Raw genomic sequence first — 271,153 nt, forward strand, 5'->3', positions numbered from 1 at the left:
GTACCTGAGAGCACACCAGACTCGTAGAAAAAGCGTGCTCCACAGGAAGCTGAGGCATGCTGTTTGACAGCCAGTGGTTCCATGTGCAGTTTTCCTCTGATAGGTCCTGGGTACTGTTGCCATGGTGATAACGGCTGTGCCGTGTCATTATTGATTCACCAATAGTCAGAGAAGCTTTGTAGTCAGGATACCGTTTAGTAGACAGAGTGGTTTCTGATGGACACTAATTCCTTCCACAAAACCTTGAGTTATGAAAAATCTTGCTGGAGGTGAGCCGTTTGCATCTGGGGAATAATGTAAGATCAGAAAGTCCACACTAGTGAGCCATGGAGTCTCCTAAACCATCACTCAGTGAGAACCTTCCAAGTAAACTATGAAAACAGACTGGGACACTACCCGACTTGCTCCTTTTCTAATGATGGGCCCCAAATTAAAATCTTTTTATTTTGCCAAATAAATAAATATTCATTTCAATTAAACTGCCCGTTCCTCTAACACAGTCCTCTGGGATTCAATGATCTACAAAGTCATACTATTTTCAATCAGCAGGACTTAGTAAGTTAAATTCAGATACCTAAGCATTTTCCTGCTGTCATTTTATAGCACTGAGTTTTTGTTTATTCAGCCAATAGCAAGTGCTTATTCTTATGTCAAGACCTTGAACAAATCTACCTGGGGGAAGACACTGCCTAGAATGTGTATTTGCATGGGGAAAGGGCTCTTCTGGGATTTTCTTCCCTTCTGGGCCATGGCTAAAGTGTACGTGGGGGTGGAGGTGGTCTGAAGGTCGGCTTAAATAGGAATCCAGTTCTGTAGTTAAGCATTCATTCCTCCTGGTGAAAAGACAGGAAGGTGAAACCATTGGAACGGATACTCTAAAAGTTCGGGCTGCAGCACCGCCCACTATTACGCATACTGTAGATCTTGATAAGAACAAGTATGAAAGAACCTTAGGTTTGAATGCGATGACTTTGCTATATTCATTTGCCAGGGCTGCCACAACCAAATATCAGGTGGCTTACTCCTTGGCTTGCAAGTGAACATGTTTTGTTGTCTCTTTCTGTATGTATGAGCCCCAGGTATCTCTCTGTGTGCAACAATCTCCTCTTTTGATAAGGACACTATTCAACTTGGACTAGGGCCCACCCCGTAACCTCCTTTTAATTTAGTCTCCTCTTTAAGGACTATCTCTGGTCTACAACACTACCCCAAGCAATCATTGTATTCCAAAAAAAATTTTAATGAACAGGATGTTGCTATATTTCTTAGGCTGGCCTTGAACTCTGCAGCTCAAATGATCCTTTGTCCTAGTCCCCCAGATTGCTGGCCCTTCAAGCATGCTCCACCACACTTGGATTTAAAATAAAATCTTAAAGTGATGAAACTGATGTAACAATGGTAAGCTGGAAAATGGAAAGTAAAATTAAATAGCCCACAGCTGTTTTTTGGCTCAGTGTGTAAGGCTGTATATGTAATATATATCTAAATTGGACTATGATGGGGCACATTGACAGCATAGAATGTCAGGGTTTAGGAGGAATTGATAAGCATGAGATTAGACACATACAGATACTGAAATCAATGCCTCAAACCCCAATTCATTCCCTTGGGTGCATTTTATAAAACCTTTGGGATTTATTTATGCAGCACAAAAATTTACCCAGTTAAAGTACACCAGTGCAATGGTTCCTGCATATAATCTGATTTGTGCAACTACCACTCCTAACTTTAGAATATCGTCATTGTTCCAAGAAGACACACTGTACCCTTTAGCAGCCACTTTTCACTTCTCCCATCCTACTAATAAATGGCTTGTCTCCATGGAGACTTGCTTACCGTGGACATTTTGTGGAAGGGGAATGAAACGACATGTAGCCCTCTGTGCTTAGCTTCTTTTGTGCTATAGCACAGATTGGCACTTAATTCTGTTTAATTTCTATGTAATGATCCATGGCACATTTAGTTTATCCATTCATCATTTGGTAAGCAGTTTCTAATCTTTGGCTATTATGAATAATGTTGTTCAGATCATTTATGCAAACTTGTTTTGTGTGAACATTTGTTAACATTTCTCCTGGATATGACCTAGGAGCAGAGTTGCTGGGTCATATTTTTAATTTTTTTTGAGACCCTATCAAGATGTTCTTCACAACCCTGACTTTTTGCATTTCTACCAGCTATATAATTACCTAAAATACCATTCAGAGATGGCCTTACTATTTTAAATTTTTTTTAAAGATTTATTCATTTATTTATTTATTATATGTATATGGTATTTTAAATAATTTATTTCTTTTTATTTTATGTGCATTGGTATTTTGCCTGCATGTATGTCTGTGTGAGGATGTTAGATCCCCTGAAACTGGAGTCACAGACAGTTGTGAGCTGCCGTGTGGGAGCTGGGAATTGAACCCAGATTCTCTGGAAGAGCAATCAGTGCTATTAACTGCTGAGCCATCTTTTGAGCCCCAAAACATTCATTCTTACAGGCACAATTTTGACAACCGTCTCATATCCAATACCCACCTGTCTGTATCATTGTAACACTGGAAGATGTAATGTGACTTCCAGGATTTCTCACAGTTGACTTGAGGTAGCTCTTTAAAATATGAATGTAAAACACAACCCCTTAAGGGAAGTTAGTTATCCTAGATTATAAGAAGCTCCTGCATATGAGGTGAGACCCCTGGTTGGAAGTCCTTGTTCTAGTAACTGGTGACAGTTAGAATTCTTTTGATTTTGGTTTGGTTTGTTTGTTTGTTTGTTTTTTGAGACAGGGTTTCTCTGTGTATCCCTGGATGTCTTGGAACTCAATCTATAGACCAGGCTGGCTTTGAACTCAGAGATCTGCCTGCCTCTGCCTCCCGAGTGCTGGGATTAAAGGCTTGTGCCACCCCACCCAGCTAATATTTAGAATCTTTTAGTGCATATTATTCATTTCCTGGATAGAAGGACCAATAGCATAATTTACAACTGCTGGGACAAAATGCCTTAGAGCATTTCCCCTGGTTAGAGAAGGGGAAGAAGGAATCCTGGAGCAGATGTTGGTACTTTGCCCCCGTTAGGATCAGCACGAAACAGAATGGGAACCAAACAGCAGCAATGATTTGGCCTTATCTTCTGATGCCCAAAGAGATTTCAAATTAAGTCTTTAGTGAGCCATGTAATTAACCTTAGGTATTTCGTAAAGAGTATAAACTAGAACTGAACCTTTTTCCTAAATGTGTTGAACATCAGTAAGTCTCTACTGTTAAAATGATGGCCAAGAGTATCATAATCACAGCTACTTAGGAGGCTGAGGGAAAGATCACAAGTTTGAGGCCAGCTTGCACAGTGTGGCAAGATGCTGTCTCAAGGGGGGAAAAAACCACTTGGCCAAAGAAGATTTAAGTGGAACCTAACCTTGATTAAGTCAGAATCCTTAATCAGAATAGTCTTCTTCAAGGTCAATTTTGGACGCGGCCAAAGGGCATGCTTACTTGGTCCTGAAGATGCGCTAAGTATGGCAAGATCAGAAAAGGCAACTGCTGTTGGAGGTGGAGAGCAGAGCGGGTGCAGACAGGCTGCAGAAGCAGCAGCAACTGGAGCATAGACCAGCCGCAGGGGGAGTGGAAAGCTGTGGGGAGCCTTCAAAAGCACTGGGAGTCAAGTTGAAAGAGATAAAGAAGAGAACTGTCTCACATGATTGTTGATTTTTCTGGAGGAACTTCACCCATGGAAAGGATCTGAAAGCCAATCAATCCTAAGGCCTTAGAAGTAGGAGGCAGGGGTTCCACCCTCCTGAATGCTTAAAGGAAGTTCCTTGTCTGTGTATCCTGCATAATGGGCATCAACAGCTTAGATGCAAGATTGTAAAACATCTGTAGTGAGCCGGGCGGTGGTGGCGCACGCCTTTAATCCCAGCACTCGGGAGGCAGAGCCAGGCGGATCTCTGTGAGTTCGAGGCCAGACTGGTCTCCAAAGCGAGTTCCAGGAAAGGCGCAAAGCTACACAGAGAAACCCTGTCTCGAAAAACCCAAAAAAAAAAAAAAAAAAAAAAAAAAAAAAAAAAACATCTGTAGTGAACTTCTGCCCTCCAGGGTTCTCCCATTGTGCTGTAAGCCTGTATTTAATACCTCTTCCCCCCTTCAATAAACAGCATTCGGCATTAAAAAAAAGAAGTAGCCGGGCGGTGGTGGCGCACGCCTTTAATCCCAGCACTCGGGAGGCAGAGCCAGGTGGATCTCTGTGAGTTCGAGGCCAGCCTGGACTACCAAGTGAGTTCCAGGAAAGGCGCAAAGCTACACAGAGAAACCCTGTCTCGAAAAACCAAAAAAATAAAAAAAAATAAAAAAAAAAATAAAAAAAAGAAGTAGGAGGCACTCAACAACCGTCCAGTCCAAAGAGTAGCTACAGTAGTGCGTAGAAGAGAATGCACAAGAAAGAGTTAGAAAAACGGAAGAGATGTCAAAACCCCTCTGTAGCTTCATTGGCTTCAATTTTTGCCTTGTTGTGGGCATTCATTAAATCAGAAGAATAATCCATTGGGTTCAGTCAGCCAACCTTTCATGCCTCTCCACTGGGGAAATGACTTGTTTTAAGCTTATAAATATAAATAATGACATGAAAGCATTTCACTTTCATGCGTTATTGCCAAGAACAGGACATTTTGTTTTTCCCTTTTCAAGGTCCTCTCAGTCTAATGAGGACTTCTCAAATGGTGCTCTGTCTGCATCAGCCTTTTAGAATCCTGGGCAGGGGGAGGGGGGAGTGGGCTTGTTAGCTTCCTGGGAAATGGTGAGTCTCTGTGGGAGGGGAGGTAGGGATCTGTTTTCAACAATTTTCTAGGGAATTGTTTCACACCCTCAAATTGAAGAATCTGCGAGCTAGGAATAGAATTTCAGGCAGCTAACTCATTTTCGTAAAGGCCAAGAAACAGACAAGTAGAGGCATAGACTGCCCAAGACCTACAGTCCTTCAACAGTGGGCTACTGAATGTTGCGTGTACTAGTGGGCTCTCAACACACAAACCAACCAACCGAAACAACCAGCCTGGTTTCATCTGCCAGTTTCCACAGTAGAGCTACTCCCACCATGTCCAATTTCAAGTTAACGTTCCATCACTTAGCATGGTGTGCACACTGTTAATATAAGACTTCTACCCAAAAGGTGCAGTGAATGTAAATACTCTTAGTATAGCATAATAACAGAATGTGATGAGTATTGCCTTTGTATTTTGTTGTTATGTAAAATTTAACTATGGGAGCCAGCGAGATAACTCAGTGAGTAAAAGTCCCTGCCTGCCACCAAGCCTGACCACCTAAGTTTGAGTTCCAGGCCTCACATGGTAGGAGAGAACCAACTCCTAAAAGTTGTCTTCTGACCTCTACTCACACACTATGGCACATGGCACACAATTCCATATGTACACACACAAGTAACTACATGTGATCAAAAAATTAATCATAAAATTTTAATTATGGCTATATTTTATGGCTTGGAAGTTTCGACAGCCAGCTAGGACACCACTGCACACAGTCATTCTTCCAAGACGCATGACACTCTTAGCCGCCAGACTAACCATCCCACATGAGCAATCATAGAGAGCCTCTCTTCTGCCGTGTAAGAAGGGAAAAGTATGGGGTTGGTGCAAGAAGGCATTGTTGAGGAGTGTATCGGGCCAGGAACCAACATGAAGGAGTATTTGTGACATTGACCTAACTAGGCAGCCACTTTAGCCTCATTCTGAGACCTGTCATGGGTCCTGAGCTAAGAAAATTGACCCCAGGTACATAGGGCTGTGTGCTCTCACCCTGCAGGCAAACTGGCCTCAACATTTTATATTCTAGCTCAAGCTAGCACAGCACAGTCAACCTAGAGGATAGAGGGAGAAGAGGAATGTTTAGAATGCAGAGTCCTGGGCCTAACACCAGAGCTCTGGACTCAGAATGACTGGGAACAGGGTCTGGAATGTGTAGCCTTAGGCTTTCCCAGCAAATTCGATAAGCGCCTAACTTGAACCCTGGGCTGAAGCAGCTGAAGACAATGAGTACGTCATCTTTTGAGGAGGTATGGCATCTTCAGGGACAAAGGGCTGGGAAGGATCAATTTCCAGCCCATTCTTCCGTGGCCTCAGACTTCCCCAAATCCAGCTGCTCAAGAAAGTGAGCAACAATCAGACTCTCTCTCTCTCTCCTCTCCTTTTGTGATTGACAAAAGAAAATCATAGCTCTCAGCCATCCCCACAGCTCAGTATGGCACATGACTGCAGAAGACCCGCAGGGAGAGAAGGGTGAGGGACAAATGAAAATCCAGAAGACTAGTGACTGACTCTCTCTCTCTCTCTCTCTCTCTCTCTCTCTGTCTGCCTCTCTGTCTGTCTTTCTCTCTCTCTCTCTCTGTGTCTGTCTGTCTCTGTCTGTCTGTCTGTCTGTCTGTCTGTCTCTCTCTCTCTCTCTCTCTCTCTCTCTCTGTGTGTGTGTGTGTGTGTGTGTACCTGTGTGTGTGTGTGTGTGTGTGTGTGTGTATGTGTGTGTGTGTGTGTGTGTGTGTGTGCCAGGTAGGTTTTTCATCGATTGTTTTCAACAAAGAAGTCTTACAGGATGATCAATAAGAACATTTTAAAGAATGAAAATAACTTGCATTAGGGTAAAACTGTGGGAGAAGAGGAGCAGGGCTTTAAATTCAAAGTAAGGGGAGGATGTGCACTTGTCAACTGTTGCAAAGGTGCTTAGTCATGATTGGAAAGGAATGATGGTAGTGGTGAAATTTCTAGAGTATAACATATAAAAATATGTCTTAATAAAGCTATTTAAGAAGTGGGAAAACTTTATAATGCTATTAGGATTCCACTAAAGATGATGTAATATTTCTTATTTGATACTTAAAAAATTCTACAATCATGTCTTTTGATATTTTCACTCATGTTATAAACATTTAGGTGTCTATTTTTTTAATTTACCAGAAAGAACTGGGGATATAGCTCAATGGTAGAGTATTTTCCTACACGATACAAGGCCCTAGGTTCAATACCATGAAGTGCATGATTTTAAGAAAAGTGTCAGAAATTATTTTGAACAACGCATCTTGAAGCCTACTGAGGCAGAACTTAAAAGATGAGGCAGGCTGGGGAAAGGCAAGCTTTTGGCCATTGGGGCATAATTGTAAGAACAGGCTGCATGGTGGGAAGGGCAGTGGGTAGAGAGGGTTCAAGAGGAGTAAGTCCCACAATTGCTTGTAACTCCAGCTCCAGATGGATACAGCTCTCTGGCCTCTTTGTGCATCTGCACTCAGGTGTACACACACACACACACACACACACACACACACACACACACACACACACTTAAAAATAGTAAAAACAAACCTTTTATTTAAAAAAAAAAAAGGGCTCCGAGCAAAGACTGAGCAACCACTTAGAACATTGCAGTAATCCTGGACAAGAGCTGTAGCAGTCGCCTGGTGATTCCCTCAAAGGATTCTTTTGAAGATGAAACAACGATCAGGAAAAGGACTGAGTGTGGAAAAGTGCTACTGCTCTTGTTAAACACAGACCTCATAAAGCAATGTCATGCTTTAGACCACAAGATCAAATCAAACTCTAAATCATTAAGGAAAACAAAGTGTTTGGTACATTTATATACCAACAACAGGGTACTATGTCATTTAGAGATCACCACTCCTGATACACAGATACCAAAATCTGCCCAACTTCATGGCTCTTGCACTCATGAAGTCACACCAGCTATGGTTACCCACACCTACACAAGATCAAGTCAGCCAAAATGTCCTTGTACATGATCACACCTCTTACTGAGGAGCTAATGGCAATTGATAGCTGCTGGGGAAGGGAAAAGTGTTGCTCTCTGAGGATGTAACCACTTGTAAGTTTGCCATGCTCCAGTGGATGCCCCACATCCATGCACATGTGGACAGCATTAGCCGGACTTCGTAAGTTAGCAAAAAAAAAAGATGTGAAGTTAGGAGAGTGTGGCGGTTTGAATGCAAATGGCCCCCATAAGCGCATAGGGAGTGGCACTATTAAGTGTGACCTTGTTGGAGGACGTGTGTCACTGTGAGGGTGGGCTTTGAGGTCTTATATATGCTCAAGCCACACCTGGTAAGACAGACCCCTTCCTGTTGCCTGCATGTCAAGATGTAAAACTCAGCTGCTTCTCCACACCATGTCTGCCTGCACACTGCCATGTCCCACCATAATGATAATGGACTAAACCTCTGAAAACATAAGCCTCCCGAGTGAAAAGTTTTCCTTTGTAAAAGGTGCCATGATCATGGTGTCTCTTCACAGCAATAGATACCCTAAGAGGGAGAGATGCTGGGAGGTAATATGAGAGAGTTGGGGAGGCAAATGGAGGGTATACATATTTCATTGTATATGTGTGATATTCTCAAATAATTGTAAAGGGCATTTCAAGTCTCTTATTGAAATAGGCTACTTAAAACACTTCCCTCTAAATTGACAACTAGAGAGGCTATAAGTTGTGGACCTGAAAGTCATATATATTTATAATTACATCCTGTATTCAGACTTCTATATAAATTCCTCTGAATTCACAATACTATCACTTGGATTGAGACCATCTTCCTCAACTCACATCTGTTTGGATGACAATTTTTGTTAATCACTTCTCTGTTCACCAGTCTTAAAAACAATTGAGTTAGGCCTGATTGTACATGCCTGAATGCCAGCATTTAGGTGCCTGGGGCAAGGCAATTGTGAGTTTGAGATACAGCCCGCACTACAGAGTGAGATCCTGTCTCAAAAAAACAAAAACAGGCGATAAAATGTGGGTAAGATGAAGTCATAGCATTTTGGAGTAACTATTGATTGCCCACCTCATTCCTAAAAATGAATTTCTGAATATCCATGGACAAAACATCAAAAAATATAATAAACGTTCTGCTTTCAAATGCCGGGGGTGTCAAATGGCTGAAACAGTCAGGCTGGATTTTTAAAAAGAAAACTAAACTGAACAGACAGACAACAACTAAACACATCAGAAAGGTGGAAAGCAAGGGGAGGTGAAGTCTCAGCTTGGAGAGCAGCTTAGGAGGGTGGCTAACCTCAGGGAACCATCAAAGGGCTCCCTCTGCAAAAAGTCAGTGAAGGAGGGTGTGTGGCCCCTTGGCGGCAAGACGATATTTTTTAATTTATAATTTAATTTAATTTTACATATCAGCCACGGATTCCCCTGTCCTCCCTCCTCAGGCGCCCCCCTTCCCCCAACCCACCCCCATTCCCACCTCCTCCAGGGCAAGGATTCCCCTGGGGATTCAACCCAGCCTGGTAGATTCAGTTGAGGCAGGTCCAGTCCCCTCCTCCCTTCACCCAGGCTGAGCGGAGTGTCCCTGCATAGGCCCCAGGCTGTTACTAAGGGAAGGTGGGTGACTCAGCAGCACCGCATTAACAAACAGGGTGTCCAACGCTGTTGTCATCAACAGAAGGTGTCACCACTGGAAAACATCCCCTCGGGATGGTAGCTGGCTCTGCTGCATGACGACATCAAGTACGGTGAAGGTCATCAGAGGAAGGCAGACCAGCCTTAAGAAGTCGTCCGACCCCATCTTGCTCCGGACGTCCCTTTTGGAATACTGGTGAGTACCCTTCCTTGCCCCAGACCCCATCCCTGGGCACCAGCCACTCCAGGGAAGACCTGCCCAACTTGGCCCCAGGTTCTGGCCACCGGGCAGGTTCCCTGCTAGCCGCACCGGGAAGGATCCCCTTCTCCAAGACCCCTGGCAGACCCTGCAGTCTCCACGCCCTGCCCCCACGCCCATCCGCCTGAGCCCCAAGCCTCTTCCTGAGACTTAGAGGCCGGCCCCCAGCTCCCATCTTGCTCCGGACGTCCCTTTTGGAACAATTGTGAGTACCCTTCCTTGCCCCAGACCCCATCCCTGGGCACCAGCCACTCCAGGGAAGACCTGCCCAACTCGGCCCCAGGTTCTGGCCACCGGGCAGGTTCCCTGCTAGCCCCACCGGGAAGGATCCCCTTCTCCAAGACCCCTGGCAGACCCTGCAGTCTCCACACCCTGCCACCACGCCCATCCGCCTGAGCCCCAAGCCTCTTCCTGAGACTTAGAGGCCGGCCCCCAGCTCCCATCTTGCTCCGGACTTCCCTTTTGGAACACTGACTTCCCTTTTGGAACACTGGTCTGTCTGAACCAAGTGTGCGGATAAGGCCAAGAACGAACCACAAGGAGATGGGCAGACGTCAAGGCAGAAACATATACAACAAAATGAATAGCAATACAGCATCACCAGGCCCTAGCCCTCCTCCAACACCTAGACCTGAACATCAGAAATTGGAAGAAGCAGAAGAAAACAGCCTTATGAATGACATCATGAAGAAGCTAGAGGCTTGCGTAGAGGAAAAGACAAAAAAATGTGAAGAACGCTGTAAACAACTAGAGGAAAGGGCAAACAAATTAGAAGAAATCAATAAAGTCCTGGAAGAAAACAATAAAATACTGAGAGAAAATCAAGAAAAATCAATGAAACAAATGAAGGAAACAGTCCAAGACCTGAAAAGGGAAATAGAAAAAATGAAGAAGACACAAACAGAGGGAATGCTGGAAATAGAAAATCTGAGAAAACGATTGGGAACTTCAGATGCAAGTATAATCAACAGAATGCAAGAGATGGAAGAGAGGATCTCTAGCGTTGAAGATACAGTAGAAGAAATACATTCATCAGTCAAAGAAAACACTAAAACCAACAAAGTCATGAACCAAAATGTCCAAGAAATTTGGGACACCATGAAAAGACCAAACCTAAGAATAATAGGGGTCGAAGAAGGAGAAGAATACCAACTCAAGGGCACAGAAAATATATTCAACAAGATCATAGAAGAAAACTTTCCCAACTTAAAGAAGGAAATGCCTATGAAGATACAAGAAGCTTATAGAACACCAAACAGACTAGACCCCCAAAAAAAGTCCCCTCGCCACATAATAGTTAAACAACTAAACGTACAGAATAAAGAAAGAATATTAAGAGCAGCAAAGGAAAAAGGCCAAGTGACATATAAAGGCAAACCCATCAGAATAACACCCGATTTCTCAATGGAGACTTTGAAAGCCAGAAGAACCTGGACAGATGTAATGCAGACACTAAGAGACCATGGATGTCAACCTAGACTAATATACCCAGCAAAACTTTCAATCACCATAGATGAAGTGAACAAGACATTCCATGACAAAGCCAGATTTAAACAATACTTATCCACAAACCCAGCCCTACAGAAAGCACTAGAAGGAAAATTCCAATCTAAGGAAGTCAGATACACCCTCGAAGACACAGGCAACAGATAAAGCCACAGCAGTAAACCCCAACGTATAGAAGTACCCACACATCACCACCAAAAAATAACAGGAATGAACAATCACTGGTCATTAATTTCCCTCAATATCAATGGACTTAATTCACCTATAAAAAGACATAGGCTTACAGAATGGATACGAAAGCAGGACCCATCTTTCTGCTGCATACAAGAAACACATCTCAAATTCAAAGATAGACACTACCTAAAAATAAAAGGCTGGGGAAAGACTTTCCAATCAAACGGTCTTAAGAAACAAGGGGGTGTAGCCATCCTGATATCCAGCAAAATAGACTTCAAACTAAAATCAATCAAAAGAGATCAAGAAGGGCATTACATACTCATCACAGGAAAGATCCACCAAGATGAAGTCTCAATTCTGAATATTTATGCCCCAAACACAAGGGCACCCACATATGTAAAAGAAACATTACTAAAGCTTAAATCACATATAAAACCCCACACATTAATAGTGGGAGACCTCAACACCCCACTTTCACCACTGGACAGATCTCCCAAATTGAAACTTAACAGAGAAATAAAGGACTTAACTGATGTCATGACTCAAATGGACTTAATCGATATCTACAGAACATTCCATCCTAACAAAAAAGAATATACCTTCTTCTCAGCACCCCATGGAACCTTCTCTAAAATTGACCACATACTTGGCCACAAAACAAATCTAAACAGATACAAAAGAATTGGAATAACCTCCTGTGTTCTATCAGACCACCATGGTCTAAAGTTGGATTTCAACAACAACAAAAACTACAGAAAACCTGCAATCTCATGGAAACTGAATAATACCCAACTGAATCACCAATGGGTTAAGGAAGAAATAAAGAAAGAAATTAAAGACTTCCTAGAGATCAATGAAAATGAAGACACCACATATCCAAATTTATGGGACACTATGAAAGCAGTACTAAGAGGGAAATTCATAGCACTAAATGCCCACATAAATAAGTTGGAGAAATCTCACACTAGAGACTTAACAGCATACCTGAAAGCTCTAGAACAAGAAGAAGCACAGTCTCCCAGGAAAATTAGACGCCAGGAAATTATCAAAGTGAGAGCTGAAATCAATCAAATAGAAACAAAGAGAACAATACAAAAAATTAATGAAACAAAGAGTTGGTTCTTTGAGAAAATCAACAAGATAGACAAGCCCTTATCCAATCTAACCAAAAGACAGAGAGAGAGCATCCAAATCAACAAAATCAGAAATGAAAAGGGGGACATAACAACAGACATTGAGGAAATCCAGAGAATCATCAGGTCATACTTCAAAAACCTCTATTCGACAAAACTGGAAAACCTAAAAGAAATGGATAACTTTCTGGATAGGTACCACATACCTAAGTTAAATCAAGACCAGATAAACTATTTAAATAGTCCAATAACCCCTAATGAAATAGAAACAGTCATTAAAAGTCTCCCAACCAAAAAAAGCCCAGGACCAGATGGTTTCAGCGCAGAATTCTACCAGATCTTCAAAGAAGAGTTAATACCAATACTCTCTAAATTGTTCCACACAATAGAAACAGAAGGAACATTACCAAACTCCTTCTACGAGGCTACAATTACCCTAATTCCTAAACCAAACAAGGATACAACAAAGAAAGAGAACTACAGACCGATCTCCCTCATGAACATTGATGCAAAAATACTCAATAAAATACTGGCAAACAGACTCCAAGAACACATCAAAACAATTATCCACCATGATCAAGTAGGATTCATTCCAGGGATGCAAGGGTGGTTCAACATACGAAAGTCCGTCAATGTAATACACCATATAAACAAACTCAAAGAGAAAAACCATATGATCATCTCACTGGATGCAGAAAAGGCATTTGACAAAATCCAACACCCCTTCATGATAAAGGTATTGGAGCGATCAGGAATACAGGGAACATACCTAAACATAATAAAGGCAATTTACAGCAAGCCAACAGCCAACATCAAATTAAATGGAGAGAAACTCAAAGCAATTCCACTAAAATCAGGAACGAGGCAAGGCTGTCCACTCTCCCCATACTTATTCAATATAGTACTTGAAGTTCTAGCCAGAGCAATAAGACAACATAAGGAGATTAAGGGGATACAAATTGGAAAGGAAGAAGTCAAGCTTTCCCTATTTGCAGATGACATGATAGTATACTTGAGCGACCCCAAAGATTCCACCAAGGAACTGATACAGCTTATAAACACCTTCAGCAACATAGCAGGATACAAGATCAACTCAAAAAAATCAGTAGCCCTCCTATATACAATGGACAAAGAAGCGGAGAAGGAAATCAGAGATACATCACCCTTTACTATAGCCACAAATGACATAAAATACCTTGGGGTAACACTAACCAAGCAAGTGAAGGACCTATATGACAAGAACTTTAAGTCCCTGAAAAAAGAAATTGAAGAAGATGTCAGAAAATGGAAAGATCTCCCATGCTCATGGATAGGCAGGACTAACATAGTAAAAATGGCAATCTTACCAAAAGCAATCTACAGATTCAATGCAATCCCCATCAAAATACCAACACAATTCTTCACAGACCTGGAAAGAATAATACTCAACTTCATATGGAAAAACAAAAAACCCAGGATAGCCAAAGGAATCCTGTACAATAACACAACTTCTGGAGGCATCACGATCCCTGACTTCAAGCTCTACTATAGAGCTACAGTAATAAAAACAGCTTGGTACTGGCATAAAAACCGACATGTGGACCAATGGAATCGAATTGAAGACCCTGACATTAATCCGCACACCTATGAACATATAATTTTTGACAAAGAAGCCAAAAGTGCACAATGGAAAAAAGAAAGCATCTTCAACAAATGGTGCTGGCAAAACTGGATATCAACATGTAGAAGGCTGCAAATAGATCCATATCTATCACCGTGCACAAAACTTAAGTCCAAGTGGATCAAGGACCTCAACATAAATCCAGCTACTCTGAACCTGCTAGAAGAGAAAGTAGGAAGTAGTCTTGAACGCATTGGCATAGGAGACTACTTCCTAAATAGAACACCAGTAGCACAGACTCTGAGACAAACAATCAATCAATGGGACCTCTTGAAACTGAGAAGCTTTTGTAGAGCAAAGGATACGGTCAACAAGGCAAAGCGACAGCCTACAGAATGGGAAAAGATCTTCACCAACCCCACATCTGACAGAGGACTGATATCCAGAATATATAAGGAATTCAAGAAATTAGACATCAAAATGCCCAACAGTCCAATTAAGAAATGGGCTATAGAACTAAACAGAGAATTCTCAACAGAGGAAACTCAAATGGCCGAAAGACATTTAAGGAACTGCTCAACATCCCTAATCATCAGGGAAATGCAATTCAAAACAACTCTGAGATACCACCTTACGCCTGTCAGAATGGCTAAGATCAAAAACACTGAAGACACCTTATGCTGGAGAGGATGTGGAGCTAGGGGAACTCTCCTCCACTGCTGGTGGGAATGCAAGCTTGTACAACCACTTTGGAAATCAATATGGCGCTTTCTTAGAAAATTGGGAATCAATCTCCCCCAAGATCCAGCTATACCACTCTTGGGCATATACCCAAGAAATGCTCAACCACACCATAAGAGCACTTGTTCAGTTATGTTCATATCAGCATTGTTTGTAATAGCCAGAACATGGAAACAACCCAGATGCCCTTCAACTGAAGAATGGATAAACAAAATGTGGTACATATACACAATGGAATACTACTCAGCAGAGAAAAACAATGGCATCATGAGGTTTGCAGACAAATGGATGGATCTAGAAAAAATCATCCTGAGTGAGGTAACCCAGACTCAGAAAGACAAACATGGTATGTACTCACTCATAGCAGGATACTAGACATGAAACAAGGATGACTTGTCTGCTACTCACATCACCAGGGAGGCTACCTGGAAAACAGGACCCCAAGAAAGACACAGGGATCACCCAATGACAGAGAAATGGAATGAGATCTACATGAACAGCCTGGACATGAGTGGGGGTAATGAAAGGCGAGGGTTGAGGGAAAGAGAGCTTGGGGGAGCGGGAGATCCCAGCTGGATCAACAACAGAGAGGGAGAACAAGGAATAGGAGACCATGGTAAATAAAGACCACATGAGAATAGGAATAAGTAAAGTGCTAGAGAGGCCCACAGAAATCCACAAAGATACCCACACAACAGACTGCTGGCAGAGGTCGAGAGACAGCCTGAACTGACCTACTCTGGTGATGGGATGGCCAAACACCCTAATTGTTGTGCTAGAAACCTCATCCAACTACTGAGGGATCTGGATGCAGAGATCCATGACTAGGCCCCGGGTGGATCTCTGGGAGTCCAATTAGCGAGAATGAGGAGGGTTTATATGAGCGAGAATTGTTGAGGTTGGATAAAGCACAGGGACAAATAGCCAAATGAATGGAAACACATGAACTCTGAACCAATGGCTGAGGGGTCCCCACTGGATCAGGCCCTCCGAATGGGTGAGACAGTTGATTGGCTTGATCTGTTTGGGAGGCATCCAGGCAGTGGGACCAGATCTTGTGCTCATTGCATGAGTTGGCTGTTTGAAACCTGGGGCCTATGCAGGATTGTTTGGCTCGGCCTGGGAGGAGGGGACTAGACCTACCTGGACTGAGTCTACCAGGTTGACCTCAGTCTGTGGGGAAGGCTTTGCCCTGGAGGAGATGGGAATGGGGGGGGGGGTTGGGGGGAAGGTGAGGGGGACGGGAGGGGGGAGAACAAGGGAATCCGTGGCTGATATGTAGAACTGAATTGTATTGCAAAATAAATTAATAAAAAAAAAAAAAAAAAAAAAGAAGTCGTCCGAGACTAGCAGACGACTTCGTTATAAGACAAAATCAAACAGGGTGGACCCTCTGCAAGATGTCATCAGAGCAAGCTCCCTGAAAGACATCATCAAAAATGACTCTGTTGCTAGATGTCATCAAACAGGGATTTCTTTCTGGAAGACATCATCAGGGAAGGTCAGGAGCTCCTTTAAGACATCATTGGGTTGTGAGCCTAGCCTTTAATGGCTGAGTCATCTCTCCAGCTCTGGTAACCCCTGGTGATCGGATGGCCGAACACCCTAACTGTCATGATAGAACCCTCATCCAGTGTCTAATGGAAGCGGATGCAGAGATCCACAGCCGAGTCCCAGGTGGAGCTCCAGGAGTACAATTGGCGAGAGAGAAGAGGGATTGTATGAGCGAGAGATATTGAGACCATGATTGTAAAAAGCACAGGGACAAATAGCCAAAAGAGTGGAAACTCATGAACTGTGAACCAATGGCTGAGGAGCCCCTAACTGGACCAGGCCGTCTGGATAAGTGAGACAGTCGATTAGCTTGAACTGTTTGGGAGGCCCCCAGGCAGTGGAGCCGGGAGGGACCTGTCCTTGGTGAGTGGGCTGGCTTTTTGGAGCCTGGGGCCTATGCTGGGACACTTTGCTCAGCCTGGGTGTAGGGAGGAGGGGACTGGACCTGCCTTGGCTGAGTCTACCAGGCTGGGCTGACTCCCCAGGGGAGACCTTGACTTGGAGGAGGTGGGAATGGGGGGTGGATTGGGGGGGAGGGCAGGGGGGGGGTGGGAGAACGAGGGAATCCGTGGTTGATATGTGAAATTAAGTTAATTATAAAATATAAATATTTTAAAAAAGACATCACTGGGGGTGGTGCCTTGCTCTGCTGCTATTTTTGTCAAAAAGGGTGTGCGTGCCCAGGGCTACAGAGATGGCTCAGTGGTTAAGAGCACATACTGCTCTTCCTGAGGACCTGAGTTCAATTCCAGCACCCACGTCAGGTGCCTCACAACTGCCTGTTGTTACAAGTCCTCACATCTCTGACCTCTGTAGGCCCTTGCATTCATGTGCACATACCTCCTACACACATGCAAATAATTAAAATAATAAAGATAAATCTTTACCCTCAAAAAAGGGTGTCCCCTATGAAGCTGTCCTTAGAGAAGAACAGACCAGGCTTTAAGATGTCACCTTCAAGGATAGGCTCTCTGGAAGAGGTCATCAGAGGAGGGCAGGCCAGCCTTTAAGACACCATCCAAAAAGATTACTGTTGGGCTGGAGAGATGGCTCAGCGGTTAAGAGCACTGGCTGTTCTTCTGGAGGACCTGAGTTCAATTCCCAGCAACTACATGGTGGCTCACAATGATCTGTAATGCGATCTGATTCCCTCTTCTGATATGGATGAAAACAAAGCACTCATATAAATAAAATAAAATAAGCAAATTGCCGGGCGGTGGTGGCGCACGCCTTTAATCCCAGCAGGCGGGAGGCAGAGCTAGGCGGATCTCTGTGAGTTCGAGGCCAGCCTGGGCTACCAAGTGAGTTCCAGGAGAGGTGCAAAGCTACACAGAGAAACCCTGTCTCGAAAAACCAAAAACCAATAAATAAATAACAAGGCTACTGTCTCTGCTATAAGACATCATCAAATCACAGGGAAGTCCCTCTGAAAGTTATCATCAGAGGAGGTCTGCATGTTGCCTGGCTGGGTCGTAGGACCTCCGAAGTCATGAGAGGAAAGCAGGCCAGTCTTTAAGACGTCACTGAAGTTCCGTGTCGGGTCTGCTGCCAGAAGTCATCAGACAGCTGAGCCCCTCTGCAAGATGTCTTCCGAGGTTGGCTGCCCAATTTTAAAGGAGGATGGCCAGCCTCGCTACAAGAGGTCATCCAGGGAGAGGGGCTCTAACTGCAGACTTCAGGTAGAGAGGATGGGGACCTGAACTCATGACAGACATGGAAAACTTTTCAGGCAAGTATTTTTTGTTGTTTTTGAGACAAGGTCTGACCTGGAATTTATTATGAAGCAGATGCTGACTTTGAACTTCTGATCCTCCTCCCTTCACCTCCCAAGTGACTGGCTTAAGAATATCTTCAAAATAATGGTACATATGAGTGCTCTGCTATTAGCTTTCTGCCTTTGGGCAAACAGCTTCCCTTTTCCTCCACCTCAGAAAAATATGAGAGTAAACATAAAAGCCTTTCAAGTTTTCCCAACTCTCATTGGTGAGCTCTTTACCTGGTTCTCCTACTTCATGGGTTCTCAACCTTCCTAAGACTGTGACCTTTTAATACAGTTCCTCATGTTATGGTGACTCCAACCATAAAATTATTTTCGTTGCTACTTCATAACTGTAATTTTGCTACTGTTAGGAATCCTAATGTAAATATCTGTGTTTTCTGATGGTCTCTGGGGGGTCGACCCACAGGTTGAGAACTTAGTTACTTCTTTTTCTCTGCTGTTTATGGGCCACTGCCTAATTTCAGTTCACTTCCACTAGAGGGTGGCCGGGGAGAGGAGATGAGGCTCAGACCAAATTCTTGTGTTCTTTGCAATCAGTCTCAGAAAGGAAATAGGAAGCAGAAGAAATGGCTGGTCCGTGGAGGACAAAATGAAATTGAGATTTCTGATTTCTGTGAGTTTTTATTTGTATTCATCTAAGATCCTGAATTAACCAAAGAAAATGTGAGGGAGGTGTTTTACATAATTTCCTTTTTCATATGGAGAAAGCATATGTGTGTGCATGTGTGTGTTTGGAATGTTTTCAATCAATACATCCATAAATGCAGTGTTTATTAAGGCTTGACATTCACATGAACTTCTCATTCTCTTTATTAGAATTTACAATTGAGAATTCCTGTCAGAAACTTCATGGCTCCCCCATTTGATCAGCACAGAAATTTCTGGCACTCTGGGCAACTTTCTAATCAACATTGTTTGTCATTACTCTCTTTAAAAATACCTTGTATTTCCAGAAAAGCAGTTTTCCATAGAAATTCAACAAACATAATCTTGGTGTTTGTAAGATTGATGTTGAAAATAATTTTGCCCAGTTACCTAATAAGAACTTAGAGTTAGCTGGGTGGTGGTGATGCACACATTTAATGCCAGCACCTGGGAGGCAGCGGCAGGCGGCTAGATATCTAGAGGCCAGCCTGGGCTACAGACCAAGTTCCAGGACAGCCAGGGCTACACAATGAAACCCTGTCTCGAAACAAACAAACAAAAACAAAAATAAAAAAGAGAAAAAGAAATTAAAGAACTTTGAGCTAGAGTCCAAAGATGGTACGGCACCAGGGTAATTAGCTCATTCCAGTGCATGGTGAGGTAGGCATAGGGGGAATATATTGTTGGTCCAGAGACTACAAGGTGCACAAAATAAGTGGTGCGGGTATATTACAAGGGCATGAATCAGCTTCAAGTGCTCATAGTTTAAAATATGGAACAAGCAGAACTAAACCAAATGAAGTAGAGTAGTACACTGGGAAGTATTAAAAATAGAAAGTCATGATTCCCTACTAATAATATCCAGATAATAGCTCAAGAAATAAATAAAATAATGTAAGGGAGGATCTTGCTTACGAAACGATTCATTGTTGAGTATGGAGGAAATGACAGAACTGGGAAGCCAGAATCCAGTGACCATCAGGGTAAATACCGATTCAGAAAAGACTGATCTTTATAAAGATCCTACAACATGGGTTGGGAGAGGGATAAAGTGTGTAGAGCACAAGTGTAAGGAGCCATCTCCCAGAGCCCCAGAGCCGTGTAAAGCCAGGCCGAAGGGGCTGGAGAGATGGCTCAGCAGCTGCGAGTGTTTGATGCTCTGGTAGAGAACCTGGGTTCAGTTCTAAACACACACACACACACACACACACACACACACACACACACACACACACACACACACACACACACCACGGCAGCTCATAAACATCTGTAACTCCAGTTCCAAGGGATCTGATGCCCTCTTCTGACCTCCATAGTCACCAGGCATGCACATGGTACACAGACATATATGCAGGCAAAACAAATACATAAAAAATAAAATACTTTTTATAAAACTTTGAAAGCCAGGCCAAGTGGTATGCATCTCCAGTCTCAAAGCTCCTACTGCAAAATGGCAGGCAGAGCCAGTAACCACCAGAAACCCACAGACCAGCTACTCTGGCACAAATGGAAGGCAAGGACCAACACTCTAAGGTCACCCTCTGATCCCCACATTCACTCTCATGCACACACACGTGTGTGTGTGTGTGTGTGTGTGTGTGTGTGTGTGTGTGTGTGTGTGTGTATACACACATATATATATTTACATCCAAATTTTAAGACTGCATAATAATCCTCCTCTGTTTGAAGCAATACTTATTAAGCTAATTGCACAGCAATCTGTAAGCGGTGACCAATGCAAATGTTATCTGACCAAATGATTAAAATTAACATCACCAATAAGGAGCAGATGGATGACCCAACATCATTTGTGTAATAAATTAAGTAGCCAGGTCTGGTGGTGAATGCCTGTAATCCTAATACCTGGGAAACTGAGGCAGGAGGATCATAAGTTTGAGATGGTGCCTCAAAAAAAAGCACATAATATAAAATGCTGGGACTATAAACCAAGCCAATGGCAGACCAGTTCCATAGCATGTGTGAGGCACTTCGATTCAATCTTAGCTGAGATGGTATCACCTGAATCTAATCATAATAGGATGCTAAGAAAAATCAGAAGCAAAGGACATTTTATTGGGTGGGAAAAAGAGGAGGGGCCTGGGGATTGTATTCATCAAAAATGGCAAGGTTATAAACGACAACATCTGCAGAAATGTGTCCAGATTGGAGCAGCGTGACAGTTATATGCATTCCTGATTCTAGGCTGGATCCTGTAAAGGGTGAGGGAGGGAATGCTATGAAGGACACCGATTGGGTAACTAGACAAAACTGGAATGTGGAGATTCAATTCGATTAAATCATTGTATCAATATTAAGTTGAAGTTGGTCGTTTCTGTGGTTGTGTATCAGAAAATCCTTCTTAGAAAATATTCATTAAGGTATTTAAGGCCCATAAATAATGGAGAATGCAAGGGGTTCCAAAACCTATGGCTGTCTATAATGGCTGAGAGAGAACATGCTGGGGTGAATGGGCTGTAGTGGTAATAACAGGTGGATCTGGGCAATGGGTATATGGTGGGATCTGTAAAAATCATATTCTTGAAGCTTGTGGGTTATTCTGAATGTCTGTGTTTGTTTTTCTTTCTTGAGACAAGGTCTCACAAGGTAGCCCAGGTTGGCTCTGACTCTGGGACTCTCTGTCTTTGTTTCTGCCGGAGTGCTACAGCACCCACTTCTGTCTGTAAGGCCAGTACTTCACAGTTCTGTCACGAATGCCCTGAAATCATTTTGTAGAGCAGGGGGTCACTGTGAAAGTTAGGAAGAAAATATTAGTAAAGGGCCAAAGCCAGTTGTAGCACGAATATTAAATGGTCTTATTAATAAAAACAAACCTGAAGCCAGGTATTGGGGTGAATGCTGAAAGATCAGAGAAACAGAACCAGCCACAGCCACCTCACCTCGCCAGTTCCTCAGCTGATCCTGTTTCCTCAGACTGGAAGCCTCTGAGTCCTCATCCAAATGGATCTCAGCTGAACTGCTGCTCAAAAGCCTAAGAGCTTAACAGGCTCTAGTTCCTGGTCCTCATGCCTTACATACCTTTCTGTTTCCTGCCACCACTTCCTGGGATTAAAGGCGTGTGTCACCATGCCTGGCTGTTCCCAGTGTGGCTTTGAACTCACAGAGACCCGAATGGATCTCTGCCTCTGGAATGCTAGGATTAAAGGTGTGAGCGCCATCATTTTCTGGCCTCTGTGTCTGTCTAGTAGCTGTTCTGTTCTCTGACCCCAGGTAAGTTTATTAGGGTGCACAATATATTGGGGAACACAATATCACCACGGCCAGTTTAAGAGATTCTGAAAGGGGAGCCTATAAGCTGGAGTTTAGATGTTGACTCTGCAACCTCAGAATGGATCTGGAAAGCCTGGAGAAGAAGGACCTTGATGCCGACACTTGATTTCCATGGTCATCAAGTAAAGCCGGATAGAAACATGTCTGTCTTTCACAAAAGCTCCAGGACACCAACCAAGCAGGCAAAGGCGAAAAATTATTACACAAGTTTTGACGGGAATAAAGAAATCATTGCTGCTCATTTCCTTAGCTACACTGAATAATGCTTTTGTGGCTTTTTCTTTCAAGACAGGGTTTCTCTGTGTAGCCCTGGCTGTCCTAGAACTCGCTCTGTAGACCAGGCTGGCCTCCAACTCAGAGATCCACCTGCTTCTGCCTCCCCAGTGCTGGGATCAAAGGCATGCACCACCACCATTGGGCCACTGAAAGAATCTTAACTTGATAAAGAAAATGGCCCTCATTCTCAGTGAGCCTCTCAGTGAGCTGTTCAAATGAAGAAGACAGTTGTTCAGATCCAGGAAGAAAATGTATGCCTGCCTATGACAAAGTATAAATGCTGCTGCAAGCACCAAGTTTTGTTCAAGTTTCAGGTTTTGTTGACTAAATCTATGCAATGCTTGCTTTCTATTCCACTGTATAACCAAATTTTTGGTGGGATTTTGTTTGTTTGGATTTGTGATGCTGAGGATTAAACCTGGAACTTTCTATCATTGAGCCACACCCCCAACTTGCAAGTTTACTATAAAAATTCCACTGCAAGTTAATTGCTGTCTGATAAATTGGCAGTCCTGAAAGATGCCCCTTACATATGACTGTCTTCCTCCCATCGTGTCCAGCCCTTGGCTGGGCTCACTTATTTTCAATGACAAGCAGACTTTATTTAAAATCATCATGTTTATGATATCAACCAGATTTATGTTGTTCATTTATGTGTTCATGGATACACCTTATATAAGAGGAATTCCCAAAAGGAATTGAAAGGCTCTTTGACAAGTGGAAACCAAATGTTTATAGTCAATAAGGGCAACGTTGCCCTAAGGGCTTTGCGGTACTCCCCCAAAAGTTAATTTCCTTTTATATTTGTTTGTTTGTCTTGTGTGGGAGTAAGTGTCCAGGTGCCATGGTGTGCATGTGAAAGTCAGGGGCAATTGCAGGAGTCAGTTCTCTCCTTCCACCGTGTGGGTCCTGGGGGATTGAGCTCAGGTCGCCAGGCTTGGCAGCAAGTGTCTTTACTGCTGAGCCATATCGCCATCCAAAGAAATTCTTTTATGAATGATACAGAAAGGAGCAGAGAGCGAGTCTGCCCCCTGGCCTAATTTGAGAAAGCCGTGCTCCTGCAATCCCCATGCCTGGAGAAGTCACCAAGGGTTTGCACGGTGGAAAAGTCTGCTGTGGTATAGGTCATTCAGTATGACTAGAGCAAAGGCTGTTTATTGTTTTGGTGGTGGTAGTGGGGTGTTTGGTTTTTTTTATTTATTTGTTTGTTTTGGTAGCTACACAAGTAATTCTTATTGGGAGGAGAAACAAGAAAAACATAAGCTGACAACCCAGAGCAACCTATTTTGTCATATTTTCTTCCAGATTTTTCTCTGACTTCATTTATGTAATGGATCACAGGACATAAATTATCTCGATTTTATCACTTAACATTATATATCACTTAACATTATAGCATTTTCCCATGTCCTTAAAGAATCCTCTAATGATTCTGATTAATGACTACATCAGTGTCCCAGTATGTAAATGTACCAAAATTTATTCAACCTTCCCTTTGATGTCAGAGATTTAAATTGCTGCTAATTGCTCAGTGTTCTAAATTGAATCTTAGGTGAACATCTTGCATACAAAATATTGTCAGTGTTATAAAATGTACATTGCCGTGGACTCTTAGAACAGGTATCTTACATGTTTTTATGGGTCTGATCCACTGTGCATCAGTCAGAGTTCTTAGGCCCAAATAACAAGCCTGATTGGGGGACATTGAGCAGAGTAGTTTACTAAAGGATCTTGAGTCTTTCCCAGACTGATGTGGAGGGCTAAGTTACCAGAAAGGATACCCCAACCAAGTCACAGAGCCATACCTATAATCCCAACGGCACTGAGGAGACAGTGGCAGGAGCATTATTTTAAGTTTATGGCCGGTCTTGTGTGAGTTCCAGGCTAGCCATGGCTATAAGGCTACATACTGAGCCCTTGGATCAAAATCAAAATGTAGTGGTGGGGGTGGGGGTGGGGGCTATCAAAGTATGGATAAATGACATTCTGTAGAGTTGTACCAGCGGTGGTCTTAGGCCTTGTTATAAAAGAGTTTCCCCATGCACTGCTACCACCAGCTTCATCTTGTGAACACCTGGAAGTCCATGATGACTCTGCTTTACCCATCTGCCTCACTGTGTGGGTCTCCTGAAAGCAAAGCCAAACTCACACGCTTGTAGCCTAGCTCCAAAGGACACGGAGAGTCTTAGAGGGTGCCCACAAATCTAGAAAGTAAGTTTTCTAGGCCAGCTGTGATAGTACAGGCCTTTAATCCCAGCACTCAGGAGGCAGAGGCAAAGCTCTGTGAGTTCGAGGTCAGCCTGGTCTATATAGAGAGATTTGATTTCCAGTCCAGTCAGAGCTACACAGTGAGAACTTGTCTCAAAAAGAAAGAAAGAAAAAAGATACAGGATGTTTGGGTTCATGAAATAAACTAAGAGAAAGTCCTTCTTCAGAAGGTGCAGCACCTTCCAAGGGATGGTCCAGTTAGAAAGAAGTCCGAGGATAAAGAGTTTTCGGCATCCCAACTGCGACTGAAGATCAGTGATGCTTCAGGAATCTTCTAGGTCTTCAGGATCAGAATGGACCCACTGAGGCATCCAGCTTCATGGGCTGAGAAGCCACCAGGTTTGGCTTCTTCGGGTATGCAGGCTATTGTTGGACTACACACTCTCTCTTGTGAAAGCCAAATTAATGAATTCCTTTCTACACACACACACACACACACACACACACACACACACACACACACACACACACACACACCAGGTCTGTTCTTGTAGAGAACCCTGCCTAACACACTTACCCCAAACAAGGTCCTGGCTTTGAGTCTCAGCACTAAAAAGAGAAAGGATGCTTAGATAAATTTGATTTTAGATAAACAAGAAATCATTTTTAGACATAAGCAGACCCCAAATATTTCAAAGCAATTCTAATTACATCTCTGTATTTATTTGTGTCTTTTGTGTGTATGTGAGGAGGGGCACATGTGTGGAAGTCAGAGGAGGACCTGTAGGAGTTGGTTCTTTTCACCACGTGGGTAGAAGGATTTGAACTCAGACCATCAGGTTTTACGGCAAATGCCTTTATCCTGTGAGCCATCTTGCTGGCCCATAGTTTCTTTTTGGTGGTTTTTGTTTTGTTTTGTTTGTTTGTTTTTTTCACAGAGCTTTCCCCCAAGGCTTTTCTCCCTGCCCTATACTTAGAAGAGTTTCCCCTGGAGATTTTTTTCCCCTGCTTAATGTATGTGGAGAAGGATGATGAAGAAAAAGACTTTTTTCTAAACAGTGAACCAATTATCCTGACAGGAGTCCTTGAACAAAAAAACAAACAATTGGCAGCAGCAAACCTTCTCTGCACACACCCAAGAATCATATCTGATATTTAAGTAACTCAAACGATGATTAAATTGTATTTTTGCTACCAAATGGCCTTCAGGGTCTGAATCGAGTGCTTCCGTGCTCTTATTCAAGAATGAAATAAAAGCGCACACAGACTGAACCTAGGTTCAGTCCCAGCAGAGAGAATTGAAGATTTAAAAGATTTTAACAGGTGGGACATGCTGCAAGAGAGTAGCAGGTAAAGCCAGCCCGGGACTGAAGATACTCGAGGAGCCCAGTTGTTTGATTATTGTTTGTGACTTCTTTTATGGAGTTCAAAGGGAGGAGTTTGGTTGCTAAGAGGTGTAGTGTGGGTGGTTCTCCATTTTGGTTAATAGATTTTGACTGTGTAAGACTTTTTTCACTACACATGTCCCTTCCCATAATGCATATAACTTTAATCATATGCATGCCTGATTATGCATAGGCATAAGATGGCAACTAGGGGATTCTCCCTAAAAGTTCACCCAGAGGACACAGTTTGCCTTATTGTGCATGCACGCAAAACCAGTTCAGGCCCGACCGACCCTCTGACACTTGCATCCCCTTATATGAGTAACAAATTTGCATTGAAACTGTCCATGTGTGATAGTCTGGTCTTTAAGGGGACCACCAGCCTAGGGATGGCACCACCCACAGTGAGCTGAGCCCTCCCTGTGGTGGCTTGAAAGAAAATGTTCCACAAAGGGAGTGGCACTATTAAGAGGTGTGGCTTTGTGGGAGTGGGTGTGGCCTTGTTGGAGGAAGTGTGTCACTGTGGAGGAGGGCTTGGATGTCTCATCTCTGCTGAAGCCACACCCAGTGTCTCAGTCCACTTTCTGTTGCCTTAAACAATCAAGACGTAGGACTCTCAGTTCCAGCACCATGCCTGCCTGCACGCGGCCATGTCCCACCAGGATGATAATGAACTAAACCTCTGAAACTGTAAGCCACCCCAATTAAGCGTTTTCCTTTATAGGAGTTGCCATGGTCATGGTGTGTCTTCACAGCAATAGAAATCCTAAGACACTCACCCATCAATCACTAATTAAGAAAATGTGCCACAGGCTTGTCTGCAGGCCAGTCAAGTGGGGTCATTTTCTTAACTGAGGTTCCTTCTTTCCAAATGATTTTAGCTTATGTCAAGTTGACATACAACTAGCCAGCACACTCCATATTGCCAAATTTGTAAGTCCTATTTAAATGTTTGTAGAGGGATAAAAAGATTTTCTCACTGGATGTGGTGGCATATAATCCCAGGACCGGGGAAACTGAGGCAAGAAAAGTTTGAGGCTAGCCTAGATCACATAGTTACAAGGCAGCCCAGGATATGTATCCAAACTCTGCCTCAGAGGAATATATATTATTTGCTCACCATAAGGTAATTTTCAACCTATGTTCTTCTGATAAAAGATTTAAGGACCACTCACTTTGGCACCCTCTCATCTGAACAAACTATAAATCTTTAATTTGGCTCCTTATCAACAAGGGGATGCTGTGCCTCATTTTATGTTGTCTCCTTTCTTCTGGCAATAAAAGTATTTGATTTCAGAAAGAAAAACTATTGATCAAGTTATCAACACTCATGTCAGGCAGAGACTATTACACAAGCCAATTCCTTTACTGTCAACTGGTGTATGGATTGATTGCATAAGGTAAGTTCATGCCCATCTTTGACCAATCAGTAGCTACCATTGAGGCCACTTGTTTCAGCAGGAAATTGTGGGAATAGATGAGAAAAGTAGCCATAACGGCTGCTGAGGTTCATATGTCTAATAAAAGGGGCGAGAAATTTCTTTTCTCTATCAATGGATACTCTATGGCAAGGCTTCTTAAATTGATTCTACTTGCAACCAATTTGTGCCTTAGAAAATGTTTATGTATCCCCAAATGTTTACTGATAATAAATTGTAAAGAAATTTATCTTAAAACAACATATATATATATATATAAATAAAATTTGACCACCTAGTAAAGATAAAAGTGGATTTACATACTAAGATAAATGTAGTTGTGTATTTTTACATAAATAATTGAATCTTGGCTGAACATTAATTCTGTGGGAATGTTGGTCAGAATTGATTGATAGTTTGAGTTTATAATCACCAATGCTGAAGACACTGCTTCACCTAATGGGAGAAGTATGTTCAGGGACATTCAGAAATTATTGCTTTAAAACCAAGCCAAAATTAGTAATGACGTTTTTATGAGATTCAAGTCAGTAACTTAAACAACAATGCTGAAAATTAAATATTATAACACAATACAATATAAAGATACACTGGTTTGACTTTTATATAATGAAAGAAGGTGATAAGAAAATATTGAAAGTCTTTGTTTTCTATAATAAAACTATGGTGTTTCTTTAAGAACAGAAAACTTAATGTGCACAGTGAAATGTCACATGCTACAGTCCACAGCATACAATATTCCTAAACCCAAACCAAGAGATTCCATGTTCACTTGTGTTTCATGTCTTGACAACACATACAGTGCCAAATGCACATGTCTTATGCTCAAAACCAAGGCTGCCATGAAATCACCAGGTGAGACATGCCTGAGTGCTGCCCAAACCACCTTGGCTTCATTGTCTGATCTTGAATAAGTTTTCAGTCATTGCGTCTTAGAAACCTTTTACTATTGGCATTTTCCCCATGTGGTTCACAAGCCACAGTTCGAGAAGCTGTGTTGTACAGTAAATCTATATAGAGATGTGACGGTATGAACTCCATAGGCAGGAGTAAAGAAGTCCATCTGCTCTCACAGAGAGAAGTTTCAACTTTAAAGTTTCATTGTATATATTCATTGCACATGTCTCTGTGTTGTATAAGGATATTTTGATACAAGTATGTATTGAGTATATCTCCCCCATAATTCCCTGCCCCCTACTTTTTCCTGCCAATTCCCATTAGTCCCCATTGTTCCCCTAGAGTCGAAGACCTAGACAATTTCAGTTCTACACCCGAACCATTTGTAGAGCCCCATGTCTGGGAGTTAGCCTCACTTCTTCCTTCTTGGTCCTGACATCCGTTCTTTAACAAGTTTTGGCTCGAGAGATGGTTAAGTGGTTAAGAGCATTTGTTGTTCTTCCAGAGGACCTGAGTTCAATTCCAGTATCCACATGGTGTCTCACAACCATCTGTAACTCCAATTCCAAGGGTTATGACCTCTTTGGGCATCAGGCATGCACTGTGTGTGTGTGTGTGTGTGTGTGTGTGTGTGTGTGTGTGTGTGTGTGTGTATTGTTAACAAGTTATATAAATACTACAAGCAAATATGTGTATATATACATACATATATATGGCATATATGTACATACACACACATAGACACATATCTCTATCCTGTCTAAATATTTTCATCTTTATAGCTACCACCCTATTCCATGTTACCACAATCTATTATTTGGACTATTATAATTGCTGCTTAACTAATTTTTCCATTATTTTAATTTTTATACATTTAGTGTGTTTGTGCATGTGTGTGTATGTGCGTGCATATGTGTGTGTGTGTGTATGTGTGTGTATGTGCGCCACAGCATGAGTATGGAGGTCAGGGCACAACTCTCAGGAGGTGGCTCTCTCTTTCCACCATGTGGGTTCTAGGGATCAAAGTCAGATTATCAGCCTTGGCTGCAAGAACCTTACTCACTCAGCCATCTCACTGACCTTGATCTTCTATTCCTGGCCTCCTATAATTCATTCTCCACAAAGAAACTATAGTAATCATAGAATAACATGTATATGGATTATGTTAATCTGTACCTTAAAACTCTTCAATGTGTAATTATTTTTCAAAAAACCAAAGGAGTTAAACTAAAAAATATACAGTGTCTCCTCTGGATTAAAATTGTGCTCCCTGTGAGGCAAGGTATAAGTGTGGAAATGGGAAAAGGTTAAGTGTATATATAACTGGAGGCTTTTCTCTGTCCCGCCCCATCCCACAGCTATTTCCAAATAATCACTCAGAGGCTTATTTAATTATAAATATTTGGCTGATGGTTCAGGCTTATTACTAGCTAGCTCTTACATTTAAATTAACCCTTTTCTATTAATCTATGCATCACCACATGGCCTGTGGCTTACTGGTTTTCTAACATCTTGTTCCTTGGGCAGCTGGATAGCGTCTCCCTGACTCTGCCTTCTTCTCCCTGTATCTCTGTTTGACTTTCCCGCCTAGCTTTATTCTGCCTGGCTATAGGCCAAAATAGCTTTATTTATCAACTAACAAGAGCAACACATATTCACAGCATACAGAAAGACCATCCCACAGCAGGTAGTTAATGAGTAAATGAGCCTAGCTGGAATGAAGTTAGAAAATGACACAGATGATTTGAAAAATATCTGGAGTTTGAGTAAAGGTGGTTGAATTTTTTTTTCTTTTTTGAGACAGGGTTTTGTAAACAGACATTTCCTCTCCCTCCTGCCAGTCCCCAAATATCCACTCAGAGGCTTATATTACTTATAAGGTGTTAGGCCAATAGCTTGGGCTTATTATTAACTAGCTTTTTACTTCTAAATTAACCCATTTCTATTAATCTATGTATTGCCATGTAGCCCATGGCTTTACTGGTCCTCTAGCGTCTTGCTTCTTGGGCAGCTCTCTCTGTCTCTCTCAACTCCACCCTACTTCATTGCAGTTCTCAATTTGATTGTCTCACCTAACTTTATCCTGTCTTGCTATAGGCCAAACAGCTTTATTATTAACCAACACATATTCACTGCATACAGGAGGATCATCCCACAGCAGGCTTTCTCTGTGTAGTTTTGGAGCCTGTCCTGGAACTCACTCTGTAGACCAGGCTGGTCTCAAACTCACAGAGATCTGCCTGCCTCTGCCTCCCAAGTGCTGAGATCAAAGGTGTGCACCACCACCACCCAGCTTGACTTTTTTCTAGACAATGGGGAATTTATGAATGTTTCAAAGCACAAAGACATAAAAAACAGTCTTTGGAAAGAAAATCATTTAATGTAGTAGGGCATGGTAACACAGGCCTGTCATTCCAACTACTGAAGAGGTTAAGAAAGGAGAATTGCAAGTTCAAGGCCTACTTGAGCCACAGAGTAAGCTAGTTCAAAGCCAGCCTGTTTCAAAATGAGAAGTGAAAAAAGAGCTGGGGATGTAAGGGCTCAGTGGTAGAGTCCTTAATTAGCAGGTGTGAGGAGGGAGGTTCTGCGTTTGGCTCTGGGGTAGTAGGGATGAAGAAAGGGGAAAAAAGTCATTTAATGTAAATCACTAGTCAATGGTTAAAGAATAGGAATATGTAATTGTATCAGCACATCCACGAAAATTATACTAAAAAAATCCATCAGTCATTTATGACAAACAAGCTTGAATGAAAAGGAGTACCCTCAAATTGATGAAGAGCCCTATCAAAAACCTACTTGCTTTAAATTTAATGCTTAATGTTCATACTACTTGGTGATAGTTTTATTACTTAGGACTTGCCCCTAATTTTTAGCATCGTTCTGGCTGGTCTAGACAGTACAGTAAGAGAGGAGCAAAAGAAATACAAGAGTTGAAAAGAAAGGGACAAAACTAACTATTGTTAGTTGCAGAATCTTTTCTACTTAGAAAATCCAAGATAATCAAATAATATACAAATTATAGAACACAAAGAATTCAGCAAGATTGCTAGGCTCATTGTAAATTTTAAAATGCAGTAGACAGACCAGTGAGATGGCTTAGAAGTGCCTGTCACCAAGCAAGATAAACAAAGTTCAATCTCAGGGAGCCACATATTAGCAGAAGCGAATCAACTCTAAGAAATTGTCCTTCAACCTGCACACACACACACACACACACACACACACACACACACACACACACACACATAATTGCTTTTTCTCTTTTGGTTTTTTCAAGACAGGGTTTCTCTGTGTAGTTTTGGTGCCCGTCTTGAATCTCGCTCTGTAGACCAGGCTGGCCTCGAACTCACAGAGATCCACCTGGCTCTGCCTCCTGAGTGCTGGAATTAGAGGTGTGCGCCACCGCCACCCGGCAATTGCTTACTTTTTAAAAAATCCAGCAAGATTCTATATACCTGCCATAAGTTACCAAAACAATTGAAAAAGATTTTATTTTATTTTATTCACAGTAGGACATGTTATTAAATTACAAGCTTTTGTTAAATAAATCTAACAAAACGTTTATAAAACCTTTTTGGTATGTATCATTATATTATGTTTCTAAAAAAGAAAAAACAAGTACCCAAGTACAGTATGGTCAGTGATAGAAAGAGTAGCATAATAAAAATATAAGCTCCTTCCAACTGACATAGAAACTCCTATGATTGGACCAAAATTTCTACAAATCTTTTGTAAAGTTTGGTAAATCAATTTTCCAATATATATGTAAGAGAAAAGGTGCCAATAACAATCAGTTTTCAAGAACATGAGGACATTTTCCTTATTATAAAGGTATAGCAATGAAGACAGGGTGGCATTGACAGGGGAAGCCAGGACAGACCTACCCTATAGGGAGAAATCCAAGGGAGTCTGCTCAAGGGGTATAGAGAATTTATTAGCACATAAATTGGAGAAAACAACTCACTAAACAGAGTAGGCAAATCGTCACAGGGTCCTGGAAGGCTGATGGTCTGTCCCACGCCGCTTCTCTTCCTGAGTCAGTCTCCACTGTCCAAGTCCATGAGGGAGGACAGGACGAGGTGTACGAACATGCCCTTCAGGTTTTAAGGGGCTGGTACTTCAAGGTCATAGGTAGAACAGGTATCCACTAGACTACCCCAAGGTGGAAACCTGCTAGATGACAGAGGTGACTTCAGAGCCAAGAGAAGAAAGGACAGATTCTTTAGGACTGGGGGATGTCTCAGGTAGTGAAGCATGTACCTCCCATGGGAACCTCAGTTCGAGAGGCTCACAACCTGTGTGAATAAAAGGGCAGCTACTGTGGCCGACTGGCACTGGAGAGGTGAAGGCTCAGTGGCCAACAGACCTAGCCTACTTGGAGAGCTACCAGGAGGGGGAGACACTGTCTCAAAGAGGGGGAGGGCAACATGTGAGCAATTACAGCCAAGATTGTCCTCTGACTTTCCATATGCACCTACACACATGTGAACACACACAGACACACAGACACACATGCATACACACATGAAATAGTAGACTATGATATGGTGCCAGGACAACTGGTTTTCAGATAAGTGATCATGAGCATGTACTATGCACACAAATACACCCCAGGTTAACTAAACACTTGGATATTTTAAAACGACTTCTGGAAGTCTGGTGATAGCACTCAGGAGAATGAGGATAGGGAGAAATTGGAAATGGAAAGTTTCTAAAAAGTCTGTGGTCGCCAGGCAGTGGTGGCGCACACCTTTAATCCCAGCACTTGGGAGGCAGAGGAAGGTGGATCTCTGTGAGTTCAAGGCCAGCCTGGTCTACAGGCACCAGGACAGGCACCAAAACTACACAGAGAAACCCTGTCTCGAAAAACAAACAAACAAAAAAATCTGTGGTATTCCACCATGTTGAAGAACAATTTGACAATAGATGAGAAAGATAAGAAAGGGCTACATTATACAAACCCAGAGAGACTCTCAGATATGTACACAAATAATGCAGAATTCCAGTAAGATAGTGTATTTATGGAATAGTACAATGGCCTAGTTATCTTTGACTGTCAATTTGACACAGCCTTGAGTCATTGAGAGGGGAATTGCAAAAATCAGATTGGCCTGTGGGTATATTTGGCTGGGTGAGTCCTGATTGTTAATTGATGTGGGAGTCCACTATGGGCAGCACCATTCCCTGGGAAGGTGGCCCTGGGCTATATAAGGAAGCTGGCTAAGCATGAGCTGAGCTGGAATGAGCCAGCAAACAGCATTCCTCCACGGTTTCTACTTCAAGTTCCCGTTTGAGTTCCTGGCCTGACTTCCCTTGGTGATGGACTGTAGCCTGTAAACTGAAATAAACTCTTTCGTCCCCTAAGTCACTTTTGGTCAAGCGTCTTATCACACTAACAGAAAGGTAACTAGAATAAAATGGAGTTCAAAAGAACAAACTAGATGTAAATGTATTAAATAATTGATTAAGGTATTTCTTTGAAATGAAACATGTCCTCCTGGGAGAGAGGACTAGAGGCTCATAAGACAGGATGCTTATGAAACTTAGGAGGTTTAAGAAGATTAGAAAGTTATATGATTCATAAGGCCCTTCCCTAAGGTTATAAAAAGCAGCAAACAGTCGCTCCAGGACCTGAGGTTCTGCTGGAGCTGCCTGCGGGTTGGGCAGTTACTTTTGAGTAGTGAGTAAGTAATCCCAATAAGTAACCCCAATAAATTCACTGATTCACCAACCTAAGCCTAGATCAAATCATTTCTTTGTTCTGTCATTAGGACCTGGTCTGTGATGAATAGACATGTCTCTCTGTTCCCAGGATAAGTCACACAACATTATGGGAAACAAAAGATACTCAAAATCTTTCTGAAGGGTCTGGGGATGGTTCAGTGATGAGCCCCTACATAGCATGCACACGACCATTTTTTGCACTGCCCAAACAAGTCATTATGCTCAAGTACAAGCACAGGTTATAGCATGATATGCCCAATAAGCCATGTAAAAAGTCAATACACAGAGAGGGACTGGAGAGACCGCTCAATGATTAAGAGCAATTGTTGCTCTTGCAGAGGATCCAAGTTTGATTCCCAGCACCCACAGCATGGCTCACAACCATAGGGTAACTCCAGCTCCAGGGGATCTGACTTCCTTGGACACCAAGCACTGATGTGGTGTACGTACTTAAGCACAGGCAAAATACTCACGTGCATTAAATAAATCCTTATTTTTTTAAGTGCACAAAGCAATACTATGTGTGCTATATGGGTAAATGCATATATAGTAAAGTATAAAATTTTTCTTGGCAAATATATGCACAGACATTAGATAGTGGTTTCTTCTGAGCCAGGCAATATGGCATAAGCCTATAATCCCAATACTCAGAAGGTTGAAACAGAAGAAAATCAAGTTTGGGGCCAACCTGGGCTGAGATGTCCCCTCAGGATAAAAAAAAAAAAAGAAGGAAAGAAAGAAGGGGAAGGAGGGGAAAGGGAGGGAGAAAGGAAGAAAGGAAGGGAGGGAGGGAAGGAGGCAGGGAAGGAGGGAGGGAGGCAGGGAGCAACAAAAGAAAAAGGGAAGGGAGGAAGGGGAAGAGAAAAAGAAGAGACAGGAGAAAAGAAAAAGAAGCTAGAAATTACTTCCAAGATAGTGCAGAAGGGAAGGGAAATAAGGAAGGCGTAGCGAGGACCTCACATGAATTGAAAATGCTTGTTATGAAAACTGAGTGGTTCTGTAACTGGGGTTTATCCTGTCCTTGGTGTGTCTGAAATAGTTCATAAATTCAAAACATTTTTTTAAAAAAAGAATCAACAAGAGGAGATGATTGATAGAATGTGGGTGTGAAGTCAGGAAGGGAGTCAGGGCTGACTCAGGTTGTCTATCTATCTGGTGCTGATGTCAGTGACACAGAGAGAGAGAAGCTCAGACGCTGGCTTCATGGAGGATGCAGACATGATAAGCGTCAAGAAATAATAGAGCAGAGATGCACATCAAGATGTGTCCTGCTGTGGGGTCAGGACAGGAAACTGGCTGCAAAGACTGAATGACAAATCAGCTCATTCCCCCTGGGCGCCAATGTCTCATGTGTCCCGAGGGCCAGGCCAGAGAAGCATTTAACAGATTCCAGAAGGAGAGGAGGAGGGACAATGATGAGCTCAGACAAGGAGGACCGAAGAAAGGTTGCTGATTAACAGTTCCAACAGGCCAGGTGACAGAGAGCACCAGGGCTGAGTGACTTTAGAAGGTGGGCAATGGAAAGTAGGGCACTGTGAAATATTGTTATGGATTTGTATATATGTAGTAAAGTGTAAAAACTATTATAGTGATGGGAAGTATAGACTAGGTACAAGAATATACATGGGTGTAAACTGCATGAATTGTATATATGCATATGTGTGTGTGTGTGTGTGTGTGTGTGTTGTGGAATATGTTTTCATCACTCACAGTACTAATTAATATGCTCTCCAAAGTCCCTCACAGTGAACAAATACATACGCATGACTGTGACATGTACAAGATGATATATGTTTGTGTAGGTGTTTTGTATTTGGGATGATCTCAGGCCCTATGTTTTCATGATAGGAAGAGTTAGTATTAGAAAGCTATTCATTAGAGGTACTGTTAGGAGGACTAGAAAGAAAAAAAAGCATTGACTATGAGACATGTTCAGCCATTTCAAGAGAAATATGAGCCTGGCAGTGGTGGCGCACACCTTTAATCTCAGCACTTGGGCAGAGGAAGGTGGAGCTCTGTGAGTTCAAGGCCAGCCTGGTCTACAAAGTGAGTTCCAGGACAGGCTCCAAAGCTACACAGAGAAACCCTGTCTCCAAAAACAAAAACAAAAACAAAAAAGAGAGAGACTATGAAACTGAAGTCAATAGCCATTAAGAATTGGACTCAAAGAAACAGGTCCTTCAACAGGGAAAACTTGAAAATGGCACCCTAACTACTAAAGAAAGACAACACCTGGAGAGAGGTAGGTACCAATCAGGAGTACATGTAGTTAAATGAAGCCCCCTGAGCTAGAGGGAGAGAGACAGCAGAGGAAAGAATAAGGAGATGGAGGAGTTGTTGTCACAGAATGACAGACTTAGCAACAGTTCTCACAGGTATATAGCCAGGGGACACTCTTTTTTTTTTAAAGCTAAATTTGAAGCAAGCTTTAATTAAAGACTGGCCAGGTGGATGGCCTCTGGCCAGGTCCATACACAGGTTCCCAGGAAATGGCCCCAAGTCACAGTCTGCAGCAGTTTAAGGAGGAAAACCCAGCCAGGCATGGTGGCACACACCTTTAATCCTAGCATTCGGGAGGCAGATGCAGGCGGATCTCTGTGAGTTTGAGGCCAGTCTGGTCCAAAGAGTGAGTCCCAGGACAGGCTCCAAAGCTACACAGAGAAACCCTGACCAGGCAACACTCTTAAAACATTCATTTATTTCATGCTGTGTTTATATATGTTTGTAACTGGTATACGTATGTACACCAAGTGTGTGCAGAGCTCCGAGGTTAGAAGAGACATCAGATCCCCTGGTTATGAACTACCATATGGGTGCTGGGAACCAAACCCAGGCACTCTGCAACACAGTAAGCATTCTTAACCCCAAAACCAGCTCTCCATCCCAGTTCACCCCCCTTTTGCTATGCTAGAGTGGAACTCAAACACTCTATAACTAAGCTACTACCCCGGCATCAAGGGAAACTCAATTTTTTTATTAAATATTTTCCACCTATTTATTTCTTTGAAGTTGAATGAATGCCACACCACCCATGTGGAGGTCAGAGGGCAACTTGCAGGAGTCAGTTCTCTCCCGCCACCATGGGAGTCCCAGAGATTGAACTTGGGTCATCAGCCTTGTAGACAAGCACTCTTATCCAATGAGTCATCTTTTTTTTTTGTTTTTTTGAGACAGGGTTTCTCTGTGTAGCTTTGCTCCTTTCCTGGAACTCGCTTGGTAGACCAGGCTGGCCTCGAACTCACAGAGGTCCACCTGGCTCTGCCTCCCGAGTGCTGGGATTAAAGGTGTGTGCCACCACCGCCCGGCTCCCAATGAGTCATCTTGCCAGCCCATTGTTCTGATTGTCAGAGACAGTGTCTCACAGTGCAGCCCAGGTTAGACCAGGTTTGCCTAGAACTTGTGATCCTCCTACTTCAGCCTCTAGAGTACTATGATTCCAGGCATGAGCCGCCACACTTGGCAAGGAACAGCCTTGAAATTAATATGTACAGCTAGAATAACACCAGGAACTCAAGATATAATGTTCATTTGAATTACAGTAGACTGGCAAGCAGCACAAATGATTTATTGGCAAATGATTTGTTCCTCAAAACTATTACAGTTTGATTCACTGGCTTTATAAGTTTCCTGAGACATCAAAACACATAGGGTAACATATGTAAAATATTAAATGATATTTTTTATTTAAAATATATTAACTTCAGCCATCTTGTGTTTTTTTTCCATAAAATATGATTGATTGACATGAAGCAATATTTACAAATGCCAGCACAAGTTTTGTGTCACCCATATCATCCAACATGTAAGCGTGGGGCACCTGCCCTATGCCAGGCACTGTGCTAGGTGCTATAGCTACCTTAATGACGCAGACAAAAGGCTCTGCTCACCCAGAGCTTAGACTCTGCTGGGGAAAGAAAATCAGTATGCAAAACATTTAAGTAGTATGTGCTGTGGGGAGCGAACAGGTTAGACGAAAAAACTAGGGTAGGGAATGGGTTGCAATTTTAAACAAGGTGTTCAAGGAAAGCCTTCCTGAGAAAATGCATTTGAGTAAAGGAGAGGGGTGAGATAGCCTTGCAGCAGCTATCTGGGGTGACAGCATTCCAGACTGAGGGGCCAATCAATGTAAAGGCCGGAGGCTAGAGCATGCTTGACTGGTTGAAGAAAGAGCAAGGAAGCCAGGAGGCCTGACGTGATTGGGCCAAGGAGAGATTACTGGGGCAGGAGAGCACAGAGGTCACAGGAGGCGAGGGTACCGAGCCACCCAAAGGACCTAGGGTGTTGCCGAGTGGATGGAGAAGCATGGCAGTCTCTGAGCCGCCTTTTTCGATACGATTTTCATTTGGTCGTTGTTTTGTGGGAAGGGACCAGGGCTGCAAGCGCAGAGGCCCCTGGGGAGGCTCGCATTCTCAGTAGGAGATACGGTCACCTCAGAAGAGATAATGGAGCTCTGGACCCTAGCATTAGTGGCCGTGTGAGAACGGCTTTGAAGGTAGAGCTGCCAGGGTTCTTTATGGGTCAGACGCAATCTGTGGAAGATGAGTACAGAGCGGCACAAATGACTTAGGTCCGTGTAGCTAAAACAGTTTGTGGGCATTAGCTGATGTGAAGTGGGCATGAGGACATCCGCCTACAATCCTAGCACTCAGTAGGCTGCAGCAGAAGGATTTCTGGGACTTTAAGTCCTGCCTGGGCTACATAGTGAGACCCTGTCATATAAATGAAAGTGACAGAGGGAAGGTAGTTGAATGACTTCTCATATAGCTATTACCCAGCTTCAACATGTGCCTTTTAAAAGATTTATTTTTTGTATTTAAGTGTTTTGTCTGCATGTATGTACACACACTGCATCCATATCCACTGCCCACTGAGTTCAGAAGAAGTCTCAGATCCCCTGGAAATGGAGTTACAGATGACTGTGAGCCACCATCTGGGTGCTGGGAACCAAACCTGGGTCCTCTGCAGGAGCAATATGAGCTTTTTAACTGCTGAGGCATCTCTCCAGCTCCTGTCTTTTTTTTTTTTTTTTTTTTTTTTTTTTTTTTTTTTTTTTTTTTTGGAGCTGAGGATCGAACCCAGGGCCTTGTGCTTGCTAGGCAAGCACTCTACCACTGAGCTAAATCCCCAACCCCCAGCCCCTGTCTTTTGGCTTTTTAAATATAATACTTAGAGAATTTCATACAAGTTCAAAATGTAGTTTGCTCATATCCACTCCCAACTCTAAGTTCTCCCAACATGTCCCCTTACCAGTGTCATATGACCCCTTCTTTAATTTTTTTAATTTTTAATATTTTATGTGTCTAAGATTTGCCTGAATATATGTCTGCATACCACATGCATGCCTTGTATCTATGGAGGCCAGAAGAGAGTGTCCCCTGGAACTGGAGTTCCAGACAGTTGTGAGCTGCCATATGGGTGCCGAGTATTGAACCCAGGTCCTCTAGAAGAGCAGTCAGTGTTCTTAACCACTGAGCCAACTCTCCAGGCCTGCCCCCTTCTCCTTTTTTAAAAAATAATAACCTACTTTGTCTAATTGGTCCATTCCTCATGTACATGGGTGCTGGCCATCCACTGGAGCATGGACGACCTACCAGTGGCCACATCCCCAAAGAAAAGTGACGCTCTTGCCGGGTGGTGGTGGCGCATGACTTTAATCCCAGCACTCCAGAGGCAGAGCCAGGCGGAACTCTGTGAGTTCGAGGCCAGCCTGGGCTACAGAGTGAGATCCAGGACAAGCACCAAAACCACACAGAGAAACCCAACAAAAACTGCCAATAGTTCCTCAAGGAGGGGTAGGGCTGGAATTCTGACTAGCTTGATCTTGTTCAGGCAACCCCAGCTGCTGTGGCATTCTTAAATACAACCTTGTCGTGTCCAGAAGAGAGTATTTCATAACAGCCTTCCCCCTTTTCCTCAATATTCCCTCTGCCTTAGGGGAGTGGTTGATACAGATGTCCTATTTAGGGCTGAACACTCACCATCATATATCAGCACTCTGACCCCTTATGAGCCTCTGTATTAACTGCTGCCCACTGCAGAGAGAGCCTTCCTGAGCAAGGGTGAGAGCGACACTGATCTCTGGGTAGAAGCACAAGTATTAGAAGGAGGTCTGATGGCATGACCACTTAGCAAAATAACAATAGTAGGTTCCTCTAGAGCCTATGCTTTCCCTTGTGGGCTTTCGACTGGATTTACAATGCCAGACGTAAAATCCCTCCTGTGGAGTGAGTCTCATATATAAAGAGAGCAATTGGTTGCCCCCACAAACAGCCACCATTTTTACCAGTAAGCACATCTGATATTGTAGTATGCAGCCGCAGCTTCCAGCTCTGGGTAAGACCATTGATGTGCCGCCCCCCGCCCCCCAGCATCCCACGCAGCACCTTTTAGCACACTGAAAGCTAGCCAGCAAGGAGGTGTTCCCAGTCAGTTCCAGATTGATTTCTCTGTGTCTTCACGACCCAAGTGTGTATTGTCTTGCCATCTCCTTACAGTGAGCAAACAGTCCTAAAGCCTGAGTAATATACATACCAAAGAAAAACTACCATGAGACATATACACAAATAGTGGAAACGAAATAATAGAAAAAAGTTCTAAAACAAGAAGACTTCACGAATTGCTGGCACAGCTGTGCTGAGCTGAAAGATAAAGTTCTCAGATCCTTCTGGCTCGAGCAGGCTGCGTGTGGTGCTGTGTGAGGGAGAGGCGAGCTGGTGAGCTGGTGATTGGAGCTGGAATTGGACAGTTGCCAAAGCTGGGCATGCATTGACTCCACCTCATGTACGGAGGGTGCTCTCCTCATGGGTAGTTTTGACCTCTGCATGGTAGACTCAGGATGGCTAGCTAGACTGTTTATATGGCAGCTGAGGGCTCCAACAAAGGTATCCCAAAGAGCACACAGGTACTAGATCTCTCTTTTATCCTAGTATCGGAAATTATCTGTGTCAGCTCAGACTTAATCATATGTCCTCCCAGAGTCAAACAGAGATAATGCAGACCCTTTCCTCTGTTATGAGTGTTACAGGTGTGCCGCCTCTGCAGCCCCATAGCGCTCCTCACTCAGAAGGTCTCTGCATTTGACTTAATGTTCTCTTACTGCTGTCTTGAAGTCTGTAATAAAATATGAACACGGGTCCCTGCATTTTCATTTTACCCTGAGCCTAGCAGATTTTATAGCCAGTTTTGCCTTGAAAGGAGAAATGCCAGAGCCACATTTTAAGAAGAGCCCATGAGATGGGAGGTATTGTTGCAGGTACCTTTGGGGAACACAATCTGCCACAGTTAATCCTTAAATGCTTAGTGTGGACCAGGAAATTTTATCTTATTAAGTTTCTATAATCGTGTGAGCCAAGCACTGTTAGTATTTCCACTTTGTAATCTAGTAGAGGGTGAAGGAGCAAGATGTGACCCAGTACAGTGCTACTCTGGCCCCCTACTGCTTGCCAACGACATTACCCTATTCGTGTTGATCAGCAGCCTCAATAGGCCCTAACCATGTGGGTTGTGTCCATGCTTGGTCTCTAGAGTGGGCAGACAGCAGAAGTTATCACACTGCCTGGTGCATAGTAGAAGTTCAATAACTTTTACCCCCTCCCTTTCCCATGGTAAACCTTCCAGTACTTATCTCTAGGGCTGCTTTGGGGGTATGAGTAGAAGGTTTTTGTCTTCATTTATGAGGATTATATACCTACTGAGAGTCATGCTAGCTTTTTATCCTTGTCCTTCAGTTTGTAAGAGGGCCCCACCTGAGTGGTTTGTGATTCTGTATCTAGATAAAACCTAGCTTTGACTTCTGTACAAAATATGTACTTTGCCCTACTAACTAGTCACTGTATAATGTCTAAGGTCTGTTTTAAGTTCCACACATGTGCCTTCCCTGATTTCTTCTTCATCCTCCTCCTCCTCCTCTTCTTCTTCTTCTTTTTTTCTGAGATTGGGTTTCTCTGTGTAAGAGTCCTGGCTGTCCTGGAACTCACTTTGTAGACCAGGCTGGCCTCGAACTCACAGAGATCCATTTCCCTCTGCTTCCCAAGTGCTAGGATTAAAGGCGGGTGCCACCATTGGCCAGCCCCTGTCCTCTTCTTGCTGTGATCCTAGTTCCTGCAAGCCTGTTCCCAAAAGGCCCCTGAAAGTCCTCCTTTGCTCTGTTCAGCCCCAGGGTTGGCGCTCTGGTTTGTTTTTCATTGCTGTGATAAACATCATGACCAAAAGCAGTTTTGGAAGGAAAGGGTTTATTTTCCTAACACTTCCACGTCACAGTCCATCATTGAAGGAAGTCAGGGCAGGAAGGAGGAACTGAAGCAGAGGCCACAGAGTAGTACTGCTTACTGATTTGCCCTCTGTGGCTTGAAATGTCACTCAGGAGTTTACATTTCATTTACATTGGAAAAAGCAATCCCCAACACTTTCTGTAACATTTCAAATACATAAGAAGCACACATTGACATTTTCATAGACATATTACCGCATTCCTAGAAGAGAAAAGGTCATCTTTTTTTTTCTTTTTGTTTTGTTTTTTGGTTTTTCGAGACAGGGTTTCTCTGTGTAGCTTTGCGCCTTTCCTGGAACTCACTTTGTAGCCCAGGCTGGCCTGGAACTCACAGAGATCCGCCTGGCTCTGCCTCCAGAGTGCTGGGATTAAAGGTGTGCACCACCACCACCGCCCGGCTGAGAAAAGGTCATCTTTAAATCTACAAAGTACTATGTGTAGAGGTACCTTTATTTTTTTATGTTTTGGTGTGTGTATGTATATACATGCATGTGATCATGTGTGTGTGTGTGTGTGTGTGTGTGTGTGTGTGTGTGTGTGTGTGTGAACAGGAATATGTGTCAGTGTGCATGCACCTTGAATACCTTCTTCCATTTTTCTCACAAAGAGTATTAGTTGTTGTTTTAAGACAGGGTAAACTGAGGGCAGTTCTCTATGTAACTGAGGACTATTCTCCCTCCTCAGCCTCTGAGTGTTGGGGTAAGTGCATCACCAGGGTCCATTGGAAGAAAGTGAATTTAGAAAACATTCAAACATGTGTGACTTTGTCTGGGAAAACAAAAAATCTCCCATTATACCAAACGATACAAACATCCAATAATAAATACCCAGTAAGATTTCTATTACTTAAAATGCCTTATAATTGCAACAGGGCTTTCCATGCACATCTTCATATACTGAATATATTATTACATCCAGTTTGACACTTCAGTATAAATTAGTGATGATGAGTTCACAGTGTATAAAGTACAATGGAATTGTTCTCTGGGACAGTTGGGTTTCTGGACATTATATGGCATTATCTGCAAAAAAACCTGAAAGGCCTGTCTCTGCCAACTGCTGTGTGATTTATCTTTCTTGGTTTCTTCAATTATAAAATGGGAAAAATGATCTCAAATTTGCCCACCTCTCACAATTGTTCTGAGGACTGAAAGAGGTATGGACATATGGACCTCAGTGGTTAAGAGCACTTGGTGCTCTTGAGGGGGACCCAGGTTCAATTTCCAGGCCCCACATGGTAGCTCAAAATCATTCATAATTCCTGTTCCATGGGATCCAATGCCCTCCTCTGACCTCTGCAGGCATCATCCATGCACATGGTGCATACACATACATTCGGACAGAATGTTCATATGCATTAAAGAAATAAATACATAAATCTAAAAAATAAAAAAGAAAGAGTAATGCGATTAAATCGCTACTAATCCACGGAAATAGCTTAATGGTTATAGGAACTTATTGGGGGGTTAACTCACAATACAGGAAACTCGCAATACAGGAAATAGGGATTGTAGCAGAATCCCGGAAAGGTGAGGCATGGTCCAGCGCTGTTCTCCAGAGAGCTCTGCCCTTATCCACACCATCATCCAAGACCATGAGGTAGTAAAGAGAAGGGAGTGCACGTATGTGCATCCCAGGTCTTAAGGGTCCCTATCCCGGCCATGCCCAAGGGACAGGTACCTACTTCGCTAGGGGCGGTGCTTCAGGGCATGGCACAGACAACCACCCAGTACAAAAGAGATATGGACATGAGTGTGTTTTGGAGACTCTTCAGCTCCCCACAATGACTATTCAGTTGTTAAAAAGGCCGCAAAAACGCTCAAGAGGTGGGCACAGCATTATGATTGCTTATGCTGTTTTATTGTTGTCATTCACATAACAATCACTATATTCTCACTGGAAAAGGCTCATACAGTTTTGTCCTGAATAGCTTTTATGCCCTGAGCCTTCTTCTAAGCCTACCCTGCATTTGGCTGTTGAGCATGTGAAATATGGCTCATGTGAAGGAGGGATGAAATTTGTTATTAAATTCACATATACTTAAACAAGCTAGCTGTGTGTACATGCACACACTTGTAGTCTTAGTTGGATAATAAAATGTAAAGTCTTGTTGGTTCTTACCACCCGCCTTAATTCACATATAAGGACAAAAGTATATGCATAAATGATTTTTCATAAGTAAACTAATTGTTCAGCCTCTTCTCCCTCCACACCACCACCACCTCCTCCTGTTTCTGAGACTCTTTTTTTTTTTTTAATTTATTTTAATTTATTTTGCTATACAATTCAGTTCTACATATCGGTCACGGATTCCCTTGTTCTCCCCCCTCCCGTCCCCCTCACCTTCCCCCCAACGCCCCCCCCCCCCCATTCCCATCTCCTCCAGGGCAAAGCCTTCCCCACAGACTGAGGTCAACCTGGTAGACTCAGTCCAGGTAGGTCTAGTCCCCTCCTCCCAGGCCGAGCCAAACAATCCTGCATAGGCCCCAGGTTTCAAACAGCCAACTCATGCAATGAGCACAAGATCTGGTCCTAGAAACCTCATCCAACTACTGAGGGATCTGGATGCAGAGATCCATGACTAGGCCCCGGGTGGATCTCTGGGAGTCCAATCAGCGAGAATGAGGAGGGTTTATATGAGCGAGAATTGTTGAGACCAAGGTTGGATAAAGCACAGGGACAAATAGCCAAATGAATGGAAACACATGAACTATGAACCAATGGCTGAGGGGTCCACACTGGATCAGGCCCTCCGAATGGGTGAGACAGTTGATTGGCTTGATCTGTTTGGGAGGCATCCAGGCAGTGAGACTCTTTTTTTAAACGTTTATTTATTTATTATGTATACAGTGCTCTGTCTGCATGTATGCCTGCAGGCCAGAAGAGGGCACCAGATCTCATTACAGATGGCTGTGAGCCACCATGTGGTTGCTGGGAATTGAACCCAGGACCTCTGGAGCAGTCAGTGCTCTTAACCTCTGAGCCATCTCTCTAGCCTGAGACTGACTCTTTTTATGCAGCAGGCTGGTCTCAAACTCCCTATGAACTTCAGAGTAGCTTCAAACTTTGAACTCATAATCCTCCTGCCTCAGCCAGCTCAGTTTGCAGGGATTGCAGGCATGCGCCGCCACGTCTGGTTACGATAGTGTTAATGTGCCAGGTAAATGTGTAAGAAACGTGTAAGCTATTTAACAAATGCAGACAAGAAACGACCTAATGAAATGTCCTCTTAGAGGACACTACAATTTCTCTTTACCATGTGAGTGAGTGAAGTCCTGTCCGCATCATCCCACTCATTCTTCACTGTCCAGCTTTAACAGCCCCTTCTTCAGAAGTGTTCCACAGACGTGATCGCTCCCATTAAAAAAACAAACAAACCTGGAAGAAGCTCCTTATCACAAACTACCTTGCATCACAAACACACTCTCATTAAACTTCAGTTTTTTCCCATGAAGGAAATGGACAGTGCCATTAATTCATCATCCTCTCCGTGGATAGCACCGCTCTTGATGTGTAAGTAATTAAACGGAAGTCCTAAAGCAGAAAATGGAAAACCTACACTCTCATGAATGAGCATGGAGACTGCACAATGGCCAGATGGTGTTTGTGCACCATCAGCATGACATATGCTTCCCATGGCTCACAAGGCTTCGTAGAAACTGCTACTTCTCTGCTTCCATCTCTTACCCATTCTTCTCACTTCAACCCTTCAGCCCCCCAGGCCTTTAAAAAAATCTGATCTTTGAATACATCAAGTCTGCCTCCATCTTCAGGCTATTCCTTGTACTCTTGCTCGGCTTGCAGTGCCCGCCTCCCTGCGATTCAGGTCAAAGAGGCTTTTCTTGACCATAGCATCTACATTAGGCCCCTAACGTCACCGACTCTCAATCATATCACTTTAACTCTCTGTATGGAATTCATCTTCCTGAAATAAACATGCTCATTTGTTTAGAGTGGAATGTCAGCTCCATGAGAAGAGAGACTGTGTTTGTCATGCTCAATGCTGTGTACCTTTTACAGCTGCAGAGAGCTGTCGGCACTAAGGATGCTTTTGGCTAAAGGTGACAGACTACTTGACTACAGAAAAGTGACATAAAGGGCTGGAGATATCATTCAGGTGGTGGAGTACAAAGCCCTAGGCATGAGCCCCACCCAGCACTCCATCTACCAGGTGTGAGTTCAAGGCAAGCTTTAGCTACCTGGAGAGTGTCAAGGCAGCCTGGCAGAGAGAGGGGGGGAGACACTGGTTGACTCCAGAATTTGTTTGCCTTCCATGAAAAGGAATTCAGAGCTCTGTAGTATGAAACAGATGTGAGAGCTCAACAGTGCTGAATTCTGGTTTGGCTTCTTTAAGGCTCTTCTGGTCTTCCCTCTTGGTTACAATACAGCTGGCCAGGGCTGACTCTTCACACACAAAATTACATTGCTCTTGAGAAGAAGGAGGGACAGAGGGTTCTGTCTGTCTGTCTCTATGTACTTCATGTGTGGTGCACATGACTACCCACCAAGCTAAACTGTTGCCACCTTCAGGAGTCCAGCAGGGCCTGTTTTCCAAAGATCATCACCCCTGGGCGTGTTGACTGTTGACTCTTGGAAGGAGGGGGTGTGAAAGGTCATAAGACCCTCACTGAAGTGTCCAGTGCTCCCTCCCAAGCAGCTCTCTCCTAATTGCTCACGGCCTCAGGGGCTCTAGGAAGGACTAGAGGATATGTGTAAGGCAGGATGAGTGAGGGAGTGGGGCTCCATCTACACTGCAGAGGCAGGGAAGCTATCTGCTGGGGGCAGACCTTTCGGTGTGACTGCTTCCAGGTCACCCACACCCTTCCCCGTCACACCTCATCTATTGCTCTGCTTTCTCAGGTGAACTTTGGTGGAACTCTACCTTTGATTGCCTTTGGGACCTCAGTGGGAGTGGTAGATGTTGTTTACATCTTGCCCAGGGAAGGAATTTTAGCAATAGTGTGGGCGTGTTTGGCCTGAATGTGTAGACGTGTACCACATCTGTGTTTGGTGCCCAAAGAGTTTAGAAGCACTGGCTGCCCTGGACCTGGAGTTAAGGTGGTTGTAAGTCACCATGTGGGTGCTGGGAACTGAGTCCATGTCCTCTGCAAGAGCAACAAGTGCTCTCAACCTGTAAGCCATCTCTCTAGCTCCAAAGGGGACTAGGGTCTGCATGATCTGAAAATTGAACCTATGGCCCGGGAAATGAACACCCTTCTCTTTCTATCAAGGTGGAAAACTTCCCCAGCAATCCTGCTGTCATATACCCCATTTCCCCAAACTGAGCAGGAGCCTAGGCCATCCTACTAGTAAAGGAGAGAGGTTAGCATGGGTTAGTAGTCACCAATTATGATTCATCCGACCTAGAGTGCTACTTCTCTTTCCTAAACCCTGTGCCTCTGCCTTGTCCCTAAAGCAAGGAATCTGGGTTCTCTTAGCAAGGAAAAATGCTGGAGCATTGTGGAGGTCATCAACCAGAATCCAGGCATACAGACATTCATCATTCATGGAACATACGGCATGAACTTGTGCTGATTCACCTGCAGGCAACAGTTCCCACATTACACACACCACCACCACCACCACCACCACCACCACCACCACCACCACCACCACCACCACCACCACAACCACCACACCATGAAGTCAATGTTTGTGACAATGCCTGTCCCAGGTCCTGGAGGAACCCTCCATCTGTGCTTTAATCAGGACCACTGTGAAAGTGACTAAATGGGCTCGCTGCTAAGAGAATTGGTCTTTTCTGGGTTCATGGAGTTCATTCCTATGCTCTTGTTTCTATAACAAAATCCTTTTGTACGTATGACTGTTTGCTCTTTGAAGTCTGGAGAAGTGTGGACAGTGCCATATGGGCAATGGTGAGAATCCTCTCAGATGGGCAGATTGGATCCCTGGTGATGGGCCATTTTCAAACTTTTAAAAAATGAAATGGGCCCTTTCATTTCAGAGTTAAGTCTTGGCAGGGTCACGAGCACTTCAAGATTCTTCTTGTTTGTGTTTTAAGCACGCACACTTTACACCTAGTCAGAAGATGTTCTTTGATTCTTGGAAAAACAATTTCTTAGAAGCTGGAGAAGCTAAGGCAAGGGCGTGAGGGTTGCAGGGCACATGTAAAAGCTGAACATTGACAGGTCCTCCAAAACCAAGGCCATGGCCTTCCCAGCGCCAGGGCCACCCACTGCTGGTGGAGTCACTCCAGAACTACACAACCTGCCACAGGCTCTGGTACCCCCCACCACCCAGCTCTCCCTGCCTGGGCAAGTCACACATCCAGAAGCCTGTTCCCTCCTTTGAGTTGCCCTGTGAGGTGGATGCCTGGGCAAAGACATGAAGTGGGTTGGGTGTGGGACCTAGGCAAGTCTGTCCTGCAGCAAACCTGCTCTTCCTTCCTTTGACATAGGCGAGACCCAACCAGGCTGAGTACACAATAGGCGGCATGCAGCTCCATGTTGTTTCCCAGCCTCTAGCCGCCTGGGACCCAGAGGCTTGCTGGGTGAGGGCAAGTGAGACTTCTCTCACCCCCTTGGTGGTCCTACAATCTTTAGGGAGGCAGAGAAGCCTTGGGGCATGGCACACCCTAGTCTTGGAGACATTTCATCCCCCACCTCTGACCCCCTCCCGCCCCATACACTAGAAAAAGAAGCAGCCTCATCTCGCCTGCCGGATGCGGCTGCACCAGCAACATCAGCTGCGGGCGGAGCCCGGGAGCTTGCCACTTCCCCCCTCTTCCCGCGTGACCCTCGCCCCCACCTCCAGCACTCCCTCCCCCTCCAGCAGACACACCCTCCTTCTTAGGCTGGTGGCTCCTCCGGCCGGGGCCCTGGAGCAGAGGGAGCCGCGGCTGAGCTTGCAAAAGAGAGAAAAGGAGGGAAAGAGGGAGGAGCGGCGCGCGGGAGGAGGAGCCGCGGGAGCTGGGCGCGGGGCGGCGAGCTGAGATGTGGCTGGCCGGCCGGCGTGTAAACACAGGCAGCAGCAGCGGCCGCGGCCGCCGGGGCCCGGGGCACTGAGCGCGCCCGCCGAGACCTGCCCGCCGCCGCTGCCATGGCCGAAGTGCGCAAATTCACCAAGCGGCTGAGCAAGCCCGGCACGGCAGCCGAGCTCCGCCAGAGCGTGTCGGAGGCCGTGCGGGGATCCGTGGTACTGGTGAGTGGCCGAGCGACGGGGAGTCCCGGGGGTGAGACGCGCTCACGCCGGGAGCGGCGCGGTGGCTTCCCGCGCGCGCGCTGGGGACGGCGGGCCGGATGGACGCCTGGGCGGCAGCCCGGTGCGCTAAGAGCTCTTTCTCTCTCTGTTCTAGTTAAGTTTTCGATTTGGCGACTGGCTGCCCGGGGGTGGGAGTCCTCGGCTCCAGGGGACAGCGCTCTGGCTGTCCCACCAGCATGCGCTCGGCTAGAAGCTGGAGGGCAAAGCGGGTCGCGGACAGCTGCGGATGGAGCGCGAGTTCCCACCCCAGGCGGGGGCGGCTGAGAGCTGCAGAGCGCACCTCCCACTCCCCCGGACCCCGCACAAAGAGCTGGGGGCGAGGGCACGAGGAGATCTGGATCCCCTTGGGAGGGCACCTGGGGCAGCCTAGGCGGAAGGATGCGATGAGCCTCTTGCACAGACACACTTGAGTGTGGATACACATCGAGTACTCACACGCGCGCGCACACACTTACACACACACACACACACACACACACACACACACACACACGCACACACACAACCCCACCCAAAAAGCCCGGGGCGCCCGAGCTCTGGCGGGCGGTGTGGACAGAGGAAGCACAGCGACTTCCTCCTGCTACTGGGGAGAGGGAGGGCTGTGGTGGGTGTTGAAGGGTACTACCACTAAGGCAGAGGGAGGGGATTGGAAACAACGGGGTTCTGCGCCTGAGTGGGCTTTGGGTCGGTCGCCTCTGGGAGAGGATGGCCCCTGAGACTTGCAAGCTCTTGGAGGCAAGAGGATGGGGGAACGATGGGGTGTGCCTGTGTTAGGATGAAGAGCCTAGAACCAGACGCCTACCGCAGCGGACTGGGGTTGTCTTGGTGGCGGGCAGGGCTGGGGGATGGGGATTGGAGAGCATTCTGACCCCCTGGGAACCCTCCCAGTACACCCTCTGCCCTGTTCAGATTGTCTAAATCTGGAGGGAAGCCGTAGGTGGTAAAGGACACTTGCTCCTTCGCTTTTAAAGACCCCCATTGCCATTTTTTTTTTTTAGACTGGATATCAAACCTTAAATAAGCTGCGGGACTGGTTCATTAGCGTGCGTTTTGTTACTTTGTTTTGCGGGAGATTTGCTGGCTTTTGTCTCATTCCACTCCTATATTATTTTGTGTCATTTGCTGTGTTTAAATCTCACCATTTAAGAGAGGGCTTTTTTGTTAGCCCAACTTATCCTGAGAAGGGAACCTCGCAGCTTTCCCTTGTAATTTTTATGTTGATCTTGTAGAATCAGCAATAAAACCAACATTAAAGCGAGGCAAGGGGCCTGATCCTAACAGTGGGGAAAGTTGACATTAGTGGAGGAGGATCAAAGGTAAAATATGTACCTTTGAGATAAAAATCGGATTTCTAATAGCTGCAACTGTGCAGAGCCAAGTGACTTTAAAGAAATCTCTTCATCGTGGCAGGACCCTTGAAGTTTAATCCTGCTGTTTGGTGAAGCTAAACCCAGACCTTTAATGTTGTTTTAATGGATTTGGCTTATTGTATATTTCACTCGGATTTTGGAGCAAGAACCTGTTGAGGTCAGATCAGACCTCACTTGTCATCACAACCAGTTAAGAAAGGACCACAAGCTGTGTGCAAGGCATTTATTTATACTAGACTGTCTTCTTCCATGCTTATTAGCAAGCGATCCAGACAGCCTAGCACAAGGATGGTTTTTCTCAAATCGTAAAGAAAGAAAATCTTCCCTGAGCAGTGGTGCATGGCCACCTACCACAGCCTGTGAAGGGAGAGGGAAGATGGACAGATGGTATCAAGAGAATAAATGGGACACAAGCAACCTCTGTTGGGATTTGACCAGCTTCCTGCAACAGTAGAAAGTTAACATTCTTTCCCAGGTTTTAAGCTTTCAAAAGAATTTCAGTTTTGAGACAGGGTCTCTCTCTGTCTGTAGCCCAGGCTGGAAGTCTGGCCTTGTACTTGGCGCTAGTTGTCCTCCTTCAGCTTACTGAGTACTGGGATGCCGGGCATGTGCCACCAATAATTTTTGTGCAACACAGGTGCAGTGATTTCCTAGCTGTCTGTTATTGACAAAGCAGAGGGAAAACAGTCCATAACAGAGAAAGACTCTTCTTGGAGCTACAGCCAGTGGCCAGAGTTTCCTGGTCAGCTGACATCACTTTTATGTCAGGGGATGTAGAGGAGTGCAGTCTATTCATTTCTGTACTTTATGAGCTGTATTAAGATTTGGGGAGTTGGGAGAGCAGTTCCCAGTGATCTAAATCAACATCTAGTGAGCACTCACTCTGTGCAAGGCACAGTTAGATGCTTTATAGTTACAAAGGAGTGAAGATGACCCTTTCTTCATTTATTTTCATTAGTTCCAGCCTAGGTTTGTGTGTGTGCGTGTGTATAGTCTTAGGGATTTCCTAGGGTCTTCAATAATGCTCTTTGTCGATTAAGAAATAAATCACTTTAAATAGCCTGTATACCATTAATATGTGAGAGACTTGAAATATGTCTCTCATGTATTCCTTCTCTTCCTGTTTTTGTTTTAGTTTTGGTTTGTTTTTTGTTTTTTGTTTTTTTCTTCATAGAACTGCTAACAAGTGTTAGGAAAGCCATGGGTGACTGGAGAGCACAACAAGCATGTTGCAGCTGCTGTCCACTTCTGGTTCAGTTGTGATGTAAGCCCCAAGTGTTTATTGAGGGACAGCTGAGGTGGGATTTACACTTGCTGCCGTAAACCCAAGATGGTATTAGAGTTTCTGCAGAAGTTGGAGTCATTATGAGCACAGCAGGGCCACGCTTTCCTCCCATGTAATTCTTGATAGACCTGGAAGCCCTACCAAGCTGAACAAATACACACTATTTCCTGTTTAGTTTTTTTTTTCTTTTTTACAGTTACACCCTTGTTGGCATGTCTATAACATCATTGAGTTTTGCTCACTGTTCAAAAAATGCAGAAGACTTGGGCCTTGGCTATATATAGCGTGTCATTACTAGTACTTCCACGAATCTATTAACTATATAATGAAACAGGCAGAGAAAGAGAGGCTGTTTCATGGCTGCATGTTCCTGTGAGTTCAGCATTTTTATGAAGGTCAATTTTAAACCAGGGAAAGGGATAATTATTGAACTGCCATTGACCAAGATTTCTCAAGAGAGATTTGGGGAGCGGCACGATAGGCCAGCAGCGAGCAGTGGAGCTCATGGAGAATGTTCACATATACACATGTTTAAAGGGCAGAGTTCTGATTGTCTTTTTGTTATAGTCGTTGGTGCTTGGAGGGGACCAAAGACATTTGAGAAACCTACTGTATCTCTTACTTAGTAGGTGTTTAAATAGTGCTTGCTTCTTATGATCAGCAGAAAGTTGTTAGGTATTACCAGTCACAGCCCTTGAGGCGAGGTAATTTGGGCAGGTCCTTTGGCTGGCAGCAAGGAATTTCACATGGAATAGCTCTCCGGAGTTGAGAAAGGCTGACAAGGGTCACCAGCTGTTGACTCCTCCACCCGCCACTCACAACTACCTTTGAGCAGAATGGTTGTCATGCTTGCCTGAAAAACTCAGCAGCTGCTCTGTTCCCTCTTCCCAGGGGGGGTCTGGAAAGTACTTAATGTATGACAAAACCCACAGCTTCATCTGGAAGGAGGTGACAGCTTCCACTGTGGAATAAAGCCCCTTAGATGCCGGGGACCGAACTCAGGACCCTGGAATAGGCTAGGTGCTACCCTACTACCTGGCCACACTCCTAGCCCAACTTGGTTGTGTTTGTTTGCCTGTGTATGAAGACTTTAACTCATGATGCTTGTACCTCATCCTCCTGAATGCTAGGTTTTCATAGGCATGGACCCATATACCTGGCTTCAGTTTTGGCTTCTTGAGCACGCCTTTCCAGTTCAAAGACTTAGTTCAGCTCTTATTGAGCTGAGCGTGAGAAAGATTAGCTATAACCTTGGCGCCTGAGCGTAAACATCCCTTCTTTCCATTCCTTTTGGTAGTTTCTCTTGCTTAGAAGGGCTCTGGGAGACCCACACCTCCACGGTTTGTCCAAAAGCCCAACTCTGCTTATAAAACCAGCGAGGCCACCTCACTAAGCCCTCACTGAAACAACAAACAGAATCCCCCTCCTCTCTGTGGGGCATGTGTATGCAGGTGTCCTCATCTGTGCGCACCCATGCAGAAATCAGAGAACACTGGTGCCCTGTTATTATAGCACTTGCCACTTGATTTCCTTGACTCAAGGTCTCTCACTGACTGGAACCAGCTATTCTTTGGCCAGACTGATGTGCCCTCCTGTCTCCGCACTCTGTTCCCACCCACTGTGCCCACAGCCACACCTGGCTTTTTTTTTTTTTAATGTGGTCCTCCTGCGTGTACAGCAAGCACTCTGATACACTTAGCTGTCTTTCCAGCCCTGGCGTTTCTTTTCTAAGTTTGACGTCTTAAATCCGTCCTCCAGGTTGAGTCTTTCCCTAGCCTGATCACCAGCAATCTCTCTTTAAACTTTTATTGCTTTATCACTGAAAATGCATAGTCATTAAAGAAAAACTAGAGAAGAAAAAGATTGAAGCGTCACCAGCTCATTGCTCAGAAGGAACTCTGTTAATAGCCTAGTGTATGCATTTTGACTTTTATATATGAATATTTCAATTTTTTCTTGTGTGGTTATGCTGAGCTGTCTTCCCCAGCCCTTAAATAACTCTTCTCTTATCCATATCTTATTAGCATTTACTCATCAGTCAACATACCCTTAAGCATGTTTAATAAGATGCCAACAATTCTATTAGGAGTTTTTCATAGATAAATCATCCTTTATTGATTGATTCTTTATAGTTTTTAGATTTAAAAAATATTGGGGTGTGTGTGTGTGTGTGTGTGTGTGTGTGTGTGTGTGTGTGTTGTGCATACCAGCGCAAACAGGGTATTTGCATCACAGTGCCTGTGTGGGGGTCAGAAAACAGTTTTCAGGAGTTGGTGCTCTTCTGCTTTGTTAAGGCAGGGCCTCTTTTGTTTCTGCTGAGCTGTGCGCTCCAGGCTCGCTGGCCCTGGAGCTTCTAGGCAAGTCTCTTGTCTCAGTAGGGGTGCTGGAATGACAGGTGAGGGCCTCTGCACCTGGCCTGCTCTGTGTGCATTCCAGGGATCGAACTCAGGTCATCAGGCCGCCTCTGTGAGTCCTTTCCCCTGCTGAGCTCTCTTATCTCTCTGGCCCAACGTTCCTGGTTCTATGCTGGATAAACATGAGCTGTCTAGTGTCTTAGATACCTTTACATTTTTCCGTATTTTGTTTTTTGAGATAGCGTCTTTCTGTGTAGCTGAGGCTGGCTTTGAATTTGTAACCCTTGTGCCTCAGCTACTATGTCCGGCACTTTAAATTTAAGTGAGTTAAAAATCAATTCCTAAATTGCCCTGGGCACAGCTTCTTAGTCGCCACATGTGGCTGGTCTACCATAGGAGACAGTGCTAAAACACAGCGTTTCCGTCACTGCAGTGGGTTACCACTGGGTCACACAGCTTAGAGAGGGTACTTTCAGATTTGCTACATTTTGCCCATAGATTAAATTTCTGGCTATCAAAATGCCTGTTCAAAGCCCACATGCATTTTTAGGATTGAACTTTTCTCTTAGGGATAGAGGGGTAACTCAGTGTGCCAGGCCTTGAGTTCCATCTTTAGCACTATAAACAATTCCTGGTAAACCAAACAAAACAAACAAACAAAAAGCCACTTAAATTATTCTGCAGAAAGTTGTTCCAGTTTACTCCACCAGTGGAGCATGAGTATATATTTCTCCTCTCCCGTGTTGACACTGCTCGACATTCGTCATCTCTGTGATCTGATAAGCTATCGAGTACATTGCTGTTATAATTTGTATTTCTTCAATTACTGTTGAAACCGAACAGTGTTTCCTGTGTTGACGGCCCATTCATATTTCTTCCTTTAAGGACAGGGAACCTTGACACAGACTTTTTTCCTTGTTTTGGACTCGAGATAATCATCTCCACCCTTCACAATTCTGTTTGGCTAAGTCAAGGGTGAGGCCACACGTCCATATTCTTTAAAGCCACTCCCAGGTGATTCTGATGTGCACAGAAATGCTGATCTAGGCCACTCATCTGTTCAAGGCAAGAAGGTCTCTTAGACACATTTCTGACAAAGGATTGTGGGGATTCTCCTTAACCCCCTCTTCGTGTTAGGAGGCTGTGTTGGAAAACTTGAATCGAAATTTACTCCGCTGAGTTCTCTGCTGACCTGCACCAAACCCTACCGTTTGGAGCTACATGGAATGTTTGCTTCCTCTTTGACGTGCCCATCCTTGAAACATGTGGAGACAACCACCATGCCATTTAAAAAGTTCACTCTTCACGAGGTCAGAGAGCCTCCCCCCCCCCCTTCATTTCACACATGACTTGGTTTCTAGATTCCTCGCATCATGGGCGTTCTGTTTGACTCTGGTCCAAGTGTTCAGTGCCCTACTGAATAGCAGAGGCAGAGAGCATCAGGACTGGAGTGAGACCTGGTCCCAAGTCTGGCTTCTGCTGCTACTTGCATTGTGAATGAAGGCAGGTAATTGTCTGTGAAATGGGGACAGACATGTGGCGCTCCCTTGTGAGGAGTAAGAAGTAACGAATGAAAAGGCTTGGTGTATAGGTGGTTCATAAGTTTTAAAATGAAGGTCAAGGGGGAGACAGTTTTCCTGGGAAGTCACCCACACTCAATGGAAGATCACACGTTCAAGAACATTTGGGCAGCACCAATTGGTCTTAATGGGTTTAAAACAAAAAGGACACAGAGTTGAGTGAGTGGGTAGGGAAGGGAGTGTGGATCTGGGAAGAGCCGGGGGAGGGGATGAACATGATCAAAGCATGTTAATGAAATACTCAAAGAACTAACAAAAAAAAACACTAAGAAAAATTGTAAAATAAATAAAGAGAATGTTGGGGGAAAACACCTCAGCATCTACCACAGAATGTTCCCTACTCATTCTGGGTATGAGCACTTCACACGATGCTTGGAAGGCAGTAGGTACACAGTTTACATTTTGTGTGTATTGGGAGAAGGGCCTGGAGGCAGGAAACCGGGGAAAATATATAGTCCAGGAGCGTGCTCACAAAGGGTTTAACCAACAAAGAAAGGCCTTAGCTGAAGCGGTGAGAATGGAGATAAGAGGCAGTTCAGTGATACAATCTATAGCATTTGGTGATTGTTGAAGGGGGAAGAGAAACGAAGGGAGGAAGAGAGAGGTGGAGTCAAGCTGAAGTTGAGGTTTTACAGCTTGGGTGAGCAGAAGGAAGGTGACAGGAAGGAAAGAGAAAACGAGCAAGCTCTGTTTGAAAAAATTGGGAGGGCAAGGCCAGGTTTCGGTGAGAGCCTTCTAAGGGGAGGCTGAGCATGTAGGCTTGTGTTTTGGCAGAAGCCCGGGGTTCCTGAGGGCAGAGAGGAAAGTGTTCCAAGTGGAATCAGGAAAGGGAGGAAGAACCAGGAAAGGAGCCGGGCTGCACTGACAGAGATGAGATTGTAGGAGTGATTAGCGGGTGGAAGAGGCTTGCCCCTTTGGGGGTGATTAGGAAGTAGAAGGCGGGGTGGGGAAGAATAATCTGGAGGCTAGCCCTAGACTTCCCATTAGAATGATAGTAGAAGTACACACACACACACACACACACACACACACACACACACACACACACACACGGGTGGGTGTGGTGAGATCTTGTTTTAGTAATTGGCTTTAGCAGTTCATGGGGACAAGGAGCTAGCCAGATTCCTCTGGGTGCCTAGAGAGGCTAATGTAATAGTCTCTACCCCTAAGGGACTCCCGATCCAGACCTGAAGATAGGATACACACACAGTAAACACAGATAAGACGCTATGGTATTGCCTTCTAGTTTCAGTTGGTTAATCCTTTCGCCCTTGTCCACCCCCCACTGACTTCCTGATTTTTTTACATTTGTTAAGACTTTCATAGTCTCTTCTGGTCTTAACCAGGCCAAACAGGCCTTTACTAATGAACACTGTTAGTCTCTGTGGCTTTTCCTATGGAGTTCCCCTCCCCCATGCTTTATGGCAGTGGCAAGAGTAAGCAGTGACATGTAATGGTGAGAAATTTGTAGTATACATGTATAGCTCATCTTGGCATTCCCTTTCTTGACCTCTGTGGCAGTAGTTGTTACCTTCCAAAATTCCACATACCTGGCTTTAAATTAATTAATTTAACATATTACAATTTTATTTCTCTCTCTCTCTCTCTCTCTCTCTCTCTCTGTGTGTGTATATATATACACAAATATGGCACAATGTGCCTGTGAAGGTCTGAGAGTATCTTACAGGAGTTGTTTTTCGCCTTCCACCATGTGAGTCTCTGGGATTGAACTCAGGTCGTCAGACTTTGGAAGTATGTCTTAGCCTGTTGAGCTACCTTGCTAGCCCACCCTTGCTTGAAAAAAAATATTTAATTTTGAAATTGTTTTGAGAACCTCATACTTGAGCAGTACATTGACATAACTCCTACCCCTCTCAACTCTCCAACTCCTCCCATTTCCCCCCAAATTCATGACCTCCTCTTCTTTATTACACACACACACACACACACACACACACACACATACACACGCACACGCACACGCATACACACACACACATACAACCTACTGAGTCAATTTAATGTTACAACTTAGTACAGAGGATTATCATCTGCCGGATTTTTTTCTCCTGAGATAAAGAATCATCGACAAGATGTGTTGAAAAATGTATTCATATTCTCTAAATTTTATTTACCACTGAAACCGGAAACCACGAGAGGGAGAGGGAGCTCAAGAAGTTCCTCCTTTCTTATGGTTTTTGTTTTGTTTTATGATTTATAAATCATAAGGGTACTTTTAGAATAAGTTTCTCCTTGGGATTTAGATCTCATAGTTTCCTATAGATTTGGCCAGGAGAGCGGAAGAATTCCAGCCTAACATTGCTCTGCCATTTGGATCAGCCTGGAGCCAGATGCCTTTTTGATTCTTTGCACAGCCCCACCCCGGAGGTTTCCTGAGCAGAAACTGGAGTGGGGCAAAGGGACAGTCTTGCTAAGCTGCTACTGCCTCTAAGCTCCTGTTTGTTAGAGCAAGGGGTAAGAGCCTGAGCTCCGGGAGCACACCACTCCTGTGTTCAGAGTTCAGCCCAGCTGCTTGCTGGCAGGCTGACATCAGGCCAGTGTGTGTAGAACACATCAGTCAGAACATATGATCCGAATGAATGTTGTGCTGGGGAGATAGCTTGGTCAGTAAAATGCTTAGATGAGGACATGACCTTGAGCCCCCAGAACCCACGGGAGAAAAGCCAGGTGTGGTACACCCTTGTATTCCCAATTCTGAGGAGGTAGAAGAAACAGGTGGATCCCTGGGCTCACTGAGACACAGAGAGAATATGAATATGGACCTGAGAAACCACAACGCTGCTGCTTTTTCTTTGGCCTCCATATGGATGTGCATACATGTGCATGCTTACCTCCCTGTATACACCTGTGTACACACACACACACACACACACACACACACACACACACACACACACACACACAAAGCATGCCTTGTTTCTCACATCATTCCCAGGCTTTATGTCCTTTTTTGTGGTGTTGGGCATAGAATGGACCTCACAGATGCTAAACACGTGTGCTACTTACTGCTGAGCTACACCTGTAGTCCTAATGTCCTGTTCTATTCTGCTATTCAGGTTTTGTAATAGCAGACTGGGTTTGTTAAGGGTGGCGTATCCAGCTTCCCGGTTAAGTCAGTCTGGAAAACACAGCCGTCATTCCGTCTACACGTGGTTTCTCTATTGTTCATGCACAACCTTGCACAATCACACCTAAATTTTGCTCTTAATGATTTCCTGTGATTCTTGGCTACTTTATTTTTTATGGCCTATGGAGTTTATCATCCGCAGGAAGTTTTTCCCCCTGCTTTCTTGACAGCTTGTCTTGGACTGTATATGTTTCAAGGTGGTGAAAAGTGTTAGCCTCATCAGGGCTGGGGAGATGGCTCAGCAGTTAAGAGCACCCACTGCTCTTCCAGCACCCACCGTTCTTCAGAGGACCTGGGTTCAAATCCTAGTACCCACATGGCAGCTCACAACTCCAGTTCCAAGAGATCTGGCACCTTCACACCAATGCTCATAAAATAAAAGTTAAAAAAATAAAGAAAAGTGTTAGGTGATCTTTAGATTCTTCTGTTTCCCCACCATATTGTTTTCTCTAATGACTGGCCATATTTTACTGGGTGAGATGTAACTGAAGATATTTTGAAGTCCCTGGACAGAATATCTTTATTTGAAGCATTTCAGTGCATTGTGACAGAAGTCCCGCAAGTTAATTTGTGTGGAATGTTTTTCAGATGATGGCAAGGCCTTGTATTTCCATGGCCCCATTTTTTAAAAAATATACTTATTTTATTTTATGTGTATGTGTAGCTGGAGAGCTTCTCCACCCCACTGTAGCTGGAGTTTTCTCTCCGGGTCCGCCAAGCCCCGGAAGTCCTGCGGCCCACTTATAAAATAAACACACAGACGCTTGTATTATTTAAACTGTTTGGCCTAATGGCTCAGGCTTCTAGCTAGCTGTTCTTATATCTTAAATTGACCCATTTCTATTAGTCTATAAGTTGCCACGTGGCTCGTGGCTTACTGGTATCTTAACATCTTCTCATGGTGGTGGCTGGCTGCGTCTCTTTGCCTCAGCCTTTCTGTTCCCAGAATTTTTGTGGGTATTTTGCGTACATGCATATGCATATCCCCTGGTACTGGAGTTACAGACAGTTGTGAGCCTCCATGTAGGTGCCGGGAATTGAACCCAGGTCCCCTAGAAGAGCAGCCAGTGCTCTTAACTGCTGAGTCATTGCTCCAGCCCTGTGATAGCCCCAATTTTAAGAAGAGTTAAAAAGGCTGTTATGTCTGTGATGTCATATGGTTATGGGTCACTGTTCAACACATACCACATTGTCATCACTCCTTTATGTGGAGAAACAGAGGCCTGGTTTCTAGTGAGGCAGGCCATAGGCCATCTGTCATTTCCAAATGACTGGGCAGGTAATGAACTCCAGGTGTCTCCACTTCTTAATAGTAGCCATGTGAAGAAGCTACCAGATTCCACAAGCAAGCAGGGGAAAGAAACTTTTCCTGTGTGACTGAGTGATGGCTTATGGAAAGCCATATTTCTTTCCAAACAAGCTTGGTTTCTTTAGTGGGAAAGTAGAAGTTAAGGCCAGATTAGTTTTTTTAGATTTTGTGAACTGCTTACAGTTCGCTGTTCTTCATTTCTTTACTACTTGAATAAATATACTGAAAAAGAACACTCTAGAACTTTAGCTCTTCAAAGGTACCTGGGATCGTTTTCATGGAACTACTTTTAGATTACCCACTATCCCAAAATAACACCATATGTATAAGATCTTTCCATGCCTTTTATATTAGTTTAGGTTTCTCCCTGAAGAAATGCCAGCTTTATGCCTTACACTGCCTGTTGTCACAGTGTTCACGAGTACATGGAACAGTACTGTTGGCATGACCAGTTTCTTTTCACAGGCTAACAAGTTCCAAATACTCCAGTGCACCAGATGGCTGGCTACCTAGAGACCTGAAGGAAAGAATGCCACCTTCCAAGGTGTCTACCTTACCATCAAGAAACGGCTGACGTCCAAGGAGACTTGGCATAAACTGAACTAAATCATTCTTTAAGATCTCACAGGGGCCGGTGGCTCTCATTTGTGTCCAGCGGAGTGTTTATGACTCACTCTATTACTCCGGAAGCAAAGAATGCTCTCCTCTCAAACTTGCCCCCAGGAGACTTGTTCTGTCACTTCTAGTGACTGACCTGACTGCTCACAGAGGAAATTGGCCTCTGCCTGTCCCTTCCAAATAGTCGGTCAGAATTCTCACTAGTAGCGCCAAAGTGAATTTGATAATTTTGATAATTTGAAGAATTCTTGCTTCAATTTTCTAATGGCACACGAGCTTTCTCCTTGTTTCCCACCCTCCTTCCTTTCTCTACTAGTGGAAGCATCAAGAGTTTCTCACATTCAGTGTCCAGGGCCTTGGTTTCAAGTTGCATAAACTATTGGTTGTACCCTGTATATTTGTGTATGTCTATTTACTTGCTTATATTTATTTATTCATCCATTCACTTATTTTGAGACAGGGTCTCATGTAGCCCAGGCTGACCTTAAACTTAAAAGAAAATATTGTTGCCAGGTGTGGTGGCACATGCTTTTAATCCCTTCTGAGCAGCTGGGGTTACAGATCTATGCTGCCAGACCCAGCATCTGCCGTGTCTTTAAAATTAACTTCTACTTACTGGGTTCTGGTGTTATTTTTTGTCTACCTTGAGTTTTTATGACTCTGTGTGTTTGTGTATATGTGTATGTGTGTATGTGTGTGTGTGTGTGTGTGTGTGTGTGTGTGTGTGTGTGTGTGTGTGTTGCTAGATATGGAACCAACAGATTCCCATACATTGAGCAGGTAATCAACCCTGTATCAAATTTCCAGCTTCTATGTCCCTAACCTGATCCCTTTGCTCACCCATATCTGAGCCCCTCCTTGGTTTCCTGGCAGGTTACCAGCTCCTCTACAAGTGACTAGGTCTCCTGAGCCAGGATGCTGTGCCTTTACTATGATTCTACAGCTGCTCAGCTTAAGCTCTGTGCAGTGGAACTGGCCAATGCACTGGCGGAGGGAGGGGGCTATTAGCAAATTCAGAGGAGGCTGAGTGCCCAGGTAAGGAGGCCCAGCAGATGGGCCTTGTAGAGTTGGGCCAGCGGCACACATGGTGTATCAGTTTCCCATTCCCACTATAGTATATTGTCACAAAGTTAAGTGTCTTCAAAGTACAGACTTTTTAATTTATTGTTTGTTTGTTTTTCTGAGATAGGGTTTCTCTGTGAAACCGCCCTGGGGCTGTCCTGGAACTCACTCTGTAGACCAGGCTGGCCCCCATCTCACGGAGATCCTCCTGCCTCCAAAGTGCTGGGATTGAAAGCATATGCCACCACTGCCCAACTTATTTATTTATTTTATTGAAAATAATTTTTTCATGCAAGATATTCTGATTGAGGTTCCCTTCCCCTAACTCCTCCCAGATCCTCCTCACTTTCCCATCCACCCAAATCCACATCCTTTCTTTCTCTCTCTCATTAGAAAACAAGCATATGATAATAGTAATAGTAATAATAATAATAATAATAATAATAATAATAACAACAACAAAGCAGAGTAGGACAATACAAACAAACAGGGGAAAAAAAGAGCCAAAGAAAAAGCACACAGGGCCCTCTGCATATGGGAGACAGTTGTGTAACCTGGTCTCTTTGAGGGGCCCCTGGCAGTGGATCAGGATCCACCCCTGGTACATGAGCAGGCTTTCTGGAGCCCATTACCTATGGTGGGACGCATTTTTCAGCCTTAATGCAGGGGGAGGGGCTTGGCCCTGCCTCAACTGAATGTACCAGGTTTTGTACATGGGAGGCTTTACCTTTTTGGAGGAGGAAATGGGGGGTGGGTTGAGGGGACAGGTTGGGGGGAGCGAGAGGAGGGAAGAGAGGGAGATCTATGATTGGTATGTAAAATGAATAAAAAAATTTTTTAATAAAGAAAAAAAGAAAAAGCACATAGGAAACACATGGATGCAGATACACACACATTCACATATACAGAAAGTCCATAAAAACACAAAACCAGAAACCATAATATGTAAGCGAAAGACCTATAAGGTAACAAAGAGAATCCCCAAAGTATTATGAGTTCATTTTGTGTTAGGCATCTGTTGCTGGACATGAGGCCTGCCCTTAAGTGTGGTATGTGTGCCCAGTGAGACTTGGAGAAAACTCCTTTTTCCTTTGCCAGTGGTTGTCAGTTGGAGCTAGCTTCTGGGGTAGGGCGAGGGGCTTGCGTTCACTGCCCCCTCAGTGCTGGGACCCCGTCCGGCTTACACCTGTGCAGGCCCTGTGCGTGCTGCCACGGTCTCTGTGAGGTCCTAGTTGTGTCAGTTGTGTTGTGTTTAGAAGACTTTGATCCCTCCCTGTCCTCCATCCCCTCGGGCTGAGCCCTGAGGGGAGGGATTTGTTGGTGTCATCCCATTTAGGATGGAGTGTTGTAAGGTCTTTCACTCTGCACGATGTCTGGCTGTGGGTCTCTGTGTTGGTCCCTACTGTTCCTACTGTTTGTACTGCAGGGGAAGCTTCTGTGATGATGGCTGAGCACGACACTGATCTATGAGTATAGCAGAATATTATTAAGAGTCATTTTATCACTACATTTATTTTATTGCTACATTCCTTTAGCACGGTGGTTCTCAACCTTCCTAATGCTGCAACTCTTTAATACAGTTCCTCATGTTGTGGTGACCCCCAACCATAACATTATTTTTGTTGCTACTTCGTAACTGTAACGTTGCTACTGTTATGAATCATAATGTAAATATCTGATAGGCAGAATATCTGCTATGTGACTCCAGGTGGGGTCACAACCCATAGGTTGAGAACCGCAGCTTTAGCAGAACAGTAGTGTTTGGTTTTCCCCTGGATGGATGGCCTAGCTAGTCCTAGGAAGCACACAGACCTTTTTCTAGGTTTGGAGACCACAAGTCTGACACAGATTTCACTGGGATGAAACCAAGATTTGGCAAATCTGCACGGCCTTCAGGAGCTCTAGTGGAGAGTCCCGTATGCTGCCTTCTTTTCCAGTTTCCAGAGGCTTCCTGCATTCTTTGACTTTCAACCTCTGTCTCCATCTTCAGCACAGCAATGGCTGGCCGTGTTGCACATCATACACCCCGCCTCTGCTTCTGTCTTCATATTCTCTTCCCTGCCTCTGATCAGCCAGTCTCCCCCTTTCATTTCTAAACCGCTTTGCCTTGTTTTTGTAGTACTCGCCATTGAAAACATGGCCTTGCACATGCTGGGCAACCGCCCTATGACTCTGCTACACTCCCAGCCATGTAGAAGAACCTTTGTGATGGCTTTGCTCCCTCCCACCTGGATAACCCATCTCAAACTCTTGAACTTTATCATATCTCTGGTTTCCTCTGATGTGTAAAGTCCATAGTCCCTGGTTTGAGGGACCGAGATGTAGCCATGTTTGGGGAGTCATTATTGTGCTTTAAACTCCATGAAGTGGTGTTACAGGTTGATGAGTCCACGGTGGGCTCCTGATGGGCTGGTGAAGTCAGGTAGGTTCCTGACTTTATGATGGAAGAGAAAACAGGAAACGAGTCTGATAGACTAGCCAACAGTGAGCTAGGTGCAGACGCCTTCCCAGCATTCTAGTGAAGGAGCGTGATCCCTTTTGAGAATTGTAGCTGAAGGAAAGGAACGCAGGCTTGTCATCTGCGATTTCCATTCGCATATTTTCTGAAATTCTTCATAATTAATTATTCTCCCCACAGAGGACTCCATTAGTCTGCAGTTCTTATAGAGGGCACTGCTTTCAGACTTGAGGTGTTTCAGGATACAAGTTGGCCAGACACATGCAGGCACTTAGCCATTTGAGGCCTATGGAATTTTCCACTCTCAGCAAAGGAAAAGAGGAAAGCAGTAGGGGTGTGTAGGTGTTGGGGGGCAGGGGTGTAGATATGTGTGCAGGAGACATGTTTAAAAGAGAAAGGGATGGTTTCACATCACAGAGAGTAACTGGCTGACAGGTCCCAAGATGCCTCTCATATGTCCTCTGTAAGAGAGACTTCACCTAGGCTGAAGGCTGAAGGTCACCTTAGATGGGTAAACACAGGACCCCTTTCAGATAGGCTGGAGAAGGCGGAGGAGAAGACCGGGAAATCTCTGATTTCCTTCTTGACTTCATGGTGATTTTAACTGAGAGATAAATCGAAACTTCCTCTCTTCACAGAATGCAGCCCCTGCCATTTTAGAGAGCCGCACCACAAAAGCTTCCTGGCTGCTTTTGTTTCAGCCTCCTCGTGGTGCTGGCCAGTATAATATCCATGATGGTCTGATGGCACAGAGCCTTGCAGCTCTGAAGAAGCACTCTAGCATAGATGTGAGTTGTGTTTGCTATTTTTACAGCGGTTCCAATTGGCCACGGCTATATTTCTTCCTGGCTTAACCTATCCTTTTACAGGTCCTCGGGTAACTGATCTGGCTGTGCATTGAAAAGCCTTATGAAAAGGTCCAGGAAAATCACAGATTTTGTTTCAAAATCTGGAGCAACAAAATGTCCAGAAACTCTCCTCACTTTCTTCTGGTCCATGTTCTTTTCTTGTGCTCTTCCAGGGGAAAATAATTCCCATTCTTTTTTCTAAGCTAACAGGATAAATCTTCAGGTATTTTCAGTGGGGTTGTGTTAAGTGGTCTACTGTTATATAAGAGTAATCTACTAATTTTTAAATGTGCAAGTGTATTTATTAACTATAATCCTGCTGAGGACTTCTTTAGAAACACTTGTAAGATGGTGTTTATTTTAGTTAAGTTATGGGTTCTTTTCCTTCATACTGGCCTTTAATTTTTGGTTCGTTTTCCCGATGGACGGATCTCTGTTGCGGATTCCCCCCTTTTCTGCTTGCCTTCCACTGAGCTCCATGGCTTACAGGTAGTGTACACTACATCAATGAATTTCAGTACAGACTTGATGCCTTAGATGCCTGGAACTTCTTGGCCTGTGTTAGGTAGCAGAAGGAAATCGAAAGCAATGTATTGTTGAGGCGTGTGCTAACCAGAGGAGAAGGTACATTGTGATGTGGTACATAGCTGCACTGGCTGATGGTCGATCCAGATACTTTCATTCACTTGATGCTAAAGTCCCAAGGGAGCTGCTTTTCGAACTGTTGCTGGAGCCGTACAGAAGCAGAGGTTCTATTTCCGCTGCTTTCTCTATAATGGATTAAGTCTATTTAGAGCAAACTTGTGGACATGAGAGAAGCCAAGAGGATATAATCTGAGAGAACTAAAGGATTTTTTTTGCATCACAATAGACCAAAAGGCCAGAGATTAAAATATTAACAATATTCAATGAGGGTAGCAGCCTATTTTTAGAGAACCAGACAGGAAAAAATCAAAAGCTCCAGACCTTGTGCTAGGTAGGAGGAAAGCTTGGGGCGTAGATACGTATTCAAGCCTAAAGATGCTGCATGCTGTCAACCAGCATAATTCAAGACGCCAAATCAGTTAACAGAGGGGTTTCAAAAGCCCTTGTTCTCCATTGAATATTACAATTGAAAACCAAACCAACTGTCCAGCTCCAATGGAGGTCAGAGTTTACTGGCCAGCAGACACCTCCAGGTGCAAGCCTTCTTTTGGGAGCCAAGGGTGGAGGGATTCTGGTACAAGGCATGCCCGCCTCCCTTCCTTCTTTCTTAGCCTTGAACGGCAACACCTATCCCAAACCTGTATTTCTTGAGGCAGCAAACCCTGCTGGACAGGAACAGCAGCAAATGGAGGAGACTGCACCTCTGAGCCATTGTAACTCTGCCCGAGCGGCCCCCAGCTTCCTCTTACTGTTCTTTCTCTTCTAAACCACTTTCTTCTCTTGTCCACCTTCTGCTTAATGCTCACTGCTCCACTGTTCTCGCCTGCCGCATAGTCCACCCCCTCCAGTGTGTTGGTAACTGTGTGCACAGCAGGCATCCTACCAGTTACATTCCCAGCCCTTTCTCACCTGCGGACTCTATTGATGTTCCTGGTATTCACCTCTCTGCACTGCAAATCTGTGGCTCTGGATCCTCTGTGCTCCTCTTCATGGCCTCCCTTCTTCACTTCCCATCATGCTAGTGTGGGCACATGCCTACTTTCTGTCCTCCTTCCTTCCTTCTTTTTCTCTCTTTCCTTCCCTAATGCTAGGATGACAGGTAGGCACCACCACATCCAGCTCCCACATCGTCCCCACCCCCATCATCTTTTCTCCCTCTCTTTTTTTTTCTCTTTGGCTTGACTACAAAGTGTTCACCATGGGGGCAGAGACATTACTTTGTTTGTTTTTTCTTTAACCTTTTTTAAAGCCAAGGGTGGAAAATTCCAAAGGCCTGAGTTAGTGATGGCTAGGTGCCTTTTCTGGAAATCCAGTAGCTGGAGTGCCAAGGGAATGTCATGGGGCTGCACATCTGGAAAAGTCGTTCCCTAAAATGTCCTGGATTTGAATTTAGGTCCATGTGAAAGAAAAGGAAGTTTTTAGCTGTGTAATGATGAAATCAGTAATTACAACTAAACATCCCAGTTTACATCACTTTCTTTTTCTCTGCTTCTGGGCTTAATTGGGAAAGAATAGCCTTTGGCTTCTTAGGCCTTTCTAGAGGCCTAAGAAACCAAATGCATAAGAAACCAATGCAGCTCTCACAGCTCAACTTAATTGAGGATTTCACTTTGTTGGAGTCATTATTTGGCAGAGGCCAGCTCCATTTCAGAGTAACCCGAGTGGGTCTCCTGGGGCACCGGAGCATCCTCCCAAATGTTACTAGGTGGAGTTGAGTAGATGAACCCCACCCTCATGTGTCTTGCTTCTTCCCTGGAGAAATAACCTGGGCAAGGTTTTGCTTGCATATCCCCTGGGGCTGTAACAAATTAGAGGTGACTATCTTGACAATTCGCCAAAAAGCAAGCTTCTTGAAATACAGAGACACAATCTGCCATTCTGCTACCTCTCATGAAGGTGGGGGAAATTCAAATTCCCAAGACCAGAAAAATGCCAGCTTCATTTGCATTGGGTTCGTGTGACTGTAAATAAGCACTCAGAATTTCTTCATGTCTACCAGTCAAGTGTATAGTCTCACCTTTGTCTCATCTTCGCCTACCACATCCTCAGAGCAATCATTGCTCCAAGACACCGTCCTTTTCCCCTTCCGGCCTTTGCAAAACACCTCCTTATTCTGAAATGCCCTTCCATCCCTTCTCTTACAAAAGGGAGGCCTGTCTATCCTGCAGGGCTCACACCAAATGGCCATCTTCAACGCTACCAGCTCATTGGGTAGCATATTTTCTTTCTGAAAGCAGGTTAGCTTGCTTCTAGTCTGGTTGCTTCTTTATGGCTGCTATAAAAAATGCTGCAGACTAAGAGGCATGAAACAATACATTTATTCTCTTATAGTTTTGGAGTTGAGAAGTCTAACATCAGAATCACAGGGTCACATTCGCTCAGGAGACTTCAGAAAAGCACTGTTGCTTTCTCCTGCCAGCTTTGGTAGCTACCACCTTCCTTGGTCTGAGGCTGAGTAACTCTAGTCTTTGCTTTTGAGGGCCTGCTCTCATCTTTTTGACCCATGAAAGATTTCCCTCTGCTTCTTCCTTCTATTAAAGGACATCTGCAGTAGCGTGTAGGGCCCAGCTTTATAAACCACACTGATCTCCACATTTCAAGATCTTTAACTCAACCACATCTCTATGGGCCTTTTTGCCGTAAACTCACATTAGAAGGTCACAGGCTTTCGAGAGGGGTATGTGTGTCAGAGGTCAATTTTCAGTTTGCCCCGCTAACTGAACACTGCAGGAACGTTCTTAGGCTTTAGAGCGCATCGATTTCATTCTGCCTCATCAGTGTAGCTGTTGATAGCTTTTCTCTTCCATTCGAATGTGGATGCCTTCAGGGACCCGCAGGAGGATGGCAGGAGCTAATGTACAGCAGTCAGTGTGCCAGAGGAGCCAGCACTGAGCCTTTGTCTTACCTTGGGGAGGATGTTTAACTTGGGGGATTTCCTTCCAGTCATTTGTGAAAGGGAAAGAATAGCATTGTCTTTGGGACTTGGTAGAGATGTTCACAAGAGCAAAAGAAACACAAATTTAAGTGTTCAAAAATAAGGGTTAAGAGTCCATACTGCACTTGCAAAGGACCCACGTAGAGAGAGGCTCAAAACCACCTGAAACTCCAGCTTCTGGGGCCTCCAAATTCACACACACTCGTGTGTGTGCACATGTACACACACGTGCTTGAAAATAATAAAAATAAATCCTTTTAAAAAGTAAGGGGCTAGCTGGGCGGTGGTGGCGCACACCTTTGATCCCAGCACTCAGGAGGCAGAGGCAGGTGGATCTCTGTGAGTTCAAGGCCAGCCTGGTCTATAGAGCTAGTTCCAGGATGGCCAGGGATGTTATATGGAGAAATTCTGTCTCAAAAAACAAACAAACAAATAAAAAATAAAAACATAGCCGGGCGGTGGTGGCGCACGCCTTTAATCCCAGCACTCGGGAGGCAGAGCCAGGCGGATCTCTGTGAGTTCGAGGCCAGCCTGGGCTACCAAGTGAGTCCCAGGAAAGGCACAAAGCTACAGAGAAACCCTGCCTCGAAAAACCAAAAATAAATAAATAAATAAATAAAAAATAAAAACATAAAATAGTGAGGGGCTGGACAAATTAACACCCACACACCAGAAAATGATGCAGTCATTGACATGACTTCTTACTATATGATTCACAATAGGGAAAAGTTTCAGTTATGAAACTGCATATAAAGCATGATTTTATTTTGTAGAATAATGCAAATCTGTGTGAATTTAGTTATTTAATTACTCTCCACCTCAGTTTCCTCACCTGCAATATGGAGACAATGCTGTTATAAGACCACAATGGGATTGTTGTGAAGCTTCATTGAAAGAATGCAGTAAAGTTCTTATAACAATGCCTGGCACACAGAAAGCCACTGGTAGTACTGATGTTCTCAAAGAGAGTATCGGTGGGACATTGCGTGTTTATAATGGATACGTGCCTGTGGATATAAGATTCTATACTCTGGATGGTGGTATTGTGGATAAGTTTTATTCTTGCTTTCTGTTGTCTGGGTTTTGTTTTTGTTTGAGACAGAGTCTCACTGTGTAGTCCTGCCTGGTCTGGAACTCGCTCTGTAGACCAGGCAGACCTGGAACCCTGGAACCCACAGATATCCCCCTGCCTCTGCCTCCCAAGTGCTGGAATTACAAGTACGTGCCGCCATGCTGTTTTTTTTTTTTTTTTTTAGACAGAGTTTCACTATATACCTTGGAACTTGCTACGTAGACCAGACAAGTCTTGAACTTGTGGTGATCCTCCTGGCTCCGCCTTTTGAGAGCAAGGATCAAAGGAGTGCACCCACCACTCCTAGCATGCTTTTTGTTTTTAACCCATCTTGTTTCTACATTGATCACAGTAATTTTTAAAAGACAAGAACTGTGCTTAGTTTTTGGGTGACTATATAGACAGACATATAACACCATCTGTAATTTACTATGTGTTTAATATTTTTAGACAGGGTCTTGCTATGCAGTTCTCCTTAACCTGGTATTCACTATGTAACCCAGTCTGGCCTTAGAACTCATGGCAATTTTCCTGTCTCAGTCTCTCACTAAGTATATACTACCACAGGTCATACACTAGCACAGTTCAATTTCCTATTATTTATTTATTTGCACTTGTGTTTGCGTGTGTGTGTGTGTGTGTGTGTGTGTGTGTGTGTGTGTGAATGTCCGCCGTGTGTGAGGGTTTCCATGGAGGCTGGAAGAGGGTGTTGGATCCCATGGAGCCTGAGTTACAGGCAGTTGTGAGTCACCTGATGTGAGTGCCAGGAAACCGAACTCAGGTCCTCTAGAAGACTACTCTAAACCATTGAGCCATTTCTAGCCCTGATTGTTATTATTAGTTTTTGAGACAGGGTCTCTCTATTATGTAGCTCTGGCTGTCCTGGAACTTGCTTCTATAGACCAGGCTGGCCTCAAACTCACAGAGATCCACCTGCCTCTGCATCTTGAGTGCTGGGGTTAAAGGCGTGTGCTATCATACCCAGCTTCTAGTATGATTATTAAGACAATTCTCCTATTCTGACAAAATCTTCAGCTCCTTGCCCAGTGCTTTGTACATCTCCAGTTCTCTGTCGGTTGAATGAACACGATTTTCATGGTCTAGAAATTATAGACTTCGATTCCTATTTTCTTTCATTCCTGCTTGCTTAATTATTTCAAGCTTTCATCATAATAAACTTTGCTTTCTTTGCCCACCACCCACCCACTGTGTCTCTAGACCAGTGGTTCTCAACCTTCCTAATGCTACAACCATTTAATACATTTCCTCATGCTGTGATGACCCCAACCATAAAATTATTTTCATTACTACTTCATAACTGTAATTTGCTACTGTTATGAATCATAACATAAATCTCTATGTTTTCCAATGGTCTTAGGTGACCCCTGTGAAGGGTCATTCGACCTCCAGAGGAGTCACGCACGACCCACAAGGTTGAGAACCACTACTCTCGAGTCTGTCTTTCTTGACAAGGTCTCATTATATAGCTCAGGCTGGCCTTGAACTTGTGACTATCCAACCTCAGCCTTCCATTCATAGAGATTACAGGTTGTGTCACCACATCTAGCTTTATAATGTGGCTATTTTTTTAAGAGAGAGAGAGAGAGAGAGAGAGAGAGAGAGAGAGAGAGAGAGAGAGAGAGAGAGAGAGAGGATTTCATCCTGTATCCCAGGTTGGCTTGAAACTCATTATGTAGACCAGCCTGGCCTTGAACTTGAAACCTTCCTGCTGCTTCCTTCCAACTGCTCATATCTGTAAGCCACCATATCTGGTGGGGACTTAAATTTCAAGTAAAATTAATCAGTATATTACATGCATTGCTCTTATAAGGACTCATGGCAGTGATTTTCCTGAGTTTTGAATAGGCCTGTGTTTTGGTTCTTTTATTTAAAAAATCTTAAGATCTTTTGGCATAGGAGTGTCCCTGTGTTAGAAATTACATATGGCTTTACAAAATCCTACCTTACAAAAGATATATATTATGGGATGGTCATTTGCATCCCAAAGGAATTATTTTCTTTGCAAAGAATGTCAATAGAGTTTAATTTAAAAAAAAATGGATTAAGTGTATGCTTAAATGATTTGATTTCCCCCAGATTTAACTTCCCTACAGGCTGTATTGTATAAACACAGCTGTACCAAAGTCTGAACAATGACTGGCAGCTATTTATGCACTGTGACTTTGGGCTGTTCACAAACCCATTTTATTGGACACACTGCCACCCAGGTCACAAAGTGAAGAGTAAATGTTATACTTTCTGACTCATAATCCCTCATTCTAACAATAAAATTGCTTGGCTTTTACCTAGTAGCTTTCATCCAAAACCTTCAAAGTGTTCAATCCACATTTGCCTCTCCATAATTATACAAATGAGTCAGCAACAGAACCAGGAATGCAGCCTTTCAAACTACCAGCAACCGGAGAAACTAATTCTCTGTATGTCCACTGACAGCAGAAAATACAACACAAAACCATTACAGTTAGCTTATTTTTATAGAGATAAATATGATATTTTATGTATCTTTTATGAACTATTTTTAGAGTAATTGTAAAGGTCGGGCCCAAACAGAACAGCAAGCATGGCGTTCACTTCTCATATTCTGCCTCCCTCTGTTATCAAAGTGGTAAGTTACAACAACAAAAAACCCGAATTGAGTGATCAGGTGTGGTGGCACAGCTCTGTAATCTCACACTTGGTAGGCTAAGGTAAGAGGATAGTTAATTGGAGGGCAGCCTGGGCTCCACAGTGAGAGAGCTGGTCTTAAAAATAAAGAGGAGACTTCTATAGGGGACTAGAGAGTTGGCTCCATGGAGGTGAAAGCCAGGCATGCTTCTGTACAGATCCGTAATGTATCCTCAGTGCTGGGAGGCAGAGGCAGGCAAACCTCCAGGTTAGCCAAAACAGTGCGCCTTAGGCTCAGTGAGAGATCGGTCTCAAAATCAAGGTGGAAATGGATCGAAGAAGACGGCCAACATCAACCTTTAGTCTCTATACGCGCGCACACACACACACACACACACACACACACACACACACACACACGAGCGCACCCACAGAATTACATGTGCACATATACAGACACCACACACACATATCAACTAAATATGAATATATTGATGCATTTTACACTTTATTATTCATATCTGGCTAATATTTTTTTCAGTACTGAGACTAAATCCTGGGCTTCACACATGGTATGGATAGTACTCTGCCATTGGTCTATATTCCCAGACCTCTTTTTACCTTTTATTTTGAGACAGGGGCTCTCTAAATTGCTCAGGTTACCCTTGAACCTACTCTGTAGTTCAGGCAGGTCTCGAACTCAGGGAGTCTCCTACTTCAACCTCCTAAATAACGGAGATTATAGGCATGTACAATCAGTCCCAGTTAATGGTTTATTTTAACTTTTCTATAACTAGTTGGCTATTGGTTTATTCAATATCTTTACATCCTGCATTATTACAACTTTTTTTCCAGCTCTGGGGATTATGCTGTACCACTGAGCTCTATCTCTAGTCTTCCCTTTTAAATAAAAATATTCAATGTGGGTAGTGTTTACTAGAAATAAATAAATAAAGATTAGATTGGGTTGCAGCTGGGTTCTAATCCGTAGTACAAAAATGTTTTTGAAATATGAGGTAGAAAGGGTATCTCAGGAGTAAGCACTTGCCTAAGCATGTGCAAGGTCTTGGGTTTTCTCCTTAGAAGGCAAAAAATAAAATGGTATTTTTTATTTGAGGTAAATATAAAATAATATGATTCTTTGAAGCTTTATCAAGTATCTTTGGTGTTATCTGTCCTTCCTCCCTGCCTCTCCTTCCATATTAACTTACCTCCCTCTTCCCAGTTAAAGCCCACTTCCCGTTTTCCCATTTCTCTTTCTCTGTCTCTGTGTCTGTCTGTCTGTCTGTCTGTCTCTCTCTCTCTCTTACACACACACACACACACACACACACACACACACGATGAAGTTATGCTTCGTGTACTCACAATGCTCCCCACAAGAGCCATAGACTATCTAACACAAGCCCCAGTACCAGTGTTGTGTGTCAAAAAAAAAAAATTTTTTTTCTGGGGAGACACAACACACACATCTACTCACCCCAGATAAGGAGCCCATGACAGACCAAGGTATGGATACCACTGAAGTCCAACTTGGTGAACCAGTAAGTTTTATTGGTTTTACTTACAGGAGTATGGGTGAGGAGTTAGTTACAGGAGCAGAAACGACTCAAAGATGGCTGCATCACCAAAGTCCACCCCAGCGTGGGTGACAGCTCACAAAAGCTGGGAACCTGGAGTACACTACATAGCCTGCAGGCAGCTCAGCAGGTTGGAGAGTGTCCTTTCTAAGTGACGCAGTTGGTCTAAATCCCTTCCGGGCAGCTGAGCTGGTTTCTGCTTGTTCCAGGCAGTTGGCCTGGTCTCAGGGTCTTCTTTGTAGCTTGACTTTGCTCTTCTGAGAGGGACTCTCAGTTTTCATTGATTACTGTGGCAGGGAGGGGCCTAGTGAATCCCATCAGTTTCAGCCACCTCCTGAGGCTATTTTGAGTAGTTTACCTTCCTGCTTAAGGAGCTAGCTTCCTGCAGGATGGAATGTTTCAGTCTCGGAGGAGATGGTTACACAACAACCAAGCAAGAAGTCGTTGGTCAGGCTACTCCAAGTGACTTCCAAGACAAAATAGACTATCGCTGTTGCCCTTGGTTGCCTCTCAGAGGTTGAGAGTAATTCCCTATTGCCGAAGACACCACACACTTCAGACACAGGACTTCAGTGATCTTGAAAGACTTCCAGCTGGCCCTAATCTGAAAGTCTCCCTCCTGCAGTCTAGTTTTCATAGTACCATAAAGTTCTATGTAAGCTGCCAAGGGAGGGAAGCAGTCAATAGTCCCATCCAACAGTGATGTGATGCCTGTGAACTACAATGACCAGCATAACAAGCTATCCATAAAAGTGTGATAGTGGCACTCGTATCTTGGTGGTAAACCAACAGCTGTCTCATTGGATGTAAGGCTACTCAACAGGAGGGAAATCATGCCTGCTACTAGAAACCTAGGTAACTACCTGGGGCTAGTGATGTCATGGATATTAGAGGGGAACCTTCTACAGGCTCTGTTCTAAACCACCATAATTCCTAACTGCATTCCAAAACTTCTTCGTATACCCACAGATAAGTGCAGCTCTCACCCCCTCATTAAAGAAACTTCTCATTACAGCAAACAGAGACAATTCCAGAAAACCACAACTGGTCATAGTGCAGAGATCAATGGCTCTTGGGGAGCCCAGTACCAACGGATACATCTACAACACAATTCCTGCACCTAAGACTTAGGAACATCACAGAAAAGGTGTGCCGGCTAGTTTTATATCAATCTGATACAAGCTAGAGTCATATGAGAGGAGGGAACCTCAATTGAGAAAATGCTTCCAAACGATGGGGCAGTATGCAAGCCTGTAGGACATTTTCTTAATTAGTGATTGATGGGGGAGGACTCATCCCATTTTGGGTGTTGCCACCCTGGGCTGGTAGTCCCGGGTGCTCTAAGATGACACACTGAGCAAGCCAGTAAGCAGCTGTCCTCTGTGGCCTCTGCATCAGCTCCTGTCTCCAGGTTCCTGCTCTGACTTCCTTCAGTGGTGGACTACAGTGTGGAAATGTAAGCCAAATAAACCCTTTCCTCCCTAACTTGCTTTTGGTCGTGATGTTTCAAGACAAGAGGGGATGGAAATATGGTAAGAGCTGGAAGGCCAGGAAGTCTGCTGTGAGATTGTGTATCCTAGAAATGGCAGGGAAGCTACCCCCATGATACCTCTATAGTATGGCTGCCTAAACAAGACCTGCACAATGACGATATCAATAGACTTGCTAATGTGGAAGGGCAATCTAATGGGGTCCCATCCCTAGACAAAGAACTACAGGCAACTAATGACTGCTGAGAGAGGGACAATTAGCCTCTACCAGGGATGAGCCCCCTAATTGGTTATCCAATACCAAGTGGTCAGCCCTGAAATCATATATACGCAAGCGACACTAAGTGAACTCAGAATGTTGCATTTATATATCTATGCACACACACACGTAGCAAAAAAGAAAGAAAAAAGAATCCATCAGTTTGAGAGGGAGTGAAGGAGGAAGAGAGGTGTTGGAGGAAGGAAAGGTTAGGGGATAATGAAGTAATATTAAAAGATTTTAATTTTAAAAAATAGTTGGGCATGGTGTTGCACACCTGTAATCCCAGCATTTGGGAGACTTCAGCAGGAAGATGACTAGTTCAAGGCATGCTATGCTACAAATCAAAAGAGAACAAGAAACAAAGCCACACTGATGTGACACCCAAAGTCTTCAGTGTATGTTAGGGATTACTCTTCATATTAAACGCTCTGTAAGTACAAACCTGTACCTGTATTTATCATTCTAGTACTACAGAATGGTGTCACTAGGCTAAACATCCTGTGTTCTGGCTATTTACCCCACCCCTCTCTATTTTTTAAGTTATGACGAAATAGTCAAAACTCAATTTAAATACAAAAAAATCATTTTATATGTCCATCTTACATTATGATGAGAGTAGTGTTTGAAAAGAACAGGCTGGGATGGGACGGTGCAGTGGAAAGAAGCTAAAAGCAAAATCAAGAAGAAAGAGTGAATTCAAAGATGTGCATGCTATTGAGGAAAATGACACACAAGTGCAGAGGGAAAAGGAGGCGCTGCTTACTTCCCAAGATGAGTGCTCTGATCTGAGCGTCTTAAATGTCAGACGCAAGCCCTTCCATTCAAAGCTCCTGCTTCATCAGCAATTCACCCAGCCATCTTTTCGTTGTGTTGTGTTTTGAGGGTCTCACCACATAATCATGGCTGAAATGAAACTCACTGCATAGACCAGGCTGGCCTCAAACTCACAGAAATCCACCTGCCTCTGCCTCCTGAATGCTCAGATTAAAGGTGTGTGCTGCCATGCCTGGCTCCCATCCATTTGTTTTTATGTTGTGGGATATAATTTTAACTATTAAAGATGTGTTACATTTGTTTATGCTGCATTTGTTTAATTATGTAAAGACGTATTGCTGTTTCCACCTTGCCTACCTAAGGCACCTGATTGGTGTAATAAAAAGCTGAACAGCCAATAGCTAGGCAGAAAAGGCATAGGCGGGGCTGGCAGGCAGAGAGAATAAATAGGAGGAGAAATCTAGGCTCAAGAGAGAAGAAGAAGAGAATGAGGGAGAAAGAGAGGGACATGCTTGGGGCCAGAAGCCAGGCAGCCACCAGCCAGCCAGACACAGATACAGTAAGAAGGTAAGATATACAGAAAGAAAGAAGTTAAAAAGCCCCAAGGCAAAATGTAGATAAAGAGAAACATTAAAATAAGAGCTAAGGCCCAGCATTCATAACTAATAAGAAGTCTCCGTGTCATGTTTTGGGACCAGGTTGGTGGCCCAAAAGAAAAAAGTTTTTTAGGTTCTTGAGAATGATAAAGGTTTTTCTTATTTCTTTTATTTTTAAGATTGTAATAGAATTACATCATTTCCCCTTCCCTTTCCTCCTTCCAAACCCTCCCATAAACCCCTCCCATAAACCCCTCCTTGTTCTCTTTCACATTCATGGTTCTTTTCATTAATTGTTATATACAGATATGTTTGTGTATATACATACGTATTCCCAAGTATAACTTGCTCAGTCTGTATAATATTCCTTGTGTGTATGTTTTCAGGGATGACTGTTTGGTATTAAATAACCAATTGGTGTGCTCTTCCCTAGGGAAGGCTATTTTTCCCACTCTTAGTTTCCTGTAGTTATTTGTGAGCATGTCTGTTGTTGTTGGCCTTTTCAGCTTATGTTTCAGTCATGTTGGTGAGATTTTATGAAATTACTAAGAGAGGCGGTCTTGTAGCAGACTCCCTGATCTTCTAGCTCTTACACTCTTTCCACCCCATCTTCCAAAATATTCCTTGAGCCTTAGGTGCAGGAATTGTTTCTTAGGTCTATCAGTTGGATCAGATTCCATAATCTTGCATTTTGATTGGTTGTGGTTTTCTGTAGTAATCTCTGTTGCAATACAAAGGTTCCCTGATGAGGGTGAGGGCTACACTTATCTATTGGGATAAGGACAAGTGTTTAGAGTGTAGTTAGGGATTTTGCTGGTTTAGTAAAGTGGCATTTGTTTGTAGGCTCTCCTAAAATGAGATTTTTAAATATAGTCAATCTAGGAAGTTTCATTAACTCCTTCTGGCCTGAAGAAACCATATAATCAATTCTTGTTTCCGGGAAATAAGTAATATCATATCAGTTCTTGTTTCTGGGAACTAATATAGTTGTTGCTTATTTTGTCTTTTGAGACAGGTTCTTTATTATTATTATTATTATTATTGAAAATAGATTATTCTCTTATACAATACATTCTGATCAGTTTCCCCTCCCTCCACTCCTTCCTCTCCCGAAGATCCACCTCCCCTCCATTTCCCTTCAGAAAAGAGTAGGCCTCTAAGAGACAACTACCAAACATGACAAAAAGAAGATACAATAAGACAAGGCAAAAAGCCCTCACACAGAGGCTGCATAAGACAATCCAACAGGAAGAAAAGAGTCCCAAAAGCAGGCAAAAGAGTCAAAAACACACCCAGTCCCACAGTTATGAGTCCCACAAAAGAGCAAGCTAGTAGCCACAGCATATACACAGAGGACCTGGTGCAACCTCTACAGGCCCAGCGCTTGCTGTTTCAGTCTCTGTGAGCCCATATGTGCCCTGGTTTGTTCTTTCAGTGGACCATGTTCTCCTGCTGTCCTCCATCCCTGCTGACTCCTACAATCTTTCCACTACCTTTGCTGCAGGATTCCATAAGCTCTGAGGGGAGGGATCCAAAGGAGACTGCCAGTTTAGACTCTCTGTCCACATAATGTCTGGCTGTGGGTCTCTGCACCTGCTCCCATCTGCTGCTTGGGAATGGTCTCTGATGACAACTGGACAAGGCACCAATTGATGAGTATAACAGAATATCATTAGGAATCATTTCATTGATTTTTTTTTTAAGACCAGTAATGTTTAGTTTTACCCCATGTCTCTGGGCAATCCAGTTTCTGGTTCCTGGCCATCTAAGCAGTGTTGGGCACAGGCTCCCTCCCGTGGAGTGGACTTAAAGTTAAATCAGATGTTGGTTGGCTATTCCCATAAGTTCTTCACCACCATTGCCCCAGCACATCTTGCAGGCTGGACAGATTGTAGGTCAAAGGTTTTGTGGCTGGGTTGGTGTCCATGTTTCTCTTTCTGTAGCCAGCAGAGTACCTTCCCACACCAAAGAGAAAAGAACATAGGAAGAAGGCTCCGTGCAGGCACCAGCTCAACTTCTCCACGTTCAATGAGTCCTGTGTATGTTGTCCTCGGCAGTGGGGTGCTGCTGTTAGTTTTTGGAGAGCAGCCCTCTGTCCTAGCATCAGCCTGGGTTGTTTGGAGATCTCCATGAGACCCCTTCTGCCAACAACTCAACCAAATGCATCCCAGTCCCACCACTGGAAGCCTTGCTTGGCTACAAGAGATGACCAGTTCAGGCTCTCTATTCCCCATGACTAGGTGTCTTCACTAGGGTCATCTTCATAGATACCAGGAAGTTTCCACTGCACTAGGTTTCCACTCCCTGAAATATTCCCCAATTCCAACCATCTCTCTCCAGAACGCTCTCCCTTAATTCCATCCTCCTCCATCCCTCCTGCTCCCAAGTCCACCGCAAAATCTATTTCCCCTTCCTGGGGAGATCCATGTGTCTCCCTAGAGCCCTCCTCTTTGCCCAACCTCTTGGTTATCATTTACTTAACTACTAATATCCACTTATAAGTGACTACATACCATATTTGAGGCAGATTCTTATATAGCCCAGGTTGGCATTGAACTACTTATCCTTCTGCCTTTAGTTCCCAACTGGTGAGATTACAAGGTATGTACCACCACTCTGGCTCTAAAGTGCCTACTAGTTCTGTGAACACATGATTCATTCCTTCATTGAAACCCGAAAGAAATCCAAGGACCAGAAGACACCGAGAAAAAAGATTTAAGTTCTGCTTCTTAATATAAATACTGGAAATGTTAAATGTTAGAAAGCTTATGTGATATGGGTTAGAAGTAGGTGGTTGTAGCAGCTATATTAATATGTGGCTGAAAGAGCAAGGGGTGGAATGGCAGCCATTTTCAGATTGTTCCTTTGGGGGAGTCTGCTTGTTTGTTTTTAGACAGCCTTGGCTGTCCTGGAACTAACTGTAGACCAGGCTGGCCTTGAACTCACAGGGATCCACCTGCCTCTGCCTCCTGAGTGCTGGGATTTAAGGCATGTGCCACTGCCGCCTGGCTTTCTTTGGGGAATTCTTGCTGGCAGTCTCATGGGTTTTGAACTTTGGGGAGACTGTACTGCCTTCCTCTTTTGTCCACCCCTACCCCCCAGCCTCCTGCATTTTGGAGTGTCCTGTTTTCCCATGCTTTCATAGTGATATTCTGCCAGCTTTATTCATGGTTGTTTCTCTCTTAAGTAGCCTTCGGATCCAACTTCCATGTGTGACCAGTGAAAGGGAAGGAAGGGTATCAGTGTGTCTTGCACTGGTGCTGGAGGATAGATTGCCTTTCTGTTCCTCTGAAAACACGTGTTCTTGGCAGTTGAGTATGGGGCTGTGGAGGGTGAGCTCTCCAAGCCTGGGTCAAATCTTGCCTTTCATTGACCTCAGTGAATGCCAGTTAATGGAAAAATAGGATCAGGGTTCACCCTATGGAATCATTGCTTAATATTGTAGATGACTCATTGAAATTAGTGTGTTAGAAAATCATTTCCAGATGTGTCGCAGAAACTTTTCCAAAAGGAAGAAATCAATGCTGGAAAACTGGGTTAGTTTTCTTTCTTTTAAATAATCTTAGAGCCAGAGTTAGTCAGTTCTTCTTGTTTGTGGTTTGTCAGCGTTTATTTGGGGTTCTCGGTGGTAAGATCCTATTTACGTACTTTTTAGAATGACATCCACAAAAGTGAGGCCTGTCCCCAGGCTGCCCCTTTATCCCATGTTACCTTCTGTCCTCTTCAAGTCTCCCCATATTTTCATAATGATCCCGAGTTCCCTGGACTCTGGCCCTGTTCGTTATCATCATCAGTGAGCATTTGTTGTGTATTCCTATGGGAATGTGCTGTGAAGGATGGGAGAATACCTTAGTGGCAGAGTAGGAACAGAATGGGTAACACAGTAAGTGGCTGCTCTGGTGTCTGGGTTGGAAAACCACTTTCTATCTATAGAATATGGGAACGTTAACTTTAGCATCTCTGTTTCTTTATTTATACAAGGGGAGCAGTAGTAATAATAATCTGAATGAGGTCATCCCTTGCAAACACTCCACATCTTTCTCCTCTCAGTTGACTGTGTGTGTAGTTTTGTGTGAAGGAGGAACGGGAGATCTGACTTGCAGATGGATGCTCTCCAGGAAGCCATCACAGTGTTAGGGTTTTACACTTCCTCCTTTAGGATACTTCACTCCTGTAGGGAATCTGTGGGCTTCTCACATTCAGTGAAGTTTTGATTGAGCCCTGGAAAAAGAGGTACTGTGTTGGCATCTGCTTGCAAGCAACAGACGACAGATTTTGTAGCTTGTGCACCAGTCAGAAGGGAAGTATTGACCAGTAGCACAGCCTGGAGCTCTAGCAAAATCCAAGTCCTCTCTAATAAGGTGGTTTTGGTAAATAAAAACTTACGTTTCTGTCTTGCTCGTTTTCCGTGAGTTACCTTGTCTCACATTATATTTGAACAGTTTCCTGCTGAATGTGTATTCTCTCAGGAGATCTCAAAGACAGCAGCAGCAAGCGTGCTTATGTGCTAGGATCTAGGCCCCCCAATTCCTGAACTTGAAAACCTTCGTCAGAAAAGGAAAAGATGATGAACATTGCTATTCCATAGATTTACAGATTTCTCTCATTTCCTTCTATTTCTGCCTCTGTTCTCTCAAACCCTGCAACTGGGGACAGAACCCAGAGCCTCACACCTGCGAGGCAAACATTCTACAATTGAGTTTGATACAGCCTCTCTACTGGTTTTGAAGCGTTAAAATGTTTAGGAACTCATAAAAGTGCTACAGAAATTTCTGTAGTGGTCAGGAGTGTGCACTTCACGGTTAAGCAGCCCTGGCTTTGAATCCCTACCATATTGCTTTTCTATCACTGCATGGCTTATTACCACAAATCTAGCAGCTTAAAATAGTGCACACTTACTCGGTCCCAGTTTCTCTGGGGCAGGAGCATGGGCAGGGCTCAGTGGAAGACGCTCCTCTGAGGCCACAGGTGTTGGTAGCACTGTCTGTCATCTGCAGGCTTAGAGGCTTTTTCCAAGCTCGTGCAGGTTGGCAGAATTCAGTTTCATAATTCAGTGGTTAGTTGTAGGAACTGGTCCCATTTGCTGGCTGGCAGCTGGCAGCCTCCATCAGAATGGTGTCAGCCCCAGCCTGTTGGCTGCCTTATTCCATGGCGGTCTATTGGTCCAAACTCAGCAGGTGAGTCTTTCTCTTCAAGACGAGCCCTGTCCATCTTCTCGGAATCATCTAATTCAGTTAGGCCTCCTTTTGATGGGCTCAAAGTCAATTATTTGGTAACCTAATTGGGGGAGCAGTATTTCCTAATAGTCACAGTTCCCACTTACGTGTAAGAGGCAGGTAGACTGCAGAACAGTCCTGGGGGCATGCTAGAACTCCACTGTAGCAGCTCCATCAGTCACTTGGGCAAGTTGCCTAAGCTCTCTTCTTCTGTTTTCCCATTGATAAAATAGAAGTTGTGGTAGTATTCTCCACCTCATGAGGTGGTTGCTAGAACGGCATGGCATGACACATGTAATGAAATGCATCTCAGTATAGCCCAGGTACTAATGGAGCTTTCCCTAAACACCAGAGCCATGGCACAGAAGCGCTTCTTTTTGTTCCTTCTCTCCTACCTTGTCTTTACTCCTACCCATAATGAAATGGTTTTGAGGGCAAAGCTTATGCTAACATGCTACAAATGTTCAGGGTTTTCCCCTAGTGATTTGCATTGCTTCAAAGAGAGATGACACACAACTGTAATCCCAGCGCTAGGGAGGCTCAGAGGGGATGATTGTGAGTTCCCAGCCAGCTTGAGCTACAGAGTGGGACCCTGTGTCAAAACAAAAAAGGAAAAGATAAAAAAGTTCTTAATATTTAACACTCAGATTTCTTAGTTATTTGTATTAGGATGTCCAGGTGACAGCCTTTCTAGAAGTTTCTAACTTGATTATTTGCTAAGTGAACACATGGAGATAATTTGATTCCTGATTTTCTCCCTGTGTGAGGTGTGTTTCTTAGATGACATAAAACTTTCAGATGTTAGTCTGCCTATAAAAATCAGTTTGGAGCCAGGTGTAGTGGCACATACATTTAATCCCAGCACTCAGGAGGCAAAAGCAGGCAGATCTGTGTGAATTTGAGGTCAGAGGCCAGCGTGTTCTTCACAGTGAGTTGTAGAACAGCCAGAGCTACATAGTGAGACCCTGTCTTGAAAACCCAAACCCAAAACCAAACAAACAAAAAAAGAAAACGAGTTTGGTAGGTCAGTGGTCTGTAATTGACAGTACTGTGTGTGTGTGTGTGTGTGTGTGTGTGTGTGTGTGTGTGTGTGTGTGTGTGTATGTGCATGCCCGTGTGTGTATGCATGTGTGTATGTGTGTGGGCACACGTATTTGCAGGTGTGTATGCACTCAACATGTGGAGGCCCGAGGCTGGTGTCTAGTGTCTTCCCTGACCATTCCCAGCTTGTGTTTATTGAGGCAGAGTCTCTTGCTAAATCCAGAGCTGGCCAGTTCTAATCAGTATAGGTAGCCAGCTTGTCCCAGAGATCCCCTGTGTCTGACTCCCTGGCTTTCACTTATGTGCTGAGGAGCCGAATTCTAGTCCTCATGCTTGGTGTGGGGTGGGGCGGGGTGCTGGAAATATGGCTTAGCACTCACAGTTCAATCATGAAGACTGAATTTCAGAACCCATGTGACAATCTAAGCATCCTCTAAACACTTGTAACTCTAACTCTGAGAGTTCTGATATTCTCTTTGGCCCCTGTGCACACAGGTGCACTCGTGTGAATACATACATAAATAAGTAAATCTTTTTGAAGATAGCAATATTCAAAACCTGCCATGTGTTTCTAACCTATAGACTAAGGGCATTGAGGTTCTAGAAATGTGCACTCAGCCTATTCACATGAACTACTGAGCTATGGCCGTTTTAGGGGATTTGAGTATGAGCACATGGCCATCCTTAGAAGAAATTGAGTGTAACTCCTTTCTCACTGCCCAGAGGAATTATGCTTCAACAATAGTTAGAAAATGACCCCCCCCCCATATGACAAACACTTGTTTAGAAGAGAGGGGGATAGGATAGAGAGATGTAAAGAGAAGAAAAGGGGGCAGAGAAGTAAGAAAAAGGCAGTGCCCAGGGCTTGGACTCCAGCTCAGTGGTAGAGCACTTGGCTGGCATGGTGAATCCTGGCTTCTGAGTGATTGATGCTGAATGGGGTGTTATCCCGGTACTTGGGAAGCCAAAGGAGGAAGGTCTTGAATTTGAGGCCTGACCACCCTACATTGTGAGACCACGTGTCAACAAACCAAAACGAAAGGGTTGGCCTGCAGTTCAGAAGCTGCATCACTTCTGAAGGATTTGATTCTTCACTCAGAAATAAACCTGGGTGCCCCCCCTCACAATAATGACAAATACTCTCTTCAGTGCTGGCAATTCTGAGGCTTTGTGTATTTAAGGACTCCTTAGAAAAAGGGTGCTGATGAAACTGAGGAACCATGTAAGATCCCATGTCTCCATCACTTCGCCTGCACCCAATGCGCTCACCGCCATAACCAGTATGGGTTCCCTTTCTGTGGCTTTCACTAATCCACCAAGGTTCAATAGCATTAGCTGCTCCAAAGAGGAACCTAGAGGGAAGGAGTCATGAGTTTGTAATCCTAAGAGAAAGACCTTGGTGCTTGCTCCTTTTCCAGTGAAGCCGTAAAGCTTCGATTTCTCATAAAGCCTGAAAACAGTAGAGACCAGTTTCTCCAGATTGTCTGTTGGATCTTGAAATTTTTTCCCCCAGACTTTCTTTAAGAAACAAAATTGAGGCTGAGCATGGTAGTTGACAGTGATCTTAGGACTCCGGAGTGAGCATTCAAGGTCAGCTCCAGGCTATGTACTGAGTACATCGTAGACAGTCAGGCTACAAAGCAAAGACCCTGTCTTTTAAAACAAAAAGAGACTGGGATTTAGTGGCACACATCTGGAATCCTAGCACTTAGGAGGTGGAGACATTAGGATCACTATCAGTTTAAGCCTAGCTTGGACCAACCTGGGCTACACAGCAAAACTCTGTTTCAAAACAAAACAAAACAAAGCCCAGTATTTTAGTTCCCATGAGAGGTCACTAGCCAGAGAGTGAAAAGGCAACCCACAAAATGGTCGGAAAAATTTGCCACACACATATCTGCAAAGGGACTAACATCTAGAACACAGGAAGAACTCCTCCAAATCAGCAACTATGGAGAAGCCTTGGTTTTAAACAAGCAAAGGAGTTAAATAGACACTGCTGCTCAATAATTATGGAAACACAGCCGAATTCCGATGCCATGCCATGCCACCTGTATCCCCTCCAAAAAAGGACCCTGCACCATAGCAAGTGTGAAGATGTGGAGAAACTGGATGTTCGTCTGTTGCTGTTGAGAATTGAAAATGCTATAACTGCTGTGAAAAATAACTTAGTGGTTCCTCAGAAACTTAAATATAGAACTGCCTCTAGGTAGAAATAGGAACTCCTCACCAAAGAACTGAAACAGAGACTCCAAAAAATAATCTGTGTATTAAGGTTCATAGCTGCATTACTCACAGTCGCCAAACGTTGGAAACATTCCAGGTGAACACAAAACCAGAACGTGGTATATATGTGCAGTGGGATGTTACTCAGTTTTACAAAATGAAATTCTAACATACATGGCAGGATGGGCGAATCTTGAAAGCATCATGCAGGTGGTACAAACCAGACAGAAAAAGACAATTCCAATTATAAGGTATGTTGATGAGGCAAATACATAGAAATAGAAAATAGGGATTACCAGGGACTAGCAGGAACAGAGTGGAGAGGTGATATTTAATGACTGGGATTTCTGATGGATAATTTAAAGTTTGGAAATTAGTCATTCAATGACTACTCTATTTTGGTAATTTGGATTTTGAGACACGGTGTTGCCATGTAACCCAGGGTGGTTTCAACCTCTCAATCCCCCTGCCTCAGATTCCTGAGTGCTGGAGTTAGAGATGTGCATCACTGCACATGGCAGTGGGAGTGTACTTACTACCACAGAAATGTACCCTTAAAAGGATGAACGTGATAGATAAATAGTGTGTAGATTTTCCCCACAATAATAACCCTCCTCAAGTTTAGTCCTTGTATGTTTTTGGATTGTACCAGGAATACTTAGTGTTAGAAGTCTCTGAGGGAAACCCAGACACTGAAAGGGAAAAATCATCACGTCCACATCCACCACTCTGAAGAAGTAAAGCTGATGTTCTAATTTCACCATATTTATTCTTAACCACCTTGCTTTTGTCAGTAAAGTCAAGTCATTTCCCACCACTTCCTGTGTAAGGGGCACACCGCCGTCTACTTTGTCCCTAGTGAACCTTCACAGTCTTCATCCACTATTAGAAGAGAAATAGAAAAGGCCTCAGAGTCGAGACAAGCATCGCTGCCGTGGCTGGCATTCACTCACTCAGGCTGTCCTCAGCAGCAGTGGTTCTCGGGCTGTGGCCACACCATGAGAGCAGCTGTAGGGAAGAGCAGAGAACTGGGATCAGCACGGCTGGCTCCCAGCTACAGTAGCATGAGCAGTATCTGACAGGGTGGGGACGTCTGTGGCTATTGTCAGACGACACACAGAGAACTGTGGCTCACATTGCAGAGGTAGATTCAACACCTCGTTGTACCAAGTGGGGCTCTTGGTTCCAGAGGGATGCTGAAGACTCCTACTGTCCTTTCAGCTCTGAGTTCTGCCCTGTCCACTTGTGTTTCTCTCCGCGCCTTCCAGTGGATAGTCTGGGAAAGGGAATGTGCTTCAGGAACCTAAGGAGACTGACCGCCTGTGTGTGGGTTGACCATCTGGCTTAAAGCTGGAACGTGGTCACTGCCAGTTCACCAGAAAGCAGGGGGCAAGTCCCTGATCTGGCTGGGGGCTGCAGCATCTAAAGTGGGTGACAGTGGGTTCCTGAGTGCTTTACAGCTCCTCCTGGGTGAGCCCTGGAGTCTCTTTCAGAGAAAGTGCCTAGTGGCAAAGGAAGGAAGAGAAACTGAAACAGTTTAGCAGGGGCCCGGGCTGCATGTTGTAGAAAGGTATTCCACATTTCTATGGGCGCTGCCTGACTTTTGGAAAGAGCTGTCTTTGCTATCCCTCTTGACTCAGAGTATTATTAGGCTGTGGGTGTAGCTTAGTGATAGGACACTTGCCTAACAAGCGAATGATCCTGGATTTCATCCCCAGCACTACAAACTGGGAGGGGAAGGCCATGCGGCAGGGAAGGAAATCTCACCATAGGGTACACATATGTGGCAATAAATCTCTCACTTGATTCAAGAAAATCAATAATCTTATTTTGCTGAAATTGTCTTGATTGTGAAATATGTAGGCAGTGTTGGTGAGATAACTGCACCAAATGGGCGTTCTTTGAAAAGCCACCTACATGGGAGGCCATATACTTACTCTCTAATCTAATGTCATTGATGGAAAGAAGGGGTTTACCTCACAACAAGTTTGTGACTGTATGAGAGAGATGACGAGGGCCTTTACTTGCAGTGATATTTCATGTACTGTATGTTTTATCACAAGTGCCTTTTGGGAGTAAAGGAAAATTTATTATTTTAAAAGTCTATGGACCACTGAGATGGTTTGGCAGGTAAAGCTGCTGGCTGCCAGGCCTGATGAGCTGAGTTTGATCCCTGGGATCCAGAAGGGGAAAGGAGAGAACTGACTTCTACAAGTTGTCCTCTGATGGCCACGCTTGTGCCGCCGCACACCTACAGATCCCTTGTCTCGGGGTGGATGAGAGGGCTCAAGCAGGTAAAGGCACTCGTCACCAAGCCCGGCAATCGGAGTTTGATTCCCTGCGACCCAGATGCTCAAAGGAGAGATTCGATTTCTGCCAGCTCTCCACTGACCCCCGCACGGGAATGAACTGTCTTGTCTGTCTGTCTCTCAATAAATAAAAAAATAAGTAAGTAAATATAAAAATAAGAAACTGACTCGTAATGGTTTAATTGCTTCTCCTCAAGTTGGTAATTGGATTATTGCTGCCATCTGTCTTTGTTTTTCCCCCAGTTGATGCAAGTCCAGACATTTTAAGTGAAAAGATGCTATTTGGTAGGCTGGGGATTGCCATAGCCTATTGAAATCCTAGCCAGTTTGTTTGTTTGACACAGAGCTCCTTATGTAGCCCTGGCATCCCTTGAACTTGTGACGCTTCTGGTTCCTCCTTCCAACTGTTGAGATCACAGGGGACCACGACCATGCCCATCAAAATGCCTAGACTTTTAAAGTGTATAGCCTTTACTTGCCTAGTGGTATGACATTCACATAGTGATTATGTTCATGGCTGTGTCTTAGAAACTAAAGGGGGTTTTTGAACACTCATCCAAAATTCCTTGTATGCTAAAGTCTCTCTGACATCATTTGAAACATTGTGGCTACCAGAAACCAACTGGAAATCCAAACAGAAGGGAGCCGAGGACCAACAGGCAGCCTAGGCACTGAGTTGCTAAGCGACTTTTATTTTCTAAGTTGTAGTTTTGGATTCAGAATTCTTCCTTGAACGTGTTTCGCTTTTACAATTACAGAAAACCAGAGTTCTTACATAAAATAATGCAGCTTGGGTATAGGAAAGCTAGCATGGCAGTTGATCTTAACTTTTCTCGGGCCACACATTCCTTTGAGATTACTGGAAGTTCCAGACCCTTCTAGAAGGAGGTAGAGCTGTACACATGGTGCCGTCAATGACTTCTTTCCATTCATAAGAGCTCAAGTTTCCTATTCTTCTAGGCGGGTGCTCTGTCACTGAGCTGGATCCTCCAACTCTTTCCTAGTCTTTTGTAGGCCTGTGACACAGGTCCCTGGAGCACAGGAGGCTTTGAAGGAATTAAGGCAAAGCCTTCGGGGCAGGGCTGAGAGCCCAGCGAAGCTTAGAACTTGAATCGGCGAAGAAGTAAGTCTATGAGCATCAAGTCGGGAATAGGGCATAGCAGAGAAAACGGCAAGGAGGCTGATTGGGGGCTTGGAGTGGTGGCAGCGGCGGCCGGTGTAGTTTGAAATGACGAGGGGTGAATGAGAGCACTCTGGGCCTGTAGGCTCCAGTTCACCTGACAGTGAAAGTAGAAGGCTAGCGCACTGTCATGTGGAGAGCATGGCAGTTATGTCCATCTGGCTCCAGACTTTATAAGGGGGGAGGTGCAGAGAGCATTTTCGAGGACAGATAGTGGTCTTCATTGGGATAGCCATTCAGTCAATGCTGTAGGCCGAGGCCTGTAGAGGCCCCCACCCCTCATGGTAGAATTTGCAGGAGGTGGGGTAGGCACTGCAAAGTGGGAGCGCTATGGTAAGGGAATGGGGAAGTGTTGGTTGTAGCTAAAGCCTTTCTTGCTTTCTGAGCACGTATGACTGTACTTTGGAGTGCTTTTAGCAGGAGCAAATCAGTGAATGTTCTTGTGGGCATATTCCGCTCACAGACTAAATGTGAACTCAACAGCGGGAGAGAGAGCTGGAGGGAGAGACAAAGACTGATTGATTGTTTGGGAGGAAGCCTATTGAAGAAAAACACTACAACCAATATGAATGGACTTTTCCTTGGGTCATCATCTTCCTCTTGGTTTTAACTAGAATGCCCAAACTGACACCATTTTCAACTGCCCAGCCCTGGTGTTCCTTTGTACAGGTATGCCTTGTCCTCTGAGAACTTCAGATTCAGCACTATGAATGTATCCAAAGAGTAATGTCTAAGAGTAATGTGTGAGTGCTGTTCATGCTCTTCACATGTACAGGGCAGGGCTCCTGGGTCCCTCCCTAATGAGTGTCTGTCAGTAAGTGCTCATCCTGGGAAGATTGCAAGAGGAAGACAGCCTTAATGCTGAGGGTTAGAAAGATCTTGGCAGTGGGTCTGTAGTTTCCTTAGTCACTCATTCAGGATATAATGTGGGGCAACTGGGGACCCAGCAGTGACTAAGACCAAGCCATCTCAAGGCTTTCTTTTGATGGGGAGGGGAAGAGAGGAAATTGATGAACACTGACTGCATCTGAGACCTTCGGTTGCAGGCTAGGATAGGAAAGGAAGCAAGTTACTTGGTCTGTGCTTCAGGAGGTGAGTACCATTGGATATCAGGGGCTGGCCAGTGTACCTGGATCCATCAGGCAGCGTGACAGGGTTCTGTGATGTAGTGGAGGAGAAAACCAAGCAGAGGAATCAGGGTCAGCAAAAGTGAGATCATGTGAGCTACCAGGAGCTGTGGCTAGTTGGAGATCGTAGGCTGGAGGATGGCATGGGAGGCCAGATCACAAGGTGTCTTAGAGACCTTTCTCAGCAGTTTGGGTCTTACGCTGAAGGTTCTGAGAAGCCACTGAAGGAATTTATTATGAACCAACTTTCATCTCATGAAAAGTTTAACTGATGTGGATCAAATTAGCCAATGAAGAGGTGTCGGGAACAAATTGAGTTGCAGGAGTGGCAGCTGATCTTTTCAGAATGAACTGTTTGGGTTAATTTAGTCTGTCACAGGGGAGATAGATGCAAGTATTCTCTGTGTCCTTTAAAGAAAGATTCTCTGTACAAAGTTTCTACTTGCTTTTCCTCAAGAGTTTTGTATGCAACTCTAATGAGCAGCTTTCTATAATTCAGTGTATTGCTCCTGGAAAATAGAGACAGTGTGGTACATTTTCAGGCTATGTTGTCATTTTATGGATTAATTTCCATTATTATGGACCTTCTGGCTTTCAATGCATAAATATGAGTAAAACATCTGTTCATGTCATTCCCTTGCTTAAAGAGAAAAAAAACAAAACTCTGTTGGCTCCCCACTCCTACACTAGGAAACAGTCCCAGGTTGTTTTCTTGGTGCATGCAACCCTCCACAAATGGAACTATTTTTCTTAGTCCATGCAGCCCTCCATGAATGGACCTCTCCAGCTCAGCTCATCTGTCTCTCCCTTTGCTGCACATCAGCAAACTCATGAACTCAGCTCTCTATTCTCTGCTTATGATTTTTCCCATGCTGCCCCCACTCACCTTGCCTGCTCTGGGATGATGGTCTTCCATTGTCCAGGGAGTAGCCCACCTGCTTATTTCTCCTTCACCAGCAGAATGAATGTCTCCCTGACTGGGGGTCCACACAGCACCCTCTGTATATCTAGATCTGTTGTGGAATTCGGTCCTCCAGCCATAACATGGCCCTTGCTGTATTGAAATCTGAGCAGCTGGAGTTACCTGCATGAGGCTGTCAGGAGACTGGGCTTGCTGGCATTCCCTCACTGGGTGGAGGGAGGACTCCCGTGGCATTACTGGAGAGCTTCCTTAGGCCCTGCTTCCCTCCACCAGGGTATAGAAGCAGTTAACAATTGCCAGGGACAGGACTTTTTTAATGATAAGTTGCCCACACTCCTGTAAGTCACTCCAGCTAACCTCATTGGTTCACCAAGGTAGACTTGGGTTAAATCAGTTTTCTGTTCTGTCATTGGTGCCCTATTTGAAGTAAATGCACATTTATCTCTCCCCAGGAGAAGTTACTATGGCACTATCCCAGTCCTTCCCATGTTTCATCGTAGCTCTCTGTGGGAAAGCATGGCTGTCTGCCCCCTCGGGCTCATAAGGTCACTAAGGGCCCTGTCTGCATCTTGTCCATCTTTCAGCAGTTCGTAGCTCACTGCCTGACCCATGGCTGAAGCTCAGTGAATGTGTGTGACTAAGTTAAATGTTTTACATTTTGTTTTGTAAGTGCCCTGGAAGAATTCTCAGGGGATGACTGACCAGGGAGCCTCACTGGTGTAGCAGGTTGGCCAGCAAAAGTTTTGACTGAGGTAGGATCTTCTCACACATCAAAATCTAACTATGCTAATGAATAACTGGGAAGGTATCTCTTAGGCGACACTGGAGGTTTTATATCTTTTTGAATGTACAAGGAAGTGAAGCTTTTTTATGTTTTAGCTTTTTTCTTAGTTTTTATTAAACTTGGCATAAGGAGTAATTGGGTTTCAGTATACTTTAGGTGTTCAAGAAACCTCTCATAAGTCTTGACCCCTAATACTTCAAATTCCCTTTCTTTGTATGTTGGTTTGGTTTTTGTTACCTCAACACAAGCAGAAGTCATCTGAGGAGAGAGAACCTCAATTGAGAAATGCCCCCATCAGATTGGCCTGTAAGAAAGCCTGTGGGGCATTTTCTTGATTAATAATCGATATGGCAGGGCCTGGCCCACTGTGAGTGGTGCCGCCTCTGAACAAGTGGTTCTGGGGTGTGAGAAAACAAGCTGAGTGGGCCGTGAGAAGCAAGCTAGTAAGCAGCGTTCCTCCATGGCCTCTGCTTCAGTTCCTGCCCTGACTTCTCCATGATGAAACAGACCCTTTCCTCTCCAAGTTGCTTTTTTTGGTCAGTGTTTTATCACAGCAATAAGAAGCAAAAGTAGGACCCCTGCTGAGTGTGTGTGTGTGTGCGCGCGTGCGCGCATGCACAAACAAGCTTGCTCACTTCTTGAGATCAAACACAAGAGCTTGCTCATGTTAGCCAAGCCATTCCACTATTCAACTACATCCCTCTCACACCAGGACTTTCAAATACCGTCTCTAGTGATAGGACATTTGTCATAGGGAAGAGAATTGGCTTAAAGAGGGAAACAAAGAGCATAGTCATGGTAGGCTATCCAAGAGATGTACCCAAGGGATGCTGGGCAGATTGAGCACCCTCCTAAGGATCGATAGAAGCTAAGCCACAGAAGAAGTAAGGCCTCATAAAGTTGTGATGATGTGGACAGGGGGGTGAGAGAGGTGTTTCTGGGTATGTGAGAGTTGGGGAAACAAATCAAACATATTAATAGGGGAGTACAAGCTGAGCTTCTTTAAACTAGACTAAATCAACATGGATATGATTGTAGATTGGCCACGGAGGAGGCCAGTCTGCCCAGAGTGTCTGTGGGTTAGTAGGGTAGTAAAATGGAGAGCCACTTTCAGGCATGTGTGCCTGTTGAGTTACAGTGGGACAGATAGATAGGATTAACATGGATTGGCTCACTAGGTCCTGTAACATTATACAAAGAAATAGAAAAGCTCTCAACTTTTAACAGATGTAAACTTAAGAAAAGCCAAAGGCACTTTGCCTTTATTTTCTTTAAGTAGCTTTTACAAGTGTATTATCTCATGTAGTGGTGCAGACTTCTAGGACTGGGAGGAGTTCACAGAAAAAAAACAACAAAAACCGAGGGGAGGGTCATTTTAGTTAATGAGAAGATCCAGGATGACCAACTATGGGAAGACTAAAATACTTGTTGCAGGATGCCTTTTTGTCCTGTTCAAGGTTCATTTTCAGACTGGGGCCTTTCAGTTTTCTTTAGTCTGTTATCAGAAGCAAATCAATGAGATGCACAGACCTGTGGAGCAATCCAATGTGGAAAATGTGTGGCCACGTTCTAAAGTGTAAACAGCAGTATTCTGATGATGCTGAAGGGACTTCAGGTATTTAATTGTTTAGGTTTTCACTGACTGTAAGTACATTTGACTTCTTTTTTGCTGAAGAATGCCGAGTATGTTATGGCTCTGTTTATAAGTAAGGAACAAGTCAGTGAGGTGTTTTTTTTTTTTTGTTGTTTTTTTTTTGTTTTTTTTTTTTTGGAGAAAAGGTTTTCTCTATGTAGTCCTGGCTGTCCTGGAACTTGCTCTATAGATCAGACTGTCCTCAAACTCAGAGATCTACCTGCCTTTGCCTCACGAGTGCTTGGAATTAAATGTGTGTGCCACCACCATCGGGATAGTAATAACATTTTTTAAAGGTCAGAACTGACCTTGAACCCCCTGGGTTTACATAGTTCTCTGTCTGAGCTTCCCAAGTATCTGGGACTGTACAGGTGGGTCACTGCTCCTAGTGAGAATTTTCTCATAGTTTTGCAATTCAGTGGTGAGCACAAATGTCCAAGGAAGATTGAAATTAGTTGATAGGCATGGAATAAATTGTTTGTCATACTTGTGTATGTCTTGAAAACTTTTTCAAGTGTTTGCTTTTTCTAGAAAGTCATTATGTATTACCAATGAAAGGGTGTTTTTTTTTTGCACCCCACTAAGCCTCTCCACCGACACAGCAATCCAAATCAGACCGAATTAGAAAAAGCCCTGGTTTAATGGATAAAGCGTTCCCGGGTGATTCTCCAGCCCCCCAGAGAGGAGATGGGGACCAGAGACCGGAAAACCACGCGTCTGTTTTCTGGGATGCAGTTTAAATACTCTGTGGGAGTGGTCTTGAGCATCTCTGGGGGAGGAGCCGTATTTGGCGGGCTTTGAGGGGGTGGGTTTGGGGAAAGATATGAGGGAGGGGAGTTGTGGAACACAACCAAGGTGCATTTTTCCCTGTCAATAAGGGTGTGCTAAGAATAAAAATAGTATTATTCTAATTGACATCCTCTCAATTTATTCCAGCCCTTCTGTTCATTTCCCCCTCTTCTTACGTTTGAGTGTCATTTAAAACTTATTCCCACAAAATGAATACCAAGCCAGGAGGAACTGAATCCAAATCCAGTGGATTGAGTCAAGTTATAGTTATTGACTACAATGAAGTTCGGGGTAGAGAGTTCATCAGAATTCTACTTCCCCCTTTGGAGAGAATATGGATTATTTGCATAATATCTGAGTTGGCAGTAAAGAAGACATTTGTTAAAGCAAGCATGAAACCACTTACAGAGCATGTATGTAGTCGTTTCTTCACAATAAAATCTTCTTGAGTTTTTCAGACTAGTTCTCAAAATACATAGCAAGTAGACTTGGAAAGGGGAAGTAATTTCACATTAAAAATTTCTCGTGTTAAAGTTCTAAAATTGGAAAAAATAGGGAGGGGTAGGTAGGGTTATTTTTTCTGGTTGTTTTTATGTTCAATTTTTAGTACCTTTGAAATCCCATTTTTGTTGACTCTTAGAGTTGTAAGTCATTCCTTAATTAAACCTGGGAACTGAAAATCGCTTCTGAAGGCTGCTCACTCTTCTGACCTCCTGGGTGGCCATTCTGGCTTAGAAAACTTGTTCACAAGACTGGCCTCTTTGTGTTAGGCAGCTGGCTATCCCCAGGAACCACAAAAGCTGGCTTTGGAGTTCTCACGGCTCTCTGCTAGGTTCTGTGGAGGACATTGACATGAATTAGATACGGTCCCTTGACAATATCTTACTCTTTTTTCTTTTTTTTGTAATTTGATTCTTCCCCACTTGAATCTGCCAGCTCCTTTCCTCAAAGTAAAAGACCCAAGGTGTTAATCCCTACTCATTGGAGACAAATGCTGAATTGGAAGCAACAGCCGAGAAATGCAAAACTCCTTATCCAATTAAGATACAAGCTCTCCAAGTTAGCCATGCACAGCATCAGGATAAGGAGGGAAGGCCTCACTTTGGTTAACAAAGATGGTAACATACCTCCAAGTTTTAGAAAGTACCAAAATGTGAAGTCCATGAAGAGAAACAAAACACGATGGGTAGGATCAAGAATGAAGAAATATTATTAAGTGTCTGTGGAGTTTAGAGTGCACTATGGGTACATAGTATGGTTAAGTCTCACTTATCCAGAGGGCCTGTGCTAGCCTGTTCTAATAAGGACTTCCTGTTCTCATAAGGTCTGCCTGGCCTCAAACTTGTAATCTTCAGCTTCCTGAGTGGTAGGACACCAGGTGTACCACCATGTCTGGCTTTCTTCTAGAGTTTATGAACAGAAGTAGAAATGCGGAAGTGACCCGAGACTGCATATTCTCATGCAATGAAAACTTCTGATTTAAATAAATGCTAATGATGGATTTCCATGTTTTTATGTGTCAAATGGTTTTAGCACTTTGCTAGAAGCAGCACTGGCCACTGGAAGGTATGATAGAGGTGCAGGAGCCCAGTGTGGCTTTAAGTTCAGATGGTTTCTAGAATCAAGTCATGTGTCTTGGATTTATCTGCCTTCCGCACTAGGGGGCTCCTTAGTGGCAAGGTCTAATTCTTTTTCTGTCCCCATCACCAGGACCTAACACAGGGGCTGGACCTTAGTAGAGACCCAAACAATGTGTCACACACTGAACCTGCTTTGTTTGCCCTCCTGCCGGAAATTCCATGCCCCCAGTGGCCATTTTGAGTGCAGAGTGTTATTTTAAGGTATTCTCTGGAGAGAAGACTAGAAAACTGCTGTTGAGTGGCTGAAAGGAAGGGGGAGCTGAATGGCAAGGGGAAGTGAAGAAAGTTCCAGGTGAAGGAGGTGGTGGAACCATGGGATGGAGTGCCTCACCTCTTTTTGAGCATGGTACTTCTTTCTCCACGCTGTCCTCATCCATCAAAAAACGTTCAGCAAGTTATAGTCCCTTATGTCTGTGATCCTTGCTCTTGGGAGGATTGTTACGAGTTTGGGACTGGCCTGCGATACCAGCCTGGACTACAGAGTAAGACCCTTTCTCTCTCTAAAACAACAAAGGAACAAAACCAAAGAATTCAGATGCCCCTGCAACTATAGTCCTGTCTCAGAACTACAAAATGAAAATTTGGACAAAATTCTTGTCTTAAACCAGACGTCGCCATGCCCTTCTTGCCCTGAAACCTAATGTGGTGGATGGGTTGGAGCAGGTGGTGGGAGGAGGGTTGGAATTGGCCCCGTGCCTCACTGCTAAGCTTTCTGCTCGCCCTCCCAATGTGATAAAGAAGGGATTCTGTGCAGCCAGTGCTCACTTTAGACTTGCAGAAGATGCATTCTCTGAATTCTTCATAAGAACTGGTTTCTAAAATAGAAGATTTACTGGTAAACTCATGACCTTTAGTATAATACCTAAGCAGAAGTAAGCCGGGTTGATTCTTGTGGTGTCTGTAGAGAAATACGAGGTTATTTGTGGTTTCGGTGCTATTATTGCTTATTGTTGTTGTTGTTGTATACATGTGTGGTGTGTATGTAGCGGGGGTTGTACATATGTGCCATGGTGTGCATGTGTAGGTCAGAGAACAGCTCTGTAGAATAGGTTGGTTCTCCCACCTTGTGTGGGTTCCCAGATCTACCTGAGGTGGTCAGACTTCTGTGGCTTCATTCTCAGACCCCTTTATTGGGTCTTAAATGAGAGGATTTGTGCTTGTGTTTCTAATGATAATCTCCACAGACTTGCTAGCCATGTGTGCTTTGGGAGACACTCAGTGATTGCACTGTCACCTGTAATGCAAGCATGCCCATATTTACATATTTTAGGATTCTAGACGTGCTTTTGTATTTTGTACATGTGTAGTTAAAATCATGAAAGATCCCCACAATGGATGTGTAAGAGCTGCCACAAAGAAGAATGTTCAAGTTCTGATGCTGTGGGTAGACCCTCAGTTGGGATCTGTTCTTTCTCGTCAGTTGGCCGAGAGGCATGCTGCAGCTGAATCCATGCTGATGACTTTGCTCTTTCCCCTGTACTAGAAATGATAAGATGTTCTGTTTGTGGAGTTGTGCATTTCTTCCTAGTTTTAGGATTTACACACCAAAGGCAATTGAAAGTTCCACTTAGGCAGCTTAAATAAACATGAAGCAATGTGCTACATCTAAAGCCATGGTTCCAAAATGAACATTCAATTTTTTTTTTACTAGAACTAGGTAAATAATGATTTCTTCTCCTTTACAGGAGGCTCAGAAAGCTTTTTTTAAAAAATGCATATTAGTGGAGATGTTTTTAGAGCTGAGATTGAGCCCAGGGTCTCATATAATAGTCCAGGCAAGCCCTCTGCCACTGAGCTACATCTCCAGACTCAGTGAACATATTTGATTCTTTGAGGATTATATAAAAATACATTTAGTTTGTGAAACACTGACAAGAAAAGGAAAAGGATCGGGGGTTAGAAGATGTACTTTGGGGCTGCAGTGTAGCTCAGTCATAGAGTGCTTGCCTGCCATGAGCAAGGTCCTGTTTCCAACATGGCAAAAAGAGGACTCTCAGCTTGAATGGTAGTAATGGTGATTCTGCTGATCCTGACTGACAGCTGAATCCTCTGGGCCACTTCCGTCATGTATGAAGTTAAAAGGATAGTAGTTTATGTGTGTGCTTGATGGACCTTTCCTAACATCAGTGGAATGCAGTTGCCAGTGCTTTCTTAATGTTACAAAGTGATCTTTAAATGAGCAGAAAGGCAAGGAAATAATACTAAGAATACCACCAGCAAGTTATTCAAGGGCGCTTAGGGCTCAGTGAATGAGAACGTTGAAAGACAGATCACTTTGTTTTCTTGACCCTGGTGAAAACTGAGTAGGTTCCAGATTTAGGTTGACCATTTTCTTGTCACTCCTTAGTAAGGCAAGACTGAAACATTTGCCCACTTCACTCCAGATGGTGTGAATGCCTTTTGTTTAGCCTGTTACAGAACTGCATAGGAGCATACAGTGGGGCCTTGATGTTACTTGAATGATTAGTAAAGTCATATTTATTATAATGATGGTTTCTGGGGCTATAAAAAAAGTCTTTGTAGGCTAATCATTGTACAAACTAAAAGGATAAATAAAGAACATGGAAAAATTCTTTCTTTCCTTCCTTCCTTTCTCCCCATCTTTCCCCTCCACCCCCACCCCGGCTTCCTGAATCTCATTATGGATCAGGCTGACCTTGAACTTACAGAGAGACCTACCTGCCTCTGCCTCCCAAGTTCTGGGATTAAGGGCATGCTCAGCTTTCTTTTTTAATTTAAAATATTTTATTGAATATTCATACATGTATATAATGTGTTTTGATCAAACCCACCCTGGCCATGAAAAAAATCTGTAAGTGTGGTAAGAACTTTCTGTTTGGTAACCATAGAAGTCTAACGATAGAATGGCAAAAAAAAAAAAAGCAAACTCCATAAGGTTATGGACTAGATTGCTGGGAAGAATAACTATTAAGTCTATTAAATCATGATAATTCCGTGGGTTCAAACTTTTCCTTGTTTCTGATGACTTAATTCCACTGAAGGGAAATACAGGGTTTCAGGCCTCTCTTTTGTTTTTTCTCGTAGAGGTGAAGCCTAGTTCATAGGTCTAGGACAGTGGTTCTCAACCTTCCTAACGCTGTGACACTTTAACACAGTTCCTCATGTTGTGGGGACCCCCAACCATACAATTATTTTGTTGCTACTTCATAACTTCATAACTGAAATTTTGCTGCTGTTAGGAATTGTAATGTAAATGTCTGATATGCAGGCTATCTGATATATGACCCCTGTGAAAGGGTCATTTGATCCCAAAGGGGTTGCGATACACATGTTGAGAACCACTCTCTTAGGGGAAAGCATTGTGGTACACAGAATAGTTACCTTAATTCTTCTAACATCTTGCTACCTGTGACAGAGGAAATGGAGACTCAGAACATTAGGTTCAATCAGTTTGAAATGAAAAGTAAAACCTTAAAAAAAACCATTTTTTATGTAGCATGGGGAAACTGTTGATTTAGTTTTAGAGAGCATATAGTTTACATCTAAACACACAATTCTTTTTGACATAGGCCTTTTCTATTAATGTGACATGAGAAAGCCAAAAGAGGAATTTCTTTTTTGTCATTTTCCTGAGTTACTTGAAGCAGATCCATGTGGAATGACCACACACAGTGGTTAATGGACGCTGATTCAATAAGTTAGACGCCGGCTCTGAGGGCTGTATTTCATATATCTTATTTGTTTAACTTTGTGGGGTTGAAGATTGAACCCAGGGCCTTTTACATACTAGGTAAGTGCTCTGCTATTGAGATACACCCCAAACCCGTTTTTCAACATTTTTTTGGAGACAGGGTCTCAGTATGTACCCCTGGCTGACCTGGAATTCGCTATGTAGACCAGGCTGGCCACGAACTCAGAATTTTGCCTGCTTCTTAATTTTGCCTGTACATACTTAAGGGTGCTGTGTAATGTTATAAATAAGTATATAACATGCAATGCTTAAATCATGTTAAACATATTTATCTCTTTAAACATGTATCATTTCTTTGTGGTGAAGGTTTAACATGGTATTTATTTATTTATTTATTGTCTTTCGAGACAGGGTTTCTCTGTCTATCAGCCGTAGCTGTCCTGGAACTTGATTTGTAGACCAGGCTGGCCTTGAACTCACAGAGATCCACCTGCCTCTGCTTCCTGAGTGCTGGGATTAAAGGTGTGCATCACCGCTGCCTGGTTGTCTTTTTACTTTTTTTAGATTTTATTATTAGTTTTTGTGTATAAGTGTTTTGCACCAGATGCATGCTTGGTGCCAAGGAAATGGTGAGCCTCTATGTGGGTGTTGGGTCCTTTGCAAGAACAAGTACTCCTAACTCAAACCAGCTTTCCAGCCCTGATTTAATATACCTTAAGTCTGAACTTTCTTTATTCAGCTTCTGTTAATAAATTTGAATAATTTCATTTAAATAAAACATCCTTATTAGAAATTATTAACATACATTGTTTAAACAATTAACATGTAATTGTTTAAAATAGCATGTAGAGACATGTTTTTAACTGAGTCTGAATATCCGAAAGTTCATTCCATAATTAATGCTTGGATGCCTACCAGGCGCGGGTGTTTTAGGTGCTAGGGTTATGACCGTGAACAAATGAAAGCTTTTCTTTGGCTCCGAGGCTAGCAACTCACAACTGAATCCCGCTGGAAGGGAAAGGCGGGGCTTCAGTCCTTCCTCCCTTTACTTCTCATAGAGATGAGGCTCCCTTCACAGGGCTAGGTTTTCTATTGTGGGAAGCTCCCTGCCTTCGAATAGTCAGAGAGGTAAAAATAGAACCCAGTATGTTCAGTGAAAGAAAATGATCGGCAGGTAGGTAGTGGAATAATCCCAGTTCAAGACCTTGCATATAATATCTTTGTGTATTTCTTCATGAGAGAACGAGAGAGTATTGAGTCTTTTCAGGCACAGACCTGGGGTTGACTTTTGACTCTGAAGATAGGTAAATGATTTATCCTGAGTTAAGTCCAGTGCTTTCTCAACTGTAATGTGGGGGAATCAATTATACCTATTTCATAGGCTGTTCGGAGCGTTACATTGGAAAATATGCAGAAAGCATTTACCTGCTGCGTAGAAAGAGCTCAGGAATTATTGGAAATGGATGGCTGCTGAGTGAGGGAGGGTCAGTTTTCTTCAAGGACATAAGCCCCAAGAAGCCATCCTCGCTCTAGTACATGCTCCCACACCCACGCACATATAGGCAGCTCTAAATGAACACAGTGGAATTTAAAACAAGAAGTTGAGAGAGAAAAACAGGGAAGTAGGAGAAGAATGGGTGTGGACTTCATCAAAACACACTATAGACATGAGTAAGTACTAACTACAATACTTTAAAGAATCCGGTTGGTGCATTTAGTATGATTAGTCCTCTTACTAGGTTATATTATGATTTCTCAGCTTTATTGACCCCACTCCTAGTAACATGAGCCTCAGGCTGGTGCCCTGCTATCAATGGCCAGCTTACTTAGCTCTCTGAGAGGAGTCCACAGACTCTGCCTCCTGGAACCTCACCCTTTCAGGCCCTGTCAGCAGGATTAAGCATCTCCAGGCCTCATGCTTGCCATAGCAAAGCTGGAATGTAATACACTCTTTGGATTGTGTATCTGGCACAGAGAGGGCGCTTGAATGTTGAGATTTTCCTCCCCTTTAGTTACCCAGCAAATAGTGCGTGTTCACCAAATGACTCACAGGCTTTTAACTATGCCATTTTTGTTTGACTTCAAATTCAGGGAATTTTTGGAAGACATACAGATATATAGAATATGGTGCTATTTCTTTAGAATTCTTATCTACAGCAAGGAGGAGTTTGTTTATGCATGTGTTTGGTGTTCACATGTGTTTGCTATGTGTGTGTATGCACTTATGGAGAAGGTTTCTCTTATTAAAGTAGCTTTATGTACTTCGTAACAACAATCACTTTTTTTTGTGAAATAGTGTACCTTTGCTACATGGAGAGGAATTTCCCTCTTCTGGGAGTCTGACAGTAACAATTTATGCCTTTGGTCTCTTACACAGGAAAAGGCCAAGGTAGTTGAACCCCTGGACTATGAGAATGTTATCACACAACGGAAAACACAGATTTACAGCGATCCCCTCAGAGATCTGCTTATGTTCCCCATGGAAGACATATCTGTGAGTTCACACGCGCTTTTTAAAAGAATAAGCACTTTATTTCCCAAGCCAGTTCTTAAAGCAAGAATGCGATTTTTTTTCTAGATCTCAGTGATCGGTCGTCAGCGCAGAACAGTGCAGTCTACTGTACCAGAAGATGCTGAAAAGAGGGCCCAGAGCTTATTTGTCAAAGAGGTAAGGGTCAATGGTCAGCCAAGGAACATATTTTTCATTTTTATTTTATTCTTTTATTATTTGTGTATGTGTGTGTGTGTGTGTGTGTGTGTGTGTGTGTGTGTGTGTGTGCGCGCGCGCGTGCCTGAGTGAGTTTATGTGCACCATGTGCACGCAGATGCCCATACAGGCCAGAAAAGGCCATTGGATCTCCTGAAACTAGAGGTACAGACAGTTGTAGATCACCTGATATTGGTTCTGGGAGCTGGGAGCAGTATATGCTCTTAACTGCTGAGCCATTTCTCCAGCCACCTAGCATATGTTTTTGCTATTAAAAAATAGCTATATATCTATGAATTTCAAATATATTTTATAAACTATTGAAAATACCTTCTCCTTTATCATAAAAGAGTAATAAAAGTACTAAGCTTAATTAACCTATGTAACGGGTCTGTATGATGTGAGGGTAAAACTTAAACACAATGAGTGCATGGTTTTGTTGTTTGTATTTTTCTTTTAGACTCGAGTACTTCTTATAGTCTTGAAGTCAGAGTTTTTAAAAGGACATATGAATTAGGGCTTGTTGTCAATAGGGCTAGAGAATCACACTTGACCACCAAACCAACGTTTCTCAACTCATTTAAAAAAAGTCTGTCGATATTTCACCAGACTTTGGTTTGTGTGTTTGAGACAGGGACTTGCTCTGCAGCCTAGGCTGCCTTTAAATTCCTTATCCTTCTTCCTTGGGTCTCTGAATGCTGGAGATTACAGGTGTGTGGCACCATCGTCAGCTCTGCCAGACTTTAAAGCAAAATATTTCTGTGTATTCTTTTCCCATGTTTAAAATGAACAATTCCTCTTTCCTTGTAGTGTATTAAGACCTACAGCACAGATTGGCACGTGGTAAACTATAAGTACGAAGACTTCTCTGGGGACTTTCGAATGTTGCCATGGTAAGTTTTGAAGTCGGGGTAATGGGAGAATTATTATTATTATAATCATCATCATCATTATTATCATTGTTATTATTTGGCTTTTTAGAAACCTCTTCTGAAACCCCTGTTATAGTTTATAATAAACCAAACTTGAAACAACAGCATACTTGGCTCGTGCAATATTTTGACTAGTTGAGTGTGTTTTAACTTTGCTTATTGACACTCTTCCCAGTCTGTGTGAGCTCACATATTTTGGTGCATCCATATAGATCACAGAATAATCTTTAGTTCAGTCTGGAAAATATAGGGTATCTCTAGTTCAGTGGTATCAGCGAAGAAGTTAGAAGCTATTTGATCAGTTCAACACCTGCTGATGTCCCTTGCAGGGGTGTCGGCAGGGAGGATCTCTGTCAGTGAAGTTGAAGGAATGTCGTGAGAACAATGTCCCAGGAGTTACGGTTTAAGTCATCTTTTTTTCTGCTATTGACCCACCAAATCAACCTGTTTGAGCTCTCCCATTTCTCCACTGTATGACAGCATTTCATCTAGAGAAACATGAAAGAAAATGAAGGGGAAACAAGACATTTGTGCAACACTGTATATCATTCAAAAACATTTCCCCAGGAACGAAACTACTAACATTAGCAGTCCACGTTCCCAAAGCAAACAAATGGGAGAGCCGGAAGGACACCGTGTTGCTTTCTGACCCGTGAAAAGATAAAGTTCTGTCACTGCTCGCAGCCCCGGCCTACGTTCCTTAGCAACTTCTGCTCTCCTCGACTCCTATCTGGTCTCTGTTTTATCTTCGCAGCTGGCTGCATATGTGGGAGTCCTTATATACAAATAATGCGGGGCCAAAGAGGTAGCTTAGTCAGGAGTTCTGGCTTAGCAAAAATCAAATGAGCAAACAGAAGCTATGCGTGTTTACTTAGGGATAGGTCTACGTTTAGGAAGAAGAGAGTACTTTTCCATCTCTCGTCTTGCATTTTCTTGTTTTCCAAAGGGTGAAGTCACCTTTTTTTAGCTTTTGTTTGTTGGTGGTGGTCATGGATTATGTTCAGTGTCTAAAGTAATTTTCTTTGAATTTTCAGCAAATCTTTGAGGCCAGAAAAGATTCCTAATCATGTGTTTGAAATTGATGAAGACTGTGAAAAAGATGAGGTAATGATGGGGTTAGCTGTATGCCTTTCTTCAAGGCCACTTCTGCTGAAAGGGTTCCAAAGGGAATTCCTTGAAGAGAGATGCTGGAACAAGTGGTTATGGGTATCTGTGGCCAGCTTTATAACCAATGAGTGTTTTTTAATTGAAGAAAAAGGTTACATTTCCAAATGAGGTTTAGAAAATCTCCAGTGAAATGGGCAGTGATATGTATGTAAATTTGTCCAATTGCCTGTGGGATGGGCTTATAGAGTTACTTCTCTTATGTTGGACATGTGGTATGGTGATTTCATGTGGACTTGCCTGCCTGATACATCCCTCCTGGGACAGGTGGTCTGGATGTCTGTGACATTTCAAGGTATAGCTTTAATGTTTACATAACAAGAAGACTTTCTTAGGCGGCAACTCGGACACTTCAGCAACTATTGAGTGCCTACTGTGCTTATTTTACCACTGGGCCTTTCATTGTATAGACAATAATTTCAAATATTTATGGGGACTGCTAACTTTATGTTTAATTAGGAAATGGGAATAGGGCTAGTTCTGTGTCTACTAAGTGCTGATTATTAAATAAATAGTTGGATGACTGCTATTTTCCTGATGGCTTTTATTCTATTTCAGGATTCATCTTCTTTATGTTCTCAGAAGGGTGGTGTGATAAAACAAGGTTGGTTGCATAAAGCAAATGTAAACAGCACCATCACAGTAACCATGAAGGTAGGAAATAGTTACTGTATTAGTCCATCATTTGAAGTATATTGACATATATAGTGAATCTGGAGAAATGTTTCTTTTCTTTTTTTTTTTTTTTATTTTGCAATACAATTCAGTTCTACATATCAGCCACGGATTCCCTTGTTCTCCCCCCTCCCGCCCCCCCCTCACCTTCCCCCCAGCCCACCCCCCATTCCCACCTCCTCCAGGGCAAAGCCTACCCCGCAGACTGAGATCAACCTGGTAGACTCAGTCCAGGTAGGTCCAGTCCCCTCCTCCCAGGCCGAGCCAAGCGATCCTGCATAGGCCCCAGGTTTCAAACAGCCGACTCATATATAATCTTTTGTTTCACGTTAACATGTAGAATAATAGGTTTCATTATGGCTTTAAAAAATACATATGTCATTATATTTTGTTCTCATTTGTTCTCCTACTAAAAAATACCTTTAATGAAAGAATTTTTACAGATGCATGCAATATTAAAACTCTAATCTCAGAACAAATTTAGAAATGTTAACTTTTTAAAGACATGTAATGAAGTTCTTATTGTCGGAATAAGGGATCTTAAGAAGGAAGTTGTCAGTTGAATGAAGAAAATAGCTTTGCAAACACAGGCATTAGAGGTTCCTATGTAGAAGGGGATTTAATGAATGAATTTGGCGCTTATTGAATACTAGTGTGTGTGGGGAAACATGGATGTCTAAGATGGGGAGTTCCTTGTGTCCAGCAGCTTCATAATTATATTAGAAACTCCTACATGAAACAGTTCCTTAGGGTGCTCAGAAGAGCCTAGTTAGAAAATGGAGTAGTTTGACAGCATAGTGAATTTGTGTGAGACAAAACCAAGAAACTGAAAGGGACAAAGTACCACAGCGAGCCTTGGATGCCTTGGACACGAGCTTGTCTTTTGTTTGGGAGGCAGTGGAGAACCATTACAATCCAGAGGAAAGACAAATGAGCTTTTTAAAGATTCTCAGCAGAGAAACCAAACAAATTATTCCATGATACCAAATATAACTGTTCTTTCAGATATTCAATATAAGATCATGTGGCTTACTGAGGATGATTCACAGTTCTATTAAGTATTGAAGGTCATTCTAGCTTTCAAATAGCCTGAAAGCAGAAACCATGGGTGTCTACCAAAGGAAGACTCAAATTCTATCTTAATTTAATATTTTGCTTGCTGCTTCCCTTTAGTGGCCATGTCCTGTTCTCACTTTCATTTTCCGGCCCCTCAGATAATGAGTCCAAGTTGTAGGATGTTTCCTGTGTATCTGTTGCGTCTGAACATGGGATTTTTTTCTCCTGTGAGATAGGAAGAGAATCCATTTACTGGAGGCTCAGGGCATGCCAAGCACCATACCCAGTTTATTTTGCATCTCATTTTTATATTCTGCATTTGATCTGCAGAGCAGCTTCATGAAATCGGCACTGCTGTTATTACTCTTAGATTACAGATACTGTAATATGTGGCTGAGCAGAGCTCCAGGACTGGGGAGATGGCTCAGTGGGTAAGATGCTTGCTCTGCAAATATGGGGGGCCTGAGTTTAGATCCTCAATACCCACATAAACAAAAAAGCTGGGAAACACTCCATCCGACTGTAATCACAACACTTGGGGATGCTGAGACAGGTGGATCATGGGCTTGTAGGCCAGCAAGTCAAGGGAAACAACAAGCTCCAGCTTTACTGAGAAAGCTTGTCTCAGAAAATAGGATGGAAAATGATGAAGACACTCAATGTTGACCGCTAGCCTCTGCATGTGAATGTACAGGGTGAATACACCAGAACACACATGTGCATATGTGTGTGCATACCACACATACGGGTCTAAAAAAGAAAAACAGAGCCCCAAGTTTTCAGAAGGAGGATCTGAGCCTATGCAGGTCTCTCCTCTTGGTCAGCACACTGAGTGCCATAATACGGGTCCTATCAGTCATCAGGTTCAGATGCCCATGAGCAGAGGTTGTAACTAAGATTGTCAGAAAATGGTTCTAGGATTTGACAGTGTTAAAGAGATACATGATGGACATACTAATGGGTTACAAGGTAAACTTTCAATAGTAATAATAATAATATAATGCGTAATGAACAATGAATAGATCGGTGTAATTGGCACATGCACCAGCCTAAATATTCATCACTATTGCATGTGTGTGTGTGTGTGTGTGTGTGTGTGTGTGTGCATGTGTGTGTGTTTATGTATGTGTGTTGAAAACATTTGAAATAATCTTCACTAGCTATTTTGAAATATATGGCTAATTGTTGCCAGCTGCACTCTACTGATCTGTAGAAATTATTGCCCTCATCTGACTATACCCCTGTGTGCTATACATTAGACTCCACCCCTCCCCTAACATTCTCAAAATATTAAACTGTTCTACCTGGACCTTAGGTTTAGCACCACACTAAGGAAGTGTGCTGTGTAGAAAGCTAGATCCATAAGACATTGGCAAGAAATTAATATTTACTAAGCAATTCACCACAACCTGTTTTAAATGATTTCTCGCCGGGCGGTGGTGGCACACGCCTTTAATCCCAGCACTCGGGAGGCAGAGCCAGGCGTATCTCTGTGAGTTCGAGGCCAGCCCGGGCTACCAAGTGTGTCCCAGGAAAGGCGCAAAGCTACACAGAGAAACCCTGTCTCGAAAAACCAAAAAAAATGATTTCTCACATACCATTGAACTACATTTTGCTTTACTGACAACTTTTCTTAAGAAGACATTATTTTAGGTAAAAAGATCAGTTTCCTGCAAAAAAGTTCATGGTTTATAAACTTCTTTCATGATTTTTAAAATACACATTGATGTGATAGCAAGACTAACAAATCCCTAAAGAAGTCCTAATCCCTGGAACCTGTAAATGTTTGCTTACATGACAAAAGGGAATTCAAGCTGCTAATAAGCCAATAGGGAGACCATTTTGATTTATCCAGGCAGGCCCAGAATCAGCACAAAGACCCTGATATGTGAAAGAGAGAGGGAGGCAGGAAAGGATAGTCAGAGGAAGAGATGTGAGCAGAGGCAGGGTCAAGGGGAGATGCTATGTGGCTAACTTTGAAGATGGAGAAAAGTGTCACAAGCCCAAAGACAATGGGCATCCTCTTGAAGGTAAAAAGAAAGCAAGGGAGTAGAAATGGACCCTCCCCTACCTAGAGACCAGTCAGACTTCTACCCTCCAGAACTATAACGTAATAAATCTGTGTTGTTTCTAGCCATCACGTTTGAAGTAATTTATTATAGCACTAGCAAACTAATACAGTCAGCCAAAGATTGATTGTTCAGCTTGGCTGTTATCTATCTCTGAGGTTGAAAACTCCCACACTTACAGGGGCCATGGAGGAGCCATAAATTCATGGAGTGGATGGTAGGTCTGAGGTAACCTGGTGACCACATGGGCACTTACTGCTTTTTGTCGGCAAACATTGCCCTGTTTGAGCTAGGTTCTTTGCGTTTCATCTTTTTATTCCCAGCTGCTTATATCCTCACCTCTCTCTCTTCTCTCCTCTCTCTCTCCCCCTCCCTCTGTCTTTCCCTCCTGTTATCTCTCTCCCTCCCCTCTCTCTGTGGAATACAATTTTCATCTAATTCTTTTCCTTCTGTCTGTTATTTTTGAGATACGGTCTCATGTATCCCAAGCTAGCCTCAAACTTGCTGTGTAGCTGAGGATGAACTTGAATTTCTGGTCCTCCTGCCTCAACCTCCAGGGTTGGAACCCAGGGCTTCATTCCTGCTAGGTACACACTCTTATCAATGAGTTTCACCCCCAGCCTGTTGTTTCTTCTTAAAACCTCTATAAAGCAGTAGACAGAGGAGGCAAAAAGGAAAGAAACCAAATCGGTCATATGAGGCTGCATAGCTTTTAACAAAACCGTTTTGAAACGTAAAGGCCCTGGTGAGGTTTGGGAGTTATTTCTGGTTATAGGATTCATTTGTCCTTACCCTCATCTACTATGGATTGGGATATCTATTTGAAATTTTTTTGTTCTTTTGTTTTGTTTTTTTTTTGAGACAGGGTTTCTCTGTGAAACAGTCCTGGCTGTTCTGGAACTCACTCGGTAGCCCAGGCTGGCCTCAAACTCACAGAGATCCACCTGCCTCTGCCTCCCGAGTGCTGGGATTAAAGGCGTGCGCCACCATGGAATTTTGCAAGTTAAGCATATGTCCTGTACTCTTTGCCTTCACCTCGTAAGCCAAAGCAGTGCCATTGTACTTGGGGATCTGCCAAACCTAGAACGGGCATGAGAGGAAGTATCAGCCAGAGCTTTCCGAGAGATTTTGCCAATGTTTCTCTATCCTATATAGACTAAAGTATTTTCACGATTGTCCTGTCGTGCACTTCAGCGCCTGGAGTGTTCACTCTTAGGGTTTTACTCTGCTCACTTTCTCTGTGAAGAGAGGGGCTGTGAGGGTGTGTAGCAAAGGATTGGAAATGGTAGTGGTCTTGAAGTTGCTAAATCAGGGGTCCTGTCCTGTGAAGCAAGGCATCTGAGGGCGTAGACCTTGCAACCGTAGGTGCGCTGTCACAGGGTGGCGAACAGTTCTTCTCAAGTTTGCGTGGGTTCAGGCATAAGAAGATGCTAAGTGCTCATGGGTCAGGTGAGCAGGCAGCCTAGCTAGCTCTTGGAGTAGTAGGACACAGGCCTAAGTAAAGCCAAAGGGTGACAGGAAGGACATTTTCTGTTCGTTCCTAATATGTGAATCTTCAAAATCAAGACTCTTACTCAATCTCATAAGCAAATGGAAAGATGATTCAGGTGTGCTATATCTGAGTGATGTTCCCTGCACTTGAGGCAGGTTTATCCTGGGTGCAGCTGCAGTTCCCTGCCTGATGGGGCCTTCTGCACTGGGAGCTTTAGCAAGCAGCTCCACAGGGCCCGAGCTCCAGAACTGACCCCAGCGAATCTTTCTTATCGTCAAATTCATGCTTCTGAGAGGCTTTGCTAACTCCCAGCAGCCAGGAAGCTGCCTCAGAACGGGGTAGGTATTAATCATGACTCATTGGCAAATAACAGCCCACAGAAGCCAAGCTTCTTTCTTCATATTTTGATTCGAGTCTCTGTGATAGGCCGTGGCTCAACACTAGCCAAGTTATGTATCCCAAAGTTCTTTTAAAATTCATTTTAAAACATACAAACCAAAAAATTGCTAATTAAAAAAAATTTCTGTTGGAGTAGCTGGGCCTGGTGGCACAGGCTTGTAATCCCAGTACTCATAAGACAGCAGCAGGTAGGAAGAGTTAAGTAAGGCCAGCCTAGCCATACAGTGAAACGATGCATCAGACAACCAACCCAAGAGCACTGTTGTAGAAGCTGTCCTTTAAGATGTTTGAAATTATGTCCAGTAACTGCAGCTTTTTTTTTTTGATAAACAAGTCTGAGACTTTCTCCTAGACCTTTGAATTGTCAGGAGTAAGAGAATCAAAGAGCAAGGAAATAAAAAGCTAGAATCACGACTGAGGATGTACAAGTCCAATAAAAAAGGATCAGAAATTGCTCAGCATCGTCCAGTTGATTTACAAAAGGAACCAGAAGACTGTTAATTTATGTGATCATTTGAGCAAGCAACCATGCATCCTAATGCAATATCGGCAACACAGCCAATGCAATTTCTGCATGGACTACTTCCAAAAAGTAAGCCCGCTCTGGTGCCTGCCAGAACTCTGCCAGAGCATTCAGGTTGATAGTGATGGACTCCACAGGAAAGAAGGGCTGGCACATGGACTACACTGAGTTCTTGATGCTGGAATAAAAATTATATTTTCCCCAGTGTACTGTACCCCCCAGCCCGGAACAGTTGAGTTATAGTCAGTACCATGACATTGACTGCAATTGTCATTATCTTCCCCAAAGTGCTTTCTGGGTAACCTCATTATCTACCAACAAAGTATCACTGAGACATCCAGGCGGTGGGAGAGCTGCTAATGATATATGGAGCTTCACAGTGAGACACAGTCACTCCACAGAGTCACAGTGCCCAAGCACTTCCTCTCCCTGAAGAGGATGCTGGCCTCATGCAGCTCTTGCAAAGGCGCTGATTGTTGTCTGGGCACAGTGACTGTTTTTTATCCGGCACTTGTAAATTGCCTTGTTGTCAGCGGTCATGTTAAGACAGGACAAGCTTTATTACAGCGAGCCATTTCCTCAATTCGTGCTTTCTGGTTAGTGAGAACCCATCCCACTACCCCATTCCAATTCCTGGAAAAGGACCGGAGAGAAGCTGAAGGTAATCATGGAGAATACAGGATCACTTAGGTAGAGTCCATAGTGCTAAGAGGAGCCTATTCGGTTGCACTCTTTCCTAAGTAGCTGCTGGAGACATCTGCTTTATTCAGCTTGTTCTCTTTCACTGAGAAAAATTACTGTGAAGTAGATAGCTGTGCTATCGGGCATGACCTTCCCCTGGTATTTAGAACTATTTTTTCCTAAGGAATATAATGATATATGGAATAAGGAAAATTTGATCTTGAGGGTGGTTTTTAGTTTAAAAGAGTTGCACATTCTTGGCTAAGCCTTGGGACACCCACCTTTGTGCATCTTCTTGGCTCAGTTTGATCACATTCCTCAGGCTCTCTACTCCCCATTTGCAGCAATTAAATGTTGAAGTGCCTTGCTGTGTTATTGGGGTTGCAAGTTCAACTGCTTGATGTATGACTCACTTCTGGTGCCCTTTCTTTCTTTTTTTTCCCCACAAAAAGAGAGCCATTTGTTATACATTCAGAGTCCAAAAGTCCTTATTACTCTTTGACTGTTAAAGGAGCATTCTCCTCTTGATAGGGGGAGAACAGCAAATCGAAAGAGGATTTCATCCAAGAAAGCACATACAATATGAAAGTAATTGCCGGGAGTTCAAGGTCACTGTGCGTATTGGAACAAGAGGAGGATAAGATCTATTATTTTGATTTTTTTCTCCACTTGTATGCGCCCACCCACTAGACTGCATCTTACAATAAATAATATGGATTAATACTTGTTTATCATAGGCAGGGGGTTTCTCACTAATTTGTTTTTCTGTCTTGTTTCCCCTCATTGGTGACTGCTGCTCAAAACTTACTTATTAGGTGCTTCCTATATGCCAGACACTCCTAAGATCATCAAATCTTTCACTAAATATACAATGGATACCTTATTAGTACATGAAATTAGTATTCTGGTAGGTAGACAGAAGTATCACATTTGCCCCTTAGGGCTTAGGACCTCTTTGGAGATGTGAGACACACAATAAAAATAATTATTTAGCCAGGTGGTGGTGGTGCACGCCTTTAATCCCAGCACTCGGGAGGCAGAGGCAGAGGCAGGTGGATCTCTGTGAGTTCGAGGCCAGCCTGATCTACAGAGCGAGATCCAGGACAGGCACCAAAACTACACAGAGAAACCTTGTCTCAAAAAATAATAAAAATAATTAGTTAATGATTGTTCAGATACCAACTGTATGGACATGGGGTCTGAGATGGCCAGGCCTTGAAGAAGGGGGTCCCAAGAGAGAATATGGGTGTGGCTGCAGTATATAGAGATATAGAGAGCACATATTAGGGTAATTTGATTTGCTCCCCAGTATCCTTCTGGGCCACAGTTTCTCTTGTGTGATGTGGTAATGAGGATGGTGGGCACCGTACAGTGTTGTGTACGTGAGCAAAGCACTTAGTCAGGGACCATAAGACAGGAAGCATGCCAGTCAGTGTTATTTTATATTAGGAGAATTATGAGAGGTCAGGCAGGAAATGGGATGCCATCAAAAGTTTAAGCAAGAAAAAAAGTTGGATGTACTGGCTCTTGCTTGTAGCCCAGAACTTGGGGATTGGGGCAGGAATATCACCTTGAGATTAAGGCCAGTCTGGGCTGTAGAGTAGACCCTGTCTCAAAAAAAAAAAAAAAAAAAAAGATAGAGAAGGAGGAAGAAGAAACAGGAGGGAAGGACAGAAGGAAGTTGAGCAAGGCCATCTTTGTTGAAATATGTCTGAGAAAAAAAATGTATCTGCAATGATGAGGGAGGGTTGTAGCTACCCTCTTTTATAGTTTGCTTCAAATTGGTTTAAAAAATTTCCAGTGCTTAGCTATGATAGAATTATTCAAGAAAAATGAACTTGATTCCCCCCCCCATAGTGTAGAATTATGGTGTCTATTAAAACATGATAGGAGTATAAAATGATATGGGGAGAGATGAATGATAGGTTGCCAGCTTCTGGAGGGCTTCTCCAGAAAGACGAAGTTCTTGCCATTCTAGTATAATTAAGTATAAGTTTTTTTTTTTTTGTATAAAGTCTTGGGGTTTTCTTCCCTACTGTTTCTTCCTTGTTTGCTTAGAACAGTTCTGAGACTCATCGTGGCTCTTGCTACCCCCTTTTCCTTTGAGGCAAGAGTTTCATAATATAGCCCCAGGCTGGTCCTGAATTTGTAATCCTCCCACCTCTGTCTCAGGATCCTGCTTCCTCCTGATCAGTGCTGTTTAGTTTAACACTTCAGTTAAGCAGATCCACCTGCCTCATTTCTGTATTGCTCCTGGCCCTCCTGTCCTGTCCCTTAGCCTTTAGAGCATCCGTCTTAGGACTTCTGGTTCCTATATTGTAGAGGATGTATCCCCACTCTAGGCAACACACATAGCCAGACACCCTTGTGGTTTGTTATATAAGATGATAAAAGGTTTTCCTAATTGGAAGGCAGAGTACTAGGTACACTACCGTTCCTGCTTGTCTTCTGTTGTTGTGTTTACTCTTTGACTCTTTTGGGGCCCCACCACCCAGCTCCCAAATAAATCCATACATGGAGACTTATTCTTACTTAGGAATGCCCGGCCTTAGCATGGCTTGTTTCTAGCCAGCTTTTCTTAACTTAAATGATCCCATCTATCTTTTGCCTCTGGGCTTTTACCTTTCTCTATTCTTTATTTCTTTTCTTTACTTCTTTCACAATAGCCTGCTGCTTGGCTATGTGGCTGGCTCCTGATGTCCTCCTCCTTCTCTCATTTATTTTTTCCTCCCAGATTTCTCCTTCCATTTATTCTCTCTGCCTGCCAGCCCTGCCTATCCTTTCTTCTGCCTTGCTATTGGCTGTTCAGCTCTTATTAGACCAATCAGGTGTTTTAGGCAGGCAAAGTAACAGCTTCACAGAGTTAACCAAATGCAACATAAAAGAATGCAACACATCTTTGCATCATTAAACAAATGTTCACAGCATAAAAAATGTAACACATCTTAAAATAATATTTTACAACAGTCTTCTATCTTTGATGCAACCAAGTGACAAATGACCTTTGTGCTTGGTCCAGAAGAGGTCCAAAAGTTTACTGTCCCAACATCTCAGGGCCTTAAAAAGACTTGACATGACCTGATTCCTGAGAATCAGCTCTTCCATCCTTCTGTCTGGCTTAATCTCCCGAAAAGACTACTCTTAATGAGAAAAAATGCTTCTCATTAAGTAAGATGGAGAATTGTTATCTGTGATCACTATCTAAGACAGATAATAAAGGCAAGGAGGAAGTGAAGGATGTTTGTATTACAGAGAAATATCATTCTATTGAATGAAACCATTGATATGTTAGAGGATGAATTATTCATTTTTTTCCTTTTGAAAAACTTTAGTGAGTTATAAGCATTATATTGGACTTAAAGCAATAACTTACCTTAATAGTCTAGAAAGAAACAGTAAATTTTAAAGAAGAGATAGATGAATGAGGTAGATTTACATAGAGTTCACACTGCAGAAGAGTGCTCCAATGTTTAGAGTTACCTACAGAAAACCAGTTCAAGGAGATGAGGCTCAAGTACAGTCCTGAAAGAAAGCAGGGGGAATTGTGTGACTGTTCAGGCAAGAGGATCCCTGAGGTCATATGCATCATGTTCTAAGCTATCTGTAACCCCAGTTCTGGGGGATCTGATGCCCTCTGTTGGCCTCTGTGGGCACTAGGTATGCAAGTGGTGCACATACATACATGGAGGCAAAACACCCATACACATAAAAAATTATTTAAAAAACAGATACATCGCCGGGCGGTGGTGGTGCATGCCTTTAATCCCAGCACTCGGGAGGCAGAGCCAGGCGGATCTCTGTGAGTTCGAGGCCAGCCTAGGCTACCAAGTGAGTTCCAGGAGAGGCGCAAAGCTACACAGAGAAACCCTGTCTCGAAAAAACAAAAAACAAAAACAAAAACAAAAACAAAAAAAACAGATACATCATTGAAATTTAGAATGAGAAGAGATCATAACCATCTCTTGATCTGTTGTTCATTCACAAACTGATTTCTACACATGGATGACTTAAAAACAATTCCTAAGCCACACAGTGTCACACCCATATAGTCACAGCTACTCTGGTATCTGAGGCAAGAGGATCAATTGAACCAGGAATAAAAGGCCATCTTGAGCAATGCAGTGGGACCTCCATTTCAAAAAAGAGCAAACAAAACAATTCTTTGATGTGCAAACAGTGTGCTTCTAATATATAGGCTGTCTCGTGTAAGTGTGCGTTTGTGTGTGTGTGGAGGTAATTGTCAGCCTAGGAAAGCTAATGTGTAACTTGTTTGGTGAACATTTAATGCATGGGCCATCTCACATTTAAGTGTTTGTGTGTGTGGGGGGGGGGGACCGTCAGCCTAGGAAAGCTAATGTGTAACTTGTTCATGTTCAGTAAAACAGTTTGTAGATCATTTGTGACAAATGATCTCCCAGATCACCTAATCTGGTCCAATCAGGTTACAAGTGAGGAGACTTAAAGAAGCAGCCTCCAGGACAATGTCACAGGGAATCCTGGATGTGAGGGTCAAGATCCTCAGCCTTTGAGACATCTGCTCCTTCCAAGTGCTCTTTTACGAAAATGCTCTCTCTGAGCTGTGAGCTACCTACAGTGTCACTACGAGGTGTAATTGCTATGTTACGGGGGGGGGGGGGGGGGGGGAGTGATTTCCTATAATTTCACATCCTTTCACTAATCTTGGAAGTGGTGACGGCTGCAGAATGTCTTTGCTTGGTGAGACAGCTGTATTCGACAGCATTTGTGCACACTGTAATTTGACTCTAGGCCACACATGTTTTGCTCTGTCTTTCTCTATCCTCTCTTTGTGGTTGACTTGTGGGTTTTGCCAGCAGATTCGGCCAGCTGCATCACTGAATCTATACACTTTTAGCTTTAGATTTGGTCACAATTAAAGTTTTAATTGAGTTGCAAGGTTTTTAAATCGTATTCTTTTTGCCTAGAAGATACATTGTTTTTTTCTCATGTAATTAATGTCATAAATTTTTAAAAAGTCATAATTATACAAAGTCTCAATGCTCAGTAAATTATTCATTTAAAATAAGCTCAGTATATAATTTTAGGTTTTCTGGTTCCATTATTTTATTAAGAGATGGGAACCATTGTCATGAAAAATTCATAAATGTAAATAATATCATCACCAATTTTGTTGTTTTTGAGACAGGATGTCATATAATCCAGACTGACCTTGAACTCACTGTATAGCCTCCTGAGTACCGGGATTACAGGCATGCGCCAACATGGATATAGTAGTCATTTTGTTTAACATTTTTCTTGCATATTAATATAGATTCCTTTTTATAAACACAAATGTGTGTTAATTAAATATGTATTATATGTATTACATTATATTACAATATATAATTATAATACAATGGTATAATTATGTTATTATAATTATACATATTAAATATGTATTCATATCTATGAAATACTTGAGTTACCTCCAATCTGAAAAATCCTAAATTCACTGACTTCAGATTTTCAGTTTAAGAATGTAATCTAAAATGCTTCTCTGGCCCCAGGCACTTTAGTTAAAGGCTACTCCATTTGCGTATAAATATAAAAAGACATAAATGCACTTACAAGCACACTCTATTTCTGTGTCTCAGTAAAGTAACATATAGTTGAGGCACTCAAAAACAAGCTGGTGTTTTCTGCTTGCTCTCCCTTCTGCTGTTACCATATAGCCCATATGGCTACTACCTGAAATAGAAGCTGTAGCATTTATCAGTCTGACTTGGCAAGGGCTCCCTCATACTAGTACATTTTTTGTATTCATTCACAAATAGATGATACTTAAACAAGTCCAAAATGTTTGTAAGCATTATTATTATTATTATTTTACTGTTTTTTTCTAAAACGAAATACCCCATAACACATCTGTCTAATTTTACTTGTTCATGCTACGGAGAAATAGATTGTTGGTGTTTCGAGATGCTTTGCCAGAAGTTTAAGTAGTTGGTATGAATGATCAGGTCAAATAATGCCCTTTTCATGATTAAAGTCCTTTAAATATCAGATCATAGATCATATTGATTGTCAGATGGCTGGTTGTAAATCGCAAGCTTAAATCTTAAACAACTTTTGTGAGTAAGCGTGTATTTCCTCAGGAATCACTTGGAGTCTGTTTTTCTGTCTCTGCTACCATTCTCTTTCTGAAGTGGTTTTAGACCCACCATCCTGAGGAGTTACGACTGGAGTAAGTTTTACTTTCGCTCTGACAGATGCTTGACACAGCCTATAGTTTCTGATCCGTTGAAAAAAAAGTGTTTGTAATCTCCTTTGCTCATTGTGCTCTGGGGGAATGTTTTCAGGGAGAACATGAAGGAATTCAGGTAGTCTTCCTCTTTTTCCTCATTCCTGTGCGCTTTGCTGGGAGTTGTAGCAACAGGTTACTCCCATCTCTGATCACATGGTGCGGTCCTCTTGGCCTGTTGATTCAAACTTCAGCACTGAGGCAATTGGTGAGGCAGCCGATGACTCTCTCTGCTTCCCTGGGAGGAAGCTGTAAGTGGGGTTTGCAGGAGCAAGAGCCCTGGTCCACTGTAAGTGATGTATGATATCAAGGTGATGTAAATGTGTATGCCTTTTAATACCTGCATTTGTGATGATGAGACAAAATTGGAAAAGATCCAGTTGGGGCTTGCAGTTAGATGGAAAAGGATGCTGAGTAAAGAGGCCAGTGATTCAGATGTAAAAGTGCTTTATACATTTTAAAGTGTAAAATATTCACTATTCTTTATATATTTGATTATCTAAGGGTAAATTACTTGACTCCATAGTATCTTTAAAGAAATAAACAAAGTTGGGCATAATATTTATTTATTTACTTATTTATTGTGTGTGTGTGTGAGAGAGAGAGAGAGAGAGGGAGGGAGGGAGGGAGAGAGAGAGAGAGAGAGAGAGAGAGAGAGAGAGAGAGAGAGAGAGAGATGCCTGAGTGTATACGTATGGGTACATGCTTTCCAGAGCACATGTGTAGAGGTCAGAGGACAACTTTCAGGAGTCGGTTCCCTCCTTCTACCATATGAGGCCTGGGTATCAAACTCAGGTCAACAGGCTTGATGTCAAGTGTCTTAACATGCCAAGCCTTCTCACCAGCCCAGAAACCCGATGCTTAACAATTTCTGGAGATTGTCTGACAATTGTTCAGATATGGTGGCTGGCAAGATGTTTAAGGTTTTTAGTTCAAATAAACAGCCCTTCTACCCTGAGAATATGTTACAAGTGGATCTTTGCTGCATTTCTCCTTCTTAGGTGTTCAAGAGACGTTACTTTTATTTGACTCAACTTCCTGATGGTTCATATATCCTCAATTCTTATAAAGATGAGAAAAATTCCAAAGAGTCTAAAGGTTGCATCTACTTGGATGCCTGCATTGACGTTGTTCAGGTAAGGCTATCACAGTAACCATTCTTTCTCTTTCTCCAAGTGGGTTGTTGATGAACTATTAAAAATCTAAGCATTTTTCCCCCTCTTGGTTGATGGCATCTCCATGCCCCCAAACACCTGTATTTGAAATCTCTAAATCTTCTTAGTACACCACTTCTCAGTATTTAAAAGTTTATGAAATCCTTTGAGTCTGACTCCAAAGTGCTTCTTGATTTGCATTTTCTTTGAATTTTCCCTGATTTTTTTCTAGGTATCCCTTGTATACTGCCTACCTTAGAATTTTGCCATTTTTCAATTTTTTAATGATTTCTTTTTTATCATTACGTTTTATTATGTTTATTCATGTATGTGGATATGTGCACATGATTGCAGGTGCCTGTGGAGGCCAGAAGAGGGCATTGGATTCCCCTGGAGTTACGAGCAAATATACCTTGCCTAAAGCAAGGTCCTCTGTGTAAACAGTCGATACTCCTAAACACTGAGCCATCTTTCTACCCCCAAGTCTTGCCTTCCTAGCTCCCAATTTCCTGTTTTACTTGAGTCCATCTTCCTGAGACATAGAGTGGCTCCTATACTTGTCTTTTCAAAACCTTTGGGTCTTGATTTCCTGTCTCGCAGAGGAACATCTAAAGCTCCTCCCATGGGATTCAAGGCTCATGGTGATATGCCTTTAACTTATTGTCTAGTTTTATTCCTTTGCATCTCTCTATACATCTCTGTTCTGATCACAACCAGCTGTGTTTTCCATGGAGTTAAGGCAGGTTTGTGGCTTCCCTGTTTCTTTTTTATTTCTTTTTGTGATGCTGGGAGTTGAACCTAGGGTTTTGTGCGTACTACACAATATCCCTAGCTCATGTTTTATTTTGACACAAAGCTTTGTTCAGTTTCAATTCCCTTTCAACCTTGCACTGCTTTCTGTCTCCTTCCTCACTAGCTTTTCCACTGGTCCAATCCAGCCCTGTGTCCTCTGGGCTTCCCCGGGGCTGCTTCCTTTATCAAAATCACACATTAAATTGTGTTTTCTTCCTTTTGGGCGATTGGATTGCAAAGACCCTGTCTCACTCATTCCTGTAACTCCTATAATAATTAACAAGGCTGTACACACCTTAGGGAGTTAGCAAGTGTTTATTGATTTGGATTACTGGAGACAGACAAAGGTCAGGTGGAAATGAGAAGGCAGAGAAATTATTTGAATGGTAAGTCTGGGAGAGGGACATTGTTAGGAGCTGCGGCACTGTGATTCAAATAGGAGCATTGAGCTAATGAAGAGGCAAGGGTGACTGATTCAATAATTTCAATTTATTGGAATATTTTCAAAACTGTAATGTCAGATTAATAATATCTGCCACACTCTATCCAATAAGATTGCCATGAGGTTCAAATGAAAAAATTTTAAAACTGTAACCCATCTATGTAAATTCAACATGCTTTTTATTTGGTTCGGTTTTGTGTGCACAGAGCTGAGCCTTGAACTTCATGTCTTGAGTATACCTGGCAAGGGCTCTCTACCTCTGAGCATCAGCCTCAGCCCAAGGTGCTTTTGAAAATAAATGATAATTGCATCTTTTGATTTGACTGGAAGCAGAGAAAGGCACACAAGATTGCTGGGGTTTTTCAATCAGCCCTCTTCCAGTGACCTTTCGTCGTCGGTCTCCCACAGTCATCAATTTCTGATTCCCCTCCCTGGTGTTTTCAAATGCGTAAATCTTTATGGCTTGCTACGCTGCTTGAATTTCACCCTTTTCTAGTCTTTGAAGACAAAAAGGAGGAACTTCGATGATTTCTTCTTAAATAATGACCATGCAGTGGAGAATTATTGATTTATGAGCCTTTCTTGAAATGCTTGCTGAGGCACTGATTTGTGCTGAGGCACAAAAGAGGGGGTAATTTCTTTTGTCACGACAGAGAAGGTGGTAAAAAGTGTTATTAGGATTTGAAGCCAGAAAAGGGTTTTTCTTTTCCTTCTATTCTAATTTTCAGTGTGGGCCACTTCACATTCTGTTGAGAGTCACAATTTGATGTAAAACAGTTATGGCCTTCTTTTACCCTCGTGATACTATTTGATACTGTGCATGTTGAAGTGAATCACATATCTGTGTTAATGAGGAAATATAAAGGAAGCATTGTATTTGTTTCAGGTCACATTTTAGCTTACTTTTAACATCTAGTTTTGAAAAGTGTAAATAAAGCAAGGAAAACTTGTGAATGAAGATAGCAAAATGTGTCCTTGTTTTAATGGTGGTGGTTTGGTTTTCTAAATGTGAAGGGTCCCAAAGGCCTTCAATGATTTATGCCCACTTTTTCCTTACTCCATTTTGCTCAGTCCTGGGAGGAGGACCAAAGATAGGTTTGATGTGGTCGAGCGTGTCTGTACCTCAGTGAAAGAAGCAATGATTTTGTGGAAGTGTTGGTGTACATATAGACTGAGCTGAGGTAAAAATAAATAAAAGAATGCAATTAATGTTAAAAAGGGCGGCTAATCTAATTGAGCAGGTGTTTTCCTTTTTCCCCTTTTCTAGTGCCCCAAAATGCGCCGGCATGCTTTTGAACTCAAGATGTTAGATAAGTATAGCCATTATCTGGCAGCTGAAACTGAGCAGGAAATGGAGGAATGGTTGATAACGCTGAAAAAAATTATTCAGATCAATACTGACAGCTTAGTGCAAGAGAAAAAGGAGACAGTCGAAGCGGTACAAGGTAAGAGTTTTGAAATGATTCATTCTTGAGAGTAAGCTCCTCATCTTTACTCCACGGGACTGTCCTTTGTGCTAGGTGAAGATACAGCCTTAACAACAAAGGCCAACCTGCCTCTTCATGAAGAGTGACTACAGGCTAGGCTTTTAAAAATGTTGGTACTGCATGGTACCTGACACTTAAATTGCAACCGTGCTGAAATGGATAAGAAAGTCATGGCAGATTTTCAAAAGGCCGTTAAAGTTTCCCCTGTGTTTTCATAATCACAATTCTTTGCCATAAATCTCATAGAAGAGGATGGGGTGGGGGAGAGGATAGTTCTCTTAGGTGATTAGTAATGGTCTGTATGGTTTGGAACATCTGCTTTTAATGAATTTGCAGATGATGAAACTAGCAGCCAAGGAAAAGCCGAGAACATCATGGCCAGTTTGGAAAGGAGCATGCATCCGGAACTGATGAAGGTATCTCTTATGGCAGCTTGTCTTCCACTGACATAACGCAGGGCAGGCTAGTAAGGTTTTAGTGCTGGATTCCATTTGGAAATGTCATTTTCAAGTTCAGCACCTCACCAAACTGATTAAACAGGCAGGAAAAAAAAGGGTACATTCCAATGATGGACTTGGTAGCCTACTCTCAGCATGGAAAAAATTTTTTTCCTAGACACCACGCAAATACACAAACTTCTAAACTTTTGTAACCTTATTAATTTTATCTATTTTTATTCAATTTGTTTTATATATATATACATATATATCATTAAATAAATACTTTCAATGGGCTAATGCAAATGGTATTCAGTCCAAGGACACATGCTAATTTCTCCTGTAAATTATGTGAATAATTTACTCAGATAAAGACTTTCGTGAGCAGCTACTGTTTGTGTTATTTATTCTTCTCTGTGGAGTTTGAAATGAACGAATTTTGAAAGTAGACACTTATTAGCATGTGTATCTTAGTAGAATGTATATTCCCTCTGTGCTCTATGTTATAATTAATTAGAAGTTATAAGTTTATTCATTTCAACCTTTTTTGAGCCTACTTACATTTTACGTTATTCATTTCCCTGGACTAATTATAGAAACTTAATCCTGGTTTTCTGTTTTAAATTTACCCCTCTCTTAAAATTTAAAAACATCTTTAAAATATCACAACCTACTCATGACCCCATGGTCTGTGCTTTCTATGATTTTGTGGATTTTAGTTGAATCCTTTTTGTGTTTCTCAGTCATGGTAGATGTGTGGTCATTATCTTCCCTAAGACAATAGAATTGTATATGATAACTCTCGACTAGCACTATGGAGATGTCAAATATGGCATTGTTCTCTTTTATTTCTTGTTTGCATCCCAAGACTTTGGGATTTTTTTTTATAATGAGCACAAAATGTAGAGTATTTTAGACATTATGGAAATGTACAAGAATCAGATATATAGCTTATTATTAGTCTCAGTGATGGTGACTCCCCAGCCAATCAAGGATTTTTAAGCCGTATTACATACATGGAAGCAAAGAATAGCATATTGTGTCACTGATCTGTATAAACAATAGAATTAATTGGCATTTAGTATTCTTTTGAAGGAACTGCAGCAATGTTACGTATTTTTAAATTCTAGTATGGCAGAGAAACAGAACAGCTGAACAAACTCAGTAGAGGAGATGGAAGACAGAATCTCTTCTCTTTCGACTCGGAGGTTCAGGTATTGAAATATTTCTAATTCAAATAATCATCAGTGAACTGGAGCTGGGTGGCTCACACCTCTAATCCCAGTACTGGGAGCCAGAGGCTGATGGATGTCTGTGAGTTCGAAGCCAGCCTAGTCTACAGAGTGAGTTCCAGGACAGCCAGGGCTACACAGTCTCAAAACCCTGTCTCAAAAAAAACAAAACAACTCCCCCTCCCCCCAGCAACAGCAACAACAACAAAACCATTAGTGAAATATTGAAATCATTGATTTTTGTTCAGCAATAGGGTTAGCAGATTGTTTTAGAATCACTTTACTTACTTTGAACATGTGTTCTGACTCCCCATTCAAGAGGACTGTTAATAGCATGGGACAGAATGTGTATATCTTTTTTCAGTCCCTTAGATCCTTTCATCTTGCTGCTCACCATGGATAATTTAATAATGCCTAAATATGATTTCAGTGTTCTCTGAATCCATTACGTACAGCTGTGATCTAGTGGCAATGAACATCTGTAATACAAAGAGAACTGAATTTAATGAAATACGGATTTTCTCTACTTGATGTTGGCATATAAAACAGGAAAAGTATATAGTATATGACTATTTGGATAGTTTTCCTAACTAAGAGTATTTCACAAAATTATTTGGGGGAGTGAATTTTTGTTTTCTTTCCCCTTTTTCTATATGAAACTTTTAAAACAGATTATTATTATTATTATTATTATTATTATTATTATTGTGTGTGTGTGCGTGTGCGAGAGAGGGAGAGAGAGAGAGAGAGAGATTTGTGTAGGCAGATATGCTATGGTACATATGTGGAAGTCAAAAGATAACTTTGTGGAATCATTCATCTCCTTTAGCCCTTAATGGGTGCTGGAGATTGAACTTAGGTTGTCTGGCTTGGATGGTAGTGCCTTTACCCACTGAACCATCTTGATTTTGTTTTATTAATTAATTAATTAATTTGGTTTTCCAAGACAGGGTTTCTCTGTGTAGCTTTGGTGCCTGTCCTGGATCTCGCTCTGTAGCCCAGGCTGACCTTGAACTCACAGAGATCCGCCTGGCTCTGCCTCCTGAGTGCTGGGATTAAAGACTTGCGCCACCACTGCCTGGCTTGATTTTGTTTTAAATAAAAATATTACACAAGCATAGCAGTTTTTAGTCCAGTAAAAACATAATAGGAAAGTATAAAGTAATTTGAGGAAAACTGATTTTGTTATTTCTTTTTTCTTTATGCTTCATAGAGCTCTCCAATTGACTTTTAAATGTGGCTTAAAATTGAAAAAGTGTGTACGTATGATGCATCCATTAATAAAATTACCATGTAAAACTGATACTGTGTGGTGTGCATGTGTGGTGTATGAATGTGTCCAAGGGAGGGTATGTGTGCACCTTTCTGTGCACCCATGAAGACCACAATTTGACTTGGAGCAACCTCCCCACCTTATATTTTGAAATGGATCTCTCACTGAACCTGGAGCTCACTGTTGTAGCTAGACTGGCCAGCAAGCCCCTGGGATCCACCTGTCTCCTGTCTCCGTGCTCCCCTCCAGCTCTGCACCAGGCTTTTTATGTGGATAGCTAGGCTCCCCAACTCAGGTCCTCGCGCATGCACAGTAGGCACTTTACCTAGCAATCCTAGCCCTAGCAAATTAATTAAAAACAAAACATTTTCTGTTTTCCTCATAGCAGTTTTATATATTGTTTTAATGTCAGTTATGAGATAGATAGATAGATACATACATACATACATACATATATGCTGGTGAGATGGTTCATTTGGTAAAGGTACTTGCTACCAAGCCTGATGACTTAAATTCCTGAAACCCACTTAAAAGTGGAAGGAGAGAATCAACTTCAGAAAACTGTCCTCTGACCTTCACGCATGTGCTGTCGTGTACACACACACGGACACACACACACACACACACACACACACACACACACGGACACACAGTAAGTAAATATAAAAAAAAAAAACTGGAATAGTGAGGAGTTTCAGAGATGGCAGCCTCTGGGATTCTCCTTCAGAAATGTACTTGTTGCAAGCATGACTGAGCCTTCGATTGCCCTGGGTGACTGGGCTCTAATTGGACATGTCAGGCTCTTTGACTGAGTACAAAGGAGGCAATTGACAGTGGTTGAAACTAAATCCAGTGTCTTTAAAAACTTGTGGTGTAGTGTTTTTGTGGTCATGAAACTGAACTGATTCTGTGTTTATCGGTGAGCTACAATGAGAGAAAACCCACAGTGGTGATGAATCTTTAAGCACAAAGAACTTGAATTTAATGTTGATTGTGGAAGGGCATCTCACCACAGAAGAATTCATGTTGTGTCAAGTAGAAAAAAAGGTGAAATACTAACCCATAATTTCAGCTTCCTCTTTTGCTCACATTTCAACATAGAGAGATAAGATTTTTGTCTGTGACCTTAGGGAATAATAAAGTGCTAGTTTGACTGAAGGGGTATGGCTCCAACTTTGAACTGCTGGGGAAGGCCATATGTCTTAACGTTTGTACTTGGGGGCCTTAGAAAGGAAGGGATTTGGGGGCCGGAGGCACTTTGGGCCAGTTACCCCACATTCTGCTGTCTGAGTAAGACAGAAAAGAGAGCAGATAAATGGGCAGAAATTAGACTTCATCTCCGTGGCAATGACTTGCTTCCGCTGGCTCCGTAGATAAGCATTCAAAAGGGAGCTGCCTAGTCCCACACTTGCATTATTTTTGTAGATAAATAGACTCAGAGAGAGAAAACCATGCATTCAGGTACAGATTTTATGCACTAGGCCCTTTCAAGAGGAGTTTTGTTGGAGACACAGGCTGGGTCAAAACAGCTGTAATATCTAAGAGTCTTCAGGTATAACACCTGTCTTGGCTTGGGCTGCTTAGGTAACTGAGAACTTTCTTATGTTTCTTGACTTGACTTTTCCTTATTGGCAGTAGTCTCTGATCAAATTCCTTTTCTGTCACTTCTTGCGTACTGTGCCTATGGTCTTAATGAAAGTATAAGTTGTCCCATAATCTATACTTGGCTTCCTCTTTGCAAAGAAAATGGACAGAGGTACTTAGACTGTGTGAGCCTTGGGAGCTGGGGAGTTTTCTTGAGTTTTCTCTGAGGAGACACAGATGCTGCCCTACTCAGAGGAACTGACTCTCAGTATCTTTTGTTTAAAAGTTGTATTTATCTTGAACTACAAGTACTTTTAAAGACATACATCTTTGTGGCAGTTCTGGTACATCCCTCAGTTCTGTTAGCAACTGAGCTCATGTTTATCCCTTCTAGGCAGGGCCTCTCTCTCTGCCCATCATTTAAATGTAGGAGGTCTCCCTGGGCTCCTTGGCTGCCTCTCACCCTTAGATGCCAATGACTTTCAAATCCTTATCTTCAGCCCAGACCTCCCCTAGTTTTCCAGTCACCCACTAATCACCTCAAACTCAAAACATCCCTACATGAATTACTCATTTCTACTCACTCCCCCCAATCTATCATTCATCTGTATGCCACAACAGAGTTTTTAACATCAGTGTCTTTGTGATCTGCTTCTGACACCACTGTGTGATTCTTGTAGGCTTTCATACCTATTCCTGTCCCCTGACCTCCTGAAGGGCTTGTGAAGGAAACAAATTCTACCATTTTTGAGGATATATTTTATAAACAAGAAGAAAGCCAAATAAATACATACTAAAAATAACATGAGATAAATCCAAGAAAGGAAGTATAGACTGTCAGTATGCATTTTTTTACAGGAAGTTGGGGAAATACTTCCTTTCTCAAGTGCCAGTTGATGAGAGAAACTTGAAGGAAAGAATGGAGCAAGCCACACAGCTCCCTGGGGGCAGAGTTCCTTGTAGAGCAACAAGCACAAAGACCCTGTGGTGACAGAGGCACTAGATGTACTAGACAGAAAAAGAACCAAGGAGGGATGTGTGATTTGGAACAGTAAAATGAGGGGGAAAGGCAAAAACAGTAAAAGACAAGGCCACAAATGTGGGGAATGGGAGGAAAGGGGGTCATGCTGTATAGGGGAGGGGTTTGTAGGTCAAGGTGTGGATTTCCGATGTGTTCATTGCCTTAGTGACCATTCTCAGCCTTTGCCTCCAGGAGTTCCCTGTCAGTACTTGGAAGCTGCTGTAAGGGCTCCTGAAACTGGTTGAATGGAAGCATTAGAAGGGTTCAATGGAGACTGGACAGAGCTATTGGACTCCGCTGCCATCTCTACTATACCGATCTGAATCTGTATCAATCAGTGTCACTATGAATCCTGTCTTTTTAGATAACTCAGACTGTCTGTTTTGTAGAGGTTGGACTTTTCAGGAATTGAGCCTGATGTAAAGCCATTTGAAGAAAAGTGCACCAAGCGTTTCCTGGTGAATTGCCATGATTTAACTTTCAACATCTTGGGTCACATCGGAGACAATACAAAAGGACCACCCACAAATGTATGTATGACCTTTCTTTCTACTGCCCTGCATCCAGCAAAGTAAAGAAATATTTTTCTTTCTTTCTTTTTTTTTTAAATGACTAAGGACTAATTGGCAGGATGAAAATTCCACTGTTACATACTATGATAAATTTGACAGGAAGAATTTCATCTCTTTCTTTGGCTAAAATACACACGTGTTCTCATCTTGAGAGGATTCCTGCAAGTCTTACCTACTTAGAGTAGCAGATGGAGAAGGCGCTTCTGTTTCAGGAGCAGCGCGTCCCCAGAACCTGGAAAAAATCTCCCTCACGCTGGATTTGACTAAGGAATAGGAATTCTTTTGGAAAATTGGTTCATAGCAATGAATGAGTATCCCCAAGCCCCGGTGAGACACAGGTGCTATGCAGCCTGCTAGACTCACTTACTGCTCTATAGAATGGAATTCACCTTTGCTCTGTTTAAATATTAGGTATCATAAATCCAGGCGATCAGAAATACTTGCCTCTGTAAATGTCAAATCTTCAAAGACACTGTTTTTGATGTTCATCTTTGTGTTTTTAGTTTCAGAAAAACCCAAGTAATGATTGATTCTTTCACAAAGTAGCTAAAATATACCCAAGCACTTTTCTGCCTGTAAAGGGTTAATCTTTATGCCATCTGGCATGAAATTTCTCTTTGTGACCAGCTTTCAAATGCCATCTGTAGGGAGGAATCATGTCTTCCAAATTTGCTGATGGGGCAGAGCATTATTTGAGTAATTTACTACTGACTGATATTAGTTCTTATGAAATGTATAGTCTAGTACATTGCAATATACCAGACAGAAATTTTTAAAACTGATCTGTAAGGTTAGCATTGTTTTAGGAGTCATATCAGTAAATGTGTAGAGATTTAAATTTTATCATAGATCTTTAGATGAAACTTTTGGATTCTACTCATCTTTTAAAAAATATGACTTGTAAATTTTTGGGAATTCATAACTTGGGAATTTACACTACACAAAATTAAAATTTGATTAGTTTTTCATTTCTGAATGCCTTTCCTTCTCTGCAGAATAACAATAGTGCAATTTTAACTAAATATTGAACTGGGATGGTAACACAATAACTCAAACTTGAAGAAAAAACTCATTTTGCAGTTTATCTCCCAAAGTCTTAATTTTAAAATGTCAACTGTCTTCATTCCTAGGTTGAGCCCTTTTTCATCAACCTCGCCTTATTTGATGTAAAGAACAATTGTAAAATTTCAGCCGACTTTCATGTAGACTTGAACCCGCCCTCTGTCCGTGAAATGCTGTGGGGCGCCTCGACCCAACTGGCCAATGAAGGGACCGCAAAGGGCTATTCACCTGAGTCTCTCGTCCATGGAATTGCCGAGTCACAGTTATGCTACATAAAGCAGGTGAGTGTTGAACACTAGCTTTGCAGTGCATTCAGAACAAGAAAGAGAAGCATCTTTGCTTTACTTCATAGTGCCAGGCATTTTTCTTAGGGCATCCCACCTCTTAGAAGATCTATCCACAGATGGTCTTCTGCTGACTGAGGTTGGGAGGGGGAAATGGAAAGCAATGAACATGTTAGTAACACATTGGCAGAATAACATCTTTTAGTGGCTCCATGCTATGAAAGTCAATGGAAATATTTTGTGAAATAAAACGCAAATATAGAACCAGACACACACACATGTGAACACATGTACACACACTCATTCACACTGGTTTGATCTTCTGGGTGTGGCAGTAGGTGCCACAAATGTTTATTCTCCGAAGAAAAACTGACCCTACATTCTCATGTCCCTTATAAGTAGGTAGTTCTAATGGAGCATAACAATTCCTTTTGAAAATGGTTCTTGAAAAAGCAAAGGGATGAAACCACAGTGTCCCACCTGTAATGGCTGATGCCAAGAATCGCCTTTAGAAAGAGCCTCGCAGTTCCTTGGCATTCTGACCTGTGACTGGAATGGAGGCCACAAAGGACTTTTATAATGTGACAGAAATGAGAGTGTGGCACAGAGGCAGAGTGGTGAGAGTCACATGAGCAGAGATGCTCAGATAATAAAGAGAATGATTTGTCCCCAGGTAAAATTGTTGTCTTCTGATTACAATATTACATTGTGGAAAAATGTAGTCTAAATGCTATAAAGAAGAAAGTAGAAGTAACCACCCATATGAAATACTCTTTTCATACACCTTTCCAGATGTTTCTGTTGTTTATATAAATATATATAAACTCTGAATACTTTTATAAAATTTGTATCATATTCATGATATCTTATACCTACTCTATGCATTTGTTGTCTTATTTATCCTGTACAGATACTGATATGTGACATTCATGTTAAAGGCTAACAGGATATACTGATTTAGTTAGGATATCCGTAATTATTTTGGTATCATAATGCTACATTGCACACTTGCATACATATATTTTAACACATTTTATAAATTATCTCCTTGATAAGGCAACTATTCAGACTAGTCAACATGGCGAGCTCTGGGTTCAGTTAGGGACCCTTCTCCAGGATTTAAAATGGGGAGCCATCGAAGAAGACACCTGATGGCAACATTGGGCTCCTCCATGCACACACATATGCAGCATACATGCATGGGAACACACACATTTTCACACACCACACACATGCATATACACAATAAATGCCTCTGGACCTTCTTCTCTACTCTGAAAGCAGTGACAGCTCCTGCTTCCTAGGGCCATTATGGGGATCAGACAAGATGTACCATCCCCAGAAAGCTCTCTGTGACAGGCACCTTGCCTAGTGCAACACGTTTTCTCAGTGCAATGTGCCTGCTATGGGCAGCACCAATAATGGTGACCTTATATAAAGGAGAGAGAGCATGTGCTTTTATCAATTGCCAAATATTAAAGTGCAATATTGATTGCTGGCATCAGTGTGGGTAAATGCCAAGATGGCTGGAATGGGGAATAATAGGTACCCAGCAAATGATAGCAATACTAATGATCGGCTTGACTATTCTAGCCTACCCACATCACGTGACATACTGGAAGCCCAGGGCGTGCACTCTTCTTTGCCATCTCCTCACTGTGTAAACGTCTCCGAGCTTCTGTTTCTGAATCATTTAAATATGTACATAACTAGTGCCTTCGATTTTTTTAAAAATGAAGGTGGAATGAGATAAAGCATACAGATAGTCAGGCATAGTTAAAGCATAAATTAATTAGCAAGAATTATACTTAATTGGGTGCACTAGTGTACACCAGCTACTTGGGAGACTTGAGGTAATGGGATTGCTTGGACCTGAGAACTCCAGGCAAGCTTGGCCAACATAGCAAGATGGGTGGATGGAAGGAAGGGAGGGAGATAGGATCAGGGAAGTCAGGCAAGAAGGAAGGAGTGGATCAGGTGGTAGTGGCAGCGATTCACACCTTTAATCCCAGCACTCAGGAGGCAGAGGCAGGTAGATCTGAGTTTGAGGCCAGCCTGGTCTACACAGCGAGATCCAGAACAGCCAAAGCTACACAGAGAAACCCTGCTTTGAAAAACCAAAAACAAACAAGAAGAAAGAGGAGGAGGAGGAGGAGGAGGAGGAGGAGGAGGAGGAGGAGGAGGAGGAGGAGGAGGAGGAGGAAGGGAAACGGGGAGGGGAAAGGAAGGAGAAAATGCAAAGGAGAGAAAATGAAAAAATGGGAATGAAAGAAAAATGAAAAGGAAACATTTAGAAAAGCAAATAAATGCAAATGGGAAACCACTCTAGACATGTAAGACCTGAATGTTGCAGGTGAAACTTTGGCATTTATTAACAGACCATTGCTTCCACCAACCATAAGGCTAAGAATGCTATCATCAGACAGCATCTGAGGCCATCGCCCAGATTCTCTTACTTTGCTGGAATCCACCTTCCTGATGACTCCACGTCTGAATTTGAAATATGCATTACTTTATGACTTCCTTTGTTCTGTCTCTATGAAACATTCACGACATTGTCACCGCATTGAAACATGGAATTTTGGGTATCCTGAATCTTTGTTACCAGGCCATATTTGGCAGACACAATAACAGAATAAACTGTCTCTTATCCCCTTAAAAATAATTTAAAAATTAAAAATCTACTAGGCTCAAGGTCCAGTGCTAAGCCTACCTTCTGCAAGGGCAGCTTGAACAGTCTGTTAACCCAGCTTAGAGCTCAGGCAGCATGTTTCCAGCAATACCAGAAGCCAAGTTCTGTGACCGTGATTTCGTTTGATGGGCCACCCTAGTGGTAACCAGACACCTAATGTATGTTATTTCATTTAATCCATACAAGCAGTTTTTGAGATCACTGTCACTCTTAGTGCCATCATTTCATGGGTTAGAAACCCGAGGTGTAGAAGAGATGTGAATTGCCTAAACTGATGAATGGTGCCACAATGTGAACCGAGGCTGTCTACATCCTCATCCATATTTTACATAGCTTGTTCTGTGTTTGCTCATTCTTGCTGCTTGGGAATCTATCGCCCAGACTTTCTCCAGGATCTTTGACTTGGGAGGGGAGGGGACATTGCTAACCTCTTCAACTGTTTTCTATTGTATTCTGTCAAACTCAGCAGCTCCAACGTGGAACTAATGAGATGATGTGTCTGAAATGCTTTGAAGACTATAAAGCAATGTATTAACAAACTTGGTAATATACCAAACAAGAAAATAAAACTTGGTAAAGACCCAATGATGGATTATTATGTTCAGATTCATTTGTTTATTCAATTGAGAGACAAAAATCACTAACAGTATTTAGAGGTTTTTTTTTTTTTTCATTTGGAAAGACAAAAGATGGCATTGTTATTCCACACACATTCAAAGAAAATGATGTAAGTTTGGCTGTGTCCACATTTGTGCCTTTAAACAGTATAAAAAAAAGAAACCAGCCGGGCGGGTGGTGGCGCACGCCTTTAATCCCAGCACTCGGGAGGCAGAGGCAGGCGGATCTCTGTGAGTTCGAGGCCAGCCTGGTCTCCAAAGCGAGTTCCAGGAAAGGCGCAAAGCTACACAGAGAAACCCTGTCTCGAAAAACCAAAAAAAAAAAAAAAAAAAAACCAGGCAAGTTCTAGAGCCTCTGCTTCTTCCCTTTATATCGACAGCACCAAAGCTCTTAAACTTCAGAGTTTTCCATAACATGGTTTAAGGTGTGTGTGTGTGTGTGTGTGTGTGTGTGTGTGTGTGTGTGTATTGCTTGTATATGTCCATGAGGGTATGTGTATGTATGTGTGCATGCAGGTGTGGAGGTCAAAGGTCAATGATGGTGTCTTCCTCAATCATTCTCTACCTTATTTTTTAAAGAGATTTTAATTTTTTTGTTTTTAATTGCGTGTGTGTTGATGTGTGCATATATGGGCAAATGGGTGTGAGTGTCTATGTAGGCTCCTGGAGCTGGAGATACAGGCAGTTATGAGCCCCATTCCCAACATGGGTGCTGGGAACTGAACTCTTGGCCCTTGCAAGAAGAGCATGAGCCAACTTTCTACCCCTCCACTTAATTTTTTTGAATCGGCATCTCTCAGTGAAGCTGGGAGCTCTTCCATTCAGCTGGACTGCTTGGCCAGTGAGCTCCAGAGATCGACCTGTCTTCTCCCCAGCACTGGGATTACAGACCTACTCCTGGCTTTATGTGACTGTCAAACTCAGGCGCTCCTGCTTGTGTGGCAAACACTTTAGTGCTGGGCCATCTTCTCAGCCCCAGCTGGTGAGATTTTCTATTAGGCAGAGCATCGAAGTGTGATCTTCCTTCCTACTTCACCGCATTCAGTGTGAATTGGGAGTGAACCGCTCAGTAGTTAGAGCTACTTGGGAGACACACATTATCTTTAGCACATATCAGTGAAACCAAACAATGTGTACTGTAGTCACTAGGTCTAAGAACTCAACTTGCAAAACAGCCGAACAGGAGGAGCTTGGCAGCAAAGAGGGACGTGTACTTCCGGGACTGAACACAGGTGACGCTAGTAAGAAAATAGGAACTACATGCATTTGGAAAGCTTCATTGGAAGCGGCCAGCATTACCCTCTGGACATGCTGGTACAGGCCTGGGATACTAGTGCTCCAGCATGCAGGTGGCAGGGGCAAGAGGATTGTTTTGAGTTCAAACCTAGCCTGGGCTGTATATAGCTAGACCCTGTCTCAGAAAGTCCCCCAAGTAACAAAAAATGTTCTACCTATTCCTAGAATCCTGGACATGATCCTATGTTGAATATCAACATTCTGTACTCTCCACACTACAAGATATCAGTTGCCAAACAGCCATATGTATGTTGCATAAAAATATCTAACAGAAGTCATTTTTCCCCAGGGAATCTTTTCAGTGACGAATCCACATCCTGAAATTTTTCTAGTTGTGAGAATTGAAAAGGTGCTGCAGGGCAACATAACTCACTGTGCGGAACCCTACATCAAAAACTCGGATCCAGTAAAGGTATTGTAAAACACCATTGGTGAAGATGCCTGCCTGCTTAATAGAGAACATAGATTTTACCAGTATTTCAAATGGCACTGTCTGTGACTTTGGGAGAAAAATTATTTTCTCTGAGGACTTTTTTCACGTTGTCTGCTGTGGGAAGCTGTACCTCTGTCGACTCCTGTCTCTGATGTAATGAGGCTAGACAGTGAGCACTTCCTCAGTGTATTGCCTTTGAAGGGCTGCCATTTGTCATGCTCCATTTCATTCTTCGTACTTTTTCAGTGTTATTCCTTCCTTGCATGATGTGTTCACATATACATGGTGGGGATTTTTCATTGTTTTTTTTTTTTCTGAATGTTCTCAAATGGCCATTTTTGTCATTATCAAAATCTCTAGATCATGCATCTGACTGTTGAGACACCATTTGCTTGAGGCCTGTCCTCTCATGCTAGAAATAAGAAATCTGAGACCCAGGGAAGGGAAGTGTTTGTGGAACAATTCACTCATAGCACTACGGTTACTGTCTATTTCAGAGCCATCAATCTGTTGTATGTTGCATTTTACTGTTATTCAAATAACATGTATTAAGTAGCGGATGCTGAGGAGACATGACTAATTTGTGGGGGAAAGTCTTTGCAAGGTACACAAAAGCCTCTAGGCTTTTTGTGTCCCTAGGGATAAGCATCCAGCCTGTGCTTTGCTGCCTGGTTAGGCCTTACAGACAGCTTATCGCCTTTGTTATCTCTCACTGCCTGTTCAAACAGCGGCTGCTGCCCGCACGAGACTAATTGCATTGACTTTTGTCACTTGTGCCTTATCTTGGCAGTAGAAAGGTCAACTGTATCTAGAGCACACTTCTTCCATGACTAATGAGGATCTGTCAGCAGTGTGGAAGGAAATACATGTTAATACTGCTCCAAGTGTTCCTAGCAGAGGACGGTGGTACAGAGGAGTCCTACATCTCTTTAGTCTGTCTTCCGTGGAGAAAACAACATGCCCCAAAGCATTCACTTTTTGGTTAGGGATTTGGCTCAGTGGTAGTGTGGAAGGCTCTGGGTTTCATCTCCAGTCACTGCGCCCCCCCCCCCAAAGGATTTTAAAAGAGATACTTTAGTCTTGGAAAATGGGTAGCAGGGATATGTTATATTTTAATATTTTATTTATTTATAGATGTTTCTTCCTAGATTTTGGTGTTTTATAATGATGACTTGGGGGGAGGTTTGGGGGGTGAATCCATGGCAGACTGAACAAATCTAAACTCATCTTCTTCTTTCTGACCACAGACAGCCCAGAAGGTACACAGGACAGCTAAACAAGTGTGTAGTCGCCTTGGACAATACAGAATGCCCTTTGCTTGGGCAACCAGGTTCGTGTAAACAAAATTCTGACCCTTCTATTTTCGGTTGTCCGAAGTTGGGGACCAGTGTCCTTACCAGCAATTCAGTGGTCTATTTCTGGTAGGCCAGTTGTGTCTTGGGACACGTGGGATCTGTAGCTTCTTTCTTTAGAATTTTCTGTGCATCCAAGACCCCCTTCCAAACCCCTCTTGTGCTTGTGTAGTCTTGCTTTAGGGAATTTTTTTTTGGCTTGGGTTAGTCTGATGGATGCCACTTAATCTTATATTTTAATACAGCTCATTGCTAACGTGATAGAATTTTCCCCCAGAGAACTAAAATGTGTGACGAATTATGTACAATATGCCCAGTTTTTCAGAGTTGGCTGAGTTTATGGCTTTAAAAATTATCATAGAATCATTCTGGAATATGTACTAAATATTCGATGACAAAGAATGTAGTCATGAAGTGCAAGCTTATAATTAATAGATTTTTCTTGTTTCCTGGTGACAAACTCAGCCAACCCTTTGGGAATTGTGCATTTAGAAGCATACATTTTCTATGACTCTTATGTTATTGTAGTTTATGAAGGTATTTTATCCAAATCTTACAAATCTGCAGGCGATGAGGACTTGAAGCCTGTTTCTTGCTTATCCCCACTTCAAAGTGTAAATTCATCAGCTTGTTTGTGGTACAGCCTGTACAACTGACTGGGAGTTCTTGGGAAAGGGCACCATGTTCTGAATAATTCAATCAATTATGTTCACTGTGTGCTGGGGAATAGCACAAGGTAGGAGATTTGAAGTGAATCAATAATTCTGTCACTATTTATAACCATTTTATTTGGGGTAAGGATCTCAAAATGTTTCATGTACTAACAGATGAGAAGGCACTATTTTCCTTGTTTTACTTACTGGTTAAAACAAATGATTGCCAAGGATAGGTGAGTGGCAAAAACTAATGAAGGTTGACATTCCAGAAGGTAAAGTATGGCTTAGAAATATAGATATACAATTACTTGTAATGCTTCTACCTTCAAAGTCCATTGCTGCTGCTACTACTGTTTATTATTAATAGTACTCATTAAGTGTTAACTCTGTTCAGAACATACTGATATAAGTTCTTACTACATATTTTGCTTATTGATTTATTTTTTGAAGTACAGTTTTGCCATATCTCTGCTTAACCTAGAGCTCACTATTATGTTGACCAGGCTGGGCTTGAACTTGGAGCAGTCTTCATGCCTCTGGCTTCAAAATGCTGGGGATTATGGGCATGCACTGCCATGCCTGGCCTAATGTTTATTTTTTTAAGAGACAGGTCCCATTGCCCCATCTTTGGCATAAGGGAATGGAGACACAGAAAGATAGGAAAAGAAAATGAAACCCATGCCTAAGTCTTACAGCATGCGGCAGAGTAGCGATCAGGCTATGGGCTACCCGGCCTTAGCACTAACTCTAGGCCACTGTGGCATTCTCCTGCTCCCAGACAGTTACAGGAACTTCCTGATGCCGTTTGATCAGTTGAGAAAACTAATTCTGAAAGCTTCAGAGAGAAACTCTGATCCCCAGTTCTTCTGAGAAAGTATGCTATTTTCTCCTTCCTGGACTGTTTTTATCAGCAGCAGTAGCAAGAATTTACTCTAAATGTTTGTCTTTTAAAAGTTTGGCATTTAAAAAGTGTATGATAAGCCCCTGTTAGTAGATATAAATATTTAAAGTAGGAGCAATGGGCTCTGCTATGGAGAATTGGGTTTCTGGCTATTGCTACTTCCAGTGCATTAGCTGCTTATATATTACTTCCCATTTTAGTAGTAAAATAGCTGCTTAAAATGGTAGAAGAGGCCGGGTGTGGTGATGCATGCATCTTTAATCCCAGCACTCACGAGGTAGAGGGAAGCAGGCAGATCTCTGAGTTTGAGGCCAGCCTGGTCTTACATAGTAAATTCCAGACCACTCAGGCTACATAGTGAGACCCTGTCTCCAAAAAAAAAAAAGTAGGAGGGTAGGGCCTCAAAATAATATAACTATACTTATATAATAAGCTTTATATTAAATTATCTTTAAGATTCAATGCAATTTTTTTTATCAGTTTGTGATGATAAAACACATCACTTTTGATAATATACATACATTTCAAGAATCGACCTTAGTAAGTGTTCACAAATGTAACAACCACTTTAACCATGACTGATAAGGTATATAAGGAATATTTCTCCCCAGAAATGTTCCTCCTGGACCTGTCCAGTCACCTATTGCACCCTTACCCACCCAGGCAACCCCCATCTGACTGTCACGGTAGATGAAATTTTATCTGTCCTGAACTCACCATAGAAGTGGAATCCTGCAGCATGTATTCTTGGGGTTGGTTACTTATGCTCAGTGTATTTTTTAGATTTATCCATGTTGTGTGGTAATTCATTTTGGGTATTTTGTGTGGCATTCCACTGTGTAATATGCCAGTTTGTTCATTCCTTTACTAGTTGGTCAATTTCTGATTTATTACCAATTTGGAGTTATAGCAAATATATCTGCTGTGAGCATCCAGGTAGCATGCGGAACCATGTTTGGAAATAGAATGGCATTGTTGTAGAGTAAGTGGTGTGTGCATTGCCATAGCACTTTGACAGTTTTGCATTCTCATCAGTACTAGTTGAATTTATTGGCACTTCCAACTTTGTTTAAAAAGCTTTTCTACTGCTGTTCTAGACCCATTTTCAAAGACATTCAGGGCTCTCTGGATCTGGACGGGAGATTTTCCCCTTTGTATAAACAAGATAGTAGCAAGCTGTCAAATGAAGACATTCTCAAGTTGCTATCCGAATACAAAAAGTAAGTATGTGATATTATTGTACTCAATGAATAGGATGGATGAATTATCAATTTCTTAAAGTAGTGAATGTGAGTTATACATGGACAAAACTGAATGCTTAAAAATTTGAGTTGGATTTCAGGTAACTAATCATTCAATAATCATCATTTTTAGCCCTAAAATATTCTTGCTTTATACCTAGGCCAGAAAAGACAAAATTGCAGATTATCCCTGGACAGCTGAACATCACAGTGGAATGTGTTCCTGTAGATTTGCCAAGTAAGAATGTCTTGCAAATAAACATTGACGTTTGTAATTGGAGCTTGAGTACTTATCAGTAGGTTACTGCAGGTTTGCACAGTGTCTTAAATTCCTACAGCTGCCCTAACCAACAAGGGAAGGAGGTAGCTAGCAAAGGAAGTTTGGGGTCATACATTGCAAACTGAGGTCATCCTATATATTGTAAAGACCTTGAGATGGAAACAAGGTCTTTGTTTCCAACCATACAAAACAAATTTATTTTGTATGAATAGGGAGGAAGCTGGTGTGGCTCTGTGGTAGGATGTGGTGGGAACAATGGAGCAGGAAGTGGAAGTAGAGAATTGTATAGACTATAGTAACACCTTAGATTTACATTTTATTTTAAGTACATTGAGAAGTCACTAAAAGATCGTACACATGGAGCAATAGTCAATGTGTATTTCAAAACATGTAAGAGTGAAATAGATTGTTTTTTCATAAAAAATAGTTGAGGGGAATGGAGCGATGGCCCAGTAGTTAAGAGCACTTGCTACTCTTCTAGAGGACCCAGCTTCAGGTCCCAGCACCCACATCTGGCGGCGGCTCACAGCCACCTGGAACTCCAGCTTCAGGAAATCTGACAACTTGGCCTCCGTGGGTACCTACACAAATAAATAATGAAATAAATCTTTAATAAAATAATTGAAATCTAGGCAGGAGTTTATGAATATGCATATAGATGGTCATTGCAACATTCTTTGCATTAGAGGGGACTTGGAAATTAATAGAATCAAGATTGTCAGTATGCTTCAAGGACATATGGCACACAAGTACCAGAGAATTTGGTGCTCAGAATTTGTTCAGTGAGATTTCGGATAAAATGTAAATAATTGAGATTGAGTTGGATACATACTGTAGGATTTTCATTTTGCTATATAAAATGTGCAGAGAAAGAAGAGTAGAAGATGCCACACTCAAATGCCCATGCTACTTATCTGTGGGTAGTGGCATGATGGATCGCTATTGTAACCTCTGTTCTGTGCTCTAGAAGTTCTATTATTAGTATGTATTGCCTTAGTAATCAGAAAAAAGGCAACCAAAATGCTCACTTTAGCCTGGGTCTTTTTTGTCCATCCACATGGTTCTAGGTCTACAGTAAGGACAGTCTCACAGCCCTACAGATTGCTCGTAACCATTACTACAGTGGCAGCTTCACAGACCATATGGTTAAACTGCCAGAGACTTGGTGGGTTTTATTTTATTATTGGTAACACACCATAAGGTCTGTAATTTCAGAAGGCATCCATTATTTCTTTAGTGAAAATTTGCACCTGCACCAAGTTAACGTTTTAAAAGTGACTCTCCATGAGCTAATTGGAAGCATAAATTTACTCTTATTCCTTTCCCTGATACCAATAAAAACTTGCAGCGAAAGCTGAAATTGCAGCCACGGGAGGGAAAATGCAGTGAGTTTCTTTGCAGAGTTTAAATTTGTCAAAATTATGATGTGTTATATTTGGCAAGGCATTCGATGTTGAGAGTGAAATAACACCCCATGTCTGGTGTCACAGGTCCCATGAAGATCACTGTTGTGTCCTTTTCGGCTTCATAGAGTTGTTTGACTTTTTGTCACCAACTAAGAACTCTGTTTTGAAGTCATTCTTTGCAAACACAATCTGTGTATATTTTTACAAATGCAGGCATGTGTTAATGACTGTTAAATTGCCTGTCCTATGCTTGCTTATTTTTTCCTACCATAGATTGTATTACCTCTTCATATGTGCCCCTGAAGCCTTTTGAGAAGACTTGTCAAAATATCACTGTGGAGGTTGAAGAGTTTGTTCCAGAAATGACAAAATATTGTTATCCATTCACTATTTACAAAAACCATCTGTATGTCTATCCCTTGCAATTAAAATATGACAGCCAGAAATCATTTGCCAAGGTAAGGAAACTATACATTCTTGGCGTCTGCAATGTTATTTGCCGTCTACTCTACTCACCGTGTGACTCACTTTGGCTGATTCATGATTTTAGGCTAGGAACATTGCCGTCTGTGTAGAATTCCGGGATTCGGATGAGAGTGACGCCTCTGCGCTAAAGGTTTGTTTCTGGTGTCGATCAGTGTGTATTTTGGGAACAGATTGTAGAGATGAAAATTTTAGTACTTGATGGTGTCATGCTATAAGTTTAATGTGCTAGAGTGACAAAGGTGATATTTCATTTTCTACTGTGAAGTAGACATTTTACATGTGAAGTAAAGAATTGGTTTCAATAATCATATATTACAAATTGGGGAGGATCTGCAACTGGGAAGAGGGGTCAGTTTGGGCTGGGGATGTTTATTTATATGGTGGTATTGCTCTGTAGTAGAGTACTTGCTTAGCATGCACAAGGCCCTGGGTTCCATCGCAAAAGGGAGCGTGGATAAGGTTGACTTACTCCGTTTTGGCATTTGCTTCACTGGGGCCTAATCACAAGGTCACTCCTTTATGACTTGATAGTTTATAATGTTCCCTTCAGGGGACCTTATAATGTTACCATCAGGACACCTTAAACTCCTTTCTCTTTGAAACCTGAAGAGGCTTTTTGAGCTGACAGAAGCACAGCAGGATGGCTTTGATCTGAGGTAGGACTTCTGCCCCAGGGCTGACCAAACAGTACCTCCAAACTTAGTTCTGTGATCTCCGTAGCATCCAGTGCAGCCATGGATCCCCAGCATCACATTTTCTTTTCAAACCTAGTGGTCAGAAGCCTGAGACAAAAACCCCAAACCAGGTAGCCATCACCAAGTGTGTGTCTGGTTCCTCGCTTCTAGCTTGAGTCTAAGTCAGCCAAATGGCTGAGTAGTTATACTCAAACCCACTAGAGAAAACTACCTATGCACTCCCGAGTAAATTGGTGAGTATCCTATTGACCCTATGTTTGAAAGGAGCCCCTTTCTCAAAGAGAACATTAAATTAAATTAAAGATGCAGTGGATTTTTTTTCTCCCTCTGCTTGTCTCTTCACTAGAAATAAGGACAACCTGCCTGCAGCATCCTTTGATATACTTTAGAAGCCCTCTGGTCACGTCTCAGCAGTTCTTGGAACATGCCTTGATAACTGTATTTCGGGAGAATTGGCTGTGGACTCATGGAGTCACAATTTCATTTCTTAGCTGGCCTAGAGGCTCTGTATTCATCCTTAAGCTTACTGAGTCAGTGGGAGGAAGAAAATCAGAGTAGTCCTGGAATGGGAACATCCCAAGGAACCATAGAAAGCCTTACCATCTAATACCAGAAATTGAGTGATTTTGAAAAAAATTGTGTCTCATAAAATGTCACATTAAAAAATGTAAAAAGAAGCTGGGCACACCTTTAATTCCAGCCCTTGAGAGGCAGAGATGGGGAGGCATGCAGAGAGTTCCAGACCAGCCAGGGCTACATATAGTAAAACTTTGCCTCAAAAAGAAAAAGATTTTAAAATGTAAGAGAACAGTAAGTTTGTCTGGAGCTTAATAGACATTTGATTTTTTAATGTTTAGGTTGGTGATTTTTAAAAACACCTTTTTGCCACTGAATAAGGAGCATCCAAACAATCTTGCTGGCTAAGGTTCACCTGTCTGTCATATTAAGCTCTCCAAGTGAAGAGCCAGAAGCTTAATAGAGAGGATCTCTCTTCTAAAAGAGAGGAGCTACACGGCCTCTCACTGTGGCCAGAAGTTGCCAACCCTTCTGTGGCACTGTCTGGGGTGCATCTGGAATGACTACATTATGCTTGAGCCTGCAGGCTCCCGATGGTAGCTGAGCGGCCTCGGCCGCAGCGCCCCCCCCCCCCCCCCACACACACACACACTGTCTCTGAATGTGTGTGGGACTGTAGCACCGTGTTAGGAGTGGTGACTCTCTCTCCTTCTTTTGCAGTGCATCTATGGAAAACCGGCAGGCTCTGTTTTTACCACAAATGCTTATGCCGTGGTCTCGCATCACAACCAAAATCCAGAGTTCTATGATGAGGTAAAAACGTAATTCCAGTTTTTACAGCAGCCCTTTCTAGTTCCTTTTTTTTAAATTTTCAAGCCATTCATCTGCCCGTGTAATCCCTGAATGTTTTGTTCCATGAAAATAGAAAATGTCACATCAAAAGAAGAGGCTCCTGCCTTCGTGGTGTCCTATGATGACAGTGAGAGATTTATTCACAATTTTAAAGGCTTCTCTGAGTTAAGATAAACTAGGACATAAATCTCCAAGTGGAGCTGGGATTCTGGCCCTCCATACTTTCATCAGACTGGCTCTGTTTCACCACTTTCTCTTTGGGGGGGTCTTCATTTCCTTTCCTTTCAAATAAGAAATCCAGCCGGGCGGTGGTGGCGCACACCTTTAATCCCAGCACTGGGGAGGCAGAGGCAGGTGGATCTCTGTGAGTTCGAGGCCAGCCTGGTCTCCAAAGCGAGTCCCAGGACAGGCTCCAAAGCTACACAGAGAAACCCTGTCTCAAAAAATCAAAAAAAAAATCAAATAAGAAATCCAGAGCCAGGCCTGGTGCTGTAGGCCTGTAATCCCGGCTATTCTGGAGTATTGCAAGTTCAGGGCTTCCCTGAGCAACTTAATGGGAACGTATCTTAAAATAAACATTAAAAGGTAAATATAAACCAAGCATGCTTACTCACCTATAATCCCAGCATTCGAGAGGCTGAAGCAGGAAGATCAAAAGTTCAAGGTCATTCTCAGTGACATAACAAGTTGGAGGCTGGCCTGGGCTACATGAAAGTATACCTAAAAAAGTTAGTGAAAAGAGATCTGGAGATGTAGTTCTCAGGTAGAGAACTTGCCTAGTATGTACAAGGCCCTGGGTTCAAACCCCAGGGCCAGAAATGAACTAATTAATAACTATATAAATGTGGGTGTAGGTTATGAAACTAGAAATGAGACCACCAGGATAGAGAAAAGGTGTTGAGGAAAAGGGAAGAGGGGTACACTAGAGAATACCTGTAAATGAAGTGGAAATGAGGCTGAGGGGATAAGGGGTCGAGGTGGAAGGGTAGGGGGCAGCAGGGCCATGGTGGCAGCAGATGGAACTCTACTGTAGAAAAACTGTCTTTGGAAATGCCATAATGAAACAAAACTTCAAGTGCTAATTTAAAAACAAAGTTAAATAAATACATAAAGTAAAATTAACTAAATCCAGAATAGCTTTTCTGAGGGCATGTCTAGCTCTTTCCTTATGGTATTAAGTGGGAGGGGACAGCTTGCCTGTAAGTGAACACCGGAGGGACAACGCTGCACAGCTGGGCGCCACAGTCCCACTGGCTTCCCTGCCCACCTCACTGTGAAGGGAATGGCTGTGAAGGGGAGTGCTGTGGTGTTCCTGTCTAGTCTCTCTGGCTCTTTCTTTCTGACTGTTTCTCTCTTTATATCTCTTTGAATTGCCCAGTGTGCCTCTGTCGCAGCCTCTTCTGGCCTCTGTATATTTGCTTATCCAAATCTGCAGACTGCTTTTGATTCCTAGTGTTTGCATGTGGCCTGAGTGGGCATCCTGGGCCAGATTCTCTGCTCTGTCTGCCTGGGCCCTAAAGTCTCCATTCTTGGCTTGGTCCGAAACCATCCCTTCTGCTGTCAGGATTTCTCCCTATCCACCTGCTCCTCTACGGAGCATCTTGCCCCAGCTTTGGGCTTCACTCACTCTTTTCTCAGTGTACTTACCCTGGTTTCTTTGGGGGTGGGGAAGGAATTAGTAGTGCCTTACATTTTTGCTACCCAGGGGGAGAGTATGTCCATGTTTATGTGCAGTAGAGCATTAGATGCCCAGATGGTCTGGATGCTGTGAACAGGCATGTTCTGTAATGAAGTATATCTATAACAGACCTTGGTGATAATACTCCAAGCCATGCCTTATATGGACTATAATTGGACCAAATGTCTATCAACTGTTTCTTACATGTAGCTCTATAACCAGTGCAAAGAACTAGATTGCATAATAAATCAGATATGATTTTAGACTCTCTAAAATAATAGACTTTTTGATTCATTCACTATATATTGACTAGGAAAAACAGAAAACAGTTATTGTCATGTGTATATGTAGGGTATGTATGGTGCCTAAGCTAGGGCATATGCATCAAATCATTTAAATTTTTAATTTGTCTCTTATCTGCTAATAGGAGGTATAAGCGTGAAATTGGTTTTTAATTAGAAAGTCACTTGAAATCATTTCTTATAAGCATCTTTTGAACCTAAATTTTTAAGTCATATGTGACTTCTTTTTGTTTGCTCAAGAATAAAGTTACTAGCCAGGCAGTAGTGGCACATGACTTGAATTCCAGCACTCATGAGGCAGAGGCAGGCATATCTCTGTGAGTTCAAGGCCAGCCTGATCTACACAACAAGTTCCAGGACAGCCATGGCTGTTACACAGAGAAACCCATCTCAAAAAACCAAAAAAAAAAAAAGTATTTTTTTCTAGAGAAATTTTTTGTCAGCATTGATTTGTGGCATTTGTACCCTAATGCCATGGTATTTGCACATTGTTCATAAGGTTTTTTTTTTCAGTGCTTGTTTTAAATGGATTGCACTGGGTTACAGCATACCTGGGTATAAGGATGTGATTTTTAATCTAGTGTTTTAGAAAATCCTGCTGCAAAGTTGAAGCTGGGAGACTCCATTGAACTCTACAGAAATAAAGTATTAAGTCAACAAAAGTATTAAATCCCCACAACTCAGGAAAATACTGCTGTCAAACTGAAACCGACCAGAAAAATATTTGAAGTATATTGAAATGATAGCTGCTATTTGGCCACTTGGCTTGTCCTTCGGGGAGGGAGTATTTTGGGACGACATGGTGAAACTGACCTACACGGCTGATAGTCCAACCTGAGAACTAAAACAAAGCAAAACAAACTGTCATATGTATATTTTGCTATCATTTCAGATCAAAATTGAGCTTCCCATTCACCTGCATCCAAAACATCATTTGCTCTTTACTTTTTATCATGTAAGCTGTGAAATCAACACGAAAGGAACAACTAAAAAGCAGGACACAGTGGAAACTCCAGGTCTGTGTGACGCTGTTTAATTATATGTTGGTTTGTTTACTGTGGTGTTGGGTTCAAAGCCAGGGTCATGTACTCTTTCTGTAAGATTAAAATCTTGTCATCAAGCTGTCAACTACTTCACTCTTTGACCAAAATGTACATTTCTGAGTTACAAAGTCATTGCTAAGCCCAGCACATTGGTGTATACTTGTAGTCTCAACTACTGAAGAGGCGAAGTGTAGAGGATTACTGGAGCCCAGGAGTTCAAGACCAACCTGGGCAGCATTACAAGCTTCATCTGAAAAAATTCATTGGCACAAGAGTAATTATATGTTGATTTTATTATCATGTGTGTCAAATATCTTTGTCCAAATGCTTGTCAGCGCAGCCAAACTACTTTAAGCAACATAAAGTGATAATGCTGCTCTCAGGGAAAAACACATATTATGATACAGTGTTGTTATGTCTTTTATGTAGAATTGCCCAGCAACTAGAATTTTCCAGTTATGCTTATTGTGGAAGAGAAAAGTAAGCCCAGAGCCAGGGACATCTGTGAGCTGGAGGGAGATTGGGGACTGCCTGTTGCTAATGAGAACAGATTTAATGAAGTTGAATAAGCCTCAGCACTGAGGCACCCGTTCTGGTCCTGTGTCACGAAGGCTTTAAATAACTAGCGGAAGACAGCTTTAGAAGAACATCCAAGACTGTGAGCATAGCCTGTGTCGCTTACACTTCATGAATGTCAGCATGCCTTGGGATGCATTCATTCAGCAACTATTTCTGCATATTTTTTCTGTGAACTATATTAGTAGATACTGTAGAGAATGTAGTAAAAAAATCTAATCTAGAGCTTGCCTTAGGGTTTCTATTGATGTGATAAAACACTATGATCACAAAGCAACTCGAGGAGGAAAGGGTTGATTTCAGTTTGCAACTTGTAGTCCATTATGAAGGGAAGTCAGGACAATAACTCAGAGAAGAAACCTGGAGGCAAGAACTAAAACAAAGACCACACAGGGGTGCTGCTTACTGGCATGCTCCTTATGGATTGCTCAGCCTGCTTTCTTATAGAACCCAGGACCACATGCCCAGGGATGGGACTGCCCACAATGAGCTGGACTCTCTCCCTCTGTCAATCATTAATCAAGAAAAGGCCTGATAGACTTGGCTATAGGTCAGTCTTATGGAGGTATTTTAACAATCGAGGGTCCTTATTCCCAAAAGTCTCTATCTTATGTCACGTTGACAGAAAAACCAACCAGGTCAGAGCTCATCTTCACTGAGCATATGATCTAGTTAGCTACATGGGTTCTATGCAGACATTCAGTCTAATAGAAGATAGATAATAGTGAGCACTGAGAAAGTTGTGATACCTGAACACAGACGAGTGAGTTACTCAGCTGCTGACAGGACAAGTGGCTATGACTCTGGGAAGGCTTTCAGGAGATGGTATTTGAATGAAGTCTTAAAGGATAGGATTGAGCTTGGCAATGCTCTGGTGGCTGGAAGCTGGGGCATTCTGGGATGAAGGAACAGCGTTTACAGAGTCAGAGTAATAAGGGATGTGGACAGAAAAGTGTAAGTACTTGACAAACGTAAGAGCCCAGGATGCTGAGTGTGGAACCACAAGATGTCCGATTGAAGAGCATTCTGGAAAGCCTTGAATGCCAGGCTGTGAATTGGACTTTCTTTTGTGACAGGGGTGGAGTTTTTGAAGGGCTACTGACACCAGTACGCGCTGTTTTGGAGGAAAATGGGCCAGGAAGCAAAGTGAAGGGCAGTGTAAGTTAGAGCAGGAAGAATCAAGGAAGAACAGAAGGACACCAGTTGGGGACCTGTTTAAAAGGTCATAAAAAGAAAGAGGATACACTATGACCATATCAGGAAGAAGAATAAAGAATTAATAGAAAAGGAAAGTCAAGTGTGGAGGCTCATATCTGTAATTGCAACACTCAGAAGGCTGAGGCAGGAGGATTGCCATAAGCTTAATGCTAGTCTATGCTATAGAGTATGATCCTGTCTTTAATAAAAAAAAGAAAAAGAAAAAGTTTAAAGTTTAAATACTCCCAGAAAGAAACTCTGTTGGTTCCTTATGAATATATCCAACCATCCATGGGTTAAAATATTATTTTCTATGTGTGTATATGTTTATTGTGCATATGAATACATAAATGCATGACCAGGCCAGAAGACAATCTCCACTGCCATCCCTTAGGTGCCTGCCACCCAGTCTTCTAGGCCGACTGGATGCACCTGCCTCCATCAGCACCACAGGCTGGGAATTGTACATGGCCACACTTGACTTTTTAAATGTGGGCTCTAAGGATTGAACTCATGTCTTCATGTTTGTATGGCCAGCATTTTACCTACTGAGCTGTCTCCCAGTCCCTGTAAATGTTAGTCTTAAAAATTGCATCTGAAAGCCAGGCTGTGGTGGCGCACGCCTTTAATGCCAGCACTTGGAAGGTAGAGGCAAGTGGATCTCTGTGAGTTTGGGGCCGGCTTAGTCTACATAACTAGTTCCAGGATAGCCAGGACTATGTAGAGAGAGACCTTTTCTCAAAAATTCCCAAAAAAAAATGCATCTGTACTAAATGCATACAGGCTTCCCCCCTTGTTTTTGTCCCCTAATTAGTGGAGTAAAACAATTATTTACATAGCATTTACATTCCAGTAGATAGTGTATGTAATCAAGGAATGCTTTGAAATATACAGGAGGATATGTGTAGTTGAATCAAGCATGCACAGATTTTACTATTGCTTGGATGATCTTTGACCGGTCAGCCTCCTGCAGATTCCAAGGGATGACTGTGTATTTATTGTACCTGGCAAATGTCTGAACTTCCAAAAGAAGATATACCAGTATGTGGCAGGTTTAGGACTAATGTGTTTGGGAGAGTCTGAGGGGGAGTTTGAGGGATACCATCAGGCAGCAGGACTGAATATTAGGGATCCTCATTGAATCTGCACTTAGTTTAGAGCAGTAGCCTGGAGAAATGGGATGAGAACAGAACTATGAGAATCTATGCAGGTACTTTCCTCCAGAGTGATAAATTGCAGTTTCCTCATCCAAATTCTAGACAGAAATGGGCAAGATGTTCAGCGAAGCATGAGGTGGTGATTCTTCATGCCACTCATCCATTCTAACTGCCCACCCTTTAAGTGGCTTCCTACCTTTGAGCCAGATGGCATGCTTGATAGTATATCTTTACAGCTTCCAAGTGCTGCCTATGAGTTTCAACTAAGGGACACACTTGGCCATGCTCTGATAATTCACGGTGCAGAACTGTCACCTAAGCAGATTCATGCAGACAGAAAGTGGATTGATGTTGTCTAGGGATGGGGAGTAAAGGGAGGTTGGGAGTGCTTGCAAAGGTCGGTCGAGTTTCTTTTTAGAGTAATGAAAAATTTCTGCAATCCTTGTTAATGGAGCAACTGCAAATTCGCTAAAAAATAGCATACAAATTATAGCTCAATAAAAACTCCATGAGGAAAAATGTTGTCTACAAACAAGAAATATGTTTCCCTAGTTTCTAGTTTGGAATGTTTTCCATTGGTAAAAGTTTCAGAGTATCGAGAGTGTTGCTTCTTTCTTTCCCTCCTTTTTCATTTGCCTTCTTTCTTCTATTTTTGAGATTATAATTACATCATTTCCCCCTTCCCTTTTTTCCCTCCACATCTTTCCATATATCCCTCTCTACTCTCTTTCAAATTCATGCCCTCTTTTTAAATGTTATTGCATGCATATGTGTATGTTTATATATTCCTGCTCAGTCTGTACGTTGTGACTTGTATGTATGTGTTGCGGGCTGACCGTTTGGTATTGGATAGCCAGTTGCTGTTCCTCCCTGGGGAAGGCTATTTTTCCCACTCTCAGCAGTCCTTAGTTGCTGTAGTTCTTTGTGTAGGCTTGAGGCCTCGTAGGTTTCCTGACATTGTCATTTATAGTGGTCCTTCCGCACACTTTCCTGCTTTGTCTGAGAGCAGAAGTCTGGGAGAAGCACTTTTGAAGTTGCGTTGGAGAAGATGCTCTTCAGACATGGTACAGCATCTGTGAAAGACTTTAGACTACTGAGAGAAAGCCATGTTTTGGTTGGCTTTTAAGAATAAAAACATTTGCCAAATTAAACATGTACATGAAGACATTCTAACCAGATTTGTGTTGACTTCTGTGTTCACAGTATAAACACACACATGCACACACATGCACATGCGTGCATAGGCATTCATGCAAAGACTTTTAAAGACTTGAAAAGCAGTGGATTTGCAAATGCTCTTCAACTACCATCCCTTCTCATTTGCCAGTCCATCCAGAGCAAGGTTGGGTTGTTTTTTCTTTTCTTTTCTTTTCTTTTTTTTTTTAACAGCTGAGTTAGAAATACTCAAAGCCCAGAGTAATCCGTATAATGGAAATACTGACACTACACAACTTGAGTAACACAGATGGCTCTGGTTAGTATAGCAAAACATAAGGAGTTTTCTAATCGAAAGCCAAGATTTCCCTTTGGGGGGTAGAAGTGTTAAGAAATGTAGAGATGGCAGGGAATCTCTCAGTGGACTGAAGTCATAAACACTGTAGCTTGGCCGCATTTTCCTCCTCCTCCTCCTCCTCCTCCTCCTCCTCCTCCTCCTCCTCCTCCTCCTCCTCCACCTCCTCCTCCAGTCAGGAAAACTCTGCCTGTCTAAATGATTGACACTTTTACTACCTTGGATCAGTGTACACTGTAACCTTGACTTACGACCTTAATTCTCCATACTCCCGTATCCCAGGGTTACCGTAAGAGGTTTTTGAACATATGATTGCTGTCTGAGATGGTGTCAGCTGGGAGACTTTGAACTCTGAATAGAAGGATAGAAGGATCTGAACCTTCTAAAACATGAGTCTACTCAAAGAGCCCCCAACACAGGAAGATAGTGATGTCATAGGCACATTTTAAACTTCAATATATTCATGTATTCTGAGGCCAGCCCCTCAACTCTTTTAACAGAGAAAGCTATGTTGCTCCCATTTTTATTGCCAAAGATACAGAGCCAATAACTTGTGAGTGGACAGGCTGGGATTAGGAAACGATCCAAAAGCATTGTTCCTTCCCTGCTCCACAGTCGCCTGTCACCTGGGCTCCCGCATGCAGATCCCTGGAAACGTCATCATCTTGCCTTCTTCCCCAGCTTGCAGACATTTGCGTAGCTAATTGCATTTGTGATTTCGTCTCTTATGGTTGATTATTGTCTTGGCAGTTGGCTTTGCCTGGGTACCCTTGCTGAAGGATGGGAGAGTTATCACGTTTGAACAGCAGCTGCCAGTCTCAGCCAATCTTCCCCCGGGCTACTTGAATGTGAATGATGCCGAGTCAAGAAGGGTAGGGGGTGTCTGCCTTTGCACAAGTGATTGTGTTTTAGATGTTTACAAGTAGACTTCTGTTGGTGTGGTTTGGGACAGGAATACTCAAATATGGTCTGAAGGATAGTCCCCCTTCACAAGGAAAGTCTGTGCTCTGTGTTTACAGCTGATAATTCTACTCACTTAAAACTGGATTTGGGGCATGACTTAAAAAATAAAAAAAGCCTCATCTATTTAAGTAATTCATTTTTTTGGTGGTAATTTATATAAATCTTCAGAGGATTGGAAATCTAAAATAATTTAGGACACATTTATTCTAAAGGACATTTATTTTCTCCAGTATTTCTTTGGATGAATCTAATTCCTTCCTTTCTGGAATCTGTTAAAATGCATGGGTAGTACTGTAAGGGGTTCATGTGTCTCTTGCTATAATATAGATGTTCATGGCTGTATTTTCTATGCAGCAATCGAATGCGGATATCAAATGGGTAGATGGTGCAAAGCCTTTGTTGAAGATTAAGAGCCACTTAGAATCAACCATTTATACGCAGGTAAGCTGCCGCACTCAGATTTCTCAATCTGAATACTGGAATATGTTTCCTCATTAAACTAGATTATTTTTAATCTCCCACCGTTTGGAGAAATTGAACTCTAAAAGGCATGTAGAGGCTATCATCACCATTTTAAACCTGAAAAAACTGAGGCTAAGTCAAAAGAGGTGGTTTACCCCAAGGCCCAAAATAACAATTAGGAATTCCAGTTCAGAATATACATTACATTTTCCTACCTCTTGGTGTGGCCCACACTGTCCAGAAAACTGACATGTACAGACTTCATATGGGATAACTGGACTCCCCAGCAGAGTGTCATGGCAAAGTTGGGTACTGAATACCAGAAATGATTTGCCTGGGAGCTTCCTTCACCTGCCATTTCAGACCTCTGTTCCTGCTCGTTTCATTAAAAGAGAGAAGCATCTGAACTGGATAGAACACACTGGGTTTTTTTTAAGGCTTAAATAAGTGTTTACCTAGTTGGGCATGTTTAGCAATTTCCAGCACACACCAGTTTCATCCGGCTATGCTGCTTTATATGATAGTCAAGAGGACTTCAGGTACAAAACATACATTGGCAGAGATGGCTCCAGAGTCCAGGCGTTAGAATACCGAGATAGATAGGCCGTCAAGATGCCAGATCAGGGAGAGCTGGAAGCGTGTGCTTGGGAATAATGAATCAAATCTCATATGGCTGTTTCCATCTGTGTTCCAGGATCTGCATGTGCACAAATTCTTCCATCATTGCCAGCTGATTCAGTCAGGCTCCAAAGAAGTTCCAGGGGAGCTCATTAAATATTTAAAGGTAAATGAACAGCAGCTTTCTGCAAAAGGTTTGTTTTCCGTGCCTTTCTGCTGCTGCATTTTGACATGGAAAAAACGAACTAGGCAAACGGTTGAAAATCCTTTGGGCCTCAGGAGGACACTTTCTCTTTTGTACTTTTCCATCAAGTGGCTGCTTAGAAGCAGACAACAGCATGGCTACATTAGGGAGAAAATATTATAGCCCAAATTTGACATCATGGTTCAGAAACCTTTGGATATGAGTTGCTTTTGGGGTCTTGGCTCTTCCTGCCACTAAAGGAGAGCGTGCTGTGATGGGGAAGGGCCAGAAAGAACACAACCACTTTTCCTTGTAATAAAGTGTCAAATGGTCCTCCTGTGCCCATTAATGGGAGACTCTCATGAGGGCCCACTAAACATAGAAACATTGTCTGCACGTGGCACAGGGGAGGGAGTCTTAGGGAATCTTTAGGATATCATACTGTAGCAGACAGAGAACCTAATGGTTGGCTTATTCACTCTGTGCTGTGACTGTGGTGTGCATCCTAGGACCTGTTTCCATTGCTTTCTCAGTAGGTCAGCTGTGGGAAATCTGAGGCATTTTGATCTGAAGAGACTACAGGGTTTCCCTTTATCCATATGCGGTTGCCTACCAGTGGCCCCGGGAAACCCTTTCTTTCAGACAGATAGATAGCATGGCCTGAGACAGAGCGTATGGGTCCGGAATCATAAGCTGATTTTGTGTCACAGGGCTGTCATTTACTAGGTCTGTCACAGAACTTCTCTTGTTTGTCCATTGGGATAAGAGTAATACCCATCGGTCACGAGGTCATAAGGCTTAAATAAGATGGCTCAATCTGCTGGGTCATAATTGTTCATGACACACGACTCCTGGAGGGCTTCCTGGGAAGCAGGCATCAGGATCTAAGCAAAGAAAACAGCATGTCGTATCGAGAAGCTTCACGTCTCGTAGAGGGAATGAGCATAGAAATGAGCAAGTAGAGATGTCACATCAGGCGATGCTAGAGGCTGTAGTGAAGCAGTGCTCAACCTGTGGGTCCCCGCCCCACAGGGGTCCCCGCACCACAGGGGTCGCATATCAGATATCTTGCGTGTCAGATATTTACATTGCAATTCACAACAATAGCAAAATGACAGCTATGAAGTAGCAACATCAATCATTGTATGGATGGGGGTCAGCACCGCATGAGGAACTGTGGTAGAGGGTCATAGCGTTAGGAAGGTGGAGAGCCACTGTCTTGGAGACACCAGAAGCAGTCAAAGGAAATGAGGACTATGCTAGACTTTCTGTCTTACACAGGCCAGAGAGAATGCCTCTGGTAATGTGATATTTGAGCGGCAGCTTAAAGGAAGATGACAGCCAAGTGCATGGCTGGGGAAGGACTGGGAATAGCCAGCAGAGTCCCTGAGGAGCTTCGCTGAGTGTATTGTGGAGCAGGAAGGACGGTAGTGTGGCTGGTGCACAGAGTGGTAAGGCCTGACCTGGAAGCAGCTGGGGAGCCTCTGAGGCTGTAGTGAGGAAGTTTATTTTTTGCAGTTCAGATAGGAAGCCTTGCAGGAGTTTGACAAGTGTACTGGCATGATTTGCCTTTGATTCTTCTGCTGTTGTTGTGTTGGAAATTAAACCCAGGGCTTTAATTTCACACATGCCAGGTACTTAAACACCATACCATGAAGCTATAGCCTCACTTTCTGGTAGTTTGTATATATGTGTACATTCATATGTGTGTGGATACCTGTGTGTATAAGGATGTGCAGACACGTGTGTGTGTGCATGTATGTGAAAACCAGAGGTCAATCTTGAGTTTTCTCAGGAGCTGTCTACTTTGTCTTCTAAGACAGAATCTCTCACTGCCTTGAGCTCACCAAGTCAGCTAGGTAGGCCTGAGAGCCCCAGGAGTCTGTCTCTCTCTGTCCCATCCCTACCATTGGAATTACAAGCTGACAACACCATGCCCAGATTTTTATGTTGGTGCTGGAGATCCAAATCAGGTCCTCATGCTTGGCTGGCAAGCAATTTATCTACAGAGCTATCTGCTCAGCCCTGTATTTTATTTCTTAATTTTAACACACCCTTGCTAAATTGCCCAGACTGGTCTTTAACTCATTATATAGCCCAGATCGGCTTTGAACTGCCAATGCTCCTGCCTTATCCTCCCATACTGGACTGGACTGGACTGGGATTATAGAACAGAGCTACTCGGTCAGGCTTGAATTTAGTTTTTGTTGTACTATCCTGCCTGCCATATAAAAATGTTCAATTTTGGTTCAAGAGAGATGATCAGTAGTGGCTTTTGACCTTTAGAAGTGTAATAGTCATGTAACTTTCCTTTTTTTTTTCAGAGCTGAGGACCAAACCCAGGGCCTTTCGCTTGCTAGGCAAGCTCTCTACCACTGAGCTAAATCCCCAACCCCATTTGTATAGTCTTTTTTTTTTTTTTTTTTTGCTTTTTTGAGACAGGATTTCTCTCTGTAGCTTTGTGCCTTTCCTGGAACTCACTCTGTAGCTCAGGTGGGCCTTGAACTCACGAAGATCTGCCTGCCTCTCATGTAACTTTTTCAAATCTAGTCCTTAGTACTGTCTAGGAAGATTCCAACTATATGGATAGATGGTTTATCTGTTAAGGCCATTGTTTTTCCTTCTGGAGGGAGCTTTTTGAGAATTTTCACAGAGTGGTATGGGATACGACATCATTTTCAAATACTGGTATTTCAATTTAACAAGATGTACGCTGGCGTTTGTTTTTAAGGGTGTAGAATGTCTGATAGTTATACAATGCACACACACCCTCTGGTGGCAGTAAGTGAAATGGCATGTGATTGTAGAAATAGTGCAGAAAGGCTTGTGCAGAGGTTTCTTTCTGTTGTTCCTGTAAATGGCAGTTTCATGAATTCTTGTATTCCTTGAGTTTTGTTATGTATTTAGTACCTTTGTGCATGCTATGAGGCTTGCAGAACAGCATAACTTCAGTATGGAGATTACAGCCTAACCAAAGACACAGCAAAAATAAGTTAGCTAGCAACGTCTTCATAATACAGAGGACCACCGAAAGACATATGTGATTAAATGTTACATGTCTGATGCAGACTACAGGTATTAAATCTTCGGACTACAGGCATTAAGTATGCAGGTCATTGAGAAGCCAGTGTAGAGCAGGGACTTCCATTTTGCCTTGCCCTCCATTGCTTATTTACTTATTCAACCATTCACCAAATATTTATTAAGCACCTGATGTGGCATTGTTCTGGGTGCTGGGAGTGTAAACTGGGAGAAACTCAGACAGACCTAGTTTTGTCCCGCATGGACTGCTTATCTTCCTTGTCTGCCTGCCGTTTTCTGCTTAGCTCACATTCTCTGCCCCTCGAAGCCCAGTTGCCACTTCTTTTGTACATGTTGAACCCGTGCCTGTCCTACTATTTGCTGTTTGTACTACAGTGACTCAGTTCTATGTCTTTGCCGCCTTTAGACAGTGAACTGCTTAATGGTAGGAACTGAGTTCAGGTTGTTTTGTTTCTTCTCTGCTGTTTGGCTACTGGAAGTGCACTCAGTACACCTCTGTTGACTGAGAAAATGAAATGGCTTCACTGAAAGGAGGATTTGAATTTGCCTTGGATGAGCAATTAGGATTTGGCTAGAGCTGTGAACAAAGACAAAAGGGAAGCAGGTGATATAGTTAAAGGACAGTGGTGGTACTTGCCTTTCTGAAGAACAGCAATCAGCTCAAAGGTTCAAAATGTAGGCCAGGTCTTCAATACATTCACCGTAATTCCCTAGAGCAGGATTTCTCAAGTTCAGCACGATTGACATGTAGGGGAAGATGGCTCTTGGTTGTAGAATTTTTAGCAGAACTATAGGCCTCTTCCTGTAGAAATCAGTAGCACACACATACCCAAGTTGTGATAACCAAAAATATCCCCAGACATCACTAAACCGCCCATAGAGACCACGTGACTCTCTAACGAGAGCCGCTGCTCACAGTAATGGGAAGACATCACAAACACTCTTAGAGGGCTGAGGATGTAGGTCAGCAGGAGAGTGCTTACCTAGCATGTGGGAAACTGTCACATCTTCAGTATCCGTAGAAAAAAGAAAAAGAAAACATTTTGGTAGAAGGTAGTCTAATGTAATCAGCGTTTAAAGGAAGTAGGCAATGAATTTGGAAATGTGTAACGTATACTCTGAGAATGCAGAGAAACTGTAGATGAACTAGAAAAATGTCAAGGGGGTTATCCTGAAAGGGGACAGTGGTAGAGAGGATTGGAGAGCAAGTGCAAGGGAGGGAAACCTTGATAGGACAACCCCGTGTCCTGGAACTAGCCAACCTGCCCTGTGAACCTGATGGGAGAGACGCTACACAGAGACTTAAAGTCCTTGTTGGAGTAATTAAGATACAGATGATGGAGTCCTGGAAAGGGAGGGTGCATGTGAGGCTATGAAGACAGAGACTAAGACCGAGAAATGATGAGTTTGCTTAAGTACGGAGACTTGGCTTGTTCATCGTTGTGTTTCCCATAGTACTACATGTAGAATTGGTGTCAAACATTCTCAGCCAAGTTGGTTTTCTTTTTTCTCGGCTGATGGAGTGAATGAATGTGGAAAGAAGAAAGAAATGTAGCAAACGGCACTGCAGCATTTCTATGTGTACATGAATCTATAATATACGTCAACACTTCATTTGGATGTTTGTAGCACCCTTTATGAGAGACCGAGTGCAAGCATGTGAAAGAAATAAATATATTCAAAGAATGTTAGAGGATTGACTAGATGGCTTGGTGGGAAAAGCTAGCAGGCCTGACGATCTGAGTTTGATTTCTGAGATCCATATAATAGAAGAGAGAACTGACTCCTGCAAGTTGTCCTCTGACCACATTCATGCACTGGGGCACACATGCTCCTACATGTACGCGCGCACGCACAAACACACACACACACACACACACACACACACACACACACACACACACACAGTAAGATGTAGTAAAAAATGTAAAAGAATAGTAAAATGCGTAACTATCTGTTTTATAGATGATGTGGGATAAAGCAAAATACATGTATAAAAAAAGTATAGACATGTTCTTTACTGAGGCCCATTTAACTTCCCAAATCAGGTTAACTGGAGGCCAAGATTGTCTTAGAAAGCATGCAGGAGGCTTGGAGGCAGATCTTTCCAACCCCTACCCTGTCGCTGAGTATAGATTTGCCAAAAGTCAGTTGGTTTCTCTTCAAAGCCCATAAGTAAATTGCACTTGATATATGTATAGTTAAGCATTCTTGTCAGATAAGCTCACAGAATCCAAATGGCAAAATAACGGGGTGCATTAAGTCATTAACAAGTCCCCTGTCTCAGAATCTCACATTTCAGCAAGGTGATAGTCTAGTCAATATATCGCTCATGACTTAATTTTCTTATTGTTTCACATTTGCAAATTGGATCATGTTTCTGTTTGTTTCCATAACTAATAATGACTTATTTTAGTGTTTGCATGCCATGGAGATCCAAGTCATGATACAGTTTCTACCTGTAATTCTTATGCAACTCTTCCGAGTTCTCACAAACATGACCCATGAAGATGACGTTCCCATCAACTGCACCATGTGAGTTTCGGTGTTACAATGAAAGAAGCTATTGCGCCAGGTCTTTCTTCTTTTCTCATGGCTATAAACCTCCCTCTGAGAACTGTGATTGTTGTCTCATTGTCACTTGTCTGAAAGATTGTTTTTCATTTGCCTTTTGGTTTCTTTCTTTCTTTACTATAAAAACTTACAAATAAAATAAACAACACATGACTACATTAACCAGACCCAAAGTCTGTACATCTCACCAAACTTCTATGCAGTCAGAATAGCCATACACAATGGAAGCTGTGGAACTTCCCATTGGATTTTACACTTTTACTATCTATTATATTTTTATGCACTCAACCATCACCAGAACCAAAAGCTCCGTGACAGATGTAGAACTAGAAAAACAATTAGCCGTATATCTTCTTTCATAACTTGTGTTTATTACCGGTGTTAAGTCCTTCCTAATCCTCTATTAGCCTTGTTCTCTTTTATACTTGTTATATTGAGCCCACAGGCATATTTGTTTATATATATATATATTATATATATATATATAAGTTATTGCCTAGGTTCGACATATGATAAGAGACCATATTCTTTCTGAGATTGTGTGACCTCACTTAATATTATACATTCTAAGTACATTCATTTTTCCTGTAAATTTATTTTTATTTCTTTCTTTTTTCATTTCTTCTCTTTGCTTTTTTTTTTTTTTGACTTCTTGTTCAGAAGTATGATGTTTACTTTCCACGGTCATTTCCATTTTCCACAGTTTCTTCTCATATTGATTTATTTCAACATACTGTGGTTGAAAACTATACTTGATATGATTGCAATCTTCCTAAATCTTGTTAAGACTTTTTGAACAGCCTAATATATACTCTATCCTGGAGAATATTTTGTGTGCCCATAAGAAGAATGTGTCTTCTTTTACTGTTTAATGGAATGTGTTCTGTATCTGTCTTTTAGATGCATTTGTTTTAAGTATAGTTCAAGTCAAATATTTGCTTCTTAATTTTATATCCATTGTTGAAAAGGAGATATTGAAATCCTACACTGTCGCACTATTTACTGCTCCATGCCTATTTATAAGACAAATATAAATTTCAACTGACCTTTCTCTACCCATGTTCTATACTTGTGTTGTCCACTAAAGTATCCACTTACCCCATTTGGCTAGTGAGCACTTGAAGTGTGCCTGTATCTTCTGAGGAAGGAATACTTAATTGTAGTTCATTTTAGTTTTAACCAATAGAGCCACCCATGACCAGTGTTTCTCCTACTAGACAGAATGTGGCACGAAGCCATGAATTTTGACTTGGAAGAATAAGTTGTTTCTGTATGAAAACAAACAAGGATACATTGTAGGGTAGAGGGTAAAACACACTTGCATTTCAAAATGAAAGTAAGAGACTTTAATGAAGATGCTGAGCTCAGTGCTCGATGTCCCTGGCTTTGCTGCTTCTGCTGTTGCTACGGCCTCTTTCTCTAGACCCTAGGCTACAAACACCTGCATGCTATGTGTCCATCTCTACTGCCAGGAACAGTCCAGTTGAAAATTTAAGAAGCATTATCCTAATATAATGGTTCTCAACATGCGCTTCCCAGATCAGTAGCCGCGGTATCTTGAGGAAGCTTATCAAAATGCTAATAATCACTGAACTTTACCTCAGCCCTGCAAAGTCAGAAACACCAGACAAAGAGTCAGGCAATCTGTTCAGAAGCCTTCCAGGTGATGCTGGCGCTTGCTGAAGGGTGAGAGGCACGACTAGCCTCTTGAGTTTACCTCCAACGTTCATGTTATTTCACCTGCTCTGCCCCTCCTCCCCTTGACAGTTTTCATGCTGTCTTTCGTTTGTTTCTTTGGGTTGGGTTGGGTTTGGTTGAGACTGTAGCCCAGACAGGACTCAGACTCATGGTGATCTTCCTGCCTTAGCCTCACAAGTGCGAGGATTACAGGTATGCACCACCACTCCCAGCCACTTTACCTTTCTTTTCTGTCCCTTTTGTCCTCACTGGAAGGGATTTCAGTATTTACTTTACTTGAGCTCTTTTACAACATAGGGCTATGCCCATACTTTAAGTGAATACCTGGATTTAGAAAGGAGACGAAACATCCGGGCTGTCAAAATAAAGTATCCTTTTGAACCAGGAAGTACATTTTCCAAGGCTCTAAGTGTATATGAGGCACTGGAATCTTGTAGATTTAAGCTATCCTCACCTCTTCTGTTACCTCTCTTTTGTTGTTCGGGCATTTTGTTGGTTTGGTTTGGTTCTTTTCTTTTCTGGGTTACCCTGCTGTTATCTGAGAGTCACACTATAGTAATTAGTTGAAACATGACCTGCTCACTTTCACGACTGTCGTTTCAGGGTTCTCTTACACATTGTGTCAAAATGCCATGAAGAAGGCTTCGATAGCTACTTAAGATCCTTCATAAAGGTTTGTGGAGTAAAGCTTTCTTGCTGGATGATTTGACTGTTTCTCAGGACAGTTGTATCTGATAGTTCATTTGGTTCTATTTGCAGTATAGCTTCAGACCTGAAAAACCAAACACTCTTCAGACCCAGCTTATACACGAAACCCTGGCTACTACCATGATAGCAATATTGAAACAGTCTGCAGATTTCTTAGCCATAAATAAACTTCTAAAGGTAAGAATGGAAGACACAACTGGAAACAAAAACATCCTCCAAATACTTGTTGGTGACTTTCCATTTTAATTCTTGTTTTTATCCTTTTTGCCCCGGAGCCTCCTTCATTCTATTACATTGCACATGTATCCTTTGCAGAGCCTTGTTCACCCTCCCAATCCACCCCTTGTCCTCAATTAAATGTGTAAAAGATAAATTTCAGATGAGGCAGAATCTTGTATCTGATACAGTATATAGTTCGTAGACCTTTGGCTACCTATTTCCTAGCTCTGGGCTGCTATTAACGCATATCGAAGTTGAAATATTTGACAATATTGCTGCAGCTAGTAGGCACTCAATAAGTAGTAACTATTATTCTCATTATTTTTACTATTTCTTTAATTGGTGATAAAATTATGGGCCTTTTCGGATGTGTTGGCTAGAGACTTAATGCTAGCTTTCCAATTACATGATATGGCAACCACATAGGTCATATAAGATGTGCCAATTTTGCACCACAGCCGAAGATGATTATCCAAACTGAGTGTAGGCAGCAATAAGATTTATCATCTGATGTATTTGGGAAGGATGGCAAGAGGGAAGGGAAGGGGGACAAGAGAGGACAATAGGGTAAATATGATTAAAGTACATTATAATACATGTATGAAAATGTCATTAAACCCATTTAATATATGATTAATATAGGCTAATAAAAACTTTAAATGTTAACTGTACAGAATTTAAAAGAAGTAATACAAGTAGCTAAAAGGTGGTTTACTTTTACAACCAACCATGGCATTCCAAAACAGTGTCTGTGGTAAAATAACCCCGTCCCATGAAGCAAACCTTCCCATTCTCCCACTGGCCAGGGGTAGTTGGCCTTGCGGTAACAGCCCGGCCTTTTTGTCTGTGTGTTTGTTTGTTTGGGTCTGAAACACTGCAGAGGTATGCTGGGAGCCCTTGATAGTGGATTGGGATCACTAGAAAATGTTATCCACCCTCAGAGATGAGAACTCTAGTGATTTGTCAAATTTTTCAAAGCTCCGAGCATTTGGGCGACAGTTAAGGCTTGTGTGTTTGTTTTTCAGTACTCATGGTTTTTCTTTGAAATAATTGCAAAGTCCATGGCCACATACTTGTTGGAAGAGAATAAAATTAAGGTAAGTAAGCACAACAATAATTTCTTGATTAATTAATTAATTATGTTGGAGACAACCTGTAGTCCAGGCTGGTCTGAAACCCACGCTCAGCCTCCCAAGTACTTGGATTATTGGCCTGAGGCACCACATTAGGCTTATTTTAATTGATAAATGGTAATTTTTACATATTTATAAGAGTGGCATGTAACAAATATAGAGATAACTTTACACATAGCAATAATATACAAATCCCCTTTTATTCTCAACGATTCTTGCCCTTAACTCTTCCAATGTTATTTATAGAAACAATGGGAGGTTTGCATAAGTCTGAGGTCGCTCAGTTCTTACAGTTGAATGTGCAGTGTCTGCTATGTAGTAAGAAATAATTACAGGTAAGAGTCCACAGTCATTTGCATACAGAATGCATTGCCTTTAAAGTTGTGCACTCCTTTTGTGATTTGAACATGTTAGTGTTGAGGAGCTGGGGAGATGGCTTAGGGCTTGCCACTCTTCCAGAGGACCCAAGTGTGGCTCTAGCACCCACGTCAGGCAACTCCTCACCACCTGTTACTCCAGCTTCAGAGGATAGGATACCATCGTTTGGCCTCTACAGGTACCTCCCCAAACACACACATAAATACGATAAAATATTAAAAAAAAAAAGTCTGTTGAAAAGATTCAACTAGAGAAAGTAGCAAGTCAGACATATTCTTTCTCTTGGAAAGGAATAAAGTACATACAAAGTTTAAAAAGAGCTTTATATAATTAGATATATTTCTGAAATGTGTTATGTACATTCACTTGTTTTTTGTATTTTAATTTTCTTCTTCATTGTTGTTGTTATGTGTATGATGTGTGGGTGGGACCCCATGTGAGCCACCATGCATGCGTGGAGGTCAGAGGTCAACTTTTTGGCGCCTGTTCTCTCCTTCACCACATGTGGATTCTGTCTGCCAAACTGAGATAACCAGGTCTGCAGAGCAAGCATTTTACCCCTGAGCAGTCTCACAGGCCCCTCTTACTCGTTTTTCATTTTTTTAAAAGATACATGCTGAGAGCTCCTGACCTGAAATGCTTAGAACCGGAAGGGTTTCAGATTTCAGACATTTTCAAATTTTGTAATATGTGCATATACATAATGAGATAGGCATCTTTGGTACAGGACACATGTCTAAACATGAGACTCATTCATGTGTCATGGATACTTTATACACATAGCCTGAAGATAATTTTATGCTTTACTTTATATTTGCACCTGTGTTTTGACTTCAACCAGTCACATAACATCAGGTGTGGAATTTTCCATTTGTGGTGTCGAGTCAAGTTTCAAAAAGTTTCTGGTTTAAGAGCACTTCAGATTTGAGATTTTTCAATTAGGAACAGCCAACCCATACAAAAATGTTTTCTTAGCTATAGAAATTATAATAGTCAAGCATGTGAAATAAAATAAATATCCATCTCATAGGACTTTCATAGAGTATGTTGACTGAAACTGCGACACATGCTTATATTGTGTACCCGAAATGTGCCTGCATCCCAGGAGTGTGGATTCCAGAGTTGGGCTATATTGACCCATACTATGCCTAATGATAATTTCAAACACTTACGTTACCAGAGAATCAAATAGTTCCTGTAAGTTTAGGGTCAAGAATAAAGTATACTTTGGACAATTAGTGAAGTCATTTTTAGTGGAGAGAAAAATTATCCTTCATTTTAAAGCCACTTTCATGATGGCACATGTTTGGAAGTAAAATGGCAGTTGATTTATTTAGACCTTTTCAAACTCTCTTTTTCTATTTGTATTTAAGCTTCCCAGGGGCCAGAGATTTCCTGAGGCATATCATCATGTCTTACATTCACTGCTTCTTGCAATAATTCCCCATGTGACCATTCGCTATGCCGAGATTCCTGATGAGTCCCGAAATGTGAATTATAGCTTGGCCAGCTTCCTAAAGGTGAGTTAAAAGCAGCCAAAATATGTTAAGGATCTCTTCATCACTGAGAGGGTCTGGAAAGACAAAGGAACAACTTTTCCCCTTTCTCCTGGAAAAATTGCGTGCTTTTGGTTACTCCCCCCCCCCCCCCCCCCCCCCGTTGTTGAGGATTGAATAAAAGCCCTCTGCATGCTGCACAAATGTTGCACTACTTAACTATATCCCCAGCCCCCAGCTAGATTCTTACAAGGCTGTTGAAATAACTCTTTGGATTGACTGATAGATCAGATCAGCCAGGTTGAAACAAGCTGAAACAAGCAGGTAAAGAAGAGGCTCTGGCTGAACCAGAAGACAGGTCATGCTTATTTCACAGACATTTTAAATGGACTGCTGTTAGGTTGGGCAGTCGTTACTCCAGTCAGGCCCCACCAATCTTCATCATATCTCTGACTTTTTTCTAGTTCAATTGGCTTTTGGGTTCATGACTTTCTCTGTGGTGTGTGTGTGTGTGTGTGTGTGTGTGTGTGTGTGTGTGTACGTGTGTACGTGTGTACGTGTGTACGTGTGCAGGTACTGAGGCTGGAGCAGCACATCTATCAGTTACTGCCATATACATTCCTTTGGAACAGTGTCTCTCACTGAACCTGGAGCTAGCTAGGCTGGCAGTCCTAAAGCCCTAAATATCTTCCTGTCTCCCACATTCACCATGGTACTGGACACTGGGGTTACAGGAGTACACATGGCCATACCCAGCTTTTTTATGTAGGTGCTTGGATTCTAAGTCAAGTCCTCATACTACAGCAAGCGCTCTTACCTACTGAAGCATTTCTCACGCCCAAAGTTTTCAGCTTTTGAATTAAAGGTACCTATTTGCTGTTGTCAGCACAGGGTACATGTTGCTAATGCATATACATAAAAATTGTTTGCTTTGCTCAGTGGAGTTCCTTTGAGAGATGCCAGAAATCCCTATATTTACAAAAGATGGTAACTTTTACTTTTTGTTATTGTCATGTATCTTATTTTGAAAATTACACAGTTGAGGCCCTTAAGTCTTAATTCCATTGATAATTTATTTTGCTCTTTTTCATTAAGGTCGTCCAAAACCCTGACAGCTATTCTCATATTGTCTGTAAAAATGCCAAAGAAATTCAAATTATTTAAAGTCATGATAAGAGACACTTAGAATCACGTAACTAACCTTCCCTCTTTGTTTTCACAGCGCTGCTTGACGCTAATGGATAGAGGATTTGTGTTCAATTTGATAAATGACTATATATCAGGATTTAGCCCCAAAGATCCTAAGGTAAGTTCTAAGGACATAGTTGTAGTAGATATTGGACATTAGCACATGAAGTCAAAGGTGACGGTTACATTCTCTTCTGGAGGATTCAGAACTGCTCTTCTCATTTATGTACTTTAAGTATTGTCAAAAGCAAAGCCTATTGGATAGTGTTTGGAGGGGTCCCCAAGACCACCCACAGATTCAACAATTCGCTAACAGGATTCAACATATAGTTGTAATTCTGACCAACATTCACTGGAGTGATAGGATATGGATACTCAGCAGGATCAAGTGGAATCTGTGGTGATTGCCATGCAGTCCTCTCATGCTTTCTCCCTCTTGTGAAGGCATACTTCCCACTAGGGGTGAGAATACAGCCAAAAGACTGCAGCATTTCTCTTTAGAGTTTAGGGTTCTTTGAGATTGACCCAACTGGGATGATGGGGAATCAAGAAACAACGGATACACATTCAGAAAACCTGGGACTGGGTGAGCCGTGCTCTCTGATAGAGACACACCGGAAGTCCAGAAACTCAGTACGTTTATTATATGTAGCTTAATGGGGAGGCAGGTTTATTATATACAATTGATGGAGGAGGTAGGTGGTGGTCACTGTAGGGGAACAATCTCAGGATGCAGTCACGCAGGTTGCATCTGTAGGGGAATAGGAAGCTGTGGTTGATACTTCTGCACACACTGTCAACCTGTGTACTATGGCCAGGGGAAGGCCTTGCCATTCCCTGAGCCTGACCCAGGGTAGACTTTGCCATTTCTATGGGTCTGAGTCACTGGGGTTTTTGACATGGCTGTGTTCATGCCATGAATGCTCATACATACAGGGGTATACTCGTTTACCACAGTTCTTACTGGGGAACTGGTTTTGTCTTGAAGCAGATCTAAACTCTAGACTCTCAGAAAGGAAAGCAAAACAGGTGTTCACCATAAATCACATTGTTTGTACCAAGAGCCTAGCAGACTGGCACCAGGAACACAACCTTATCACACAGGGAACATGTCAAAATCCCTTTTCTCAGATGCCAGCCAACATCAGTGTTGCAACAGGCCTTTTAAAATCTACCACTCTTGGGCCGGCTCTGTTAACCCTTTCCTGTACAGATTGCACCTGCAAGTATCCTTTGGAAGATAAACACTTCCGTTGGGAAATTGAAGATCATTTTTCAATCATTGAAAAAATAAATGGCTGTACAATGAGATGTTGTATAATTTACCACTTAGGTTCTTGCTGAATACAAGTTTGAATTTCTCCAAACAATCTGCAATCATGAACATTACATTCCTCTGAACTTGCCAATGGCATTTGCAAAACCTAAGCTACAGAGAGTGCAAGGTATGTATTTGTATTTTCCATTATTTGGGATTGCGTTTTCTTTTGTGATAGCGATAGTGTAGCGTAATGTTTTCTGATGGAGCCAGTTAACTTGAAGGTAACTTGAGAATTGTTACCATCTGAAGATAGGGTTAGTAATGGCATTCTACATTTCCTTCATTGTATCAGTGGCAATAGTCTCAGTATGAAAAAATTGGATATGTTACATATATTGTTGCTAAAACACAGATTTCAGACACTAGTAAAATTTCTATCATAATAGTATATTGAATTTTATTTAAGACTAAATGAAAAAGTATATGAATGCATTTCAGCTGAAAGCATCAAAAAATAAATATAAAAAATAAAATGATAACTCGTATGTACTAAATTTATGAACTGCCTCAGTTTTAATCTCCATTGCTAGTTTTATTGAATGCTTCTTTGTTATGTAGCACTATTCTTATGTTATTATGTTTTTTATTTGTCCCTTTTCTTTTCATATATTAATTAGATTTTTTTTCATTTGCGGTGGACCGTTTGACTTCAGTAGGTAGGTTTAACTCGGTTCACTCTAAGGTAGTATGCTGTGTTTAAACACAATTGATTTGATGAATGGCCAAGATGAATGGGGGCTTTGTTTGCTTTTCAAATTCTCTCTAGACAAAGTGAGCCTTTAATTGCTTGTACCCCAAAATCTTTAAGGCAAGTGCTTGTTAGTCTCAAAATCAGCTTCAGTGTAATTTAGAGTCAACTTTCAAATGCCTGCTCTTAGAAAGCAAGTTCCTCTGTTCCAAGGCAGCTTGGGGACAAGGGATGGGCTGCGTATCTGTTTAAGTGTTTGTCACCTCTCTCAGGCTTGCTGCTTTCTGTCACCCTGTTGAAGGGCTACTTGGCCACAGTCTGGAAGGTGTGGTTGAATACACCAAATTGGATTTTTTTCAAGTCACTGAAGCAAAAAAATCAATTGCCATTTGCAAAATCTACCCAGATAAGTCCACCTTGGTTATTCAATGCTGTCCTTATATCTAGAAAGTGAATGGAATTCAGTAAAGAGCATGACAACACAGGAGAGTCGTATGCCTCTGCCTCGGTCTCTAGGGAAGTCTCTACTCAGGGCTAGTGGTTGTAGAAGTGGTGAAATTATAGCTAGTAAAACCACTTTCTAACAACCCCATTACTAAGTTGAGAGCACTCGCGGCTCACATACTCCCCCCCATATTTTGATAATGATGAGGAAGTTAGGGAAAGGGAGTGGACACAGCATTGGGATTTAGAATTAAATTGGACAGTTTGCAACAATACAAAATCCTAACTGGATATACTGCATTGCATTAAATTCTGAAGCAGCCAACAGAAAAAAAATGAAAGGCATTTTCTTTAGCTTTTTGCTTTATCTAAAATAAATGAAAATATAGTCTACTATAGAAATTACTAAATTTGATTCCAGCCTCCTCTGAGTTATTATAAGGCAAGTCTCAACCATAGAATTAATGTGTAGGATTTAACGGAGATCAAAAGATCTAAGAAGGAGTGAAAGATACAGTTTGCAGTGGTGATTTTATGAAATGGAAGGTCTGTATTGATGTGATGATGAATTGATGTGAGATGTGATGATGAATTGATGTGAGATGTGGTGGCTTTTGTATTATCATTGTGTCTACTGTGAATGTTCAGGCCAATATGTAATGATCACTGCAACAATCAATAATTCTGTTGGGCTGGTCAGATTGTCTTGTTTGTCTTCTTTTCCTACTTTATAAATATAAATGGATAAGGAAATCAAGCTTTATTCTAGAAAGTTGAGCCTATAGTTGAAATGAAATCTCTTCAGATATAAAGAAATGTGTTAAAAGATTGTAAAATATAGAATTATTTCATTCTAGGTTCTATTGTCAGAGTACTAAGACTTGAAGTAATTTAGGGGAAAAAGTATCTTCATGACTATCTTGCTGACTGGAATAATCATTAAAACAATCATCTATCCCTAATTAGGAGTGTTCTTATTTAGTAAAAATTTTGCATGCTCATTCTGTATTACAGAGGAATTGTTCAGATGGATTAATAATAAAAATTCTAGTTCTTGCTAGCATGACCACATATGATCAAATGATAATTACAGTATTTTAATTGTCTAATAATCAATTGTATATTTTTATTAAAAGTTATAAATCTTATTGTACTGCAGATTCCAATCTTGAATACAGTTTATCAGATGAGTATTGCAAGCATCACTTCTTGGTTGGTCTGCTTCTGCGGGAGACCTCCATTGCTCTTCAAGACAATTATGAGATCAGATATACAGCCATCTCCGTCATAAAGAATCTCTTGATAAAACATGCATTTGATACTAGATACCAGCACAAGGTAAGGATGTCTATACAGTTCTTGGGAGCACACTAGTAAATTTCTCCTAAGATTTTTTCATTTCAGATGATGTTTACAGTGGAGAACAAAGTATGAATATCAGTGAAAAGGTATTTTTATAGATAAGTTATTTTTTCCATTTCAGGCCATTAAATTTTTTTAAATACCTGTAATAACTTGAAGAAAAACATTTTCTCAAATCATTTTTTAATATTTTGATGCTGGGTATGGAACAAGCCATGATCCTGCACATAGTGATATATATTCAACCACTGAGCTCTGTATCACCAGCCACTCAAACCATATTTTTAAATTAACATATATTAAGGTCTGTGTTTATGTGACAATGAAATGAGAATAGATTGTTTTATGTGTTTTTCTTATATTTAGTATAAATATTTGGGCCAGTCAAACTCTTTCATGACTTCCTATATAAACTAATTAGGACTTTTGAAAAGTCATACAGGAACTGGAGAGATGGGTCAGGAGTTCAGAATACTTGCTGCTCTTGCAAAGGACTGCAGGTTGGTTCCAATATCCACATCTGGTTGCTTAACCACCTGTAACTTCAGTTCCAGGGAGATCCCACTCTTCTAGCCTCCAAGGGCAGCTGTGTTCACATGGACATACACATACACACAAACATACAAAACATCATATAGAGTTGTACCATGAATATACTGTCAAATACCTTAATGCCCTTCAATAGAGACACATATCCCTAAATAAATATATTGATATTTGTTCAATAAGACATATTAAGTTTATCATATATAAAATACATAATATGAATAGTTCTTTATACTAAAAAGATGTTATGATAGGATTTTACTGTCGATAGCCATGGATGTGGCTGTAAATCTTACATACATTTAACATTGTTTATGTGTGACCATAACTCTGGTTGCTGTCTGCTACTACTTTAAATATGTATTTAAATGTCATTAACATTGCAATTTAAGGGCATGGAAAATTAAACTACAAACTGAGTTAATTTGGACTAACCCTACATTATTTCTCTGGTATTTAGTAACTCAAGGAAATATATTTCATGTTTGACAACACAGCCTTTAATTTTTAACATTCATATATAAGAAAAACATAGAATATAATTTGTTATTATAATTAATTTGAAAACCTGATTTACAGGTGAATTTGTTTCTACAGTTTTCTTATCTGTTGTATTTTCTAGCTACCAAGATTTTTTTATTTGGAAATATTGCCAGATTTTTTTCATGATTCTGGCTGAAAGGAAATTGACTCCTTCATTTTATGATATAAATTATTTTATTGTAGTCTGTGATATCTTTGCCAAATTATAAATAATGTAACACTGATGTTGCAAACACTCTTTTCCTTTATGTGGTTGTGATTGAAAGCTGTCACTGGACTCTGTCTTATGAGTAAGTCCAAACGGCAATTGGGAGGACAATTAGTCCTCCCAATTTTGTAGCTATTAGCTCCCTTGTAGTCTTTTAATCTGATTTTTGGGGCCGATTTCATTCATTTGACGTATATACATATTATTTATCAATAAAGTTTGGATATTTTTCAGAACCAGCAAGCCAAAATAGCACAGTTGTACCTCCCATTTGTTGGACTGCTCTTGGAAAATATACAGCGACTAGCCGGCCAAGATACTTTGTATTCTTGTGCAGCCATGCCTAATTCTGTAAGTGTGAATGCATTTCTCTTTGGAGTTACATCTTGTTTTACCTGATGCACTTGGAATTGAGGTCATCTGCTATATGATCTCAATTGTAAGCAATTATTTTTCAGTATATTTTACATTTTTCCTGCTTTTCCTAGAGCAATGCTTCTCATCCAACAATGTGGGGATATGTTAGAACCCAGATCTTAATTCAGTAGGCCCTAGGCTGAGGTTCAGAGGCCGTGTGTCTAACAAGCTTTGGTTACCTTTGTCTAGCCCAAAGGATACATTTTGAATAACAAGGCCCAAAAGAATAACACAAATGCCTTGTTTCTATTTTGTTCCTTAAAGTTTGCTGCTAATTAACACACTTTAGTGTTTTTATTCATCTGGAGAACGAGATGAAAGCACCTTCCCTTCCAGAGCATCAGACACTGGGGGGTTAAGACTCCTTTGCTTCTCCCTATCCTCGGGAGTCTCTGATTAGTATTTCTTGGTAAGTCCTTATAGTTTATTACAGCTGGGTGAGCTTTCTTTCTAGTCCCCTTAGTGACTTAAGACTTACTTAAGGCACTTAAAGGGTGACTAGGTTTCTGTCTGTCATAACAACCTTTGCCCTTGCAATAATTAAACTATTCCTTCCCCACCTTAGACCTAAAAGAGTTTCTGTCAGTTGCTCCTAGTTTTGCCCTCTAGAGACATGTAAAAGATTTGTTTCCACCTTCACAATTTGTCCCTTCCACATATGCTTCTAAATTTTTCTCCAGGACACATATCACCATTTGGTCATTTGTTCCAAGCCATTTATTTATTTTCTTGGTCAATGCTTCTGGATACTCTCCCATTTGCCAGTGGCCCTACTAAAACAATGATGCAGGCCACGTGCCAACACTTGAAAGGCTGGGGCATGATGATGCAAATTCAAGGCAAGCTTGGGCTACAGAGTAAGACACTACCTCAAAAAAAAAAAAATTGTGCCCAAATTGTATGCTTTGTACTTGTTGGCCCGTGTACATGCTAACTCCTATCCCTCTTCATATTCTGAATGGTCCAAGATCATCTATGTACTTTGCGTAGTCATTTCATATTGTTCGGTGACAGGTTGAACTCTGCTTTACAATATAATCTGGAAAAACTTTCCCTGTAAAATGCCCCTACTAATTTTGAAAACCACTCCTAAGTTCCTGAGAAAGAGCTTTTTAAAGATCAGTTAAGGGCAGAATTTTATTTTCATTTTTAATTATGTGTTTATGCATGTGTCAGAGTGTGGGTTTGTGCATGAGTACAGTTGGCTATGGACACCAGAAAAGAGTGTCAGATGCCCTGGAGCTGGAGTTATGGGCAGTCAACATGGGTGCTGAGAAATGAATTCTGGTCAAGAGCAATTAGGCACTCATAATTTCTGAGCCATCTCTCCAGCTCCATTTGTTTGTTTTCTGAGATAGGGTCTCACTATGGCTATAGTTCAGGCTGGCTTGGAACTTGAAATGATTCACATGATTCGGTGTCCTGAGTGCTAGGGTTACTGGCATGCATCACCACACTGGATGGAAAAGCCACTTCTTAAGCTTGCCTGGTGGCTTTCTTGCTTGTGGCACTTGATCGTGTTAATGAGTGGAATGTGGATGTAATCTCACTGGGTGTCACATTGGTCTTTCTTCACACAGTAGTTCATGGTCAAGTTCATTCCACACATTTGACAGTGATATTTGGAAATGTTTCACTATCTGTCCTTTCTTTTATAGCTCATGTTCACTTAGAGACTTTCATTACACTTCAACTTCTAGCATTGTCCCTGGTTCCAAGGAAGAGAACTGAACAATATTGAGATTATGCCAATTGCAACCATCTAATTATATCATTTGGTCAGAGGTTATGATTACTACAGTATGCTAGCAGCCAATTTTTTAAACATGCTACTTAAATACTAATAGTACCTGATGTAACTTTCACAGTGAGCTTTGTTTTAAAATCAGGGACAATCTAATTCAGATTTCTTGTGCTAGTTTAAAAATTGGTTAAATGACTCAGGCACTGTATTCTGTTACAGGCATCCAGGGATGAGTTTCCATGTGGCTTTGTTTCACCTACAAACAGAGGGAGCCTGACCACTGACAAAGACACAGGTAATTAAGCTCTTTAATGAGTATGCATCACATGAGTGTTTAGAAATGTACCTCTACTCTTTTTGAAATATTCCATAAAACTATACATAGCTTGATCTTTCCTGAAGTTTAGTTAAAACATGACTCACATATGCAGCCACATTTTCTAGTTTGTCTGAGCAGGATCAAAATGGCTAAGTATAGTGAAAAAACTAGAAGATAAAAACAAAAAACAAAACACAGTGGTTTCCTCTCCTCTCAACTTTCATCAATATTGGGCAAGACACTTCCTTTTCTAGGTTTGTTTCTTTACCTATAATATAGATAAGCTGTCTTGTGAATTATGTGGCTTTATTACATGACTTCCAAGGAATTGTAATACATAGCCAATTGTTTTGGAGGGGAAAATCACTTCACCTTTACTTGTTTCCTTGTGGTGTTTTGATATATGAATTTCACATTTTAGAAGGCCAGGATCTATTCCCTGTAATATATATTTACTTAAAATAATGTAGTACTTAGTTTTAAAATTATTTTGATGGTTCTTCCTGTTGCTAACAAGAACTTGGACTTTTTTCCAGCCTATGGGTCTTTTCAAAATGGTCATGGAATTAAGAGGGAGGATTCAAGAGGTTCCCTTATCCCAGAAGGAGCAACAGGATTTCCAGATCCTGGCAACACTGGTGAAAATGTAAGAACCTAAACATATAGGATAGATAGCCTGGTGACTAGGCTACCAAGATCTTTTAAAATAAACATGCAGCTATATTGTCTCTTATAGTCTATTTTGGATCTATAAAATGCATCCCACAATTCTTGAATATTTTAGTAGTACCTTTCTATCCCTGCAGTTGCTACTTAGATGTCTTTTTCCCCCTTAAGCATAGTTATATAGACGAATTGCTAAACAGTCTTATTAAATGAAAAAACCCAGAGCCAGATATCGGGGTTAAAACCTGAGAGATCAGAGGAATAGGAAAAGCCACAAGCCAACCTCACCTTACCGACCCTCAGCTTCCAAAGAGACCTGCTTTCTGTATACCTATGCCTATATGCCATTCTCTTCTGCTATCTCACTTCCTCTTCCTGCCCAGCTCTATCACTTCCTGTCTATCACTACAGACCTCCAAACCTTTATGGTTAACTAGTGTTGGAATTTAAGGCGTGTACCACCACGCATGGCTCTCTTCCCAGTGTGGCCTTGAACTCATAGAGATCCAGACAGATCCCTGCTTCCCGAATGATAGGATTAAAGGAGTATGCTACCATTGCCTGACTTCTATGTTTAATATAGTGGCTGGCTTTTTCCTCTGATGCTCAGATAAACTTTATTGGGTTGCACAAGTAAAATATCACCACATAGTTGGTGTGAGTTTTTTAGTGGAAATTTGAGACAAGGTTTTGCTAAGTTCAAGCATGCCTCAAACTCCTTCTGTTGCCCAGACAAGTGTTGAACTCACAATCTCCTGCTTCCACCTCCAATTTACTGCTTTGAACTGGGGTGTTACTATGTTGCTCAGGCTGATGTCAAACTTCTGGCCTCAAGCAATCTTCTTGTCTCATCCTCCTGAGTAATTGCAATGACAGGCAAATACCACAATGCCTAGTTTTGCTGTAGCTCACTGTAACCTAGAGGGGAGGTTCCAGTTTAAAATTTCTAAACTGCCTTGCATTTTAACCAAAACATATCAGCACAGGGCTGATTCAATCTTTCTTTTTAAAAAATAACATTTTTTAATCAATTAAATTTTTTCATTTATTTTACATATCAACCAGTTTCCCCTCCCTCCTCTCATCCTGTTTCCTCCCACCCCCTCCTGCCCTGTTTCCCATCTACTCTCCCCACCCCTGCCTCCCATCTATTCCCCCATCCACTTCTCCATCTCCATTCAGAAAGGGGCAGGCCTCCCATGGGTGTCAACAAAGCATGGCATACATCAAGTTGAGGCAGGACCAAGCTCCTCCCCCTGCATCAAGGCTGGGTGAGGCAACCCAGCATCGGGAATAGGTTCCCAAAATAAAAAAAAAAATTGAGAGAAACTTTAGGTCCTCAAGTGGACAGTCCTAGAGTCGTCTAACTCTTCCATCATATTGTTTTAAGCCTAAAAGTAAAATATAAAATGTGTCTGCCTGAGGCCAAAATACCACATTTTAGACAGTAAAGTTCTGTGACATTATGTAAAATCATATATTACTTAGAAGGATCTGTAAAGTATTTTTAAAAATAGTGAACTCCCATTCCTGTTTTTTTTTTTTTTTGGTTTTTTGAGACAGGGTTTCTCAGTGTAGCTTTGCGCCTTTCCTGGGACTCACTTGGTAGCCCAGGCTGGCCTCGAACTCACAGAGATCCGCCTGGCTCTGCCTCCCGAGTGCTGGGATTAAAGGCGTGCGCCACCACGGCCCGGCCCATTCCTGTTTTTAAGTGAAACTGGGATTTTGACTTAAGCCAGCCACACCTGACCCCATGTTTAGAAATCAGCAATTTTCCTACTATTTTGTGGCATGTTCGATGTGCATCACAGTCACCTAGAGGGCTTAAAAGAAGTGGCTGCACCTCACCCTCAGAGTGTTAGTAGGTCTGAAACAGGGCCTGCTAATTTGTATTTCTAAGTCCTCAGGTGATGCCACTTCTGCTGGTTGGGAAGCACCCCTTAAGAACCACGTGAATATACATCTTTGAACCTTTGAGTAAATAGTAATTTATTCACAAAGGTTCCTATTTCACACTATTTTGAATTGTGATCATACTGTCATAGATAAGGTCAGAGCAATTAAATAACTTACTAGTAAATGGCTGACAAGCAATCAGAACCAAGGTTTGTTTCACTCCAACTCCAAGTTCTTAGTAAGTCCTACCCTAGTTCTATGTTCCCTCTTAGCTCAGCTCAAGAGTACTGATTTATTAGCAAGGGTAAAGCTTTGTATTGTTGTCCTATTTATATAAAACCTCAAATAAACGAGATCTTGCCATGATTTGGTATTTAAACAGACCTCATTAAATACTAGGAACATCATTATTTTGATATAATTTGGAAATATTACCTGGCCCTCCTTAATTATTGTAATAATTAGTCCTTTTAAAATAGATTATTTGATGGTTGGGAGTTGGATATTAGTACATTCTAAGTAGTGATTCAAATTTAAAAGTGTAATTTTTAGGCAGCAATGGGGAATTAAACCCAGGAACTTGCATATGGTAGGCAAGTGATCTACTTTTGAACTTTATCTCTAGCCCTAAAATGTCTGTCATGCTTTCACATACCTTAATTCCCTCCTTCACATAAAAGCTATTCTTCCTGAAAGTTATATATTTTAAAATTTTGCTATTATAACATAAAGCATATGGAAGTAAAACATAAATACATAATTAACGGCTATGTCTTTATGAAGACCCCAAAGTAATTTCCAGTGATATTACTAGGTACTGTAGCAATGAAGACTCAGCCCACTTGTCTGTCAAATATGCCATAAAATTTGTTTTTATAGTTTTCTCAAATAGGACAGGTAGTTAAAAAATAACTGAGATTAAGGCTGTGTAAAATTGCCATATTGTTCCCTAAGTCTCCTCTCTTTTAACTTACAGACCCGACACAGTTCTTCAAGGAGTAGTGTATCCCACTATAATCGTCTGGATCAGTATGAAATCAGAAACCTCTTGATGTGCTACTTATATATAGTAAAGATGATTTCTGAAGGTAAGAAATGAGCATATTCAGCAGGAACTCTACTAGACATCCCCCCCTCCATGGGTTCAGGCCTATAAATTGAGAACATGCATATTAGAAACAGATCTTTAAAGATTTAAGTCATAAAATATCCCTTAAGATGAATATTAAAATAAGTTCCTGTGGATTTGAGTCTGATATAATTTAAAAATAACTATTGATTAATTTATAAAAATTATGCAACAATTTTAAAGGATTTTTATGCAAAGCATAAAATATGTTAAGTAGTTAATATAACAGGAAGGAAATAACCACAATACAAAATTAACATTTTAGGCTTTATTTGACTCAGGATTTGAAAAACATAGAAACAAACAATCAGGGTTTTCTGAAGGTAGGGGTTGCCACCATTGTCTCTGCAGCACCACTGGCGTTGTCTGGGGTCAGTCATTGTCTCTGCAGCACCACTGGCGTTGTCTGGGGTCAGTCATTGTCTCTGCAGCATCACTGGTGTTACTTGCAGTCAGACTGTCAGGCTGGCTGCTTCTCTTCTTGGAGAAGAATGGTATTATCTCCTAGCATCACTAGTTTTCTTTTATATTATATGACTGTCTATAAACAAGGGGTTAACTACATGCCCTCAAAAGTTAAAATTATTTTCTCTCAAATGCCACATTTATTTACACAATTCCCACCCTCTTTTTCCATTTCTCAATATTTTGCTCAAAAAGTATCCACTAAAGTAGGCATTGTACAGTGTACACAGGTAACATTATATTCCTCATAAATATGTATAATTAACAAAGTACATGTAAACTAATGGTAGAGTACATGGCTAGCATATGTGAGACCCTGGGTTCAATTCCTAGCACTAAAAAAAAGAAAGAAAATTTCTTAGCACTGCAAAAATTAGTAAGTAAATTTAAAATAAATTCAAAGTGCACCTAGTTTCTAATCACCATAATCATGTAACTTTTATAATTAAAATTTCTTTAATATTTTTATTTATTTTTGCTTAGTTGTTGTTGTTGTTTTTTTGAAACAGTCTCATTATGTAACCCTAAATGGCCTCAAACTTGCTGTGTAGACCAGGCTATCCTCTGCCTCTCAAGTGCTGGGATTAAAGGCATGCACCACCATGCCCTGCTTATTTGATTTTTTTATGTGTATGTGTACCACATGTATGCCTGGTGCCTGCAGAGGTCAGAAGAGAGCATGAGATCCCCGGGAACTGGAGTTACAGATGGTTATAAGCCACCATGTGGGTGCTGGGAACTGGCCGCAGGTCCTTTGCAAGAGCAACAAGTGCTCTTACCTGCTGTGTCATCTCTTCAGCCCCAATTTATGTAATTCTTGGAGACAGGGTCTCACTATTTATCCAAAGATGGCAACTCCTGATCCTCTTGCTTCAGCCTCTTGAGTGCTAGAATTACAAGGGCACACACCACACTTGGCTGTTTCATTTTTTCCCACCACACTTGGTTGTTTCATTTTTTTCCCCTGGTGTCAGATGATGAACCCAGGGCCTTGCACATGCATATGCAAATGCTTCACTGCCACTAAATACCTAGGCCATATTTTTGAACTTTTTTTTGGTTACTAGAGACATGAACCCGGGGCCTAGCACATCAGCTATATACCACCAGCCTATTTTATCCATTTTATTGACTATTACATACTTTATTTTTGTGACACATAAACATTAAAACAGATTAGTCAGATATGAATAACAAATTCTATAGTACATCAATACAACAGTCTTTTTTTTTCATAGTCAAGGATGGTCTTGAATTCACAATCCTCTTGCCTATCTTCCAAATTTTAGAACTAGAGGCAGCTGCTAGCATGCTCAATTATTTTTTGTTTTAATTTTTTTCTGGTGGTGGGGATGAAATCTAGGGCTTGGCACATAAATATCTTTACCCATTTTTAGTAAACATTACTTGCTTTTTTGTGATAGTACAAAATAATATAAGTAAAATGAATAATACAAATTATACAAATAATATAAAATTATACAGTACAAATTACGCAAATAATACAGATTACTAGATAAGTTGATGGCCAATTAACTGTAGAAATATTAAACCCATTAGCCACATATGAATAAAAAACTGTGAAATATGTTAATACAACTCAAATAGTTTTTTTTTTTCTTTTTGAGATGGAATCTCACTATTTAGCCTAGCTTGGCCTGGAACTAACCATGTAGCACAGGCTAATCAGCCTCCTAAGGGCTGGGATTCTACCATTTCATACCGAAAAACAATACAAATAATTCTGCAATCTATTGGTTTCAAGAATATACAACTTAAGAGTAAACTGTCAAAATTAGATTGAAGCTCTGTGATGGGCATCCATGTTTTGGAAAAGAAGTAAAATAATTTTTAAAACCAGAGGTTCATTTCAGGAAATAATAGATTACCTAATAACAACCACAACTCATGCTTTGCCTTCCCACAAAGATAAAAAATGGGAGAATATGGAAACTGATTATGATGTTTATGGGGTTTCTTTATTAGAACCATGAATATTCTAAAACATTTTATCACAATTATAATAGTTTTGTAATGTTGAAAGAAATATTGTATTGTTGGCTCTTGGAATGAAAAAATTTAGAGTATGGGAATACTCCTGGTTAAATTCATTCTTTTTTGTATGGATTTAACAAAAGTATTCCTGTACCATTAATTCATCTATTCCAAGAGCCAACAATAAAAAAGATATCCAAGAGATACATGGGGAAAATGCAAAAGATAAATACTTGGGTATTTCTGAGCAAAGAAAGTAAAAGGACAGAGCATGGGGGAGAGGAAAGATACATCGCTGACTACTTCTCTCCTTCTAATCCAGTGTACACATATAGACAGACAAGTCTGGATGCATGTTTTGATGTCACAGATAAAACCATGACTTTTCTTTCTTATGAATGTAATAGTTTCCCTTATAAATAGAGCTTTGCTTAGTCTGCCAAATATTTTGCCCTTGTTATTGAAGTTGTTCTTCTGTTCCTGCTTTGTGGTTTCAGGACATTTTCTTTCTTTCTTTCTTTCTTTTTTTCTGGAGCTGAGGACTGAACCCACAGCCTTGTGTTTGCTAGGCAAGCAGTCTACCACTGAGCTAAATCCCCAACCCCATCATTTTTAGTAACTCATATATATGTGGTCTACATCAAATCTCTTTATCTTGTTATGTTTAAAGTCACACTGCATGCCATAAAGTCATGCTCATTTTATTTTAAAAAAAAAATGTTCACTTCTAGATCCTTTTCAATGGGTTGGTTCTACTGACCTTATCTTGTCTAGTAAATAGTATTTCCATTACTCTATATCCATTTAAATGTTGAGCTCCTATAAGTTCATATCATTCAAGTGCTCATAGCTTTTTAAATTTTGTTATAATCTTAGTAACTTTAATGTAAACTTTTGTAATCTTAGTAACTTTAAACTTTTGTTCTACTTGTACACATTTTTTTTTGAGGACAGGGGTGTTCTGAAGAGTTTCCTTCTCTGTCCTCTACATTTTGCTAACAGTAATAAACTATTTTAGGATCCTAAAGGGCATATGTCCAAGTTCTTAAGTCATATTGCTTTATTCATTGTTAGTTCCATAGTCTGAATTTACAGGAATACTATCTTATTGAAAAAACACATTTTCCTTGGAAGAAAATGTGAAGGGAAGCTGCAACTTCTTCCTTTTTATTTCTTAATTTTTCTTTTCAACACACAGGTTCCTGAAGGAACCCTCTCAGAATCACTTTTAGGCTTTTCACAAGTTCTTATATTTTCAGATTCACTAGTATTATTCAGAGGTTTTTCCATGGAAGGTAAAGGAGCATTACCAGATTTCATTGGAATGTCATTTTTGTATCTGAAACCAGAGAGTGCTAATCTCCTTCTCTGAACGTATTTTGAAGTATAGTCCACAGGAAACACCTGTGCAGTGTTTGATTTTTTTTTCTTTGTCAGAGGTGGCAATACATTACTAGGCTTACAAGGCATGTTTTCCTCTGAGGTTTCAGATACTATTATAGCTTCTCCAGAGGACACGCTGGAAAGGCTCCAAGTAAAGGTATTTTTTTCCCATTGTTGTGTTTTTTTTACTCCAGAAAGGCTGGAGATACTAATCAAGTCATCTTTCTTTGAAGTTTCCAATGTAGTTGTTAAAGAATAAGCTGTACATGAGGGTAAGACACTGGCCTCTTGGGCAAGATTTTCCTCAACAGATGGAGAATCCATAGAAGTCTCTGGCACTTCCATGATTCCCTGACTGCTTACCATGATTCCCTGACTGCTTAGTTGAGGTGGATTATCATCTGGATTTGGTTTTCCGTCCAAATCACATAGAGATTGTTTCTGTTCATTATGTGGTTCCATAACATTCCTAGGAAACAACTGTACTGGTTGGGAAGGCTCCTTTACTATATAAACTTGTTTCCTTTTCATTTGAATACTGGGAATGAAATCCTCATAATCGCTATCTGAAAAACTCAAAGGAATACGTGGCAGGCTTACTTTTATCTTTTCAGAAAGCTTTCTATTTTCTTCTTTTAATTTGCTATTTTCTACAGTGAGCTCAGCAATCTCCGCTAGACTTTTCTGTTGCATGTTACTAAATTCTTGCTGTAGCATTTTCCTGTATGTTTCATTCATTAAACAGCGCTCACATGATTTGGAATCGGAGGCCTCCCGTGTCTCCATCCCTGGTTTATTCTTTGCTACTGGGCCACACCGCCTTCCCTCTGTCAACCTGGCTTTCCTCATATTGGTCAATTTCATCTGTAAGCGGTGAAGCTCTTTATCATGGATGTCCTTCAGTGCTAACCACGCCTTTTTAAAATCATCAGACACCAGATCGCTTACACTAAGCTTAATTTTCCCTAAATGGGAGGCATTGTGACCATCTCCCATGTCTTCACCACTACTACTGACAGCCTGCATCTCCTTTCACTTACTGCGAACCCGGAGGCGGCTTTGGGCTTGGCGGTACCCCTGACGGAATGGCCGAAGACCCTCCGCTGAGAACCTGTCACTGGCGAGTGACCGGCGGCAGCCGCACTGGCCGACCTATAACTATGGAGCTGTGGCCGGTGGCTTGGCGGTGCCACTGACTAAATGGCAGCGGAGCCTCTGAGGGGGCGGGCCACTGACCAGAACACTAGCGCCTGCGGCCCTGCCCACGGAGGCGACGGGCGCGGCCTCACAGGCCTCACAGGCCTCACCCGGCCTCACAGGCCTCACCCGGCTACCCCTTTACAGACCTGCCCAGAAGCTGCCTTAAGACCCGGTCCACAGCAGCAGGTGGAGGACGGACAGAAAGGCCCCGTTTCTTTTTCCTAGAAAGAAGCCAAAAACTTTTTGTTAAAAAAGAAAATTACCAGAGCGCGAGGGCAAGAAAAAACCCACCGCACTCTAAAATGGCGGCACCACCCTCTGAGGACAGGCGGGAAAGCTCGGGAGAGTGCGCATGCGCACCCCATACTTTCCCCACCCCTTTTCTTCTGGAAGATACCAAAAGGCCAGGCAGAGTGGGGGAGGACAGAAATTGCTGTTAGCGTACTCTTTTAGAAAAACTATATTTTAGAACAAAAATGATGCCAAAACTATTTTGATTATTTATGATTAATATTTTAGAATCATTGAAAACAGTCAATATTAATGGTTTTATAAAAAAATGTGGGAGTAAACTGAGAACAGTGACCCGTGCTATAATACCAGATACTCCTGAAGGTTGACTTTCGAAGATTGTGGGTTCAAGGCCAACCCTGACAATTTTCTGAGGCGCTAGACCCCAGTTTAAAAATAAAATTTAGAGGCCGGGTGATGGTGGCGCAAGTCTTTAATCCCAGCACTCGGGAGGCAGAGGCAGGCGGATCTCTGTGAGTTCGAGGCCAGCCTGGTCTACAGAGCGAGAGCCAGGAAAGGCGCAAAGCTACACAGAGAAACCCTGTCTCGAAAATCCAAAATAAATAAATCAATTAAATTAAGTTTATAAAATGCTTTATAATCCCAGCAATCAGGAGGCAGAAGAGGCAGGGGAATGGAGAGTTTAAGGCCAATCTGGGTTTTGTACTCAGGGCCCCATCTTCAACCTGGGCCAGGGAGATAGCTGGCAGTGGCAAAGGCAATTGCCATGTAACCCTAATTCAATCCCCAAGGTCCATATGTGGAAAGAGAGTACTCAACTCACAACCTGTCCTCTTCTACAAACGTGATCCCATACAATAAATGTGATAATAAATATAATTGTAAAAAGTACTTTTAAAAAGAACTGGCGCCGGGCGGTGGTGGCGCTCACCTTTAATCCCAGCACTTGGGAGACAGAGCCAGGGGGATCTCTGTGAGTTCGAGGCCAGCCTGGACTACCAAGTGAGTTCCAGGATAGGCTCCAAAGCTACAGAGAAACCCTGTCTCGAAAAACAAAACAAAGCAAAACAAAACAAAAAAACAGGTCGTGTAGCTCCATGATAGAGCACTTCTCTCTGTGTCTCTCTGCCTCTGTCTCTCTGTCTCTGTCTCTGTCTCTGTCTATCTATCTATATAGATGTAGATAGATAGATAGATATGTGTGTGTGTATATATATATATGTGTGTGTGTGTGTATGTATGTATGTATGTATGTATGTATGTATGTATGTATGTATGTTTAATCCCAGTATCAGGAAAAAAATGTATTAAAAATGGGAGAAGCAACATCAAATCCCCTTCATTCTGTCTCACACCATCATAAAGTCAGCATTGTCTCCTCAGTCCCTGTCTACCAAAGGCTGTTGCTTGGATGGAAAAGGAGCCATTTGTCTACCTTTTATGACAAAAGATTTTGTCATTTACAACAGGGATAGCCAATACTGTTAGCTATATCAGAGGAATTAAAAAAGAAAGTTATATAACTTTTATTTTTTTTTTAGTCATAGTTGGGCAAGGATGGTACATTCTCTTTATCTCATCACTTGGGAGGATCAGGAATTCAAGGCCAATCTGGACTATGAGAACCTGTCTCAAACAAACAAAATAAAACCTGATCGGTAGGTGGGTAGGTAAATCAGAAAAGATATATTGGAGAAATGAAGGAAATAGGTTTTAGAGAGACTTACATGAGGTAGATTTAAAATATTCTTCTGTCTGAAATAGTTGGAAACATAGATAGATCATTGGCCTCATTATCCAAAGAGGAAAATGGAAGAAAATAATCTGTCTCCTTCTCTAAAGTTATTAAATGTTTTGGTTAACAGAGTCCTTTGAGTAGCAGATAAAGGCACCCAACTTCAGAAAAATGTCCATAAACCTACCATTGTGAAATTTTAGAGTTGGCTAAGCCTTGGGTAAAAGATAAACAAAACTTTCCTTATTTTGTCTCCAGTTATGATAGGAAGATTGGAGCAAACCATCCCAAAGGACATTTACAAAGTAAAAAGAAGGTTAGAAGGCTGAAATAAAGATTATATGATACATTTGAAACCAATGCAAAAAATATGTATGTGTATTATTCTGAGCGCAGTGTGATAAAACACATTTGTAATCCCAGCACTCAGGAGGTAGGGCAGGAAGCAGAAAGTTAGGGCACTTGTAAGTTTAAGGCCAGCCTGGTTCTCATAGTGAAATCTTGTCTAAAGAAAGGGGAAGTGGAAGCCCCCTTGGTGGTGCAGACCTCTAATCCCTGCACTCTGAAGTGGAGGCAGGAGGATTAAACCCTCAGCTCCACAGTGGATGTGAGGTCAGCCTGGAATATGTGCCATCCTGTCTTCATAAAGACAGAGCGCGTGGGTGTTGGGCAGTAGAAGAAAGAGGGATAAAGTGTGTGGAAGTGCTTGACGCTAGGCTCACTCAGTTCTTTGTTCTTTCTTCTGTTTTCAGATACTCTCTTGACGTACTGGAATAAAGTGTCTCCCCAGGAGCTCATAAACATTCTCGTGCTTCTAGAGTAAGTTGCACTATTTTCCTAAATGTTCCGCTTATTCAGAAAAAGTTAGTTGAAGGAGTTTAGATGTTACAGTTTTTGTGTTTTTAGCAGCGCGTTTGTTAATGTGGTAGAAAATGTCAAATTATCTTAATACTCTAGAGTCTGGCATTCTTCACTCAGTGATAAAAGAAAATCAAGGAGGTGGAATACATGTGATCCCATAGAAAAACTCTTATCCAGTGATTTTACAGATGAGCGGGAGTCTTATTATGCCCATGAAAACTAGGACGCTGCCAGATGGCCTGTATTGTTCATTTGAAGCAGATCCTGGATTGATGAACAGCTAGAATTCAGATTTTGAACTCTTAAGTAGAGCTGAATAATTGTAAATACTACTCACTTCAGGAACAGAGAGATATAGTTTTATGGATCTATATAGAACTATACATCTATAGGTATTTAAAAACACTTGGTCACAACATCCGTAGTGATTGAAAGGTGTTATATGCTGAGCTACTATGTTATCATTATTGAAAGCTAAAAGGAAAATTATGAGCAGAAGGAAATGTAAGAATTTTTTACATAAATAGTACATATGTATTATATATATATGATTTATATGCACATATAAAATACGAAGGGTAATTGATACATAAACAGTTGATTCAAGTTTTTCAAAATATTATAGAAAATATCTGCTGACTAGCAGTTAAGATTTCAGGGGGATTTTTCTATATATTAATTTATTAGTTTTTTTAATTAATATACAAAATAATGAGATTTCTGTTATGGGATTTTCATTCAGATTGTTTCTGTTCATCTTTCTTGCCCCATCTTCCAGCCCCTTCCCACTCCTGCTGGCCCCCTTCTTCCCTCTGTTAGCCCCATTTCTGCCTTCACATAATGTGTCTTTATTTTTTCCTATTTTTTTTCTTTCATTAACCCTCCCTGAAGACCTCTTTCTCTCCTTCATGGCCCCCTTTCTAGTTTCCTGACCCACCCACCCCCAGCTGTAGTAAACACTGTCAATACACTGGGAAATATTTCCCAGTGAAGTCAACTGATATTGAGAATTTGTTTGAAGTGAACAGGAGGAAGGGGAGGGTCGAGGAAGATTAGCCTGCTTTTCATGGAACTTAAACAAGACTGTTCGTGACAGCTTTTGAACCTGTGAGCACATAGGGATTTAAATGTTAATTTTCCTATTTCCATGTGTTTATGATTATTAATAATAGAGAGTATTTTAATACCACTGTACAAAATATAGCATTTGCTCCCATTTCTATAATTAAGGAACATATTTTGTCTTAATGAGTGCTAATGGTATGGTACAGCACACAAAGGATGTTTTACACCGTCAATCTTTCTTTTTTTTTAAACCTGCCATTACAGTCATATATAACTCTGATATAACTATAGCAGATATATGTGGAAAGATAGGATCTGGCAAGCCTATAAGTAGTTATCTGGGCATTTATTTTGTGGAAATGTATGTTCTTGTAAATTGGTCCATAGAACATATGACTGTTAATAGTTGTTAAATTGCACCAGGTAGCAGTATATACTAACATGCTGTCATTTTCCTTTCCAGAGTATGTTTGTTTCACTTTCGTTACATGGGGAAAAGAAACATAGCGAGGTAATTCCTGCAGCACTACATTGTTCCAATTCTTCCCCTTCTTTTCCAACAGAGAGCAGTCCCACCATAGCATATAAAACCTAAGATACTGATTTTAGGTTAACATGAAGGCAGCTGTGATTTATTCAACGGATCCCAATTCAAGGTTAAAACGAATGTGAACCAACACTGTGTTTTCAAAAGGGTGAAGACTAGAGTGATACAGAAGGTTTCTACCTTCTGAGATCCCCCTAAATTTCAAGCAGATTCTTGTGCTTCCTGGAGGACTTAAGTAACAGCTAAATATAAGGGTAGGCAGAAAAGGGTAGTTGTAAGATGTAAATTTTGCCAAATATTAAGGTGACTAGCAACCTTCAACCATAATTAGGATATACACTATATATTATTTATTTATTCTTTTGCCTCTTAAATTTTTATAAAGAAATGTGTGAGGGGCTCAGTGGCATAGCTCAGTGATAAGAGTATTTGTTTAGCATGCACAATGCCCTGGATTCAATTCTTAATAAAACCAAAAAAAGAAGAAGAAAAGGAAAATAAATTTGTGCTTGGCATATAGCTTAGTAGCTGAGTACCTTCTTAGCCTGTGAAGTCCTGGGTTCAATTCCCAGCACTGGAAAAAAAAAATCAGGAATGATTGAAGGGCCCTAAGGCAAAGAAAGGTCTTGCTTATTTCAGTGTGTGTGTGTGTGTGTGTGTGTGTGTGTGTGTGTGTGTGTGTGTGTATGAAGTAGAACTACTCATTAAAGGATTCAAGTCCAGTCTTTTAGAAATGTATTTAGTTTGTGGCATCTTGCACAGGTGCCTACCATGGCAAATGTATGAATGTCAGAGGACAGCTCCTTCCACCATGTGTGTCCCAGGGATCCAACTCAGGTTGTTAGGTTTGGTGGCAAGCATCTTTAACCATTGAGCCATGTCTCCAGCACTAAATGGTACATTTTTCAAAGTTCAAGTCCACAGCAGTTCCTTTTTCTTGTTTGGTTTTGGTTTTGGTTTTGGTGACAGGATCTCATGGAGCCCAAGTTTGCCTTGAACTTGCACTATCTCAAAGGAGGACCTTGAACTTCTGATCCTCTTGCTTCAACTTCTCAAGGGCCGGGATTATAAAATGTGTCACCACACCTGGCTTGGTTCCACCAATTGATGCCTTTGGATGGGGTTAATTGCTGTGTCTCTGGAACAGCCTAGTAATAGATCTCAAGTGATAAGAGTTCTAGTTTCCACTGCCTTTCCCCTGTGACTGTGAGCTGCTCTGATCAGTAGCACCTTAGACTTTAGCATCTCAGCTTCTGTTGCTCCCACCTCATGGTTAGAAGAGGACAGACAAACTTTTTCGTCCTTAGTTTACCTATGATCCAGTTGTAAGCAGTCCAGGAGACTAGATCGATACTCATTCTTGTTTTGGTTTGGTTTGGTTTTTTTGAGACAGGGTTTCTCTGTGTAACAGTTCTGGCTGTCCTGGAACTCACTCTGCAGACCAGGCTAGCCTTGAACTCACAGAGATCCACCTGCCTCTGCCTCCCAAGTGCTGGGATTAAAGATGTGTGCCACCAGTGCCTGTTGATAATCATTCTTGAATGTCTGATGCCAGCCCATTCCCATTTTCAGTGTCCGTCTTCTCAGAAGAGAGAAGACTCCTTCCTCACTTCCTGCAAAAAGACTGAATAGTATTGGAGTGTTATCTACTTAACCCCAATGGTTTTGAGACGTTATAGAAGTGGGAAGCTCTTTCTAAATGCGTTAGTTCTATTATTATAGTATAAGCTCTTTTTAAAAACCCATTAAACTTTGTACAATTTAGGGGATGGAGAGATGGCTCACAGATTCCTATAGGCCTCATTTAATAATCCAAGTAATAGTTGATAGAGTCTTGAGCAGCCTATTATATTTATCTGGAAACACATCAATTAAAATCACATGTTAGTTTAAAAGATTCAAACAATTAAGTATTTTATTGCAGTACTTAAGGTTTTTTGTTTGTTGATGTTATTTGTTTTTTTTTCCCCAGACAGGGTTTCTCTGTGTCGTTCTGACTGTCCTGGAACTTGCTTTGTAGACCAGGCTGACCTGGAACTCACAGAGATCCTCCTGCCTCTGCTCCCCGAGTGACAGGCCTAAAGGTGTGCGCCACTACCATCTGGCTTTCTTTAAATTCTTGATTTAAAATTGTATTCTAGGGTTCATGATGCCTGGCTATCAAAACACTTTGGAATAGACCGAAAATCTCAAACTATGCCAGCTCTTCGCAACAGGTCAGGAGTGATGCAGGCCCGACTTCAGCATCTTAGTAGCTTAGAAAGCTCCTTCACACTTAATCACAGTAAGTAAACGTGGGAGAGCAGACCCATAGGAAATAGCCTGGTAATGCTGTCTAATCTTTTTTTTTAATTCCTGTGTTTGTGTGTTCATATGTGCAGGTGTGTATGGCAGCCCAAGGTTGAGATCAGGGATCTTTCTTAATTATATGTCTACCTTATTCTTTGAGGCAGGATCTCTCAGTGAAGCCCAGATATGACTAGTCTCGCTTGCCAGCTTGCACCAGGGATTCCCCTGTCTCTGCCTTCTCACAGGTCACACTCCAAACCCACGCAGCACTTAGCTGGGTTTTGGGGATCAAACTCATGGCAAGCACTTTAACCACTGAGTCATCACCAAAGCCCAGTTTTAATCTTCAATCCTGGTTTAAAACACCATAATTTCTCATGCATAAAGATAGACTTTCATATCTCTGTTATGTATTTATTTATATAATTTCATCATGTATGACTATTTAATAACGTGCATGATTTTTAAAACAACTATAAGTGATTTAAATCTTTTCTTAGTATTAAGGAATTTTCCCATGCAACCATTATTAATATATTTTTATATTAGATATCCTTTGGTGCTACTTTCAAATTTCATTTTTCAATTATTTTAGATTTATTTATTTTATTTTATGTTTATCAGTGTTTTGCCTAAATGTATGCATGTGCACCATATGGGTGCCTGGTGCTTGTGAAGGCCAGAAGAGAACATTTGATCCCCTGGAACTGGAGTTATAGATGGGTGTGAGTCACCATGTGGGTGCTGGGAATTGAACTTAGGTCCTCTGGAAGATGCTCTAAACTACTGAGCTATCTCTTCAGCTCCGTTAAATTTTAATAGAAAGCACTGATATCCTAATAAGATAGCATATATAATATTCATTTAGAGTTACTATTGTTTATTTAATGACTAATGATATGTATGTCCCATGCTGACTGCAGAAATGAATGAACTCTAGCTGGGCTTCGTAGTACAAGCCTGTCATCCCAGCTACCAAGGAGGGTGAGGCAGGAAATTCACAGGTTCAAAGCCTGCCTGAGCAAATGTGATCTCGTCTCATCCAATAAAAAGTTAAAAAAAGAAAGAACAATAACCAGGAACCTAGCTCAGTGGTAGAGTGCTTGCCATATGTTCAATCCCTAGTAGCACCAAATAATAATAATGAGCTCTAAATACTATTTGTTGAAGGTATATTTAAAAAGGATAAAGCACTGAGAGGACATAGAGGACAAGGAGAGAAATCTTGCCTAACTGGGGGCTGTCAGAAGACTAGAGAAAGCATCCTCTCTAAAGCAAATATTAATCAAAACTTCGGTCGGGGAAGAACACTTATGTTTTCATACGGTCCTCCATAGGTCCCAGCAAAAGAAGCCTAATAATAGTAAACAATGTCGTGTGCAGGTAGACCCTGAGCTAAAGGACTGAGGACTTTTACAAACTGCACATGTTAAAGGTTTTTGCTTCTTGTACAAGTATAATGAGCCTGCTTCTGTCAGCCCATAAAATAGCCTGGGATTTAGAAACAAGCCTCATGTCACTGGCAGAATTGAAGACATCTGACCATAGGACACTGAATTTATGTGGCTTTCTCATTTTTCCATCCATGTTGGCAGTATGGCCTAAGATGCCTCCCACGTGATTTCCTAGTTACATCACCATAGCTCATTACTGAGATCACATCACCAAAGAAGCGGACCCCTAAGTACATGCTGCAGAGCTGTTGATAGAGTGCGGATAGTAACTATCACTTTGCACTAAATGGAAAGTGAATGGCAGTGATTAAGCCAGAGCACGGCTCAGTAAGGAATAAGTGCAGTGAAGCTCATTAGGTCTGTTGGCACTGTGGGCTCCTTCTAAGAAGGCAAGACTGCCTCACCGAGGCCATTATGTAAGTCTGTGTCGGGCACGGTTTAATTTGCTTCTCTTACCCTAGGTTCTGCGACGACGGAAGCAGACATTTTCCACCAGGCACTTCTGGAAGGCAATACTGCTACTGAAGTTTCTCTGACAGTGCTAGACACCATATCATTTTTCACCCAGTGCTTCAAGGTAGAGATGAGTTTGGGTTCACTTGGTGCCCCTGAGAGGAAAACATTTTACAATAACTAGCTGGTCAGAGGTAGGAGCAGGGAGGAAACCCTGGTGGCAAGCCAAGTTTGACTATGCTACGGTAAAACCTTAAGAAATGACTGAAACTCAATCATCCATAACATGAAGGATTCAGGCTAAAATGTCCTTGATCCCGCTCTGCCTCTCAAATTCTATTGTTTTATATTTGCCTAAGGATCAGATTTCTACCAGGCATGGTGACACATGCCCATAATGTCAGGACTTGGGCAACAGAGACAGGAGGGTAGCCACAAATTTGAGAGTAGCCTGGTCTATCTAACACGTTCCAGGTCAGCCAAGGCTATGTAGACAAAGAAAGAAGATGGGGAAGGGAGGGTTTTCTTTCATGTTTTTATTAAAACAACTCGTAATTTTTACTGGAAATCATGAGAGCATCAGTCAGCCAAAATAAACAAGATAGCTTATAAGGATAATGTCCAGGCAAAGACTGGCTGTTCAGGATTTTCTCAGATGTTTTTCTCTCAACCCAAATCATCATTCCTTTGATTTGTAAAAGAAAGTAAAGGCAGTTAGCTTGCAGGCTTACTGGGAGGGTAAACTAAGATAATAGATGTGAGAATGCTTTGAAAGTAAAAACTACGTGAGCATAATGTAAGTAGCAGAAGTATAAGAACCCTACAGGGGGAATCACACCTGCCTTCTCTTCAGTTACAGATTATTTGGGCCTGTGTTTGTTTGTTTGTTTGTTTTTCTTTCCTCCCCTTTCATTTTATAATTTATTTATTTTCTATCCTGGCCCCATTTCCCTTCCCCCTTCTCCTCCCATTCCCTCCCTCTGTGTCCTCTCTGCCCACCTTCAATCCACTCCTCCTCTGTTTCTCCTCTGGAGATGAACAAGCCATAGCATGTAAAGTAAGACTAAGCACCTCCCCTTGTATTAAGGGTGGGCAAGGCAATCCAGTATGTTTCCTCCCCTTTCTTAAGTAATATAGTTAATTGCTTTGGGCTTCCTCATATAATATGGAAACTTGCCCCGTGCTTCTCAAAGACATTATAAGGGAGAATTGGATAGCATACTAATAAAGAGGTGTAAGCAGGGCGGTGGTGGCACACACCTTTAATCCCAGCTCTCAGGAGGAAAAAGCAGGTGGATCTCTGTGAGTTCCAGGCCAGCGTGGTCTGCATAGTGAGTTCCAGGATAGCCAGGACACAGAGAAACCCTTTCTCAAAATACAAACAAACAAAGAAGTTGTAGTAGGAGATCTTGCAAAACATTAGGTTTGTTTTTATTAAAATAACACACATCTATTTTTCATCATGTCAGCAGATAGGACATCGGGTCTCATGACTAGGCTTTCGTTCCTCCCTGCTTTTCTGATATGTTTTTTTTATTTTTAATAGATATTTATGTATTTCTTAAGCACTTTACAAATGCTAACTTCCTATTTTGGGTGCATGCAAAGCACATAGTGTGTCACTGTTCTCTTACTTTGTAATAATAAATGGCGATGGTGATGACATAGGAGAATGTGGGATCTTTTTGAAGTTCCTGGGATTCCAGATGCTGTGCTACTTTGTCTGATCTTCCATGGTTTCTGGGAATTTGAACTAAGCCCCTCAGGCTTTCATGCCAAGCACTTTTACCCACAGAGCCATCTCTCCAGCCCCCATGTTTTTATTTTAATTTTTGTTTTCTCCTTTCTGTTTTTTGTTTGTTTGTTTGTTTGTTTTTGCAGTGTTGGGGATTGAACCCAGGACCGTGACATAGTAGACAGACACTTTACCAGTGAACTATACATTGGAGCCCCTTGGTGATTTATTTTAAAGGAAATTTCATAAATCACTGATATCTCTGTACAGCTGTACTATTTATTGTTTTATATGCCCATTTACAAGAGGCATTTAAATAGTCAGTTGTCATATCTGTTTTCTGAACTCATGGAGTGTTCAGTTTGTTACCATTGCATAAATATGTCTTATACAAAATGTACTTCCAAAAGTAAATTAGATAACAGACTTTTTAAAAGAATTGTTATTTGTCTTAATTATTAGTCTCCTAGAGAAATGCAAAGGCCAGTTGTATTTGTTTTTAAGTTTTCGAATATGTAAGTTAATTAAAAAATGTTCCTTCCAGTCAGTCATGACTGGACATGTGCATAATCTCAGCAAGAGGATCATGACTTTGAGCAAGTTTCAGCTCACCCTGAGCTGCATAAAGAGAACTTTAAGAACAAAAGAAAATGAAGAAGACAGAAAGGAAGGAGGGAGATGAAATATTCTTTCCATATTCATGTATTTTGATGTGTTCCATTGGAAGAATAATTTTTTTTAGCTATTCTAAATGCTAACGTCTCTCTCTCTCTCTCTTTTTCTCTCTCTCCCTCCCTCCTCCCCTCCCTCCCTCCCTTTCTTTTCTTTTCTTTTTTTTTTAAGACAGGGTTCAGCCCTGTCTCTCCTGGATCTCATTCTATAGACCAGGCTGGCCTCAAACTCAGAGATCCGTCTGCCTCTGCCTCCCAAGTGTAAGGATCAAAGGCATGCGCTGCCATGCCTGGCTTAAGAGTTTCAGTATCCTAGTTATAGTTTATATGGGGTTTCAAGATTTCCAATTTAAGTTGAAGATCACATGAATATTCTCAACTAAAGTACTCAAAATAGTCTAAAAACTTCCAAAGGCCAAATAGCAGATTCATAAGCAGATACTGGTCATGCAGTAAAATTAGTTCTCTTGTATGTAGGGGAGAGGATAGATTAAATGCTTCTATAAACTGGGTTTTTTGCTTTGTTTTGTTTTGCTTTTCATGTTTTATAGAGCCAACTTTTAAATAATGATGGCCACAACCCATTAATGAAAAAAGTATTTGATATTCATCTTGCTTTTCTTAAAAATGGACAATCTGAAGTGTCACTGAAACATGTCTTTGCCTCGCTGAGATCTTTCATCAGTAAGGTAAGAACAACTTTGAACTGCTAGGAGCTCAGGGGAAGACAGAGGAACGGAGACCGTTATGGTGACATACACAAACAGCCACTAACTACCACTGCCTTTGTACATAGAAGCACAGCAGAGCAACGCCTATATTGAGGAGTGGGCAAAGAATCCTATAAAATCGGAGCCTGCTTTTGCTTTTACCATTATACCTTGACATTTTCAGCAGGCCCTTTTCAAGGGTCTCTTTCTCCCTCTGCATCCTCTTTTCTCTCTCAAGATTCAACCCAGGGCATCACGTTCCCAGACCCAATGATGTAGATGTAACCTACCGTCTTATTAAATAAGAAACACAGAGCCGATTCAGAGCAGAAAGCCAAGAGGTCAGAGCTAAGAGCCTCACCCTTCCTGCTTCAGCGATCCTCTTCAGCCAAGAGAGCTCTCCGAAAAGGGCTACTTCCTGTGTGTATGTCTTTATATAGTCTAGTTGTTCTGCCTTCTCATTGGTTGTAAACCCAAACACATGACTGCCTCTGTAGAGACTTCCAGGTCTTCTATGGTTGGTATTGAGATTAAAGGCGTGTGTCTCCAATGCTGGCTGTATCCTTGAATACACAGAGATCTACCTAGCTCTGTCTACCAAGTGCTGGGATTAAAGGCATGCGCCACCACCGCCACGCTCTTGCTATGGCTCTAATAGCTCTGACCCCCAGGCAACTTTATTTATTAACATACAATTAAAATCACATTTCAGTAAAAGTAAAATACCACCACATTTCCCCTTTTCTATTTTAATAAAAAGAAAAAAAAGAAAAAGTTTATAACTAACAAAAGAAAAACTATATACAAAAGTACAATGACTATATACAATATATACAAGTAATAAATGTCTAAATAATGTCTAGTCCATTTGTATTTGACAAATTCAGAGAAAATAATTTCATTATCTACCCTATTCTGTTAAGTCCAAAATGTATCTAATTCACTTTCTATCCTAATTAATCTTCAACTATAACTAACTAACCTTCAACTATAACTAACTAATCTTGAACTCCCTCAGAGACCCAAGAAGGAAATAATATTAGCTAACAAAAATAAAAACAGAAAGTGCATGCAAGCAATTTCCAAAAAATTTGTGAGTTGACAGAAACAGCCAGCTGCCTGGACAATCATCTGAGGTTTCTCCGCAGTGCTGGGGCATTATCTTCAGCCTATAGGCTTAGCGTATCTGACAGACTCATTTGTGAAGTAGGATGTACACAAGGTCAACAGTTCAACCTCACATTGAGTGAGAGCAGTCCATGTACCAGAAACACCTGAATTCCACTAGTGTCAAATCCAGGGTTTTAAATTCTGGAAAGTGTTGATGGTTTTTTAATTCAGCTGTCCATTCTTCTTGGCTGTGTATATATGGCTTCATCTCAGCATCCCGTTCTTCTCCACATCCCTCTATCAAATGCCAGTCTACTATTGAGAGGCATGAGCTTAGTTACTCTTCAAGAATAACTGTTTCAGCTGCTGTTCCATAGCACATCAGAAGCCATCGGCCCACTGCCTGTTCAACTGCCTTCGAAGAAAAGGGCACTGTACCTTTTCCGAATTGCGAAGGCCACTTCAGGGATGGTGCCATATTGTCCTGGCCTCAGAAGATGCCTTTTGATAAAGCCATAACCACACTTGTTTTAGCAAGAATCAGTAGTCCTTTGTTTCATGTCCTGTCTGTCCATTTTGTCAGCAGTTGATTCGGGGATACTTTGTTGTCCAGTGGCTAACTTTTGCCACAATGAAAGTTAACTCCATATGCAGTTTCTTCAATGCCCATATTTTCCCTGAAGTAGATTGGTACTGCCAGGAGCCGACATGTCTCAAAAAAGAAAAATTTTCTAAGTTATTAAAACATTTTAAATGCCATATTCTGTAGATCTCTGAAGGGTTTGAAGATGACCTATCTAAAATATATCTGCTCAATTTTTAAAACATATCTAATATGACTACAAGTTCTATTGTAATGTCTAACTACTAACTTTCATTTCTTTATATCCTAATAGTTGGTAATAATAACATTCAAGGATCAGAAAATTGCATTGTTAAATGAAAGGTATAAGTACAATTAGAAATATACATATAGCATTTTCTAACAATATCAATTTCAATATATATAATTTGTATACAATATAAAACAATCCAATCAAATGTAAATTATTTAAAACTAGTAATTGTCTTTTTCTTCTTTTCTTTTCTTTTCTTTTCTTTTCTTTCTTTCTCTCTCTCATTTTTTTAAACAAGAACCTTAAATCTAATCTCCTTTGCTTAGCCTTTTTCCTAACCCTTGACAACAACTTGTAACCAACCCCCCTAAACAATGAAAATTATCCCAGACCCAAAACCCATTAAAAAGACCAAAAAACCACCCGCCCCACACCACCTCTTTGGGAATGTGGGCGTTGTATTCTTAAAATTGCTTCCTGCTGGGTATGGGCGAAGGTATCTTTATCCTGAAAGAAAAATTTTAGGTTAATTGTCAAATTCTAGGAAAGGTAACTATATCCTTCACAATGATATTTTTAGCTCACCAAATTCACCAATTTTTCTTTGTCTTGCTTATCATACAATAAGACTAACACTGATGAAGCCCTGGTCTTGCTTATTTTAAAACAACTGTGCATAAGCACTTTGAAAGCAGCAACTAACTTTTAGAACTCTGGGATCTTGCATAATAACCTGCCAATGAACAAGCCTTACCTTTCATTGTATGTAGAAATTAGGTAAATGTGAAGCTTTGAAAAAATTTCCATTCTTAAAAAAAATTTCCATTCTTTAATATACTTTAAGAATAAAGGAACCCATGGACAAGTGAGTTCTCTACAAGCATGATAGGATAAAGGAATGGAAATACATTTAGAAACAATTCATTTAACAGTTACCAGGTATTTAGTTATTGCATATACTCCTGAGGGCTTACTGGGCAATAGATGAAAATATGCACATGAAGATACATATATGCACAAATATATGTACATTAGCAAATGCCATCATGGTGTGAAGTTTGTCCAGAGAACTGGGTGGAGCTTAGCAGAAGTTTCCCTTCAGCAGTAGGTGGAGGAGTTAGTGTGGACTGAGGAGATAAAACTGAAAGTATAAACGGCAAGTAGAAAAATGTGTAGTCAGCCATTGTAAGCACTAGAATTCGTCTTTTAGGAATCAGACAGGCACGGAAAGGTTTTAAGCAGGGAAGTATCACAATTAGATATGTATTAAGAGAGAATTTGTGTGACCAGGGGAAAGTAAACCTCTTGAAAAATAGTATAGGAAAGACATTGGCTGGGAGGCAGAGGCAGGGAGCTCTCTGAATTCAAGGGCAGCCTGGTCTATGTAGCAAGTTCCAGGCCAGTCAAAGCTGCATAATGAAACACGGATGAATGAATAATAAAAGGAAGAGAGGAAGAGAAGAAAAGAGATTGGTGGTTTAGTACCAAACAGTGAAAAAAGATATAAATAAAACATAGTAAAAAAGAGATGAGGGCCTGGAAAAAGTCATTGGTGCATGAATATTGAGATAGAATATACACTAAAGAGAATTATTGGACTTGATCACCAGTTCACCAATAAAATGGTGGGTGTTTTCTCAGATTTGAAATCTAGGGGACAAACTATACATAAGGTAAAAAATAATGAATACTGTCTTGTATTGAATTCAAGGTTCCTCTGTAACATTGAAATCCATGGATCTGGAGAGAGCTCTGGGTTGGAGTCATTTTCCATTCATCTATTCTGTATTTACTGAGCACAGTCTCAAGTGCCGTACTAGCTACTGGAGATATGATTGTGGAGATACAAAACAAGAATACTCTCCGACCTAAGGATGTTCACTCTTGGGAGGTAGAGACAGAGAATGAACAACAGAACAATTCCTAATTACATTCAGTTCTAGGACAGAAACAAGCAAAATGCTACGGTAGAGTACAAATGCCTTTAACTTTTGATGGGGTGAGAGGCCAGTTAACCCATTTTAAGTGGAAAATAAGTGAGTTAAAATGGCCTTCAACATGATTTATTGGGCATCATACTTTAGCAACACAGCACACTGAAGGCATTTGGTGTTTCCCCTCCAGATCCCATGTCTGTTTGGGAGCTGTGGCTTGCTGCTACCACCCAGAATACAAATTTCATACCTCATATTGCACTTAGAAAGAGAACAAAACTTAGAATTTGACATTAAAATCTCTACTGAACACATACCTCTTTTCCTCCACTGTAATTTTTTTTTTGAGACAGGGTTTCTCTGTGTAGCTTTGGAGTCTGTCCTGAAACTCACTCTGTAGCCCAGGCTGGCCTCAAACTCACAGAGATCCGCCTGGCTCTGCCTCCCAGTGCTGGGATTAAAGGCGTGCGCCACCACCGCCCGGCCCACTGTAATTTTTTAAACTCTTCATTTGACCATCATAATTTGGGGACTATCTCAAACTGATATGCGTTATATAGTAAGATATGAAGTATGAAAAAGACCTAGCCACACAAATGGTTTAAGGAGGAATATCCCAGAAAGAAGTACGTGCTTTTGCAAAATTCTTGCATCAGGAAAGAGTTTGGAATATTCTAGAACATAAAGGGCTAGTATAACTGCACTTAGTTGGGGGAGTATCTGCTTATAAGGGAACTGAGCAGAATGGCTGGATTTCCCCTGGAAGGATCTAGGGGGAAAGCCGAGATTGGGATCAGAACATTGGAGAAGGTAACACAGAAGGGGTTGAAAGAGAAATCTGTGAAGGAGACAAGGGGAACAGTGATAGAAGTGGTTAAAAAAAAAAAAAAGGGAAGACTGGAAGATGTCATGGAAGCCAAAGGGGGAAAGAGTGTCAGCATCCTCATGAGGTACAGAGTGGGCAAGTGAGATGAAAGGGCACATTAGAACTAGCACTGAGGAAGTTATTCATGATTTTGGCCATTGCTCATGTCTCAAGTGCTGTAAGAAGACTTACTGTAGGGATTAACTGCATGGAGCTATGCCCACCCTTAAATGTTTTCATACTAGAGTATCTTGTCTAGCAAGAGTTGATCTAATCCTGTGAAACTTTATGAGATTTCCCAATTTTCCCGTCAGAACGCATTTATTAAACATCCATTGCCTGACTAACACTGAACTTGCTACACACACACACACACACACACACACACACACACACACACACACACACACACAAACCCAGCAGATAAATTCCTGAAATGTGGATTTAAATTCAAGGTTTCCAAGGACGTGACACTGAATCTATAGAATCCCCGCAAAAATGGCCATTATGCATTCTGAAGCAGCTTGCCTGTCTCGACTTGCAAGCACAGGAAATTCTAACAAGCCCATGTTAGATATGTAGTTTATCTTTCACAAAGCAGCTGGCTGAATACATTCTCAAAGCAGCGGGCCACTTGGCTCTTTTGAGAACTTGGTGACCACTTGGGTGCTCTTTTTTCTATGACACAATGTGTCTTAATTGGCACTGTTTGTGGAGTAGAAAATAGGTGTATATGAACATTTCACTCTGCCCATCTCTATTACATTAAAAATAAAATGATCAATTTCACTCCTAATGGCTTTGTTATCATTTTCTCAGCACATGGAACGTTAGAATGAGCGTTTATATATAAAGCAAACACTAAGCAATGCAGCTGTTCTTCCCATCATAAGACCCCATTTGAGAGGCGTCATTCATCATTCAGTCATTCATTTATTCTGTAGATCACTGAACCTCTGTTCCTCATATGTTTTGGACTGTCTTGGGCTCTTCTCAGATTGACAGCATTTATACCGAACACCTTTCCATTTTTGTAACGACTACTCCACTGACTTGACTTGTCCTACCATTAACATATGCTTGTCTGCATGGTCACAAGCTCAGACTGTCTTGAGAACAGAGCTCTGACCTCATATAAATTTGTTATCCTCTAAAGCACTCAGCATGGTTTTAGGTGAGGCGCAGTCGACGCTTGATAATTGGTGGATTTTATTAGATTTTCAGATGCTCATTCTGTTTTCCTTGGTTAGTTTCCCTCAGCCTTTTTCAAAGGAAGAGTAAACATGTGTGCTGCATTTTGCTATGAGGTTTTAAAGTGTTGTACTTCAAAGATCAGCTCAACCAGGAATGAGGCATCCGCACTTTTGTACCTTTTGATGAGAAACAACTTTGAGTATACAAAAAGGAAAACCTTCTTGAGGACACACTTGCAGGTGAGTAGCAATCGAAGGTCACAGGCCTCTATCAAAATCAACATCTGTAGCTATAAAGACAGCTCAGTTGGTAAGATGCATGTTATGCAAGCATGAGTACCTTAATTTGATCCCAAGAACCCACATTAAAAAGCTAGTCATGGCCGGGCGGTGGTGGCGCACGCCTTTAATCCCAGCACTCGGGAGGCAGAGCCAGGCGGATCTCTGTGAGTTCGAGGCCAGCCTGGGCTACCAAGTGAATCCCAGGAAAGGCGCAAAGCTGCACAGAGAAACCCTGTCTCGAAAAACCAAAAAAAAAAGGTAGTCATGGGGCTGGACTGATGGCTCAGTGGTTAACAGCGCTGGTTGTTTTTCCAGAGGACCTTGGTTTGATTTCCAGCACCTACATGGTGGCTCACAACCATCTGTAACTCCAGCCCAGGGGAATCTGTTGTCCTGTTCTGGCCTTTTGGGTACAAGGCATATACGTGCACAAGGGTACCGACATACATGTAGTCTAAATACCTGTACTCATACAGATAAAACATTTTTTTTGGTGTTTTCTTTGTTTGGTTGGATTTTGGCTTTTTTGTTTTGTTTTGTTTTCTTAGACAGGATTTCTCTGTGTAGCCTTCACTGTCCTGGAACTCACTCTTTGACTAGGCCTTGAACTCACAGAGATCTGGATGTCTCTGCCTCCTAAGTGCTAGGATTAAAGCTGGGCATGTGGTATGCACTTGTAATCCCAGGACTGAGGAAATGGGAACAGGCAAAACCCCAGGGCCCACTGGCCAACCAGGCTAACCTTACTTGGCAAGTTCTAAGCCAGTGAGAGACCTTGCCCCCCAAAATTAAATAGACAGTTTCTGAAGAATGGTACCCAAGTTTGACCCCTGGTCTCCACACATAGGCACAGATGTGCACATGCAAACATGTGCTCCCCTCCACCCCCCTCCACAAACATCAACATCTATAGTTACTTGGGAGACTAAGGCAGGAAGACAGTAACTCCAAGTCCTGCCTTGTGGGTAGAGCGAGATCGATGCCAGCCTGGGTAACATGAGAGACAGTGTATCTCAAAACAAAAGGTCAAAATAGGGCTGAGGTTATAGCTCAGTGGTAGAGTGCTTGCCAAGCATGCACAAGGCTCTGGGTTCCAGTCTCAGCACTGCAAAAGAAATCATTGTCTGACTTTCCCTTTCTGTGCCGTAGTTCTCAGACCGTGTGACCATCTGCTACTTAAAGTGTGACGGGTCCAAACTGAGATGTGTTGAAAGTATAAAGACTAAGTGCATAAAAAAATAGAGCATCTAAGTTGACTTATATTGTTTATATATTGAAATGATTTGTCAGATTGGGGAGGGGGTAGTTAAAATATATCACGGCTCAGTGGGTAAAAGTGTTTGCTGCCAAGCCTGATGACCTGAGTGTGATCACCAAAAACCACATGGTGGAAGGAGAGAAAGGACGTCTGCAAGTGATCCTCTGATCTTCACATGTACACACACACACACACACACACACACACACACACACACACACGCACACACACACACGCACACACACACACATAAATAAAGTTTCACTTCCATTTCTTTTTCATTGTGGCTACTTATATATATGACTCCCATCTTCTTTCTCTTGGACAAGGCTTCTCTAAGGTATAAGTTTTGCGTGTATGCCCTAGCTCAGATTCCATGACAATGGCCTCTCTGTACCTCAGCCTCTTTAACTATAAAATGGGAGAAACTCTACCTCATAGAATTTTGGGGAGGCTCAAGTAAGATGATGAAATTACATTGTTAGATAATACACGGCAGGTGATACGGGTTGTTTGGCGTGCATCAGCAGAACCTGTATTTAACAGTGAAAGAGTGCCAGGCATGATGGCACATGCCTAAAATCCAAACATGTGGGAGACTAAGGTAGGAGGATTGCACATTTGAGCCAGCCTGGGCTACAGGACAAGAACCTGTCTCAAAAAAACAAAAATTACAAAGAATTGACCTGGGGGCGCTAGCATGCACCTGTCCCATATACTTGAGAGACGAAGGCAAGAGGATCACTTGAGCCCACAAGTTCAAGATCAGCCTGGATAACATAGCAAGACCCCATCTCAACAAACAATGAAATTAATCTCAAGATTTTGTGGAAATCACAGAATTTTATAGAGCTAACTATCTGCTTAACTCATAGCTCGACTACTTATGTGCTGTGTGACCCTAGGCGAGTTACTCAATCTGGCTGAACCAGTTTGCTCGTCCGTAAAATGAGGCCGAGTATTTGTTACCTTGCATGGTTAGTATGAAGGTGAAAAAGGAAGTGTATATAGCAGCTGGCACAGCACAGAGAACACACTGTGTGATAATTATTATCTCACATCTCCATAGCGTTGTGATTATTTGGTGTAACAACTCAGAATCTAAGCACAGTTGGGACTGCTTGGCTCAGTAGGCTACTGTGTAATATAGACAGTCTCTAGTTATGTATCTTCTTTGATCTGTCCCATTAGAGCTATTTACTGGAGAAAGGGTTTTTGATAGGGAAACAACCATTAGCTGCTTTTTTGAAATTGCCATCAATCAACTACAGTTCTACTAGAAAATAATAATCCCTCAAAAGTCCTCTCTAGAGGTATGGCTGCATAGTAGAGGCAGGCAGCACTGCCTGTGAGCTCCTCCACTATTTGCTTTTGTGTGAAGTCAGTTGAATACCCACCATCCCTAAAATATGGCTTTGATTCATTTACCAACATGCCTGAAATTTTCTATTAGAGTCCATTCTCTGGGCCTAAATATCAGCTCTGTCAGTGCTTTATTTAATGAACAAATGAGTTAATAAATTTAAAGACTTAGAATAGCATCTAGCATCAGAAAGTGCGCAATGAAGAGTTAACTGTAAGCTGGAGAAATGGCTCAGTGAATAAACGTGTTTGCTGAGGAGCCTGATAACTGGAGTTTGATACCTGGGCCTTTCATGGTAGAAGGCTAGAAATAAGTCCCACAAGTTGTCTTCTGACCCATTGCAGGCCTCCACACCCAAGGAAGTAATAAACTAAACTAAACAAGTGTAAGAAAATTTCAAGTGTTAACTAGCCAATAAAGTCAGAATTTGGATGTAAGGCATTCTGACCCCAGAGCATTCATAGTCACTACTGTACCTTGTCTTCTTGGATCAAGAGGAAGGTATCCAGCCATTAACATCTGAGCATGAATTATTTTGACATTCACTCAAGGTTGTAGACTAGCACATTATATAGAGTAGACAAGTGATACAGAGTGAGAAACCGTTGAAGAAAAAGGTCAGTCATGCTCAAATTCATCATAACTACCATCATGTGAGCACATTCAGTGGGAAGGCATGATCACCACTGTTGTATCAGGTGTGTGGTGTGGAATCTTGATTTCTGTCTCTTTTATCACTACTTTTTTAAAGACAGGGTCTTACCATATAATCCTGGCTGCATTGAAACTCACAGTGATCCTGTTGCTGCCTCTGCCTCTACCTCTCTACCTTTCTGCCTCTCTGCCTCCGCCTCTGCCTCCTGAGTCCTGGGATTTCAATCAAACACCACAACACATGACTGTGTAAAATCTTTAAAAGGAGCATTGGAAAGCCGGGCATGGCAGCGAGGGCCTGCAGTCCCAGCTACTGAAGAGACTGAGGCAGGAAGACAGAAGTTAGATGCCAGCCTGGACACAGTATAGCGATTCCCCTCCCTACCTCCCGGAGCAGGATTTCTTCAAAGCTATTTGAAAAAAATAACCTTTATTTCTTCCCACAGATAATAATTGCTGTAAGTCAGCTGATAGCTGATGTAGCCCTAAGTGGAGGCTCAAGATTTCAGGAGTCTTTATTCATTATCAATAATTTTGCCAATAGCGACAGACCTATGAAGGTATGGAATAAACTGAAACCACTTCGGCTGCGATTGTGAATCACTGGTAGAGTGTGCACTTACCACGTACAATGAATGCCCTGGCTTTGATCTCCAACACCACAATAATGAATAAAAACCACTGTAACTAACAAAGGGAGTTTATGCCCTTAAAGTGTCATGGAATTCACAGTGATTGTTAGTATGGAATGTATAGAATGTGAGCTTTATGAGTTGATAGCTTTTATATACCACTGGATCTCTAGCAATTATATTCAGCATTAACTGAATAGATTAAACAAATGCACATCTGTTAGTAATAAAATCTCTGTCGTTTTCTCTGCTTGATTTCTAAACTTGCTCAGAAAATGAAAGCATTTTTCTTTCTTAACAATTGTTACCGTTTATAATACTCGCTAATTAAACACCAAGTTTGAAATTGGAGAAAAATCTCACTTCGTAGAATGGCTAACAGATCCATTGGCAACAGACGAGAAATGGCACAAAAGGGTTTCATTATTTGTTGGTTTTGTGACTTCTAAAAGTTCTGTTCACTGATTGTGGCTGTCATTCCTCAGCCCCAGTTCATCAGAAGCAAACCTAAGATTCTGACAACCATTGCTGTTTCACACCTGCTTAAAAACTAGAGCACTTTAAGAATGCGTCTCTCATTGGGTTGCCTGGAGGACAGGTCCTGATGTCCTTCCAGGGAGATAAACTGTCCCCATTCTTGGGAAAGGTCATGTTCTAGTATATTTGACAATATCGTATAAAATCTGAAAAAAAAATGCAAAGCTCACAGTCACAACATATCGATGCTTGGGACGTGTAGAAACTGTGTACCGAAAAAACCATTCCCGTAGGAATGCTGCTTGCAGGGAGAAAAACACTGAGTAGTGCCAGCTGCTCCCAGTCTGGGAAAGTTTGCTTTTCAAGCAGCGCTGCTGGTTTCCCAGGGGATCAGTGTACAGTCCAACTAATCCCAGGAGCACAGAAGCAATGTATGCTATTTCAGCTATTTTACTCATGCTCTAAGAATTCATGTTCCCAGTTGTTACCATGCTCAACGCCATGTTAGACAGGTAGCAAATGACATTTTCCAAGTGCATAGGACTGAGGCTGGCTCTCCTTGAGAACCCTTGACTCGTTTGGGAATGACTTAGTAGTATCTACTAAGGCCACCATTGCCAAAAAACCCTGTTACAATAAGGTAAGTCGAGTTTCTGTTAGTAAGCAGAAAGAGCTAAGATGCATATACTAATTATTTTTAAAGCAGACAAAAAGGCAGAACAGCATATTATCTTCTCATTAAGTCCCATAACCATGTACTTGTCCTATCCCCATCTTGAGGTCAGAAATACTTTGAGAGGTTAATGTTCTCTTTAACCTCTCTGGAGTGTCATGTGACTCACAACCTCTCATTTGTGGAAACGGAAAATTGGCAGCAGGATCTTCACTGGGGTGTGTGCTACAGTCGGTGGGCAAGACAGGCACACTTATCAGTGTGGAAAATTGCCTGTAGAGCACTAGTTCTGGAGCCAGATTGCCTGGACAGAAGGCCTGTCTCCATGACTTGCCAACCAGGACACACTGGCTGAACCTCTCAGCCACTCCACGCCCCAGTTTTCCCATTGGGAGAATGCACGAGAAGACTACTTAATATATAGGATTGTTGTAAAAATGAAAACATATGAAGCACCCAGATCACAGCCTGGTACCGATGTGCTGTCAAGAACTTTCAGTTACTGTTATAAGTAAACCACAAACACACAGAATTCACAGTGGAGGAGCCAGGATCCAAAGCCAGCCAGTGTGACTCCAAAGGTCATGTTTTTATGTACTATAAGTATATTGCCACTGAGTTCAAAAGCCTTTGAAGCCTAGTAAGTTACATATTTTAAAAAAATAACTAATTAAAACTTCTTTAGAGTTGCCACATGCAACACAGTACCACGAACTGTTAACAAGGAATAGAAAATTTATTAAGTTGCCCAGGATTGGATGATCATGCTTAGAGCCTATTGATAATACTGCTAAATATATGGGTTTTGTTTTGTTTTGTTTTGAAATTAGGCAACTGCTTTTCCCACAGAAGTCAAAGATTTGACCAAGAGAATCCGAACTGTTCTTATGGCCACTGCCCAAATGAAGGAGCATGAGAAAGATCCGGAAATGCTAATTGACCTCCAGTATAGCTTAGCTAAATCTTATGCCAGCACACCAGAGCTAAGGAAAACCTGGCTCGACAGTATGGCCAAAATTCATGTAAAAAATGGAGATTTTTCTGAGGTGACTGCTTAAAATTTTGTTCCCCCTGGGACTCCTCAAACTCCTTTGAACACATTCTGACACTTCTTTCTCTGTCATCCATTTCTAGGCTGCAATGTGTTATGTCCATGTAGCGGCTCTAGTTGCAGAATTTCTTCACCGAAAAAGTAAGACCTTCCTGTTCTGAGATGGGAGGACTCTCAGCTGGCAAAATAATTTTTATCTTTGCAGCTTGCACTTGTGAATGGGATAGAATGGGGCTCTTAAAAATATGTTTACCTTCAGCCTCATTCAGTGCTGAACAGACATTGTTATAAAAGAAGACTGGATTGCTCATTTTGGCTTTGGTCTCTGTAGAAGGTTACAAGAATAAGTTAAATAGTACACGGCTGGGCCTGATGCCCAGTGTTTATTTCCCAAGACTATGTCCCTGGATGACTGCCACAAATGAAATTCTTCTTAGGGCTTATGAGAAGCTCTGCATAATACAGGCAGATCACTTCATTCTCCCTCCTTATCCTTCCCCAACAACTAGAGCCATTTTTATGCAGTGATACCTGAGTGTTAATGGGAATCAGGCCCTTGAAGGACATCAATAGCTCTGCATCCCTAATTCAAGATTTCCAATTCAGGGATCGGCCTGCATGCTTCTCTGTTCCCAAATAGTATTTCGGAGTATTAGAACTACTCAAATAGCAAAACAATTGAGTAAGGTTTAAAAGTTAATTTGCAGTGATGGTTGCAATCAAGACATCTGCTATGTATCAGTGTTCAAGCTGCTTGCTTCAAGCCGGTCAACCAAATAACATGAGGGCAAAATGAAAGCAACTTAAAGGAGTCTTCTTATTAGTCAGGCTTTGGCTATGAGGACACAACCTTGGCTTTTTGCTTTTTAACTCTGGGCTGTCTGTGTTTTTTCATTTCACATCTAAGGTTCAGTGTTTAGGGCCATTTGTAAAATAATGGCCATTGTAGAGATTCTTCCCAAACATGACTATAATGATTAAACTATGCATTCCTTTCATTTAAATTTGGGGCAGGGTAGGATCTCATGTAGCCCAAGCAGCCCTCAAACTTGCTATGTAGCAAAGGATGACCTTGAACTTCTCCTCCTGCCTCTTGCTCCCAAGTGCTGGGATTATAGGCATGCACCACCATGCCCACCCAGTTCATGCACCATTGGATACCAAATCCAGAGATTTGTGAATGCTAAGCAAGCATACTACCATCCGAGCAATATCTCCAGCATTTTACTTGTATTTTAAATTAATATTTTGATACTGAAATGCTTTTGAGCAATCTAAGTTTTCAAATTGGTATATCAGCTAGGTGTAACGGGGTCTATAATCCCAGCACATTGAGGCTAAGGCAGGCAGACTGCCAAAAAACCCAAGGCAGCTTGGGCTACATGGTGAGTTCCAAGTCAGGGTGAATTACAGAGTATGAACCTGAAATAGAATTCCAGGCTCATTACGAATTATTAAGAATTAACTCTCTAGATTTTGAAAATAGGTAATTATATTAGAAATTCTTCCTGAGAATCTTGTTTTACTCACAAGTACAAGGGCTTTAAATTAAACAAAAATTAAGAATGACTTATCTAAAAAAAAATACCAAAAAATGAGTGTATTCCAGTTTTCTCCTTTTAGTGCATATATTGCTTTCGTTTTCTTCTTTTTTTCTGCTTCTAAGGATTGGTCAGATGGCTACAGGCATGATTAGCATGTGCTCTAGCACCAAGCTACACACCCAGTCCCTATGAGTAGTTGGGAAATGGAGAAAGAATTTGTTAAAAGAAGATTCATTTCTTCTTTTTAAATTATAACACTGATATGTTTGTCAGGTTGCCCTAAACACAAAACTTAAAGTTGTGCATTCCCAATCTATTGACACGAAGAGCTTTAACACAGTGCTGTGGCTTTAAATACTTTCCAGAGAAACTGGCTTCCAGTTAGCCCAGCTTTCTAATTAGTGAGCACCTGAAGTAAGAGTTCCATTATGCATAAACCCTTTAGATTTTAAAAATAGGTAATTATATTAGAAATTCTTCCCAAGAATCTTGTTTTATTCACAGGTACAAAGACCTTCAGCCTAAGCAAAACCAAGAATGAGTTATCTCCATTAGTCCATCCTTAGCTTTAGAAAGACTATTTTTGCTCTAGTTGTTTAAATATTAAGCAGCTAGCTACCTTCATCACCAGTCTGACGTGTCTTAACAAGTGGATGTAGCCCAAACTTGTCATTAAGTATTTCATATTACCCTTAAGGTACTTTCAAATTTATCCTTCATTACAATCAAAGAGCGAAGGAGGAAAATGATGTTTTGCATTTTAAACAAAGAAATGTTAAATGTTAATTTTGAATGCTGTTTCTATATTTACTTATAGGTTCTGTCTATTTTTGAACCTGGAGAATTCTACTTCCTTAAACTAGAAAACCTAATTCTAAAAGAGCAGCAGTAGTAAAAAAAATCCTCAGGGTTTTTTCCACCTTTGCTTCAGTGATTGAAAAACTCTCCAAAACAGCTTCTTTTTTCAATTAGCTGCTTAAACTATGAGAGTGATATCAAGATAGTTGGCTAATCTAAAACAGTTAAGTGCACTATAAAAATATTCTTGATCAAGATGGAATAAAATGCTGTCTTAGCTGATACATTGGAAGCAAATGTTCTGTCATGTAGACTTCTTTAAAAAATAAAAATTAAGTTTGTTCTATCTGGTGGTTTCCTGGCCCCCAGGGATAGCTACTATCCATTGTGAAAACTCTGCAACCCAGCAGCATTAGAAAAGTCTAGAGAAGACTCGAATATTTAAGCAAAATATGTTTTAAGTAACATTTAGTGATGACCATCAAAGCATTCTAGAATTCTTTGTTTTCAATTAATTGTCCATTGATACTGAAGATAAGAGGCGTGTTTACATTTTAAATCCCTGACAGGTGTCTAGCACGAATTTCTAAGCACTGTACTTGAAGCTCATTCCTCTGGGATGGAACTCAGGGTGGTGTACATAGTACACAAGTCCTCCATTGTTGAGTTATGCCCTCGGCTGGCCCCTAAGCCATTTCTCTTGAAGAGAGCTATAAAAATACTCTTAATCGCAACGGAATAGGATGCCAATTAGCTGATACATTGGAAGCAAATGTTCTATCATTTAGACTTTTTTTTATAAAAATCAAGTTTGTTCTATCCAGTATTTTCCTGGCCCCCAGGGATATCTGCACAAGTGAAAGACCACTGCTGGAACCTTCCGTTCCTTGTTTCAGGCACCGAAGAGCCAGGAAAGGGGGAAGAAGGAAGCTGGGAATGGTGGCTGAGGCTTAGAATTGCAGCATTCAGGAGTGGGAGGGTTAGAAGTTGGAGGCCAGCCTGGGCCACATCGTGGGTGCTGGCTACAGTGGGAGACCTTGTCTCCTTTCTGCCCCTCCCTGTCGGAAAAAAAGAAAGAAAATGAAAGTGGACAGAGGAATGCAATTGACCCTGACCCCACCCCACCCTCTAACCGGCAACCTTGCCCTTGCTCTTTGTACCAGAGATACCTTACAGACAGATTCTCATGTCTTTCCCTTTCCCCAAGTCAAGCGGAAGCAGTGATGGGGGGATTGTGGTTACTCTTTTCTTGTCCCCAAATATAACCTCCAAGAGAAGTCAGAATGTCTTTCATTTTGTCTGAGAACCTCAGCGTTTCTGGATCTCACTCTCTAAAGACTAGACTTTGGCATTCTTCTCTCTTTTCCTGAGAGAGGGCACAACTCTTTCCCCCAGGGAAGACAAGAGTCAAGTTTTCTGCATTCCTGTACCACCACATAGCATCCTCGTTCAGCAAAGCTTCGGGCCTTCGGATTCCCCCATAAGCCCAGAAGATGTAATTTCCTCCTCCATAGCGTCTCTTCTCACTCCTTATAGGGTAATGCTGCTTTCATTCCCAAGTTTTGTACTCAGTGTCATATAGCTAAAGTTCCACAAAGCACTTCATTCCCTTGTTTATTCCTAGTCAACGCCCCACACACACACTTATGCTCTCACCTCAAGATCTTACCCCTTACTCTTCTGGCTAGCAGTAGTATTCTATTAAGAATTGGCCCTGCTACCCCCTCCTCCGAAATCCTACCCACTCTTTTCCTGGGATCACTCAGACTGTTTCCATCTTTAGGATGGCATGCGGAAATATGAAAGCAATATCTATGAAGCATTAAATCAAGGGTCCAAATCAAAGCTAGGCAGAGTGTACCTCACCCATAATCTTGGCACTTGGGAGGCAGAGACAGGAGGATGGCTATAAGTTTGATGCCAGGCACATCTGAAGTGTGCCTTTGTTTGTTCTCTAAACACAAGATCCTAGAAAACCCAGATTGTAGGAAAACCATGTGGCTTCTCACTCCACAAGAACAATTTGGGCCATAGTCGTAAAAAGTTCTTTTCAGCTAGAGTTCCCTCCTTCCCAGGCTCCAGCTGTCAGCTGTTCTTTAATTCTGTCTTGAGAAAGTTACTTCCTAACATTGAGAGGCTTATTTAGCAATAATAATTCATTTAGTCCTTCTTACATGCTAGGCTCTATTCCAAACCTGTGTTCATGTAACTCTCACAAACTAATCTTTATTATTATTCTTGTTATTATGGTAGTAGAGGTAGTAATGATGATGAAGAAACCTTATGCATACTAGGGAGACAAACACCCAAATTCACACAGTGAAGCAGTGGTAGAGTCAGGTCTGTCTAACTTTCAAACCCATGGTTTTTTTTTTAATGCCCTGTTCAGTTTCTCCAAGGATGTTTTATCTCTGCCATGTGTTTCACTTCCTGTCTGTCAAGTAAATCCTTGGCTAGTCTCTTCCAATAACTGACTGACTTCCCTTTCCAACTCTCAGTGAAATTTAAACACTAGAGATGATTACCAAAGGTCATTCAGTTATTACCCCAAAAGAGTTTGCCCTCTTGTCTAGATGCTAGATCAAATGTACAAGGGATGAGTATTTGAATATAATTTTTATACTAGGAGCACCAGCTATTGAAGATGATGCACCAAAAACACAACTTACAATGAATTTGGGCTCACTTTGAGCAGGGAGAAGAGTGATAGACTATAATAGAGCTGAGTAATACATGACATTATTTTCATGGCTGAAACTTGTACTTATGACTTTGACCCAAGGTCATTTGTGTTATAAAAATAGTGTATCCTTTTAAGGGCGTCTGTTACTTACCAAACATTTTTTTGGTAATAAATATACTCCCTTTCTGATTTTCCACACAGAATTATTCCCTAGTGGGTGTTCAGCCTTCAAGAAAATTACTCCCAATATAGATGAAGAAGGAGCCATGAAAGAAGATGCTGGAATGATGGATGTTCATTACAGCGAAGTAAGATCCCAGGACCTGCATTGTTTGTCATTTATAGAAATTTCCCATTTCAGGATTTATTTGTATTAAAAGTTACTAGATCTGGCTTAACTTCAAAAGTTACTAAGGGTTGATGAGCTTTAAGTCATAAAACTTCTAAGCAAAAGAATTCCTGTTGACAGGGTAGAATCTTGTCTCTGCAACTCTCCCCATTATCTTGTTTTAAAATGCAATGTTTAGGGGGCTGGGAAGATGACTTAGCAGTTAGGAGCATTTGTTGTTCTTTCTGAGGACCCAGGTTTGATTCCCAGCACTCATGTGGTGGTTCATAACCACCTGTAATTCCAGTTTCAGGGGATCTGATACCCTCTTCTGACCTTCATGGACACCAGGCACTCACATAGTATACGTACACACATGCAGGCAAAACACCCATAGAAATAAAATTAATAAAGATATTTTTAAAATGCAGTATCTGTGACCAGATCCCATCCAGCATATGAAAAAGACTCCACAAAACTAGAGTTAACATTATCTTCTTTTGAAGTAGAACTCTAAATAGATAAAGTGTAGGTCACAAAGTTGCACAAATGGAAATATCCTGCTCCCTACTTCAGATGGATAGAAAACAGTTTTAGTTGTCCATTAATAAAGCTCTGTTTAGCACTAACATAGGAGCAAGCCTAGAGACTTGGCAATAGAAAGGCTATAAAATGATGAAATATGATGTCCAAGTTCAACTCTGGAGATAGTCATTGAAATAATATAGGTATGTGACATGCAAAGTCAGAGATGTAAAACAAGGAAGGTTACCATGGTTGTGATATGAGGGGTGGGTTGTGATATGACAGGTGACTGGCTATGGGCTGGAGCAGTGTCTTGGAGAAGGCTGGCCTAAGTGTCCAGATATGTGACAATCATGGCATAAACCAGAATAGTGAAAGATCCTGGTTAGGCATGTAGCTCAGTTGGCAGAGTACTTGCCTTGCATGCATAAGTCCTGAGTTTGATTCTCAGCTACACATAAACTGGTTAAGATGGTACACATCTATACTTCAGTATATGGAAGGTAGAGACAGGAGGATCAGAAGTTTAATTTCAAGCCCACCTTCATCAACATAGGGCATAGGAGGCCAGCCTGAGCTACATGGAACCCTGTCTCAAAAAACAAAACAAGCTGGGCGGCAATCGCACACGCCTTTAATGCCAGCACTAGGGAGGCCGAGCCAGGTGGATCTCTGTGAGTTCGAGGCCAGCCTGGTCTATAGAGCAAGATCCAGCACAGGCACCAAAACTACACAGAGAAACCCTGTCTTAAAAAACCAAAAACCAAACCAAAACAAAAAATACCTAGGAAATACAGTAGGAAGGGAAAAAGAAAGAATTGATGCTTAAGAGAGGTTTGGGAATTGTGGGAAAATGATAGCTATTATTTGCAGGGAAAGGGATGAGTACTTATTTTTTTAACTGTAAAAATGAGTTTTAATTATATATTTAAGTGGAATTTACATGCAGAAAATAATTCAATAAATAAATATTATTATACTTATATTCCAGCAAATATCTTTAAAATAGATATATAATTGAACTATCAAGTTTTTATTTACATGATAGAGGATAAGAGAAGAGGGGAGTGCATATCACGAGAGTACATGATAGGTAGACATGACAGTGTTGCAAAGAAGTCTACTGCCTTCCAAGAAGAAATAAAAATATTTTAAAAGATACCGCCTATAAAATAAAATTCTAAATGCCAAGCGTTAAAAAAGGTAAATGTGACATAACAGTTCTAGAAACTTTTCTTTTTTTATTGAAAATAGATTTTTTTCGTACAATGTATTCTGATCACAGTTCCCCCTCCCCAATTCTTCCCAGATGCTCCCCACTTCCCCACCCACCCAAATCCATACTCTTTCTTTCCTCTTTTTTTAGAATACAAACAAGTATCTAAAACTAATATTATTAATAACAAAATGAGATGAAATAAAAGCAAACAAACCAGAATAAGACAAAAAAAAAGCACCAAAGAAAAAGCACAAGAAACGTACAGATGCTGACACATACATTCACACACAGGAAACCATAAAAACAAACTGAACCTGTAATATATGAACAAAATATCTGTAAGGTTAAAAAAAACTTCAAAAATACCATTGAGGTTGTTTTGTGTTGGCGATGTACTGCTGAGCATGAGGCCTGCCCTTAAGTGTGATTTGCATATCCAGGGAGAGACTGTTGGAGAAGGGTACAGTCTCTGTGAGCTCATATGGACATCAGCCCTCCTGTGCATAGAAGGCCTTGTTTCCTTGGTGTCCTCCATCCCCTCTGGCTCTTACAATCTTTCATTTTCCTCTTCAGCAGGGTTCCCTGAGCCCTGAGGGGAGGGATTTAATGGAGACTTCCCATTTAGGATGGAGTATTCCAAGCTTTCTCATTCTTTGCACATTGTCCAGTTGTGGGTCTCTGTATTTGTTCCCGAGGCTACTGAAGAAGGAAGCTTCTCTGATGATGGTTGACAAAATATTGATCTATGAATTAGCAGAATATCACTGGGAGTCCTTTGATTGCTACGTTTCTCTACCAGAACTGTAGTATTCAGTTATCCCTAGGTCCATGGCCTATCTAGTCTCAGGTTCTTGGTCACCAGGCAGTGCTGGACATGGGTTCCATCATGAAATAGGCCTTAATTCTAATCAGATAGTGGTTGGTTCCTCCTACAACTTTTGTGCTCTGGTTGCACCAGTGCATCTTATAGACAGATCACCATTGTAGATGACAAGGTTTATGGCTTGATTGTTTACCTTTCTCCTCTGGTAGCGTACAGAGTGCCGTCCAGTGTCCTACGAACATTAGTCAATAGGAGTGGAGGCTCTAGAGAGGCACCAGCTTGACTTCTCTGTTTTCAGTGAATTATGTGCTGTCTTCAGCAATAGGACCTTACCATCAGATTGTGAACAGCAAACGATAGCCTTGGCAATAGCTTGGGTTGTTTGGTGGTTTCCATGGGGCCTCTTTGGCCAACAATTTGAGTAGATGTAACCTATTCCCAGCAGTGGAGGTTTCATTTGGTGGCAAGAGATGTCTAGCTGGGGCTTTGTCCCCGCCATTATTCGATGATTCCATGTAGATTGCATTTATTTATGTATATAATTTAGGAAGCTTCTACTGTATTAGGATTCAATATAACCCTCAAATAGCCCTTAGTTTTAGCTGTCCCTCACCATATTCCCCCCTTAACCTACCCTTTCCTCCCCCTCCTGTTTGATCCTCCTGTTCCAGTAAACTCCCCCCCCCATCCATCCATAAATCCATAACTATTCTCTTTCCCCTTTGTAAGGTGATCCAATCCTACCTGAGTCCCTTACTCTATACCTAATCTCTGGTTATGTGGATTGTAGACTGCTTATCACAGATTTAACAGCTAATACAACATACAAGTGAACAGATGCCATATTTGTCTTTTGGGGACTGGATTACCGATGAGTGCTGTTTTAAAAGAAACTAGAGCCGGGCGGTGGTGGTGCACGCCTTTAATCCCAGCACTTGGGAGGCAGAGCCAGGAGGATCTCTGTGAGTTCGAGGCCAGCCTGGGCTACCAAGTGAGTTCCAGGAAAAAGGCGCAAAGCTACACAGAGAAACCCTGTCTCGAAAAACCAAAAAAAAAAAAAAAAAAAAAAGAAACTAGAATTTGAGATGAAAGGTTATCAAAATGGAAATAATCAGACTGCTTGAAATGCAGAATTGAATGTAAAGAGACATCAGGTTGGAAATAAACATCTGCAAGCTATATCCTTGTCAGAGTCAAAGCAAGGTGAGTATGAAAGCAAGTAAAGACCAGAACAACACAGACAGAACATGGACAAGAGTTCATAAAGGCTGGAAATATGAGCAAAAGAAAGAAACACACAGAAGCAGAGATTGAAGTAGTGTACTATCCCATAAAATTATATTTTATAGCAGTTGCCATGAGCCAGGTATGGTAGCAAATACTGTAATCCCAATTCTTAGAAGGCAGAGGCAGAAAGGATCTCAAATTCTAGGCTAACCTGAGCAGCATAAGGAGATTCTGCCCCCAAAGAAAGTGGATTGTCAGCTTTTCTATAATCATCTGTGTATTCTCTATGATTTAGGGCATATGCAATCATGCCACAGAAACACGATTTTACTTTTGTCAGTCTGTATGCCTTTTTTCTTTTGACTGCCTTATTTCACCAGCTCGGACCTCTAGGGTGGTACTGAACAGAAATGGTGAGTGTACATCCTTGCATTGTCCCCAGGTTTACAATAACACTGTTTGGCCTTAAGTGTGTAGTAGATATTCTTTGAGATCAAGGAAGGTCCCTTGTATTCATTTTCACCCAGAATTCTTTTTTACTATTATGAACAGATACTGGTTTTTTTAAGAAAATATTGATATAATTTTAAAGATTTATTTTTAACATTTTTGAGATTATAATCTATTTGTATCACTTCCCCTGCTGTTGTTTGTTTTTACTCTTTTTTGGGGGGCCTGCCGCCCAGCTCCCAAATAAATCACACATAGACGAATTCTCAATTATAAATGCCTGGCCTTAGCTTGGCTTATTTCTTACCAGCTTTCCTCAACTTAAATTATCCCATTTACCTTTTGCCCCTGTACTTTTCCCATTCTCTTACTTCTGTAAATCTTACTCTTACTTTGTGGCTTACTGTGTAGCTGGGTGACTGGCCCCTGGAGTCCTCCTCCTTCTCTGGTTCCTAGATCTCCTTCTCCTAGATTTCTCCTTCTATATATTCTCTCTGCCTGACAGCCCCTCCTATCCTTTCTCCTGCCTAGCTATTGGCCGTTCAGTTCTTTATTAGACCAATCAGAGTTTTACACAAGCAAAGTATCACAGCTTCACAGAGTTAAAAAATGCAACATAAACAAAAGTAACACACCTTAAAATAATATTCTACAACATTCCCCCTTTTCTTTCCTCCCTTCAAACCTTTCTGTGTATCCCCCACTTTTTCAAGTTCATGGCCTCATTTTCTTTCACTGTTGTTACGTGTGTGTGTGTGTATGTGTGTGTGTGTGTGTGTGTGTGTGTGTGTGTGTGTGTATGTATTTCTAAATGCATATATACAATCTGTTCAAGTTGTATGTTACTTGTATGTATCTGATTAAACACCTTTTTCTGCACTTACTTCTTTTATTAGGCTTATGTAGTGGTATATTTCTTGAGCTTTTTAAAAAATAATTACTAAACAACTTTCAATTCCTGAAATAAACACCATTAGTTTTTAACTGACTTTTTGGTATTTTGAGACAGGATCTCACTATGTATCCCTGGCTGGCCTGAAACTTGCCATGTAGACCAGGCTGACCTGGAACTCACAGAGACCAATCTGTTTCTGCCTCCTGAGAGCTAGTATTAGAGATATGTGCCACCATGCCCAGTCTGCTGAAATTCTTAATATAGCCAGTGAATGTTAATATGCTGATTCTTTATTCAAGTATTCACATTGATTATGAGTTACAAAAGAAGGCAGTCTAGATAAATAAGGTTGTTCCCACCCTTAAAGAATCACAGCTTATTTGGAATGTCAGCTACCTAGACAGTGTGCAAATATTGTAGAACTATAAATATTTACCCCATTGATTCATAGAATGGGAAACAAAGTATTTGTACCTTGCCTTCCTTATCCAGACCAGGAAAAACATCTAGGAGGGTAGTACCTAAGCTATTCTAAAGAGGTGCTTGAAGGGCAGAGGATATTTCAGGAGAATTACTAGCAAGCTTTTCTCTGTTATTGGAGCACTTGGCTTGTTGAATGAGGAGATCATAGAAGCGTTAACCATATCATTGCAATCCTCGTGTACCACATGAAGGAGCTTGCCCCTTGTTCTGTGAGTGATGGCATGTTTTAGGTTTTCAGCAACATGATCAGAACCCTGTGGTCTATCTGTAGAGGATGTATTGGGAAGTGCCAAGGCTGGAGTCAGGAAGATCAGTTAGGGGAAAAGGTATCAAAGTCTTAAGTCTTAGCATTAAATGGAGAAATGGAGGAAATGGGTCATATTTGAGAAGTACCTAGGAAGTTAAAGTGACAGGACTTGGGAATAAGCTCAGAGGATGAGTGAAGGAAGAGATTGTATTAGTTTCCTAGATGGTTACAATGGTTCGAAATTGATTTGTCTAAAGCTATTTAACACCCAGTTGCTGTAACATAACACCATAGACTAGGTAGCTTATTAACAGCAGAAATGAATTGCTAGAGGATGGAAAGTCCAAAGTCAAAGCACCAGTGGGTAATGTGTCCGGGGGGGGGGGGGGGCAAATTTCCCGGTTCGTAGATGGCCCCTGCTTGCTGTGCCCTTACATGGTAGAAGGGATGCGCTAGGTCTCTGGGATTTCTTTTGAAAGGGTGCTTAAAATCTTATTCATGGTTGCTCTGCCTTATGACATCAACACCCCCAACTGCCTCACCTTCTGATAGCATCATCTGGAAGGTTAGAATTTTCCCATGAGAATCTGAGGGAAGCAAATATGAAGAGCATAGCGCTAGGGCTGCCATATCAAAGTAGCTCAAAGTAGGTGGCTTCAAACACAAAAATGTATTACCTCACCGTTCTGGAGTCTAGAAATCTGAAACCTAGGTATCATCAGGTAGAAGCCTTCCTTGACTTCTGCTGATAGCTGTTGGTCCTTGGCATTCCTTGGCTTACAGCTACATGGATTCTGTCTCTGTCTCTGTCTCTGTAGTCACATTGTATTTTCCCTGGACACCTGCAGTTTATTTTAAGGATGCCAGCCATTTTGTCTTGAGGGCTCACCTTGTATCAGTATATTTATCTTAATCGATTGTATCGATAACAACCTTTTCTCAAATCAGGTCACAATCTGAGGCAGGTAAGAACTTCAGCTTACCATTTAGGGGAATACAATTCAACGCATACCAGGATAAAGTCAAAACTGCACCTAATTTCCACCTAAGTAATTATAGATTATTGCCACCTGCTAAATAGGAATGGGAACTAGAAGATGAGTTCGATTGTCTGTCTAAGCGACAAACAGGCCATTTTGGCAATCAGTTCCCTAGATCTGAAGGAAAACAAGTTACTAGAACTTGTAGTCAACAGCACAGCAATTGGCCTCATCTTTTTATTGTTGAGAACATGAGATGATGCTTCACAAAACTCTCAAGCAGCTGTTACGATTCTGGAAGGTGAGAGAGCTCTATCATAGGATATTATCCTATCCCTAATGTTCAAATCATAGGGAGAGTTCTTTCCCTAGATTGTATCAGTTTAAAGAAGACCTAAATCACTAATGCAAAAAAAAACTGTCTCATTCTCTTAAGACTAATATTCTGTGCAAATATTGTTTCAATATGAAAGAAGAGCAATGGACATGTACAAGCTTAGTGAAATTTGCCTTGTTAGGTATTTATACATTCTCTATTAATTACTTTTATTAAAACATGATATATGTATATATATATAAATAGGAATCATTGTGATATTTCTATGTGTGCATACAGCATTCATTGATACCCAACCACACCCTCTTCCACCCTCACCACCTGCCCTGTCTCACCCTGGCATGATTTCCATCTCCTAGTAAATCATTCTTCGACTTCCAGGTCAACTTAGTCCATAATTTGGAACAACCAAAAGATTTAATTCAACATGATATTATCTTCAAATAAAGTCTCCATTTCCACATAAACAAAACAAATATAATTTACTGTTGACATTGGTTTCATATTTCAGAAATATTTCTAATTTTCCAGTACTTGTAACATTTGATTTAGAAAATACTGTCATGGTGGCATATACCTGTAATCCAAGCATTCAATGAGGTTAAGGTGGAAAGCTCACCAGTTGGAGGACAGACAGCCTGGGCTTCATGGCTAGGTCCTGTTTCAAAAGAAAGAAGTAGAGAGGGGGAAGAAGTGCTCATACAAATATACCTCTGTGCAGCCGGGCAGTGGTGGTACACGCCTTTAATCCCAGCACTCGGAAGGCAGAGCCAGGTGGATCTCTGTGAGTTCGAGGACAGCCTGGTCTACAGAGTGAGGTCCAGGACAGACATAGCTACACAGAGAAACCCTGTCTCAATGTGTGTGTGTGTGTGTGTGTGTGTGTGTGTGTGTGTGTGTGTGTGTGTGTGTGTGTGTGTATGTATGTATCTCTGTGCATTTGCTTGAACATAGCCCATTTTGTTTGTTCCAAGTTAAAATGGTTTGAAATTGATTTATCTAAAGCTAGTTTAATATCCAATTGAATATTTCTCTTAATGCAGGAGGTTTTGCTGGAGTTACTAGAACAGTGTGTGGACGGCTTGTGGAAGGCAGAGCGTTATGAAGTCATTTCTGAGATATCCAAGTTGATTATTCCAATTTATGAGAAACGTCGTGAGTTTGAGGTAGGCGATGGACACATTGGCATTATTACCTTCCGTACTTTGTTTCAGTCTTGGTAAAACACTAACATAATGTTGTTCCTGTTTTTTCACTCTGGTGTCTTCTGAAGAAAATAGGTGGTTCATTGTATTGTGACATTGGAATTTTATCATAGAATAAATGTCCTTTTTGTTTGTGGTGCCAGGGATAAGCCCCAGGATACTGGGCATGCTAGGCTCATGCTCTATCTCCAAGATATCCCATAGTCAAAATGTTAAGTTTATTCCCTGAATTGTAAAAACTACCAAACCTCCAGGGGATCCGATGCCCTTTTTTGATCTTTGTGGTATACAGGCATACATGCAGGCAAAACACACACATAGAAATTAAATAAAACAAGAGTTTAATAATCTATACATAACTAGGTAGAACTCCCTATTAACATACTATAAAATGTTTTGCACTTCTGGGGATTGAACCCAGGCCATCACACATGCTAGGTAATTTCTCTACCACTCAGCTGCAGCCTGATCCCCTTTATTGCAACTTTTGAGATGAGGCCTTGCTAATAGCCCAGGATAGCCAGGTAATGAAGTGAGTACCATGCTGTGGGATGGTCTGTATGTGAAATGTGTTGCTCTGATTGGTCAATAAATAAAGCACTGATTGGCCAGTAGCCAGGCAGGAAGTATAGGCGGGACTAACAGAGAGGAGAACTGAGAGAACAGGAAGGCGGAGGGAGACACTGCCCGCCGCTGCCATGACAAGCAGCATATGAAGATGCCAGTAAGCCATGAGCCATGTGGCAAGGTATAGATTAATGGAAATGGATTAATTTAAGCTGTAAGAACAGTTAGCAAGAAGCCTGCCACGACCATACAGTTTGTAACCAATATAAGTCTCTGTGTTTACTTGGTCGGGTTTAAGTGGCTGTAGGACTGTCGGGTGACAGAGAGTTGTCCTGACTGTGGGCCAGGCAGGAAAACTCTAGCTACAGTACCAGATATCCTGGCCTATATAGCAAGACTCCATCTCAAAAATAAAATAAAATAAGCAAGCAAAAGAAATCTACTTTAAAATAAAAACCTAAACATTGGTGGTTTTTTTACTCTTGCACGTTGATCTTGATGACACTTAATGACTGATAAAACCACAAATATATATTCTCATTTTTCAGAAACTGACTCAAGTCTATAGAACTCTTCATGGCGCTTACACAAAAATTTTGGAGGTTATGCACACCAAAAAACGACTTTTAGGTACTTTCTTCAGAGTTGCCTTTTATGGCCAGGTAAGTGTGCTTTAGTAAAGTTGGTTCATCAAACTGTTTGGCTTTTTAAATGTTCTCCTTTGACTTATTAGATGGCCTTTGGACAGTTGTTGCTTCTGGGATTCTGTCTTGCTTTTTGCACAGCAGAAGGCTCCTTTTGTAGTGTTCTCATTCACTTTGGTTCTCCTGTCTAATTAGGTCAGGGATGCAAGGTGTGGATTTCTTCCTCAGTTTAGTTTTCTGTTAAGCTTCTGAAATATACATTAAGTATCTAGTCGTTAAAGCTTTGTAACACAAGACAGACTAAAGACACATGGAAGGGGGCTGGAGAGATGGCTCAGTGGTTTAGAACACTGGCTGCTCTTCCAGGGGACCTGGGTTCAATTCCCAGCACCCATATGGCAGCTCACCACTGTCTGTAATTGCAACTCCAGGAGATCTGACACCTTCACACAGATATACATGCAGGCAAAAACACCAATGCACATAAAATAAAAGAATAAAATAAATAATTAAAAAATTTAAAAAGCAAAAACAATCTGTTAAAAAAAGAATACATGGAAGAAAGACATTAATATGGAAACCTAATGAAAATAAAAAACATATCTATGCTAGTTAGTTTCCTCTTCCTACCAATAATATGTTCATATATTTATGAATTTGAGTACACAAAGAAGGAAGAAAATCTAACATGGGACTGCTTAATAAAAATAAAAAGTAGCCGGGCGGTGGTGGCGCACGCCTTTAATCCCAGCACTCGGGAGGCAGAGCCAGGCGGATCTCTGTGAGTTCGAGGCCAGCCTGGTCTCCAAAGTGAGTTCCAGGAAAGGCGCAAAGCTACACAGAGAAACCCTGTCTCGAAAAACCAAAAAAAAAAAAAAAAATAAAAAAAAAATAAAAAAAAATAAAAAGTAGCCGGGCGGTGGTGGCGCACGCCTTTAATCCCAGCACTCGGGAGGCAGAGCCAGGCGGATCTCTGTGAGTTCGAGGCCAGCCTGGTCTCCAAAGCGAGTTCCAGGAAAGGCGCAAAGCTACAGAGAAACCCTGTCTCGAAAAACCAAAAAAAAAAAAAAGAAAAATAAAAAGTATTTCCAGATTACACCTCCCTCTTTCAGACAATATGTTTGTGTACTTGTGCATTTGACAATTCTCACTTATTCGAAGTTAGAAGGTTGAATATATGCATGTGGCTTATAATATATTATTAATATATCAGAATTAAAATATTAATATTGTCTTAGAATTTCTATTGCTGTAATAAAACACCATGACGAAAAGCAACTTGTGGAGGAGAGGGTTTATTTCAGTTACAGCTCTGACCACACTCCATCACTGAGGGAAGTCAGAGCAGGAACTCAAGGCAGGAACCTGGAGGCAGGAACTGATGCAGAGGCCGTGGAGGAATGGTGCTTACTAGCTTGTGTAGCTAGAGTTTTCCTGCTTGGCCCATGGTCAAGACAAATCTCTCTCACCTGCCAGTCCCACAGCCACTCAGACCCGACCAAGTAAACACAGAGACTTATATTGGTTACAAACTGTATGGCCGTGGCAGGCTTCTTGCTAACTGTTCTTACAGCTTAAATTAATCCATTTCCATTAATCTATACCTTGCACGTGGCTTGTGGCTTACCGGCATCTTCACATGCTGTTTCTCATCGTGGCGGCTGGCAGTGTCTCTCTGACTCAGCCTTCCACTTCCCAGCTTTATTCTCCTCCTTGTCCCGCCTACACTTCCTGCCTAGCCAATGGCCAATCAGTGTTTTATTTATTGACTAATTAGCAACACATTTGCCATACAGAACATCCCACAGCAAGCTTGCTCCCCATACCTTGCTCAGCCTGCTTTCTTATAGACCCCAGGACCACCTGCCCAGGGTTAGTACCCCTTCACAGTGAGTTGGGCCCTCACACATCAAGCATTAGTTAAGAAAATGCCCCACAGGGCTATCTGATAAGGCATTTTCTCTATTGAGGTTCCAACTTCCCAAATTATTCTAGCTATGTCAAGGTGACATAGAACAGCCACCATAAATAGTTAAAGCTAATATTAATAAGTATTATTTTAAGTGTATTCAAATATATTGTCACTAGTTATGCAGATTTTCCTGGAATGCTTTTTTTCACATACTATTTGTTTACTTTTATAATAGTCTTTTTTTGAAGAAGAAGATGGAAAAGAGTACATCTATAAAGAACCCAAGCTCACAGGCCTTTCAGAGATTTCCTTGAGACTTGTGAAACTGTATGGTGAAAAATTTGGTACTGAAAATGTCAAAATAATTCAGGATTCAGACAAGGTAACTTGTGTCATGCATTTGGAAATCACTGTTCATTTGTTCCAGGCTCTGTGCATTGCTCCTGATATGTGGGATAGAAGCATAGAAGTAGAGCCTGTTAGATAATGACAGAAAGAGTGGAGGCTTTGAAGTCAGGGGGGCCAACACTCAAGTCTTCATTCTCTGCTAACTGTGTGACTATAGGAAAATCACTTACCTGCTCTGTGCTTGACTTTTCTCAATGGTAGCATGAAGACAGTAGTATCTTCCTCATGAGGTTGTTATACACATTAAATGAGTTACTATGTAGAAAGTGACTATATAATTACATTAAGAGCATTCATTAATAATAATAGAAGAGGCTGGGCGGTGGTGGCTCACGCCTTTAATCCCAGCACTTAGGAGGCAGAGGCAGGCGGATCTCTGTGAGTTCAAGGCCAGCCTGGTATACAGAGTGAGTTCCAGGACAGGTTCCAAAGCTATACAGAGAAACCTTATCTTGTAAAAATAAAATAATAATAATAATAGAAGAGATGATGATTAATACAGTTTAGCTGTTGAACATTCAGTTCTACAGCATGATTCTTTTTTCTTTTACTCTTCTCTCATACATTACATCCCAACCACAGTTTTCCCTCCCTCCACCCTTCCCAGTCCTTTCCCTACCTCCTCTCTCCCCCAGATCCACTCCTCCCCGTTTCCCTTCAAACAAAAGAGCAGTCCTCCCAGAGACACCAACCAAACACAACATAGCATGCTACAGTAAGACTATACACAAACCTTCATATTAAGTACAGCATGATTCTTAGTTGACTACTGTATGAGTAAAATCATCCAGAGGCATAGAGGGCTGTTATATTATGCTAAAAATAACCCTAATTCAACAAGAGTGACCATACTTACATTTTATTATTGTTGTTATTTTACATGTGTACATATGTGATTATATGCACATGTGAACACATGCATGTGGAAGGGAGAAGTCAGTGTCTTCTTCAGTCACTATCCTCCTGAACCTGGAGCTCTCCAAATTAGCTAGCCTGGCTGGCCAACAAACTTAGGGATTCTGCTGTCTCTATATCCCTGGGACAAGGATTATAGGTGTGTGCTGCCACACCCAGCTTTTTTATATGGTTCTAGGGCTCCAGCTCAGGTCCTCATGCTTGTACTGTCAAAGGTTTTACTGCAGCTCCCAACCCCCCAATGTTTTGTTTTGTTTTTGGGCTGGTCTCGAGCTCACAACAGTGCTCCCCTTTCAACATCCCTAGTGCTGTGCATTTCCAGTGAAGTCAGTTTCCAGAGAGACATTTTTGGTCTTGCCCCAATATCATCCATCCCATTAGGCCCTACCATAACAAGGTGTGAAGAATTCTAGCAAGAGAGGCTGTGTAGTAAGGAATGCACTACTCCTTCTAGACAGCCTTTGGGAAATCGGTCGGAATGCCTTTGACCTAACAGTTGCCAAGATGAGAGTTCATTACTGAGGTAGAAAGGAAAGTGCAGACTTCTGTTTTTTGTCCTTTCGTTTTGCTTTGTTATGAGACAAGCTCTTACTTTGTAGCTCAGGCTGGTCTGGAATTCCCTACGTAACCCAGTGTTGTATGTCACTATTCCCAGGGAGACATGAACAAACACCTGCTCATTCCAGATAGAAAACCAATGATTGGCCCAAGTAAGGATGTCACCAAAGCTCAGTTTGTTAAACCAGCGAGTTTTATCAGGGTTATTTATAGGAATATAGGTAAGATGTTAGTTACTAAACTAGAAATGACTCGAAGACAGATGTATCACCAAAAGGCCACCCTAAATGACAGCTCACAAAGGAGGCAGCTCCACAGACTAGAAAGTGTCTCTTTCAGGCAGCTCATATGGGCTGAGCCACTTCCAGCAGCTGACTGTCTGTGAATGTCTCTCAGCAGCCCTTACAATATGCTTGGCAAAGGAGAGACCTAATGAATATGGTCAGTTTCAGGGACCCCATGAGGCTTTTGAGTTCTTTACTTCCTTAACTAAGCTTTCCTGCAAGATGGACTATTTTATGTCCAAGAACATTGTGTCTCTTGATGAATGGAAGGTTTCACCTCCTTTAGAATAGCCTGTATCTTAGGGATCAAGGTGGAGGACTTTACCCTTTAGGAAGTTGTTACACAACACTCACGCTGGCCAAGCACTTTTTTTTTTAAACAGGATCTGACCTAGGCAGGCCTAAACTGCAGGACCTGCCTCTACCTTTTGGGTGCCAAAACTATAAGTATACATTACTATTCCCCCAAAATGGTTGCCTTCTGGCTGTTCGCAACTAACTAACATAACATAACAAGGAATGGCCTAGCATTATGTTGTTTTTGCTGTCACAAGTCATCCTGAGATGGTTAAAGGCTGCAGAAGGGTAATTCACAGGATCTAGGCAGCTATTTTCCCACTTGATATAAGGAATTTGATTTTTAACGTTTAAAAGTAAAATTAAAAGCATTCTTTTTGTGTGTGTGCTTTTTGGGGGTGGGTGGGGGAAGAGGAACAGATTATGAGCCTGAGCTACCATGTCAAGCAAAACCAAACCAAAAACAAGTCATTGTGCTTGCCAAAGAACAAAATCTACTTGAAGGCACAGGCGATTTGAATAGAAGTTTCTTAAATGTATGTGTCCTTTGGCCCAAAAGTGTCATTTAAATGTATTATATGTACATTTATTTTGTAATGCTCTTTGTCTAAAGAAGTTTCATGCTATAAAAGCCTGGGAAGAGCCTGATACTCATATACCTACCTGCATGAGAATACTACTAATAATGTATAGTAATGTGATGTATAATGTATAGTTGCCTAGGAATAAAAAGAGTGATTTATTTTTATTGTGGTTTTTTTCTTGGGGGGAAGGTAGGGGGGCAGGTTGAGACCGAGGCTAGGAACTCCCTGTGTAGACCAGGTTGGCTTCGAGCTCTTTCAGCTTCACAAGTGCTAGTAGTGTAGGTGTTAATAGCCACCATGTCTGGCAGCATGAAGGATTTATCATATCAGTAGGATGGACGATAGCAAAGTATGTCATTAGAGAATAAAAAGCAAGATGCAGCACAGTAGGGATAGTAAGTACATTTGTATCAAAACGGGAAATCCACATAAACTTATCTATACAAGTTTAGGAAATATCTAGAGTCAAAGATACAAAAAAAAGTGTTGTTCATGACTGTCCATGAGAAATGGGCCTAGAGACTTGGTTAGGAAGGATTTTTTTTTTTGCTATTCATATGTACACTGTGTAGTACTAGTATTACTTGTCCTTTTATTTCCTATTTATGTTTCATCTTAGCTAAATAATTACTTCGACTGAGGTCTTTCTAGAAAATTCCAGCTTTTAAATGTGAGAGAATTATTTCTGAGTCTTTTGGCTAAGATAAGTGTAACAGGAAAGAAAGGTTAATGTTTCCAGAGAGAGCCAAGTAAATAGAAGGGGTTTAAACAAATTAGCCAGTGTTAAGACATACCATCCCCTGCATATGTGGAGAGTGAAAAGATACAAAGACTGTTTGCAGGGAGAGTTTTGTTGGTTTTGTTTCTTTTTTTTTCTCACTAAACACAGACAGACATAACTGATAAATGGCCAAGATAGTAAGCAGGTCACCAGCACCCAGGACACAAGGCAGATTTTGTCGGGAAAACATGGAAAGCAGATCCGGAGTTTTGTCTGGAATTCAGGAGAAATGCCATTGGTTGAGAATCCACAGGTGAACGAACGAACCTTCAGCAAGGACAGCAGCAGCAATATTTGGCATGGAGTTTAGATGCCTCATGAAATGGCCAGCAACTATACTAGACTTTTGTGTTTTGTTGTTTTTGTTACTGGCAATTGAACCAAGAACCTTATACATGCTAGGCAAACGTTCTCGCAGCTGAATTACATCCCCAACCCTACAACTAAACTTCTCTGTCTTCCATATAGAATCCCTGTGTTTTCTTGTGATCCCTTTCCTCTGCTGGCTAGGATTAAACTGATGTAGGCAAGAATACTACTCTTGCAGGCTGAAGAGGTGTCTCAGTGGTTAAGTGCCCCTGCTTCTCATGTAGAGGATCCAGCTTGGTTCCCAGCACCCACCTGATGACTCACAACCATCTTTAACTCCAGTTCCAGTGATTTTGATGCTTACTTCTGGCCTTGGCGAGCACTGCATGCACACGGTGCACATACATACATGTAGGCAAACTCTTATACACATAAAATAAAAATATAAAACTAATAAAATCTTTTTAAAAATATCTACTCATGATATATCAAACACTGCTTGTGGCTGTCCAGATTGGTAGGCTACTTTGTGGCATAGTTGGGTAGTTTATTAAAATCCTTAAAGCTATATAAATCTTTGAACTGAACATTTTTTCTAAGAAAAATGTATCCTAAGGCAAACAATCAGAACAAAAAAGCACACTTATAAATTCAAGGATGTTCACCAAAGTATGACTTTCAATAGCAAGCAAAGTGTTAGAAAATTTCCAGTGTGTCTGCTAGTAGGGGAATGATCCAGTAACTCATGTGTATTCATTCAGCCATTAAAAGTCATATCAGAGCCGGGCGGTGGTGGCGCACGCCTTTAATCCCAGCACTCGGGAGGTAGAGCCAGGCGGATCTCTGTGAGTTCGAGGCCAGCCTGGTCTCCAAAGCGAGTTCCAGGAAAGGCGCAAAGCTACACAGAGAAACCCTGTCTCGAAAAAACCAAAAAAAAAAAAAAAGTCATATCAGGCCACGTGTGGTGGTTCACACCTATAATTCTAACCAAGTAGGAGGACAACTCCAAGTTTAAAGCTACTGTGGGTTACCTAATGAATCAGGCCAGCCTGAGATACAACATGAAATCCTGTTTCAAATAATGTAAATAAATAGTGTCAATGCTCCAGTATAAACTATAGTACTTATATTATCTTTCTTATTGAGGTAGATTTACATATTGCAGAACTATTTTAATAAGTATTTAAAGAATCAGGTTACAAAACTGGTGTGATCTCAATTTTCATAATATGTATGCATAGAGACAAATGGAAAGAAATGTGTGAAATGTGGATAATGCTAATTGCTGAGGGCTAAGATTACAGTGGTGTTTTCTGTTCTTCCTGTATTTCTGTAATCGCTATAGATTTTCCGTACCTCCTTTATAATCATAAACAAGTTCTCTGTAAAACACAGCTCCGATCTCCCCTAGGTAGTTTTCTAGTCAATCAGGAGCACATTGTAATGCCAGTGTTTCTAGTGTGGTCTCAAAGCAGTAAGCTGTACTTCTATTTTCTTTCCATTGATTTTGGTTTTTTAAAAAGACAAACAACTTTCTTTATAGGTAAATGCCAAAGAACTTGATCCAAAATTTGCTCATATACAAGTCACTTATGTGAAGCCCTATTTCGATGACAAAGAACTCACAGAAAGAAAGACAGAGTTTGAAAGAAATCATAATATCAACAGATTTGTTTTTGAGGCCCCTTATACCTTATCAGGAAAAAAGCAAGGCTGCATAGAAGAACAGTGTAAACGCCGGACCATCTTGACCAGTGAGTAGGAATCTTTGTGTTACTTTCATATCTGTCTTGGTGCTTTCTCCTATACACAAGTACCAGCTGGCCAGCAGGAACACCTAACTGAAATGTTAATCACTTGTTATTTTACAAGTTTATACAAACATGTCCTTGTAATAAACCATCGTTTCTCCATATGTCACTCCTAACTGCTTAAAGGTGTCTCATAAAGATAATTTATCTTTCATCTCGAAGCAGAAGGAACTGGTTGACACCCTAAGGAATTTTTCTAGCAAAAGTAGAAGGCATAAACAAGGTGATTGTTTATTTTTTCCTTGAATTCTACCGAATAAAAGGTTTTCTAAAGTTGGTCTTTGCATTTTCGTAGCTTCAAACTCATTTCCATATGTGAAAAAGAGGATTCCTATAACCTGTGAACAGCAGGTGAATTTAAAACCAATTGATGTTGCTACTGATGAAATAAAAGATAAAACTGCAGAGCTGCACAAGCTTTGCTCCTCGGCTGATGTGGACATGATTCAGCTTCAGCTGAAGTTGCAGGGCTGTGTCTCCGTGCAGGTACGTTGTTTGCCCAATAAGCGCAAAAATGCTTTTGCTGTTTCTCTCACTCTTGTAAGGGCACAGAGCAAGCACTAAGTCCAGTTGTGTGTTATGTTTTTATTGGGTGTGAAAAAAAAGATCTGTATTCTTTTGAACGTAAGAAATAAATCACATTCAATTTCTATGAATTGTGTATTATGTCAGAGGACTTTAACATAAACCTCTAAGACCAGCCAAGCCCTGTATTTATATGTCAGAAATCATTTACTAATTTATTGGTATATCAATTTTACCAGATTAATCCCTTTAGTTAATGATTTTTCACATAAACGCCTCATGAGCATAATAAATAGATCTCTAAGCTATGGGTTTCTTCTGTGTTTTATTGTGTATCTGCTATCCCCTCAGCCCTTGGAGGTTTTAATGAAAAGGAAAATGCAAAATCTCCTCACGATTACATGCTGGCCACACTGTCAATTTTTTCTCTTGTGTAATTTAGGTCAATGCTGGTCCATTAGCCTATGCGAGGGCTTTCCTAAGTGAAAGTCAAGCTACCAAGTATCCCCCTAAGAAAGTGAATGAGTTGAAAGACATGTTTAGGTAAGTGTTAGTCTTCAGATCATACATCTATTCTTTTCTTCCATTTTCTTCAAAAAACAGCAATACAAATGTTTACCAAGTAAGGGCATTCTCTGCGTTCTGCATTTGCACTGATTAATTGACCTCCAAACGGCACTTTAAGTAGTCAGGAACCATATGATCTGTTTCATGCTCTGAGGTACTAACACTGCTCCTGTGACCCAAGGGATTAAATATGCCAGCTTACTTTATTGCTTTGGATATTTTAAGTGACACAAACACAAGCCTACATTCATTACATGATTTCCTTCTTTGCCCGATTGACCTTGCATTATAGCATTTCAGACCATTTAGGGAAGGAGCGAAGTGGAGCTGGAAAGGTTGCACAGACTTCCTTCTGCTCCCTGTGTTCTCACTTCCACTTGGACTCGGCAGGTCTGGAGAATGCCTTAGCTTGTCTGCAGTCAGAAGCCCTGTAAGTTAAGGCATGTCTGAACGGTCAGGAAAAAAAAAAACAAGTCTGCTTTGTATGTAAACAGAATTTAATTATAGAACATGAGGACAAATTGAGTAAAGTAGACTAAGGAGAAAGATAGTAACCTATACGTTTGTTTGCTCCTGACTTTTGTCATTTATTTTTTCTGTCCGCGAGCCATCATCTATTCCAGGTTGCAGAGTAGCCAGTATTTATTAATAGTATATGCCTGGCATGTACAAAAGACTCTACTAGTTGCTATGACAGGAATACAAAACATGGGGTACTTTTTCCGCTTGTGCTTCCACTCTTAATTGTATGCATTAAACACATGAAAAATAAATGAATAAAAATTAATATAAACATAAGAAATAATGGGGGGAGACTTTTATGGTAGTTCCTCTACTCTGTGTCCCTATTCTTACCGGCCCAAGTACTTCACACCTGTAATACACAACACTACTGACCAAATAGTAAGCCCCAAATGAATTCTTTTTGAATGAGTGACAGGAAATAATTCCATTAAGCTTCCCAGGTATTGATTTTTGTTTTGGATTGAGACAGGGTCTCAGTACATAGCCTAAGCTAGCCCAAAGCTGGCTATGTAGACCAGGCTGAGCTCAAATTCACAGAGACCCACCTGCCTCTGCCTACTGAGTGATGGTATTAAAGACATGCACCAGGTTCTGAGCCAGGTTTTAAAACAGATCAGAAAGCAGAGGAGAAAGATAAAAAAGAAAGTTAAAGTGTATTTGAGACTTAAGAAGTGACCTAACTAATGGTGAGGAAGGGGAAAATTCCAATCTTTCTTTATGAAAGTCATAGTCAAAGTAAATTGTCAAACTGATGGTTGGTGATACTTTGTAAGAATAAGTAACAAAACTTTAATCTTTTGTGTTTTCATGTTCATCCACAGAAAATTCATACAGGCATGTAGCATTGCACTCGAACTAAATGAGCGGCTAATTAAAGAGGATCAAGTCGAGTACCATGAAGGGCTAAAATCCAATTTTAGAGACATGGTAAAGGAATTGTCTGACATAATCCATGAGCAGGCAAGTATTAACATTCTTAAAACTAAGGACAGACTCTGGGGTCCCTAAAGTACTACTTAGCAAAATACATTAGTTTGAAACGTATTACCCTAAAATTATTTGGTTTATATTAAATTTTTATTACACTTTAATTTCTTTACCTTGGATGGATGTATGCATGTGTGGATATGGGTAAGTAGGTGTGTGTTGCATAATGCCACAGTGTGCATGTAACATGACACATGTGTGCCATGATATGTATGAAATCAGTTCTTTTCTTCCATCATGTGGGTTCCAGGGATTGAACCCAGATCACTAGGCTTGACTGCAAACATTTTTACTGGTGAGTCATTTCACTGGCCCTTTAGCTTATATTTTAAAATTTGCTTAGCTCGTATCTTCAGCCACTTTAGTCATGTAATGTGAATGAAGCAGTCATCTAATAAGTGCTACAGAAGTTAGAGACCATTTTATTCTTTGTGCTATGACATTAAAGACAACTAGCTAAGCAAGTCCAAATTGATCCTCTGTGAACATTGACAAGAGTCTCAAGAAGAATCCCAAAGAGGTGAAAAGACTGGCTCAGCAACCCAGTTCCTGTATAATGTTCTTATCTTGGCTATAAGAAGCTAGATGCTGGCCCTGGGGAGATGGCTCAGTGGGTAAAGAGCCCGTTGCGCAAGCATGAGGACCCGAGTTCAGATCTCCAGCACCTCCATAAAACAGTGAATACCTGTAACCCCAGTCCTTGGAGTGCAGTGGAGACGGGAGGCCCTGGAGCTCGTTTGTCAGCCGGGCTAGCCAAATCTGTGAGGCCCAGGTTCAGTAAGAGACTTGTCTCCAAAAGCCAATGTCATCCTTCTGGCTTCCACACAGGAGCACACACACATACAATGCATCCACATGAACCTGTGCACACACCCATATAAACAAATACATATAGCACACATAAGCAAATACAATAACAGGTTTTTGAAACTAGATACTGTGACGTAGGTGACAGGCTGAATCACTGAGTATTAGTAACAATTATAACTACCTTAGGGAAACAGCCTGAAAAAATAAAAAGTCAACCCTCGATCTTTGCTCATAGCCAAATCCCGTCATCATTAAGTACTTACCACTTTTACATATCCTCCGACCCTTGTAGAAGTCCTGATTTGTGTTGGTAGACTATCGGTTGAGGCCCTGGAAGTTACGTTTACATTTACTTTGCATATGGATTGCCAGTTAACCATTTAAACATTTTTATCATGTTTGTAAAAGTTATGGCATAATGGTCTGCTTCCTCACTGACAACATTTGAGCTTATTGTAAAGCCTTCTTCATTTCCTCATAAATGAAAACATGTCTCTCGGAGACAAAGTTTCATATAGCCCAAACTGGCCTCAAACTTACATACAACCAAAGCTAGTTTTGAATCCCCGCCCTTCCTGCCTGTCCCTGCCTTCTGAGTGCTGGAATTATAGGCATGATCCACCTTGCCAGGCTCCAGAGAGTATATTCTGAAAGCTGGCCCTTAAAGTCTAGCAGGGTGATACACATCTGTAATTCCAGTGCTCAAGAGGCTAAAGTATGAGGATAGTGAGTTCAAGGCCAGCCTGGACTACATATAGAGTTCTAGGCCAGCTTGGGCTATATAAGCAAGACACCATCCCAGGGGGTGGGAAAAAAAAGCCACAGACTAGTCCTGCAAAGGGAGAAGGTTATTTGTCTTAGACCTGGATTTCAGTGACTGAAGGCAGCCACTCCCTGCGGGAGACTCCCCTAGCTCTCCTTCTAGCTTGGCCCAGGGCATGGTAGAAAGACTTGTCCGACAACACAAGCTAGCTGACTCTCAGGTAAACCTCCTGGGTCTTTGCATTTCTTTGGTATGCTTTAACTTGAAGAGCTACGAGAAATCTCATCACTGGATGTGACCATGAGTTTCCTTTTCTAATCTTTGTCATCTGCTCATTATAGAGAACCAGGGTGGACCCAGAATTACGTGGTTAATGAGGTCAAGTCCAGTCTCCTAAGCATCCATTCTTCGTAGCTGGAACCTTGGAGGCTTGAGGAGCAGTCTGTGTTCTTCGGCTTCTTTTTGCCTTACTAGCCTATTTAGGACTGAATGGAAATAGCGAGGTATCTCTTGCTGATGAGCTTTCAGAGACCCCTGTCTCCTTCCTTCCCAGAGTAGCCAAAGGAGAAGACTAGGAAGGCAGGGAAGCTTTCGGCTTCCGTCACTGTCAGCATCTCACCCTCACCTGTTAGCACACCTGGACCATAGCTCTCTGCACCATCCCTATCCTCAGTGAATTGTGTTATTCAGTGGTGTACGTAGCTGGTTCTTAGAAGCCGTCTGCTTGCTGAGTCTCATTCCTCGTAATACACGCGAAAACCAGTAACAATGACTCCTTCCTGGAAGACAGAAAACAACTGACAGTTACTTCATTTGCATGCAGCTGCATTGCCTTGTCTTGAATTCTAAATTATTCAAATTCAAGGCAAATTATCCAATTTATTATTGCTGCTATGATCAAGATATTTAGAATGGTCATTTTGTAATTTTCCTCCTTAAAGCATGAATTTTTCAAATCAGCTGGCCATCTCCCACCTGCCTATATCAATTACTCCATTAAGCCATTGCTATTTTTCTTAGCCAGAGCCAATATTTTAGACTAACATGAGCTAACATTACCTAAGAAAACTTTTCCTTTTATATGTTCATGTTTATGCAAACCATTAACCTTAGAATGAATATTATAAATGAATTGATATCTTTCATTAAATATTAGGTTAAAAAATTTTTTTCATTCATATATGTTAAGATTGATAATATTACCACAGAATAAGACATAGTGTAAGTAAGTACACACTAAATAGAACTATTCCATTGAGCCCCATAAATGATTCCTTGAAAAAAGAAATGGCCTGAATATTCCTTGGCTGTTTTCAATGTAATTTGTTACAGTATAGCAAAGTATACAGTAAGTTTTATACTTATATTTTAAGTTTTGTTTTAAGCTTCTGACCATAAAAATTTAAAAGAATAACTTGATTATTTTTTATTAATTAAATTTTTTCATTTATTTTACATCCTTATCGCAGTTTCCCCTCTCTCCTCTCCTCCCACTCCCCCCCCCCCCCCCCCCCGTGCCACCCCAATCCACCTCTGTTTCTGTTCTCCCATGGGTGCCAACAAAGCATGGCCTATCAAGTTGAGGCCTTGTATTAAGGCTGGGCAAGGAAGGCAACTCAGCATAATTTAAGATTATTAACTGCAGATTTCTTATTTAGGTAGAGTTGGTGGTGGCCACTGTAGCGTATAATAGGTTTTCAGACACGGTCTCAGTGAACAACCCCATTGGCTTGTCACATCTGACAGACATGAATAATTGATTAGTCATCCATTAAATCTGTAGTATGCTTTCAGATTAGGGTCATGAGTTAAGATTTTTGGAAGATGAAATGCCTTTATTATAAGATTTAAGCCTATGACTTATAACAACACAAATGACAGGACGCATAGGACTGTTATCGTAGAGCAGGGCTTAATACTAAAGCTTCAAAGCCAACTTACAAACCTCATGTCCTAGTTAGCTTTCTGCTGCTATAAGAAAACATTCTGACCCAAAGTAGCACGGGGAGGAAAGGGTTTATTTGGCTTCCACGCCCCTATCACAGTCTATCATTGAGGGAAGTCAGGACAGGAAACATGGAGTAAAGCTGCTTACTGGCATGTGACATGGTCCCCTTGCCTTGCTTAGCCTACCATTTTTTTTTTTTTTTTTTTGGTTTTTCAAGACAGGGTTTCTCTGTGTAGCCTTGGCTGTCCTGGAACTCACTCTGTAGACCAGGCTGGGCTCGAACTCACAGAGATCTGCCTGCCTCTGCCTCCCGACTGCTGGGATTAAAGGTGTACACCACCACTGCCCGGCTATCCTAGTTTCTTAATACAAACTGGGCCCACTTGCCCAGTGGGCTGGACCCTACCACATCAATCGTTAATCATGAAAATGCCCCCACAACTTGCTTACAGTCCAGTCTGATGGGGACATTTTCTCAGTTGAAGTTCCCTCTTCTCAAATGACTCTAGCCTGTGTTCAATTTACAAAAAAACAAAAACAAAAACAAAACACCTAACCAGCACACCCCATAGTTTTTTAGATTTTTCTTTTCATTTGTGTGTATATGTGCATGTGTCTGCTGTGTGTGTGTGTGTGTGTGTGTGTGTGTGTGTGTGTGTGTGTGTGTGTGCAATATGAAGGCAAGAAAAGGGAGGATGTGGGATCCTTTGGAGCTGGAGTTAGAGGCAGTGTGAGCCTCCCAATGAGAGTACTAGGAGCCAAACTCAGATCCTTTGAGAAAGCAGAACTGCTCTTAACCACTGAGTATCTTTCCAACCTCGAAACCCAATATTAAAAAAAAAAACCAAACCAAATAAAAAAACTTAAGACCTAAGGTAGGACTCAAAGAGAGGCAATGTAATATGCATACCATTCCTTTCCTCTAATTCATTTAAGCATAAAACCTTTGTTGCTTTGGCGTTTGATCACATTAACAGACTAACTTTTAAAATATGTATACCAACGTGAATGTATCTTTATATACATGGAAAATATAACATTCATATTTTATATTTATTTCATTTTTTATATTGATTAGCTTATATGATCATAGATTCTTTCAAATCGGCACTTTTGATTTCTACCTTTATTTAGTATTATCCAGGTCAGCAGGAAGGACTGTTTGATTCTGAGAAAGACTGTTAGAAAGTGGACAGATGATCCATTAACCTCTTATCCAAGGGTAATCCCTACTTGAAGCTTTTGTGATGACATGTTAAAATAGAATTCAAAGGTCAAACCCTGTCTCTTTTAATTGAATTTTGCATTTCCTGACCTTTTGTTTTTCCTAATGAGTAACCAAATCTTTTCTGCTTTTTTGATACGCTGCCTTTGTAACTCAGCTGTGAAGACTGAAGCCGGTAATGTTATTCTTTGCTCTTTCTGCTTTCCGTCATTGTAAATAGCCCAGTGTCAGTGATAAATTAAAATATGCCTGTAATTTCATATACATAGTCTTTTTTGGCAGTAGCAGTTTCAGTTGGTGATGATTGTGTGGTTTTTTTGTTTGTTTTTGTTTCAGATATTACAAGAAGACACAATGCATTCTCCCTGGATGAACAACACATTACATGTATTTTGTGCAATTAGTGGTACATCGAGTGACAGGGGTTATGGTTCCCCAAGATATGCTGAAGTATGAAGAAATTTAGCAAGAAATGACAATGAGACTGGCTTTTCTCAGGAATATTCGGAGCTGTGCAAATGTTCAAATTGAGAGATTCAATATGTGTGGAGTGTTTCCCTTCTGACACCAAAATCGTCATGCTTTCTTTCATACAGGGTGCTTACGTATTTGTAAATATTTAAGCAACTTGAAAGTGCCTGGAAAATTGCACCACTGTGCTTGGTTTGTACTTTTTTAGGTAAATCTATATGCTGAAAAGTAGAGCTCAAAACCATTCATTCACTTTGCTTAATTACTTCTTAATAATAACGAGACTGTATAATTGTATAATGGAACCCAATAAAAGGTAAAACTTATTTGTAACTGGAAGTGAAGGAAATAATGCTTTGAAATAATGCTTTGAATTTAGCATCGTTCTTGGTAAGAACTTGAAGTCATTATCATGTGACTCCGTGGGGAAGAAAACATTTTTTTAAAACCCACAGGACATAGATAATTGGGGAGAGAATTTGTACCAGTGCCTGTTAGTAGTTACAGCCAGGGTGAAAAAAGACCCCAAACCATGCTTTAACAGGAAAACTTGGGAAGGAAAGGATATCCTGGAAACCCCAGGCTTGCCTCTTTGATCTGAGGGCACTTGGCATCAGAGCAGGTCTCTCTACCTAATACCGCAGGAGGAATTTCTGGGGATGTCCATGAAGCTAAATAAAACATCCTTGGGAATCTGTAGTCTCTAGATCCTATGCAGCTTCAAAGCTGTTGAGGAATCCCTGGGGGTGGCTTTAGTGGTGACTATTTTCTCCAGTTGCAAGATTAGCTAGCACTGTGAGAGAACTTGGTAGTTCCATGAGCATGGCGTGGGTCAGTGTAGAAACACAGATTGAACAGTTTAGAACTACATTTCTGTCTACAAAGGACACCAGATCCCTTCAGTAATTCAGGGTAACCCAGGGCTATGAAGAACTTTTTTAGCAGTGGAAAAAGCATAGATAAAATAGCTCATTTCATGCAAGATTTCGTAGTAGCCCATCACAGATGTCATCATGCCCATATATGGAATTGTTATTGTTACATTATTTATATGATTTGGCTCCCTCTACAAGTAGCATAAACATCTTTTTTAAAAAAATAAGATAGAAAGCAGTGTTCGCAACAGCCTTTGAACCGTGACCAACACATCATAGAACTCAGGATGAGTCACTAGCTGATGAACTACACAAGTCATCATAATAAGAGCTCAGGCTTTTTAGTATAAATACTGGTTTACTTGAGATGAATGACCAGAGTGATCAATTTAACATCTCTCACTCCCTTCCCCTCCCCCACCCTCGTTTCCTCTCCTCCTCCTGTGTGTGTGTGTGTGTGTGTGTGTGTGTGTGTGTGTGTCTGTGTGTGTCTGTGTGTGCCCTGAACCTTGGGCTTTGGTCTGTTGAGCGTGAAGTATATATACCACCTGAGCATTAAGCCAGACCAGCTTGGTCTAACAGCATAAATCTTCTGCTGGGGACAAAGGAAGGCCGATGAAAAGAACAACAGGTGGCGAGTACGTTGGTGCACGGGGTATGCAGTTGGTCAGTAAGAGTTTATCTAGTTGGTTTTTCTAATCCCTAAACACATAAAGGTCACTCGAAGGAAGGGGTATGACTGTTTATCCATTTTCCTAGTGGAAATTGAGGCTAAATTCTTCAAAGACTTTGCCTCTGTGTGTGTCATTTGAAAACTCCTCCGGCATGCTCTTTTTTTCCCCCGTCTGAGTTTTCCTCTTTATTAAGATACAATTTGCATACCATATACATTCATTTGTTTGAAGTACACAGTTTGATGTTTTGGTACATTCACAGAGTTGTACAAGCATCATCTCATAGAATGTTCTCTCACCCATAAGAGGCCCATATGTATTAGCAATCATTCCCCTGTCCTTACCATTCAGCCTTCAGCACCAAGCAACCATTAATCTACTCTCCTCTACAGACCTGCCGCTTGTAAACATACAATATGTATCTTTTTGTACCTGACTTATTTCACACAGCATAATATGTCCATAACTCATCCATATAGCATATATCAGTAATTAATCCATTCCCTTCCATGCCTGAATAATATTCTTTCATATAAATATACTGTCTTTTATCCATTCTTGGACATTAGAGCTATTTACATTACAGAATGAATGTAATATGAACACTGTTAATTTTAACATGAGTTTACAGGTGCTTGTATAAGTGTATTTTCATTCCTCTTGGGCATAGATATGCAAATGGAAGTACTATTACTGGATCACATGGTAACTCTAACTTTTGAAGGACTGTCCAAACTTTCCCACAGCAGCTACAGCACTTTGGTTTCCATCAGCAGTACACATAGGTTCCAAGTTCTCCTAACTTCATTATTATCTGCCTCTTTGATTACTGGCATCCCAGACCCCAGTAGGAGTGCAGTGGTATCTAACTGTGGCTTGCATTTCAATTCCCCTGATGGCTGACAAAGTTGCGGTGTCTTTTATGTGCATACTGACCATTTTTCCATTCTCTCTGGAAAGATGTCTATTTACCTCATTAGTCGGGTAAAATCAAGATGTTTGCCTTTTCATTGTTGAGTTGCAAAGTTGTTTGTTTTTTAATATATGTTCTGGTAGAACATTCTACCTCACAGATATTATTTGAATATATATCTCCTGTTGCTAGTCCACTTGGGCTGGCCCTAAATGCCTGTGTTTAAGCAATCTTCCTGTCTCAGCCTGTCAGTGGCAGCTGGGGAGACAGCTGAATACTGACAGCTAGAGAATGCTGCACTCAGGTGTGGCCCGGATCTTGATTTACACTGCAAGACAGAATTTCAGGATGAGTCAGTATGAAGCAAAGTTGGTGTTTATTTTTTAAAAAAGATAGTTTCTCTCTCTCTCTCTCTCTCTCTCTCTCTCTCTCTCTCTCTCTCTCTCTCTCTCTCTCTCTCTCTCTGTCTTAATTCCTTTCTCTTTGTTGTAAGTTTCAAAAATGGAAAATATTCGCCCTTGTTCATTTTCAAGATTTCAAAGGCTATTCTGGTCCTGTTGTATGAATATTAGCATAAGCTTATTGATTTCTGTAAAAAGAAAAAAGGCATCTGGAATTTGTGTAGCAATTGCTGTGAACTATATAAGAATATTGCCATCTTAAAATATTAAGGGTACATGACCACTTAACATTTAAGATGTTTTTCTGTGTATTTATCTTATTTTTAATGTCTTTCATCAATGTTATACCATTTTCTTCTAGTTTAGATGTATTTATTTTATATGTGTGAGTGTTTTGCCCACATGTATGTCTATATACCACGTGCTTCCTGGTGCCCTGAAGGTCAGAAGAGAGCATCAGATCCTCTGGATCTAAAGTTACAGATGGTTCTGAGCCACCATGTGGGTGAACTGAACCCAGGTCCTCTGCAAAAGCAATAATGTCTTCTTAATTCTTATGTAGTTTTGAAGTCAAAGTCTTGTATTTATGTTTTTATTTGATTCTTTAATTGTTTTTAATTTGTTGATACTGTTGAAAGTTCTTAATTTCATTTTTAGATTGTTTTTTACTAGTTTATAGAAACAATTGGTTTTTTGTCTGTGTGGTATATGTGTGAAGGCCAGAGGTCACTGTTGAGGGTCTTCCTCAATTACTTCTCCACCCTATTTATTTATATATTTAGGTACAAGTGCTCTCTCTACATGTATACCTGCATGCCAGAAGAGGGGCATCAGATTCTATTATAGATGTTTGTGAGCCAGCATGTGGGTGCTGGGAATTGAACTCAGGACCTCTGCAAGAGCAGCCAGTGCTCTTAACCACTGAACCATCTCTCAGCCCCTCCAGAGACAAGGTCTTCCCAAACCTGGAGCTGGTCAATTCAGCTAGACTGACTGGGGATGGCCAGCAAGTTCCAAGGAACTCTTCCTGTCTCCACCTTCCCAGTACTGGAATTACAGGCGTGTTCCACCATGCCTGACTTTTAAACAATATTGGTACTGGAGATCCAAGGCAAGTCCTCATGCACTCACAATAAGCACTTACCAGTTGAGCCACCTCCTCAGGCTTGATTTTTGTATTTCAAGCTTATATCTTACTGAGTTAAGTGTTATATTCAGCTGAAACCTTGGTGGGTTCATTCATGACCTTCAGTAGGGTTCTAGGGGTACTTTGGGTTTTCTCCACTTAATATCCTTGCTCCTTTCTAATCTTGATGCCTTTTGTTTTATATTCTTACCCAGCACCTCACTAGAACTTCCTGTATAATTTAAGTGACAATAGTGAAAACAGACATTGTATGACTCATCTTTGGGAGCAGAGTGTGAGAGTCATTTACTTTTTAGTATGGTGTTAGTTGTGGGGTTTTAGTAGGTCTCTTAAAATGTAGTTCAGGAAGTTTCCTCCAAAAGGATTTGCATCTGTTTCCTAATTTTTTAAATTATTTATAGAATCCCTATGTGTCACATAGAAATAAACACACAAATGATCAGGAAATGGACTCCAGTTATACATAAAATCAGATATGACACCAGGTTATCTGCTTCCATGTTTTCAACTATTCTATACTCCTTCCTGTAATGTCCTGCTTTAACATTCTGTAACTTTCCAGGAAAACCTAGAATAAGCCCATCTTCTACTTTTTCAGAAGTATGAAATTTGTGCCTGAGTTTCATCTGTTTACCCAAAATCTGGCACAGAATAGGCACTTGAGTCTCAAGAGAAGAAGGCTAATTTTATAGAAACTGATCTCTCTGGAGCCCTTTGTAATGAGCAAAATTATGTGGACAGACAGCCTAGCTCTCCGAGAGGTTGTAGTTCAAGGAGATAGGAAATATTTGCATAAGATAGATAACGTGTTGCAGTCTGGTGAAATAGTAAATCAGTGGTATGGTTAGTGCCTGCCAAGGCGCAGCCAGTCTAGATCTCAAGCAAAGGCTTCACAGTATGACAGTGGACAGAGCTCTAAGCACCGGGAAGGAACTAGCTTGTATGCGCTGAATAAACCTTAGGCAGAACTTTAAATGGGAAATGGAAAATTTTTCGCTTCATTTAAATTGCTATGCGAGGTCTGGTCATTAAATCCAATCACCACTACACAGGATGTGGTGTGTGTGTGTGTGTGTGTGTGTGTGTGTGTGTGTGTGTGTGTGTGCGTGTGTGTGTGTGTGTGTGTAACATTCTCTATGGAGTTTTAGCCCCGGAAACACAGTATTTGGGAGGGAAAAAAAATCCACCTCTCCCAGTAGGTTGAACCATCTTGTGATTCTTCTCATTTCTAATTAGAACTGTCACCCACCACAGTAGCCTCTGGATGGGTTTCATTAATACCCTGTGATTCTAGATGACACGGTTTGGCTGGTGTGGAGCACTTATGGGTTACCCCCTCCCTATCCCCTCCACTAGGGGCTTTAGCTGGTCTCTTTTGGTTAAGGATTTTGGCATTCTTCTGTGTAGCATAGATAGTGTGTGCACTAACTGAAGCCAGGCTATGTCAGAATTGCCAACTTTCCATTGAGCACATTATTCAATCCGTCTATGCCTACAGTTCCTCACCTATAGAATGGAGGTATTAATTTTACCTATACCCTAAAAGCTCAATAAGTTAACATGTACGTAGAAAATAATGTCTGAGGGTGCTGGAGCAATGGCTCAGTCACTAAAGCCCTTGCCTTGTAAGCATGGCAACCTGAGTTTAGAACCCCAGGACCCACATAAAAAGCCAGGGATGGTAAGAGTGTGCTTGTAATTCCAGGAATACTGAGATAAAGTGGTAGAACCAGATCCTTAGAATTCACTGGTCCCTAGAGTTCAAAGCCAATGAGAGACACCATCTTAAAAGGTGGAAAGTATCCAAGGAGCTGACACCTATACTTGTTATATTCTGACCTTCACAGTAATTTATGTAACAGGTATACCCACCTACATAGGAACGTTGCATGTACACACACACACACACACACGTGGTGTTTGCTACATCTAAACAATTGTTACATCACATGTTAGCTGTAATTCTGACCTTGTCCCCAAAGCTTGAGAAAATTTTGCTATCCATCACACCCTCTCTGTCTGGTTCTAACCACTGCATTCTAGGTAGAATGGTCAATGATTAGGTCAAGGTCAGCCCATTTTTACTTTTGATATTCCATCGGTCACCTGTGGCTTACCCTCACTCTCACCAGATGAGGGAAGGTTTTGCCCTCATTTTAGGCAGGTAATTTCGTGTGTGTGTGTGTGTGTGTGTGTGTGTGTGTACACCTGCAAACACATACACATGTTGGCACTTACCAATCAGCACTGCTACACTGCATATCCTAGCTGAATAGTAGTCCTGTGTGCCTGTTTTCCGAACAGAAGCCAAGTGTCTTTCATTTGCTCGCACAGGCTTCTACCTGCCTTGCTGCTTCCTGGAACCTCCTCTGGCTTTCTTCCAGCTGTTTGGGATAGCAAACTCTCGTGAACAGTCTTAAGTTGAACATCTGCCTCTCATTTAGATTTCCCTGCCGACACCCACAGTTAACTAGTCCGTGGCTCCCTTGAGTTGAATCCGGGAAGGTTTTTCAGACTTCCCCTTTCTCCCTTCCTACTCATTCCTCTTTGGGTTTGTTTTGTTTTATTGTTGTTGTTTTGCCTTGGGGTTTTGGGGGTTTTGGCTTTTTGTTGTTTGTTCTTTGTTTGTTTTAAGAAAGGGTCTCACTGCATAGCCAATGCTGGCCTCAAATTCACAGCAATCCTCCTGCCTCAGGTTCCAAAGTACTGAGGTTACAGGCATGAGCAACCACACCCAGTTCATTTCTCTGTATAACAAGCAACTCAGCCTAAAGAACTTCGTTGGCAGATGTGGACTACCAACCATAGGGAGTGTGCATAGGGTTGGGGTATACCTTCCCCTTCCCTTCCTGGTGAAGCACTAGCTCCTGCCTCCCCTGAACATTGCTGAGCCACATTTTCCCCATCACTCAGTTCTTTCTTCTCTCCAGGAGCACTCCCACATCCCCATGCTACGTGTTCTACTCAACTTCCACTAGCCAGCTCAACCCAGTCCCACTACTATGAGTCAATTACACTAATGGCATTTGAGCACGTCCCCAAAGCTGCTGCACCTGGGACAAAGTGACAGGATTTGGGTATAGGTCTTGAGGTGGTTCAGCCTATAATGTTCAGCCTTTCAACAAAGATTTACAACTTCTCTAGGAGCAATACCTCTGGACCCTAGGTCCCCCTACCTGCCCCATGCTCTGCAGGAAGCATTTCTTTCACTTGGCTATGAGCAAATTAGGCCCCTAGTTTATTTCTTACCCCTCCTGCTGTGATCATGACACATCCCTAGGACATCAGTTATGTCACCACCCTCTGGGCTACCAGGATGTGGCTGAGTGGGGGTGGGGTACCTTGCACTTCCTCTTTCCAGGAAGCCAACTGACTGTAATTGCTCCATCCTTCCCACTGACATCCTACTAGTTGATCTGGCGTGCTCACTTTCATGGTTTTTTCTCAGTAGTGATTGTTACTTTAGATCAGTGGTTCTCAACCTGTGGATCGAGACCCCTTTGGCAGTCGAATGACCCTTTCACAGGGGTCACCTAAGACCATTGAAAAATACAGATATTTACATTATGAATCATAGCAGTAGTAAAATTACAGTTATGAAATAGCAGTGAAAATAATTTTATGGTTGGGGGTGACCACAACATGAGGAGCTGTATTAAGTGGTTGGAGCATTGGGAAGGTTGAGAACCCCTGATCTACATCTTAGAACAGTGGTTCTTAACTAGAGGTGATTTTACCAGCCACTAGACATTTGGCAATACTCAGAGACACTTTCTGTTGCCATAACTGGGCAGAGGAGTTGCTACCAACATCTAACAGGCGATGGCTGGGAATACTATTAAACATCTTACTATATATAACAGGCAGTCCCCCTCAACAACAACAAAATCTCCGACTTAGGCCTGGAGGGACGGCACAGTGGTTTAAAGCACTGGCTGCTCTTCCAGGGAACAAGAGTTAAGTTCTCAGCATGCCCAACATGTGGCTCACAACTGTCTAACTCCAGCTCTGGAGGATCTGACACCTCTGGCCACTGCAGGCACCTTTACTCACTGTGAACATACCCACACACATCTACACATAATAAATCTAAAACAATAAATCTTTAAGATAGTTGATGGTGTGAACAGCATGGAAGATGAGAAACACTGTCTAGGAAGGACTACCTGCTTCACTGGACTTTCGCATGCCTGGATTTCCTTTAAGGACTCTTTTGCTGGTCATTCACCAGTAAGTCAATGCAAGACCCCACTTGCCCGTGAATTGCTGTTTCTGCCTTTAGTTCCAATTATCTATCCCATCACATGCTTGCATATCACAAGCAGTAATGCTCAGCTTGACCTTTGTTCCTAGCAACAAGTCAGCACTTGACTTTCAAGTTAACCAGACTTGGGTACCAGAGGCTGCTGAAGACTGGCTTCATGCTCTCTCTGGCTGTCCCTTCTCCCCTCCAGAAAAGTGAAGTCTTTCTCACGACTAGCAACCAGCATTGCACTCACTAGGCCAACCATCTCTTAATCCTATGCCTTGTTGCCACCTGAGAAGCAGTTTGGTTCTCTAATAAAAATACTAAAACAAAACTGGACCTCTAAGATTATTAATCCTAAACCAGGCATAGTGGTGTACGCTTTTAATCCCAGCACTCGGGAGGCAGAAGCAGACGAAACTCTGAGTTCTAGGCCAGCCTGGTCTACAGAGTGAGTTCCACGACAGTCAGGGCTATACAGAGAAATCCTGCCCCCCCCCAAAAAAAAAGGAAAAAGAAAACCAAGATTACTAGTCCTGAACAAAAAGCAGTAGGCAGGGGCAGGGTTAAAGGGCTATGTATTGAAAGCTAAAAAAACAAACAAACATAAAGTCTAGCTGGGCAGTGGTGGCACATGCCTGTAGTCCCAGCACTCGGGAGACACAGATAACTGACTTTGAAGCTAGCCTGGTCTACAGAGTGAGTTCCAGGACAGCCAAGGCTACACAGAGAAACTCTGTCTCAAAAAAAAATAAATAAATAAAAAGAAAGAGCATAAAATCTGGAATCCAGGAATATGTAAACCCTTTATATGTCAGTCATAAAGATGAGATTTCTCTCCCAAACATCTATCATTTCAAGATCATCCCAATAAAAATTCCAGACTAAAAATTTGAACTTGACAAAGTGATTTAAAGTTTATTAGAAAAAAATATAAAAATGATGGCAGGTATGGTGGTGCACAACTTCATTCCACTCAAAAGGCTGAGCAAGAGGAAGCCAAGTTCTGCACCAGCCTGTGCTTCATAGCAAGACACTGTTCAAAAGAAGTTTTAATAAATTACTGGAAATGCTGAGTAAATAACATTGGAACAACTAACTATATATTTGCACAAAATTTGAAGATTGAATTGATCACAGATTTTGACATTAAGAAAAACAAAACCTTAGACGAACTATAGTAACAAGAGTCCTTACAAATCCATAAGATGACATTGCTCAATAAGAAAATGGGTAAAGTGTAGCTGGATACACAGTTTATGTTTAGCTGCTTGCCTAGCATGTGTGAGACCCTGGCTTCCATCCACAGTAAAGAAAGTAAGTGCAGGCCGGGGATGTGGCTCAGTTGATAGGGTGCTTACCCAGTATCAGGAAGCCCAGAGTTTCATCCCCAGCACCACTTACAGTCAGTTGCAATGGTGCACACCTGTAATCTGAGCATTTGGGAATTAGAAGCAGTAGGATCCAAAATACAAAGTCATCCTGAGCTACAATGTGAGTTTGCAGCTACATAAGTCACTGTCTCCAAAAGAAAAAAGAAAAAGAATATGAATAGGCAATTTGCAGGACAGTACAAATGTCCACTAAACTTATGAACAGATTTTCGACTTTATTATTGAAGAAATAAAGGGCTGTGGAGAGAGAGAGAACTCAGCCATTAAAGGCTACAGCTCATGGGCAAACTTCAAGAAATGAAGAAATGTAATTAAAACAATAGTGATCAGACAGTGAGAGATCTTTATTACACTCTAAGAAAAACCAAAATGGGAATAAACACCAAGCCACCTAGCCTAAAAAGAGATGGGTACAACTTGCGTCACCTCCCTTGGTTTCTGACTTTTTTTTTCCTCTTTGCTTCTCACCACCCATAACTATTTCTCCCCACAGCAGGTGCCTCCTGGACTCCTTGCCATCTTGATAAAGATGGAGTAGGTCAGAATCTCACTAGACATGTCAGGAAAGGTTTCCACTCCCATTACAAATCTGTTCAAATTTGGTTGTTGGTGTCATTTCTTAGGTTGTTTTTTGGTTGGTTAGTGGGTTGCTTTTCTGTTCTGGTTTGAGAGACAGACCTTTCACCAAGATGACTAATAATAAGAATGAACTTGGCCAGGTGAAGACTCACCCCTCAGTCACAAAGGTTCCACATTTCTGTTGGCCCAAATAGAATAATATCTAAACAAAACCCAAGCACAGCAATCATAAGGGAGGACTCGAGCTGAGGCCGCAACACATGGGATTGGTGCAGACAGGTAAGTAAGGAGAAGAGAAGGGTGTGGAAAGAAATGATGTCGTTAAAAATACACGTAGTCCTTGACCCTGTTCTAAGTTTGAATAAAGTATCTGATTCAGTGTTCAATATAACTTTGAAGGTAATGTATTAATCGTTTCTTTGTTATTAGTGGATGATCTAAGAGATAGTGAAACTATCGAACTTGTTTGTGATTAATTACTAAGTGGCAGAGCTGGGATCGGAATCCAGACGAGCTGGTGGGACAATTTCCACTCAGGTTCCTTGAGAGAGGAATCAAAGAGAAAAGAGAGAGATGAGAGAACAAAGAGAAGGAAGGTGGAGGAGACACTGGGAAACAGCTGTCAGAGGGTGCTTAGTCTCCTCGGCAGTTCTAACCCAAGGCCTTGTAGGGCTCCACCTTGGTTTCTGTTACCAAAGCCTCCTGAAATGATCCAGTCAAAGGGGTTCAATCTAAGGAAATAATGTTCCATACTGAAATAAACAGTTTTCATACCAGGACAAACGAGTTTTTTTCAGAAGGAATCTATTGGTGAAATTATTAAGGCCACTCCACGTAGTTAAAAGGAGATTTATTTAATGGCGTAACTTACAAATTAAGGAATAGGTAGGTCGCGGAGTCTGGGCAAGGTGTATCACAGTCCAGCAGTGTTCTCTGGAGCTCTGCTCGGTCCACCTCTCCAGTAAAGGGTCCTGCAACAGAGAGTGCCCGCGATCCAGATCTCGGGTCCCCCGGCGCCTCCCTTGGCCCCGCCTTGTAGGCGTGACAGTTGCCGAAGTCTCAATGGGGGTTGGAACTTCCAGATCAAAGCTGGAATGGCTACCCACTACATCTCCCCCTTTTTGTCTAAATAAGAAAGTTCTAACCTAATACAAGACTATATACAAAGGAATGGTTACCAAATATTGTCCAGGAATAATGAGGGATAATGACCTAGATAAGATGGAACTACAACCAATGCAAACAATATCAAGCAAGAAACACATACTAAAGTCCAGAGAAGTATAGAGCATAGGTAAATGGCATGTTACAAAGATCATTCCAAAAGGTGTCCTATCCTAAAGAACCTGAATCTAATACTTAATATGTTCTATCTACTAAGTTGTAACTATAACTGCTAGTCTTCAATCCCATCAAAGACCTGAGAAGGAATATAATGGTACCTGAGAAATGGTAGATGGATGCAAGCAACTTTCGGGAATCTTGCGAGAGTAGACGGAGACAGCTGGCAGCCTGGACAGTCACCTAATGTTTCTCAGCATTGTTGGTGCATTCAAATTGGCTACAGGCCTAAAGTATCTGACAGACCATTTTCAGAAGCAGGAATTCTGAAAGACCATCTTACCCTGTCTTGGCAGAGTACAGTGGTCGCTTTCCTTGTGTCCCGCTTGTCCAGAAAGGATAGCGTTGCATTAGTACTGTCAGCCGTCGAGGCAAGGGCAGTTCTTTGCCCAGTAGGCCATTTTGTGCCAAGAAGACAAACTTCCAAATGGAAATGTCTTAGAAGCCCAACATTCTCTCGGGATCAAATTGGTGCAGCCAGGAGCAATTATGTCTCACATCAACAGAATTCTAAGTTATTTAAATGCCATATTCTCTAGGTCTATGAAGTGTTTGAAGATTACCTGTCCATCTGACCTATGTATCTGTAAATCTGGATAACCTAACTAACGTAACTATAGAGATGACAAGCATAGGTGACTATAAATCTATAAGTCTTATCTACCGAAATAACCTAAGGACTAAGGCTTCACGTAAACAAGGTAAACAGTCTATAAGCAAGTGTATGGTAAAGAATGATGACTTCAAAATTGTGACAATTCACAAGATGTTATAACAGAGGTAGGAGTATATAGTGCGATATGCAATATGACAATAATCTTAAATATATATCAATATACCGAATATCCTAAACAGAAGTAGAACCTACATAAAGTATGACAGATATAAATTTACATTTGTATCAATATACAAGTATTTCAAATAAGAGTAGAAATATATGTACATTATAACAAATATAGTCCCGTATTTGTATCAATATACAAATTATCTTAAACAGGAATATAAAAATAGTTTACATTTGTATCAACATATAAGAACCCATAACAGTGCAAATTACAGTGCAAATTATTTAAGGCTACTATTTTACTAAATTTGTTTACTAGTATACATAATAATCTACCATAATATCTTATACCTATCCATTCCATTTCTTCTTTTCTTTTTTTTTTTGGAATACTGAGTTTAATATTTCCTTCCACCCCCAACCCTATAACCATCATCCATAACCCTGAGAATTATGAAACCTAAGGGAGAAGGGGCGTCGTTGGACAAGGAAGGTGTAAAGTACCGGTAAGCCACAAGCCACGTGGCAAGGTATAGATTAATAGAAATGGATTAATTTAAGCTGTAAGAACAGTTAGCAAGAAGCCTGCCACGGCCATACAGTTTGTAACCAATATAAGTCTCTGTGTTTATTTGATCGGGTTTGAGCGGCTTGGGACTGGCGGGTGAGAGAGATTTGCCCTGACTGTGGGCCAGGCAGGAAAACTTTAGCAACAGGAATCCACTTATGCTGGCTTTGGGTCCTTTTTCCTCCAGTTTGCCTAAGCTGAACCTAGACAACAACCAATCAAATGATCCCCCTATGCCCTTCCCCCCAGCACTTAGCTGACATTTAAACGGGAAAGGATAAAATTGCAGCTTTGTTATTTGGTTGGCTCTTTGAGACAGAATCTCTTTGTAGCCCAGGATGGCCTAGAATTATGTGTAATCCAGACTGGTCTCTACCTTCTGAGTGCTGGGATTGCATGTGGCAACCCACATGGCTAAACTGCAGATTTTGAGCTGCAAGAAACCATTACATCTTAGTAAACTGAAGATACATTCAGTTTCCTAATCCATTCTGTTTGTTTATTCCCACAGTGTTGACAAGGGAACCCAGGCCTATACATGCTAGGTAAATGCTCTACCCCTGAAGCTATGCTCCCAGACCCTTACACAAAAATTTTCCATGCCAATAGTATTATTACCCATAATGCCTATTCTACTTTTCCTTCGGTTGCTGTGACAAAACACTCACCAAAAGCAACTTAGGAGAGAAAAGGGATTATATGACTACACTTACAGATGACAGTCCATCATTGAGAGAAGTCAGGACAGGAACTCGAGTAGGCCCTTGAAGCAGAAACCATGGAGAAATGATGCTTGCTGGGTCACACACAGGCTAATGCTTATCTAGGCTTTTATCCAGCCCAAGACCACCTGCCCAGGAATGGTGTGGCCCACAATGGGCTGGGCTTTCTAAATCAATTAACAATCAAGTAAATCCCCTACAGACATGCCCACAGGTCAATCTTAGCCATCCAGTTTTTCTTTGCTTTCTGTTTTTGTTTTATTTGTCTTGTTTTTTTTTTGAGACAGGGTTTCCCTGTGTAGCCTTGGCTGTCCTGGAACTCACTCTGTAGACCAAGCTGGCCTTGAACTCACAGAGATCTGCCTGCCTCTGCCTCCCAAGTGCTGGGATCAAAGGCGTGCGCCACCACTGCCTGGCTTGTATAGTTTTTCAATTGAGATCCCCCCCCCTTTTCAAATGATTCTGGGATGTGTCAAGAATTGCATTAACCTATGGTCACTGTCAGGAAGATTAGCAGGCTCCATTCTTCTTGTCTAGCTGCAACTTTGTGCCATTTGACTAATACTCTGCCTCTCCCAACATAATTTACGTAACTAATAAAAGCCAATTTAGATTCACTCCAGAGTCTAGCAGACCTCTCCTTTCCTTTTGTCCAACCCCTTAAATAACTTCTTAAGAACCCTCTACTCTTCATCCACTTGGTATGTCAAACCTAGGATTTATATTAGCTCTTTTTCTCATTGCTAGGACTAAACACCTGACGAGAGGCGAGCTAAGAGAGGATGGTTTTGTTTTTTTTTTTTTTTTTTTGGCTAACAGTTGGAGACTGCAGCTCTCTGTTATGGCAACAGGAGGGTGAGGCAGCTGGTCACATTGTGTCCTCAGAAGCCCAAAGAAGCAAATGCCAGTGATCAGCTCACTTTTTCCTTTTTCCCTTTTTATTAAGTCTAAGACTGCAGCCAATGCAGAGGTGCCACCCTCATTTAGGGTGAGTCTTCCACCCTCCGTTAAACCTCTCTGGAAGTCCCCACGGAGACACTCCCGGAGCTGTCTCCTAGGTGATTCCAAGTCCAGTTAAGTTTACCACCAAGATTAATCATCATGGAATTCTGTAGACATCAAACTTTTGTTACTAAATCAAAAATCAAAACTTAAGATATAAGTGGACCCTTTATGCAGTTAGTAGGAAGATACTCTGGACGTTTATAAATTTATTTCTGGAGAAGGGGAAGAGTGTTAATATATGCTTCCCCAGTCTCTTATGCCCTTAATCTTCTTCCTTTCACACACGCTCTTCCTCCTGTGCTCTCCATCTCAGTGGTCACACTGACTTCTATCCAGCTCTGCAGGTTATAAACCTACAAGTGCTCTAGAATAGCAGTCAGTGTACTTTCTTCCTAAAGGGTCTGCTAGGGTTTGAACACAGTTTGTGTTCCTGCATAAGTTTATGTGTTGGAAACTTAGTTACCAAAGCAATGAAATTGGGAGGTAGTATGGGCCTTCAAGAGATGGAGTCCCGAGGGAGGTCATTAGGTCATTGGGGCATGAAGTATTTCTCTGGTGATCCCTCTGTAGTTTTCAGGAGAGGTCCATTATAAAATGAATAAGTCTAGTCCTCCTGTTTCCTCAGCTTTCTGACTAAATGAAAATCTGGCTCTTTCCCAAATGGGTTTCTACCATTGCTATCTGTACCATGAGGTGATCAGCGCCAGGGGGTAGCCCTAAACTACAGAGCCTGGTCCGTACTCTTTAGACTTTGGACCTGCAGAATTGTGCACCAAGTAAACCACTTTTTCATCAGTAGACCACGTTAGGTATTGCATTTATAGTAGCAAAAACCTCATACAAGGCCAAATACAGAAGTACAGTGATCCCTCAGTATCCACACAAAATGGGTTCCAGAACATCCTACAGGTATCTGTGGAAACTCAATGTCCTTAGAGAAAATGATGTACTATTTGCATGTAACTTACACATGCCCTCATATATCTTTCTTCAATTATTTATTTATTTATGTGTATTAGTGTTTTGTCTGCATATATATCTGTGTACCATGTGTGTGCCTGGTGCCCACAGACATTATCAGAGGGTGTCAGATCTCCTAGAGCTGGAGTTACACATGGTTGTTAGCTACCATGTGAGTGCTAGAAACCAAACTCCAGGTCTTCTACAAGAACAACAAGTGCTCTTAACCACTGAGCTATGTCTTCAGCCCCATATATATTTTAAATCATCTCTAAATTACTTATAATGAAAAGCTATGTAAATAGTTACTTTACTGAATTGTTTAGGGAATAATGAGAAAAATCTGTCACAAACATTCAGTTCTGCTATGGCAAGATGAGAGCTGCCATCAACAATGTGTAACAAATGGACAGGCGGTGGTGGCACATGCCTTTTAATCCCGGCACTCGGGAGGCAGAGGCAGGAGGATCTCTGTGAATTCAAGACCAACCTGGTCTACAGAGTGAATTCCACGACAGTCAGAGCTGCATACTGAAACCCTGTATCAACAAACAAACAAACAAACAAAAAACCAAACGAACAATCTTTAACAAATGGATGGGGCCGTGCTCCAATAAAAGGCAATGTGAGGGGGGTGTCATGGAGTATTCCTGTGATCCCAGTATTTGGGATACAGAAGCAAGATGATCAAGAGTTGAGGGACATGCTCGGCTATGTATTGTATTTAAGGCCAGCCTGGGCTACATAATAAGGCTCTCTTTCAAATAAATAGGGATGGACCAAATTTGGCACATGAACCAGTGCCTTAGAATCCTCCTTCTCCTTCCTTCCATCTAGCCATGCAAGTCCTGTGCAGCACACTCCCCACACAGTTGTTACGTTTACCTCCCTCTTCACCCACATTCACACGGTTTTAGAACGTGTCTGTCCATTGTGCTTTCTGACATGGACAAGCTAAGCAAAGATAAGGCCTGCAAGGAAAGGTCCTTTACACAGTGCATGTCCTTCCCAGGTTTTCATTTCACTTCTGTTGGTTGGATTTGTGAGATAAAATCCGGCTATGTAGCTTCAGGCTATGGTTTAGGACTGTAAGCAGCACAATACTTCACAAAAGCAGTCTAACGAAGGGAGAGTTTACATTGCTTCTCAGTGTGCAGGTACAGTCCCCTCTAGGGGGAAATACCAAAGGAGCTCGTGACATTGTGTCCATAGTCAGGAAGCCGACAGCCTCTGGGCCACCTCTTCCTTCTCCTTCTCCTCCTTCTCCTCCTCCTCCTTTTCCTCCTCCTCCTTCTCTTCCTCCTTCTCCTCTTCCTCCTCCTCCTTCCTCCTCTTCCTCTCTTCTTCTTCCTCCTCTCCTCTTCCTCCTCCTCCTCCTTCTTCTTGTGTTTTATTTTTGAGACAAGGTTTTACTAAGTTGCCCAGGGTGGCCTTAAAGTCACTCTCTAGGTCATTGTAGTCTTCAACTTTGGATCCTCCTGGCTCTGCCTTCCAAGTAGCTAGGGTTACCGGTCTGTGCCGCCAAGCCCAGCTCAAACTTCAGTTTCTGTCTCCCAAGCAGATTCATTGCCAAGAGTTCCTAGTATCCGTTAAGTGACACAGACACTCAAACATGGCCTTAGACCAGAAATGTAGTTGTCTCAGATGTGACTTCCACCTTTATTTCGAAACTTCTGATCCTTCAGTAAAATGTTTTGGGCTCCACCTTTAAAATCTATACACCTAACCTGCCTGTTCTCAAACTACTATCCTCGTCGAAACAGCTCTCATCTCATGGCTGCCAAACCACAATGGCCTTGAGCTTCCCTCCCTGCTTCCACCCTTTACCACCTTAAGTCAACTCAGCAGTTAAATAATCTGTTTGTTTTGTTGTAAACGTTTGGACATGGGTATGTGTGTGTGTGTGTGAATTATTCATATGTGGGAGTGTGTGCACATGCATGTGGAGGCCACAGGTAAGTCTCGGATGTTATTCTCCGGGAGCTGCTCACTGTAATTTTTCACCTTATTTAACTTTATGTGTATGAGATTTGTGCCTGCATGCGCAGGGAAACCCGAAGAAGGTGTGGAGCCCCTGGAACTGGAGCGACAGGCAGTTGTGATCCACTGTGCCATCTCTCTAGTCCTTCCTTTTTTTCCCCCTAAGAGGGTTTCTCTGTGTAGTCCTGGCTGGCCTGGAACTCACTCTGTAGACCAGGCTGGCCTTGAACTCACAGAAATCCACCTGCCTCTGCCTCCTGAATGCTGGGATTAAAGGCGTGTGCCACCACCGCCCAGCAGATTGAATTTTTTTTTTTAATTTAGTTTTGAGAGAGGTCCTTATGTAACCCAGGCTGTTTTCTTTTTTTTTTTTTTTTTGGTTTTTCGAGACAGGGTTTCTCTGTGTAGCTTTGCGCCTTTCCTGGAACTCACTTGGTAGCCCAAGCTGGCCTCGAATTCACAGAGATCCGCCTGGCTCTGCCTCCCGAGTGCTGGGATTAAAGGCGTGTGCCACCACCGCCCGGCTTGTTTTCAAACTTGTTAGATAGCAAAGGAGGCTAGTCTTGAACTCCTTATCCTCCGCCTCCACCTCCTGCATGCTAGGATTATAGGAATGTACCAACCCAGTCAGCTCACATATCATTTTGGCAAAGACTCTCATCCCTTTAATCCACTTCATCTTTCTCCATAGCATTGGATTTTTTGGTGTCTCATCTGTCTCCTTCAAATAAATATAAAATATGAGGGCAAGACCTTTTTCATGTTTGCTGCTGGATCTTCTCCTCCTAAAGTAATTTCTAGTACATAGTAGATGATCAATAGATATTTGCAAAAGAAATAGATACATGAAAGGCACAGGTGAGACTACAAGGAATTAAGGTATCAGAAATAAAGAGGAAAAATTCAAACCTTGGAGTAATTTGTAAGTGACTTAGGGTTCAGTGATGGGAGATTCAAGTTCAATGCAAAACTTGGTTATCTTCCAGTGGCGATTCTCCTATCTGCCACGGTAATGGATTGCCTCATTGTTGGCTAGACACAAGACCACCCAGAGTAACAAGTACCATGACTAATTTCCAACCAAAGGGCTATAAACGCAAATGCCATGTGAAAGCTACCTGGGCTCTTCCTTAGGAGACAGCTGCCAGGTGGGTACAGCGGTTGATTCTTGCAATCCCAACACTCAGGAGGCCAAATCAGGAATTACCATGAGTTGGAGACCAGTAGCTGGACCTTGAAGATAAAACCTAGAGCTCCAGCAGATGTCTTAGATCATGAGGTTACCTGACAAATAGAAGCTGCAAGCAATGGAATAGTAAAATAGAAGAAGAAACTTGGGTGTCTGAAATCACTGGGGGTTCAAACACGTTATACGAGCCCCAGGCTGCTTTTGTCTGGACTGTTGTGGAAAGATGAGTTTTCTTCTTGGTGATGCCACTATTGTTTTGGAGCTTTGCTGCTCTCAGATGAACCTATACTAACCAATACAACACACACTGAGAGAGGAGCTACGGCTTTGGTACCAAGAATGCTATAGAATGGCCTGCATTTTAAAAAAAACATACAAGCCAGGCGGTGGTGGCATACGCCTTTAATCCCAGCACTCGGGAGGCAGAGCCAGGCGGATCTCTGTGAGTCTGAGGATAGCCTGGACTACCAAGTGAGTTCCAGGAAAGGCGCAAAGCTACACAGAGAAACCCTGCCTCGAAAAAAACCAAAAAAAAAAATAATAATAATAAATAAAAAATAAATAAAATAAAATAAAAAACCATACATTTTATTCTTGTTTATTTATTTATTTATTTATTTAGTTTGTGTGTGTGTGTGTGTGTGTGTGTGTGTGTGTGTGTGTGTGTGTGTGTGTTTATGTGTGTGCACTCGGGAGTGTGTACATGTGGAGCTCAGAGGACAACTTGTAGGAGTCATTTTTTCTTTCCAACATGGGGATCCTAAGGATCAAAGTGTGTGTGAGTATACACACACACACGTAGAATAATAAGCCCTTTACATTGTACAATTAATTTTTTAAAAGGAAAATTCCATTTAGCCTGGCATGGCAATGCATCCCTGTAATCCTAGCATTTGGGAGGTGGAGGCAGGATGAGAAGTTCAAGGTCATCTTCAACTAGAATAGTGAGTATGATGTCAACTTGGGCTATATGAGACCCTGTCTCAAAGAATAAAGGAGAGGAGAAGGAGGAAGAGGAGGAGAAAAGCAAAGACAACGTCCGTATTTTTTCTTTTTCATTGTTTTGACACAGGGTTTCTCTATGTAGTCTTGGCTGTCCTGGAACTCTGTACAAACCAGGCTGGCCTCAGAATCAGAGATCCTCCTGTCTCTACCTCCCAAGTGCTGTGATTAAAGGGGAGCACCACCACGCCCATCTGAAAAATGTCATTTTCAATACCTTACAAATATTCCATGAACCAATAATACTGCAAAGCTCCTGAATGACACCTTTGCATATGTGCTGCAGTCAAAAGACTCACTTTGTTACCTTTAAAATGTATGTTTAAGGTTTTACAATGGACTGGAAATCAACATTTGTCAAAGAGATTGCCCACCATTTTCTGAAAAGAACAGTAGCTAATACTTTTATTGGTTGTTTGCTAGGTGCTGGGCCCTGTTCTGAAAACTTCCCATGTTTGAACACATTTGATCCAATAACATCCAAAGTAAGGGTCATAGTCATCATAACCATCCCCATTTTCTTCCTCTCCTTCTCCTCCTCCTTCTCCTTTTCCTCCTCCTCCTCCTTCTTTTTCATTTTATTTGTTTTTTTTTTTTTGAGACAAGTTTCCTCTGTGTAACAGTCCTGGCTGTCCTGGATCTCACTCTGTAGACCAGACTCAGAGAGATCCCCCTGCCTCTGCCTCCCAAGTGCTGGGAATAAAGGTGTGTGCCACCACCGCTGGGCTACCATCCCCATTTTCAGAAGGAGGAAGCAGAAGCTCTGAGAATTCAAGGAACTTGAATGTAGCCACACTAACAGCAAGTGTTGGAGGAAGGATTCCCACCCGACATTCTGGCTACAGAGTCCTTGCTTTTAACTATGATGAAATCTTGTTTTCAGTATCAGTAATTTTACAGCAATAGTACAAAGGTTGTTGCTGTGCAGTAAGTGGGATTGCATGCATGAGTTAATACCTGAAAGCAGATAGGCACTATTTTTAGTAGGTCATTAATAAAACTTTAGTAGAGCTATCTGCCTATAGCTTTTCAGTACTACTAATCTTCCACACAGAAACATGAAAAGGTTACTTTCTGAGACCAGTCAGGAAAGACAGTCCTCAAGGGAGTCTTGTCTATTGTTTTCATTTTCATTAACCTTTTTGTCAATAGCAGCTTTGAGGGGAGTGGGATAGGGGTGAAGGTTGAAGCTGGATTTCACGTAGCCCAGGCTGCCTTCAAGTTGACTAGATAGCAGAGACTGGCTTTGAACTCCTGCTCTTCCTGCCTCCATCTCCTGGGTACTGGCATTATAGGCATTGCGCCATCATGCCCAGCGATGGAAGATTTATCTTAATATAATTTACTCATTCATAGTGAGTTCAGAGCTGGAGATATAGCTTAGTGATGGAGCACTTGCTAAGCATGCCTGATGCACGGGAACCAACCCTATGAAATATGGCTACAGCAAACTCAAGCAATTTCAGTATGCTCTTGGGCTCACTGGTAGTCACTTCCCACCACCCGCACACAGCTTTAAGTCACTATTAAATTACTTTCTGTTTATTAGCTTTTTTAAATATGTCTGTAATAGAATAATATAGCATTCAGTCTTTTTTGAATAACTTTTTTTTTCACTTAACATGATGTTTTCATGGGAGGACACTAAAAACAAATGATTATTTAACCCTTTTTATGGTACTGGGGGATAGAACCTGTGGCCTTGGGCACGTCAGGTAAGTAAGTAAGTAACTTGTGAGCTAAAACAAGCCATCATTAATATTTTTAACACAACTAATTTACTGATGTATCACAGGAATTTAGACATATTGGGCTGTAGAGATGGCTCAGCAGTTAAAAGCACTGGCGGCTCTTCCAGAGCAGCTGGGTTCAATTCCCAGCACCCACATGGCACCTCACAACCATCTAAAACTCCACTTTCAGGGAATGTGATTCACTCTTCTGCCCTCCATGGGCATCAGACAAGCAAGTGGTACTCAGACATACATGTAAGGCAAACACCCATACACATAAAACATTTTTAAAAATAATGCTAACATATTTATCTTTTTAAAATTTTTTTTGATTGTTTGAGACTGAGTCTCACTATGTAGTTCTGGCTGGCCTGGAGCTCACTATGCAGACCAGGCTAGCCTCAAAACCACAGAGATTCACCTGTCTCTGCCTCCTCCACAGTACTGAGATTGTAAACCTGTGCCACTAAGTCTAGATTTTTTTTTTACGTGAATTAGGGACAGAACTCAGCATTTTATTGACAGAATTATCACCCCAGTCCCTAAATACATTTTGTTATACTTTTTCTTTGAGACAGGGTCTCATGTAGCCCAGGCTGGCCTCCAACTGTATACAGCTGAGGACTATGTTGACCTTCCACTCCTACTCCACCTCCCAAGTGCTGATTAGAATGCACCACAACCAGTTTGTGCAGTGCTGAGGTGCCAGAGCCTCGTACTTGCCAAGCAAGGCCCAGCCTGAGCTCTTTCTACCAACTGAGCTGCATCTCCAACCCCTGTGTCTGTATGGGGATAAAAATGAATAACATAACATTTACCAGATTGACATTGTTTGATTATATTGAGAAAAGGCTTCAAAATCCCTCCATGCTGTAGCATGGGTTGCGATGCTGTTCCACTGTATGTATAAAGCATGGTTTTTTCATCCATTTATCCACAACTGAACATGTGGGTTGTTCCTACTATTGGGCTATTGTGAACAGTGCTGCTGAGAACATGGGTGCAAGTACCTTTTTGATTGCCTGCTTTTGATTCCTTCAGGTACATACCTGGGAGTATACTTGCTGGATAACTGGATAATAGCACATCTAGTTTATTTCCAGTGGCAGGGATTGAACTCAACAAGTTACACATGTTAAATAGGTGTGCTACAATTAAATTACATCTCTAGCACTGCAGTTAATATTTTGAGTAAACTCCATACTGTTTCCCATAGCATTTATACCATTTACATCCCTTTATGCCAGTAGTGAGTAATAGGATCTCATACTTCCTTATCTTTGCCAACATTTGTTTTTTTTTGGGGGGGAAGGGTCATTTGGGGGAGACCTTTTAGGCAATGTCTCACTATGTAGCCCTGAATGTCCTAGAACTTGCTATGTAGAAAAGGCTGGCTAACTTATTGAGATCATCCCCCCTCTGCCTTCTAAGTCCTGGAATTACATGTGTGTACTATCAAGTCCAGTTAACAATTTTTTCTGGTTTGTTGTTGTTGACACAGAGCCTCATGTAGCCTAGGCTTGCCTTCAATTCACTGTTTAAATAGTAGGCATGCTAACAGTTGAGAAGTAGTATCTTGTTACAGTTTTTATTTTCACTGCCCTAAGGTTTATTCCTTATAGTCTGTTTGCTTCTTGTTTCTTTGTTTTTTCAGACAGGGTTTCTTTATGTAATAACTCTGGCTATCCTGGAACTCATTTTGTAGACCAGGCTGGCCTCGAACTCACAGAGATCCGCCTGCCTCTGCCTCCCAAGTGCTGGGATTAAAGGAGTGTGCCACGACCGCCAGCCTTGTCTGCTTTTTCTTATTTTAAATAATCTATAAATGCCTTACAAGAATGAAAGACTCTGTTTATGAAACAAATAAGCCCCACATATCTACAAGTTTCTAAACTTAGCTTGTTTAAAGTTGAGTGCACCTGTGACTGAAGAAACTAATTGCTTCAAAAATTTAAACATTACTATGGCGGACACCGCCAAACACTTGTCACAGGTTAGGTTAACCAGAAGTCAACTCCCTGGTAAGTTGTTAAGGAGGTGACCAGAGGATGAAGTCCTAGGAGAGGGAAGAAAAGAAGGCAGTATTTAGGTGCTAAATATTGTGTGTGTGCGCACATGTGGATGTTCGTGAGCGTACATGTGCATGTGTGTATGTGTTGTGGCATGTTGCATGCATGAGAGTATGTAAGTACACACCCCTGTGTGCTGCATATATGCAAGAGTCCAGAGGAGGACATTCAGAGTCTTCCTCTATCATTTGTCTCCCTATTTCCTTGAGACAGGGTCCCTCACCGAGACAGAAGTTAGGTTGGCGAGCCAGTGAGCCTCTCTCGTCTGCCTATTGCCATCTGCGAGCACTGGAGTTACAGGGACAAGCAGCCAGGGCCAGCTTCTTTGTGTTCATGCTAGAGATTTGAACTCAGGTCATCATTCGTACACAGCAAGTGCTCTTACCCACTGAGCCACCTCCCTAGCCCTCAACATTTTTTTAGGCATTTAAAGAGTCCTGGGATTGGGATACTAAGAACCACTAGTAGAGCATACTAGAAGAGGTAAAACTCTGAGTCGCTTCAATCAAATATTTATCTGGACATTGAGACCAAAAGACCCACTCTCTCATGTCTCATCTCCTCTCTTCATATTCTTTCTCTTTCTGTTTCTCCCTCTTCTCCATTTACTTCTCCAAACTCTCTCCCTTCCCAGGATTTGTATATCTCATGTTCTATCTTTGTATATTTTCTCTGGATTGTTCCTGGAATTGCCATAAATATGCAGGTAATATGATGAAGACAGATAGGAGAGTTTAGATTCAGTTTGGTTTCTAGAACTTCGAAACCTAGAAAGGAATTGTGTTGTCAACTGTGCTGACAATCACTCACGTAGTTCATTTGTCTATACTATTAGGTGAAATTGCACTTTGTAATCAGAAAGATTCAAAAATACCAACAGCATCTATTTAAAATTCATCCTGAAGAATAAAGTAATTGCCATCAAAAGGTTAGATTGCCCAATCTGAGTGAGACCCACTGGAAATATGGAAGTTCGGCGCCTCTATTTATTTCAGTCTGATTGTGGAAATCACCAGAGACCAGAAAAGCACCCAGAACTCCCCCACAGCGCCACTGTTCCTGCAGTGGCACAGTAGGCCTTAGAAGAATGTCACGCTACAAGGGGCACAGAAAAAGCTGAAGCAACCAGAGTAAGAAATCTCCACAACAACGAAATGTCAGATGAGATGGGACCCTTTTTCAGTTTGGAAACGTTTTGCTTTTTAGCAAAGAAAATAAGATGTTTTCTCTAATTGACATGAATACACATACATGCACACACACACACACACACACACACACACACACACACACACACACACACACACACAAGCATGCACGCACACATACACACACATTCATGTTTATACAGCTTGCTAAGTTTAGTTGTAGCATTGTTACACAGTGATGATGAAATTTTCCTCTGACCACAATGTGTTTGAGTACAAATGGTTCCTCATTCCAGACCCAGGTCTGACCATAAATAAATTGGTAGTGCGGTGACACCCATCCATTCTCCCATAACAGGACTCCTTAGCAATGGAGAGTAAGGCTGGAGCTGTCCTCCAGTAAGTAGGGAACATACTAGGGAATTGAACGTCATCCTTGTAGGGAAGGTCTACTGCCTTTATAGTTCTTCACAGAGACCGATGATCCCTGCTAAACTAGTTTTCCCATGGCCAACCGAGAGCATCCTCTACAGTTGGATGTGTGCTGGCCAGTATCTTTGCCACTGTGTGGCATGAAAATCAGTGGACTAGGGCCTGCCTACTCCTGTGAAGGACCACAGGGACCCTCTTCCCCAGATGGCTTCACCACTGCAGCCTGAACACATAGCTGGCCTGGGGATAGAGGATAAGAGGAAACAGGAAACTGGGTGGTAGCAAAGGAGAAATGAAAGAAAAATGGCCGAGAACAAATAAGACAATGCTAGCAGAAAGGAGAAGAGCAGATGAGGAAGCACAGCAATGAGGGAACTGTAAAGTGAAATATGAAAGAATGCTACCAGTTCTAACAAGAGTTCCCATTTTGAGTAGGTTTTATGGACTAGGTACTGGGTAAACATTCATTTGAGGTTTTTTTCCCAAACCTAGACTGTAATAGTACTGAAAAGAGATATATCCCGCACATACTAGCCAAAAGAAAGCTATGAAGGCCTACTCAGATTACTCAGAACCGACTTTAAGGCAAAAAGCAGTACTTAACTAAATGATGAAGGTCTGGTTCACTAAAAAGCGATAGCAATTTTAAAGATTTGCATGTATCTGATGAAATAGCCTCAAAGTACACATTTAAGAGAAAAAAAAGTAAACATAATATCACAGTAGGATATTTTAATACTTGCCTCCTCATAATTAGTAAGTCCAGCAGACAAAAAATAAATAAATAAAAATCACAAGTAACCAGATACAGTGGCAGACATCTATAATACTAGCACTCAGGGGATGCCAAGGCAGGAGGACTTTGAGTTTAAGGCTGGTCTGGGCTACATGATATATTTGAGGTAACCTTGAGCTACACACATTAAGACTCTGTCATAAGAAAACAAAACAAAAACAGAGGCAGGCGGGTCACTGTGAGTTCGAAGCCAGCTTGGTCTACATGTCCTGAGTTCCAGGACAGCCAGGGCTATGTAGAGAGTCTCTGTCTCAGAAAACAAACAAACAAACAAACAAATAAAATCAGCAAGTACGCTGTTTTGGCCTGTGCAATCCAGGAACTTGATTTAATGGATACATAGAGAACACTAGGTTCAATGAGTGGAGAATAGACATTTTCCTGAAACACTAATGGATCATTTATAGTAATCATTGTGCCATGAAGCAAATTTCGTCTAATTCAGAAGGACTGGTACCATCATGGATGCTAGAGCTGCAGAGGAGTGGAATAACGGAGCCTTGCTTCTGAGCGAAAACTAGCAAGTTGTTTTAGCTAAGCAGGTGCAGCCACAGCACTGGACAAAGGGTGCTGTTGTGGAAGTCAATTTCTTCTGTTACCCAGGATCCAAAAAGGCAATGCACTGAAGGGGTGTGAGAGAGATGGGAGTAAGGAAGGGGCTGCACAGGAATGAATGGGTTTTGTTTTCGCTCTCACTCCAAGATGTTGTTTTCCAAGTGAAAGGTGAAGCCTCAACTCCACGTTTGCATAGGGATCCATCCAAAAGACAGATATGCAAAGTGGCCCATAGGGATACAGTTAAGATGATATACAAATCAGAGCCCTGTCTCCTGGGGAAGAGTTACTGGTGTACAAAGAGCCTCCTACTCAGAGAACCTTTGTAGACTGAGGTCCGAAAGTGAACTTTTATTTGGTTAAACGTAAATATTATTATCCTTCCCTTTCAAAGCAAACAATGGGCAGCTTTCAAGGTGCAGGGGCTGACTCAAATGTGCAAATGGTATATTTGACTATTTAAACACAGAACCCTGAGACTGGAATAATAATGTGGTAATAACACAATGCTAAAGAGATCAATGAGGATACACTCACTACACTAACTTGGCTGTTAAAATCTGCTCTTCAACTAGGTATGGTAGTTCAGGACTGGAACTTCCCACCACTTGGGGAGCTGAGGCAGGAGAATTGCCTGGAGTTCAAGGCTAACCCTGGGCTCTAAATAAAAAGCTTCACTGACAAAAGAAAATAAAAAGCTTTATTGACAGTGGTAAGACTGGGCCAGCCCTGCCTGGACCAGGAAAGGGGGAGGGGCCTGGGGAGGGTTTTAGATGCATAGTGGAGAGAGGACACTGAGCAGGCTACTGGGGGTCTTGGCTGGGATGCTGGACTCATGCCAGTGATGCTGGTACCAGAAGCCAAATGAGGTTCTTTATATGCTAGCACTCCGAGGTCCTTCCTCTTTCAGTGACTGAAGGGTTGGAAAGCAGAATAGGGCCAGCTGTAGGGAAGAAGGATTCACAGCCTGAGAAATGGAGGCCAGGGCGCTGGCAATGTTCTGTTTTCAGGTGGGGTGAGGAGCTCCTTGCCCAGGGGCATACTCTTGTACAAAATAGCACTGCTTGATTCACTGTAGGTCACTGTGTCGACTTTGACATTAGTCTAGCATCCCCTGGGCTGTCACTGGAGGGAAGGGCACAACTTGCTGGGAGGCCACCCTCGTGCCTGGTTGCCAATACCTCAATTATCCCCAGACTTTCAGACCTCTAGACAAGAATTAACAATCTTAGCAACTCATCTTAGAAAGCTAGCTTTTCCAAACACCACTTTATTACATCACCACTTTGTTTGGAAAGCCTTGCTTATCAGATCAAGCCACACAAGCTGACTTCCTCCTTTCCTCTCTTCTCCTCCCCTGCCCCCCACCCCCTGCCACATCTCTCCTCCATTCTTGAAGGTCTAGTTCAGTTCTGAATGAAAAAAGAAATAAAAAAGGAAGGACATGGGCGGTGGTGCGCATGCCTTTAATCTCAGCACTCTCGGGCAAAGGCAGGGGGATTTCTCTGAATTTGAGGCCAGCTTGGTCTACAGAATGAGTTCCCGGACAGCAGGATAGCTGGGGCTACACAGAGAAACCCTGTCTAGAAAAACCAAACAAAGGAAAAAAAAAAGAAAGGGTACAATTGCTCCTAGGTGGTGGAGAAGGTTCATTGGAGATAAAAGAGAGAAAGAGCATAGCCAGAGCTACAGACATCTGGTAGAGTCCAGAGTAAACATGCCCCTGAGCCTGGCCATGTGAGGGAAGGGACCAGCAGAAAGAGGAGAGGAGCTGCTGACCAAGAGGGGTGGCCTGGGCCAAGAGACTGGCATAGCCAAAATGGCTGAGTTATATAGGGGCCAGAGGAGCTGGGGAGAGGGAAGCCCAGCCCAATAACTTGGCTGCAGAGTTCAGGGTAGGGCATGGGGTATGTCAGCCAGAAGGCCCCTGCGAGGACAGGTGGGGACTGAGGGATGCTGGGAGAACCTAGCAGCCCCCACTGCATCTGCTTTGATATGTTAATGGCACCTCAGCCATTTGTCCCAGGTTTGGGACCTAACAAACTCCTAATTTGTGAGGTCTTCAAAGCAAACCTGACAACATTTGTCTGCCCCAACTTTTTTTTTCTGAACTTTACCCACAGACAAACGACTTTCACCACTTGCTTATTATTAATTGTCTTTAATAACATTTTATCTTATTATTCTGAATTTCCTCCAACTGTCTTGTGTAACTTTCCAAAGCTCAGGCTAGGAGCACAGCAACTGTTGCCTTTCATTAGTTGTTTAGCATCGTTCGCAGCACCTAAAAATGTGTCATTTATACATAAATTACAATAGGATCTCAGTTAGGGGCTTAGGAGTCTCTGGGCTTCGGGACACTGACCCAACAGCACCTGCTGTGATAGCCTCCTATAGCTCGGGTTCCACTGAAAGGTTCCCTTTGGGCCTCATTCACAAACAGCAACCCCTTCGGTGACCTCCACCAAACCTGAGCAAGAAAAACACTTGCTAAGGAGCGAGGCCTTTCAATTCAATTAAACATGAGTAATGAGGGCATGGCATGTTGCTACTAACCACATTACACTCTTCTGTGTATTTTCGGTGGTGCCAGGGGATGTCTTCTGTAAGCCACCTCAGATAAACTCAGAGTCTAAGTAAGAGCGGGCCACTTGCTCTATATGCATGGCTTAAGGATAAGTCCCCTGATGGTTGTCCCTTGTCAGTCACCTTCTCCTAGGCTAGCTAGAGACACTTGGACAGGTTGGGATCTTGGGGCAGAAATCATTCTCCCTCCCTCTCCCCCTCCACACCCCTCTGTTTACTATGACAGCAGAATTTACTGAGTGCTATGAGTACACTCACAAAAGAGGCAAGAAAGAATTTTGATTTGGGGAGCAAAGTAGTTACCAAAAATGTGACATCTGACAGGAGGGGGAAAGATTCTGAGCAAAGAGAACATATTTGTGTGGAGACCATACTGGAGACAACAAATGGGAGTCAGGCAAGTGATGGAAGCTGGCCTGGCCAGGGAGCAACAGTGAGTGAACCTCTGTAGACAGACTGCAGCACGGGCAGGGTGCAACCTCTGCTAGCCATCCTGAGTCCTGCTGCATTGGCTGTGGGTCTAATAAAATGACAGCACTTTCGGTTTCTTTAAAGAAGCTGTAGTGCTGGGGGCTGCAGTCCAGTCGGTAGAGTGCTTGCCTAACATGAAAGAAACCCTGGCTTCACTAGGTGTGGTGGCGCACACCTTCAATCCCAGCACTTGGGAGGCAGAGGCAGGCAGATTTCTGTGAGTTCAGGGCCAGCCTGGTCGGCAGAGTGAGTTCCAGGATGGCCAGGGCTATGTAGTGAGACGGAGGAGGAGGAGGCAGAAGATTCCCCACTCAGAATAAATGGGGTATGATTACCTACTATTCCAGCACTCAGGAAGTGGCAGCAGGAGGATTAGGAGTTCAAGGCTATCCTTGTCTCCATAGCCTTTTTTTTTGGCTTGAGCTTCTTGGTTTTTTGTTGTTGTTGTTGTTGTTGTTTATTTTGTTTTTGTTTTGTTTTGTTTTTACTTTTTTGGTTTTTCTAGACAGGGTTTCTCTGTGTAGTCCTGAGTGCCAGGATTACAGGTGTGTGCTGCCATGGCCAGTTTACATAGCCATTTTGAAGACAACCTGGAATACATGAGCCAGTTTATTTTTTTAAAGGGGAAGTAGGGGGCTGTAGATCTAGAGCCTTAGGCAAAATACCATTTGAAAAAAATCCTTTTTTAATGTGCATGTGTGTATTAGAGGGTATGTTTTATGTGGAGGGACATGTGTGTGCATGTATGTATTAGAGGGTATGTTTATGTGGAGAGACATGTGTGTGCATGTGTGTATTAGAGGGTGTGTTTATGTGGAGGGACATGTGTGTGCATGTGTGTATTAGAGGGTGTGTTTATGTGGAGGGACATGTGTGTGCATGTGGAGGCCAGAGGTCAGCTTTGGGTATTGTTCCACTGATGCCATCTATTTGGTTTTTTTTTTGTTTTCATTTGTTTATTTTTTTTTCCCTTTTAGATTGTTTTATTTAATTTTATGTGTATGAATGTTTTGTCTGTATGTATGTATTTGTACTATGTACATGTCTGGTGTCCCTGGAGGTCACAAGAGGATACTGAATCCCCTGGAACTGGAGTTATGGATAATTTTGAGCCATCATGTGGGTGCTGTGAACCAAACCCAGGTCCTCTGTGAGCCCTCTCTCAAGAACCCACTCTGTTTTTTTGAAATAAGGTTTGTCGTTTGGCCTGTAACTAGCTGATTGGGCTGGCTGGCCTGTAAACCCCAGGCATCATCTCTTAAACCTCCCCCACCCCTCTCTTTTAGAAGAAGATTTTGTTATTCAGCCTTGGCTGGCTTGGTACTCATTATGTGCTTATCAACTACATGTCAGGAGTATTTTTCTCCTCATCTACCTGACAGTCAAGACAAACAGAAACATGTCCAAACACTGACAAATACCCCGTAGGAACACTTGGCTAGCAGGGGTGAGGCAATGGGTTCCATTCCTTGAACAGAAAAAAATAGGCCAGTTTTCTTCAGGGACCATCTGGCAGTGTCAGGAATCTGAATGCCCTAGGAGGAGCAGGGCTGGTGATGAAAATCTGGAGAATCAACGTGTCCCAATGAGGCAAATCTGTAGGCAGAGAACTTGGAGGCTTGTGTGACACTCCGAGAAAAGGATGTCATTTAAGAAGCTTATACGGAAGAATAAACTGGTCGGATTTGTGCACTGAGACACACTTGGTTGGTTTTCAGGGCCAGCTGATAAGGACAGGAAATAGGACCCTGTGTGTCTGGGCAGGGTCAGGTCTGAGAAATATTTTTCTAATATAGTAAATGCCTGCATGGCTAGACAGTATGATGGAGAAGCTGGGTGTGATGTACGAAAGGAGCTTGTCAAGACCAGGTGATTTTAGCATTCACCTCGGATACAGGCAAGCACAGGATAACGCGCCAGTGAAAGCCAAGTATAAAAGCCAAGGAAGAGTATCCTAGTTTGGGATTTATCAATTTTGGCTCAAGTGTGTCATTCTGAACAGCTAAATCTTAGTTGTGGGCCTGTCCTATGCATTGGACGATGATCAGCAGTAGCCCTGTCCTTATCTACTATATGTCAAGAATGTTCTCTCCCTAACCATCCCTGACAGGCATGACAACCAGAAATATCCTGAAAACTGTCGCCTGGGAGGCTGAATGGCCCTGGTTAGGAGTCATTGCTCTAGAGTCATTAGAGGGAAATTCCCTGCGACTCTTCCCCTTTTTCCTTGCACTTCATGCTGGATCTGTTTGGATCTTCCTTAATAAAAGCTGGAGGACACATTGTGGAATGTTTTCCTAAGAGATGAGCAGTCTTCACTAAGCCCATAACGTACTCTGCTATCTGTGTCCTTTTTTTGAATTTGTGAGGTTCCTTCTCACTGGCTAGAGGGAAGCCTGATTTAGGGAAAGGAGGCACATCATGCTTTCTTCTGAGGTATCTTGTCTCTGCTCCTTTCCAGCTCCTGAAAGGAGAAAAGCCTCGGTGAGAAAGTGAAAATGAAAACAGCTAGCTAAAGCTGGGCACGGAGGCTCTGCCTGTCTCTCATTCCAGAACCCTGGGAATTGAGGCAGAGGAAATGCTGATGGTTTGAGGCCAGCCTACATAGTAACTAGTGACTTCCAGAACAGTCTGGAAGTCTGGGCTACAATGAGAGACTCTGTCCAGAAAGATCATCCTCTCCTTTACAGAAAAATAAGACAGCAGAAGCTAACTGAACTGGAGGTGGGCCACACTGATAATCCCAGTATTAGGGATAGGGAGGCTGAGCTGGCAGAAGAGCATTGTGGAGGCTAGTTTGGGCACCATAGTAAGACCATGTCCAAAAGTAGGAGCAGGGAGGAGGAAGAATAGAAAGAAAGGAAACAACAGACCCTCAACCCCCATCCAGAGTGGATGAGGTTCATAGGTCAGCTCAGAACTCCAGCCACAGTCCAGTCCAAAGTGCAAAAGAGGTAGATGGTAGTCTCAGGCCCAAGTCACATGGGCTGGAAGGGTCAAAACGAAACTTGGTGTTGCCTCATCACGATTTGGATTATTCTAAGCCAAACTCTGAGTTTCTTGTGTACTGCAGTTCCTGGAAAGCTTTCCATTTGTTTCTCTTCTTCTTGTACACCAGAGAAGTGGCCTCATCCAATCTAATGTGCCTTTTGAATAAAAGCACAGAACCTATAAATAATAAGAGTTTGATTTTGAAGAAACAGCAACCCTAAACCGTCTCTTGCTCCACCCCTCGGATTGAAAAACGAAATGCTGATGGATGTTTAGAGTCAGAAGGAAAGGGAACTGGCTTCCTAGACTCACTCTTGGACAGTAAGCCAGGGTCAGCTGGGTGAGAGGAACCCTGTCCCCTCCCCTCGCCTGTGTCACCCTTTGTCTTTTCTCTCACGGTGTTCAAACTCCCAAAGCCATTTCTGGACGTTAATGATAAGTCGCTGCTTTACCTTTTTGTAATCATTTCTTGCCATTACTGTGTAAGTTTAAAGCACTCATTCAATCTAGGCCAGGCAGTGCCCACGATGGCATGCAGCCAGTCCCCAGGGCCTCTTTTTCCAACTGGAGACTCCTTAAAAGGCAGATGGCATAATCATTTTGGAAATGTTATCATAAACTTATTGTATAATGTTTATAGCACATGTCAACAAGTGTGTATGTTTGAGGTGATGAGGGAAGGGGAGCCTTGGGCTACAGAGTGCCAACCTACTTACAGAGGGATTTTAAAAGGGCGGTACTAGCTACCAGTTCCATGGGCTTTGATGGTATTGTTTTTCATAGCCATTATTTTGTTTGATAATACATATATAACTACGGCTTTATAGTGAACCTTCAACAGTAAGAATCCGTGTCTCAAGACTCACCGCAAGCAATCTCTCCTCTTAGAAACCTTTCTTGCCCCTTCCCTATCATAAGGCATGCTTCTTTGCATATCATAGTTCCATGTTCATGTTTCTGGTGACTGCAAAACTGTTTGCAGCTCTTGATTGGCAAGTTATACCTTTTCTTTTAAATTTCTTTGCTTGGCGCTTAGGACAGAACTCAGAGTCTTGTGCGTGCTAAGCACACAAGTAACCACAGGGCCAGACACCTCCAGCTAAGGTCTGCCTTTAATGATTCTCTTCCACAGTTCTTGGACTTCACAAATATTTACTCAACTCAAGAGCCGTCATTCCAGAGTGGAGTCTTTGTTTAGCTAGACCAAACATGCTGATGGCCTCTGGGTGAGGTTGAGGCTAGGTATACTATAACTGGGTATAGGTTATTGACAACTTTTTAGAGCTACTTTTGGGTGTCTATATTGACTTAATCTAACCAAAATATCTTTATCAGGAAAAGAGGGACAAAAAAAGGGGGATATTTTCCCCAGCCATATTCTAATGCTTAACTCTTGTGAGTATATTGCCTTCCATAGTAAAAATGACTTAGGATATGATTAAATCAAGGCTTAAACAATAGATGGGTATGTGTGCTTGTTTGTGTGTGTGTGCATATGGATGAGGTCAGAGATCAATTATAGTTGTCTTTCCCAATTGCTCTCCACCTTATTTTTTGAGACAGTGTATCTCACTGGACCTAGAGCTCGCCAAATTAGCTAAACTGGCAGATTAGCCAGTCAGAAAATCCAAGGAGTATTCCTGTCTCTACCTCCCCAGGGCGGGATTATAGGTTCACTTTTCTCTACGTGGCTTTTTCTGGGGCTGCTGGGGCTCTGAACTCAGGTCCTCACGCTTGTGTGTGGCAAGCACTTTATCAACTGAACCAGCTCCCTCGTCCCCAAATCAAGCCCTTTGAAATGTGTGGATTATTACTGTGGACTATTGCTCTCTCTAATCACAAGGGTCTTTATGAGAAGAAAATGGAGCTAGGTTGGCCAGAGTGAGAGAAAGCGATGTATTTTGACCATGGAAACAGAGGGTTGAGTGTTAACAGCAACAAACCAAGCAATGTGGGCAGTGTCTCACAGCTGCAAGAGCCAAGGAAACGGTTTAGGTTCTAGAATCTCCAAAAGGAAAGGAGCTCTGCCCACACTTAGGTTTAGCTCAGTGAGACTTCTGAGTTCTAGAAATGTACTAGAACCAAACCTTTAAGTTACCAAATTTGTGGCGATTTTTACAACAGCACCACAAAACTTTAAAAGCTCATTCACTTCTCTCCTTTACCAATCTCAGGAACCCTCATTAGCACCCAGTATTACGTATCCAATGTATAGATAGCCTTTTAACAATTAGATCTTCTCAGTGCATACTCTTTATATTTTTCATTGCGTTTATTTGTGTAGATATGTGTGCACATGCCATGGTGCTCATGTGGAGGTCAGAGGTCAACTTGCAGGAATCCCTTTTCTTCTTCCTCCATGCGGGTTTTGGGTATTGAACTCAGGTTGTTAGCCTCGGGAGCAATCACCTTTAGTCACTGAGCTTTTCAATGATTCTCTCTCTCTTTCTCTCTTCTCTTTCCACTTCCTCTCTCTTTCATGCTCACTGTGTCCATCATTTAAGATATGGTCTTACACTGCAGCCAGGCCTGGTGTGGAATTGGTGGCAGTACTTCTACTTCAGTCCCAGAATTGTTAAGTACTTGTCCAGTCTAGGTTACTGTGCTCAGTTGTGAAACGCCATACATGTCTACAATATGTATCTTGAAAACTAA

General features: G+C 41.8%; 1 protein-coding gene and 1 non-coding gene across 4 annotated transcripts in view; both read left to right on the plus strand.

Annotated features, from left to right (window-relative positions):
* LOC128118128 (small Cajal body-specific RNA 13) overlaps nucleotides 1–241 on the plus strand; it is a 277-nt gene extending 36 nt beyond the window's left edge. The window contains exon 1 of the non-coding RNA XR_008221019.1: nucleotides 1–241. This exon is cut by the window's left edge and continues 36 nt beyond it. This is a non-coding gene — a non-coding RNA (small Cajal body-specific RNA 13).
* Nucleotides 242–49,078: 48,837 nt separating this feature from the next.
* On the plus strand, nucleotides 49,079–236,263 carry Dock11 (dedicator of cytokinesis 11). 3 transcript variants are annotated; one of them, XM_052738114.1, is made up of 55 exons: nucleotides 49,079–49,440; nucleotides 102,408–102,524; nucleotides 102,609–102,698; nucleotides 103,548–103,630; nucleotides 104,704–104,773; nucleotides 105,392–105,487; nucleotides 118,989–119,123; nucleotides 121,643–121,820; nucleotides 122,199–122,278; nucleotides 123,430–123,513; nucleotides 127,799–127,939; nucleotides 129,112–129,324; nucleotides 134,222–134,344; nucleotides 135,613–135,695; nucleotides 138,372–138,494; nucleotides 138,677–138,753; nucleotides 140,475–140,659; nucleotides 140,752–140,817; nucleotides 142,619–142,711; nucleotides 145,623–145,746; nucleotides 150,964–151,085; nucleotides 151,531–151,617; nucleotides 152,333–152,422; nucleotides 157,899–158,017; nucleotides 160,358–160,427; nucleotides 160,514–160,639; nucleotides 161,707–161,778; nucleotides 163,566–163,712; nucleotides 164,911–164,994; nucleotides 166,210–166,321; nucleotides 166,815–166,853; nucleotides 168,489–168,667; nucleotides 170,223–170,339; nucleotides 172,369–172,444; nucleotides 173,005–173,114; nucleotides 176,007–176,118; nucleotides 183,942–184,008; nucleotides 185,579–185,626; nucleotides 187,804–187,946; nucleotides 189,867–189,982; nucleotides 192,816–192,953; nucleotides 198,970–199,152; nucleotides 202,916–203,029; nucleotides 205,082–205,297; nucleotides 205,386–205,443; nucleotides 210,529–210,635; nucleotides 218,885–219,007; nucleotides 220,162–220,275; nucleotides 222,405–222,551; nucleotides 227,849–228,059; nucleotides 228,412–228,602; nucleotides 229,084–229,184; nucleotides 230,555–230,693; nucleotides 235,624–235,641; nucleotides 235,803–235,916. In XM_052738114.1, the coding sequence occupies exons 1-54, from the start codon at nucleotides 49,339–49,341 to the stop codon at nucleotides 235,627–235,629; spliced, it is 6,147 nt and encodes a 2,048-aa protein (XP_052594074.1). In that variant the 5' UTR covers nucleotides 49,079–49,338; the 3' UTR covers nucleotides 235,630–235,641; nucleotides 235,803–235,916. The 3 variants fall into 3 exon arrangements, with proteins under 3 accessions (XP_052594074.1, XP_052594072.1, XP_052594073.1); XM_052738112.1 differs by lacking the exon at nucleotides 235,624–235,641 and having other exon boundaries at nucleotides 235,803–236,263; XM_052738113.1 differs by lacking the exons at nucleotides 166,815–166,853; nucleotides 235,624–235,641 and having other exon boundaries at nucleotides 235,803–236,263.
* The last annotated feature ends 34,890 nt before the right edge of the window (nucleotides 236,264–271,153 follow it).

The sequence above is a fragment of the Peromyscus californicus genome, unplaced genomic scaffold, assembly GCF_007827085.1.
Source record: "Peromyscus californicus insignis strain IS unplaced genomic scaffold, ASM782708v3 Scaffold_10__1_contigs__length_136768540, whole genome shotgun sequence".
NCBI lineage: Eukaryota > Metazoa > Chordata > Mammalia > Rodentia > Cricetidae > Peromyscus > Peromyscus californicus.

Bases quoted from the DNA above. Each gene is read 5' to 3' on its own strand.
- Dock11 (XM_052738112.1), top strand. From the start codon at position 49,339: ATGGCCGAAGTGCGCAAATTCACCAAGCGGCTGAGCAAGCCCGGCACG. The intron at 119,124-121,642 runs GTAAGGCTATCA...CCCCTTTTCTAG, and splicing joins CCTGCATTGACGTTGTTCAG to TGCCCCAAAATGCGCCGGCA. The intron at 189,983-192,815 runs GTAGAGATGAGT...CATGTTTTATAG, and splicing joins TTTTCACCCAGTGCTTCAAG to AGCCAACTTTTAAATAATGA.